This window comes from Buteo buteo, chromosome 19, assembly GCF_964188355.1.
Source record: "Buteo buteo chromosome 19, bButBut1.hap1.1, whole genome shotgun sequence".
NCBI lineage: Eukaryota > Metazoa > Chordata > Aves > Accipitriformes > Accipitridae > Buteo > Buteo buteo.
In genome coordinates, this window is record NC_134189.1 from 1288425 (window position 1) to 1571388 (window position 282964).

Genomic DNA, 282964 nt, shown 5'->3' on the forward strand with positions numbered 1-282964 from the left:
GCAGCCTCTACCTAGCACAAAGATTTATTTCCGGATGATGAGAAAAAGATAGGTTAGCTGTTCCTTTTCTCTGTATGGGGTTGGTTGTTTTTAATCCCACCAAGAAGGAAAGAGGACCAAAAAAGGAGGAGTTCCGCATCTATCTGTTTTCTTTCTTGGCTATCCATTTGAGTAATACTTTGAAAATTGCCAGTGTTCAATTAGAGTTATCCTTTTCAAACAGATGGCCAATTAACTGTTAATAGCATGAGCAGGCAAAGTATTTTAAACACCATAAAACTCACAAATGTTTGAGACATTTGGAATGCCATAGTCTAGAGGCAAGGTAAAGCCAGAGCAATCTAGATGAGGGGAGATCATGGCCTGAAGCTTCCCACTTCTCTGACTACTTAATACAGACAAGCCTCATTAAAACATACTGTATTTTGAAATCTTCTTTAAACAATGATGGCCTCAAAGAGAGCAGGTAGCTTCTTTCAATTAGTTTCTGCTTTTCTTAATTGTCTCCAGCAATCACACATGAAAAAATAATCAATTAATTCTGATCATGTCACCTCTGAGAGTCTGAACAGAGGAAAGAGGAAGGTTTTTATTGCACTCAAGCAAAAGAAATGGGCTGTATTGTAACAACACTGGAAGAAGAGGTAAAGGAATCATTCCAGTTTAAGTCAAAGGGAGAAGAGTTTGGTCCAGTACTGAATGTCCAGTAAAGCACAGACATTACAAACAGAACATTCAGGGTCAGAAATAAGACCAAAGCTCTTGAATTTCTCTGGTACCCAGTGAATTCCATCATCTTTTTTCTTTCCTTATCAGACAAAACTTAATTGCAGTAGAGAATGACTTTCACATGCCAGAGTCCACCTGCCATTCAGTATCAAGCACCTACAGCAAAGGACCTGGAAAAGTAAATCAGAATGGCTGGTTCCTAACCCACATCTGCTGTAAATACAATGTTCAGAAGCTACAGAGCCACAGGTACAGTGTTAAACCAGCAAGGGAGCACTGAAGGACCACCAGTTTGATGAGCCAAGAAATTCCATGGCCTCTCCCTTTCATTATTCCTACTTTTTTTGCCTGTTTGCTCCCTATATCAAGGTACTCTGAAAGCCAGGACAACCTTTTATCATCTTTTGAGAAACCTGTGCAGAAAGTTTAAGAGCCGATGAATAAGATGGAAATGGGAGTGGGCTCAGTTCCCCTTATCCCTGCTCTTCAACAAGTCATAAATGAATGTCAGGCAGCATCTGGCATTGCTCTTTAAACAGCTGGCTGTGCTCCGTAAGGGGCCAACGAAAGGTACCATGATAAAGTTACCTTGTCACAATCAAGCATTTCTCCGTAACTCAGCACGCAATAGATGGAGGCTTGATTAAACAGCAGACAAAGAATGAAAAGCCCATCTGGAATCAAGGTGGCTGTAAGCTCTGGGGGTTAAATGTACTGTAGAGAACCAAAATAACGTGACACAGCAAACAGACCTGGTTCAATCAGGCTTTTATTACCTTCCTGTACCCGCACACCTTTGCAGAATATATCTAAAGTGCCAGCTCAATTTTCCCACCCATCTTGCTTTGGTATGGAATCAGCGCCGGCCGAACCTCCTCCTTCAGGAACTTTGCCACCTGTTCAAGAAAGACAGGGAGGAGAAAATTAGCAAAAGAAAGGGTTCCTTTCTCCTCCCCATTCAGACCTGCTTGTCTCACTGGGGTCTCTGTTTCACGGAGACACCTAGCAGTCTGATATGTCCAGGGCCAAAAATGTGAAGCCCACAAGGAAAGCCAAGGAAGCCAAAAGAGAGAAATGTGTCTGCCTTAGTAGTATGGGCAGAGGTACATAACATATACACTCTCCAGCACACAAGAGTATGCAGGATTAAACAACACATTGCATTACAACCTGTAATGCCCGTAGCCTCTTTCCACTACTTTACCTGCTGAGGAGCACGTCCAGTGAAGGAGGAGGGATCCAACAGGCTTTCAAGTTGTTTATGGATAGGGCTGAAGTAAGGATCAGCGCGGACACGGTCAATGAAGTCATTATCACCCCCTTCCTGTTTCACAACAGCAGCTGCTTGCTGGGAGAGAACACGAATCTTCTCATGGCAATCCTGTAGCAGCAGGGGGAAGAGGAGGGGAAAAGAAAAAGTCTTTCCATTGCTGCTGACAGTACATGTTCATCCCGCTAACTTGTGCTGGAGGGAGAAAAAGATCAAAGCGTACTGCACTGGACAGCATACAAATGAGACGCAGCTTGGACTGCTGTGTCTCATATACCACTATATTAAAATAAGATTTTCTTCATCCTTCCACATCCACCCTTTGAGGCTAAAACAGTCTGAATGACAGATACGTTCCCTGTTGAATTATACCGCAATCTTACGACACCAGAGTCCTTTCCACTTCCTCAAACTCCCCAAATACTCTTAGGAGTCACTACAGGGATTTTTTCAGTTGTTCTATTCCCTACTTGCATGATTTTTCCAAAGACAGACTATTGTAGCTGTTCCCAAAATATTCTATGAACTGTAATAAAGGAATTCCTTATTCACCACTAATCATCCCCTGTATGGAACATCTTGGGAGCACAACAATGTAAAACCTCTACAGGTTTGGAAAAGGGAAAAGAACCTAACTTAACGAGCAGCGAGACTATGTAAACCACGGCTTACATAAGGACAGACTGAAGGGAAAAAAACCCTTACAAACCTGAGGGCCTTAAGACATTATCTCCCCAATAACGCTCACATGACACTAAGACTGGCAAAACCCTTATAACAATTTTTCTGAAACACTTCCTAATCCCTTGATTTCCCATGGAATCAATCTGTAAAAACAAGGGAACCAACTGTAGTCAGGGACCACCTGCAAAATCAGATGCTGCCTTGCTGGCCCTAAAATACAGCCATGTGGTTGCATTTACAGCCATGTAAGAATCTTATCCTCACATGTATTATCCTTGATCTATCTTCAGCTAGGAGGAAAATTACCTCCTGTTCCTTGTTTTCTCCATGCAAAGGCCATCTTGCTCCAGCACTGACCTGCCTCAGGTTAACAGATCTGTCTTCTGGATCTTTAGGGGAGGGAGCTGTTCAGTGGTGGGGACAGGAAGTGAGTTTCTATGCTATGAGGTGGGAAAGCTTAGAAAACGTGCTGTTCTGGAGTTCCCAGCGCATGAAAACAGAAACAGAACGTACTAATGTGAATAAGAACAGATTTTAAAAGTGTACTAATCTCTATAGATTTGTAAGTAAACAGCACCAGAAAGAAGGCAGGCTGGTAACAAACACAAATTAAATTCACTCTTCAATCTAATCAAAATAGAGAGGACTGTTTAGGTAAGTATGGGATACTTTAGAGAGAGAACTAGCTGAAAAGATAATGAAACTTATCCACATGATCTGACCCTTAATAAGTTTAGTTAGGAAGCTTACTGACTGAGCCTGTGACAAACATCAGACACACATGGGGAGAAAAAAAAAAAAGGAAAAAGGACTTTTCCTGGCTAACATCACGGGTGAGTTGCCAGAAGTGTTTCAGAGAACTAGAACCACATATCCTACTCAAAGCTTCTAGCAAACCCCTCCGCTATTACTATCTTGCAAGTTGAACTTCTGTCCCTGATGTAGAAATAATCATAGAAGGAAAAATTATTATCTAAAGGTAAGTGAAAATAAGCTGTTTTAGTAAGATACAAATTTGATTATCAGTTTTAAACTGAATTGTGAAATTAAATGATAAGGAAATATAATCTAATTGTGTCTGGATTTATTTACTAAGGAAAACATTTCATTTCAATTTGCTTGAACACAGAAAACTGAATGAAGGACCATAAATTAGGGAAGAGTGACACATGAATGAATGGTTCCGAATGGTCTCACTTGCTTTTTTGTTAACAGCACTGATTCATTCTCTTAATTTATAAGGTAGCCAAGTGCCAACACGTTCCATTTAAAGAAGCCCAGTCTGTGTTCCAAGTTCCTTCAAACATTTACAAAAGGAAAACGCCTACTAGTACCCAATATAAAAATAGGTCTTCCTCTTCTCCAGCACAGCCAGCCAGATTAGCTCAAACACACAGTGTTCCTAACAGTAAATATGGATCTCCACAACTGCTCTCTCCTCAGAGAGCAGCGTCTGGCTTTGCAGCACCAGTGTAATATTAACAAACTCTGTGAGAGTAGGTGGAGAACAAAGAAAGGCGAGATGGTCAGGACAAGAGCCCAGGTACTTTTGTTTCTCAGGAGTGAAATGCCAGGCAGTGAACAAAGGTATTTTTGACTGCATCAGTACCTGACGATTGCCCCCTGCTTTCACCATCGCCATGATTATATTCTCCGTGGCCATAAACGGCAGCTCCTGCCGGATCCTCCTCTCAATCACCTTAAGCAAAACAAACCAAACAAAACAGAAAAAAGAAACAGCATTATAGCAATTCTGTAGACAACTGGGACTCTCAGTGAAGTTTTCCTCTCCCTTCGAATCTCCAGGACTGGACAACAATGCAAAGATAATTTCTCTTTTTGAACCTAGCTATGGAAATCTGGGTATTGAGGCTGATAATACTTAGAATCTGTATCTTGTAAGGGACATTACTGTGGAAAAGATGTCCAATTAATTTTTTTTTTTAACCTGGAGGTAAGTTACAGGACTGTACGAGATCTGCCTTGACAGTATCTTTTGGTGGCAAGTTCTACAGATCTGTTGTGTAGTTCAGGGAAAAATATCCTTTTTGAGAATTTTTTAATTTACTACTTTTTGGCTTCAACGAGTACCCTTTCATGCCTGTCCTGCAAACAGTAAGAATATAGTGAGAATGGAGAGCAAAATTCAGAGACGTTTGAACGAACAGATAAAAATGTAATCCTTTGAGTGGGAGGATTTTTATACACTTTGGCACAGCTGCAGCATTATCAAGGATGCAACACTGCACACATTATCTCCTGCTTTACCTTTGGATAGACCACAAGTCCCTCGGAGATATTCTGCAGTGTACTCAGAATGATGTCAGCTGTGAGGAAAGCCTCAGCCAGACACACGCGCCTATGAAACACATACCCAGGGCCCCAGTTAGGAATAACGGCCATGTTCCAGCTTACCTCAGATCCAGCTCTTTAGTTTCTGTAAATAATTTCATAAATAGCATCACTGTGGCCCTAAAGCTGGAACTGTTCTCCTTATAGGTGCTGCTTGTTGCTTAAAGGTCATGACAAGGAAAGCTAAAGAACACCTTATAGCAGCTCTCAAACTGGGGAGACGGGAGGGTTTTGGGGTGGTTTTTTTGGTCAGTAGAGAAAGGGAGAGAGAGGAAGAGAAATGGTAAAGGCGCACATAGAAAGGTCCAAGATAATTCAATGATTACACAGCTAGGAAAGAGGGCAGCAATTTACAGAGCTAGCAAACACGCGAGACTATCTTCCCCCACGTTTTGTGTTGATCTGTCTACTGACCCTACGTTCCAGGAGTAAGACGTGCTGCACTGTCATGCTGTGCCTGCCTGTGCTTACTGGGGAACTTTCAAAGTGATCCATACATCTGGTGGGGGCTCCCTCCAAGAGACCAGCTCCTGGTCACAAAGGAGGCTCCTGACAAAAAAGAATGACAAAAAGGAAAGGAGGGAAAGGAGAGGAGTAGTGGGGACTGAGCTGTATCAGGCAAAAGGCTCTGTGTCACAGTGCAGCAATTACAGCATCACCCACCTGTGACAGCAGTGCCTGGCCCATTCTTAACTGTGATCTTTTAAAATACACTAGCACTTGAACCTTGTGCTACATTTAAGGCCCCCAATTCTATCACACTGTCTTCAAAGGACTTTGCTGTTTTGTAGGTTAATTGCATTTTCTCTGGCTTGCTCTCCTTTCAAAACTATACCTTTAACAAGAAAAATCCAAAGCACAGAATTTTTAAATTGGGTTATGAAGTGGACAGATGACCCTTTCTGTGAGATGAGGTAAAAATAAAACTTGAAACATTCCAGTACATCTCTCAACACTTGGTAGCTATTGGGAAATACACACACCATATCAATCAGTATCCAATTTCTTAAATTTACATTGTTTTCTACCGCCTACACAGCTCTTAACAAGACTAGCAGCTGTGGAGTAAAGTCCTTTTGGGAAAAGTTCTATGCTTTCATGAAATTTTATGCAGACGTTATGTTTGTGGAGACATTTTTAAAATAACATTCTCATCAACAATCTGAACACTAGTCTACAGCCAAAACTGCTGCTGTTCGTTGTTCCACAAGCCCCATATCTTAGAAATCTAAAGATCTATAGATATATAAGATTCTAGGAGATAGAATTCAGCAACAGAAGACTACTTTGAAACTAAAATGTTTCAAAGGTAAATATGAGCGTTATGCAAATTTAGTACTAACCGGAAGATAGAAGCATTGAATTTGATTGCTGTAATTTACATGAAAATAATTACAGATGACTTTTGCTCATCTCAAAATAGTCATAATGAAGAACCAGAAAACAAAGCAAAGTTTGCTGAGCAATATCTAAAAGACCTGCACACGTTTTCATGAAACATTACTTAAAAAAATAATGTTTGTGCTCTTCCTTTAGGATCTGAACTACTTGTAAAGATCAACACTTGACAAAGAGTTGAAAATACGTTTCTTTAGATTATTTGGAGGGTTAAGTGATTACAGATAAAACTGAATTATTCTTTAAGAAGTGAAGAGGAGCAGGGTCAAAAAACACATTCAAAACAGGGAGGAAAATTTGAGACGTGAAAACTGCTACAGTATGCTGTTGAAACAGGAAGACTATGAGAGCAATTTATTACCGTGCCTTCTGCATCCCTCCCTCTCTCTGCTGGTTTACTTTTCAGAAGATCTTGAGGTTAAAAAAACCCTAACAGTATTCATCTGATCTTAGAGAGCAAAGCAGTTCGTAGTCTCTAGATTCTACTGAGACTGCCTTACATCAAGGTGGTAACATGTGGTTTGAGTTTAAAAATAGTATTTTCTAAATACGTCAACAGACCTTCCTGCACAAGACCTTCTGAAATTGCTGCACTGCACGATCTGAACAAACCTGTTGGCACTGTCATCCAATGTTCGCTCAAACCACTGCACAGAGGCTGTCTGGAGGGGATCCAGCACCAGAGTCATCAGGTGTCGAGCCAGGCTGCAGCAGCGTTCTGAACGCATTGGATTCCTCTTGTAAGGCATAGCACTTGAACCTGTGCAAGGAGAAAGAGTGATGGAAACAGGACACAGAAGTAGTGCATTCAGGAAGAAGAGATGAAGGTCCTCCCCCAGATAAGAAAAATGCGTCAGGAATCATGTTGTTGACTAAAGCCTCAAAACATGATGATTTTCTAAGGACAAAATGGAATAAAGAAAATGACGCCACCATGCTTCCCCTTCAGAATAGAAACATCTAAATGGGGGGAGAACAAAAGCAAGAAGGCATTTTGCAATTCTGAAAACAAGAAGTACTACCACATAAAAACAAATGGACTTCATTTTAATGCAGTGTTTAGTGCCATCTCTCTAGGTTACCCACAGCAACTTTAGCAGTGTTCATGACCCCATCTGAAAGACAATGTTATTGGGCAAAGTCAGGTACTTATACGGCTGCCTGTTGCTCTGGTGAATGGATATCAAAACCAACATAGAATGATTCCAGTAACAAATACGACTAAGGCTTAATTTGCCGATTCAATCCTACGCAACTATTTAGGGTGCCTGCCTGAACTTTCTTCCAGCCAAGAGTCAAAACTCTACATTTCCTTCTGCCCTTCTACCAATGTCACAGTCACATCACTGGTATTCTTCCAGCAAGGGTCCAGCCTAGTTTCATTGTTCCAAATTTGTCTCTTTATAAAAAGACCAAAACGCTGAGTCAAGCTGAAAACCTACAGCTCCAGTTAGCTTCACGAGGAATGGAAAACACTTTAAGTACTCCTCAGACCCAAGTCTTCCTCTGTGGGGAATACATGACTGCTTCTGCTCTCCCTCCAAACCCAGGAAGTGCAGAAATACAAATCTGATTTTAATTACTTACTATCCAGAAACCTTTGCGTAAAGGGCATTTTTTTTTTCCTTTAAAAAGGACCCAAAATACTAACAATGTCAAACCTCAGGTAATTTAAAGCAACTTCTGTCAGTGACATTTCAAAGTTTGCTTAAAAGGCTGCACCAGCATAAATGAAAAGATACATACAGCGGTCCAAGAAACGTCTCCCATCCCTTACCAATCTGGTCTTTCTCAAAAGGCTCCTCTATCTCCTTCAGGTTGGCCAAAAGACGAATGTCAGTACAAATCTAGAAAAAAAGCCCAAGAAATTAACAAACAGAACCAAACTAACACACACCAATACATACTCCTGTTAGCGTTCTTGGAGAAGTGTTTGCATCTGTGTCCGAGAAATAAATTTGGGAGACAGTGAAAAATTTGACAAAAAAATTGACACAGCAATCATACTTCCTGGCCCCAAAATCCCAGTCAAGAAAGCAGAAGGAAAAAAGATGTCTACTGTATTAGAATAGAACAGGACTCCAAGAAAGGTAAATGCTTGCAGGGAATGAAATAGATACCAGGAGGGAACAGTGAAAATGCACAACAAAACTACACATGATTTGCGAACACAGATAATGTGTGCTCACTGAACCAGCCAGCCCACAAAACTAAACCAGAAGAAAATACCACAGATCACTTTAGCCCAAGAGGAGAAGGAGGAGGAGGGAGGAAACAGAAATAAATCAATGAAAAGAATCCACAAGGACAGAGAGAATAACACCATTATCAGAGAAGCAATTAACTAGGAGCAAATGGTGAAATTTAAAAACTCGTACACCACTAGGAAAGACATTTACTCTAATTGGATCAATTTAGCATAGATTAAACTAGTATCTGGTGTGGGAATTGTTAACCCATCTCAGAATCTGCTCAGTAAACTTGCTTTGTTTGCCACTGGTCTTAAGATCTTTGAGGTTTGATTACTAGGCATGTACCCAGTGGTGAATTTACATGATCACAAAGAGAACAGCTGAACAAGGAACACCAATTAATATTTCTTGAGAAGAGCATCCTGCACCATGAGCACCTTCTCTTCAAGATCTAAAATGTTTCCCCCTCTTCCCAATGTATACAAATAGCGTGCTCACCTTGTGTATAGATGCCCCAAGACTGGCCAGAACAGACAGGACTTCAATATCCACCTTGCGACTATAGGTCTGCCCTGTGACCATATAAGCCCTAAAAATAAGCACAGGATTGAGTGCTCCAGACAGATACAGTGGTACTGCAAGGCTTTCAGCAAGGACTGACATGGCTCTTAAAGTGGAGGGTTGTCATTCTGCCCTGCCGAGAACAACTTTGGATTCAGGCTGTCAATTTTTGAGCATGCAGATGGGAGAGAGAAAAATGGAGGAAAAACGGACAGCTGTGCTTTGACAGGGAGACAAGTAGAAGTGGCCTATTGAGGTGGTGAAGTTTCCTGGGGGAAGCTGCAACTGGGAATGGAAGATGTCAAGGGGAGGTAAGTCAACAGCAGCAGAGATGTCAGTTTGGCAGCTAGGGGAATCTGGGCCAACACAGACAGCAGGAGTCACACTTTGCTAACACCAAACATAGATGACTAAGTATGCTTGTTACATACCGTTTAAATCCTGCCTTTGCAGTCACTAATCTGTCCAGCTCTTCAACCTCAGGGTGAAGAAAAAAAACAAAACAAAGAGAGCTCAAAATGCAACAACTCAGGAAGGTCAGCAACAGTAAAAACGGTCCTTTGCTTTTCTCAGTTTACTGTCAACAAATGTTTTACTTGCTGGGAAGAAGCACCCCCTCCCCAGATTCTGCTCACTTTCACCCAGGACTTTGTCAGTGGGCCTCAGAGGGATCACAGTGCCCTTGTGAATTTGATGCCAGAATCTCTATGTTCCCCCAAACAGAACAGCATTCCAGAGGGGAGAATTGCCAAGACTGCAAGTCTACACCCTGGGCTGTCTGACTTACTTTACTATGGTCTCCCTCAAAGAGCTGCAAGAAGCTGGCTTGAGTGCCAGTGGTGCCTTTTACACCCCGAAAGCGCAGGTCATCCCGAGCCCGCTCCAGGTTCTGCAGGTCCATGCACAAGTCCTGAATCCACAAGCAGCAGCGTTTCCCCACGGTGGTGAGCTGTGCAGGTCTGAAGACAACCAAGAACAGAATGTGACTCATTGACAATTTGCACAGTAACTCCCCAAAGACCACACTTTGCAGGCTGGTCTCTCTGACTCCTCTGAGCAGAAATTAAAAGGATCTGGCTTATGCAGGAAGATGTAACAGCACACATGTATCACCAGTAAACAGTATGGAGGATGTGATCATTCTTTTCAGTAATTAGATGTAATTACAGCAAGAGAAAACAGTCATTGTAGTTTCTGTACGCATTAGGGGATGAAGAGAGACGTGAGAGCGGGTCTCCGCCGGCGTTTCCCTACTACAGCTTTTGAGAGTTTCTCCAAGAAAAGCGACCGCAGACCCACTCATCAGACTACCTAGAATGGATTTACGGCGTTCTTCCAGAGCTCTGTCAAGCAGAAAACCCTCAATCGGGGCCGGTAATGGCACTTCGATCCCCGGGCCCGATCCCCGGGCTCCCGCGCCTCTGCTGGCGGAGAGTGCCGGCTGGCAGCATGGGAGAGCAGCGGGGGGGGCGCCGATCGCCCCATCCCCGATTCTGCTCGCCCGGGGGTCATCCTGGCTAACCTATAGCACTGGTGGGAGGTTCTCCATGCAGAAACACCTGGGTGCACGCTGCGATCGTAACTGATTCCTCTACAGGACTGTTCCATTTTATTTATAAAAACGTATTCCTCAGCCTCCGGGCAAACATGTGGTAATTAACAATACCGTCAGCCAACATTTTTTGTAAAACCTCCACCGTGAAATAAGTTTCTGCAAGCTTTGACCACACTGTCCCCTTGCAAACATTTTGAGGAGAAAATGGGGCTGTGACACAGAACCTGGAAGTTGAAATACTTCAAATTATCCACATGAACTCCAAAGACAACCTCTGTACTATTTCAAAATAAGCATATGAACAAGAACAAGGTGCTCCTGATTAAGGTCAGACGTAAAAGGGAATGACAGAAGATGTGGAAAAGCAGGGACGGGCGATCCAGGAGGAATACAAAGAAACTGTCCAGCACTGCAGGGATGGGGCCAAGAAAGCCAAAGCCCACCCAGATGAACTTAGTGCAGGATGCGAAAGGCACCAGGAAAGGTCTCTGCCAGCATGTAAGCAGGAAAAGGGAAGGCTAGGGAAAACACAGACGTGTGCGTAAATGGGGCAGAGGCCCCGCTGACAAAGGACACAGAAAAGACCGAGGTGTCAATGCCTCCTTCACCTTAGTTTTTAAGATTTCACCTCGCATACACTTCCTGAATCCTCCTTTGTACTCCTTCCAAAAGCCAAGATAAAACAGCTCAGAGAATACTACTCCGAAAAGCTGTAGGCAAAGAGGGACCTAGGACTAGAGCTGATTGAACTGACGTGGCATATACAGCAAGACAATTAACCAGAGAACTGACATAATGCTCTCACTCTCCTTTGGGAGAAATTTTAAAGTGCCAGACACTGAGTCTGACAAGACCTGTGCTTAATTTCCCTGCCTCCGGTGTTCCATATCACCGGGGCAGAAGATCCAGGCTTACCCCAAAGTGTACGGTTTAATGCCTCTGAAAGCAAACCATCTTCATGAAGCAGCAGATTATCCCAACAACAGACTTATCCAGATATCGTTGTCCTTTGACTCAGTAGTCTGCCTAAAAATATGCTATTCTATTCTGTTCTCTTCTATTCTATCCTATCCTATAAGCACTCAATGTCAGAAGTGCTGCAAAAGAAGTGTAAGTTTCCCAAGAGACAGGAAACAGTATCATCTTGTTAAACAGAAGAAATTGTTCCTGATTCTTCCCAAGGACCCATACAGGGATGTATGAAAACAGATGTATCCTGAATCATTACTTTAGAAGAAAGCTTCAGCTACAGTGACAGAGTAGTTGTAGTAACCAGTAGTCAGTAACAGACCTTTCTAAGCTGCAGCTGAAACTAACTGACAGAAAAACAAACATAGAGAAAATGTGACTGGAAGACAGGCTTACTGCAATCCCCAGCCATGCTTTTTGAAACAGCCCAGAATATACACATCGATGTTCGCTAGGAAGTCCTTCCTTATGAAGCTGTGTTAAAACAACTGCTGACAGCTAGTCAAAGCAACAGTTCAATTTCCTGAGACAAGTCTAGAGTTAGGCACATACTCCTTTTCTGAACCACCAACAGTGTCTTAATGATGCCCAGCAGTACCAACTGCCACTGGTCAGAGATGGGAAAAAGAAGGATGAAAGAAAGCAGTTGCAGTTCAATTTAACCAAAGCACAGTCGACAAAATGAAAGCAAAGGCTGATGACTACTTACTGGTAGTGAGTGAAGCCCAAAGTAGGCAGGTCAGCATGCTTCTCTGCAAAGTCGGCCAGGCGGCTGATCACCCTTGCGAGCTGGTGGATATGCAGGAAGGATAGCAAAGAAGCAGAATGAGAGAAAAAAAACCAACCCAGCACAAGCTAGCATGCTTAAGTACAACAACATTGTGAGAAAAAGGGGAGAGAAACAACTGCATGGTCCTTGAATACCCTCCCTCTAATTGTAGAATACGGTGTGCTTCATTTTTTCAGAGTGTGCACATAATTCCTGCTTGCTACAAAACTCAAGCAAGAGATGATACAAGTGGTTGGACTTCAGCTTGAACTAGTCTAGTCCTTACGTCCAACCCAATCCTGCAGTTGGTTTATCCCTGGGTATTATTCCTGGAATTGGTCAGAAATAAAGCTGCTTTGAGTATAACTGACACATGCACAGTCCAGGGCAAACTGGGTGCCAAGACATTCAGGTCAGATAGACAACACTGCACTACACTCCCACCATATTTGACTGCAGAAAAGTGTATTATATAGCTTCTTCAATGCTGACACATTCCTAGGAATACAGTTAAGGGAACGCCTAAGCTGACCCTGAAAGCAGTACAGTTGTTTTCTGAAACTAGTACCTGTGGCACAGATAAACAAGGAGTTGCTTATAATTCCCATGGTGAGCAAAGAAGCTTTGGGAAAAGACATGAGAAAGGAAAGGAAGGTAACTGTTCACATTCTTGAGAATAACCCAAACAGAGAGCTCCTCCTAGCTTCTCAGCAAGGCTTAGGAAAATCCAAGTTAAACACAGGCTTTTCACAGAACATCAGCACTGCCCACTTCTGAGACACTGTGCACAACCACCTTCTTACCTTGGGTAGCAGCAGGTTAAACCCATCACGGAGGACAATCAGATCCTGAAAGAAGCAAAAAAAGGAAGTTTGGGCTATGTCTGAAGGACCAGACATAATGGCTTCTCTCAGAGAGGACACAGCTAATTAAAATACACTTTGTCTGCTCAAAAGTCTCTTAAAATGAAAGCTCAGCTTTCCTTCTTGTACTGGAACTTGCAGTGAACTTTCTTATGACAAAAATGCTGGGTCCATCATTGCTCCTTCTGTACTAGCCACAGAAAGTCACACTGGGCAGTAGAAGATCCATTTCCACTGACTGGGTATGAATGATTATTTTGAGATTCTCGGGACGCCCATGGAATGACAGACTAAATCATTCATACCAAGGGGAAAATACAGGCACTGTAGGTAAAGACAGCACAGAAGTAAGTGGACTGATGAGGCAGCAGTCATCTTTACTCCTTCTTTTGAGACTGAGGTACAGCTAGGTGCAAGTGTCACAAGGAAGGCGGTATTACCCAAAAGCCAAACAGGCTTGCAAAGGAGCAGGTTAAAAAAATCACACAGCCGGTTCTTGTACGATAAAAAGCGGTTGTGAAGTTGCAGTGACGTGGACATTGGAGAACGGCAATATATACTGAGAAATTAGGCTTTAGTTTGCACTCGGTTTTAGACAGGTTTTTCACAAACATTTTAAATGGTGGTACTTCCTTTTTCACTTAAGACTGTTATCCATGCTCTTGGCCACTAAACGCTTTATTTATCCTGAATTAATACCTGGGCTCCAAGCAGCAGTCGAAAGCTCATGGGCTGCGTACATCAAAAGTGGCCTTGTTTTGTAAGTCATTGAACTCTTGTCCCGTTGGCGTAACTGACAGGTCAAATGTTTCTGCATGCGTTTGCAACTCATGATTTCTTATCTCCTTGAATATTTAACGTGCAAGCAGAGTTTACGGAACAGTTCGTTTCCAGACAGATCTTGCTTCATACCAAAAGAAAGAAGGCTAGAGGAGCTTGCCTTCCTGGGGTAGCTAGGATAAAGGGGAATTAACTTCAACAGTAAAACTAATAAAAGTGTCTGAAAAATCTATTTAATATTATTTTATAAAGAAAAGTTCATAAAGAGCTATCAAGTAAGCAACTGTAGCTGTGTTTTGCCCAGCTCTGCAGGCAGGAAACTGAAAATATTATATTACCGTATTATCCCCTACGTAACAGGAAGTTGCTCCAAGGTGAATGATGGCTGCAGCTTTTGGACAGCAGTGGGCAAAGGTGTGAACGTGGGCCATCACATCGTGACGCAGCTTCTTCTCTTCCTCCGCTGCCATCTTGAAGTCAATGTTGTCCAGGTTTGCTTCCATCTCCTTTATCTGCTCATCTGTGATAGGAAGCCCAAGTGACTGCAAGGGGAAAAGAACTTTCTATTTCTTTTTTTTCTTTAAGAGACAACCCAAATTGAGACAGAAGTTGTTTAGATAATGTACTCCCATAGGACATCTCACAGAAGCATGGCAATTCGGCATAATCAAGAGCTGTAACAGCAAATTCTTTCATCTGAGGGTTGTCCAACCTTTTCCAATAGGATAGGACAGTATTCACGCTTAGATGTTCTTCTTGGGCTTCGTACTTTCCTCAACCACGTAACATCCCTGTGACAACTACAAAAGTTAGACACGTGGGGAAAAGTGATATAAAACCAGTATAGTTTTAACTTCTTTTAATGAAATTTACCCTTTGGGTGGGTACAATCCAGCTACCATGTGACAAGATAGCTTGTGGCAGGAAGAACTCTTTGGAGCACAACTAGACCTACATGAGTGTTAAACAGTGGGTTTAGAACATATGGAAAGGTATGTATGTTTGAACCTTTCCAAAAGTCCTGAAGTACTTCATCTCAGTCTGAATCTGGAAGCTTGGGAAATGAGTTACTTGATCTGGAAGCAGGAGATAAATGCTCCTAGTCCACGTTCAAAAATATTTGCTAAACCTTTTCAGCAAGCTGACTTAAAAACAGAGTAGGGTATCAAACCACAGAATTACACACTGGTATAACTCTTGCACAGGTCTATACTTGCACAAGCTAACTAAGCTGAGAAAAACGTCTTTTCCTGATACTGAGAGTTTAAAAGCCTCACAATGAAGTTGGCATTACTGCCTTTTCCAAATTAAAATACTATTGTCTTGTGCATTAGTAATTAGAAGTCACCAGTCAGGAAGCTTCAAGGACACAAAGTATTTAAAAAGTTGGTTCTGTTCAGAATCAAACCGACTGAAAAAATGTTTTGCAGATGTGGAATCTGGAACTAGAGAAGACAGCAAGTAAAGCCGATGTGTCTTCAAGGTCCTCATCAGATAATTAGTACCCACACAACTTAAAACGTGATGCTACAAGTGTATACGCAGCCATGAGTATCCAGATAAATGAGGAAAAGCACCTGGCCCCAGACTGCTGTCTCTGAGGTGTACCGATACAGACCGTAACTGCCTGAAAGCACAGAGGCAACTCAGCAGGCAATACGCTCTTGTGCCAAGATTAAAATCTCAGGCCTTGTTCGTACATCCATGATCCGTTGGGAAAAGCTGACCACAGTATGCAGTCATTGACAGCCATACAGAGAGTAAAGAAATAATCCTCAAGAAATGGGACTACTTGTCATAGGAATACATGCAGGGTAGGGTAGCACCAAGGCAAATGATGTTCTCATGTGTCCACAAACATCACGAGGCCTCTTCCTTATCGGTTTTTGCAGATACTGACAGTACATCAGGAAGAAAGCAATCGAATGTCCTTCAAACCTGTCTACCTAAGAAAACCAACTCAGAAAACTACCCAAGGGAGAACAGAGGGTTTTCTCCAGAGCACTACAGGTCAGTGATGTGCTCTCTGGATTGTGCTTTTAAGGCGTCATTCCTCCGAGGCCGTTCCAATACTTTGATGCGCCACCCTCACAACTATGACTGTTCATTCATCCCTGTTCCTTAGGGGTAGAGCAGAGCAGGCAGATGACACGGAACATCTCCTGCAAACAGAATGAGAACACTGGGCTGCTCATCTAATAAAGAACATATGATAGAAAAACAATGAAACTTAAATTGGACAAAAAAAAATAGATTTGAGGACTACCGTAGGCTCTTATAAGAGAGAAAACGTTCAGATTTCACGTGCAAAACATTTTATTAGTCAGTTTGATGCTGCAGGATGTCAAAGCTACTTCTACGAGACGGAAGAGCTCCATGAAATTTGTACTTGACTTTCAAATAACATATTGTTTAGGTCAAGACCTCAAGATTAAAAAAAACCCAAACAATGAGGTGTTAATAGAAGTATCATAATACAAATGAATTTATGCTAAAAAAAAAAAATAAACTGCGAGTTTTGGGATGGGTATAAACTCACACGCTTCAGCTCTTAACCCAAACTTTAACTACTGATGTCAGTTGGGAAAAGATTAGTTTAAGGAGCTCTCTCTTATTAATCACACACTTTGCCGAGTCTCCTGTTTCATACTCCTGATGTTGCCTGCTGTAAGGAACAAAATACCAACTGTAAAGGTTTTCTGTCAAATCCAGTTTCCAGTGAAATAATTTTTCAGTTCTTATTTCACATATTCCAAGTGGACTACCCAAAAATTTCTCCCGGAAGTAGTGTGAATATTGAAACCATTTTGCCTGGCTCTGTACTTTACCTAAAACTTCATCGCTAAACTGTGTGTCCCCTCTTTTACTACTTCCCTGCAGCTTTCAGAAAACCTACAGTTAGATCTTAATATTGTGATGTAGTACTACAAAACAGGAATAAGTATTGCCCATATTTCATTCATTACCTTTTTTCTAAATGTACCCCAAAATAAATATCATGTATCTTCAATAAGAATGACTGGAGAAGCAATAGATAAATGGCTTGAAAGTGAGGCTAAGTACTGGAGTAAACATTGCCCATGGTTCATTCATTACTTTTTTTTTTTTAAAATGTATGGGAAAAAGAAATACTATGTATCTTCAGTAAGGAACTGAGGAAACTGATTATATCTGTAACTAACTGATCACTGACAGAGCTAACAGGTGCTGAAAGTAGCTGACTCTTCCTCTTTCAGTCCAGAGCTGACATCAGAAGACGAACTCCTCTGGAATGAGGAGACAGATAAAAATAGTAGTCTCCCTCTTTCCACTATGAAAAGGGTGCTCAGGAAATTGCAAGATCTGTCTCTGCTTTCTGGGAACAAAACTCTGCAGTGGCAATGGGAGGGAAAGCAAGGGTCAAGAGACAGGGGAACCCCAAGTTTAGGGCTTGGGAGTGGAAACCTAGAAGTCTCACACTGGTTCCTTCAGCAGCTTGCTTTCTCCTATCAGGCAAGTCATGTAAAGTGTTTTATTCTTCAACAGAAGAAAAAGCAACAATTATCTGCTGGAATTGATACAACAGTGTTTAAATAACCATTGAACATACAAAGCTCCTTCAGCATGTGTTCTTGGTATTGACACTTCCTATACTGGATGACATTTGCAGTCTGCTTGCTCCAGCATCCTAACTGTGACAATACTTAGCATGCAGTATTTCAGAAGGCAACTCCTATTTAATTAACACAGCTGTGTAATTACACTTTCAGCTTCTAAAACCTCACGTTCGGTGCAGCACACTATCGATGAGGCTGCTGTAGTGGTACAATCCTTGAATGGAGAAGGAACATGTTAACGATGCTGTGCGCTGCTTGTTCATTCTCCAGCACGGTGCTTCTCTGCCCTTATGCTAACAGTAACAGCCAGACCTTGTGCTTGGATTGCTTCCTAACAACCCCAGTACCTCGAGAACGGAAACTGAAGGACTCTGTACAAAACAAAAGGGCAACTGTTGAGTCTGAAAGCTAAAGCTACCCTGTCAGAAGGGGTTTTTTCTTTTTTGGGAACATATTACAGCTTTTTCACTATCAAAAAGCTGATACGAGTCTTGCTCTCAGTCACAAGGAATCAAGTTAGTGCATCCTAAAAACTGACTGTGTCAACAAAGAAGTAAGTAGGCTGTACGCTTACTCCTAAAAGGGACAAAATTCAAAGAAAGAAAGTTTAGCTTAAACTACATTTTAAAAACTTTAACTCCATGGAATCTGCTAACACAACAGTTTGCAATCACATGGACGTGCTCTCAGTTGCTGCTTCCTAACAGCTGAATTGACACCAATCTTTCGTGCTATCAGGTTTTTTTTGTGGCACTCGGCCTGTCAGAAACGTCGTAAGCATTTCTGGGCTAACTGTTCCGCTCACTTTGGCCAAAAGTGAACTCCTCTCAGAAACAAGGCTGTCTATCGAAAAACAACTGGCTGCAGATGCGTGGGGTGGTCCGGCTGGCACAGACCGACCGCGATCGGATTGAATGAGAGCGGGTCCCATCAGTCACACCTCCTGAAAAGTAAACAGCCAAGCGCTTCAGAAGGACACCGGTGTTTGCTCAGCGGGCAATCCCCCCCTCTGCTTAGCAAAGCTTTTACAAAACTAATTTCGCAGAGGGGGAGGGCGTGAGACCAGAAGAGGCGATTTGCTGAGGGATGACAAGTACCTGGAGGATTGCGTACGAAGGGTTGTGTAAAACCGGCCTTCCACACGCTCCCCCCCCCCCCCCCCCAAGGTTGCCGGGGTCGGCTTTCTCCCCTCTTCCCGGGGCAGAGCCAGGCCGCCGCTCCGTCTCCTCTCCCGAGGCCGGGCAGCTCGGGGAAGGCGCGGCGGGCCCTCACCGCCGCTTCCCGCGCCAAGCACCGGGGCGGCGGCCAGCGGCCCCTCGGCACCCGCCGGTAACCGGCTCTCCCCCGGCGGAGCGCCCCCTCAGGGGAGCGGGACGGGGCGGCGAAGAGGCTCCGCCACGACAGTCGTCCCTCCACACGCCGCGGCCCCGTCCCTCCGCCCTCCCCTCAGCGGCCCCGTCCCGCCGTTACCTTCTCAGCCTGGGCGAGGTAGAGCCAGAGACGGCGCCAGGTACCGAACTTCTTCCTCTCGCTGAAGTTGAAGCCCATCTCGGCGCTGGCGTATCGCGACACCAGCGGAGAGCGATACCGCGCCAGGGCGTCCTCCTCGGCGCCGGGGGTCGCCATGGCAGCGGCGGGCGCGGAGCGAAGGAGCGATCGCGGCCGCCCGCGGCCGGGGATAAGGGGCGGGCGGCGGCCCCGCCCCGCCGTCGCGCGGAGCGCCCCGCCCCCGGCGCGGAAGACGGCGGCGCCCCCTGGCGGGAGGAGGCCGCGCCGGGGGCGAGGGGCGCAAGATGGCGGCGGGAAGAAAGGTGCAGAAAACCACGAGCGTTAAATGCTTAGCAGCCAAACACATTTATTAGTCTTTTTCTTTTTTTTCTTTTTTTTTTTTTTCCAGGAACCCAAAAATATTTTGTAGTTATAATGTAAGCAACTGAGTTGCACATAATACAATCATATCTTTCAAAAAATAAAAATAAAATAAAAACAAAAAAAAGCTGTTTAAAAGCCCAAAAAAAACCTTCAGAAAACTTATATAAGTATTACACCATCTCTCAGTTTCAATGAAATGACGACGACTTAATTCCTTATTACTCTTAACTTGTCACACTCCAATAAAACATCACCCTTGTGTTTTTCTTTTTTTTTTTTCCTTTTTTTTTTTTTTCTCTAAATCCAGCATGAGAAATACAGTACCTGCTATGGCAAAAATACACATAAAATGCAACATTTCAGCTTATTTGTACATTAGTAGAGTTTAAACATTTTATTGTTGGTTTTTTTTTTCTTTTTAAGTGAACCAGTGATTTTAAGTACCACTATACTAAAAGTAAAATAAAAATATAGAAAAGGAGGAGAAGGGGGGCACAGCCAGCCATACGAGAGCACCTTCTAAAGTGCTGAGTTTCTGTGTCCATGGAAAACCCTTAGGAAGTTCAAACGCCTGCGAGGGTACGGGATGGAAATGAAGATGAAACCCAGGTATGCAAGACATTGTGTCATCTCCTCTACACTCCCCCCGTTTGTCCTGTATCTTTCTTTACTGCACACTAGAGAAGGAGGGGAGAAACCAGAGCTACGGTAAGAGTTTAGTGAAGGAAGCCATTTCAAGTATAAGAAAAAAAAAACAAAACACTTATAGGTAACTTGCAAATAGCATCAATATACACACAGCCACTGTTTTTATTATTACAATGTCTGCTTCTGGGGGACAGTGTTTCAGGCAAGAGGACTTTAGCTGTACCTTACTGTTACCTATTTATGTGCAAAGTAGAAAAGCTGCCTTTTCTAATCCAGCCATTTTGGACATCACTGATTTTCTGTTCTGCAACCTCCTCCCTCCGTTTGGTAAGGAGAGAGGGAGGCGGCATTATTTTAACAAGAAGACTAGATGAAATGAATCTATTTCTCCATTCCTCTTCCAGACACACCCTTCTCCCATTACTTGATCGCAATGAAGAGAAACTCATCAAACATCTGATGCCCACCATTAGCCAGTTTCCTGAACAGGTAGAAGGCATTTACCTTTGTAAACATAATCCCTTATGTTTGTGGAACTCGAAGCAGCATTTCGTTACCTCCATCCGAGCGGTGGAGATTAAAATAGATCAGAACGCTCCCCCGTCACTGCTTTTCCTCCTCCCCTTCCCTCCCTCCCCAGAAAGATTACATTTGGTTACTTTTGTTAGAAGGTGGGGGTTTTTTTTGGTTCTTTAGGGAAAACACTTAGCATTTAATTCAAAGTAAACATTACGGAATTACCATCAGCAGAGTCATACTGCTGTTTGTTCTGCTTTCTAGATGAGAAAGAAAAAGCACTGTGCATCAGATATTCCACATGTTTCGGACAGGATGCGGCAGAAATCCAAGATACGTATGTGTGTACATCCTACGGGAGCACACGCATCATTTCGGCTTCTTTCTCTGCAGAACCACTGTACACGCTTCACCTCGAGTACTGGCAGAAATGGAGGGTGGCATACGGCAACCGGGGAGAGATGTTCCTAAGGCCACGGGGAGCAATGCGGGACAGAGAGGACCAGGGAGTGTCAAATAGGAAGGTTTCAGGTACAGAAACCATATTCTTGATAGTTCAAAGGCCAAATTCCAAAAGGCATGGGCTCACATGCACATCCCTGAGACGCACATCCAAGAAAGAAGGAACAGCGACCATGTGATTGGAGAGGGGAGAAAGTAGCAGAGGTTCCCTGACAGCCGTGGGACTTACCCAACGAAGACCTCTTCCCCCACCACCCTCCCAGAGACGTTCTGGGGGGGCTGTAAGGCATGTACACAAGCAGCATCTACTATCGTTCCCTCTGTTCCTATGTTTTATTGGCAGGTGATGGCTTCTGTGTGTCGTGGACAAGAAGAGACACTGCATTTGAAGTGTGACTGGTAACACACTGAAATTAATTCAGGGAAGGAAACAGAAAGCTACTCTGCCCTTCAACCCTGGAGCAGCAGCATAAAGTGGCAAGGTTCTTCATATGACAGTCCCCTCTCTGGAAGTACACACCACCGCCTCCCCTTCCTGATGGCAGGAAAAGACGAGTCCACTTGAAGGATGACATTACCAAAAATGCTATTTAAAGGCAGGGAAAGTACACAAACTGATTCCGATTTGGTGATCTGGTGAAAGAAGCAGCAAGCTCAAAGTACTTCAATCAAGCCTGAAGCTTATCTAAAAGTACAACTAGAGACATGCAACCTGCAGCAACACTGGCATATCTATGTAAGGAAGAGCAGAAGGGAACTGGCATAAAAAGACAGAGGAGGAGTATGAGTAACTGAATCTCCATCAACTTCTGTTATTTAGGATCCGAGTGTCTGATGGCTTTAATCATTTAAAAAAAATAAAAAAAGAGGTTATCTCCCTCCACACAAGCAAACAAGGTAAAAAGAAAAAGTGATCTTGCTGTAATAACCTCATAATACTTCTATCATGCTTTTTATCTTTAAAGCACTTTACAAACATTTACTAGTTGATCCTCACAAAACCCCTGTGAGGTAGGTAAGTATTATTATCACCCCCCCTGCTTTACAGATGAAAAAAAAACAAAGGCAAAGAAAGTTAAATGACTTGCCCAAGGCAAGGGAAGAGTAAGGGCCAACGTAAAAATTCAGGAGTTCCAGGCTTCTGGTCCTGTGCTCAAAACCACTAGTTCAAACATCTTTTTAGAAAGGAGGTAAGAGATGGAAATAAAAGCCCATTAAGTTCAGAAGAAAAGGTAAGATTTAAAAGGTTACATCAGAAGGGGAAATATACCACGAGGTATTTTTGTAAGCAAGTTTAAACTTCAGATTTTTCTTTTTTTCTCCTTTTTTGTAAAGGCAATCTGACAGAGTGGAACCCTGATAAGATCACATCTGCAAGGCAGGCACAGATGCGAGAGTGATCAAGTCTATTACTTATTACAGTACTGTGAACGTCAACAAAAATAAAACTGCTGCATGAAAACACTGAATACAGGCAGGATAATCTCTCAGTTTATGATATTACATCTAAGATAATGCCAAGGATAATGCAGGTACCATGGTACACCATGGACAAAGGAAAAAGTCAAGTCAAAGGGTCCCTATTAAGATGACAAAGAGGGCAGTGAGATCTATGTTTTTCTGAGGAGACTGCTCCTGGAAGCTCAGCAAGCTTCAAGGAACACACATAATTCACAATGACTGCGTTTTAGAGATGTGAGGAAGTGAATCCTTTTTTATGACCATTATGATACCACCTTATAGTAAAAAAAGGATAATTTCTTTTAAAGTGGGCCCTGTCTACACATCAGTCTACATTCCCTAAAATTTCGCACACTGCCAACATTAATGCTAACTCACTGTCAGCAACATCAGACAACAAAGCACTGGTAGCTGCTGATGTTGAAAAAATGCAGTCCTCATAGCCGTGCTTTGATCAGCACTAGAAAGTTAAGTACCACCTCCACCATCTTCTCCATAGCTGTGCTGTCACTGTATGAGCTGTGCCAGAAACAGCAACAAAGAAAATTCTAGGGAGAAGAAAGTGTAGACATCAAGGACCAGCTGTGTTCCAGTTCTCCTGGAAGAGCACAAGGACTGCTGTAATGGAAAACAAGGAGTAAATCCAAAAAAGACAGCGCCTGTGGCACTGTGTTTCCTGAGCTTGACACGGGCCAGAACACAGGAGGTGGTAGATCGTTTCCCAGGTAGAGCTGGCGTCCCACTCACCCTATTGGCCCTGGGTTAACACTGCACGGCTAGAATTCACAATCCTGCGCAAGGTTTAGAGCCGATTCAGTTTTGCGGTCAACACTGGTTTTGCAAATCTCTGCCCAGTTACCTATTGGCCAACTGCTGAAAAAGAGAGGTTCTTATCAACTCCTTTTTATTTCTAAGTCATCACCCTCCCACTTCCCCAAAAGATAATGGATATACCATGGACACAGAAACTCCTAAACAGTTTAGCAAAGCTATCTTTGTCCCCTACACCCCCTTTGCAGAATGCATAGTTTACAATTCACTTACAAAATAAAGAAGCAATGCTGACCACATATGGGACCTTTTTTTTGAAAAAAGAACAAACAACCTCTTCTTAAGTTCAGTATCAAAATTCACATTTGCATAATAATACATTTCAAGGCCATTAGAGAGGAATGAGAGCGAAGCAAAGAAAACTGCAGAGTCTCTCCTCTCTTTGTCTTCCTGAATAGAGCTGAGGGATCCCACTTGAGTTTCTTTTCAGGGTGGGAATTACGAAGGGCTACAGCGACAGCTCTTGATCTTGTACACCTCATGTTTTGGGTGGGACGAAGAGGTGAATTATTAGAAAAAAAACAAATGGAAGGAGACACTGCAGATTCCCATGTTTAGCTACAAACAGCTTCGAAGAAACAAAAAATTACTTCAGATTTTTTTTCCTTTTAAACACTTCTACCTCACCATTTCAAAAACTCTTTTTTTTTTCTTCTTGTGTAATACCCTGTTCATTTAAATGGCAACGTTAAGTGTGCTGGAAGTTGAAGGGTTGAAAAAAAATAAATTTTCCTGTTTCTCTTATCAGGACACGGACAGAGAGGGTAAAAGTGTGCCTGCACCCACTATTTAACAGAAGCTACAAAACATCATCTTCTCTACATGTATAAATTTGTCTCAAACATCACTGTGTTTCAATTCTCCAGTGCTTACAAAAAATAAAGCCACACGCACTCACACTCATGCACACAAACGTAAAGAGAAGCCACATAATACATATACAAACTCAACCTGCAACGGCAGACTAGCCTAAAACTATTAACAGCTTCTGTGCATCACGACATCCCTTCGCACCCCCCACCCCGATCTCTACCACATATGAATACGTATTGTGCAGTGTAGAGACCAGCCCAAAGATGCTGCTTGTCAAAAGGGACCAGTAGGCTGCAATCTCCACGTCTGACCTCTTGAAAGAATAAATTGACCATTGTCTCTCCTCCAGCCCAGTGGTCTCCTCAATTAGACAGTCACTATACTCACAAAGGCACATTCATAAATACCACATTTAACTTACTGCTTGTAAAAACATAGAAGGAGGAAAACGTTAAGCGCTTAGACCCCAACCCATCCCTACTGACCCAGCAAGAAGTATCACAATAACGTATCACTTGGTGAGACCTTACTCTACCTTTAGAAGGTACATATTAAAGAAGTCTTCCAACACCTCTTTTTAAAATTTTTTTTTGCATAAATGAATGCTTTTTTTTGTTTTTGGCTTACATATTTTGGAATACAGCACACTCACTATAAAGCTCTGTTGTAAGGCTACCCCCTAAAGTAAGGCTGTTCTACCTTGGCTTGCATTTTCACTTCATTTTGCTTCTTCTCCACACGTTCCCAAAACAAAACAAAAAAACCCACACAGCGCCTTATATAGAAAGGGTAAGCCATATCTGGCAGGGAGAGGGAGGGGAAAGAAAGCACATAATATCATAACCATGTCACTAAAATAGCTATTCTAACAAGCTGTGCAACCTGCTCTTACTGCTCAACAGTAAATGATGAAGAGAACGTTCACTTACGGTTGTGTTTCATCTGAAACAGGAGAAGCTTCCACTTTGTCTCAATTAAAAAAACCAAACAGGTTAAAAAAAAAAAAAAAAAGAGGAAGTTAGTTCTGCGAATGCAACAACACACACTAATACCCAAGAGGAGGCATTTAGTGCTCAAGGAAACATTTCTTGCTAAGCACTGCCTCCTTGTATTGCGCATCCATGCGAACTTCTCCAGTCTCTTCTCTTCCCCTCTGCCCACCACAGTCAAGAATGTTTGCTGCAAAAATACTCAATGCTGGCTGGCACAATGCATCCTTCCCCCCCTTTTTTTTTCTCTTCCCCTGGAGTGCTCTGTATTCATTTACAGAAAGGCTGTCAGAGTCAAGTCAAAAGAACTCCCTTTCTCACTACAAAGTTAACAGGAGCCCTAACACTGCTGAATGTCACCAGTCCCAACTGTCACACATACAGGGCGAAAATGGCTCTTTGCAGAGGGCACTTGATTTGCTAGAAGCTTGCTTAGATAGCACAGGATTCTGGGAGACTTTTAGGGAAAAACCTTCCTGCATAGCTCGATGAAAAGCAACACGCACGCAAACCGTGGATGCAAACGGACGCTGTCTGCTGCGTGCCACAGATGAAGCTGCATCTATCTTGGCCTGACAATAGTTTTAAAAATAGGCTCCAAACCATCAGGAGCTGTGGCGCTTTTTGTAGCACAGATGAAACCTTAAATCACTTTTCATATAAGGATTAGAAGCTATAGTTACTACATCACAAAGTTTAAAGTCTCACATAACACCACAAAATAGAGAGCTATATTTTAAACAGGACCCTGACTCATTTTAACAGCAATGTAGACAGACCCTTGAATTCTACTGTAGACAAAGCTCTGCTTGGCGAGTCATTACAAAATGGACCTGTTTCCTATTACCTACTGCAGGGGAACTTTGGTAAAATTCAGCAACACTGGTATTTACAGTGATGGGACACTTACGCAAAACATTGTGAGGGACATGAACTAGCAAGGCTGCTAAAAATCTCCAGTTAGGCTCCTGTCATTTAGCCCAACCAAAAACTCTGCTCCAGCGTAATTTTTGCTTTATGTCTTAGGTTTGGATGTGAATTCAGGACAACAGGGAAAACCGACTCTGTCTACATAAGGGAATTTTACATATTTCTCCCCATCACTGTTAACATCCTTCTGCCGCACATGGAAGCCTACTACTGGAGGTGAAGGAAGAGAGTTGGGTTTTAGACATCTGTATTTTGATCACCACGGGAATGACTGATATGATCTAACAGTGTCAGTTCCTAACATTGCAAAATAGTAGAAAATAAACTACAGAACGGAAATGGTATTTTGTGCAAAATCGATTTAGACAAACTAACAGATTCTGCATATGTTGTTTCAGACTCAGGACCAAAGTTGCACTTCAACAGCATTTGTTTGGTTTTTTTGTTTTTGTTTTGTTTTTTTTTTAAGAATTCATTTCAACTTAGTTTTCTTGGCATTACTTTCCTGCCCACAAATACATGCATGCATATTTACAATTAAGAAAGCTGCTTCTGCTAGGGGAACCTTACCTCTTTAGAGAGAAAAAACTACCTTTTACTCAATCAGGACTCATACCCTGAGATGCTAACCATCCACCACAAAACCAGCATTTCAACCCACTTGAGAAACCTGGATACTAAAGTCATATGATTTACAGTGTATGTGATATATGCAACACAGATACTTGCTGCATTGGAAATACAACAGGTCCTCATCTGCTACCTCCGCCCTGATCCAGCTAAGGCTTGCTTACACAAAGAGCCCTTATCTGAGCAGTACTCACTCATTTAAGGTCAGTGGGACTAATTCATGTGAGGATCACTTCTGATTTCCTGCATCAGATTTGGCCAAATTTGGGTATCTCAGATACACAAACAGTACTCCTCTTAAAGTCAACAGGAAAACAATATGCACAAACAACAACAGCAGCCTAACAGGTATATGTAATAAAGAATGAAGCAAAAAAACCAACCAACCAAAAAACCCCCACCCCTATAGTACTGTTTGGATGCACTACTAAGACACAGTGGAAGATGTGGCAGCATTTTTAAGAAGAAAGAATAGGGGAAAAGTTTTAAGGAAGAAATGTTTAGAAATCTCATGGCCAAAAAAAAAAAAAAAGGCCAACTTAATATAAAGGTTCAATTGTTATTTAATCTTTGAGGTGGTTATCCCAGCCGCTTTGTTGAAAACATCCTGTTTATATTGCAGAGGAAAAACACACTTGGCTTAATATTCTTGCTCATTACACAAGCCACTTAACATGAATCAAAATAAAAAACTTGTAAGAAAAACCTGACACCCTGTGATTGGAAGAAAACCCCAAACCAACAAAAAAAACCACCCTCAAGATTGCTGGGCAAGTGTCCAGGTAAAAGCGTAAAAACACTGGGAAAAGATGGCAAGTCTTCCAAAATACATGGTACTAAAACTGCTTTCCAAAGTAAATATCAGAGGTCTCAACACAGGTTTCTGAGCTGTACTCCCCCCCCCCCTTTTTTTTTTGCTTGCTAGACGTTGTTGTCACTGCTAAAATGAAATACTCAAATGGGGCAAAGAATTATCAAACCCATTGAAAAATTCTCAACTTGATACACACTGCAGAGTGGGGTAAGCAAAGTGGCTGGCAACAAATGGACACTGCTAACATGTTTGTTTGTTTGTTTTTTACGGATTAAGCACTGAAGGATTCAACACCAGGAAAAAACCAGGAATGCCGAAACCACCTGTAAAGTATGTATATGTTTAAACTGTATAACCTGGAGAACTAAAACCAAGAACAAAATGATAGAAGAGTTCTGTTTGTCACTTGAGAAAGTAAAAAGTGTTTTTCAGTGAAAGATGTTACATTTGATTTTTCTCTGGAAAGAGATGCCCATTGTCTATTCCAAGCTCTAGTTTCTGCAGCCTCTCTTCCCTACCTTCTTTGTCAATATGTTTAAACAAGATGCTACCGCTGATTCCCTCCCCGGAACAGTTTTGTAAAGCCCCAGAAGTACCCTAACATCAATTTCCACTGACTTTTCGCGGCTGTGAGCTCAAATAGCAGCAGAATATTTACAACGTTACACGATGGTTGTCCCCGGAAGATGAGTCTGGTTAGCGCAGTGCTCAGAAATTGCTTGCAATGGTTAGGAGTGCCATGACTAAGCCATACCAGCAACATCATCATTAGCTACGTGTGATTTGGAGAGGAACAGAACTGTCAACGGCAGTTGGAAAGCAGTAAGATTAATGTCACTTTAACAATTTAGGAAAACTATCACCAAGGAGACAGTTACTAACATTTGCAGGCCTGCACGTTTAGAGAAAGGAGGAGCAGGCTGTTACACTGCTGTAGTACAACAGGTTTGGACCCAGCAGACCGCAGATGCTCCAGACCACTGCCCCTTCAGCAGTCAGGCACAACCCGCTTCCAAGTGGCTGTCAAGTTCCTGGGCTCTTTTTGACTAAATTCTACGATTTCCTCTCTTTTGGGACACTGCCGATTTCATAAAACACAGCCTCTGGCGAAGCACTTAGAAATTACCTCTGTAAAATAAAAAAATAAAATCCCAAACTCCCTAAATAAACCCTCCTTCTACTGGCCCATGAAAAAATTTTTTTTTCCTAAAGCGCATTATTATTATTATTGATGCATTATTTTCAACACACACGTATACACTCAGATGTACACGCAGCGCAATGTGAAAACACTGGGCAACTGATATGAAAAGGACAGGAATTTGGCATCTGATTTTTTTTTTTCTTTAGATAATAAAAAGTTCTCTCAACTATTGTTATGTAACTCATTGCACATTACGCAGCATGCTCTTTTTCCTTAAGAACAGGTACATCTATGTCCATGAAGCGGCTGTACTGCCTCACTTTGCCTCCTCTTCCCTCCCTTCCCCTACCGTAGGGCATGTGGGTGCATGTAAAAAGGCACTAGCGCGGTTTTTGTGGTTTGAGCCTAGCCGTTTCAGGCAGAGTAAGCCCCTGACCCTTAGAGCTGGGAGACAGTAGTTGGCCGTCCCAACACTGAACTCTGAAGTTCAAGACTCTAAGCCCTGACAGCCAGCAGCAATAGGGTGAACAGAAGAGTTTAACAGATATTTTCCTCATATAAAGTAGAACAGAAAGACTGGGAGGTGGGGTGGGTGAAGAAAAGCAAGCAGCAAATCTCCAAGTGGGGAATAAATTGACCAAAGAGCTGAAAACAGGAAAGTTGATTTCTAATGTACATTTTACTGGAGTTTTTCCATATTCTCTCCTTTTTCTGTACTGAAAAAGGCAGGATAATAAACCTGCTTCATTATTGGGTATTCTGTCAGCACTGGTTTTCATTAGCACTACTTAGAAGTGGTTTAAAGAAGCACCATCATTTATTTCCTGCTAGTCATTCTAACTGAGGACTCTTTCAGTTAAACTATACTGCATTTTAATTAGGTTTATAGTTTCACTTTGCTTTTAAAAAGGTGCTTGGAAGAATATTTACGTTTCATTTCAATCGAGAGGGAACAAAGTGATAGATTTCCATTCACACACTTCTCTTCTCCATGCAACTGCACACATGTCTGCATGAGTAACAAAGCACTATAAATGATAACCCCTCTTCTCCCACAACTTGTTCAACATTACAATGAATTTCTGTTGCTGATATTGAGAAGTTTTCTTACTGTATTTTAATTTATACAGTCTTTATAATTCTTGATCCCCCGCTTGACAGTAACATTTGGAGATTTTTTCTTTTTTTCTTTTTCTTTTTATTTTTTTTTTTTTTAGCATTTTTATTTTAAAGTAAAAACTTTCAAACATTTTGAAGATTCAGGAACTTGTAAAAGTTTATCAACAAGAAACAGCCATCTATCTAGGATAAGATAAGGTTAAATAAACCATCTTCAAAAAACTGGCTTCCTACCCTAGAATTCCTGAGAATGCTTGCAAATTTAAAGCAGGAAAATAAAATGTTAAAATAAAAACAAAAACACTGTTAAATGCTCCCAGAGTTAGTCTTCATCTAAAATATATATATGCACTTTTTGGTCTTTTTTTTTTGTACGTTTTAATTTTTTTCCCTTTAAGCTTACAATGGAAGAACAATTTAGCTTTTCTTTTTAAATATTTCAAATCCCTCATTATGTCTTGTAAACAAGAGGGGCTCTAGCACCCGGCTTTCACCGTAGTATCGCAATGAACTCAACTAGCCCAAAGTGCAGGAAAAGGGACCTTAGGGCAGGTTGGGAGAGAGAAGTGAGGGTGGAACACAGCAATGAACCAGCACGTATAGCAATTCATGTGACGGAACAGATACTGCCTTACTCGGGCCAAAGGTGCTTCACTAGGAAGTACTGCTGGCACAGGACTGTGAAGAACCTGCTCTGCGTGTCCGAGCACAGCTGGTCTTCGAGCAGAGACTAGCAGAAACAAAGCTTTATGGATGTGTGCATGCGAGGGGCACTAGCTAGCAGGAGCTGGAAGAGAGCGTTTTGTTTCTTTGTGCACGGTGGGATGGACGAAGGAGGAGACATGATAGAAAAGTATATTCAGAAGGGGCCAGAGTATGCTGCACACTCCAGTTTACTAAACAAATACAAACCTACTCATACTTTTTGTCACATAACACTTTGCATACAAATCTACAGGCATGTGTATATGCAGCATTTCCCTCAGTCAGTTTTCCTTGTGACATTGGGTTTACATAGAAAGGGCGAATTAAAAAAAGCCACGCAAATCCCTAGCCCTTCCCTCCCACCCCCAGCACACACACACACGCACACAAACGCATGCCCCTACATTACTTGAATCTGCTTTTGCTTCTCCCCACCCAACCCATGGTTAGAGTTAAATGTATTAGACATTGCCATATCCTTCAATGAGAATGCTGAAGAGACGAGACTCCCATATTGTCCCCCCCCAGGTCATAAAGCCCGAGCACTGCTCCCGCTGAGGGCTGGAATGGACAGGTATGTGCTGGTACAGAATGTCGGCACTTTACAGACAGTATAACAGCTAGACAACACCACATGGAAGTCCTAGCACTTATGGAAAAAGTACCGGCATCTCTCTTCCCTCTTCTCCCGGCCCCACCCCCCCAAAAGACTTCCCGCTTCGTGTCAAGGGATGTTCCTTCAGGTCTGCTACAACTCTTTTCACAACAACAGGTCTTAAAAGTTTTGTTCCCAGCGCACACATGCACGCACACACTGGCTATCACTGTGGATATTAGGTCACCCCTATCCTGCCCAGATTACTACTACACTGATGCTAAAAAAACCCCAAACCTTTCCTTAAATACAGAAATTAAAAAGCAACAGTACAGAGAAAGTAAAAACAAAAAACAAAAAGGTGCAATACTTTTAAAAAAAAAAGTCTTTGCTAGTTATATACCTCCCTAAGCAAAACCACGTACACAGGAAAAAACACAACACAGAGAAACAAAAGGAAACGTTTGAAGTACACACTGGTTTAAGAACATTCGTAAGTAAACGTTTCTGTCAGTGATGGTCTGGCGCTGTAATACACCAAGGCCTGGCACAGGTAACGCTCACCATGAAGGACGCAGAAAGGAGTTCGCTGCATGTGCTTTCAGGAGATGAGGCAGACCGGCCAGCAATTTGCTGACACGATTTTGTTTTTTGTCAGTTTTAATACAAGCAGTAAATCAATCAAAAGGCTAATTTGGTTGGGCTGGACTTTCAAGCTTTTGATGGATTCTTCAAGAATGAGTATGGGTGCCTATTTAGGTTTGGGGGAGAAAGGAAACACTCGTTTTTAAAAAGGTACTGAAGCTTGCGAGAGACTGAATAAGAACATTTGTCTTAGTCGCACAAAAAATGGCAATGTCTTCTTTCCTCCTCTTTTCCCCTCGTTGGAAGAAAAAAATGGCTTGCATTATATAACAAACATTCTAGGGTTCACTCAGTACAAAACCCCCACATGCAGACATAAATAAATAAATACACTGCTACTCAAAAGACAACATTGGCTCCCCTCTCACCAAATCCTTTGGATATGGCAGTGTTCTGCTCTACCACAGGGTTAGAACAAGGGCTAGGAAGCAACTACCCACTCAATATGATCTGCAGACTTGAGATAGCACCCTGCTAAAATGAATTTAAAAAAACCTACTGACAATTTTAATCCAGCCCAACTGGATTCTGCTTCAGCCACAGGGACTCCACCATGCCTGTCTTGTTTTCAGAATCAAGACATGCAGATGGCCAGCCAGCCCGTAGACCATCAGCAATGCAGCGTTTCAAGATTATATAGAGAGAGAAAAAAATGCACACACACGAACATGTGCACACACACTCACACAGAAACAAGCACACGTGGGCAGTTACATGTGCCAGAACACACTGGTACTTATCAACCAGCCAATCACAAAGTGTTGGTTTTTTTGTTTTGTTTTGTTGGTTTTTTTTCTGTTTTGTTTTTTTTTGTGGGTTTTTTATTTTTTTAAATTTTTTTTTAGTTATTTTTTTGTTTTTAAAGTGAGGCTCCGTCAAGTCTTCCCCTCCCCCCAACCCCTTTTTTCATTTGAACCCCTCCCCTACCCCAGCCCAACATGGTAGACCTAAGGACGGAAACACACCCAGTGCAAACAAAGTTAAAAAGCTATTTTTTCAGTATATATGTTTCTTAGCAACAACTTCCGTATAACATGAAAAAGTGAAAAACTAGAAACTAATTTTTTTAATTTTTTGTGTTTAAATTTAAATGGTATGTGTACTTGCTTCACATTGTCTTTCTAAGTTGGCGTTCATGATTCAAGTATTTCAAGAGTGATATGTTCTCTTTTTGGATTCATATTCCAAACGAAAAAACTGAAGTTATATAAGGGAGGCAACTATGTGCTCAGACAGTCTGTCAATGACCCACCTTTTTTTCTCTCTCCCGTTTTCTTTTTTCCTTTTATAAATGTATTTATTGCAAGTTGAAAAAAACAAAAAGGTCAAGTTAGTGCTGCTGCTGTTCCAAAAAAGGTCACGAGGTCAGAGTTGAAAGTTCTAAGTTCAGATTGAATCCGACCCTCCTCCCAGAAGGTCTCCAGGTAGTAAGGGAGCAGGGCTGCCCATTCTGTGTGGATCCTCTACACTCGGGACCCCCCACAAGCTTGAAGAATAGTTTGGGGGCCCCCACAACGAAGCGCCAGTGAGATCACCCCCACTGCTGCCGCCGCCACCACCACTGCTCCACTGCCCAAGCCCTGTTGACCCACCAAAGAGATTCAAAGCAGGTCCAACTGGGTCGGTCTGGTTCTGTCCCGTCTCCAGGGATTGCCAGCCTGCCGTGGGTGCACTTGGGGTTGCTGCAGGTGTAGGGGGCTGAGCTTGTGCCAGAAAGCGACTAACCTCTTCATCTGTGGCAAACTCAGCCAGGATGGTAGTGTTTCCCAACACACACCTAAAAGACAAGAGATACGGAAAGAAAAAAAATTCTAACTAGAGCCAGAAGTTAAGGGCAAGGATTTCAGAAGGCATGGAAACAACACTCTTACGTGCCCAAACCAAAAGGAGCTTGCCACAATTGAGCGAGCACAGAAAACTTTAGCTGTTCTCAACAGTGAAACTGACTCAAAACACAAGAACTTCCATTTTATAAGGGGGGAAAAAAAACCCCAAACCAACCAACCAAACCCCTCCTCTCAACATCCAGTTGTTATGCCTGCAACAAAATCTTTCTAAGTTTAGACTAAGGTCCTGAACATAAACACCAAGAGCAATAAAAGTGCCTTTACAGGGTAGCTAAAAAGGTAAATGCACGCATGCCACCTTTCAAACAAAACAGAGGAAGAACAGGGTAAAAGCCTGTGAAATTCAGGATAAAATTAGTATAGTTCAAAAGTTTTCACTCAGTTTAAGGGCTTACACCATGCCACCCCCCCAAGATTTTTGTCTCAAAACCTCTCACATTTTCAAAACATACCAGAGCGACAGTCAGTTCTAAAAAGCTTAAGAACAGGAAACCTAAGATCTGCAGCTTTTCAAGTAAGCTGTTTCAGGTGTATCTCGAAACTATAGCAGATTCCTGCACATTTGGGTTATGCATATAAAAGTGATTTTCATCAGAAACAATTCACAAGCTTTTATAAAATGGCCAAAATTGTACAGTAAAGGTGCATACTGGTCACAGTTCTGTCCCATTAGCACATTCTTAGTTCTGTATGTGCCAGTTTGTGCCAGCAATTAAAGTAACACAAACAGAAGGAGGCATCTTTGTTTCTCTTCCTCCTCTGTCGGTGAGCGAAAGATTCCCTTCCAACCATGACGTTTGAAATGAGTCTCCAAAGCATAGCACCAGACAGGTGTTCTGTGTTCATGACTAATGTAGTAACAGAACGGACACAGGGATTGCTTACATGTGCAGTGCAGTCTGGGCCTTGGCCGCCTCTTGTTTGGTGTTGTATCGGATAAGGGCGGTGCCCTGGGTCAGGTTCAGATGGAATGTCAGCAGTGGGCCATGCTGCATGCAGATCGTCCTCAAGGTTGACCCATCGATCTGAGGAAGAACAGCCAGGATAAAACAGATGTTTGTAACTATTTCTCGAATCCTAACTTTGTCTCAGTAATTAAAAGATAATCTGCTCTCGGAAAGGAAAACAGGTGAAAGCAGTGGGAAGCAAGCAAAGGTGACGGAATTTAATTTTCAGACAGAATTGGTATGCCTCGACTTCTCACAATTACAATGACTTTGCTTTATGGAATAATCTGACTTATCCTTCTTGCTCACTTGTAGCTTGAGTCCAGTTTTCCCCACCTCACTGCTTTTCTTATGTTGTCACTATCCTTACGTTGGCAGGTTTTCTAGTAATTGTATATAACTTGTACTTCTTACCATCTTCAGCCATCAGGATTTGTACCAAGGGAGCCAGAATCTCCTAGTCTCCAGCACTCTGATTTCAGTAGAATTTAGATCAACCAGTATTTAAAAGTTCTTTGCAAAACTGGAAATATCACCTGTGCAATGAGTTTTTTTTAAAATGTATTTTAGTGCTTTTTTTGTCTTTGTGGTTTATGAAACAGTAAGACACAGAAACAGTCAGTGATCTTTCTGCCAAACCCAGCAATGCTCATTCCTCCTGAACTAATGTTTTCACAGCAGTTGTTGCCTACATTCCTTCTGCAGCAGTAACAGCTTGTTACTTATCTCCAGTAACTGCTGTTCTCCAAGGTGTTCTGCACAGACAGATTCCATTCCTGGTATGCCACAGGAATATGCACACACGAATGGGATCCATATGTGCAGATACTTAAGGAAGTGCTACTTTCTTCCTTCTTCCTTTCCCCCCTATTATATAATATAACCTCAAATGAGGGGAAAGGAAGTTGTGTGTGGGTACAAATATGGACAAAGTTAAAAGAGAGAAACTTGAAATAAAGATACTGTCCCTGAATCCACCTTAACCTTTACACTTCCTTCTCACTAGTGTACTGACACCCAAAAAATAGAAGATTTGTTATGGAAGAGACAACTACAATCTGCCTCTTTCTCTTTTCTATTAACTTAGACACCTCCAAAATATATTCTTCTCCCTTTAAACTACTCCTAAAGCAGTATTAAACTACCTTACAAAAGGAAGACTTAAAACTGTGCCTCTTCATCACACCACTGCTGTTTCCTTCACCTCAAGGAAAAGTCTCTTCTATGAAAGGAGCACAGTTTGCACCGTTTTGGGTGATCTGAAGGAGACCTTAGTTTTTCCTTTCACATTGATGTTTTCTCAGACTGTAGTAAAAGTATGGTAAATTATCCTGCTGAACAGGGGACTCTCTGTCTAGACCTCAGGGCGCTGCTGATAATCACATAGGCTTTTCCTAAGCCTTGAATACAGACTAATTGGGACTGCTGAAACCAGGATCTCCACAGAATTCATTCTGAATGGAAGCAAGCTCTGAGAATACTTGCAGGAATAACCTAACGAGACTGGTTTTGGCAGGAGTGCTGGAAACATTCTGTGGTTTCACTATGGAAACACCAAAGTGAAAACTGGCAGTTACACCAGCTTTCTTACTGACAACATCCCAAAGAACAGCCTCTTTAACAGCTATAAACCATTCCACATTATGGTCATGCAACTTATCCTCACTTCTAAGAAAAACCTTTCTGTTCCAGTAATTTTTTTGAAACTCTAGGTAATGAAAGGTTATGACGGTCATGTAGCAAAAACTGAGCACCTTAAAAGTTAGCTGAAGAGATTACCATAGAAAAACCAATCAGACTGCAGCCCAATTTAGTAGAAACACATCTTACGTATGCTGACCAACCTGATTGTTAGATTTTATTCAAAGAGAAACAACCGAAGAATCCACAAATCCATATATTGGTAAAGCAAACAATTTCCCAGAGACAACAACAGAAAATACCTGTGGAGTGAGATTGTGAAGAACCAACCAGTAGCTAGGACGAACTGAGCCACCATCACTCCAAGTAGATGCTGCAAATTAGAAGACAGAACAATCAAGACAGATCTGGTACAAAGAAAACTATTTTTCTTTACAGTCAGGTCTTCCAATCTCAGACAAATTCAGCATTATCAGCCCTGCTAACACATGAAAGCCTAATCTTCGTCCTGAAAACAAACACACATCTTGCATCGCATCTCACATCGAGTCACCTTTTACTAGAGTTTATCTTCAAGGAGTTTCCCACCCATCGAAAGCATCCAGTCTTGAAAGGCCCCATGCAGTAGATATTCCCTCCTGGCAGCTCTCGGCCCTCTTCACTCATTCCCTGCAGCAGGACCTGGGATTCCACCCCCAGCCCCCACCCCGACTACCAACAGCAAATTTCCCTTTCAAGAAGGAACTTTTTTTTCCTTTTACCAGACAACTGCAACTTTCTTTCCTCCAAACCATTAGTGCTGTAAAACGTACACTCCTCAGGTCTGATCAATGGTGCTATCAGTTGATTCTTCTCACCAGAGGCAAGCCGTGAGTCCTGTGCCCCCCAGCCCCTGACCGATCGGGGTGCTGTGCTGTTCCATGGAGATGATGGTTTGGGGTTGGTCAGGCCAGGAGGCGGGCGGGGCAGCCCTGTAGTGTTCCTTGAGGAAATATGGTTTTTCCACATCTTGTTGGAGAGATGAGTGGGATTGTGTCCTATGGGATCTGGGGACCATGTTGATTTGTAATCACTGAATTTTGCTAGAAGATTAAATGAATTGTACGTATTAGAGAAACTCAGGAGATTCAACTAGCCTTTAACTGTACTATCACTGTAAACCCTTGGACCGCATTTATATTGGAGACAACCACAAAGCACAGAACCATACAACAGTTAACTTACCATACCAAAAAAAGCCATGCTACATGTAAGTTAACTAATTTTTGCTTATTTTATATACGCTGACAAAAAAAATATGCCTAGATCATTTATGATAATGTAGCCAGTCAGTCTCAGTATGTTCAATCATTAATAAGACGAACAGCAACTATTACATCCACACTACATTTCCTTTAAGAATCTGAGAATTTCTTACAAGGTTGGGCACTACTGACCTTTAATGAAACTGAACCTTCGTCAGGCCAAAAACTTGCAGAGAACTGAAATGAATATTTACCACTCTTGGTCTACTAAGCTAACGCTACCTCCTAAAGACGTCCTCCTGTAAGGTCAAAGCTTTCTCATAGATCACAAATTTCATACAGAGCTGACATGACAGTAACACAAAGAAGGCCACTGAGCTGTGTGACAACTGCACTTTTAAATCCTGACAGTGCACATTCATTTTTTTATTAGAAACCATTACCAAATGCCTGTTAGGAGAAGTTAAGGTCAACAGTGGATATCCCTAACATTTCAAGAACCCTTTATATAAAAGTCCACTAAAAGATAAAAATTAACACACTCCCCAAAACATCACTACAGGTCATGAATATTTGGGAGCTCTTCGTAAGCCAATTTTCCTTAAGAAGGCAGACCACAAATTCTCCCACACCTTCTGACACCAAGGGACATTTATCACCCAGCAAAAAAGCCAAACCAAAAGTCAAAATTGCTCGAGTAATTTTTTTTCCTTGTTCTGTAATGAGAACCAGCAAACACAGACAAGGCAATCTGAGAGGAAAAGGCACTTGTATCATGAATTAGCTTAATCATTAATTATCTTAATCAGAACTCTGGTGCACGTGTGTGCAAATACACGTATTAAGCTCTATTCACTAACAAACGGTAGTAAATTACTTACTTGAAACAAACGGTAAAAATCCAGGTTTACAATAAGCCAGGATGCCAGAAAATAATACATTTGGGAACCAAGACCATAAAGCTTTCAGCAAGTAAAAGCGTGCTTCATTTTACAGCTGGATCACTGTATTTCCACGACAGATTAACTGTCAATAGCAAGCAGGTTTCAAGCACTAGCCTATGAAAGTATACGAAAGTGCTTAAAAACCAGCTTTCACTAGACCCAGTTTGTTTTAGAGACACATGAATTCTAAATCCCTAATTCAGATGACCTGCTTTCTGGCTGTACAATGCTGGTGTGTAGTTTAACAAGACGAGCAGAAGATGGTATGTGTGCCAGGCAGTAGTCTAGTTTCCTCAATTCAACTATGACTTCAGTCATTTTTTTATCTCTTGGGTCTTTCTTATGTGCTAGAGAAAAAATCAGCAGAGGTAAGAAGCTGATACATGCCACTCCTTTCCCCAGGCTATGAAAGAAATCTTTCATGAGTCACTGGAATGCTGCACAAACTGGCAGCAGGAACACTGTTTTTCTCGAGGGCTAAATAGGATTTTCAACACATTTTGTGAAGATGCTGAGATAACATATGAACACAGCTTTTATTCAGTAAGATGCAAAAACCATAAAGTTTGGGCCAGCTGCAGCTGTCCAGATGCAGCTCTCAGCTATGTTCGTCACTTCTGCTATATAAACACAATTCTTCAGTTTTAAGTAGTTGTTAAGACAATGATGTCTCGAGAGAAAACTCTGGCATTTGTAAGAAGTTCAAAATCCAAATGGTTTGTCTGGAGCAAGTATTTCCAGCATCCTAGTCAGAAGTGTGTGCAGAAACCATTTTTCTCAAGAAAGCTTTGGAGACCTTCTTACCAAGATCTGAGGCAGATATCTGAATTACTATTTACAGGCCAACCATTAAAAGCCAGAGGACGAAAAGGCCCCCCTCTCTCTCCCAGTTTCAGGGAACGATGAGTGCTATAAAAGGCAAGGCAAAAACATTCCCTTCACAGCACTCCAATATTCTGAATTTAAGATGAGTAAAATCACTCACCTTATTTACTCTAATTCCTTAACTCATACATACAGGAGCAGGTATGTTAAAAAACATTATGACAGTCCCCCAACCCCTTGCATTTATCAACAGATTGTGCGTGTGGGGTTTTTTTTTTTTCCCCTTTTGCCTCTGCTGCTCACTGCTACCCTGTTCTTTAACTTGTGTAACTAAGAATTTTGTATTGGGGGTGGGAGGAAGGGCAGAGGATCTTAGTCTAGTTTTTAAAGCAACTACAACAGTATTTTATCTTCAGGAGGAAAACTACCTGATCAGCCACTCAAATTTTTAATTCCTCAGAAATTACTGAAAGACTAAATATTCAAAGTGGAACAAGAATGAGGAACTAGTGATTAAGCAGAAAATGCTTTGTCCAGGGAAGTTTTAGAGCCCACATACCTGAAGTGCTATGAACGTTGGTGAAGGAATTGTCAGAGGCACTGTAGGGCCAGGCACCAGGTGAAGGCAGCGAGGTGTTGAGGGAAGAATTAGACCCTATCAAAGGGAAAAGGAGAGAAAAAGAGTATGCCAATTTCACAGAGTTTCTGTAATACTGTTGAACCTCAAGAGAGCCACAATTTGTACCAATGCCAAGCTTTCACATGATACACAGCCACGGTGCAAAGGCAATTAGGCTTCCTTTTAGTCAAATGCAATAGACTGTTACCCTGTTATGACAGGAACATCAGAAGAACTTAAATAACCACATACCAGCTGTTCACTGTTTTACCTGTGGTGTTGTCCCGCAGAAGTTGGTGGTCAGTATCTACAATGGGAGATGTGGCTGTCCCCCCCAGCACACTTCCAGGGGTCACATAGGGGTCAGATTCAGGGTCAATGTTTTGTATACCTTTCCATGGCACTCCTGGTTGGAACTCTGGGACAGGGGGGAAAAAGGAATTAGTTGCAAACAGGGAAACACCATTTACTGGAAGTTAACTGCTGAACATAGTTTAGAAGGGTAAATTGTCTTCTACACCGTTTCTCAGAAAAAAAAAACCAAAACAGACTTCTCAATTAAAATCTATTTCACATTTCCTCCCATGGCACTATCTCTAGTGTCCGAATACAACTACACTACAAAAAAGTGGAGCAAGTGCATATGGTATTCCTTTGACTATTCCCGTTTTACTACATTGAGTTGAGGCTTCAATAGTTTGAACCTTCCTTAATAGGTTATGTATTTTTTAAGATATATAAAATTAGATTATATATTATAAGATTAGATTCAGCGCACACACACTTTGTGCGTGTGCAGAAGCCCTTCTCAAGCAAAGGCTACCTACCTTAGGAGTTTGTAAATACAACATTTGACACTTTACACTGCAGGTACACACATACTTTATACATTAGCTATCAATATTGAGGTAATGCTAAGGTGAGATGCCTTGTGGTAAAAGAAATGTATATGCTCATTGACATTCTTCATGCTTCACAGTGAGATGGAATATACTTATCATGCTTTAGTTTCCTTTCAACTATAGCTCCAGGCATGCCAGATTTTTAAAACAAGAGGATGAATTATATAAAGCATGAACATACAAAAACTCCAGTTACTGTAAGAAAGATCAGTAACTTGGTTCTTTCACTGAGCAGATGTTCAACGAATAAAGTGCTGTGGTCAATTTTGGAAGCAGTGATAAGAAAGTAAAACTGCCAAACACAAAACCAAGAAGCTTCAGATACTATGTGACAATTTGGATAAGTGTGAAAGGAGTGCCAAGGTAGCAGATTCATCCCTTGCAGATAACAAGTCCAGGATGTGGAATGATACCTTTATTTCCAACCTGAAGTTCTGAAATAATTGACAGAATATTTGAGTGTAATTAAAAATCCTTGATTAAAAGTGGGATCCAGGATGTGCTCTCTGGAATTAAACAATGTAAGGTGAATCTGGCATGGAAGGGTTCATTTCAGTCAACTTTGTAATGAAGCCGCATAGTCAAGACTACGACTTTCACACACAAATACAGAAGAAAACGTTATATTACTGGTTCAAACAATTGGCACAGCAAGGGCAGTATTAGATTGTGATAATGCATTGGCAGGAGAATCTCAGAGAACACAGAAGAAATGCCCCACTGGGTCAGAACTGTGGTCCATCTAGCCCAGTATTCTGCTAACAGTGGTTGGAGGGATACCATTTAGGGACAGAACACAAACCTCGCCACTATCTGTAAGCTACTGCCCTCACACTCTCCCAGCATCCATAGTCCTTCTATCTAGGATGTCAGAAATACCCTCTATCTGCTAGCACCTGCTTGTGAAACTGTTTTTCCATCTGTTTATCCAACCAGTTTCAACTGGCTAGTACTACCTGTCTCCACAAGCTCTAAAAGCAACGCACTGCAGAAGTTCACCACTCCCAATGGGAGAAAAAACCCAAAAACCCCAAACCAAAAAACTCTCATCTATTTAAAATTTATATCTTCTTAAGTCCAGCATTTGCACCATGGTTCTAGTGTTGCAAGATTCACAGAGTTACAACTCTGCATTTATCTTGTTCACTGCCTTCATAATTTTGCAAACCTCAGTCACATCTCCCAAACTGTAGTAACTCAACAAAATAATCTCGGATACCAGGTATCAACGTTTCTAACAGTATGAGCAATCAGTACTGCATCGAGGAAGGAATCTGCTCTGCTACTGCCAAAATGCTGCAATCCTCTGACAAATAGGACCACCTTATGCTTAAGGAACAAGCAATGCAGCTCTTGGGTCTAGTCAAAAGATCTTCTCTGTTTAGAGATAAAGAACCCATAAGCACAGAGTAGGACCTGGAAATTAGACTTCCTTGACTAAGTCCAAGTCTTGTCTTTGTAAAGATTTCTGAGAATTGGTTAGACTGAAAATTAAGTGCATAGTATGCTCTCATCAAAAAGTTAAGGAATATTCAAACAAGGCTCCAAATATCAGGTGTATTGTATGCAAACACATTCACTTATCAAGATAATCCTGGTCTGGAGAAGAGTTTTCCTTGAACTTCAGCATACTGACAAATTTCCAAACTATACTTTGGGATTGACAGTTACTCTCATGCACATTCACTAACTTTCCCTACAGACATGCTATTTTATTTCTAGATAGTAAAGAAAACATGAAGTGCATTTTTCCACTGATATTTGAAAGGTCCTCCCAAAAAGTTCAAACATAAGATTATTAGGAAAACCACGACAGACACATCCAGGCCAGTTTGCCTGGAGTATATGACTGAACTGCTCTTGAATAGGAAAGTTACAGTCTAGTATTACCTAGGTATGCAAGTCTGTGTGACATAACCAAAAGATACAGTTCTCACCAATGCAGCAAAACTTGCTCTCACCTCCAGCTGTGATATCAGTTTGATTGGGCACCACTTCATTTATCTTTGTGCTGAACAATACTGCTCTCTTGAACGGCAGAATTTCTGCAGCAGATGGCATTTAGGAGGAAAACGCGAAAGGTGTAGTCAGGGTGAATGCTGAGTGACCACTGTATTCATTCAAAGGAAAAATGCACCTATTTCAAGAGGTCTTCTCTTGTAAACTCATTTTCGTTAGCAACTTAATTTTCCAACACTAGGAAGAAAAATTGTATCTCCACGCCAGGAACTGACAGTGGGCCTCATCTACAAGCTTGCAGAGAAAAAGGACCTATAGTATAAAATCATTTTGGGTCTTTATTCTTCATCGGGGTGTTGATAAGGTGGATCATGACTTCAGCTAAGTTTTCCTTCTCGAGGGAGCCAATAAGCTAGAGGGGCTATGAGACAGCGTAAGTGGCTGATGGTTCTGGGACAGTAACACTTGTCCCAATAGTCTGTGAACCTCATAAGAGAGGGCTAGCAATACAGCAATAATTGCATAAAAGCCACATGCCAAAACCCATGATCTGTTACATGACATCTGCAATAACAGTCATGGGCTACTCATTTACACAAGAAATTGGGGATGGTACTGATGATCCCAGTGAGAGTTTATCTTCAGGATTTGTGAACTCCACCTATCCTCTTACAGTGGTGACACAGTCAGCAACAGCAAAAATTTCGCTTATCCCTGACAGTGGGACTGCAGGTATCACTAAGGAAACTCTGTGATATCAACGAGGGGCAAAGAGCAGCTATTCAAGCTTCTGAAACAGCCTTCGGTTACCAAGAATCTTCCTAGAGCCAGTGGCTGCTCCAAAATCTGGAAACATGGCAGAGCTGATGCTCACATCCCTCTCCCAACTTTGCAAGCAGTACTGTGTTTCTCAGTATTATATAGGGGAATGGTAACTAAAGAAAAAGTTCAGCAACAATGGGTCTATGAGAGTGGTCCTGCAAAAAAATTTAAATTTTGGGGGTTTGTGGCATTATGAACAGTAACTCCAGCTCAAGAAGCTCAGTACTTAACAACCAGGCTGACAGAAATGTAATGCAAATAACACCTCTACAGAGAGCAGTCAGTGGTATGAAGTGCTGTGGGTATGCAGATGTTCTTGAAATAACTAATTCTTTAACTTAGGTCATCAGAAAACATGTTCTTGCCAGACTTAAGACACTGAGGGGTTCCCACATAAAAAGCTTTAGCTACTTTTTGTAGGTTTCCTGCAGTTGTATCCGTCACACAGATTCCTAGGCTTTCTGATGCAAGGTCTGTGCTACTGGTTTACCCCACAGATGTACCTGCACCTTTACTTTTTTGTGCTTGAGGGGATACACAGTAGAGGATTTGCAGTTAGTGTTTTTCTTGAAATCTAAGTGTCTTCCAGGCAGAGAAAAATCACAGCATCCACTATTTGCTGAACAGCACTGGTGACTAATCCGTGCAACTTCAAGGACACCACCCTGTTTAACAAATGTTTTATATAGAAAATTATGTGTGTGTTCAAATATGTATGTATTTTCCTAGACACTTGAGTTTTCTAGCAGAAAGATAAAATTCTGCCAATGAAACTCTAAAAGACTTAAAGAATGTGCTACTGCCTGTAATCCAAAAAGCAAAAAACTTCCACTCAAGCCACAAGATTGCTGAGTAGTACTTAAACATGGCAACTACTCTTCTATCCTTTACACAACATGAGCAAAGGAAAACCACAACAGCGTAGCACACACATTGTATAGATATTGTACCAATACTGCTGGCAAAAGAAACCTGGTGGTTCGCAATGAATTGTATTTGTAAACAATTGCCAGAGGAAAAGTTCATGCTACGCAAAATACATGAAGTCAAGAAAATCCTGTTCCCACCACCACAAAAAACAAGCTTTCACATCTTTTGCTTTCTGATTCCACACTATCAGTCAGAATTTTTACACTCCGTGTCAGCCTAACACAACTGAAATAAGGAAGGAATCAATACAAGAGGAGGGAGCTGGTAATGTGTCTTCTATGAACAAGTGTTCTCATGAAAATTTCTGTAAGTGTAAAGTCACCAAACTATAGAAGATCAGAGTTCACCTAACAAAAACGAAATACTACTCAGGCAATTCAGCAGTTAGTTCATATTTAGCCCAGCAATTTTTTACTGGAGATTCAACGTTTATGTTCTAATTTAATGTGGAAGAAATTTGAAAAATGATAAGCCAAGCAAATATTTTCCTTGCAGTGGTTATTGAAAAAGTATGATGAGGAAAGGTCCCAGCAGATCTACTTTAAAGCTCGGACATAGCCCCTGCCCTTATGTAATACCTGGAGGCCAGCTGGCATTGCTGGATTTGCTTCCGATCTTGTTCGTTGGTGGAGATTTGGCAGGTAACCAGCTATCACCAGCAGGGCCTGCATGGCTACCTAGTGGGTCGCCCTGAATTATGTCGAACTGGTTGTAGGGCGATCCTCCGCGAGCCTTTCCAGGGGGCACAATTGCACCTGAAGCATTAAAAAAGATACGTTTACACTCCGGAAAAGTTGGGATCTTTATGAGTATGGTGTACTGAAACAAAAAATATTTAAGATGCCTACTGGTGAGGCAAGACATTCAATGACTTGAAGCATAGTTTCATCTGAGCTTTTTCACCTCTGGCAAGACGATACTGCAAGGGTATTCCCAAAATAGCCAGTCCCCTTCTCACCATTTTTGTGCATATTGGCATCTTGTGAAGCCACAGAGGGCAGCCCTTCCATCATAGTCCACTGCTTAAAGCGGGATTCTGTTCCAGCCTCTTTCCCTCCCACCATGCCATAATCCATGCCACTTGAGCCAAAGCCTGTGAAACAAACAAACAAAACTCCATTGTCATTTGCTCTTTTCAGTTTAAATAACTTTAAACAGAGAGGAGTCGTGATCACAAGAAAGGTGAAAAAATCCAACACTAGCAAATGAAATGTTCAAGTGGCAACTTCCAAATAAGATTGTTAGGTCAATTTGCCACCAAGATATACTTTGTTAGTAGGTTTGTCTTCTTCCCCTGCAATGAAAAATAATGCAATTTGATCGAAAGTTGACACATGTCATAACCTTCACTCTAGTGCTTATATATACAAGTTACTCATTTCTTGACCCAGACATAACTGACTAATATGGTAACTATAGGCAATGCACCATATCTCTTTCCACAGAGCACTTACCTGAACCGTATCCAGGTATTTGCCCTTTGGTCTGTAAATCTGAGAGACCCACATTCAAAGGATTGGGTACCATGCTGTCTAAATGTGGCTTAGGCCCCACAGGGTGGGATGGTGAATGCTTCATGCCAGGCTGCCTCTGCTGCTGCTGTTGGAGGGCACTCACCATACGAGCAATCTGCAAATAAAAGAAAAAACATGGGGATGATGTATCCTATACTGTAACACAGAATTCCAGTAAACATGAAGAAACAGTGATTTGAAAGAGATCCAAAGGACCCTGCTCTCTGAAAAGTACAATCTGAAGACAGTGCAAACTGAAGAGAGCAGATGACATTACTAAAGCCAGTGCCGTCTCTGGTGCAGAGTGCATTTTCCAAGCGCACTTTATGCTCCACGTGATTGACAAAAACAGTGCCACACCTGTTGCTCCTGCTGTTGTCTCACAGCTTGAGATAACTTCCTCTGGCTCTGTAACAGCTGCTGCTGCTGCTGCTGCTGCAGGAGGAGCTGACATGCCTACAAGATAAGTGGGGGTGGTAAGAGAGAAAATACAGAGCTTATTAAGTGAGATAAAATTGCCAGGAGCTAGTCACTAGCAAATGCTTTGCTCAGAATTTCTGTAAACTGTTTCTCATTCCACACACTCAAAATGACAGTGAAAGCATTAGAAGAATACTATATCCTTCACTTCTTGCTAATTTAACATCATGCAACAGTATTACTAGTACCTGCTTTACAACCATCACTATGACTACAAGTCTGAAAACAACTTCATTAAAAATCAACAAACAACTGCTTTCTGTACAAAGATATTGCTTAGACTCATTTCTAACCCACTGCAACATTCACAATAATTACACAGGCTTGTTTAGTTTCTCTGCTGCCTTCTAACAGGGCTGCATTTTCCTTTACAACAAACAGGGAATACTTGTACAAAAATAACACAAGATCAGTAGAATAAAACAGAATTAGAACAAACAAAAAGAAAACTCTTTCTGCAGACAATTTGTAAACCGTCCGTCTCACAAGATTACTAGTTACTTACTAATTGAAACTGGGGGATCTGTGGAAGCTGGCTCAGCATGGCAATCTGTTGCGGAGAAAGCTGGGGGCCCATATTGAAAAGACCAGGATTCAAGCCACTGTTGGGAAACTGTTTGAGCATGGAGGCCGAAACCTGCATGGAAATCAGTTACATATCCTCAAGAAATGCACTGCTGTGAGAAAAGATGATGAAGTATTTCTATAAAGCAATAGGTACGACACCAATCTTAAATGGTGTTCCAGGAAAGACATTACAGGTTTCTTAACACATCACATTTAAAAATGCACAATCTATGACTTGAGCTGAGTGAATACCTCACTTGATTGACAATATACAGTATCACATGTGCAGATGCAGACACACACACACAAAGGTTCCTCCCCCAACCAATCGGTTGCTAGAGACTGCACTAAATTAAAATGCTGATATATGTGCAGCTAACCAGTAATCACAGTACTGCATTATCACATTAAAAATGTACTGCTTGACAAGGGAAAAGAAAGGCATTCAGGCAGTCACTGGAGCAAAGAAACAGTGCCTCACAGAAAGAGTTAATCTCTTTGTACGCTGAATAAGCTGTAGTAAAAGACAGTAGGTGGAGAAGAATCCCCCCATTTCTCCCTGCATTATTTGAGAGTTACAGAAGTAGAATTCAAGAGAATCTCCAAAAGTCTTGAAGTCCAAAGCAAAAGGTAAACTTGTGCATTTGGAGACCCTGAGGTCTTAGAGCTCTGCAATGTAAATGCAACGTGTAGCCCCTCATCAGGCCTCTCTTTCACAGGGGGAAGGAAGCACAGGACAAGACTGATTGAAAAAAATTAAGCAACCTGTCACTTCAGAAAAACTTCCAGCTTTCACTTTTTTTGTTGTTTTTAAAATACTTTGCAAAAGCCTATATAAGACATAGGATTCCTGAATCCACTTTGAGGTTTAAAAATACTGGTAGCAAGCATTTACCACCAACTGCCATGGAAGAAGAAAGAAGGCTAATCCTTCTGCAGTGAGCTTTAAGCACTTTCAACTACAAATTTTAATTTTTTATTTTATCTAAGTTTCCAATTTCTTAACATCAAATCAAGACTAAGATAGATGTATGAGTAACCTCAATGATGTGCTCTGAAGGCTGTAGCTCTACTTTTACAAGTAACCAGTTACTATAAATTCCTTACCTGGGGAGAAAGAAATTGGGGAGGCACTTGCGCCCGGATATTGGGGGAAGGATTTAGTGGCTGCACTGGTGTGTGCATGCCCCTCGATTGTGCTGTGCTGTTTCCAAACAAACCATGATTGCCACCCTATAAAATTAAAGCAGTAGTGAGAAGATGAATCTTTCAGGACAATGGATTTCTATGCTACTACTACGTACCAATAACAATGAGGCAAGTACTGACTTAAACAGAGCACTCTTAAAATTACTGAGATGTTTGCCCTAAATCAGTAATATTCTACCTGGGTTAAAACTGCTGTACTACATTTTTGAGATGCAGGCTCTTTCTCCTCTACATTGAAGAGTCATGTTTATCCACTTATTTCAAAGCACGTGACAAAGCTAATGTTTTATATTTTGCACTTTACATGTTGGGAAATGGAAACTTGGAGTACAAACAACATGCTCAAAAATGTTGAGCCCATTCCATTAGCTTATAAGTATGGCAAGACTGTGTCAACAAGAATTTTGGGCCATAATTTTAGAAAAGTCAGGTACTTCTGAGTAGGTTGCCGAGACATTACTCATAAGCCTACTACTTCCTCTGCAGACCTTTCACTAACTGAAATTAGAATTCTAAAAATGTATTAAAAGTTTTCCTTCTGATGTGAAAACTTCAGCATTCTGGATTAGGATGTTTTTCTTTTCCTTTTTTTCCACTAAATTAAAGAGCAGGAAAATTTTCAAGTGAGAAAAAAAATATTTTTTTTTCCTTGCATTGATTTATTTTCTAACACAAGAATACTTGCTGCTTGAGTTTTTTTAATGAGAAGTATTTACTGTTTTATAAACAACTTCTGTAATAATAAACCCTACCGCATGAAAAAGGCCAAAGAAAATTTGTGATTATGTTTCACTATTTCAGCCTCTGAGCAGACTGTCTTTATTTGTAATGTCTTTCAACAAAAGCCACAGGAAATATTATGGACAGTCTCCTATACTAACAGTCACATGCTGTTGCTTCTAAAAGCTGAAGCTCGTACTCCGAAAGGTCCTTATGTGCCGTGATTCTGTCCTTTCATTTTCAAGGCCCTCAGAACTTCCCATCTCCTGCTGTGTATCAGTACGTCTATGATCCTCAGACACCTGGCGTTCTAAACAGTACATTTTCCATCCCTCATCCATCGTTCTCTGTTCTCCCTCTCCATGCTGGTACTGCTGTACCCAACATAAATTAATCATTCTTCCAAACTGAGATGGTGCAGGCCTTCTCCAAAACCTTTCCTTCCGTTATATACCAAGATTTCATAAACTCTGCCTCCCTTCTACCATAATACTGTGCATCCTCCACCATCCTTTTGCGACAACAGAAGTCTCTCATCCTGCTTCTATACAAGCAGCATTATGGATTGCCTCATTCACCTGCATCGTATTTCACTTCTGTAACGTACGTTCTCTTTCAGAAGCAACTTGGGATGTCATACTAAGCATGTAGGAGGATAAACAAAAAACCCCAAGAGACAAAAGAGTTTTTATTCTGGAAAGAACTGACTGGGATCAACTACACAAAAATTTTTGAGAGGCTTGAAGCTGCAGCTACACTTTCAGCCCTCCCTAAAGCTCAGAGTTCTACACACCGAATCCAAGAACATGTCTGCAAGTTTTGGACTTAATCTTATGTTCAACACTGATTGTGTCACATAGAAACAGAAAGACAACACAAAGAAACACCATCATGTTAGGCATGTGACTACATAGGCTAGTCCAGTTGCAATACTTAGGTTCTATTCTTTCATTTCCTAGTATTCCTGCAACACTTTCTTCTAGCATAATGCAAAACATAATAGCCAGAAATTCTTCTAAACTGCAGCTAACCACTTCACTTCTTCCCCACCATTCCCCTGTATACGGAACAAAAATATTGCTACTTCAAGAGTTTTTACAGGCTGCTAAATCCTTTCTTTGGGCTGTGGGGCAGGGAGAAGGGAACAGGCACAATGCAAAATGACTGCAATTTTTTAAAGGCATATTTCTACATACAAGGTTATTGGGTGGAATCCGGAAAAATTCGGTGTTGGGGGGTGGTGGGGCAAATCAATAGCCTCTAACTGGGTTTTAAAACAGCAATTAAAATATAAAGGTTGCCACTAACTTCATGACTTCTGAAAAGCACATCTATCTGCTGCTGCACTGATTCAGGAAGTAAGAGGCCAACAAAAACAGATGGAAAATGTTTTGATGATAGGAACCAAAGTGGATTGATTCTCAATGGCCTGATATAGCTGAAAATTCCATTAACAATATTAATTTATTTAGTAGGAAAACAAATGCAAGCAACCAACTAACCAGGATTAAGCCCAGGTTGCAGCGTTATAACAATGCATCTTATAAGGTGGCCTGCTTACTTGTCTAGCAGCGAAGTTTTGGGGACTGAGCCCTGAGCCGATTGCCCCAAGGCCGACGTTGGATAGTGTGGAACCAGAGGGAGACAGCTTGTAGCTGGGAGAAGGGGAGAAGGGAGAGCAGGGAGCCTCATCCCCAAGGCACCCATCTTGATTGGAGAAAGGCAAAGTCAGCTGAAGCAGCAGTTAGCCAACAGCAGGAGTTGGTTAGTGAAGCAACAGAACGCAAGAGGAGAGAAAGAGGGACGGTGAGTGACTAGGAAGAAGCAAAGTTAATTTGTAATAGCAATTACAAGGACAAAACTTCTGACTCAAATGATCACTTGACAATTAAGATTTTGGTCCAAGGAGATAAATAATAAATTCCTAAGGGTTTCTTTTTAAAAATACATTTTGAACTCTCATGAAGTTTGTTTCTGACAGTGGCTATTACCACTACAGAAACAAACGAATCTTGAATGAACTCCTAATGTTAGCACACACCTACCAACATAATTTGTTAGGAATGCATTAGCTCTGCTAGTGGTATTTATTAATTAGGCCACCAGAGGGAGTTGACAAAACTGGTTTTTGGCCTGTTATACCAAAATGGAGGAGTTAAAAAAATTTATTGACAGTAACACACCTTCTGAATTTTTAAACCAAATTTCTTTTCCATTTTACATGTGATAAAACTGTGTGAAAAAAACCAACCCTAAAGCATTCTGAATCTACTGGACACTCTCCAATTCATAATGTGAAGCAATTAATGTTTGATAATAACAGTGAAAGCTTCTATTTAAAATAGGCAAGAATGAGAAAGAAACACTACCATAACATAAAACAAATGTCACAGAGAAACAGATGTCATACAGAAGCTTACAGTACATGGACATACAGCATAAGGGGTTGTGGAATTTAGAAAGGGTGTTTCCAATAAACGACAGACATGAAAGCAGAAAAAATTTGGAAGACTGTGATTACTTATGTTTACTTAGATCTAAACCAATTTTTTACAGTAGATGACTGTAGTCAGTAGCCAAAAGAATCACTGTGATGAAACTATAATGAATTTCATTGCTACCAGCAGTTTACCCTTCCAAGAAAAACAAAGGAATTTCTTTCTGTCCATATTAAGAGCAGTCTGTTCTAGAATAAAGCGCCTCATTCTCCCCAGATAATTTAGTTTGTCTATGCACATCTGACACCTCTGATTTATATACACATTCACTCTACAAACATAACTCCCCCACACCTTTTGAGTTTGTCAAAGGTTACTGAATTTTTAGCACTTCAGGAGGAGTAGGGTAAAAACTGCGACCTTGAACATAAGAGATTGATACTAATTTATCTAAAGGTATTTCTCTCACCTTCTCAAAATAAGGCCCGCTATCTGTGGTTCCCATGTCTTTGGAATTAGGTGGACGGAACCCAGATCGATCCTTTCTCATCATGTCATTAAAATCCCCGAGATTCATGGCTCGTTTATCTACCTCAAACTTCTTATCTGGGAGACCACCTGTTAAAAAAGAGGAAAGACAACAAAATTAGTGCCAATAATCTCTACCATGTTTCATGACAGCAGGTTCACAGCCAAAGAAAGTATCTTTAAGATCAGGGTATAAATGAGATCTGTCTTACAATTTAGCATAGCTACAGTTGCTATTAAAAGTGTTGAAAAATTAAAGTAGGAAGTTTCATTTTTAAGACTGAACAAGCCAATTTAATTTAGAGAGTTTAATGTAAAGTATTTCTCACAATTTATGTACAGATATAAACATATGCATTTCTACATCAGCCTAGTTCAACTAATGATATTCATTTATACATAATTCTCAATCTCTTCCAAAACTCGCGCTGTTATTTATTGGTATTTCGTATCTATAGAGACACCATATTTAACTTCTCCGTATATTCTACTTAGCCTTTACTGGGTTTGGCATTGAGAAAGAATTTCTCAAAACTGCAAAACCATGCACGTAATTTGATCACAACTCTCCTACACTCATGTGAACTTAACTCTTGAACACTGCAGATCATCTGGTATAGCATAACTTCCAGACAGGCAACCAATCTCTCTCAGCCTGTATGCCATGATTACACAACCACTAAGAGACACTTTTCAAACATCCTCTACAATCTCCTGCCATTGTTTAGTGAGTAATCTGGTGGAACACGAGGAAGAGGTGTTAGTAACAGATGATCAAACTGTAACATACACAGTGAACAAGACATCATCTTTCTCTATAAGCTTATCATCAGCAAAGTGCTGACTGAAGGAAGCTTTCTACCTCACACACTGAATTGCTGCCAAGGAACAATTTTTTTTTGTCATAGCATTATTGTTACATTGAGGTAGATGGAAAGCATCTTCATTTTAAAATATAGACGATGTGATAGAAGTGAGCTTTAATGGTATTTTTAGTTTTAAAATAATTTAATTTAGCAGACGAATGGCCTTACCAAGAACAGTTTAAAAAACCTGTCACCACAGTTAACCAAAATCTATGACTCTTCCAAAGGAAGCTGGTGACAGATATCCTACCCTACCACTGACAAAACACTAAATCTTTATCAAACAGAGCAGACAGCTGATCTCTCCAATACCTTCAAAACACTTATCTGTTCCTCAAAAAAGCTTCTCAAAGCCAGCATCTCTTCCTAATGTCCAATCACAAACTATTAATATTCATAGGTATGTTATTGCCAAGAACCCATGAAATCAACCACTAATTACATGGGTTTTTCTTGCTGGCACAACTTTCGAAGTTGATCCAGCTTCATCCTCTCAGATGCCTTCAACATCATTTATCACAAAAATACTTGACAAGTCACCTACGTATCTTGGCTTGTAACTGGAGTCATACTGACCTGGATGAGCTCATCCCTTTCTAACATATCCTAAAAAGCTAGAACTGGCTCTGCAAAAGCAGTCACATCAAATGTCACACACATCTCAATCCTCTCAATACCTACATCTAACCATTACACACAATGCCAGCAATGCACTACCAAAAGCCTTGTGTACTTTAATTCTAGACAGGAAGCCCTGTCCGTTAGTTGCTCGAAAAGAAACCGAAAGCAAGACAGAGTTGCATCACCATCTGAAATGAAACTGGGTCAATGCCAACACAAGATGACTAAGCCACAGAAACACCCTTTTGTTTCTTCAGTTATCTTGATGATCCAATCAACTCAAACATTACTGAATGATGCCTTGTAAAAAGGCTTGCTAAAGAACATGTAGAGCATTAAGCAGCATCTTTAAAGGTTTCAAGCACAGATATGCCACTTAGTACTGAGGCAGCTACTTAAATTTCAACATAAACAAGGCCTTGCTAAGAGAGATGATGGCATTCATTTATCCCATTCACAGAAAATTCTAATGCAACCTTGAAACCAGTCATGTGAGTGTCTTTTGCACCTGCCAATGAAAGCTATAAATAATACAGGTGGCTGAAGACTAGCTTTACCTTACATAGTACAAGACGACCGTTAAAATCTGAGAAGTTTGACTTTTACCCTCTGCAGTAGGCAAGAACACTTGTGCATGAATAAATATGAAGCCCCAAATCCTCTACATGCAGAAATGTAGAACAGGTTAAAAGCCCAACCATTTTCAAAAAGGAAAACACTCCATCAGTTCTTGGATTTTCCCCACTATTAACAGCTGTGAGAAACACCATGAAAAATGCAAAATGAAACAAGAGCTTGGAAGATGACATTCATGCCCTAGTGAGGGAAAAAAGCCTATTAAGTAAGATCTCCCCCACCACATGCACACAGCTTAAAAGAAAAAAAACCTGAATTCTATACGAACCAAATTATATAATGTGATCCTGTACTGGGAGATAGGGGACAGAAACTGCTGTTGAGCAAAGTTACATAAAAGTTTGCAAATAAGAGACTCGATGCAGTGAAAATACATATATCCTGTGGGGTAACCCAAATGGAAAAAAAAAACATTTGAAACATGTTTTCTGCTTGACCACAAAAATGAAAACATTTTAAAGATACTGTTTTTATACCTTTGCCATAAATTTACATCACCCAAGCCTACTGAGCAAGCAAATGTGCTTAGATATTGAGGTATTGCACCTGCATGCTAAATCAGGTTATGGCTTTGTAACGTATTTACAATAAACAGCTGCATGAATTGCATTTGAATCAACAGAAACTGGAAATGAATTTCCCAGTCTTTACAGGTGATTTGAGAGTTCAGTGATCTGCAGAGGTTGCAACTAACCAATACATTTAAAAAAAAACAAAACAAAACAAAAAAGAGACAAAGGTGGTGGTCAAACAGAAGGAAGGAAAGGATAAAATTCTAAGCGAATTTGACAAGCTACTTACTCCAGCAAACTTCACGCCACAAGACTTACACACGAGGAGAGAATTCAATGGAAAAAAGGGTTGTATCCTATTTTCAAAGCAAAACAAACTATCTGTTGAATGGATTTGATAGAAAAACAATAAAAAAGAGGAAGTAGATCTGCCTCAAGCATGCCATTGATCCATCTCTTTTCTGTCTTGGTCGGTAAATAAGAGTGTCATTCCAGCACCTTGCAATAAAAGCAACACATTTTTCAAACAAGGAGAGCGAGACCAACATAGTAAGAATTACTTACTGACAACTGGACCTATTTTACAATGCATGATGATCAGAGCCAAGGTGCACCGGGCATACCAAAGCCAAAGTTTTCTGTGATGTGTGGTCTCCAAGCACAGAATTAACTCTGAGATTAATGTGCATTTATTCATAAACTGGGAAAATATCATGTTGTGAGTCATCTAGTCAGGAAAAGCTCCTATGTTGTACTTCTGACTGAAAACCAGTTGAAGAACAAGCCTACCTCAGAAGTAAGTCCAACTTTTAAAGTTTAGAAGTAGATATAGGCTGAGGAAAACAGCTTATGTAAAAACATAAACCCAAAGGTGGTATTTATCTGAGAGTTGAACAAACAGCTTTTGCTACTTTATCCTTAATTACTGTCACTATTTGCTGTTTAGATGAAGAAAAAAAAAAGAGAGAAAAGAAAATCTGGCAATGAAACAAACCAGAAGTTGCCACAAAGACAGGAGCCAGTGCACCAAACTGTGGATGCACATGACACTGGAAAGTGAGATCATTTAACGCTTAGCACACAATCAGTGATAGACCCAAACACTGTAACTTCTTTGGCAGGTAATACCTCAGCAGTAAATAGATTCTATCCTTGATGTTGGATACGGCCAGCTTGTACCACAGACCCCATGCTATTCTAACTTACAACAATGAGTTTCAGAACATATTTTGAAACTAACTGTACTTGATTTGTAAACACTAATTTTAGTTGATCTAGAGATCTCACAGACTGATCTGATACAGAACTACTGTTGCCGGTGGTTCTTCAGAGATACCACCACAGGATCATCAGTAATTAATTCGATTGACAATCTCCCACAGGAAATTTAGAACCACCAGCAGAATAAGCATTGATTCCAAGTCAGTCATCTCCTCTAGCCAGACCTCCTCTTCTTACCAAGGCCTTTCTGTCCTCTCAGCAGCACTTTGTGCCTGTGTGCATCCATCTCTCAGCTGAGGGAGAAACTTTTGCTATTATGCACAAGTAGCTGGAAATAAAGCAGCTTGGTACTGGAATATTTTTAAACATGCAACAGGTAAAATGGTTACTGCATAACAGCCATACTGTGGGTCTCAGTGCTCATCACATGAGATTCAGAATCAATTGTGTCCACACTTTCATAACAAAAACTTTATTTGCACTGATACAGGGACCCCTTCCAGACACAGAACCACTAAACATATGCTTCTCTGGAGCCCACAGGGCATACCTCATCTACACAGGAAATTCACTGTTCTAGGTGAGAGCCGAGAATACTGCTACTACTTTGACATATCATCCTTTGGAATAAGAATTACAGACCTCTCCTTTTGACATTGTAACTGGGAAGAATCTGAGGCCTCTTTGACATTCCCGACAGTTATCAAAATAGGATTAACATCTCTCTCCAAAATTACTGTTGGGTTTGTACAGCGGTAATGTCCTCAAAGTGGACTAGAAGATCCGTCTTTATAGCCAGGGGCATGAGGTGATCTTCCTGCTTCCATAGATTTTGAAGAATCAAAAACTGAACAGAAGTAGTCCCTAGAACAGGAACGAAACCCTCTCCCCCTTTATAAGAACGAAAGACTACCCTGTACAAGTTTTTAGCCTTACTAAGTCTTCAAAGACTTGATAACAAATAAAATAAACAATCGGAACAGCAGATTTGGATCATCCCTTTTTTAATATACACCTTAGTTATCTTGTAGGGAAACCATCTCAAATGGCAGATTTCAGAAACCTGTGGTATTTCTATTGCAGTACCATGATAGTGAATATACAGAGACAATTTGGAGAAGAACAGAATGCAAAACTAAAACTGATTTCAAGATGAAAAAAAATTCTGTGAGAGTTCACTACTTAGTTTCCCAAAGAAGAAAGTAATGACAAATTCAAATGCGATTAAATGGGATTAATCCAAGTGGTCAATTCCAACTCTCATTTAGGATAGTGTTTTCCACAAAGCACATTCCACTTAAGTTGTATAGTATTTGTGGTGAGGCGATCAAGAGTGAAAAATCTAGTTCTACTGAGCACTAACTTGTAATAGCCTGAGGCAAGCAATTGAAGAAATAAATGTTAGAAGATATTCTCTTCCCTCACATCACCTCCAGGGAGCTGTGGTAATTGGGATGTCCTACTACCAAGAGCTAAAAAAGTCTTCCTCTTCCACCAAATGAAAAGAGATCTTCACTTTCTTGAAACGCTAACAATGAATACAAACTACATGGATCAAAACAGTCTTACGGGATCTCCCTTCCACAAGTTATAGCTCTGTTCTGTACAGGTATACATCCCAATCTTGCATACCAGCATCAGCTGTGTAACTATTCAAAGCCTACAGTCAAGAGAGTGGATGCTATAACTCTATCCTTCTATTATAAGGAGTCCTAAAAGTAAAGATCAAACCTTTCCAAAGCACAGCATGTCATCCACATAAAAATACTACATGATTTCATATTTCAAATGCATTTAAATTAAATTATACGCACCTACAGACAAGTCCATCTTACTGCCTGGAATGTCCTCAGTTTGACTCTGGGGGGGAAAAAAAAAAAAAAAAATCAGTTCTGACTCCTGTGAAATGCTGAGGAATGTTTTAGAAAGGAGCCCTTGATGGTTTAAAGATGGAACAAAGGAAGGACATGCTTGTGCCAATGAAAGTTTTATTTTAAACTAAAATCAAACACAAGGATTCCTGATACCACCCTGGACACACCTCACCTCCACCCCCTAATGCTGTGTGTGCCAAGTTTACCCATATGAAACCAGACACATGAAAACACACGACAGACAGAGAAAGATGGACAGACAGCTGCTCTGTGAAGTGAACCTCTGTCCTCATGTTCCAGTGGTCGAGAGATGAAACACTGAAAATAGTGGCCAGAATGATAGCTCATCCTCATGACCTGTCAAGTCATCAAATCTTGAAATGTGCTGCCAAGTTATTCTTTAGTTGGCAGTCTGGGACAGGGTGTTCCCATAGCTTTCAGAAGCATCTACAGTCTCGCAGACTGAATTTGAGCTTGTGAGCCAACAGACATTACAAACTAATCCTAGTCATGTCAGTGAATTTTTGCAGCCCTGAGCTTCTCACAGAACCTCTGCATTATTATCTTTTGCTAGACTGCATCATATACTGTTCCTGCTTCACAGGATAACAGTTGGCGAAATATTCTGTAAAATATTTTACTAGTTAGCATATCAGAAGTTCTTATAAAACATTTTCTATGTAACTATTTTTAAGCTACTTCCCTGCAGATCTGTATTTTCTCTCCATGATGTGCCATTTATTTATTCACTTTACCAATCAATCTTTATGTACTGATTAATAATGATCCCTTTTTGTTCTAAAAAGACCCTGCTGTGCAGTATTTAAAATATAAATAGCCAAGACAGACACAGGGCTGTAGATCTCCTTTTCTGATAGGTGGCTGAGATTCAGAATGAATAGCCTTGGACTAATCACAGATGTCTGACGCTACAGCCAGGAGCTGAGGCCTCTACCTTGAGTGCTCTTAACAGCAAGTTATGAAAAACAAACAAAAAAACCAAAACAAAAACAAACCCCCCAAATCCTATTACTTGCAAGGAAATTGCAATCTTAGAACAACAGCTGTCAAAGTAACTCTGAAAAGTCAACACAGACTTTGGGTTTTTCTGAGAAACCATTCTGACTACCAAGGAAGTGCTGAATACTCAGCTATTACCGCTATTATAATCAACATACCAGCACAGTAAATGCAGATAAGTAAGTAGTTACACACTGTGAAACAGCTGATCTTTCGACTTATTTAAAGCTTACTGCTTTTTTACAAAGTTGGATTTTATATTAAAAAAAAATTTACTTACTAGCAAGCCCATATTTGAAAACTGTTTGGATAAAGGGTTCATCCACGAATCACTATTTCCTCCTTTTAATGCACACTGAAGAGAAATAAAATATTTTTAAGCAACTTCTTAAATTCTGTTTTATCCTTGAGATGCACAAGTGTTGAATGAAAATCCTGGTATTAATCTCCTGAACAAATTACTTTAAGTTTTTGCATGATTAGAAAATTTACCAGATACTATTTTCTTCTTTTCTCTCTCACAGAATTGTTCATTGTTAGGTACACCAAACTGGATGAACACCTACTGTGTAGCTGTTCATCACACCTTCAGTTTGATTCTAGAAAGCTTTGTGAATGTTATTTATTTTTCCCTCTGTTACAGTTCAATGCATTCTTTAATCTACCACATACAGAGGTAGATTTCTTCCTTGGCTTTCTTCCCGTTAGTGTGGTTTGTCTTACACAGGCACTGTGCAGATCTGGCTCTCAATTTGGCCTTACTGTAATTTACAGGTGATCAAAACCAAAACTGAACACAGTTCAATAGAAAAGAAAATTTTTTTGGACAGTTGCTTTGGTGGTTAAAATAATAAAGCTATAATGGAGAAAAAAGTTCACATGAATCATTTCTGCTAGCTAAACAGGAATTTTAAGACTCCATACCATGTCACAACAGTATTTGCACATCCTATGAAGCTGCTCTGCACTTACCTTTTGAGTTTGCCCTACCTGTTTGATTAGAAGTAGACAAAACAGTCCTTCTAATATTAATACAGTACCAAGTGTTACTGTACTAGAGAACTTTAATGCAAACAAGCCTTAGAAAGCAATTTACTCAGGACTATAGCCAAGCTCCTGCTCCTCTTTGAGGCCAAAGGTCAGTAACAACAAACACAAGTCAGCCCTAAATCCAACAGTCAGTAGAAGTAAGAAGTGCATGTGCCAAAGGGACTGTGGAATCCAAACTTCAGCAGGCTATGCAAGGAGAACAGCAGCAGCCTAACACAGAAAGATGTGTCAACAAGAGGAGAGCAATAGCCTTGGGATACTTATTGCTCAGTTTCATTTAGCAATGGCTCCACAGCTTACATATCAAAAGAATTTGACAACTACTGGCAGATTTATTAGTCATAACAGGTGTAATAACATTAAAACAAATCCAGAAACCTCACATTTTTTACACTGTTGTAACAGGCACCTTTCTAGTTGAATTCTGTAATACCTTTTTAGAAGAAGAACTATTATAATGCTCTAACATACCAGTCGTATTGCTTTCAGACAACACAGTAGTTATGAATCATTCAAGCATTTTACCTTCATTTGTGTTTTCTTTCCTCCTTGCCCCCAGCTTGTTGAGTTGTGGGAGGAACTGCTTCCCTGAGAGCCTGCTGTGTTCCAGACTCCTCCCTCCTCCTCCTCTTCCCAGCTGGAATGACGAGTTCCTGTCACTGGCCCATCACTCTCTCCCCAGCCATCTTGCATAGATTTAGAACCTTTAGAAAAAGGAGAAAAAAAAGCTCAAAAGCAGTCTACAATACCATGTAGCTGGTGACTTGACACTGCAAGACTAGCCAAGATCATCAGAACCCCAAAGGAGTGGAAAAAAAAAAGTCTTCACTCTAACAGCTGTGAAAACTTGCACATGAATCCCAAAAACCAAGAGGTTCGGTGGCATGTTAGCATGTCATGTTTTGCAACTATTTTAAAGCAATGTCAAACCATTAACGATATAATAACCACAGGGGCATCTTCTCTTATACAAGATACAGCCATATTTGGATTTCTTTAAAAGGCAACCTATTATTTTCTAGTGTAAATGAAAGACTTCAAGAACACTTAAAAACCAAGGGTACTGAGGACTGGTTCAGGTGGTGTATCGATTATTTCCTCTCTTCCTTCAAAACCTGAACACTTCCCTTGCACTAAACTCTTTCACAAAGAGCAAAGAACTTATTAATTAATAACAACTAAGTAGAATCTGAAGGAGAGGACCTGACATTGTGCTCTGGTATATGTAACACCAAAAGTAGTTTAATGTGAAAAAAACCCCTCTACTTGCATTTCTGTTCTTAATATCACTAAAAAGACTTATTAGCAGTACTGTTTAAGTAGAGATGCCATTACCAGAAAGCTACAGCCATCTCATCATATCAGTTCAGACTAAGGAGTCTTCCCTGTTGGTTTCTTTTCTTGCTGTTACTCCCCAGCACCAGCTGTCAGGCAACTTAGAATTCTAACCTCTACTGAACAAGCCAACAAGAGCCCAAATCCTCATCTTGTCCACTGTCCAGCTGTTCTCCTTCCTGCTGTAACTCTTCATTCTGCGTATTTATTCCCTAAGCATTCATCCTTCAAAACAAGGTTTCCATCATCATCACCTGTTTCATAACTAATTCTTCAATTGTCTGGGGTTTGAGTGTGGAAATCAGGGATAAGGATATTAACACCCATAGCAGAAAATCTCAATACAAAAAAAGTCAGGAATTGTAATTAGTCTATCAAGGGGAACTCTACCTCAACCATGCCAAAAATAAGTACAGCAGCATATCATGGCAGTTTAAGAGCTACCTTAAAATTCATCATAAATAACAACTACTCAGATGCTTAACAGGAAACGTAACTTTTTAAAGCATATTCGCATACCAAAATTGAGGGCTGCTTAGGAAACATACTGGTCCAAGCACAAAAATTTACCTCTTGACCCTTTGATCATGCTACTTATACAGAAAAGGTTACACTTAAGGATTATGGCTGCAGAGTCAAGAACTTAATCTGGAAATGTCATATATGGGGTAGTCCCTGCAGCATTAATTTATTTCCAGCCACAGTATTTAAATATAGTACTATGATCCTGTTTTTAACTACATGACCACAGATTATTTTTCTGCATTGGCAGCTCTCAGGTCTGAGATTCTTGAACATGAATCTGGACAGGGGTATAAAAATGACTTGTCTGTAGGATTCCTGTGTCATTTTCTGCATTTGTTTAGTGAGGAGGTACAAATAGCTATAGTAAGCAAAGGAAACTTTCAAGATGAAGACATAATAATGATGTTACAGAAAACTGAATTTATTCCTACTTCTGCCATAGAATTCCTATGCAATAGTAGTAAAACTATGTAAATCCATGTTTTTTAAACAGGTGGGTAATGATCTATGCTTCCTTTCTTTGGCTCTAAACTCTTGTTTTCTTTTACAATCATTGCTAATCTCTGTTTCCTGTCCTTACCTTCAACCATAAATTATGCCCTTGCAGGCTCTTTGTCCCAATTTCTTCTTCCAACTTATCCAAGCCATTAAATATCTCCCCTTACTCCACTGAATAACGTAGCTTTCTTCTTCATTCGTTCTGGGTGCCAATTAGAAAGGAGTTGAGAAAGCAGTCACAGAACACAGGAGAATGAAGATCTCAGCTCTTAACACTGGTGACCTACTACACCCCAACCTGAAACAGCCGTCACAGGGAAACTCCCTACATTTGCTTCTCTAGAGCTGGGGACAGCTTACGTACAAATTAGTACCCATTGCTGCAGCTCTGGTTATGTCACACATGCACACCAGTTAGGATGAACAAGTGACCATGCATAGCATTTAAAGACTATCTTAAGTATTAACAAATCCATAGAACTTGCAATGGATGATGAGCATTTCAGAGGCTCTTATTTTAGTCATATTTAGGTGGCCTTTTACAGATGAAAAAAGAGATCCATCTAAAAAAAAGTCTAGCATCCTGAAAAGTGCCAAGTTTGTGTGGCAGGCACAGGAAGCACTACGGCCATCCACCAAAGGTTGATATAATGTTAATACTAAGGAAGCAATGCTTTTTTCCCAGTTTTGTTTCATAAATGGCCAAACTAATTAATTGGGGTGGGAAGAAGGGAGAATGACCCAACAGCATACAATCTGTATAGAGCATTTCATTCCAAACAATTACGTGTTGCAAAAGCAACATGTAACTGGAAACAGTTTTACAGCATGTGTCATCAGTCAAGTTTAGTACAGTCACATATTATCAGTATTTCCTACTGGAAACTTCATATCCAAATGTTATTGGCTTTGGCTATAGCATTGCTATGTTGTATCAGCAGGTGATTGCTTTTGTTTGTTGTATTCTCCTTAAAAAGAGTGAAATAAAAATTCTACAAACAGCTTACATCAGCAGGAATGATTTCCACAAAAATAAAACACTTAATACAGCAAAATCTTAACTTCAAAGTAAATTTTTAAAAGATTTCCAGATTTCTCATTCATGAAGAATACAGCTGTAGGCAGGTAATATGCAGAAAATAGTCATCGAGTTCGGTTCAACCACAAAGTCCAGTTCTTAACAGTTACAATTTTCCACATTCACGCAATAATAATAAAAAAACCCCAACATTTAAAGGCAAGTTGTATTACCAAAGCATAGATTACCATGTAACAGCCTCCACAGTGAAATCTGTCTGTACTGTGCATTCCTTTTTTTGATATGATCAGGAAAAGTGATTTCTCATGTGATAAGTTTATATGCTAAGTAACAAGTGGGCAGCCAGAGAAGAAAACACATTTTGAGAAAAAGATAGATTTCCTCACTCAGATGCACTAATGTTTCAAAACGTCACAAATCAGAGCTGCCCACAGCTTAACTAATTGCTTAGTTAAGAAATTTTTCATTACCTTAAAAGACAAAGTTCCAGTCATTTGTAAGCGCTTAATCACTCATCCATCAAAATCTTACGTGACATTCAACATTGCTTCTACGCCTCAGATAACAATTCCTCCATGGGTGACCTACATCAAAAGGCTAAACGCTAAAGATCTCCAGGACCATTGCAAAGAAACTTGGTATCTGGCCTATACTCACTAGATTTCATGGCATTCGGGGCGTTGGAAGGTGCATTCCCCCAGCCTGTTGTCGATGCTCCTGTATCATCTACTTCACCCCACCCGGGACTGGTTTCATTTGGCTCACCCCAGGCGGACGTACCATTATCTGGAGCAGGCGGAGTGCTTTTGCTCCAGACTGCACAAAGGAGAAAGAGTTTTCATTACAGACCATTTAGACAACGAACTATTTACTGCAGTGCAGCACCACGTCATTAATCTACTGCTTCATTCTTTATGTTGAGGACTTTAGATTCTCGGTAGCGAGGGTGCAACAGAATGGACAATTGTTCACAACAAACTTAGAGCAAGCACTGACCTCCAGGGATGAAAAGGAAGAGAATGCTATGATGAGTAATATTCTTCTCCCAGGTTAAACATGAACCCCACATCTAATGCTGTCCTCCTATCTGGTGAACTTTTGTAACTAATTAAAAGCACCAGACTAACTCAGGGTTTTCATATACTGAAGAAAGAATAAGGACATATTTGAAGTACATATTAAAACAAAATAGTATTCTTTAAAGCATGTTTGAGTCAGAAAAGACATTACATAACAATAACATCTTAATATACTTGCAGGCTATGTAGCTTTTCCTTGTCCTTATTTAAAAGAAGAAAATATTTCATTAAGTATTCTTTACCATACAGCAGAACCAAATTGAGCTAAAAACCTCAACCACAGACTCGCTCAATTTCAAGTGTTAACTAAGTGTTTCAGAGCAAAAAGTTTTTTACTAAAAATAAGTAAAGAATTTCTCCCTGTTTCTCTAATAATTAAATACATAAAATGTGATTTAGTGTGGAGAAAAGGAGGCTGAGGGGAGACCTTATTGCTACCAGAAAGGAGGCTGTAGCGAGGTGGTGGTCAGTCTTTTCTCCCAAGAAACAAGCAATAGGTCAAAAGGAAACTGCCTCAAGTTGTGCCAGGGGAGGTTTAGATTGGATATTAGGAAAAATTTCTTCACCGAAAGGGTTATCAAGCATTGGAACAGGCTGCCCAGGGAAGCGGTGGAGTCACCATCCCTGGAGGCATTTACAAGATGTGTAGATGTGGCGTTTAGGGAGATGGTTTAGTGGTGGACTTGGCAGTGTTAGGTTAACGGTTGGACTCAATGACCTCAAAGGTTTTTTTCCAACCTAAATGATTCTATGATTCTATAATTCAACCTGTTCTTCAGAGCTCAAATTGAATATGCAGATCTGTCAGCTAACAAACATTTTCTTTTGCTGGCAAGCTGACCAGTATTCAGATCATAGTTATTAAGGCACAACAAGCAGAGGACTGATTGATTCAAATTTTAAAAGACACTTTAAATACAGAACCAAATATTCCAGTAAGAAATTGGTTTTCTTCCTGGAATAAAACCATTAGGAATTGGAGGCTACATGAGTCTCTCTCATACATTAAGGTTACATTCATATATAGGAGATTGCTGAAGAAAGGAACAAGACTAGTACCTGATGCTTGTGATTTGCTAGTCATTGGAGTAGGCAGGCTCTGCTCCCGTGGGGCCTGTCCTCCTTGTGAGTTCTTGTCCCACAGGTTCACATTCTTGTAGTTGTAACTGCTAGGATCTCCCCACGCTGAAGTGCCATCATCAATATCCATTTTTCGACTGATTGACTGTGGAGAAGGTTCTTCCCAGCCACTAGGCTCCTCCTCTTTGGGGGCAGCTGGCTGTGGTCCGCTGTTCCAGTTTGGGTTTGGAGGTCGGCCATTACTTGGAGTTTGGGGTGGGGGACCCCAGGAACCAGAAGTCTCCTGCTGTTGCTGCTGGTGCTGCTGCTGCTGCTTGTTCCAGGAGTTGGGCTGTCGACCCGTCTCATTCCATGTTGAAGTTCTTTTACAATCATCCCATCCACCCTTTGAAGCAGCGCTTGTATTTGCACCATTACCCCAAGTTCCAATCTCATTCTGCCCACCTTCACCCCAACCAGACACTGGCTTGTTTCCTGTACTTTCCCAGTTGCTGTTTTTTGTTTGGTCAACTTCCTCTCCCCAACCGTTCTTTCCAGAAGACCATCCTTGATTAGGTTGCCGTCCACCCCACCCCTGATCCTTACTAGAGCTGTCATTCCAAGAGGAAGATGATTTTTCTTCTGGTCTTCCTCCTCCCCAATTAGAAGAATTGGGGTTCTTATAGTCATTCCATCCTCCAGTATTTTTGGGGTCCTTCCACTCCGTTGGGTTTGAGAGCTCACCCCATCCAGACTTGATTTGATTGCTTTGGCTGGGTACATCGCCCCAGCCCCCTGAGTTCTTTGTCTGTGTGGCAGAGCTCTCCCACCCCTCAGTTCCTTTATCAGACTTCCCCTCGGGCCGTGGCATCTCTTCAATATCCCACACGGTATCTTGCTTAATTTGAGTTTGGCCCCAGCCGGTGTTTGAAAGCACTCGGGGGTCCAAATCAGTCCTGCTCAGCAAAGTCTGCAAGACTGCCTGGCAATCAGGATGCGTAGGCCTATATGATCGGCGTCCAGAATTGTGACTGTCACTACTTCCTGCTTTGTGGTTGCTTCCAGTGCTTTGACCTCCAACCTCACTTCCCGCAGAGCTGGAAGATCTTCCCCAACAGGGAGCCTGGGAATTGCCTTGGTTTTCAGGAAGAGGGTGGCCTTTTTGATTGTCCCATGCTCCAGTGCTAGAATTTGGTTGGTTTGGACCACTCCATTCTCCAATCTTCAGTTCATCAGACCCAGACAGCTGTTTCCATTCTCCCTGAGAGACCCCAGATGTTAATTTGTTCCCTTCACCCCATTTGCTTTCATTTGCATGCTGAGGGCCAAAGTTCCAAGACCCACCACCCGTAGACCGGTTATTGTTATCCCAAGAATCACTTCTTGACCCATTAGGTTTTTGAACAGAAGCTCCTTTCCAGGAGTCCTCTCTATCCTTTCCATTGTTCCCATGGTTTCCAGAATTGCTCTGTCCAGAGACTGTGTCAGTTCCAGAAGACCCCCTAGCTGTACCCCAAGATCCAACACTCCCAGTCTTTCTTTCTCCAGTGCTTTGTGAAGGGGTGTCAGTGCTCCTGGAAGGGTTCCCCAAGCCCATTTCAAAGGGCATTCCCTTATTCTCCATAGGGTTTGGTGAACTTAAGTTCAAGGAGTTAGTGTTTCCATTTTTTGGTCCATCAGTGTTATGAATTTGAGCCTGTTCTCTGCCAGAGACAAAGTTAACACCCGCATTTTCCATCTTTGACTGCTGTTCCCTAGAGGTCTGACCTACTGTGCTAATCTGTGCATTGGAGCTTCCACTATCAGATTCCAAAGTCCCTTTCCTAGAATTGCCCTCTTGAACCAGTGCCGGCCAAGCAGATGGGTTGCTATTTGGGTTAAAGTTGCTGAAGCCAGAACCGGGACTGACTCTATCTTGTCCACTCAAGTTCCTCCAATTACCTAGTCCATTGTTACTCTCGGCAGCAGGGTTGGAAGATTGAACAGATTTAGCCTTGGGATCAGATTTCCAGGCCCCAAGATTACATTCGTTTCCAGCGCTTCCAGACTGGCACTGGCTTCCTTTTCCTTTGTTACTAGTGGTGCTTCCTGGCAGAGCATTCTTCTCCAAGCCAGGGTTCGAGGCACTGTTGTTATCGGTGGTGTTTTCGGAAGAAGACTCAGCATCTTTGCTGGCAATACAAGGCCACTCTTCCATGTCAGACCCGTCTACAATCACCTTGTCCCAGATGTGAGTTGGGTTGGCGTTGGTGCCGCTGTTGGAGGAGGCTCCAGGACCCCAAGTGGAATTTGCATAATTTGAAGCAGCAGCACCTCCAATCGCTGAATCTAAAAAAAGCAAAACAAAACAAAACACCACAAACCACACCCAAAAAGGTCATTAATAATCAATATTATTTACAAGCACTGAACATCACATTTTTGACACCACTGATTACTGTTTTTATTAATAACAACCCTTCCCTCAAATGTGTAACAAAGTTGCTTTGGAATAACATCAGGCTGGAAAACACCGTTGAAAATACTGACAAAAAAAACTTTTAACAAAGTCCCCACGAGCATTTTGTGGGGACCTGAATTCACCATTGACTCACTACTTCTGCTAACAGTCCAGCTCTAAGTTCAACGTAGTAATTATAACCCAGTTAATGAACCTGCATGGTCATTACTGATACTGGTTGTACACTTTTCAAATACACATTTAAAATCATACTATATGTAGAACAAGAATGTGCATGTGTGCACATTCATACGCATGTGTGTGTACACGCAGTCAGCTGTTGGTCTGCTACTCAGCTGACTCAAATCAATTACAATTTATTACAGATCAAAAGATAAAATATTGAAGACAAAAAGCATCTAATCAATATATGAAGCTGAAGAAGTCTATTCTTGAGCTTCAAGTATCTTTTTCAAGTTGATTTTGTTACTAGGTATTTCTTTCAACCCTTTGCAAAACAAATAAAATTATTTCCCAAAGTTACTGTAAATCAAAAGAGTCCAAAGATACACAAATTACAATTTCTCTGTAGTAATGTTGCAAGCCATATTCAGTATGTAATTACTCTGTTATTTGTGTCACTGCTATATTTACCCTAGAAACCACAGTTTGTGGTTTTGCGAGCAGCTAAGCTGATCTCTCTGCCACTGGATGGAAGCTAGTAAGTGATCTCACTTTTCCTTGTCTCTCTCTCACCAGCTCTACCTACTTCAAGCTCCCCAAGTCTCACCTCTCATTTGTGACAGTTCTGATAGCAGTTAAGCCCTTTAACTAAGTCAGCTGTACTCACTAACTGAAGACAAAACCGTCCACTTTTTGACAGGTTAGGTTTTTGCTGACTTAGCACATTGTACAGGGTAACCTGCAAGTTCAATGAGCTTTAGAGTCACTTTAAGGAAATCAGCAGGATGAATGACAATGAATAGGGCCCCTTTCCTTCATCTGTGGTGAACTATTATGTCCTATGTGGCATGACTTAGCATAGACAAGATATTTGTATACAGTTTTAAAGCAGACAAATTGACATTATGCCACAATGGATGAAGCCTACGTCAATGCTGGCAGCATGATGTCTGCATATATGCAGACAGCTTATCATCATTAGTTTAAAACATCAGACAAGATTCCTTTGCCATCCATATAATTACCTCTGATCCTGTAAATAATTTAAGACCATTAGTACTTCAGTGTTGTTCTCTATATAGGGCTCCACTCATTTTTCTACGTATTTCTAATACAAAGGGACCCTAAATTGCCCTCAGCACAAATTCCCAGTGATGAAGACTCAACACTCTCCCTTCTACAAAACCATGTCCTGAACCCTCATATATTAGACTTATTCAGTTATCCCACACAACCAGTTCAACTTATTTTGCAGAGCATAAAGTTCATAGTAACATCTGCATCAGTATTCATACCTGAATATGTATTGTTACTACCAATACTGTCTCATATGACAGCTTCCATGAAAGTAGAGCATAATGACTTTAAGAAAGCAGATTCCCCCGCCAAGTTCCTACGTTATATATTCAAAAGTGAAGACCACAATTTCTGGTTGCTAATACTTTTCAATAGACGATGAACAGGTCAGCTTTCAGTGCCTGTCTCAGGCTTTCAGTTCATTAGCTTAACCAATGAACATCCCCTGAATGCCTTCCAGATTCCCCTTCATTGAGGGCCAGCAGTAAAGATCCAGACTTCACAGCAAGGTTAGAACTCTCTTGTAAGCTTTGAATACTGATGAGCAGAGTTTGTCTTCATCCATTAAACCCTAGCCACCAAGGTCCAAAAGACCAAGCAGTTCCCGTGCACATTCTGTTCCTTCTGTTGCCTTAATCTTAAGTGCAAACTTAACAAGAGCAAGGAAGTGTGACCCTTGACTGATATTTACAATCTCGCTACCTTTTCTACCTTTTTAGTACACTAAGTAACACCTCCCACCCCCATTTAAAAACCTTCTGATTAGACTGATTACAGGAATAGCTTAAGGAAGACAGCCAACGGCAAGTTCAAAAGTCTGCAAAGTTGCTGTCTTTTGAACTTAGTGATGATTCTGCAAACGAATGATGCATAGGCAGCTATGCACTTAGCAAGATCTTTACATAGGTGACTTCAACAGAGCATTTCACATTTCATTTCTGTGAAGACATTCTAGAAGTATCAAGATTGGGATGCTTGCTAGCATGGCATACTAGGACACAATTTAATGGACTGTTCTATAAAACCAGCCTCCCCTTGCCACATTTTACAATGGCAACAAAACTGGCAATTTATGGTTTTGTCTTAAGGTAATGGGTAAGGGCTCTTGGTTCTTAAAACAGACTCTTCCTTAATAACAAACATGCTTAAGAGAAACAAGTTTCTGATGTGACTACAATGAAAAAAGTTACTAGCAAATGACTACTTTTAAGGATGAAAGTATGGAACTGAAATAAGTGAAAGTATTGAAACGGAGTCCTGAATGAAGATAGAGTTTTGCTGTGAGAGATGGTGGTGATTCTTAGAGGGTATTTGTGGTGAGTTGACCTTGGCTGGATGCCACGTGCCCACCAAGACGCTCCATCACTCCCCTCCTCAGCGGGACAGGGCACAGGGGTGGGGGGCAGTAGAAAATAAGATGGGAAAAACCGTGGTGGGTCAAGATAAAGGCAGTTTAATAAAGCAAAAGCAATGGCCACGTGAGGAAGCAAAGCAAAACAAAAGATTTATTCTCTACTTCCCATCAGCAGGTGATGTCCAGCCACTTCCCGGGAAGTGAAGGAGAAAGGGAGGCATTTGTTATTACAACATTTGTCTTCCAGAGCAACCACTACGCGTACTGATGCTCTAGTTCCTGGGAAGTGGCTGGACATCGCCTGCTGATGGGAAGTAGAGAATAAATCTTTTGTTTTGCTTTGCTTCCTCACGTGGCCATTGCTTTTGCTTTATTAAACTGCCTTTATCTTGACCCACCAGGGTTTTTCCCATCTTATTTTCTACTGCCCCCCACCCCTGTGCCCTGTCCCGCTGAGGAGGGGAGTGATGGAGCGGCTTAGTGGGCAACTGGCACCCAGCCAAGGTCAACCTCAACCCACCACAGTATCATAACTATAGAAAGACGTTCACCGACAAAATTTAAGCTTTTTTCTCCCAAAATTGTTTTCCATGTCCTGAATATCATTGGTATCGGAAGAATTATATATACCACCCTCCACCCCACTCCCTCGTATTGCTAGGAGACAATAGTAAATTTGGTGTCATCTTTCAGGGAACTAGAGTTTTGCCATCTTACAGAAGCAGTTTCAGTTCTGGTAGAAAAAGATCCATGTAAAGAAGGATTGTATTGACTTCTTGTATTAAAGCCTCACCAACACCATCTATAGCTATCTGGCAAATATAATAATGCTAAGAAGTAGGTAAGCTGCATTATTTTTCCCTTTAGGAACCCGCTTTTGTTTTCACATGGGATGAATTAATCACAGTATCAGTGCATAAATGCCTGACAGAACTGGGCCCAATCTGAAATCCAGTTTGTAAACAGCCAGGATCTCAGATGGAATTAATGATGTGCAAGACAGATAGCAACAGCATAGTTCCATAAGCACTTTGATGGAGTACCCTAAGTGACAGCCCCAGCCTTTCTCTTGTCCAGCTGCTCATTCCCACTCCTCTGGCACACCTAACTCTCACATGCTAGCACATATGTTCCCACTGATACTCAGTGAGCTGAACTGGGTAAATCACCCAGACTGGTATTAGCTTTAAAAAACAACCTGGGTTAATTTTAATCCCAAGTCAGCTCCCCAGCCCAGTTAACTGTGGTATGGTGCAGAAATTTGGATGGGGCGAGGCAGGTCTAAAGGACCCATATCTTTCTTGGCAACACTCCTGACTTGCATCAGGATAAAGCAACTAATCACTGGCATAAAAAGTTGCCACAATCAGTAACACACAACCATAGAACATCTTAGTTGTTAACGCACCATTAAACTAAATGTAAAAATATGGGAATTCATAAAGATCAAAATGCAGTCTCAGAGAAACAAGTATTAGGTGTCAAATTAATTACATAAAACTTAAGGAGCCTCTAAAATACTTCAAAATGGTCCTCATATTATACACCCAACAGCAAAAAAAAAATGCTGCTCATGAGAAGTTTTGAAAACTTTTAGAATGCTTCACTACCATAGCCTCCTTTGTTGGTCTACTACCATCACTGTGAAGGTATACCAATGCTGACATAATGCTAGGATTTTATATATAGCCAAAAGACTTTGGGGTGGGTTCCCCCCCCCCCTTCATCTTTCAGGTGTTTTATCAAAACCAGCCATCTCTAAGAGATCTGTTTTTAGACTGATTAGCTAAAACTTTGCCATTGTAGTTTGAAATTCACCCCCCCTCTCCCCTTTTAAATAGGGAACATCAAAGACAACAAGATAAATAATCTGTCAAACAGGGATTTGCTACAAAGGAATTGAAGTACTGAAACCACAAAACAAACAGAATTATTCATTTTCCTAGAATCCTTTTTAATAAAGACAGCCATCCCATCTAGCTTACTTGATTCTGGAGTTCCAAGTCACCTCTGTTTTTTCTTCTGAACCATAGAGAACTATAAAAGGTTTATGTCTCCAAGACTGTGGTAGAAAACCCACCCCATTAATCTGGCATGGTTTTCAAAGGCAAACTCAGACATAGTGGTATCATTATTTTCTTCTTCTGGCTTTCAGGCACTTATTTCTTTTTTGAACACCCTTGCCTTCTCCGATCACCTAAGTTTTTCTTTGGAAGGCAGATGTCTTGAGTGGAATTTTGTTTGTTCTACTATGATAACTTACAAAGGAAATATTACAGCTACTGCAATTCCCCAAGGGTCTAAAAAATTCAGGAGCACTCATAATTTTCCCATGCTCATAAAACAATGAATCTTAAAAATCAATTTATCTTCTGGAATTAAAAGTGAAAAGAACAGCAAAACCAGGACAGTCACCACTTTTATAAAAAGGCTTCTCTAAGGAGAAAACCAAGATTACTACTAAAAAAAGTAATGAGCAAAGGGACCACCTATTTCATCCAGATGAGAAGTGACAGACACCTGCCATTTGCAGACCTGGTATCTACATGTCTGTTTTACCAGATCAGAGAAATAAAGTGACAAAATAGGAAATTCAAGTCAAAGAAACCTTAAGAGCTGTTAAGAACTACTCAATGACAACCATAAAATGCTGTTTATCCGTGCATTGTGTTTTACCTGGCTGTGGTCTTAAGAGCATTCCAGCATCCAATTCAAACCACCCAAAACATAATTTAAAAAAAATAAAAATTAACTTTCTTGTTCCCTCTAGTAGTAAAAACTGCATTCACTGCCACTAACAGCAAAAGAAAAGTCTATACCCTAAACCAGAAGTAAGCTCTCCAAAAGCAATCTGAGGAGTTTTATTATATAATGATATGCTTATGCACAATTTTAGTGATCTCTCTTCTGCCATGCACACACACGTTTATTTAATATTATCATTATTATTACTTGCCTGTTGCAGTCCCACTGTCACTCTGCAGCAGTGCTCCTGTCACTGGTTGTGCGTTGTTTGGGTTTGCTCCTGGTGCTGCTGGGGGAGGAGGCCCTGCTCCACCCCCAAGCAGCATACAGGATGGCGGAGGGGGCTGCCCACGTTTCAGTAACACTTTGTGGTCCTGCTGGCAACGGAATCGCGGCGGCACCTCCCGAGGCATGTAGCGGGCGGCGCTTGGCGGTTGTCCGTTCGGCACTGCCACCCTTTTGGCATTGTTGCCACCATTGACTGGTGGCGATGGAGAGTTGCCAATTGGGCTGGCAGCCACTGGTTGGCTTAAACTTGGTTTCGTCACTTCGGGCACTGAAAAACAGGAAGAAGGAAAATCAGAAATTTTTCCACTTAAGCCTGTGTTACCTACAAGAACTCACTGTGACTCTCATACTTTCATTCTTCTCTAAAATACTGTGCAACTTCAACTTTATCGAAGAACAACTTAATTAAAGCAGCAGCAATAAGCAGTAGCAGCAAACCTCCTGGTTCCATGTGCAACTCAGTACCCCAGGATGAAACTCTGCCCTCAGCAAGTATTTCGCTCTAAGCCCCAAAATTCTTCTAAACGTAAAGTTGGCAAAGAATACCACCTTGGGCAATGAGTAATTTTAAAATATGAGCAGTCAAATATAACTGGTCCTGACCCCCCCGTCCCCTCTCCCCAGCTCTGTTCCCTGATCTTCAACTGGTTTTTGAATTATTATGCATCACCCTTATGGGAGATCTGAAATCAGATCCCAAGGTTTCACCTGCTTACTAGGTAGGCTACACAGCCACTGCCAAAACAAACAAAAAGAGGAAAAAACCCTCTTGGATTCAGAGTTAACAAATCCAAGTTCTCTGTACTGCTCCTGAATAAGGCAGCAATAGTTGACCCTCACACCCAAAAGGCAGTCCTACACAGAGTGTTTGTATTGGGCTCGCCTAAAGTTACCAGCTGGTCACCAGGTGCCCCTATAAGCAAGGACAAGCTGCTTCTGAGGGTTATTATGCATTGGAGCAGAGGAAAACCACAAACAAATCCTTGAGGAACTAACACCATCACAAATTTTGCTTAAGAGGCTCTACACTGTGACCCCTGACTCACGTTCTCCATGTGCTTTTTTGAAAGAGAGCAAAAGAAATTCTTAGCCAGACACCTAGAAGGTGTAATTGCTAAGACAGACTCTAAAGGCAAGGAAAACTCAATACGTCTACTCTAGTGTTTAATGAAGATTAATACAAGAAAAGGATGTCCAGAAACCCCTCCCAGGGAAAGTGAACATAATCAGTAAAACTTTTCTTCTTACAAATGTTAGATCAAAACAAGCAAGTCTCTCTTTGGGAACACGAATGCATTGCTCCCCGCATTTTGTTCTGATGAGAGTTTTCCGATTTCTCTATATAGGCTTCATTGCCCAAAACCCCCCAAAAGGCACTGTTAGCTGCAAAATCACATTACTATCTTAGTTCTCTTCTGTCAATAATGGCAATTTCACCACACAATTTTTAGAAAACTGACACACAAATCAAGATTAAATATATTTTTAGATCAGCTAAATAAGCTTAACTTTCAAGATGCTCACTCATCAGTGCTACCTTATCTGTTAGACTTTTAGGTACCTGAGCTTCTCTTAAGTTTCCAAAACCAAGTCATTTTCACTCATTTTGCTACCTCACCATAAACAGTACTTTCCCCATCTTCCATTCCATTTATATAGGTGGTTTCAGTTTTCAGTTACTTGTCTAAAACCTTTGCAAAACTGAAAACTAGTATTTCAGCTAACCTATTTTATCCACAAGCCTCATTCCCCCTTCAAGTATTTTGATGCTGACAACACGGATAGTTTTAGGTTCTCCATTTTAATCACCTCAGCTTTCATTTCTTCTGAATACACATCTTCAGTACTTCATCTTGACTCATAATTGCCCTTCCTTTTCCAACAGTTTTGATCAAGATCTGAGTCTTGGCTCAAGTCAACAAAAAATACTCTTTAGGATCAAAGATTCTTACCTTTGGTTTTTTGATCTGTGACCTGCAAATTAAGAGCAAGAATGTAAATAGAGTTTTAAGAACCTCAAAACAAACATTGAACAGGGTTTGCCAAATCATCACCTTAATTTAGCACAAGAACAGTATTTTTTATTGCATGAAAATAATCAGCTGATGAACTAAAAGTCTAAACAGTATTCCTAGTCATATAAATGAAGTTTTCAAAAATACTACAGCTCCTATAATTCATTTGCCTGATGCAGAAGTCCCTGGCAGAAACAGTAATTACTTCACTCATAACGATTTTTAGTATTCACCCCCCATCTCATCACAAACATGGACTTCCAAAGCACAAATAAACATGTGCTATAGCACTACCGTTCTTTCAGATTTTGGAGGTGAAGTATTACAGTTAAAGTGTAACAAAAACTTCCTTCTACCAGAGTATCCTTACAGCAGACTGTTGGGGCTAGCAACGGAATTCCCACAGGAGTAACCACAAGTGAGAGTAGCACTCTGTCTCCCTGCCATCTTCCCGTTGCACCTTTACCATGACATCTCTTCCAAGGAGAAGAAATCCTAAACCTAAACCTTACTGGATTCATTGCCACAATTACCAAAAAGTACCAGTAATACCTATAAAGCACCAGACTTCAAAAATCTCTTGAACACAATAAGAATCTGATTACTAAAGTGAGCCATCACAGTGGCCAACATACTCAATATGGGGTTTTGCTGTACTTCTACATTCTTTCAGCGCAGCAGATTTCAAACTACAGTAGAAACGAACATACCACTGATATATTCTCTGGAATCATGTGTATTGTAGCATGTTTTGAACCTGTCGATCATGAGTTCCACTACACAATAACCGAAAAACCCTAAAGATCATCATGTGTCAGGTTCTATGACACCTATTCTTAAAAGAAATTGCTGAACTAGCCCATAATTCTGGAAAGCACACAGTGACAGTATAGAATAATGAAAGCACAAGTAAAAAGCAGTTTATTGTTTAAACCAACCAAGCCAGAACTCCTTTGTATGGTAAAGAATAAAAAGACAAACTGCACTAAATTGCTATGGCATCATTTACTTTGCAAAGATGAACGCTGCAATATGGAAAGTGGAACATTCACTATAATACAAGATCTTAAGCATCGCGATTTCACAGAATTACGTAATCCAAAAGTCTCCAAGACACTAAAAATGCACCTGTACCAAAACTGGGTCTGTACCAAGCCAGACATCAATTTTCACTTCACTTACGAAAAATCCCCTATGCGTCAAATTACATCTTCTTCTGTAACACAGTTAAAAATTCTGTTAAGCACTTAAGTGACTCTCATGCTGCACTACTAAAGGAAAAGAGGGGAAAAAAAATTATTAATGAATCCAATCTGGTAATGCTGATTGGTTTACTCTGGTCAACAGTAAACATGTTCAGTAAATGAGTAACTTGTCTACTTGGAAGAACCCTCTTTTTATCAAATCTTTAAAGATTTCTACATAATAACCACAGTTTGCTTTAGAGAAACAAACAAAACCAATTACTTCTGCCTATACTGCATCTCTCTCCTAGTCAAAACAATCTGGTTTTGTGATTTTTTTTTTTTAATTTTCTTTTTTGGTCTAGAATATGAAAGCTGAGAAAATGTGACACTGTCTCAGATTTACAGCTGTCCTCTCTGCAGGCAACCTATAAGCGCTGGCAGGGCAGGAGCAGCTATACAGTGAAGGTGGAGTCAAACTCAGCCTTCTGACAAGCTACCAAACAGCCCCTGGGACACCAACCACAGGAATTTAGTCTGTGAATTTGCTTGCATAACCTCTGTTGAAGTGATTTTTAAATTTTTTTATGTTTCAGAAGATCCAGGCAGAAACAATTGTTTCATGTTATATAAACTCTGTCTGAAAAAGGCACCCCCAAATCATTACTGCTTATTTGGTGAACACCACCACAGTCACTAAGAACAGACACATCTAAGTTCTGTCCATTTGGTTGCCTGCTTTGCTATTCCTAGATATCTCCATGTATTACTGTTAAGGTTGGTCTCTAGGAGATTAACTTATTTAGTGTTTACCCCTCCCAAGATTTTGGCAAAATATCATAACATTCAATCACACTGAATAACTCAGTAGGTGAGGGACCACACAGGAAAGCTGGCAAATCTCCTTTGTATTCAAAGCACCAATTCCTCAGCAAACACTCACAGCACTGTTATCAACCTTTTCAAGTTTCTCTTGTATCGTTGAGTATCAGCATATAATCCTCAAGTCACTAGTCTTTATTAACCAGGTTCTGCTCCTTTTAGTTCTTACATATACTTTTTGTGCTTGAACATTAAACAGAAGCAATACCAAGGCAAAAAGACACTGAAGAAACCTTATTCTGTAGCTACTGCTCTTTTGCAGTATTACTGGGGATGTATCAACACAATAGCTGGATAAAAACAACAGAAATACACCAACTTATCCACACCTAATTTAAACTAATGGACTCAAACTGGTGAAAAATCCAGATTTAGAAAGACCCTGGAATAGCCAAAATTTAACTGAAAACGGTGCTGGCTATTCTCAGGAGAAAACTACAGGACCTAACACAGAGTAATGTCTGATCTTTTGTAGGATCTGTTGTTACTCAAGCAACTGAAAAACAGAGACTACTGAAAGGAAGTAAAGCCTTCTGCTCTCAGTTTCACATAATCATTGAGGTTGGAAGGGACAGCCTCTGGAGATCTAGCCCACAGTTCCCACCCCTGTTCCCCATCCACCCCCAGGAGTCTCCCCAACTCAAAGCAAAGTCATCAAAACCAGATTGCACAGGGCCACATCCAACTCATTTTTGAGCATCTCCAAAGATGGAGGCACCATAACCTCTCTGGGAAACCTGTTCTAGTGGTTGCCCAGTCACATACACGCACACACACAAAAAATGTCTTTTTATAATTAAGTGGAATTTCCTGTATTTCAATTCCTGCACAATGCCTTGTGCCTTGTCACTGGCCACCACTGAGAAGAGCCTGCCTCCATCATCTTTACTCCCTCCCACAAGGTATTTATATACAGTGATTAGTCAGATCGCCCTGAGCCTTCTCTTTTCCAGTCTGAACAGTCCTAGCTCTCAGCCTCTCCTCATTTGTCAGATACTCCAGTCCCTTAGTCATCTTAGGGGCCTTTCGCTTGACCTGCTCAGGATGGTTACATCTGTTTTGTACTGGGAAGTCCAGAACCAGACAGAAAGGATTTTACCAGTAAAAAGCATGGATAAAGCTGCAAGAGACTCAAGTTCCTATGTCCAGTTAACTTCTAGGACAGTCTACTAGATTTTCAGTGAAATAGAGAGCTTCTAATACACCAAGTGTTCAAAACCATTTTCTGAGCAAACCCAATTTTCAGTGACTTAGAGATTCTCCATGGCTCAGACTCGAACTGATACACTTCAGTAAAAGTGCTACTAGCTACAGAAAACGTAAAGCTTAAGTGATACTTGGCAAAAAGGGAACCTTCAGTAGTAAATATTTCATATAGACTTGTGAAAAAAAAAAGCTATCTTTTTGCTCTAGAAGATACTTAGTCCATTTTACTGCAAGGATTGCAAAAGCCCAGCAGCATTTCCATCCCCAAACGCCTAAAACCAGCAGGAGTTGCATAGGTCAAGAGAGCTCATACTCAATACTTTATATTAAAAAACTTCTTTTACTTCATATGACAAACTAAGGAGAAGAAACGTTCAAGTTAAACACTTAAGTTCCAGAAAAATGATGCAAAAAATAGTCTTCAATGAAGCACCACTCTAAACAATCAAGTTTTTAAGCTCAAATACAAACAATTTAACATCTTACCACCCCCAATACTATTTATATTCCAGCTGGATAAAAGAATTCAAATATCAAAACCTACCTTCTGAGCAGATTCCTTCTTTTTCTTATCCTCTTTCTTCCTTTTCTTGTCTTCCATTAACTGTTCTTCCCTTTCTTGCTCCTTCTCTCTGCCAAAACATGAAAAAACAACGGTATGAGCACAATCAAGTTGTGTAAGAAGAGCCAAGAAAGGAAGTCAAGATACTAGATTCCTCTATATCATCATACTTCATTTGCATTTGAGGGTTTCAGTCTAATTGAGATAAGAAAAGCACCTTCTAGCTCAGTGTGGCCACAATCATGCCACTTGCTGCATAAAGGAAAATTCCTTTATTCGGATCAGGCCTCTTATGGCAGTAACCTATATAAATTATCTACATGTTTAATATTAGAAAACATCTTCAAGACATTTTGGCCAAAGTACCCTTTTAATTGGGTTGTGCTATTACTTAATGAACAGTCTCATGAATCTTTTCATAAGGTAAAAAAAAAGGGAAGCTGTAATTTAACATAAGATGGTTTGGTCTGATACGACATTTATCTTCACAAGGGGAAGAAATTATTCTACTGCCTCTAGCTATGTCACTTCTAAGAGACTAGAAGTGTCATATCAAATCAAAACCATAATTTATTATACAAATCACTAATTTAATTTCTAGCCTATTGTACCCACCCACAGAATTTTTGTGATGAAACTTGTAATATAAATTACTTTCCAGGGAATCTATTTTTTCCACAAGAACATTCTTTCAAAAAAGGAAGAAAAATATGTGCAGCTGCTATTGTTGTCAAGCTACCATCTTGTTGCTATGTTTCATACCAAATATGAAAGTACCAGAAAATGGTTAATTTACTGCACATATGCTATTGGCTGAGCTGTTTCTATGGTGAATCACATTTTCCTTAACCAATTCTCTTCATCTCCTTAAAAGTAAATTTAAGATCATGTTTTCAGCTCACTTGGAGTAATTCTTTCTATAGAGAAAGATTAAGACAAAGACAATTAATGTAAAAAGATGATCTGACAGATGAGGGGTAGGATCGGAGACCAGAGTTGTGTACTTTACAAATGGGAAACAACTAACAAGTATAACCCATGATCTTTCAGAACAAGATTTTATAAAAACCAGAACAGCTTTATAAACAAAACTGGAGTTTATAATTGTACTGAACTCTTTCTTGTATTTATGAACAAATCAAAGCTCTTTTTTGACCACAGTTTAAAAAGCTTAGAGTTGTGTTGGCTTTGCTGTCACATCACTCAACCTTTTTCCTCCATTGCATCTATATGGTACAGGTAATATTTTTGTTTGCATTTTCACTGGATAGTGCCACACCAGTGTACAAAGAGACATTTACATAACTAATCAATTCCTACAAAAATATTTTGAGAAGTTATGTGTTAAGAACTTCCTGATTGAGGACTTCAAAGAACTCTCTTAAAGAGAAAAGATTCTATGCACAGTAATAAAATGTCTTCCTGGTTTCCTAAAGTTCAGCTCTCCTTCATGGACAGAGAAAATGGATAAGGGCAAGATGAGTCCTTAACAGCAACATCCTGAGGTTATTACCAAATGCAATTCACATGTAATGGCAAGTTAAGTCTGCATTTAACAAAGTTTGAAGCAAGCATTCCACATCATACAGAACAGGGTTTTATGCACTCTGGTATTGCTTGAGCCAGTTCTTGCTCTTTTCTGCACAGCATACGTCCCAGTCCTAAACTCCGGCAAGCAAAAGCCCTGCAGGTTTTTCAGTTTTACTAACAGCACACAGCATGAAGCACAGGGGAGGTTAGTATACTTCGCATTGTCTGTCATGGCATTGAGACAAAGTTTTCCTTTTTCTTTGAGCCACAGATTGTAAGCAATATGAAAATGCTCTCCAGTGACACCATCATCTTTCAGAGTTACTATAACCTCAATTTAGGTTTGTACTACTTTTGTACTGCCAAGCTACATGTGCCTTTTGGGCTGTAGTGCCAGCTACAGGTATACTATTTCCAAAAAACTTTCTGGCAGCAGGCAAAAGTTTAAGAGCTGTCTTAAAAGAGCTGCTGAAAAAGGGTAGGATCAAAATACAAAATGACTTCCAGTAACTGCCTGGCACACAGACAGCCTTCTACTTAAAAGCACCTTCCTTAGTTTTGTGAGCTGAAGAGCAGGGAATAGAAAAGAATGAGGAAAAGGTCATATTCACAATCAAAGCTGAAGCTATGGCTTACAACAACATGTAGCACTAATAGTAAAAGGAGCCAAGGATAGAAGATCTATAGCCTGAAAGTAGACACCTAGTTATGGTCATCTGTCTTTGTGGTAAGTTCAGGACAGGGAGATTGCTACTGCTACTGCCTTGTTTTCAGACATACACAGACAAGGATCTACGGTACTAAGGCTGCAGAGAAGCCCTTTGTTTTGCATGATGACCTCCCTTCTTCTGCTCTTTTAGTAGAGGTGTGCATTTAATATTCCACTGGGCATATCATCAACAACTACAATATAGCAATAATCAATACTTAGTAATTTAGGCTTGAATTCATATAACCACACACCTAAGTTGTACTGAGGTGGAAGGGATCTATTTGAACACTTGGGCTGCATCACACGTACAAGACCATAAAGTTCCTGGCAAAGTGTAACTGAAACCTCACAAGCATGTAGACTCTACAAATGACAGAGCAAGAATTGATGCTATAGACACGCTAACAATGTACCACTACGTTGAAACTTCACTGATTTGGAGGATGGTGGAAGGTGGAATAGCTTATTGCCATTTTGGGTATCACACTTGCCATCTTCCCACTTTCACTCTTTGATGCATTTCACTAATACCTGAAGTTTTGTAATCAATGGTTTCCCTTTTCAGTCATACACAAGAGGCTTGTTAAACACAAACTTAACTTGCAGTGTTAAGTGTTCTGATAAATTTAACACAGAGTTTTCAAGCACCTCATTGATTCATTCAGAAGCCAAGATTGCCTATTAACCTTCTCTCCTTAGCTAAAAGATAATCCTTCCAGATCTGGTCAAGGGAACTGGGAGGTCCATCATGTACATTCCAGCAGCCAGCTGCTTAAATTGACAAGATCAACATGGGGAGAAAATCCATCAACTCCAAAGGAGTGAATTTAGAGTCATACAATGGGGTGTGGTTCCGTTTTTTGTTACCAGCAAGTAGTAAAGGGTACATGGACACACCACAACCCTGAAGAGGAAGTTTGCTAAATAGCAAACAGCAGCCAGCTTTTTACTCTATCTAGCTTTCTTCAAGAAAGCATATGTCCATCTTAAAAATATGACCTAACTGCACTTCAATATTTCCCACAAATCTTAGAATCAACATTACTGAAAAGTATTTTAAAAGCATCTTTAATTCCGAGTATTTAAAGTAAGGCATATTAACAGCTTACAACTGAAGAGAAACTATAAGCTGTAATCCAAAATTTTATTTTATTTATAAAAAACCAAAACTAAACTAAACCAACCCAGTAGCTATGATGCAGTATACTCAATAACTTACCTAAGTTCTTATAACAACCTCTTCTGGCTAAGAAAAAAAAAAAGTTTTTCAGCTAGTTAACTAGAGAAGTAATAGAAAATACTTGTTAAGTCCAAGTTATTAAAACAGATAGCCATTTCAGGAAAACAAGAAAAAAAATAGGTATTCAAGAAGTGTGCCCTCGTTCAAAACAATTTACCAGTTTTGGAAAAATGTTAATTTCCTACAAAATCCCAATATTCATTTTTCCAGAAAGCTATTTTAAAAAGACTTGTTCTCACAACAGATAGGCTTGAGGCACAGGTAGAGGACAGAAGCTGTCTTCAAAGTTCTTGCTATCACAAACTTAACTGTGAGACAAGATGACGTACTAGGTATTACACACTATCTGCTGTCAACATGCTTTGATAGGTAGAGATAAAGCACCACACAGACTATTAGTCTACACAAAACCCCCACAACCCTATAAAGTCACCCTCAAACTAAAATGGCACAAAAATTATAACTAAAATGTGAGAAATGAAAATTCCTAGAAACTCAGGAGTGGCACTTCAGTGTATGCAACTCCCAGTTCCTTCCATAGGGCTATAGGACAACAGTGTAACAGTGTTTGGAAGTTCCTCATATGTAAAGATGTGGACTAGATGCCATTACTGTGTCATCTTCCCTCCTCTTGACCCCATGCTTTACTTTCTTTCAGTACAGTTCACTTGGTTTAGCTATACTATAACACAACACAGGAGTGACAGTAAAATTCCACAGGTGCATCCTAGTCTCTGCATTGTAATAAGCATAGGATGAATTACAAATCTGCTTTCAAATTGTGAGCCAAGTTCTGTACCTTCTTCCAGAATACAGGGAATTCCGAAACTAAACTTGTAGGATCAGCAGCACTTTAATAGAACAAGCTTTTATCTATGCAGCTACAAGATCACATTAACAAACATTAAATTTTCCCTAAAGGCTTTAGCCATAACTAGCCAGAGCTAAAGGCCATCACCTTATGTGAGATAATGATTTGCATGCATAGACCAGTCTCACTTACAAGGCAGCACTTGAGCTATTAACTAACTCTTTCTTAGACAGGCCTCTAGTGATCCAAAAATACCAGACCACAAATATGTTTCTAATTGTTTAGAAATAGGTGAAAAGACTCAAAGCTTGAGGGACTAAACCAGAAATTTAATCTACAGTAAGGTATCCAACTTCAATCAAGATTTGAAGCAAGAAGAATTTCCAGTGAACTCTAACTACAAGCATCTAGCTTCTCAGCATTTCTGTAAGTTTCCTCAGTATTTTGATAAATTATACAGCCTGGATACCAGCAGAATTAGGCATCACACACTGGTGTCTCAGATGTGTTAAAAACAACCTTTCTAACAAGCTCAAGGCCAGGTATGCTTCCAAGGCAAAAGCTCCTCTCAATCTAAACAGGGACAAAATCTCTTAGAGAAAAGTAAGCTGTCTTCAACACTGCTATTTCATGAACAGCTTGCTGCTGTCACTGGAGAAGGAGGTTTCATATTCTTCCACTTCACTTCTCTTCATCAAGCTCTGTCCCTGCCCTTCCCTTGCTTGAGCCTTCTCTGGAACACAGCTGATTGTAGGGCAAGCAAATTCAAGTGAAAAACTCACCTGGACCATTTGCCCCATTTTGTAAATGGAATTAGCTTAGAGTATTATCAGACAAACACCAGAAGTAGTGTGCATAAGCAGCAAGAAATCTTCTCCTTTCAAAGGAGCATGTTAAATTGGTTGCAATTGAATGAAACTGCACCTTATTTTATCGCAACACCTCTCCACACAGCATCCAGTTAAAACTCTATAAATTGTATCACAAAAAGATCTACCAGTAAAAGGAGCGTATTTCCTTTTGAAACAGACTCCTACATTGTTCTAATATATTAAGGAGAATGTTTCCTGTGGACTGTTAGTCCCTTATCCCATACTCTGCATTTGTGACCTGAGCATCGTCACCCGCATCTGTGCAATTCTCCTAACTGTAACAGGGGCTTTATTGGTACAATCCTCTAGTGTAAGAGTACTTATATATAAATACATTAAAAAGCATAAGCTGATTAGAACGAAGGGTAATGAGCAATGAAGAAAAAGCATACTACAAACTCCCAAATGAGTTCTTGCACCTTGAGGTGCAAGCCCTTCTTGCTGCAGCAAAGAATACTGGCAGTCTCCTGCTTCGAATGCTTAAGGTGGATGAAAGCTTTTAAATCGTATCAGGAGGCTGATGTCAGAGACTAAAAATGAAGCAAAATTAAATGCACTGCTACTGGAGTATAGAAATATTTAGCTTTACTTCTACTTCCATTCAACATATCCCACTTAATAGACACGCTCCATTATTTCAACAGCATGAGAAGAGTATGGCATGTCTGAACACGCAAGTGTGCTCCAGCACATTCAAACAGAACATCAAACAGAAGCAAGACGTAACACAGCATGGGATAAATCCCAGGGTTGTCAGACCCTAAATTTCTAAAGGTAAAATTACTTCCAAAAGACTAAGCTGTGTAAAGAGTTATGATCTTACTGATCAAAAGATTCAAAATGGGATTAATTCATTTTATAAAAAAATGTTAAAATGCAGAACATCACAGCCACCTTTCTTGTTAAGCAATGCTTACATGCATAAACTAGACAGATGTAAGCCATACAAAAGCTAGTTAAATAAGAGATAGCCATTTAGAAAGTCAGTTTTTAGGCTGAACTGACAAAAATGGAGTATGAAATTATTTTAGGCCAAATGACTTCTGATGTTTATAAGGAAAAAAACCTGATCCTTCAGAATAGCACCCCTGAAGATCCAGAGTATAAAAATTTCAAGGAGAAAAAAAAGGAAATTACTTGTTTGTTTCAAATAAGACTTAAGTTTACAGCATCATTGAACAACTGAAACATTGAAGCAAGGGATAAACTATGCAGTTTAAAATCAACCAGTTAGTAAAAGGACGATTGTCCCACACTTTTTGAATGAAAGTGAAATCAAGATATCCGAACTCAGCTCTTCAGTGGAGTATGAAATTAAAACTTTTGTATTTGTAACATGTATGTTCATAGCATAACACGTGTAAGACAATAACAAAAGTGTGTCACCCCCTGCCCCTCCCCAGGGCAAGCTGCAGATTTTATACACAGACAATATACACTTCACCATGGATTAAATGAAAAGACTTTAGAAAGTGTGGTTTTAGAAATGCTCTGTAAAGCAGTGGTTTCAAAAGGCAAAAGATTATTGCTCGTCAAGGAGTTAGAGTAAGCTGCTTTTTTCTTCTCTTTGGCTGAAAACCAAAACAGCGTCACAGCAAAAAGTTTGCTTACTTTAAATAGCATATCTGGAACAACTGATATGCCTTTATCGCAGCAAAACATCAGTAATTTGAAGCTGCTGTAGAAAAAACCCAACTTTAAAACATCGGCACACTGACTTCACTAAAAGTGTGCTTTTCTAGAGAAAGACTCCTTATGACTTAAGACTTGTTAATAGGATAAGATTAATCCTTTGTGGTGTATTCTCTCTCTATATGCACAATGATTTACATACTAGAATGAAAACAGCTCTGACCATAAAGGGCTGTTTACTTTAAAGAACTGGACAGTATAAGCCCTGCAATACAACAACAAACACTCATAAATATGGAGGTTTGTTCTCAACCCTTCAGCAACTGCTTTGGGAGGGGGGGGGGGTGTCAACTTCAGTTTTAAGAGTCTCCTGTTAATAAGAAAACCTTGGATTGTGTAAAAAAAAACCAAAAAACAAAACCCACAGAACTTAAATGTTCTTATTATTCCATATTTCTTGCTTGCACTCCTTTTATAGAATTACTCTTTCCAGCTGTATCACTTACATACATTAAAAGAATGACTTCCAGGTACGATCTAAAGTTTCCAGATGTTAGCCACAGTTGATAAAAAGGGAAGTTTTACAGAAATGGAGAGCTATAGCCAAAATTCCAGAATGTAAGAACTGAGTGAGTTTTCTCCCCTACTGCAGTCTTCAAATGCTTCAGAGCCCTTACAGATCAGTAATTATTATTTCATAGCATGAGCACTCATGCATACCAGACACAGATAAAGTGTGTTTAGAGAATTGTGAAATGTGGTAAAAATAGCCCAAGATCAGCAAAACATTCAGTTAGAAATCTGCTTGTAATTAGGATGTCCAGTAATTTATCTGTTTTATCAGAACATTCATTCAGCAAGACACAGTTCTATTCAGGACTTCAAGGTTTTACTGATTATCAAATAACCTTATTTTCCTCTCAAAACTATTCACACATGTAAAAAGGTCTACTATCTACACCTGTTCACCAAGAAAAATATTTTTGTGGTTCTGAAAGCCACAAAAAATACGTAAATGAATGCATAACAAATGAATATGCAACAGTAAATGGATACCAGCTACCACAATAAAATATCAACGAAGAACCTGTCTCTGCTACAGGCTTAGAGAGAAACAAGTTTTTTTGACAAGGGAGGAGCTGGCAATCCTCAAGAAGTACAGTTGAGATCTCTGTTCTACTACAAGTGATCTATCCTGGTAATATGTACTCTTTCAACCCCTAATTCTTGCTAAGCCATACTTTCAGCAGATAAGACAACAGACTACCTGGCAAAATATTTCTCTGTACCTTCCATTAAGTGAAGTCCTTTCATTTCTGCAATTATGGGTGGGTGGGGGCTATCAAAGCTCTGGACAGATGACCACGCTGAGGGAGCTGCTGCTGAACTTTCCTTTTGCATGCGAAAGACTTCTTTTCGCTACACCATCCAAAAAGAACACTTTACCTACCTCACTGTGAATATAGAAATACTTCAAGAGTCCTACTTCGTCATACAACATGGGGTTTGAAATAAACACAGGCTATCTGGGAAAAGTGCCAGATGTCAGTTAAAGGATTGCTCATTAGTCTGCAAGTGCAGTATACACAAGTATTTGCCAGTACTGCTTCGTATTAGAAGTTTAAGAGATGTAAACTCTATCAGTTCCATAATCTCAAATGGTTTGCCTATCAGGAGAAAAAAATCCTTTCATTTAAAAACTAACAGAAGAGTTACACAGTTTTCCTTAAACTGTCCTTTCCAGTTTGTTTGGGTTTTTTTTTAATTTTTTCTTTTTAAATTTTTTTAAACCAATTCATCTTTTGGAACTAAGTGACGCTTTCTGTGCTAGATACATGATACTCTTACTGGTCTCACCATCAGAATCACAAATTCTGATTGAAGGGACCTCTGGAAGTCACCTGCAGTCTGGTCTAACCCCACACTCAAAGCAGAGCCATCATCAAGCAGGTTGCTCAGGACCTAGTCACGTTCAGAGTATCCCCAAGACAGAGACTATTACCACTGTGCAGAACGTATTTTTTTTTTTTTTTTTAAACTATACCCATTGCATTTGCCTCTCCCCAATATATACTCAGAATTTCTTTTCGTCAACTTGTGTTTGCCGTCTCTTGTTTTGTCACTGCGCACCACCTTCAGGAAGAGTCCAGCTCTATAGCCTCCCATTAGACAGCTGAAGACAGCAGTAACATTACCCCCTTAGCCTTCTAAGGCTGAATAAATCCAGTTCTCTCAGCCTCTCCTAGTGCAAGATGTGCTCTAGAACACTAATCGTCTTAGTGGCTATTTAATGTCAGCCTCTTTCCTGTATGAGAGCCCAAACTGGACATAGTATGTCAAGGGTGGGCTTCTAAGTGTTGAATAGAGAAGAATCACTTCTCTTGACCCCATTGGCTATAGCCTTGCTAATACAGCCCAGCACGTAGCTGGTTTCTTAACAGCAAAGACACCTTGCCGATTCACATTCTACCTTTTCTTTGTCAGGACCTTTGGGTGTTTTTTCTGCAGAGCTACCTTCTCATCAGTGGATGCCTAACCTATGCTATAGCACAGGGTTATTTTGCCCCAGGTGTAGTATTTTCCATTTACATTTGTTGAATTTCAAGAGGTTTCTGTCAGACCATTTTCTCCAGCCTACTGAGCTCCCCCTGAACAGCAGTCTTAACCTCCAGAGGTGTCAACCACTCAGCCCAGTTTACGACCATCTACGAACATGCTGAGGGTACGTTCCATCCCACTGACCAGGTCATTAATACAGACGTTGAACATTATTCACCCAGCACTGACTCCCACGGGGTACCATACTGCCCAGCTGCCAGTGGACTTTGTATCACTGACTCTGGCAATCCAGCTCTGGAATCGTTTTTCAAAAAAAAGTATTACCTTAGAGTAGAATGAACAAGTATTTCTGTACTTAGTGGTCCAGTGAACAGGAAAATAATTACAGATATGTCTTCTGCAGAAGAACTGCCACAGAAACCCCTAAATGAGCTACCTTCTGCTTCAGGGGTCTGTATCAGTACACCACTGCATGGTGCAGGCCAGATCGACTCCACAAGTCAAGCTCAAAGCTCTACTGGCAGCTTTACCAATGCCTCACTGGGGCTTTGAACTGGTTACAAATTGTGATGCAAGTGAAGTTGACGAGCGTTACTGCCACCTTAATAACGCATTCTTGTAGGAATATATGAGAAGTGCTATAAAAAACCCCCTGTTTACTGTTAATCTTCTGACTGCAGTTAAAAAACAAATGCTAGCTCCTGACTATGGTGTAAACTTAATTTTAACAAAAGCAGCTCTGTAGCTTCTTAAGATTACAAACTTCTGTCTTAAATGCCAAGAATAGAATTGTATTTTAACACAAAAAAAAGTCCCAAGAAACTAATCTATTTGCTATGGTAACTATGCCACAGTATGCACAACAATTATGACATTTGTTTTAATGTCAGAATGTGACATTTCAGAAAGAATTCTGAAAAAGTATAACATAGTTTAATTAAACGAAACATTTTCTGCCAGAGCATCATTTGTGGCACCAGCACAGGCCTTGTAGACAGTAAGAAACTGGATCATACAGAATCTTTGACAACAGGAGTTGTTACATTTAAAACACACTTTAACATTTCTTGGACTATGACTGACATTTTAATATTTGTGTTTCTCAGCCATAAAAAAGAGAGACCTAAAACCCAGCCTGGTAAAGATCCAAACTACCTGGAGATACAAGACAATTTTAGGGGAAGGTGGAAGTAAAAAAAAAAAACATTAGATAACACCACATTACACAGCATTATTGCTGTAGTTTAACACACTTTAAAATATTGGAGGTTTACTAACTTTTGTGGTATGGCAATTCAGGAGAGATCAAGAAAAAAATTGAAATATATGTACAAGTGAAGCAGTTCCTATTTAGTGACAGTTAAATCACTGAAACACCTCCCCATGCCCCCCAGACAGAAGCATGCTGCTTAAAAGCAGCTTCTACTGAATGATAGGGTGCTTGGAATTCTACCTGCCTGGAGATATTATAAGGATACCCTCACAGCATCAGAATGGTATAATTTATACTTCATTTTATAAGTGATCTGATTGTTTACTTTTATTCAGTTTCCAAAGAAACACTCTAAATTCACTTGCTATAAAAACCAAAACACTTTATGCATGTTAATTAATAGCCTGACAAGCACATTACATACCTCCAGATCTGTATAATATTGTAAAATTTTCCATATACAGTGCTTCAGGGCACTGTAGTAATGAAAATAACATTTATCAAACTGTAAGTCATTATTTTAATTATACTAAATCAAAATACTAAAGCAAGAATGTATTTAATTTTATCAGTGGGAAGTTAAGAACAAGGTTTTCCACACAAAGTTATTATTCATCTGTTGTAGGCCAAGCTGGAAGAACCAGCAAGTTAAGGCTGCTTGAACTTCTAATACGTTAAAAAAAACAACTCTTAGAGCTTGCTCAGATTTTCTTGGCAAAGGTATACAAGGTTTGTATTCTCTACTCCAGTTATTGCCTGCGGCAATATTTATTTTTAACAGGTAAGAAAATTCATTCAGCTACTTCCTGCAAATATTCAGTTACAAAGTTTCAGGACCATCATGATCCATATCAGGAAACCTAAATTAAAGGCAGAAGGAAAAGTAAGTAACATATTTTGCAGGTCTGGGAAACGCTGTGTAAATCTTGCCAAATTACTGTCTCTTCAAACAAATCTATCTGTGTATGTTCAGTATATTCAGCTGGAGCTGGGCAGGTAAATTCCTGATATTCCATTATTACTAAGCATGCTCCATAAATTAAGGCTTATAACTAGGGTTATATGAAGAATTCTCCCCCCCTCCCCCAATTGCTGTTCTTGAAGACTACAAACTATGGTTTATCCTCAGTAGAGGCAAAACTATTCCTCTTCATCCTTATGCCAGCTGAACTGAGAGCTGAAGCAGGACTAAAGGCAAGTAAAAAAAACCCAGGAACAAGCTGTACAAGCAGACTGGAATAAAACAGGACAAAGATCCAGGTGCTTTCAATTTGAATCCACCATAATGCACATGCACAAACCAGCACTTGCACTCAGCTATGCCTCAACACTTCCTTGGGCCAGTTGGTTCCTTCCTAAAGCACTTTAAGTTTTGAAGCCCCTTGTTTTAAACCATATTTATGTGTTTTGTGCAATGAGTACAATGCAAATGTAGCATCTTGCAGAAAACAAAAAACCAAAACCGTGTATTTGCATGCATGAAGCATGGCAGATAACTTCATTTAATGCTATTGCGCCTTATATAATTAGACAAATGGTTAGCTGGCTAAGTCTTAAACAGATGTATACTTTTCAAAAGTTGATCGGTATCTTATAATTTTAATGACAGTGTATAATCATAACCCTCCTCTGTCAGATGAGGGAAAAACCACACAAGAGACTGCTATGTATATTGTTATGTAATAGCCAAATACTAGATGCTATAAGAGCTGATTATCAATCTTGGCAATCACAAAGCTCAAATACAGACAGTACTCAGTCTGAAGTAAGAACTTGTTTACCAGCTAAATACCATGGATTAGTAAGCGAGTTCTTAGAATGCAATAAGGATTATATACACTCACTTCACAGTGAAGTTGCAGTTAAGCACAGTATATAATGAACTTGAATGAGAAAGAGATCTGCAACCAGCAAAATTCAGTCTGGTCTATGACTAGATAACACATGTTCAAGTTCTCATACTGACTCTAAAATGCAACTGGTACATCCAATACCCTCTCACCCTCTGCTACTTTTAATGATATATTTCCTTAAGAAATACCAGCTATGTTTAGCAGCTCAGTGGAGTTAATACTTTTTTTTTTTTTTTAATTTTGCATTGACTTGGGGGAGGGAAGGATGACATATAGTAACACACACCCCACAACCCAGCACTTTCCCAGGGTATGTTACAAAACAAGCGACTGCATGACCTGCTCAAGGTTACAGAATGACTCCATTGCTCACTCTGAATTAAAAACTGGTATCCTCCTGACTCCTCCTGTATTTTCACTAATAAAATAATACCACTACTGAACACTTGCACAGCTCCTTTCATCACAGGATGTCAAAGGTCTTTATAAATATTAATTAAGCATTGCAACAACACTAAGAAGTATGTAAAACTTAATTCTGCACATGAGTAAACCCAAGCAAAGAACAAATAACCTATGTTCAAAGTCATAGGACAAGTCAGCAGTATGGAGAATAAATGGCTCTTGCCATTAAGGAGCACTCCATTAGAAACAAGGACATAATTAACACTCCAAATGTGATGTGAACAGTGAATACATTACTATAAAAGCCTTGGTCATGCTCAGTCCTGCAAAGATGACACTAAATTTCAGGCAGCATTCTCATGAAGATACTAAGTTTGGTTTCCTCCAAACACAGAAAACAGTTCTCATGAAATTTTTAGTAAAATTCTGTTTTTCCTGACTGGTAACTTTCCTTAGAGGAGACAGGTATGAGTGTGATAGTCTTTGGCACTTTTACAAAATTAACAAGTAATATCAAGCTGAGACACAATTCAAATATGAATTCTGACCCCACAAATGAAAAGTAAGCTACTTCTTAATATTCAATCATGTACCTCAGTAATTAAGGAAACAAAATACCTATTTAAGAACTCAATATCCATTCCCAAAAGAAATAACCTTTATATATGTTTTCAGCAAACTATATTGTAGTCATCACTTCATCAAGTACTCCAGTAATCTTACAACTTAACATGTCCACGGTTTACCTGCCACAAACATTACTACTTTACAATTATCTACTCTTTCCAATGATCATAACTATCATGAGACACTGATCTGTAACACTCAGTTCTAGTATGAAAGCCAACCATGCTAAAACATACTGAAGTCAATTTGCTTATATGTGCTGACACATTTGCTGACTTTAATGACAGGAGTGAGATTAATTTTTCCATTTTTTTTTAAATTCCCGTTAGCCTACCAAAAAGACCCCAAAAGGTGACAAAGCTCTGAACTCCTACAAAAATTCCTTTTTAAACCGTTTGAGAATCTGACATTAATATGACTGCAAAAAATACTTTTGCTTTGGAGAAAGACTACTGTTTTCTACATAAGACAAAACAAATCAAGTTGCACTAAAAACACTTGCAAATTAACTTCACAGTGAACCCTGTGTTAGAAAAGGGAACTTTGTTGTTACAATGTCAATACAGAAATTAAATGAAAAATTGTGTAATTCATATTTCAGCCCAGCAACGTTTTGGGGTTTTGTTAGGTTTTTGGTGTTTTTTTTTTTTTTTTTTTTAAAACCAGCTCAAGCACAAGTTTTACTTCCCACCAAAATAACAAGATTCAGTGAAGGCTGACAAAGAGTTGGCCAAATGAAAAACAGGTTTTTTGTTTTGTGTTTTAAATTACAAAGTGTGTTTTTCTTCTGACTACAGAATGAATGTCTGGATCTAGTGGTTTTGTTGGGGGTTTTTTGGTGGTTTTTTTGGGTTTTTTTTGTTTTTTTTGTTTTTTTTTTTTTTTTTTTTTTTTACCCTTTCAAAAGGACATAATCTGGCAGTAGAAACTTACTCTCTGGGCAATGAAGGTGTGTATCTCTATTATAATTTTATCTCAAGTTCTCTTACAGCACAAAACCAGAGAACAATTCAGTATTGTATTTGATACACAGCTTTCATCGCATGAAGCCATTTTTCTTCCCTCTTACATGGGACAACAGCTAGTTAACATAGTTTATGTTATCATTGAAGCATTATGCCTTCAACAGAGGACTGATGAGATTTAACAGCTAGGCTTCAATAAATGGTGTTCCACCTCCCACCCCCAGTAATTCTTTGGTAATCAACAGCCCAAAAGTTGCTGAGTTTTCCTGTGTGAAACTAGTCATCCAACCTTCAGCAAAAAGGTCTTGAAGATCCTTATCAACTCATTACCACTTAGAAGTATGACCAAGTTCAAGATCAAATACTGCTGAGATGTGTCCAAATGTACTTGGAAACAAAGAGAGAGGAACCTTTTAGTCTGCAGCCACAGAAGCTTTACATCAACAGTGGTAGGAGCGTACACTCTCCACACAAACAGATCTACTACAGACATAACCATTAGGCAAGTAATTTTCCAACTCTGGAAAAGCACAGGTGTGTGATCCTTTTGTTACAATACAGTATTTCCAAGTTCATGCTTTGGTTCTAATGATCAGTCAAAACCATTTTTCAGTGCACTTAGTTCTCAATAGAGTTTTACTATATACACAAAGCTGATGATCCCTAGCTTTTATCTAGTATTATGTATAATGGATATCCCATGCAAAATGTCTAATTGTGTTGCAGTGTATTCCCACACTTTTAAGACATACTCCTTAAGTCACAGAGGATCATATCTATACAAAGAAAGGAATCAGAACTGTACTGTTACAGATCGTGGTTGTACTTAAGGTCATCAAGATTCCACTGTAGATGACAATACAGTCAGGACTTGCCATGCCAGCACCACAGAGATGCTGTAAATGCTGTATCACTAAAACACCCTATTTTATAAGGCTACTATTCAGTATTTGTTGCCTTATAGGGTAATTACAGATGATGAAATAATAAAATCCGGTGAAACAGCAGTGCTAAATTAAGCCAGGTGTTTCACAGCAAAAAAAGCTTAAATACATTTACCACTTCAAGTGTAGAATTAAAACAGACTGTCCTGTCACACATCAACTTTGGCATGCATTTTAAGATACACTCTTTACAATATACAAACTAACATAAACTTCTTCCCTCCCTACTTTTATATGAAGATTTAAACAGTGATAAAAGTTACCTTGATAAATTCAATCAAATCAGCTGTCTCCTTTAGATGGCTTTTAAAATCAGATGCACACCACCATTCATACGATGGAGTGGTATTTGTAAGATGTATACATGACAATGAAGTGAGCAATTTTGTTAACACACCATGCCCTCTTGTTCTGTGGCTTGCATCTGCTGTTAAGGCAGAGATCAGGTCTCATTAAAGCCTCAATGAGGATGAGAGACTGCAGATCCTGCTCAAGAAACTAGGTAAATCACAAGTGCATTAAGTCCTCTCCTTGCTGCATGGCTACAGACACCCCAAAGGCCAAAACATGAGACTTACAGTCATAAAATGTAAGTGAATAAGTGAAAGGTGTGGGTTTTACTATGGAATTTGAGCTGCTCTCAATCAATAAAGAAAACCAAACTCTATGTGAGTGCAGTTTGCTCAAAATAATGAGATATGCTAGACTTGGTATCTATTTTTAAAGCAGCACGACCTCAGGGGCACTGAAAAATGACTGTGTTTGACTCTTAGGGAACCTTCAAATGTGTTAAGCACACAGATTCTTTGCAGAGCCTGGTATGGAAGTGTTTGTTTGCCAGATGCGTGCTTCTCACCCTTCTTACTGCAACCAGCTGGCCATCCTTTCCATTAGCCATTTTTCATTCAAAAGTGAGATCAATAAATTATTATTCAAAACATCACAACTCAATACTTTGTCATGACTCATGACTAATTAAGATGTAAGCTGAAATTATTGACTGGCACATAGAACGAAAACTAGAGAATTGTAAAGAAACTGTGTGTAGAAAACAGGAAAAACGAAAACAACCACCCAGTACAAGTGCAAGACATGACTTGTTTTAAACTAAAAGAAACTTATAATCCTTCCTCATGAAGTTACTTAAGCAGCCAAAAAATTCAAGCCTCTCCAAACTTGTGTCCTCGTATCATCACTTGAGTTTTGAGGACATGAAGATGTGATCATTTGGATCTGGCATTCCAAGAAAATGATTACCTAGGATCTCAAAATGGCAGAAAGAACGAAATACCCTCACCAAGGCATGCAGCATCTACAAAGACCACTCCCATTCTTCATCATCTAGAACATTATTTTTGCCTATCTGTAACTGTGAATTCTTCATTCATATGGAACACTGATCACTGTCCTGAATTGACAGCATCCTATCAACGTTCTCTGGAATCTAGTAGTTTGCTATTTGCCCAAGATACTGTCAAGAACAGTGGGGGGAAAGACATGGACAACCAACATGTAATAGTAAGTAACAGTTGCACTGCTATATACTTACCTAAATTTCAAAGACTTAAAACTGCTGCTGTGTTTTTGAAGAACAATTGCAGAATGCTTGATTTGACATAGCTCTGCACCCTTCTTTCCTCACGAAGAACAAATTCTTAATAATTTTAATGGCCAAGATTAAATTTCTAAGTATATTATATCATAGGTCTGCATTTTATGATATGACTGAATTATGTACCAAGGAAAATTCCTTCTGTTTTAAGAATCTCCCAGGAAAACATGTACAATATACTTCAGAAAGCCAATAAAAATCAGTTTCCACACATAGCAAAGAAAAAACCTCACCCCCTTTTTTCATGTCTACAAGCACAATGTATTGGCACATAACACTTGTACAGATGTGTGTAAGTGCCCCACTGTTCAAAAGTTTGCAGCATCTCAAAGCCTTTGATTTCTAATTTCTCCTCATGTTTTTAATTACTTTTGCTTCCATTAACTGATATGATAGAGAAAACCAATTTCTAAGTAAACATTTCAATACTTCTTTTTGTTTGCGGGGTGGGGTTTTTTGGAGGTGGGGTGGTGCTGTTTGTTTTTTAGTATTTTTAACTTGGGTTTTGGCAAGCTATGTTTGGAATGATAGAGACAGCTGTCAGTTCTCCATAGGAAGCATTACCAGGAAGGATATTAGAGGTTCAGTCAAGAGCTTTGTAACGTCACAGAAAACTGCAACTGCCTGATGATAAACACATTTTTAAGAAGAGACCACACTGAGGATAAATTAGGTTAACACCATGGTTAACACTAGAAATACTATTGTTTGTTCACATGTTTTTGCTAAAAGAAAGAACTAAAGCAGAAAGTTACTGCAGTCCATGGAACAAAACCATCACAAGTAGCAGCCACTGCATTACAATGAAGTACTGTCACCCTAAACTGCACACCTTCCAGATTTAAATGGGAGAACCCAAGCCTTTGCTAACACAGTAGTGCATCTTGGCTGTAATCTGTGCAGATGACCAGAGACACCCATATAGTGGTAGCTTAGAAGAATGCAGAAATGTCTCTTCTTCATTCCAAAAGGAATGGAAAAGTGCAGAAAACAGCATTCTGCAGGCCGTACACTCATACCTGTTTAACAGCCTATTTAAAATTAACTAGCCACAATAGTTATGAGGTAGAAACAAAAGAAGGTCTAGGAAGAAGTCTATTAATAGGCAGAAATGATTGCCGCCTCTCACATTCAATAGTCTGATAAGCTATTTTTGATTCATCCATTTTTATAGTCCTGATACTGTGCGCCATTCCCTAGCTGCGTTTTAAAAGTTAACTTCATTTCATGCCTTCTGGAAATAAAGCACAGATTAAACCACCTAGTCTAGACATGAAACTCTTACTAATTGCTAAGTAAACAATCATTTCCTTATTTCTTAAACTAAGACATTAGAAAGTTTAAGTGAAAAGTGTTCACTGTATCCTCAGGCATTTGTATAAACTACGGATAGTCTCCCACCAGGGAAAGAATTTCTTTTAACTATGCTGTTATTTCTGTGGAATTAGTGTCTGCCCAATCTCAGCAGTCACTCATCTGAAAGCTCCTCCTATTTGTATTGAGTGCAGAAGACAAGAATTTTGAAATCTTGATTGAGGGTTATCATTCCTTGTCTCTTTCCAGGAATGATAATTTACAGCTTAAGTAATGAATTTTACTTGCTGCTTGTGTCATTCACAGACACAGTACCAAATCCATTTCTAACTTCAATCCCATTTAAATACCTCCTGCTTTTTAATACCAGTAGCTTCGAATAACTTAGAAATTTTAAAGAATAGTAAATAATCAGTCTGAGGACTGGATATATGTCTTGCTTGAAAAATCTAGTGCCCATTCATACTCAGGAAGGAAATATTTTTAAGATAACTATGCATTACTATCGAAGAAAAAAGCTCTCATAAACTAAGTCAGCCTTATAATATCTGTATTCCAGAAAGCTCACATTCCTTCACAACATGGAAATTCACATCAGAAAGTTGCTTCAACATATAAAAATTCTAAGATTACAAGAACTTGCAAACAATATACAACATGGCCATGCACCACTCTTTCTGCTATGGAAGAACAAAAGAAATTGTAAAGCAAGAGGTAATCCACAAAAGAATCTAAAATGAGGAAACCACTGAACTGCCACCTAAGAGATTACAAAAGAGCACCACCACAATGGTACACAGAAAATAAAAGCGTTAAGTCACAAGGGAAAAACTGAGGTGGAAACTACAGTGATAAATGAAATTTACCATTTAACACGTTTCTAAAGTTCCAAGACTAAGCTGATTTATCTTGTTAAATTGTCAACCCAAGTAGTGTTTGCTACTTTTAGGTAATTTTTGCCTTGTTGCATTATGTAAGATTAACAGCTTATTTTTAATGAAAACCATGGATTTCTCATGTTCAGCAATGATGTCCTAAGACACAAAGAAATGCATAAAACTTAGAGACTAATTTTCAAAGAGTAACAGACATTTTTTACTTCTGAGTGGTTAAAAATACTCACTCTTTTTCAACATCAGTCCTAACAGAAAAATAGCTACATTAAAACCATTTAAAGCCTTCAGCATATACTCACATAAGTTCTGCATGTTTCCAGCAACAAAAATAATTTTTACCTCTGCTGACAGTAGATCTGAAGACTCCTCCTGTCTTTAATTAACAGCTACCTCTTCCTATCTACCACCAATGAATTTCGTAAAAGTGTGGAACAGAGCAGTTTCATTTTTAGACACTACGCAAAAACAATGTATGATACATGACAGGAATGCAAGATATTCACTTCACAAAAAACTGCACTTCTAATGTATTCAGTTAAACCTTCTCTCTATCCTCTTTAAGAAAGGTGGCTCTGCATAGAGACAGGTCAACTCTTTGCTGCTATATAAAGTTGAAGGTTAAAATGCGTAAGCTGATGTGGGAGACTATTTCCTGCTGAAAGAAAAGCCCTTTAAACACTAGAACCTCAAATCTAATTTGTCAGCTTATTCATGCTTCCATGCATACTGCCAGTGCAAAGCATCTTTCTATGAAGCCACTGTATTGGAAAAATGGTCAACACTACCTAGCAAAAAGGTTAGCATGACCTTAAAGTAAAAGGGATACAGAATTCAATCACTCACATAAGCATTTAAAATTCCAAATTTCAGGTGAAGGACCAGACCTTTACTTTAATCAAATCCATCTGCTATGCTTGAAGTGCCAGCTGGACTCAGGGTAGTCACTAAGTATAATTTACATGTGGCTGACTTCAATGGGAAGCATACCAACTAAGTGTACCTAAGTCACCAACTTTTTCTTACGCTCTTTCTACAGAGTATAAAACCCCCATACATTGGGCACCACTGAAAACAACATCCTTAGTTAAACTGGCCTTTGATAAGCTTGCTCTTAACATGTTGTTTTAAAGAGACAAAGGAGAACTTTATTCTGTCACTGAAGCTATCTCTACCAACTTAAAATTAGGAGGCAACACAGCTCAGAATGGAACAAGCTCAGCTGGGTCTCCCACTCACCATCGCAAGAATCTAGTCAGTAACACTGTTTTGAGTGGCGACTGGGTAGCAACTCTACTCTAAACTCAGCCACTCATCACTATATGGTTACAGTATTTCTGGAAGACCTGCTGGGAAGAACTACAGTTTAATTGCCACAACAATGTCAATCTCTAACATAGCCCAGGCTTGCGCAACAAACCTGACAGACATCCAGTCAAAATGTCTTCTGAAGCCACAACCAAAGGGAATTGGGACTTGTAAACACTCAAACAGCTGAAACTGAAAGGGAAACTCAGCATTTTCCATGTGGCTCAGTTAGCAGGGTGCATAAAAAAGGACAGCGAGTAAAAAGAAAAAAAGGAGACCACTGTAATGCTCAAATTATTTATTCCGATTTTCATTAACTACCAATGAAATTTTTAGATGCAGCCTCAAAGTGCACACCGCTCAGGAACAATTCTTTCCAAATAGTGAGACAGTCACGCTGCACACACCAGGAGACCCTGGGGCACTGTTACAGAGTGGGGGAGAAGAGGGAAAGGAGGGCTCAAGTGCTTCAATCCCTCAGAAGTGAAACATTTTATTGTTAAGCTTTCAATACTTGGATTGCTTTTAGGAACTATTTAACTTCTTTGTTATTTTCAACAGACAAAATGAAAATTACTTCCTGGTAAAACATTGAGGTATTTGTTTGTTTGTTTTGGGTTTTTTAGTTTGTTTTCTCTAGCTAGGTTCCATGTTAGTAATTTAGGAAAACGTCCTTACTATACATTTGCATAGGGCCTCAGTTAGTGAGAAATGGTACACAGATAAAGCAAATGTACCTGAAGAAAAAACCAAACTCTACTTTGCTTTTAGAGCTTGGAACTAACGACATTTTGCCTGGAAAACAAAGTCCCTTTTACTGCGAAAATGGATTTACTAATCCCTGCCAAGATTTTTAACAGTACAGAAAAGTAACTCGTAATGGTGATGTTCCATTCTATAACATTATTTTAGATCAAAACCTCCTCCCTAAAGTGAACTCCTGAAATAACCAAAACTGTCCATACATTCAATAAAAGCTGCTCAAAGCTAAGTTTTTACTTCAGGAAGGAAGAAAATACCACTCAGCGAACCTACAGCAGGCTTTGTCTTCTTTCATACTGCACTGAAGGATAACAATGTTTAAGCCTCATTAAAAACTCCGCAAGTGTTAAACAGATAATGTGAATTTCAGTTTAATAAACAGGAAGATCACCTCTGAACTAGGTTTTCACTTCTATTTTAAAACATCAAAGAAAATCATGTACTTTTCAAGGATTTTTTTTTAATAACACTAATATTTCTCAAGCTAGTATGCAGAGCAGCTTTTAAGCCCCGAATTCCTCTACCCTCAGCAAAAGCCCTTAGTCTGACCTCAAGACACTGTACTATGGTTTGTTATGGTTTATGACCCATCTACATTAACCATATTCCTTGGTAAGTGGAAATCCACAACTGCTAAATGTAAGTTTTAACACAGAACAGAACTTTTAGCATTTGAAATTTTGAGAAAGGTGATATACACAATTCCATCTTTTTACCCACACTGTAATTCTAGTTAAATCAGTTTTGTTCCCATAAAGCCATACAGGAAAAAGAAAGCATCATTCTATTCACAATTCAATACAGCTGTGTACGACTGGCTTCAGCCCCAGGCCACAAGCCAGGAACTTCTGAGTTCAAGTCTGGCTCTGCCACTGACTGTCTGTGTGGCCTTCAGAGAGCCTCTACATCTCCCTGGTGCTCCTGTACCTTACAGAATGGCACTTGCTTTGTTTGTGCAGGCTTTACCCAAAAAAAAACCTTGAATTGACTTTGAGAGCAATTTTTACAATGGCTGTAACACCTAAGGTCCACAAAGAAGTCTCCACATGCCAGCTCATAGCTGGTAGTTTTTAGCTGTATTAACTGCCAACACGCACATATTACATATATGCATATACACATACGTGATACAGACACAAATTCCAAGATGTAGTAAGTTGGAAAATAGACAATTATTTCAAATTTGTTAAAAAAAAACAGGAGAAAAAAACCAAAATCAAGTTATCTGCTACTTACAATGCAGAACAACCTACAACCTTGTTCTTATTAACCCACTGAGGCAGTGATGAAGTCTGTTTTTAACAGCTTAACATTAAATGCACCGGGCACACAATGCTCAAGCTAAAACAAGTACAACTACTAATATTTTCGAATTTTACTTTAACAACAGAAAAATGGCCTAGGAACGTGAAGCTGAAAAAGGATTTAAGCTTAACCAAGTTACCTAGCACTAACTGAAACATCATTTAAAAGGTAAGTTTTCTTAAGAAAAGGATCAAGGGAAGTTACATAAACTTAAGCTGCCCATATACTTGCAAGTCTACTCTAGAAGAGATTCACTTCACATTATCTAGACTGAAGGAGAATGTAATGGAGACTGACACTAGCTAACCTCAGCTTTTCCTGAATTCCAATGATCCAATCACACAAATACAGCTCATCACCTTTAAAACAGTATATGCTGCCTTTAAATCCACCCCTGGGAAAAAAACTTGTCCACAAAACTTTATCAAGACAGGCTGACTTTCCAAAAATTAACCTGTTCAGTTATTCATGGCCTAACCAGAGAGCTGGCTTAAAGAACTAAGCAACTGTAGCTTTTGTGATAAAAACAGTCACTCAGGGACTTCATCAGAAACAGCCATTCCAGAATAGCTACCACGCAAAGATGCAGTGGTTAAATACAAATTCAGATAGCTTTTGCACAGGGAGGACTAAACTGGTTCAAACTGCTGAAAAATAACCTGCATGTAAGACTTGCAATTCTCCCATCCCAGGCCATTTACTAAAACTTTCCACTGTAACTCAGTGGTTTTCAGAAGATATTTGTTGATTAAACCCTAGAAAGTTAGAGAAATACCATCATGAAGAAGTACATCTAAAGAACTTATTAAGAAGATTAAATCCTTACCCAGATGACATTTTGTTTTTAGTTTCCTACATCACACTATCATCAGTGTGTTTCCATCAGATGAAGCAGTAATGAATACTACAGCAAGGCCTGTATATTGGTTAGCAAGCATTCCTGCCAGGGAATCTACATCTGCTCTGAACAGGATTACAGGACATAGGTAAAGACAAAATAAAACACAAATAACCCTAATGCCTTGTCCACTTTTTCTCTCTCAGCATTGTTTGGTCTGGTTGAGATGTATCAAACAGATAATCTGAACATTACCTGCAAAGGAACAGAAAATCTGACACTCTTAACACAAGGTGATTTAATTTAAAATTTCCATTAATACTGCTATAACTGACTTCTGTAGCATCAGTTGGAGCCTTCATTTACACTAGGTTCAAAAAAACTTTTGGGGTTTTACTTCAGGTTAACGACATATTTTTACAGGCAACCTGAACCTAGTCAACATTTAGATTCCAACCAGTGCACATGAACTTGTAATGACATCCTCAAAGAAAAACAGAGCTAGATATAAAATGACGTATCTATAACCTAAACAGGATACCCTCTATTTCCATGCACTGCATTTGTTAATCAGTTCTAATTTTTTTTAATTAAGATTTTTTTTTTATAGTATTTATGGTAAAAGCTCCCTTGAATTAAAATAGTGGGGTAATAACACTAACAGTACCCAAGTAAAGCCTAACAGAATAGGAAAGGTTTATTTATATAGTCTTAACTAGAATATAGAAGAATACATTTTTAACAATTCACATGGGGATCAAGCTATCTAATTACTATTTTCTGTTTCACTGGACAACCAGTTTTTGATGCACACATGAATAAGCCAGAAAAGGATGTTAGCTAAGTTTTGGTTCCTTCTGCCCTCCCCTCCCCTGCTTATAGAAGGTATCCATTTTCATTTTTATTGCCCTTAAACTCTCTCCAGTAAGAGGCAAAATAGCCTGGAAAAAAATCGAGCAAGAGTTACCAGATTAGAATTTCCAAGCATTAAAATACCAAAATTCACTTGTATGTTGTGATCAAATCATCCTCCCTATGAACTGTTCAGCAAAAGGCTGAGCATAAACATGCTGTATATTTAGCTGGCAAAGTGATGTATCAGAATATATCAAGTCACTTTAGTTGATGAAGTTCTCAGTAGTAGTCACCCTCTTGCCAAAGAAAGCTGTTTTGTAGACAAGTCTATCTAGAGCATCAACACAGAATTAGAACCATGTGGTTTAAATCAGATCCTGAATCTAGCATGATTGCTTAACTGAAATGATATACAATTAAAAATATAAATGCTAATACAGAAGCTGCAACAAGAACACAAACGCTGCTACGTTAGGACCCTACTATTAAGTTGCAATGTCTCCTACTACAAAACAGTAAAATTTAAACCAGGGAAAAAAGTGGAAGAAACACGGAAGACTTATTTTAAGGAAGGATTAAGTGACACAGGACACTGCATCCTGGAGAACTGGATGGCTCAGGCATAATCAAGTTGACAAATGTGGACTGAACCATGATGACAACGCATCTGTGTATATTTGCCACAGAGCACATGTAAAATGGGACAATTGAGCTCAACTCTAATTAATGGTTAAGTGGCATTAACAGAATACGTATTTAACCTTTCCTGTTTTCATATAGGTCAACTAGCCCAAAAGGTCAAAATCTACAAAGGCTACGGTGCGTACATGCTTAAAAAAATAAATTCCAGCAGTCTCACTGCAGCTGAAGTTTTGCATGTTCATGTACACAGAGGCTGTGCCCAACAGCCACTGTGAAATTACAGATGGACAGTAGCTTATGATTGTGCTGTTTAACAAATGCTGTGCTTAAAAAAAAGGAAAAAATACTGGGAATTCTAGAAGTCATTTTTCCATTGTTTTATTTTTCTAAAAAATACTTCCTCTCTGATTCAGAAATTAAGACAATGTTCTGCTCAAGTTCAAATCAGGTTTTGGGTTCAGCTGTTATACCCATATCTGTACTTCAGGAAGCCCTAGCTCGGCATCTACTAAGAATACTGGGAAATATGACCACCCTCCCCTTGTTTCATAATTTAAGCATGTACAGTGGGGTTTTGGGTACTGTTTTAAGCATGTACAGTGGGGTTTTGGGTACTGTTTTAAGCATGTACAGTGGGGTTTTGGGTACTGTTAAGGAATTAAAAGAATGACCACCTTCATTTAAAAATGTTCATGCCTTTCTGCTTTTTAGTTGTTGAAGTGACTGTCCTGTTCAAAGCACGCTTGACTATGGTGGAGCTCAGCATCAAAATAATGCTCTTCCAACACAAATTAAACAACTGCTTATTCATTTGCAGAGAACATATGTATCTATAAGAATAAAAACAAAAAAGCTGAAGTGTTTTTTTGCTAGACTACCTCCCTCTATTATGTTTTGCTGCTCTTACCGGAGCTACCTCAAAATTTGTTGGCCTCCCCTACAGTTCAAAATGCTCTGAAGTTCAGGCCTCGCAAGTACCACCCGAAGAAGGAAAGCACTCCCCTGCTGGCATGAATAAGACACAGTTGTATGCTGATGCTTTGCTTTGGTTTTGTTGTTGTAGTAAATTCCAAGGCTACATTTCACTTCTAAAAATCTCAATTTAACATAAAATTTGTATTAATACACATGCTTTGTACTTTTAAGCGTTTTTGCACCTATCAATACCGAAGTACTTTTAGGTAATTTTCTTTGCCTAACATACACAAGCACACATTTAATTAAGTTCAGACACAAACTGTAGCACTGAAGGGAACAGTACTCAGAAGCTCTGGTGCTTAACTACCTGTGGTCTTTAACAAGACTCCCCTCAGTAGTTTCCCTCCAGGTATATTACAACCCATTTTTCCATACTGTTTAACCCTTGGTTTGATTTGTTCTGCCTTTAAAGATCATCTTGTGTTTTAGTAATGTATCTTCTCTTAGGTACCTGAAAAAAACTCCAGGGTTCATATCTTGTTTGACTAAATGTGCTAATTAGAAGTAGTCCTGGAACCACAGTATTTTGAAAGAGGATCAAGGTTTGTCTTTCTATTTGCCCATACTATAATACTCAAATATCACACCAACCAGGTCTTAAGACATGACTTTTCAGAAACGATTACAAATATAGAATTCTACTAGCACCAGAGCATATCAGCCCTGAACTATAATGCCAGCATATTGTATACAGACAGAAAAATAAACTTTAAAACAACAACATCCGTAAAGGAGCTTTAGGGAACTCCTTTCAGAAGTGTGCTGATGGCACTACACATAAAAAATATCCGGGTTTGCACATGGTCATGCTGCTCCCAGAATATATGCTCTGTCTCTACAGGAAAAAAAAGAGAAACCATTGCCTTCTTGGGTTGGAAGCCTATGTACAAAGGAGAAAAAGAATTTAAGCAGTGAAAAGTGCTAAACGTACAGCTCTGGAGCTGGAATTCACCACAAATACAGAAAGGCACCATTTCTCTTGTGCCCTTCAAAATAATTACGGCACCATCATGAAAACAAAATAGAAGTATTTTCAGTATATTTTATCTCCATGATGCCTCCACACTTGCCCTTAACACTGAAATGGCCAGAAGGTGTTATCTGGACACCCAGCTTCAGGTATCTTGTTTGACCAGTATTTGAAGTATGGCACATGTAATCATACCAGCTAAATGCCAGTGTTACGTTAGCAACTAAAGGCGCTGTTTCTTGAAATAAATACTGAACTTGCCTTGCTTTGAGAAACGGTAAGTTTTTGTATTCCCTTAAACCGAATTTTACATCTGTTTATTGCTGCAGAATTAATTTGATAATTATAGCTAAATATTTATCATTTAGCCACTTAAAAATGTAACAACTTCCTCAGCAGGATTCTTACTTTTGCCCCGACATTACACACCACCCTTTACAAGACTCTCAAGAAGGTTACAAAACTAGAACCCAGATACCCACACCTGATCCCCTTGACAGGACATGAAGTACAGCTTTTTAGAGCTAAACATCCTATGTATCATCTTTTGCTGCCTCAAATCTTGAGCTGTTTAAATAGGAAACCAATACTTAACAAGCTGAAACAGCTCTTAGGAAGGAGGTAGTTTTCTTAATCAATTAAAGCAAAAAAAAAAAACCCTCAAACTTTTCAGCTCTAAAACAACAGCCAGCTGAAGAGTAGATTCCAACAAATACTGTTTATTTTAAACTGTAAATTAAACTTCTCACCTTCCATCCTGGCCACCAAAAGGAAAGTAGATCAATAATGACCAGAATTGAACAATTCTGCTTCAAGGTGCAAGCCACAACTTTTTGCAGGGATACTAGGAAAAGTATGGATAAAAATTCTCTTCCAGCAATATGCTAATTCTACAGATTTTTCTTCATTTATAGATTTGCATGCTGTCTCATCTAGTCAGCTATCTATTAATAAGTAAGAGACAAAAGTCTGAAAAGGTTAAGTTTAGCTGAAACCAGCCAGCAAGGACTGTATGATCTTACGAAGTTTCTTTTTTTTCCCTTCCCAGCAGGAGAGAAAGAGGCTAAAAAAAGCCACTGAAAGTAAGCGTACTGATTTTTCAGACACTTGTTTTCCCTGAATTTTTTTCCCATTAGAACTGCAGACTCCTGTATATTGAAGCTCAATGGTAATAAGGCTTTTTTTGTCAATTATTTCCCAGCAATCTCTTAGATGTAGTGCAAAAAACTCCAGGGGCTCTGCTGACTACAGACTTCACTGTAGTTTTTAACCTACTAAAACAGTCTGCTTTGGAAAGGGACTGATTCCTGTAGATACCAATAACAGCTGACATACAAATGCAAACAGAAAAATGAAATAAAGCTTCCGAACCCAGTGTCATCACTGCAAACCGAGCAAAGAAAAAAGGGCTTCCCCACCCCGACACTTCTGCAAGCTTCAAACTGATTTAGAAATTGCAACTGGAGTCAGCTCTCAAAATTATTTTAAAGTATTTTGTTCCCTTTGTACTGCAGGAACACACTGAATGCAAACAGTATCGTGAATTGCCCAGCCTTGCACTTTTAAAACGCTACGATTTCACAGGCTGCAGAGTCCTCAACACACCCTGCACTAAGATTTGATGGGTCAAAGACATATTTATATGAGGAATTATTTTAATTGGTCCTTCCTATTCAGAGCATACTGTCTCACAAAGCTACTTAAATGTTTCACAGACTCCGTACTGGAATAATTTCTATTATTTTCAATAGTTGGTTTTTGTCTGATCCATGACAGCTTCTGTAGCTATGAGCAGTTGCAGTTATTAGTAAACATGCTGTATTCCATCTCCCTAACAATCAAGCTATACTAACATTTACACAATTTGGCAGCGTGTAACAGACAGTAACGCATGAAGGCAAAAAACATGCAGGAAAGGTGAGTACTTTTCTTGAGCGCAGATTCTGGGAAGGCTAAGTCCTACAATATTGCCAACTCAGGACAAAATCTGGGTTCTCATTACTTCCTCAGTTCATCCATCCTATGCATCCAGGAAGTACCAAACCTGAGAATATTACTACTTTATATTGCATTTGAAAACAGTTCTGATGCCTAATTAAGTTCGTCAATCAACAGGTATATTCAACATGTTCTGGCAACATCAGGATCTCCACTAAGCCCAAGAAGGCTTTGAATAACAAAAGCCATCAGGCAGCATCAGGTCAAAGACACAGAACATTTTAATAATATTCCCTCACACAGATACATACCAATAACATGAGGGTGGAATCTAATAAGTTCATTAACCCCAAGCAGGGAGAATGTATTACTTCATACACAGACGGGGTTATCCATTACTACTAAACTTTTTAAGACCAAAATTATCAGGACAATACACTACATCAAATTTGAGTGGAGTTCTTTTTTTATTGGCTTGCTCTAATTTAAAATAAAAAGACACCCTTAATTTCCAAGAGAAACTTAATACATTGCAGAATTATTTCTAACATTTGCTAGCCAGTGGAGAAAAAAAAAAAAGGCCCTGATACATACTACTACGAGACTACGATGAGGACAGCCAGATATATTTTCAGTAAAGGTATCCAAATCTGTCTCCTCCATTTATATTTCTTTGTGGCCTTGCATGCGTACAGCTAAATACAAGATACGACCCATCTTGCAGGTTGACAAAGTTGACCTGCTAACCATAATCAATGCACAGATACACTGCAATGTGAAAGTACATTCACATGATTATTTGCATAATTATCTGCTGCTTGAATATCCAGCTACAAAAAATATCAGAGTACAAGGCCTATCAGGAAGGGGTGAAGAATAATGTATACCACCACAGAGAATTTTTTTTCATTTAACCTCACAGAAAGGAGCATTACATCACACTCTTACAATGCAGGAGGAGGGGCCTGTTCTCAGAAAGCAGGCTTCAGCTATCTCCCTTTAATTTTCTCCTCGATTCTGGAGGGAGATGCAAAAAGAACTCGGATTTAAATTTTTTAGTAACATAGAAGAAGGAGAAAAGCGAGAAAAGGCAGGTTTGTAGCTACGCTTACCAACATGCAGCCGCACACCGGTTTTATAAAGCACCCAGAGCAGAAGTCTACCAACCAGCAGCAGCAGCCAGCATCTCGCATTCTCAAGCCCGCACTCCTGACTACCTGCCCCCCATTTTATCAGCCGCCAGACCCGTTAAGCAGAGAAGTCTCTTCCCGCCCCCCGCCGCTTCTGGGCGACTGGAAGTGGCAAGACCATTAGGAAGCCATTGACGCCAGCCGGCCCGCCGAGCCCGCCCGCACTCCCGACGCCGCGTTGACGGGGCCGGTTCGGTCCCACCGAGGGCCGAGCCCGGGGCGGGGGGGGGGCTGGAAGCGGCAGCCCCCCTACTGCGGGTGCGCTCCGCTCGGCTGGCAGCCGCTAACGCCCGACCGGCCCCCGCTCCCGGCCCGGCACCGTACGGGGGGGAGGGGGGGGCGGGCGGGATTTTAGTGGGGGGTTGGGGTTTTGGGTGTTCCCCCCCCTCCCTTTTCTCCCTGGGAAGGACGGCCCGGTGAGAACATTTCCCCATCTGTCCCTTGTCGGACCCGGCAGCAGAAAGAATGCAAACCCATTTTTATATATGCAAATTTTTGCAGCAGATTTAAGAGCTTCGGGTGCTGTGGGGAAGAAATCACTCCGTAAGAAGCCTCTATTTAAATAAAACGAGATTTTCAGTACTATCTTGTACTTCACCGGCCTGGAAAATACAAACGATCTCCTGTAATTTGCCTGAGTGTTTTAAATCACAAATCGCTCCAAAATCCACTTCTACGGAGACCTCCCCCCTTAAAAAAAAAAAAAAAAAAAGCCCTAAAAATCCACTGGAAGTGCTTTACGCGGAAAACCAGACAACATCTGAAGCAAGTATCTGTGCTAGAACAAACACCTCTGCAAAACCACGGGTGAAAACGGTCAGCTCAGGCTCTTAAAAACCTACGGATAGGTAAAAACAATAATAAAATAGAAACGTACCACTAACCTCATAAAGTGCAGCAGTGCTTAAATCCAGCGAGTTGAGGCATACAAGGTAGAAATGGAAATGAAAAAAGATCCAAAAATGATTTTGTGTTTGTTTTTTTGTTTTTATTTCAAATGTTCAGAAACCAGCAGCGACTCTGTCGGCCATTTTGGCTCGAACTCCCTCGCTCTCGCTCCCTCGCTCCCTCCCTCTCGCTCCCTCTTGCTCTCTCTAAAGGAAGCAGCTTTTTGTGACCTTCAAATAGAGGCAGGTCATGTGACTCCAGGCAGGCTGTCAGTCACGAGACGGGGCCGGCCTACTTCCCGCCTTAAAGGGACAGCCGCCCTGCCTGCGCCCCCCCGGCCGAGCCGCGCCGCGCCAACGCGCTCTCCGCCCGCTGCATCCTTCGCCGTTCAGCCCGCACGGCTAACGCTCAGAAAGGGCAAAACAGGCGAGCCGCGAGGACAGGGAGGGCAACTCGGCCGGAGCTTTTCTCTTTAAAGCTAGCTAAAAAGAAGGGAAGCAGCCAGCTGTGCTCCTTCGACACCGAGGCTGCAGAACCCATCAACAGTGAACGATGAAACGTGCAAGTCCCACCAGCCACACGCGCTCTTCTGCGGCGCGCCGCCGGACGTGTGACCCTAGTGCTTACCTCGAGAGGAAACCGCTTTTTAAGAAGTGCCCCATCCCGCTTCAAGGACCAGAAGAGGTTCATCTTCGGTCCACGGTGAACCCAGGCCGTAACCGGACCACCTGCACGAGACCTGCACGCCTAAACCCCAGATCCAGGTTCGGAGGCACGAACGCCTGCAGCACGGAAAACTCCATCTCTCCTACTGCCTTGACTACTTGAAGTCTCAGGCTGCAACTCAATCTTCAGGCAGACATTCGATAGTCTCTGCCCACAATTCTCACAGATAAATGCTCCCGCAGTTCAAAGAGAGAATCCCAGCATGTCACGACATTAAAAAAAAAAAAAGCTGTGGCACGTTTCCAGACATTACCTTGAGCGTACAGAAACAGTAAATAATATAGTTCAGAAACAGTGTATGGTAATGCGAGTACAATTCTGCCGTGGGGAGACTTGCTCCTGAGTCAGCCCCACGCAGGTAACAAATGCTTGAACTGGCTGTGCAATGGAACCGTGCCCGCTGAGGTAACCGGCAGCAGCTTGGGAAGCTCACGGGAGCACCCTCGGGATTGAATCCTTAAAACACACGAGTTTTTAATTCTGTACAGTTTTGCACTATAACTATGTAGAAACTAAAAAAAGACCACATCAGCAGCGAAAAGCCACCACAGAATGAAACTAACTTAAAATGTCATGGGAAGGCACTCTATCAGAATGAAATTGGGGGGTGGGGAGAGGCAGAAGCAGCACATCTTCTGAATGAGAATAAAAATCATTAGTGTGTATTATCATGCTACGTGAGTCATCGGCTAAACGCTGTGTTTCAAAAAATCATCAGGAGCTAGGAATGGCTGATACACCTCAGGTTTTGACACACTTTGCTCTAAGGACCCTCCCAGTATGGTACAGAAAGTCTCGAATGGGGATTCCCCCAGTGAGGGGATTTCTTCAACAGGACCACAGCCTGCACCAGAACCACCCCAACATCCATCTCTGCAGGCTCCTGAAACTCTGCAAACAGCCCATGCGTGTTGCATTTACAGGTACTGAATGAAATAAAAGCAGTCAGATGCTACCTTTTCAGGTTGCTCCGTCTAAACCAGAGCAGAGAGTCAGCCTGCAGCGCTTTGTGGCAGGGCTAATCCAAACACAGCAATTTAAGAAATGTGGTGAAATCTCAGGGAACATGTTCTTTTTTGTGGCAAGACCCAAAGAGAACACCACAATTGCTCTGAATATCTAAAAGACAGAATCCAAACCAACTGCTAGGCATCTGATTTACACAAAGTTTCATGAAAGCAAATATATATGCATATTTATGAAACAGTTATCCCCCTTCTGCAAAATTACATTAAGGATTGCAGCTGCATGTTCTATAAATGTTCACACTAAGTATGACAATATGCACTAAGCTACAGATAATTTCACTGGCTCTCAAAAGCCAAATTGTTTTACTCAGACTTACAAATCTTCTTAACTTCAGTAGGGCTTGCCAGCTCTCCATTCAGCAGTCCTAGAAGCTTTTACTTCCAGGAGTTGATAATACTGTGATGACTTTAAGCAACCAGCACTCACCTGAGTTGCTGTGCATCAAGCATAAATCACTGCTATAAAATTTCACCTTGTCAATGTTCTACCGACAAAGCTTATTTAATCAGAAAACTTTTTTGGGGACAAGCAAATAATCAGTGAACCAAAAATATTTAGAGGCCAGTATGGGCAATTCTTAAATAACTGTAGCATGGATAAAACATCTTGGGTTATTTAGCATTCTGTTAAAAATGTATGGACTATGGGCCTAGGTTTTCCTTGACTAATTTGTCTTCCATAAAGAACCATGGACTCCACTTGACAAGGTAAAAGTTACCCATGTTTTGTCTCCTTTAAAATGCTACTTGGAAGCAACTTGAAAATCCTTATTTTAATATAAATGAAGTAAATGCTTTAACTGATGTTTTTTCAACTAAGCTAACAACTGAAACATACGTCATTCTTTATCTATTCCTGTTGGCATATTGGTTAAGACGGTTCACAAAAAATTTTGGTGTTGGTGGGTTGTTTGGTTTTTTTTTTTTGAGGGGGGTGGTGGGTGGTGGTTGTTGTTGGGTTTTTGTTATTTTTCTTTTTTAATGCAGCACTTCCCCAACCAAAATTGTGGGAGAAGCAGCAGCACAGTACTTGAGAAAACAATGGAGTAGAGCATAAAAAACCACAGCATATACAAAATCTGCACATCCCTTTTCAGAGGGCAATTGCCCTTTAAAACCTAACTGTTAAGCTTTCTGATGCTAACAGCACTGTTAATAGCTAGTGTTAATAGGTTATATCCTTGTTATATGCTACTAACTTAGCTGATTACAAACACTTCATTTCTAAGCACCTTCCACCTGAGGATCATAAAGCACTTTAAAAACTTTAATGAAGCTTCACAGTGCTCCTATGAGGACAGTATCCAGTATGAGCAAATGTATACACGCACATTAAGAGAGATGCTTACAGTCATGGATTCTCTGCACTTGTACCTCAACTGAGACAGAAGAGGAGTGGGTTTTTAAATTCACATTAAGCTTATCCTTTCTGATGACCTTTTGATATGAATCAATAAATTAGGCTTCAACATTATATAGGCAGGCATGCTCCAGTGTCCACTAGACTGAGGTATCAACTGTACCCTCCAGTTGTCATCTCAAAAAGGAGACCTGGTCTGTCTGATTTGTAAATCTTTAGCCAATTTTAAAAGGATTTGTGTTTATCTAGTCCTTATGCAAAACTCCATCTCATGAGCTGGCATTTGTTTGGGCTCAAAGTCCTACAGTTTGATGCCATATCTTACTTATTTTGAAGGCTGGGCCCTTGCCATCCTACAACACTGGACCCCACCCACTGGGCTTTCTACATTGCCACATGTGTATGGGCAATAAATTTAAGACTTATTTTTTTCCCCTAGAAAGTTCTTCACAGCTGATACTATGAAAGTGAAAAAGTCAATTCAGCTCCTCCTGACACAATTCCTCAGCAGAAACCTCAAATATTAACAAGTTTCTCATAGCATGAATGCCTTCTCACCAACTGTCCTTTCTCCTGCTGGTGAAGAATTTGTTTCCTGAAGTATAAGAGGCAAAAAGGCAGATTTTTTTTTTTGCCAAAGTGAACTGAAGCCTACATGCCCTCTATCCTACTGCAGCTCAGTTAGATTTCCCTAGACCTCCCTTTCCCAACCCCAGAAGAGGGGTGCAGTAACAGATACAAGATAATTGGAGGCCAATTCCTTGCCAGCTCCCCAAACGAGTCACCAGTGGACCAACCGACCTGGATTACAATCCTAGCAAGCACACTTCAAGTTAACAGGGATGAGAAAGGTCCCTTTGTCTTTCCCGAGATGAAGTTAAAAGCATAACTCTTAGGGTAGAGACATAGATGTGACAACTAGATTACACAGTTGCACAATTTCTAATAATAAAAAGCAAGCAGAGAACCCCGTAAATTAAGGAACAGAATTAAGAATCTTACCTATTCCTTGTGCCCTGTAACAACTACCATATGATTTATTTCAAGTGAACAATTAAAAACATTAAGGTTAAAACTAGGAGCTCAAAGCAGCTTGCTTCCTAGACTTGCTAACAACTAGGAACTTGACACAAGCAACTCAATCCTGGATAAGGGATAGTTCAGATCACTTTTAAATTATTTTCTCCGAATAGACAGAAATGCTGAATGCCCAACACTTCTGAAAAGCAAAGACGATAACTAAATCTGGCTGTATCAACATAATATTTTTTTAAAGTCTTCACAGCAATTGCACATAAGCCACTGTGCAAGAGATGACCTCTCCTTCTGCAGGAATGCAAAACTTTAAAATGTTCAAGCATTCTTCAAGGACAAAACACTCATTCCTAAGGAAAACTAGGGGTTTGTTTTGGGGTTCCTCCACACCCCTTTCACACTTAGCAAGTAGTGAGACATTTTATGCTGCAGAATTGTGAAAACTGAGCTGGCAGGGGTTTTTACTGTAGTAACCAAAAGTATAATGTAAATTCTTCAGAGAAAAATACCATGACAAAAAGTGTCCAACAATGGAAAATCTTGCTAGGTTTCTGAAAAGGTTACAGCAGCTTTTGCATTCCTTACACAAAGGCACCTATCAACACATTTTAGGAATGGAGCATACCATCATTATTATTCAAAATTTACATTGCAACAGTGCTTTGGAGCCATACTAAAGCTCAGATCTCATTCCTATCTTGCTAGAGACAAAAGAAAGAATACAACGCCTGAAAACTTCACAGCATGTGACGTTGAAGAGCTATACATGACTTCAAGGCCAAGCCGAAGTTCTGACCCTATACATTAATGAAATGCTCACAGAAAGATAACAAGTCAGAAGGAAAACTTCATTCACCAAACTTTGCAAACACCCACTTTTCCACCTCATTTTTCCTCAATCTGCCACAATACTTTCCCTAGCGTTTCAGCCTATAAATAATCCATCACTATGCCTCCACTTCTTCAATCTCCTCAAATGCCCTTTCCAAACTGGAGAAAGATGAAGCTTTCTAGCTGCCTTTTAACAAAGTTCTTCCATGAACAACAGAACTGAAAGCTCATTTCCTATGAATGTCACACATCACCAAACCTCTACCACACTAATCTCAGCTTCCTGCACAGCCAGTTCTCCTTTAAAGCCAAGGCTCTACACCAGTATATTGAGCCCTATGTAGATCTCTTCCCATAACTTTTTTTCACTTCTTGCAGTACCTGGGCAAAATAGCATATGCTGCAGCTAATCCGAACACACATGAGGATTAGCTATTAACAGGCATAACCAGAACAGATAATGTTTTGTTTTGTCCTGAAGCCTTTCTTTTAGTGGGGAAATTAATTTTGGTCTCCCCTCCAGGCAGTTACTGAAGTTTAACATATTGGTAATTACAACTATATTATAATTTCTTACTCCTCTGCCTCACTTGACCAAAACTGGACAAGAGACTCCAAACTTACTTGGGAAAGATACAGACATGGAAAGCAATCGCATGAGACTTAACTACTCTAGGAACTGAAAGAATTGATCCCAAACATCTTCTCCCATTCAACCAAGTCCCCCTCTAAATACTAAATGTGGTTTTATACCCATATCCTTGGAAATTAAACGAGTACTTTGGAGTAACATAACATGCACAGGAACTTGTGCAAATTAGTATTCTTAGAATTTGGTTAACCTGCTCCTCACTATCATCTCAGAAGCTTCTTGATTTTGGAGACTATAACCCTATCCTAACAGGTCTCCCTCTTCAGTTTCTAAAATCCTATAAACTGCCAAAATATCAATGAAATAGGAAAAGTTTATCCATTTTATGCAATTCTATCTATGCCAGTGAAAAGATTATACTTCCTTCAAATAAACAGATGTTCAGGAAAATGGTATAGGATATCACTCCACCCATACATACAGCAAGTGGTTGCTTTCTAATTGTTATTTACAGCATGTGAATTACCATGCCAGTTAGATGATTGATTCAACTGACCTTCCATCAACAATAGCTGTTACTATGCATTTCAAAAGGAGTAATAACCTCATTGGTTAAATCCCACCCCCACCCCCCAGTTTAAGCCTTGAAGCTTTAAACATTTTAAAACAAATAGCAACAAGCATTTTCATCTGACTAGGTTGGAATATTTAATGAAAAACTTATCTTTCATGTCTATAAACGCTTTACCACAACAGGACCCCTTCTTTATATGGAGCCTTTAGACATGCTTTGACTGAAATTCAGTATACTCTCCTCACTTTGGTTTAGCCTGCTCCTGCAAAGCAGATTTCTTACAAATACTTACGGGAGGCCTCACAAAAGACAAGGAATACTTTTTTGACTGAAAGAGTTAGTCTTATTCTAATCCTTCCCCCCCACCCCCCTTTTTTTCCCCACCTAAAATGGAGCTATACTGTTTTTTAAATTTTTTATTTTTTTTACATTTATTTATGGTGAGATAGACCAGTACCTCTCTACAAATTTGTCGAACTTGCCTTTAGTTTTAGCACGGGGAGTTCAATCACTGGCCCGGAAACCTCTAAGCAAAGGAATTTCTGGCATCTTGGTTGGAGCTGGCACCAACCCATTTTCCTTTGTTCTCATTAAAGGAACCATAATATGCTAAGTTAAATAAATAAAAAAAAAAACCCCAAACCCAAAGTAAAAGCAGAATACAAAAGGAATGCATATTCAGTGGATTACTGTAAGAGAAGATTTCCCTAATTTGAATCATTTTTCTAACAAAAGCACTATTTATTGCTGCAAAAATCTGTAAACTGATCTTTCCAAGTGACTTGAACATCTTCCCTAAGTAATTTGCCTTCATGTACAGCCCTTCAGTTTGAAATGTCAGGAAAGGAACAGCTAGCTATCCATGCAGAAAATTCTGCAAGCTGTAGCCGTTACAAATATTCAAATGCATAGCACTAACCTAAAAACAGTATGACCCCCAAATACGATCAACTTCGATGAAGGGCAAAGAGTTCTGCAAATTCCATCTATCTAGGTAGGAGTAAATAAATCATAACCAGCCCTCCCAATCACAGCATGCCAGAGGAGCAATGCAGCTTAAAAGCTCCAAAATATCTCTGTAAACAAGTTTTAATTCATACCATGTTGACCACAGAGCACAGTATTTTTAGTCATACAAAGTAAGTCATATCGTCTACATGGAATTAAAAGCTTGCTTTTTTTCCTTCCCTCCCCTTCTTTAACCAATAATGGTCACTCCCTGAAGGGTCTAGATGGGATCTACAACTTAGAACCAAGTTCTTGGACTTTAAGACTATTTACCTTTCTTATCATTTAACTTGTGGTATCTCTAAGCCACTAAGCCATAGTGGATAGTCACCAAAATTTCTGTTTTCTGGACAAAGGAAACAAGACAGCACAAACTCTAACATAACATACAACCATTAGACTTTTTTTTCTCCTTTTCCTCTTCATCTCCTTGAAAGGAAGAATCAAGCATTCATCTATGTGTACACACAAAAAATACCAAAGACTTGATGAATGTATTTATTCATTGGAGAGAACGAAACAGGGAAAAAAAGCACTAAGCAGCTTAAATTGGATGCAAAAGGGGAAAAAAAAGTAAGTTTTAGGACTGTAATTCATACACATTATGATGCCACTGACATGTGCTAACCATCCAAAAAGTTAATCCTTAGCAAAACAAAACACGTGGCACTAACCTGGTGCAGAGACTGCAGAAATTTGTCTAGATTAAAATATATTTTTACATTAAGAATATAGACTAAACACTACTTTAGACAGGGCTCAAAATTATTAGCAGCCCTTAAATGATTTTGTTTGCTGTTCTTTAAGTCTGTTATCTCACTCCCATGTAAGATGTCATCCAACAGTTGCCATCTAAATAGCAATGAAATGCTGAAAAGAGAGCAATGTCCAGCCATCCATATAAACGATACATCAGAGCACAGTTACCTCAGGCAGCTCCCGAGGAAGTGGCAGCTTGGGAGAGGGAACAGCCACCAATCAACCAGACCTAAAAAAAGAATTCTTGGACAATGAACTTGAGATGTCAATAGAGTGTCTAGTAGATAGCTAGCTTCCTGGAAAGGGGCTAGAGGTCAGGAGATGGAGGGGGCAGTGGTGTCTGAAATAAAAAGGCTCTGGGATTTTAGGAATTTGGTCAGTATGCAAATACTCTCTCCTTCAAAGTAGAGTAAGCTCTTTAAGACAGCGGTAAATCAGAATACCCTCCTTTTTGCTAGCAATCAGAATTACTACTAACTGTAGTAATTAGAGAAACCAATGGTATCAAGGATAATATGTGATGCTACTCTGGTTATTTTGCAATACCATATTTATAAAGCAAGCATGCTAGAATGGAAAACATACTTTTGTCTTGTTTTGGAAAGACAATAAATGTAAAGAAGTTTCTTGATCAGATGAGACTGCAAATTCAGAAGCAGGCTTTGTGCACTTCCTACGCAGGACCAACAGATCTTGGCAGGGTGGGGGGGAGAGAGTAGAACCCAAACAAACTAGCCTGTTCTTACCACAAGATATCTAGAAGAAAGCACTATAAAATCCTAGGGAAAAGAAGCGCCAAAGTATTCACACTTAGAATGTGCACTGTCCACAAATCTTTTCCTCTCTCAGTATTCAGCAGCATTGTAGGTTAAACACATTGGGATAGAAAGTGGAAACTTAACTTCCACAGTTGACTTTTTTCTGTGCAATCTCCCATAGCTCCCCCCCGCCCCCCGCCAAAGTCATCTGGCTTCTGGTTTTCCGCATATTGAGAAACTACTTGCAAAATAACAGTATGCTAATGGTGTAGGTTAGCTGAGGTACATGGAAAGCCTGTATCTGTTCATGACAAAACAAAATATACGGTGCTATATGTTTTGCTACCTCCTAATTTATGGTTTGAAAGTGGAAAAAAAAAATCACTGAGGAGGTGAAATGGGGAATCTTAAAAACCATGAAATGACAACCAGAAATATTTTCAGGACTAACTTGCAGAAGTGAATGCCTAGTTTTAAATTATTTTACTTAGAATACTCAGACTAGAGTTTTCCTGTGTGTAACACCTCTAATACGTACAAAAATTTCAAAAGATTTAAGTATAATATTAAACTGGTAAATTATGGAAGAGAACTGATGGAACTTTTGGCATTTTAAAGTGCTTAAGTATAAATTCTGCATATTTTTGTTACATTGTTTGGAAGTACTGTATTGTAAAGGGTGCAAGCCAGCAACATTATTGACTTACCAGTCTTATGGCTGAAACACAGCTGCCTCTACAGATAACAGAATTCTCTGCTGTCTCATCCATTTCTACCCACTCAGTTGCACAACAAAGGGCAATTCTTTTCTCTATGCCTCAGGGCCCCCTTATGTACACAGGTAGAGTTGCCTTCAAATGCAAACTTGTCCTGCCACTCACTCCACTGCAGGGAGTAAAAAGACATCTACGATATGAACCTTAGTTGGACCCATTTCATCTTAAGTTATAGTCTAATGGTCTTGCACCCTCAAATATCCTTTCAAATCTCCAAGGACATAGAAGAAATTTCAAAGTTAGAACCCTCCTACTCAGAGCTAGCCTGAATTAATCACTGGGACTGAAGCATATTCTGACATACTGACAGAACTGCAATACCCCATGACAAAAGCATCTGGTATGGCCACATGTTTCTGTGGTGGCTTGTTAGGATGTTGGACAGAGGACTTCGGTGTTTGGGGACATTTCTCTAATGGGCTACTTATTCTACACACACATAGAACAATCAGCAATGAAAAATCAGTTACGCCTTTACTTTTGAACATAACTGTTGATGTTTTCAAGGAAAGACATAACTTGCCAAGAATTTCAACAGAATTTAGGTAGGTACCCCAAATCTGAGTTGATAATCTGAATTAGGATTTGGAGGCTACTTTGAAAATCTCAGCATGAATCTTCAGGGAAAAAACCCCTTCTGCTTAGGTTGGTACTGTCAGTAAATTCAAAACAGTGCGATGGTACTCAAGACAAATCTCAATACCTTCTGTAATATGGAATGTCCTTTAAAACATCAAACAAAAGCCCTGTTATGCAAGCATTTAGCTAACTGTTTACTTTAAATTTGGTAAGAACAGTGTTTTATGCTGCAGGGACAGAAGCTATGGCTAGGGTCCTTCATGGGATTTTAACATTAAAGAAACCCTTTAAAAGAATACAGTAGTACTTCATAACAATGACTGGCATCCTCAACAACCAAAGCAGACATCTTCAGGATATACCACTGCAGCCTTTTTAGTTTTCAGCACCACTATGAAAGAGTAAGATTGGTTGTTTTATGCCACTGTGGCAGTGATATTTACACATGCACCCAATATTGGCAGGCTGCTGAAAACAAAGGAAGACTGGTCTGTTAACTGGACTCTTAATTTGAAGTACAAGGAAAGGCTCATAGAGCTTGTTTCACTTAGTTTTAAAATGACAAAACTAAACAGGGTGGGGGTGGAGATAGGGGGATAATTCTGCTGTGTAAGCAAACATAGAAGTAAGTTTTAATGAAGACTGAGCCAGACTTTCACACATGCACACTGAAGACAAAAGGCAATGGACATAAATTGCAACAAGGGAAAGTCTTACTGAATATTAGGAAATTTTCTTCCCTGTGAGGGTGATCAACATTGCAACAGATAGCCCAGAAAGGCTCTAGAATAATCCTAAGAAGCCTGTCACAACTTAAAAGTTAGACCTAACCTTCAAATCTGGCCCTCCTTTGAGCATGGGATTGGATGAGATGACTTTCAGAAGTTCTTTCCAACTTGGATTATTTTATTAGGCTATGATTCCTGTTTCCAGCTTAGACCATCTTAGCTACTACTTTCTTTTAATTGTGTCACACAAATCCAGGAAGACACTGAATATTCCTGCCGAAATGTCAAAGAATAATGTAAGAGATCATTACCAAATTTAAAACAATTTTGTGATTCTCACTGGTTGCAGTATCTTCCTGGCATTACTGCAATTTTGGAGGGTGCCATTAAAAACTCTTGCATCAGAATCTATACATTAAACTATCAATCCAGAGAAAAGGCTATCCAGTAGGTCTAACCAATGACACTGTGAATTATGGAAATTATCTTGTTTTGCTTTCTTGCAATATGAATCACTTCCAGATGTACAAATTGCCAAGATAGTTGAAGAATTTTCTCTCCCATTACTACAAAACTGCAGGTGGGGAATAGCCAGCTGAGTTACTTCAGGCAGCAGTAATAGGTTGGCTTACCTTGCTAGTAAACATGAGTATGAACTTGGCTCACTTTTTGTCCAAATAGCTACTGTCAAACAGACTTCTCTGTGTGTCAGTCAGGAATAGTAAAACATTTACGTTTTTCTTATAAAAAGGAGTAGTTTTTCATTACACAATCCTTTTCACTAATAGATCAAGATGCTTAAGTTTCTGGTGGTGACAGCAGGTGATAATTTATTAGGCAGAGTTGCTAATTAATACTGCTAGAACTAGGAGCACAACCTCAATTTAAGGACTTGAGTAGTATTTTTTTTTTCCTACCCCTAAAGAAGGTACAAAGACAAGCTGCTCTCTGCTCATCAACAGAAGTTTGATTGTTTCTTGCCTGTTAATCTTTGCTCTAGCAGTGAAAAAGTAAAAGCCCTATTACAATTGGTAAGGCAGCAAGAAGCTACTGCCATGTAAAATGTAAGTATTTGGGGGGAGATAATATTTACTCCCTAAGCATGGCAATTCAGGTCAGCCTCTTCATAATGGATGAAAATATGAGACAACACCTCTAACAAAATGTCCACCTGCAATTAAACATAATGATACCGATCTTTCTCCAAACTTTTCCTTTGGGAGGGAGGGAGAGGGGTTTCTTACCAAACATATTAGCCACATAACAAAATGTGGCCAAGTGTAACAAACGAGCAGTTATATCACATACCAGAGAGCTGAGAGGAGGGAGGTATTTACAGAGTACTTAAAAACTGAGAAGTAACAATTTCTCCATTGGTCCTCTGCTGGAGTAGAAGCATGGTCCAAGACGGCCATTATCAGCTCCAGTAGCCGAGGCAGACTCACTTCTTTTGAAGTGTAGGTTTTAGAGTAAGTGGCAGCCCTCACTGCTGCACAACCATGACAGTTTTGTGACACATGCATCATCTACAGTTCAATCAAAAAAAAATCTTAAGATGCTGCAACTTTAGTACAGTAAGTCTGCCGAAAGACCTGTTTGGTACAGCAAAAGAAAGGTTTGTGAGACTGAAGCAGGTTTTGTCTTGTGTTTTTTGTTTTTTGTTGTTTTTGGTTTTTTTTTAATCCTAGAAGGTACTCTTGCAATGCCAAGTTTTTATCCCCGAGTCAAACTGAGTTGAAATACTCTGTTGCGTTCCAGAAATAAAGTGCCAGAAGTCATCCATGAATGCTGGCTCCTTGTAATCCATTATGAAGCTGTACTTTAGCAAAGGAAATTTCACATGAAACTGGGGCTAGGTAAAGAACTAACTGCTTCCACTGAAAGTCTCTCAGAAGTAAAAAGATACTTCTGGGACTTTAAGTCCCTTGGAATGCCAGTTAAATATTAAGAAATTGCTGGGCTTGCCTAGGAGACTTGCAGATTGCTCCAGCACTCCAGTGCAAGTTAGCTTCCTCGCAGGTCAGTTGCTGAAACTGTATCTTCTGCATACTTACTTCCTCAACAATCTCAGTACAGTTACCCAGATCAGGCTGCCTATGAAAGGTGATTAAATTAACATGGCCAACTTCTCAGGAAAGCAAATTAGAAGCACTCAAAAAAAAATAATCCCATCTGCATAGCTGTAGAGGCAGTAAACTCTAGGAAAGTCTGAAGAACAGCTGGAAAGGTGAGGAAGCATCTTCAGCTAGTGCAGCTATTTCCATAGTGAATGTCTGATTCTCCACTCAAATTTCTGATCTAGTTTTCATTAACAAGCTCCAATTTTGTTTCAACCAACTAGGAGGACAACAGTAAACACAGAATCACAGAATCACTGCAGATGGAAGGGATCTCCAAGATCATCAATCCCACCTCTTTGCTCAAAGTACAGTTAACTACAGCAGGCTGCTCGTGGTTGTGTCCAGCTGGGTTTTGAATATCGTACAGGATGAAGAAGGCACACCCTTTTGGGACAACCTGTTCCAAAGGTCTGACCACATTTCACAAGAGAAAAAAAACCAAAAAAACCGCCCCCCCAAAAACCCCAAAACACCCACAACTTTTTTTTCCCTTATGTTTTTGTGGAGTTTCCTGTATTTCAGTTTATGCCCATTGCCTCTTCACCAGGCACCGCTGTGAAGAGTTTGGTTCAGCCTTCCTTAGTCCCCTCATCAGGTATGTCTATACACATTGGTAAGATCCTCCCCCAAGTCTTCTCATCTCAAGCCTAAACAGTCCCACCTCTCAGCTTCTCCTCCTATGTGAGATGCTCTAGTCCCTCCCTGTGGCCCTTTGCTAGATCCACTCCAGGATGTCCAGCTAATCCCTAATACAAGTAAGTAATAATACTAGGAGGCAATTTCAGATTTTTTTCTTTTCTTTTGAGATCTACAGCAATAGATTTGAAATCAGTGCAGCTTTTTGGAGTCACTTAAGAATTAAATTACTGATCCTTTGTGTGATTATTATTTGTTTCTCTCAGATGCCAGATCAATGTCACTTACAGCAAGAGGTAAGCTCTACCAAGGCAGACAATTATGTTAGGTAGTTGAAAATCTGAAATTGTGGATAGAAAAAGATTCAAGTGATTGACTGAAATTTAAGAGTGATCCCCACAATAGAATTTTGCTGGCATTATGCTACAGTTGCACAAAACAAGTATCTTCATCTCTTAGTTGCATTACCAAAATTGCACCTTTAGACTTTTATCAAGATATTAACAACATTATTAGGAATGATATTCCTTAGGGCAAGATCTGTATGACAAGATCCCAGATGCCACCTGAACCTAAATTTGTTATTTAAAAAAAATAAAAGTCCTGCATATCACTAACCTCATGTTCTCTTTCTAATAACCACAGTTTTGGAGAAGAGGCATTTGTTGTTGGCAACATAAGTTGTAAGGCACTTGAAAAAGCTCTAATTAGAAATCAGGTCAACTGTAAAGTAATTCTAGCTTCCACTTGCACCTAAAATAAGACAGCAAACACAAGGCTATAAGTCCAATACAACATCCCTCGTATTATTCACTACAATAATGTGTTTCATTATACTAGTAGATATCTAAAGAAACAACTCAGAAGATCAGAAATCTACTTTTTCTTTCTGCACTGATTTTTCTTCTGGAACTTTCTGAAAGTTTCTACTTCAACAAGCTTTGTATCTCTTGGTTCCACAGTAAGTTGGGCAGTCTGAACAGAAAGAAATAGCAGCAATTACTTTGAGAAGTTTGGCTCACTTCCATGATGGAAAGAATGTGCATGTTCAGCACTAGAACTTCCCTGAACTCATCTTGGCTACCTCAGAAACAGTTTCTTACTGTCGCAGGGGCAGTGGACTTGCAGTTGCTAGCTTATCTAGAAGGCAAGGAAGACCTTCACCCCAAGTCAAATCCTAGCCCTTCTGCAACAAATGTACTGCTGATCAATGAGAACTTCCTCCTCCTCGTGAGGAGACACCCAATTAGGCATAGGGGAAAAAAAGAAAGAAAGAAAAAAAAAAGGAAAGAGTTCTGTGCTATGGATTTCCCAAAGACTGTCGTCTTGCTCCAAAAGGCAGGTCAGGAAAAAAAACTTAATTATGATCTCAAAATTGAATTACCATTGCATTAACTAAAGAAAAGAATATGGAAGACAACCATCACTGCAATACTTCTAAGACAAGGCTCTCTTCTTCCCATCTGAACAAAAACCCAGGGAAAAAAAACCCCAACCATTACTGGATTTCAGTTTGAAGTCATATGAAAAAGCCTTTTGCTAATGGAAATCTGTCATTTTCTTCTCTGCTCGAGCTTCTTTCCCTGAAGCGCTGCGTACCAGCATCTTAAATTGTTCGTCCTTGAAAGAGCATTTTGTTTACAATTTCTATTCCTTCACTAAAATGCATTCTAAAGAAGTAAGGCTCATATTTCAAAGAAGAGCAATCTACCATATGCACACCAAAAGGAAGGCCCTGGTTCTCTCGTATTTCACATTATTTCAGTGAAGAGCTGTATAAAAACTTCATGTACAAACTCACTACCTTGGTGCTAAGCTTCCAGAATGATTATTGCTTTACAACAACTTCTGATTTACCTTCTGAAATTGCAATGCATATTTCTATGCTTTTAAATTTAAGGCAAGTCAACATCCTGCCTTTTTTTTTTTTTCAGCCACCATCCACTATTATATATGGGTATTTAAGGAACCAAAAGGGTGAGCACCAAACGAACAACCAATGCTCCCAGCACATTTAAACAAGAGTGCTTCACACCATTTACTATGGTAAGGCCCTTTTAAATAAACATGTGACTCACTGTTTGTTTTCTTCACCAGGAGGTGGAGTCTTGCCATGCCCCTCCATTACAAAATCCTCATGTTCCATCTGCAAAGGCAAGCATTGCAGGTCAGAAATCGGTGGAGCAAAACGCACATCACCTAAAGTGGCCCTTTTCCATACGCAACAACTTAAGACAGCCACTTTATCACAGTGGCTGGTCCAGAACAGATCATGTAGTTTCTTAGCAACATATGTACATCTCCAACCCCATCGCTATGGTATCATTTTATAGCACAATTTTCAGAAAAATCTTACAAGGGAAAAAGAATAATTTAATGGCTATACCAGAAGACTAACACTCAGATTATCTAGGTTCTAAGTTTTGCTCTGTTATGGACTTCCTTTGTCATTCTGAAAAAGTATGGCTTCTACCACTTCTTCCTTACATATAAAGCAGGAATTAAAAACGTCTACCAACATCTCTGCAGAAAAATCAGAATTTTCAAAGAAACTTATTAACCACAGAGAGAAACTGCTGTGAAAGCAGAGTACTTCTTGTGAAAAATAACTTTTATATGAAAAAGAGACTTTCACTGCACACGCGTAGCTTAGTTAGCAGGGTAAAAGAGGCCTAAGGGAACCTCAAATAGATGCTGTTCCAATGACAACATAAGGTAGGCATTTCCTTTGGCTCACATGTTAAAGGATTCCAAGGGCACTAAGGAAGTTTTCTGTTTAATTGTTTGCTTTTAAAATACAGTTTTAGCATATATTTTCAGTAATTTCTTTGGCCTGAAAGAAGAATTACATTATATTTGATCATTAATTAATTACTCACTCTTCATTTAATTACTTCATTCCAGCAGAATTTCTTGCACAGGTAGCAAAATATTCTTCTCTTTATACAAAAATTCAACACATGCACTTAGTATTTTATATAAACATCCAGATATACAGTTAGCAATGCTCTACTTCATGTGAAGCCAGCGAACAGGCCACACTGCAATATTCAGTAAGCCATACAACAAAGCAACTAAATCATAATCACACGCAAATCCATGATCCACTACATTAAACCGGAAAGAAGAGAGAAGTACTAATCAGTCAGTAAAGATAACATGGTTTAGTTAGTCTTTGAAGGAGCAAAAAAAACCCCAAACTAAACCAAGCGGCTACTTTCCTTTGTGGCCCTACCCTCCCCCTAGAAGAGTCAAGTTCAGTCATTTGTACCTTGATCCTGTTGACAGGTCAAAAATACTGACAAAAAAACATTATCTGCATATTGACATCTAACAAGGATAACGGAAATTACGTTATTTGCCTGCACAGGCACAGCCCTAAGCAAAACCACAAATGAACTGGGAAACTGATGAACTATAAGGTGGCAATGACATCCAGAACATAGATAGTCAGTCAAATATATGTAAGGTAGTTTCACATTTGTAAACATGTACCCATGTGACCCATGGTCAAAACAGTACTTTCATCTAAAAGCAATGTTTGAAAGCAAGAAAATTTTGCGTTAGTTTTGTAAATAACTCATACTTTTATCCATGTATTCCTACCATATCAGGCACACTGAAACCTATTTGTACCTCAGTCTGTATCTGATTCTGGAGAGCTCTAATATCTGGACTCAAAACTGTCTAGCAGAAGAGAAAGTTATTCATTCCACTAATTCTGTTGTTGCAGATGTTAAAACACAAGTGTAACAACTGGTAAAATAGCTACAGATTTGTGGCTAATCGCAAAACAGCATGGTTCTGTGAGTGCAGGTAAGTGTTTAAGAGTCACTCTTACACAACCTGAGATCAGGAGGTATTTTAGCCTGTTGCTGGTATGAGACAAGTACAATTCATATGAATGGTAAGCAGGGGGACAGTTTGTGGCCAGTATTGAGAAGAAAGATGAAATACAGCCTTTGGGAGTAAAGCAGCACTACATACAGCATATATAGGGCTAAACTAACAAGATTCCCATATAAAATAGAAATTCAATTTAATGAAGCTGTAGAAAAGAAGAGATCATAAAGAACTTCAGTATAAAATGTGAATGATTTTAAAACCAACAAAAACTTAGAAAGGAATGGGAAATTATTTTATTAGATCATAAACAAGAAATTTGAATGAGAACTGGAACATCTAGTAGACCACCACCAGGACAAGGCAATTGCTGAAGTACTGCCAATAAAACTGTTGCTTTAATATGAATTTTATATGAAGAATGCTAGTGTCATAGGTGTTCCAGACACATTATCATCTAGCATGCCTATCTATCAAAATTGCCATTTCAAAGAGAAGTGGGCAAATAATTAAGAACAAGTTGCCTGAGCTAGAAACAAGATTGTAGGTCCAGGCACAATCTGTTTTAAAGCAACTAGAAAATCTCATCCTCTTTAAGAAATGTTAATCAGCTTGCTCTACTTCAGACAGTTAGCAGAAGTATCTGAAATGACTAAAATCTGCATTATAAAAAACTGAAGACGACATGGTACAATCATGTCAGCACTGGAAAAAGAGAGCCAGGCTTCATGTAACTTAGAGAAAGGCAATGACACAGTTTCTCAGGAGAAGTTCACCAAGAAAATTAGTCACAGAGTGAGAAACTACTCATGAACACGGAAACTGTTCAATACACAAAAAAAATATTAATCGGTAGGTCTTCACTGATTAAAAAAAGCTAATAAAAGGCATCAAGACACAAAAAAAGGACATGGGAAATCCAAGAAATTGAGTATTAGTGAACTAGGAAAAAAGTAGTCTTTTTTAGAATGGATGAACAACTTGACTGATAGGAAACTGCTGGCTGGTCGGGCTCAGAGGACAATGGTCACTGCATCGATACCAGCCTCCAGCTCCTGGGGTGCTGCAGGGCTCTACCCTAGGACAAGTCCATTAAACAACTTTGCCAATGACTCGAAGGGCTGGTAGGGTATACTCTGGTCAGAATTTTAAGATAATACTTAACTGGGGTGAAGATGTTCAGTCAGCATGTCCAAGGGCAGGGCTGCCGTTCAGGTGGACCTAGACAGGCTGGAGGAATGGACCCAACAGGAACTTTATGAATTCAGACAGGACAAACACAAAGCCCTGCACCTGAGAGGCCCTGGCAACTATACAGGTTGGAGACTGACCAGGGAGCAGTTCTGTGGAAAAGGTCTTGGCAGACAGCAAGCTGATCATGAGCCAGCAGTGTGACCTGGCAGGAAAGGTCAGCAGCATCCCTGGCTTTATTAAGAAGAGCCTTGCCAGTAGATGAGGGAACCAATTATCACCTCTGCTCAGTGCTTATTATTCCGGATATGGTCTAATATACCTCGTTTTGAGTCCCCCAGTACAAGAAATACATCCATAAAGTGGATGCAGTAGGGCACCAAGATGCTCAGGGAGCCAGAGCACTTGCCCTGTGAGGAGAGGCTGAGGGAGCTGGGCTTGTTCAGCCGGGAGAAGAGACGGCTTTGGGGAGACCTAACAGCAGCTGGTCTGTATCCACAAGGAGGTCAGCAAGGAGTCAGGCTTACCACAGTGGTGTACAGTGACAGGACAAGAAGCAATAAGCATAAGCTGAAACAACTCCAGACTGGATATAAGGTGACTAATCTTCATCATGAGGACAGTCAAGCACTGGAACAGATAGCCCAGAGAAACTTTGTAGCCTCCTTGCTTCAAGGTTTCCAAGGCCAGACTGGATATAATCCCTAGTAACCTGGTCTGACCTCATAGCTGACCTGCTTTGAGCAAGGGGTCAAACTAGAGACCTCATGAGGTCTCTTCCAACCTGAATTTCCCACCAATCCTATGAACACAAGAACAGAATCAGTCGAATGTCAAGAGGTAATACACAGGAGAAAAAAAACCCCTACCAAATGCCCAATCCAGCAAGAACCTGCACTTCAGTGTGGAAAGGTCTAAGAAAAATATCTTAGAAAGTTACATAATCAAAAAAAAAATAAAAACACCACCACCTAGAAAAACTAAATAATCCCACACAGTAATACAGAAAGAAATCCTGAAACGACTGGAGCAGAACCATGGTATGTCCTCTTTTAGAATACTGTCTATGACTACAGACAGTGAAGGCTCACAACCCTTCCGCAACACTTTAACATGTGAAAGCTCAGAATAAAGAAAGGTCTGAGGCAGAGAGAAGATTTTTACATTAATAAAATCCAACATTTGGGCTGCAGATCTCCCTCAATGCAAGATGACACATGACCGAGGCATACACAAAAAAAGCAGTTTGACAGTGTTGTAACAAGTGTCACCCCTTTGCTACCACAATATAAATAAAACCTAGCCCGCTCACAAAAAAAACCAACATAAGTGCATATACAGTTATTTGGAAAATATACTTCCAAGCAGACAAAAAAATTACTCATTATACAGACATAAATTGCAACACTGAATTTCACAAGTCCTTGTGGATTTTATGTTTAGATATCTATATGTATGAAGATTTATTTGTGTATTAGAGGAATACAAAACAATAGCAATACAAGCTTTTATGTTTCTGGCAATGAGATCATTTTTACAAAGTGAAAGGGGAAGTTACATATATAAGATCATTCCACAGGCCTGATGCAGTGCAGCAGTTTTTGCATCCCTCTTCGCAGAGCCTTGCCTCTAATTTTCTTTTGCTTGCTGCATATGTTAAACAATTTCATGATCAGTGATTTGTATTTTTTGCTTTGAAATTTGCAGTTTTTAGAATTTTTGCTAGAAAATGCTACACCATTTATTTAGTGTTTTAAAAATTCTAGAATAAGCTTATAAAGTAATATCCATTTCCAGCTTTCCCTGACACTTAAAAGTCACTTTACTGGGTAGTTCATCTTACTTCAAAGAGATATCTGACAAACAGCCTTCTGAAAACAATTAATGAGCAAACTGCTCCAGTAAAATTCCACAGACATTTTTTATGTTTTCCTAAAATTAGTTCTTAGGCCCAGCTATCTATTCATTAGAGTTATTTTTGAGATCCAAAAAGTACTTGAAAATCAAAACATTTAGGTCTTATTTTCCCAATGACAATAGTAACATCCCATTGCAGGAAAGATGAGAACATGATATTTTAAGTTTTTGATTAAGTGACTACCTGAGGATGAACTGAAGAGAGGAACAGCACATAACAGCCACAGTTAGCTGAAAATATTCTTCTTTTTCTCCTCCACCCACAGTTCTTACAAAATTCCTATGCACATTTCTTCCCCACAAGTCTCTCAGTTTCTCTTCACTCTATCATCACTGTATCACATCCAACACTCTCTTAGTCTTCTTTTTAAGGAAGCTGGAGCCCAGAGTCCTCACTAAGTTTCAGCCATACACAGTATACAAGAACCACAGCAGATCTGGTTAACTGCAAACGTTCTGAAAAGGCATATTCTAAGTCTTTCATCTCTCTTGACTTACACCATACGTAGGAAATGGAGTTGTCCTAAGTATGTAGAAAAAAAGTAGAAGGCAGAGTTAAGACAAAACTCTTGTACCTATTGTATTCCTCCCAAGGAAAGAAGAAAAAGTGGAATGGCAGAGCATCTGAGACACTTCAGTTTCTGTTAAAAGGACTGCAGAGGGAGCCACTGATTCCCAGAGCAGGAATCAAAGGAAGCGCACTCCACACCTGTTTCTCCTGGCAAGCGATGGAGAAGACTTCAAGATTCTGGCAGCTGGAGGCAGGAACCAGAAATAGACTCTTAAACAGCAGGGGGAAGTCAATAGAAAACTTGCATTTTTTTTAAAAAAAAGCAACTGCAAGTTGTTGAACTCTATATTTTATTATTTCAAAGCTTTTTTTCCTTAAAAAGCCAGGCACCTGTGAACATCCAAATGTTAACAAAAGTTTATACATTGAATGTTCTTAATAATAAAAGACAAGTCATTTTATGTAAGTTTAAAAAAAGCTATTCACAATTAAGACACTCAATACTTAGTTTTCAGTAAATGAAATATACCAGAAGGAGCTTAGACATAAGAAACACTTTTTTTTTTCCCCCCAGACGTGCAACACCTGTTACTACAGTTTCATACTACTCTTTCTAAAAATATCTTCAATGAGACCCGAATGGATTTGATTACCGAGTAAACCTAATCTGGAGTTCCTAGATAAAGTCAGCCACACTTTGAAGGGCCAGAAAGTTTCAAGGGCAAAAGCCTCATCTTTCCTGAATCCTGATGTCAGAAAGCACATTTTCCTAACAAGATTCGACACCTTTATTAGGTATCCTAGCCCACCAAAACTGAACTGAGCGCAAGAGAAACCAAAAATTTTCTCAGGAAGAAAGATAGATGCTTGTAAGAAATCCTATACCTATTATGAAAAGCTATTAATTTTAAACAGTATTTTGTCTTTTCGTCTTCACCAGTTAGAGAAACATACTAATGCAGCTTCACCAGAGCACCACTGTCACTACCTTTTCCCACTCGTTCCATAGTTCCTTTTCATAGCTGTGGCTTTTATTTTTTTCTTTTCTATTTTATAAAAAAGACTGCAGCCAGCCACCTGACTGAACAGGAGATAAAGACTCAAGGTTTTGGGTTTTTTGTCAGGGTTTTTTTGTTTTTGTCTGTTTGTTTGTTTTATTCACTAGCATCTCAAGCTGAAAACCTTATCTGGCATACAACTAGACTCTGGTGAGGACCAGCCAAGGTCAAAAGCTGCTTTCTGCAGGTTGTGGCAATTTACTTCCAGTGCTTTACCTGCTGATTTTAACACAGCCTACTGCAGGCCCATCTTAAAACTGATAAATTTGGTGTTTTGTCACAGCTGCTGCTTTAACACCAGTGTACCTTCCCAATCATCAGCACCAACTGCGCTACTGTAAACAGGCCATCACCATTTCCTTTGTCTCACTAATACTTGCTTTAAGTAGAATTACACAATGTAATCGTTAAAATCCAAGCAATTAGTCACTAGTCACTACTGCTAACTGTGGTGGAAGCCCTGTAAAATGCCAAGCAGTTAGAAGAACTTGTCAGAAATCTCAGAGACAATTTGAGGTCTAACAGAAATGTAATCACTACTACAAATGAAAGGGAAGCTGAGTCACCTCTCTGCCTGGCTTTACTGTAAGCACTTTGGACAAACTGCATCAGGGAAAATTTTACTCATTAGCAACAGATTAATTAAATCTTTAATTTAACTTCTTTTAATAAAAATCAATGCAATTTAGCTGCAAACACTTTTAATAATTTTCTTAGGAACAAATTAGTGTTAAGCTAGCATCTCAAAATATGCACAGAATAGCACAAATTGGTTAGCAAAATTAGTCCCCAAATATCCTTTCTAGGTTAAACCTTAATTTCAGTACACAGATGAAAGCATTAAAAAAAACACTTTAGAAATAGTGATTTAACCTTAAAAGAAAGAAAATAATAGAAAAAACAGCTCCTAAAATGAGGAGCAAAGTATTTTTCTGAACCACACAGAGGAGAGTCTTAGAGACAAGATATGCATGAAAATTTATCTGAATTTTGTCTCTTTCAGGATTTTGTTGTATTGTACAGCATTGTGATGTTACTAAATTTTCACTTGAACCTACTTCTACCCCCCCCTCAATTTTGCCAAAGTGCATTCTCAATATAGAAAAAATACCAACACAAGATGTGAACAATCTCCTAGCCTACTCACTATTTTCTTGAAGTTTCTCAACGGCATCTAGATTGAGCATTTCAATGTTATTACCATCGCGCAGTCCTAACTGGTTTTCCTGTTAGTAAAAAGAGAAGTTAAAACTTACTAACGTAATCCTACTGCTAAATCACATACTACATTTGGTACTCCCTGCTAATCTTTTTGAATGCTTACACACTTAAACCACATAAAACTACTTTTTAAAATCACTAATCTAATACCTGTGTTTGGTATCACAGCCTAATGGTACCTTAACTCTTGACTCAATGAAATGTTACAACATTAGCTATAAATGCCAACACATTAACATATACCATCATTAAAACGTGCATCATCCTTATAGAACAATAGGACATTATCAATGGCAGGTCAATTGATCATTAAGAATAAAGAAATTATGTAACTCAGGATATGTAATTTACATTTCACTTAAATAAGCACCAAACCTGCAGCAGTGGTTAAAACACCAGAAGTTTTGCTTCTGCCTCCAACTGTCACTAATTAATCACCTGCACTTGCAGAAATAACCTATGGCCCACTTCCTATGTAAATTTTAAGATGTTTATGTTATCTGATATTCTGTGAAATACCCAGCAGCTTAAAACAAATAGTTTTATCAATATCATGAAAACAACAGTCACACTTTCTGAATGCTAAAAAGGTCAGGACCCTAACTATATTTCATACTGTAGAGATAAGAAAGTTTACTTACTTAAAAAAATATTTTTTTTAAAATGCATTACTTAGCTGCAAAGTATTTCCAATATAACAGCTCATCAATATATATAATAATTCATCTGAATCTTGCTCTGAAGGCAATTTGAACTACCCTAGATGTTTGCAGCAAGATACTGTTTTGCCAGTAACACCTTCAACCACCAAAGATGTTTAAGTCACTCAAGTTATGGTATGACAGGATATCTAGAAATGCCATTTGAAAACTTCAACTCTGAAGCTGCAAAGGCAGCTTTGAATAATAGTTCAGCAATCTCAAGACCCCAAAATGCACAAAGCATTCAAATGTAAGCAAAATTGCTCTCCTTTTCCTGCACAACAGTTGACAATGCACTCCATTTCTTAGCGTGTTCTGTACATACATAGTATGGATCCCAGAAAAATCTTAATTTAGTAAGACATGAGTAATTCTCATCTTTAACTAACTTTCTGTATTATTCTTCAGCTAAAGACCATTAGCATTTCACAAGCCATGAGTTCTTGCTAACTTCTGCAACTCTGAAAAAACCTTTTACACTTCTATAACAAATACTTTACCTTTTCCAGTTAGGGGAAAAATCTGACCAAAAAGCCCTTGAACAGTTCACTCCCCACCACTACTTTGAGCAGCCACTCCTATGCAGCCCAATGACTATTTAGCCAACTCATTTTACAGTTAATTTACTATTTATGGTGCAGACACAGATGAACAAGTTATAGCATTTTAAACTGACATCTGTAAGTAGCTGATATTTTGATACACATTGTTAACCACCCTGACAGAGATAAGAGAAGACATGTTAACTGCTCTCTTCCACTTAGATTTGGAAAGCTAGATGATGTATTGCACAAAAGGACAACAGGCACAAACAATGAAAAGAATTTTTAATGGCTCAAGAAAGCAGATGATAATCAGAATTACTGAAAACTAAATTACACTTTTGCACTACACATTCAATCACCTTCACTGCCACGAATATTGTTTTCTGCTGTTTGTTACGAGTGACTGAAAGTGACAAAAACCAGGCACACATAAAAAGTGCTGAAATTACTCTGCCTTAAGAGATCTGATGAGACGGGCAAGGAAGAGAAAGAACTAACTTTCTTTTCTGTGTTCACAGAAATCTATTGTGTGGATTCTAAACACATAGAAACTGCCAGCGGCCCAGAAAGTTCCTGAGCAACGAACAGCTGGAGGCTGAGAGCAATTCTGTTATAAGTATATACTAACCCTGCTTTAAGCCTGTCTTAGGCATCCACTTTTGACCACCATCAAAAAGGAGAAGGAATACAGGCTATTCACTCACAATGTACAGCTACTTTCCAGTTTCTCCGGTTATCAGAATGTAAATCCAAACTCATTTTAGTCACAAGGGAGCCAGTGACAATGCTGCTTGCTTGTATAATTTTTCCAAATTTCTCAGTATTATTAGAATTGTTAGATATCTGACAGACCACCAAACCATTAAAACACCCACTCATCTCTGGGACAGAACCTGGACTTTTCTTGCTTGCATACATTACAAGCTGTCCTCAAACAAAAAACCTCAAACACCACTGGAATAAGTTATTTCTCCAGGAATCACACATGGAAACTTCTGTCTGTTGAAAGGTACCAATATGATTTCAGAGTACTTCTATAACATTTCTTAGCAACCTAATTCTACGCAGGCTTACTGCATCTGTAGACAACTATTACGTTCTCCCTTCTTCATAATACATTGTCTTGTCTACTATCTGAATGTCTCAGTGAACAGACTTTAAACAAGTGACAGGAAATGTTGACATGCTTTTAATGTTGCTTTTACCTTCAGGGGAACTGATATTGCATAATGCCTTTCTGCAGAGTTCAAGTGTCCTTAGCTGTCCACACACTCTCTTATCTACTGTAACGATGAAGACCATCACTAGTATTTTTAGTGTCAAGAATAAAAAAAAAGGCCTTCTCCACAAACCCCATATCCACTTCTTCCACACCCAATGAGAGAAGAAAAAATTCTGAGGAACTGAAACAAATTCATACCCATCTAGTTGACAAACTGAAAATGAAATTGTCCTTCTAAGGTCATGCAAATGTATGAAGTCAACAAGACCAGTGAATTTTACACCTTTCAGTGACTCAGCCAAACTAATCGGACTAGAAATGATTTGGAAGGGTAAAGTAAGCTGTTACTGCCTGTGGCTCAAATTTCTCCCAAAATACCTGTCCCCTCAGTCTGCCACAAGACAGTAAGATTGAAAACATTTATCGATACTTTCACACGTACAGGATTTTGTTTTAAGTGGCTGATTACATAGAAATCCGTCACACTGACATGGACTATAACCACTGCCAACACTGAATGGAAAGAGATCAAAAGACAACATTCTGAAAAGGCAGAAACCCCTCAAATTGTGTGCCAATAAATACACCTGCATGAGAAGAGACACTTTGTAAGGAAAGCCACAACGCAATGTCCCTGACTGTCTCCAAAATCACAGCAGGACCATAGCATGTTAGCTCTTAAATGCAGAGCTGCTTTTTTTAAAAAGTTTTTTTTTTTTAAGCAAATATGATTTGCTTTTTTGTCTGTTTTGTGAAGTATTACAAACTGCTGTAATCGACTGAAGAAGAGATGCTATTGATTGAGAAAAAAAGAGAAAACATTTATGAAAAATAAAGAACCCTTAAAAGAATAGAAAAGGTGACTTTAAACTGAGTTTTATTTAAGAGTGAAGCATTTTTTCCTTTAGGAATCAGAGACACACACCTGTTCACTGCAATGACATTCCATGCTATTACATTTCTTCCACATGAACTGTGCATATGAAAAGGCTAGATCAAAGGATTGTATGATGACAGTTCTTACAGGTCTCAGTTTGGCAGATGATGGTCTTTTCCAAGGGACAGAAAAGACAACATTGTATTAACCTTCTCTTTTGTGCTTCAAAAGCACTTCAGGGTATTCTGAGATTAGAAAACAGAGTGTCATATTTCAGTTTGGTATCTGTATTTTAGCAGTCTTCACCATGGGTAAGTAGGCTTCCAATGAGTAATCCATCTTGCCTCAGTACACTTACCTGGCAAAATCTCGCACTTGATTCTGAATTTCTTTAAAAATGTCCAAGCAGCTAAGCTGTCAACAGCATTCCTTCACGACAGTTGAAGTAGCACTGTCTGTTTAATTCCACGTTCTTTTTTGCAAAGTCCTCAACAATTTTACCTTGTTTATAACTGCTGTCTTATAACACCAGTAGACCCTGATAACATACTGTACTGGTTTTGGCTGGGATAGAGTTAAGTTCCTACACAGTAGCTGGTGTGGGGTTGTTTTGGATTTGTGCTGAAAACAGTGTTGATAACACAGGGATGTGTTAGTAATTGCTGAGCAGTGCTTACACAGCATCAAGGCCATTTCTGCTCCTCATGCTGCCCCACTAGCGAGGAGGCTGGGGGTGCACACAAAGTTAGGAGGGGACACAGCTGGGACAGCTGATCCCAACTGACCAAAAGGATATTCCATACCATATGATGTCATGCTTCGTAATAAAACTGAGGTGTGGGTGGGGGGTGGGTGTGGAGGTTGGCAGGGGCTGTTGCCATTGCTCAGAGACTGGCTGGGCATCGGTTGGTTGGTGGTGAGCAATTGTTTTTGTTTTGCATCACTTGTTTTTTCTTGGGTTTTATTTTCCTCTGGTTTTTTTCTTTGCTTTTTTTTTTTTTAAATTATTAAACTGTCTTTATCTCAACCCATGAGTTTTCTCACTTTTACCCTTCCAATTCTCCCCCCCACCATCTCACAGGGGCAGAGTGAGCAAGCAGCTGTGTGGTGCTTAGTTGCCGGCTAGAGTTAAACCACATACTGTAATTATAGCTCTTTGCTACAATGCCTTGAAACTTTGAAATTCAAAGTTGTAAGCTCACAAGCAGGGGTTTCCCCCCACATAGAAAGGTCCAACTGTGTAGTGTTTAGTAGGAAAGTGTTTTCAGGTTCTTTTGTTGGCCACAGTGTTCAAGTTCAAGAGAAAAACTAACCCAAAATTTCTGCTCCCCTTGATGGACTACGTTAATTTATTTTTAAAACAAGAGGAGTATGCCATAACATTTTTACAAGCTTTAATAACATATTGTTAAAAGGGAGGACTACTTTATTAACTTAAGATTTAAAGTAATTTAATTCTTTACTGACAGATTAATGGATTTATTTTTTTTTAAATACACGATATGCAGAGATTTTGGTTTTGAAATTACTCTCCTAAGGAGCAGAAAAACGAAGCTAGCAGAGCATGATGAAGATGACATCAGTTTCTGTTGTGAAAAATAGTCTTTGTGCTCAGACCAGTTCTTAAGGTGCTACCTTTGGCAAGAAGCATAAGTTGTCTCATTAGGCAGAATACCTCTCTATTTCTAAAAGACTTTACAAGATACTTTATACAAGGAGTCTAGGAACTTAGTATAGTTGTAGGTCAGCATTAGAAAGACTAGCCACTCCTACAACTCATGTTCCAGAAAAATGATGGAAACATACCCTGTATATCATTGAAGAGAAATGATGGAAGCTCCACAAGTAAACCACCAGCAGACATAAAAAATGAAGAAACTAATACATTCCAAAAATATAAGGAGTAATAAAAAAACCCCAACAAACTACTTTTCAGGACCAAATGGAGAGGCAACAGCCACATGAGTAAACTGAAACCTACTCTGACTTGTCAGGTAGGCACAAGAAAGTACGCTGAGGTTGAAAGTTCACCTCTTTATAATAAGCCAAAATTTTCAAGAGTAGCAGGGATTCATACTGCAGAGAAACCAAGTCTGAAAGCACCATGTACCAGGTCAGTACTAGACTGGAAAACAGCTTTTTTAAATTACAGTGACAAAGCATTTTGTTCATTTCATTACTGTATAGGCCTTCAGCCCGAATGTTTTAAATTATTTGGTGCCATTTGCAGAGAAACCCAGTTCTGTATCACTAAGTAGTATTATAAGCCCCAGAGATACAGGCATCAAGGTTTTGGATGGTGTGTTAACTACCCAACTAAGATTTTCTTTTCACTACATTAATTCTAAATTCTACACAATGAAAGCACCAGCCTAACTTTTGCATTATTGTCAGCATCAAGCAACATCCACTATCAAAAACTGAGCATAACTTACCCATAAATGCAGTTAATGGAATACTTGTGCTTTTAGGAAAGGTACCTCCTGACTGGCAACACTCCCTCCTAACAATACTTCCTTCTGAATTTTAAGCTTCTGTTTGTAAATATAAAAACATGTTACTTAACAGATCAAATACAAATACTACTCAGGCAGGCTTGTTTCTTTATTCTCAACAGCTATGAAATAAAAGCAAGAGCTTAGATACTTGACCAAGTGTCATCTACTTTTCAACCTTTTCATCACCTCTCTGTGAATGCTTCAGGATAAAAAAAAAAAAAAAGACAAAAAACCAACAAAACCCACCAAAAAAACCCAACCCCAAACCAAAACCCAACCAACCTCACATAGCCAGTACCAACACAGTTCTGAAGACTGATTAAAACAGAAGGCAAATGCTAGTTCACAATTAGACACCAAGAGGCAAGAAAAATAAAAATTAATCAGGATGAGAACAGGCAGGCAATAATGTAAGGGAAAGGTTAATGCTGACAGGTAAGAACAGGGTGGCAACTTGAAAGGAAATAAAACAAGGATTAACAGGTAACCTCAAGACAGCTTGAGAAGTGGCACTGGACAGTGAGACTGAACAACAGGATAAGCCTCAATGTTCATGTCACTGGTTTTGAAAAAGCCACCAGAGTATGGAAAAGTAGCCTAATTTCTAGACTACCTATTCAGTTCAATAATTATTTCTACAAATACTAATGAAAACTTTGAAGAAAAATATATTTCTTACTTTGAATAAAAATACAGAATCTTTCCCCATACTTATTAGGAGTTGAGCATTATAACAAACCCTGTGCAGCCGCATTTTTCATCAAAATTTTGTGTACCTAGATTTTTATCATAAAAAACACTAAAAGGGTAGAACTAGCTATTTTTCCTCCTTTCCCTTCTACAACACTGAATCAAAAACAAGATTCATAAATACCTTTCTATAAATTACTTAGGTCAAAGTACCTCCCTCTTTGCAAATTATTAGATTTTTACTTTGAAAGATGAAGGCACAACAAGGAGGGGAGGGGAAAATTTTACATTTGACATGAAAATTTTAATTACATTTTTTGAGAAAGAAGTTTGCAACATAAGCTCAAAACTTCTGCCAATATTGAAAGAAATCTAAGAATACTTCAAATCAGGCATAAAATTTTAGCTTCTTCCTGCAACATTTTACAGCAAAGGAACAACTGAGAAAGTTTAAGTGTTGTCTGTGCAGTAATCCTTAACAGATGGATGAAAACAGCTGAAAAGAAATCAGCCACAAACAAGAAGCTCAGTGCTTGTTGATATTTTCAGAGTACCAAGACTGTTAATGGAAAAAGCCTAGTAATCATTAGTGGCAAATTAACTACCACAAAACATAATTAAATAAAATAAAATCATAATCCAAACAGTAGTAGTGGGTGTGGGGTTCCAAGTAGAAATGATGTTTTCCTTTCTTTCTCTTTTTTGTGAAGGGAGGAAAAGAGACCCTGAAAAGCCAGAAACCAGACACCCCATTCCCCCAACTATTTTATATAGTGAAAGGATACTTCACTGTATGATATTCACCAGCAGATCTTATGGATAATATAGACCCAATATTCCTGTCAAATAAGACTTCTACATCTGCCAAAAATAACTGTTTTTAAAAACTCTATGCTCATTTGAAAAAGCTTACTTCTGTACAGGTTGTTTTCCCTCTTTGTAGCACTGATATTAGATAATTATTGGAATCAAGAGCATGCTATTGACAGGTGCCAGCTGTCTTTACCATGTTGATACCATTTCAGCAGAAAGAGTATTTTCTGACAGTATGACAAGGAAGAAACTGTGAGATCAAACAATGGAACCAGTTAAGATGAAAAAGTGCTGGCAACAAAACTACCAAGACAGTAAGTTTCTCCAAAAGCAGCCTATGGGGCAGGACAGGGGAAAAGGGGAAAGAGCATGCACAAAACCTGCTCTTTGGCAGGAAAGCAATCCAATCAATGACAAAAGGATACACTGCCAAAAAACTAAAGGGAAGAACTGTAGAAACTTCCCAAGTATGCAAAATTGAGAAGAACAAGAGGACAACTCAACTACCACAATATTAAAAAAAATTACAAAAGGAAATAAAAATGTATGAATTAGTAACAGTGGGGGAAAAAACCAAGTGAGGACTGAGTCCATCAGTAACTTTCCTTAAGCTTAATTACCACAAAGTTGCCATTGGATTTCTGTCATTCATTTCAAGAGTGGCAAAGGCAAGCACAAAGGCCAGCTTTTGTAGCAGTGCCACCAGGTTTGACAGGAGTCAAGCAAGACTATCACTCTTCATGTCGCCTGACTGCAGGGATTCAATTTTCTAATCATACCTTGTGTAATGTTAATTAGTTCGAAGCACATAAATATTTAGTCTTTGATGTGACCCGCTCAGCTCTACATAAGGCACGATTTTTTTTCCTTTTTGAAACCAGAAAGGAATCTCCTTTTCTCTTCAAATCTCAGAATGCTATACAGTCTAGGATGCCAGAAAATCTGAAACAGTTATAGAACCAAACCAGTTCACAAGGAATAAAGCATGGTATATCATTTGTTTTCCACTGTATAAGAGTCTTCATGCATAACTTTTTAGGTTATTTTTAGACTGGCACCATAAGAAAGTTAATTCTTGCAGTACCCAAATTTTTATATCCTGATGTTCGTGGTATCTCCATGAAAGATGATTTTGATGTTACCCCTGGCACCCCAGCATATTTCACTCAAGTATACCTCAATCTACAATAAATTTGGTTCCTCAAGTGATGCCCTTGTGATTCCAGAAGTACCAAGGTTTCCTAGTGGTTAGGACTGCTGACAGCATTAACGTACTGCCTCTTCCCGTACTACTGGACAAGAACATAAAAAGCAAAATGTGTGACATCTTTTCTATCAGTTAAACTTTCTTTTAACTGAAGACTCTGGAAACAAATATTGATAACTGGTCATGGGATCTGCAGTCTCAGGTAACTGAGACTATTATTCTAATCACTGCTTTTGTGCAATATGTATCAATCCCTCTTGCTTTGTTGTTTTGTGGAGTCAGAAGAGTCAGTTATTAACAGTCTGAGATACAGAACTTCACGTAGTAAGCCTTACTTTTTACAAAGATAACTTATGAGCATGTCTTTCCATGGTGGTAAAGACAAAACACCTTGATATCAATATAACAGATACCTCTGTAAGTTAGTATAATTACTTGCTTTCCCTCAAGTTCAATGCATACCTACAGAAAATAAGACAGATCAATTTTCAACTCGAAATCAACTTAAGACAGTGCCAGAAGTGATTGTTAAGTGACATTTTGGCAAAGACACTTCTTGGCAAAATGTAGTACAGCATGGAAGGGATTTGGCTACAGAGTCTAAAGACAATTTTCCATGTCTGCTTGTTCAAGTGCTTTTCAATTTAAATTCAGGTGAAGTGATAATAGGAACATTCCACAAGAGGCCCAAATGTAGGTTTCCTACTTCTTGTCAAGACCAAAACTGAATAAGAGAGAAATTTGGAACTGTGGGGAACTACCTACTAGACCCTCAGCATCTTGCATTCTGGGAAAAAAAAAAAAGTGTCAAGCACAATCACAGCAAGGCCATTTAGTCAGATTACAGTCAAAAGAAATGCTTCAAGTGTAGCTGATATCAAGGCATTCCAGCATGAAGGTCTGGGCCTTTGTCTTTTGAATAATAGGTGGGTTTTAACTTACATTTTATGTTATTTTTTGTTTGTATTAAGATACAAACAAAAAAGTATAAAAAATAAGTCCTACAATCTTTTCTTCCTTTCGCAACAATCTTTCCACCTTTTGCAACAATAGCTTTAATACTGTTGTTGAAGTCCTACAAGACTGCAGAAATAATTTCAAGACCAAAAGACCACTTTTATTTCATAATTATTCTGATGCAGCCAATAAAAGATGCTACGAATCACCATAAACAGTAATTTCATTCTTCATATCACATGCAAAAATCTCTTTTTGGCTAGAAATGAATTATTCAGAGCAAAGGCTAAGAATGGGGCCTTAATCCGACCTCTTATATGATATAATCAAATTTATCATCACTGAAGTAGCTGGAATGTGCTTCATCAGCATTTACTAATCTCATAAAACCTACGAGCTGCAAACTTAACTTCTACAATGTTTAAGAAAAGAGGTTCAAAGGAGCTGCTAACATATGAAGTGTTCCAATGCCTTCTTAAATGTTCACAGGAAATAAAATACTAGAAGATGACTGCTTCTTTAGATATTTACAGGCTCAAAAAATAATTTATTGTGAAGGCAAAAGAATAGGTAAATTGTGGGATTTTTGAGAACAGAGTGTAAACGGAGCAAGGTCCAAAAGGATTACTGGTACTTAAATACCAGTATAAAAAAAAAACCACCCAGAAAAACCCAAACGAACAGATCCAGTGATCTGAACAATAAGCATAACAATAATTATATATTTGGCTTTTATTTACAGATTAATGTTTTGGAATGGGTAGAAGGTGAGAAATGAAAGGTCCAAATAAATTATTAATGAATAGGTAGTTATATTAGCATCTTCAAAGCACAGAACTAACTTCTTCCAAAAAACCCTCATCTAATCTGCCCAGAGGAGGTGGGGGGGGGGGGGGGGGGCAGTTCTGACAAAAGTTAAAAAACAACTATATTACTGCAGTCTTAAAAAATATTTCCTAGAAAAAGATATCTTTATGAAAATGGCTCACTAGATCATGTAAACATTTGTAAATTAAGGACATAATTTTAATGATACAGGACAATATAGTGGAATATACTTTGCCTAAATTTTTCTAGGACAAATCCTTCAACTGTTATAGCTATGTAAGTCTCCTGAGACCAGGAAAGAGAGGATAATCATTTACAGACTAAAGAAACACTGAAAAATGCACTTCAGTGAGTAGTCCTGTACATCACAGGATGGGGAGAAGGACTAGATTTATTCATGATTCTTTTTTGCTTAATATATACTGATCCTATATAGCTCTTTAATTAATAACACTGAATACCAGATGTATGATTCCAAATCTGCCACGTTCTCTAAGTGACAATTGTTTCAAAGCAATACTGCATACACACTTAGGTATTTCAAGTCAGTCTAAAGGATCTGTTTTGAAATTCAAGCTCACAAAATTTTTTGAACACCTAATGCTGGAATAGAGATACAATCTTTGCCATTATAGCCAGAATTAAGAACGCCAAAGAAAAGCATACTTTTCATTGGAGAAAAAAAAGAGTAAGTTACTTCAACCTACTTCCTGCCACACAGACAAAAAAGTGAAAGCTATGTATCCATATATATACATACACACACATACCTACAGGCCCCTGTGCATATATACAGAAATATACACATACACACAGATTCTCTCTGTTCATTGAAAAGTAAGTACCAATAACCATACTAATAAAATTAGTAATTAATTGCACCATGATGTTTCCTCTCTCATGTCTATCCCCCACTGAACCTTGTAATCAAATCCTTATCAAGAGATGTATCCAGCACCCTGGATGGCTGCAGGTACATCCATTGATATGTTTTCATTTGTCAGCTCCTAATCTAGTGAGCCTTCCTTCAAAGCTATTTAAAATTAACACAACTCCTAGAGTACATGCAGGACAATTGCCAAATCATTCCTCTACTAATTAATCACCTCCTAACTTGATGCCTACAGCTTAAAAATGTTTGGTTCTATTAGAGCACAAACCAATGAGAACATTTCTCAAAAAAGCTCCAGCTAGAAAACAACAAATTTTAATCCTCTAGTTTTTTGCTTTTTCAGCCAGTCTCTTACACAAAACTACAAGCAAGATAACAACGATTCATATTTTCGTGAAATTAGGAGCCATATTTTAAACAGAGATCAGTTGCAAAGTTAATATTAACTCATTGAGATAGTCAGGAATATAAAGTAAATTTATAAACCTATTGAAGAATATGATAATCACTATGTCATTATGGAAACCAAAGTAATTCCTGACTCAACATCTGCATCTTCAAGAAGTGAAAAGCAGGACACAAGCAACATTATATTCAACAGCCCACTTTATAGCCTCTTGTCCCAACAAGGTATGTTGAGAATCAGAGGTACCTTTAAAAGCAACATACTATCCAGTCTTGCAACAAAGCACATGCTGGCAAGTACAAGGAAATAAGAAGCAGAACACCTTGAATATACATCAGTCAGTAATCCACAAACACCTACGCCTGCACCTAAGGGCCCACATGCCTAATTCTTTAAGTCAGTTAAAGGGTGGGTGGGTAGGACAGAAAGCTTGACAAGCCCTTCCAGTTCTAATAAATGGAAGACAATCAAGGTTAGAACTTCTTTACAAAAGTTTCCTCTTTCCTTCCTGCGAGCGCCTGAACACGCATGTTCCAACCCTTAGTAGACAGCAAAAAAGCCCGTCTTTCTAAAGGTCTTTAAAAACTTTTTTTTTAAAATATCTCCAGGGTAATAAATATTATTTACTTGCATGCAGATATTTAATAAAAATACCACCAGCAGTCACTGCTCACTCCATGTGCCCCCCATTTCAGCCAAGCAAGCTCTTGTTCCTCCAAAACACAGTGGCATTTACCTCACTGACCTTGGGACTGCCTTCCTCCAGTATTTCTCCCTCATCAGTTTGCATGGGAACAGGATCTGTGCAAAGCTCTGCAGAAATGCAAAATACTGCCTAAAAGATAAAAAAAGAAATATTTTAAAAACAATGATTTTTCTGCCTTTAACAGTGTTATGTGAGATTGTGGTGCACATAAATAATAATTCTAGGCTATGACCTTTAATATTCCAATTCTGCACATATTCACTGAATTTATATGTTTTACACAAACAAATAAGACAACTGTTATTCAGAATAAGACATAACTCTACTTAATTAAGAGGAAAAAAGCACCTAACAGGAATATACTTTCTTTTTAATTTTAAAATGTCATTGCTGATTATTTACCATATTCATTCTGTTTACTCATTAAAGCTACAGTCAGTAAGGAATAATCACACGGACTAGAGCTGAGCAATTCTTGCTTACTAGGAAACAGCTTTTGTGCAAATATAAGCTTCACAGATTCAGCTTACAGACAGTCTAAAGGTTATTAGCTTGAAAAATTGTTAGAATTCCAGTGATCGCACAGTACCTCTGAATTATTACTTTAGGGAATTTTTCCTTGACTTTATTTTAGAAATAAATACATTCTAGCCTTTAAATGGTTCAGGGAACTGAAAAAGTCATTCATCTTTAGGTTGACATTTCCAATCTAACCCAGGTCAACAGCTCCTGGTGTTTCCAATATTCAGCACTACTTGGTAACTTATTTTTAAATTTGTTTAACAGTGTCAATGCAGTTCCAACTGAACAAAATCTACACGCCAAACTCCATTCTTAGAATTGTAAAGTAACTTACGGAAGAATGCAATACAGTTAGGGAGACTTTGGTTACAAAGATTAGAGTGTCTTCCTTGCCAGAGGATGAGCTATCTTTCAGAAGTAATGGATCAAATTAATCAATTTAAGAGATCAAACACACCAGCATAAATTCAGCAGAATTCTCTCACTTTACAATTGGAAATTGCTCATCTAAAAGCACCTCCTTTATTTCAAGGTTAAAGTCTGTTCATAAGGTAAGGCTGTCTGCCCTGCCAATGTCTTCTGTATGTTGTGCATAGGCAGACAACATCTTTCATGGCTATCAAGTTGACACAAGGAATGAAGAATATGTTTTACAAATACAAAGGGCCTGAAGCTACAAAATGTTACCTACGACTTAGTAAATCTTATAACCAAGAAGCTGCTATGATCAGTAATATAATATATTCTCATGAATATATACAGCATGAGAGCTGTTAAGACTTACAGCATAGTAATTTCCTTTTCTGGGGAAAGGGGAATGAGGATAAAGCAGAACTCTCATCCAAATCCTCCAACAAATACTCTGCCTGCAGCATATAATCAAAAATCGTAGGTATTGAATGCTAAGCAAGACTTGTATCATGCATCTATGCCAAGATCCTCCTGCATATAACAAGTCTTTCTCACTGCCAGGCTATCTTCTGTTCTGCAGCCAGAGGGGAGGACAGGCCGAGCAGTCCCTGTCCATGGTACTTCACCACACTGAGTTTCTGAAACCCACTCCAGAGCTTCTAGACCTGGGAGTTTCTGAGCATGATTTTGCACTATCAGATTCAAGTAACTGGGAAGCTCCACAGATTGTTAGACAGATATCTAATGGCCAAACCAGATTTGGCCAGAAGTATTGCTGTGGCACTGAAATGGCTTCAAATCAGAGAAACAAGCAAGATTGAACTTGAACTACAGAAGCATTAGAAAAAAATCTTAGAAAATAAAACAAGACCAGTCAGGTCAGGCCAAGACCACTGCAAGGACTAGTCACTGTTCATTCAGCATGCTGGAAGAAGCCAAATATGAACCTATGAAAACCTGCCATGTTTATCTTCTGAGATAGCCCTCACTGCCAGAGGAATGGAAAGTGGCAATATTTGACACCAGTTTTTATATATTACTCCTGGAAGAAGACAAAAAACTATCAACCAGTACATCTCAAAGAAAAAAAAAAAAGGCAGTAGCACTAGGAAATAAAAAAAAAAAAAGGAAAGGCTGCAATCATAGAACGGTTCGAGTTGGAAAGGCCCTTAAAGATTATCTAGTTCCAACCCCCCTGCCACGGTCAGGGACACCTTCCACTACACCAGGTTGCTCAAAGCCCCATCCAAACTGGCCTTGAACACTGCCAGGGACGGGGCATCCACAACCTCTCTGGGCAACCTGTTCCAGTGCCTCACCACCCTCACAGTGAAGAACTTCTTCCTTACATCTAATCTAAATCTACCCTCTTTCAGTTTAAAGCCATTACCCCTTGTCCTGTTACTACATGCCCCTGTAAAAGTAAAAAGTCACTCTCTGGCTTTCCTGTAGGGCCCCTTTAGGTACTAGAAGGCCACTATAAGGTCTCCCTGGAGCCTTCTCTTCTCCAGGCTGAACAACCCCAACTCTCTCAGCTGCTCTTCACAGCAGAGGTGCTCCAGCCCTCTGATCATCTTTGTGGCCCTCCTCTGGGCTCACTCCAACAGGTCCATGTCCTTCTTATGCTGGGGGCCCCAGAGCTGAACGCAGTACTGCAGGTGGGGTCTCAAGAGAGCAGAGTAGAGGGGGAGAATCACCTCCCTTGACCTGCTGGTTACACTTCTTTTGATGTGGCCCAGAATACAGTTGGCTTTCTGGGCTGCAAATGCACATTGCCTGGTCATATTGAGCTTCTCATCAACCAAGAACAAAGATAAGCAAGCTCTCCCAGAGGCCAGATTAAATACACTGGAACTATCCATTGCTCAGACATCAGAGCAGGAAACAGAAAAACAAGAAAAAAAGCAAACGTAGTGGAGAAGGAAAAGAGAGTTTATTCACTCTTAATTTGTCCTTTAATTCATGTTTTATCAGCTTTAATGTTAAAAACATATATCATACTATTTCATACAATGCTCAGAGCAAATTCACTCACATGGGATGGAAAGAAGGTGGAAGTTTTAAAAGGCTCTGTAATTTACTTGAAAAATTCACAAGGGGAAAAGAATATCTGTCAAAAAAACTTGCAGCTGGCGTAGGAAGACCCTAAGCCACAGGCTGCAAGAGGTGTTGCAAGAGGAATTTTTGCTGAACACTACCCTTCTACTGTATTTTTTTCCCATTCTATTTGCATCTGGCTTCTTTCAGGAGACAAAACATCAGGCAACAAACTACAAGCCCAATTCAATACTATCATTTTTATGTTCTTTCTGCATACATGAATCCTTGATTTCCATGGCCACTGGCACAGGAGTGCTGCATTTCAAGTTTGATTATTGCCAAAAGCACGCATTTGGAGATTCCTGAATCCATGGGAAACTACCTCTGTGGCAGACTTCTGTAGCAGTCATTTACAACTGAGGATGACTTCTCAGCCAACAAAGTGACTGCTTAGTGCCAGCATGCAAAGAAATACCATAATTATTCCATGTTGTTGACACCACCTCTTCAGCTCACTAGCTTCTGAGCAGAGGGCTGAAGGTCACACACAGGTTAATGTATTTTGTACACAAGAGGACAGACAGGCAATCAGAATTTGTACTAGCGTCCTATAGGATTGGAAAAAAGGCCAAATGTCAAAAGGCATTTACTTACTTATTTCCAATATTTATGTGATATGCCAGGCTCCCAGGGGATAAAAATGCATAAAGTTTACAGACAATCCATTTAGATTTTCAGATCCAACATCTATCAGCAAAGTCACTCTTGGAAAAGGTCAGAAGCAAGATAATCCTCTTTTTCCATTCTTGCATATACCCACCAAAACCACTTCAGATGGGACTGAAATCCCCCAATCTTTGTATTCACCTGATATTTTCTAGAAAAATTAACCAACTTTGGCTTGAGTGAGGACTCCAAGGAAGGTCTGACAAATAGCAATGCATAGGTATGTCCACACACGATGTAGCAGATGCATATCTAAAGTTAGGAAGAATTTCCATTTAACTCTTTAAAATATCACACGGTGATGAGAATCTGTTCTCAAAGGTAAAAAACCCCACTTGCAAACATGAACTAGCTGCAGTTCTTATGAACTTTAATCCCTGCTACAATATTGTCCTGTCATAAAACAACATGGCTTTGGGACAATCCAGTTTGATATTTAGTCCTATTTATATTCCACCTCTTTCTGCAGCAAAGATGTGTACATTTCATTCAGTGGTATCAGGATGATGGATGCAGCTACCAGTCATAAATTCAGTGTAAGCAGAACAGTGCAGAGCACCTTATGGATACTATCTTTTCACTAGTGCATTCTAGCACACTCTGGCAAGTAAAACCTGAGCCAAATTTCCATATACTTATAAATCCCTGAAAATCAATACCAGTGAACAACATACTTCCTCAGACCTTGTTTTCCCTCAGGTAGAAAGGTCCACCATTCAAAACCACAAGGTCCTCATTAGCAAGAGAGAGCTGGAATCCAGATGTCTTCAAATTTGCCGTTCATCAAACAGGCATCGCTGGAACTACGCACCTTACCTAATACACAGGCCTTTCATACAGCAACACTTTTTTTTCAGATTGCCAGCAGCAATCTGGACTAAAGCAATATGGACTAAAGAGGAAAACTGTTCTTCATTTGATATAGAAGAAAAAAATTATTTCAAGCTTCTGAAGAGTGCAGCTGCAAGAGAAACAGTTATTAGTGTAAAACCAATTGTGGTTCCTGTGAATTCCAAAGTCTAAATTGGATACGGCCCACTGGAAAACCCTTGAAAGACAGTAAGGCTGTGCGAACTGTCACCACTACAGACAGGAAGCAGAAATTAAAGGTCAGTCCTAAACTCTCTCACAAGAACACAAAGCGAAACAGGCACACAAGTACTCTTCAAAGATGGAGATCTTGTATACATGGCATACTTGAAAAAAAGCAGTTAGACCAAGGCAGTACTGTACTGAACTATGTCTTAAATGAGACTGTGCTTATTTGACACAATTGTATTCATACATGACTGCAATTGCTATTCTCTAGCTAGGTACACAAAGTGTTAATTTTTAACAGATGGTCTAGCCGTATTATGTCTAATTGCTACAGCTTTACATTACATCAAGTTTGTTAAGAATGTACAAAATCAACATAAAATTTAACATATGGAAAAAGAACAGAATATTTTTTGTCACTTTAAATGCGAGTTGAGAGGTACAGAGATGAAAGCAAGAGCACCCAGAATGTAAACAAAACCTGAACGTAACTTCATTGCTTGTAGGAACTAATCACTTACCGATTCCAGTGACTTTAAAATCTCATCATATATTAATTAATTTTCAAAGAAAACCATCATACACATCAACTTTAGCTGACAAAAACAAATCGCATCAGGCAGTTACAGAAAAAACTTCACACCCAAACCCACAGGAAATAACACACTAGAAAGTATACCAAAACAGCAATATATCCTATAGCTGGTTAGGAACTAGTATACGCTAATGTTCTCACTTCCAACTTTCAAGAACACAATATTGAACTTTTGTTCACTTTTACCTTTGACAGTTTCCAAGGGCTGCCAAAGCCCACAAGGATCCGTCCTGGCTACATTCAGTGCAAAAACGAAACCCTAAAAAGAGATAAAAATAAATTTAAAAGGTCAGCCAACTGTGGGCATTACTAGATAAAAAACATATAAAACAAAAAGTCAATTGTCTCCAAAGCTCAGCAATCCTTACTCCCAGAGCATTTAGAAAAAGCCACATTCATCTGAATAAAATCATGTAGGGTAAACAAAAAACTGTAATCACAAAAGCAGCAATAACACCCCCCCCCCCCCAGTTTATGCAGTACTGGGGAGATGGGGGAAAAGAGTTACAGTTAAGGTTAGAGTTAAGGAGAGAAGTACCTTTCTCCTCACTATTCTTCCACTTCAACTGCCACCCCAGTCTAGGAAATTATTCTTCAAAGGCAAGAAATATACATATCGCAAAAAGTATATACTTGTTGAGCCTTAGACTCAAATTTAGGCTCAAGTTTTAGCACATTTAGGCTTTAACAGAACAAAGTTGCACCACTGCCGGAAATGCATCTTTAACTACCTCGGAGAAAACGTTAAGAACATAACACTGTTTATTGCTTACGCATACTTATTACTCACCCATCACCACACCGACCAACTTAGACCAACAATCAGTTTTGAGAAAAAAAGTAAGAATCTTTACACTTGTGACCCACTGTCATGGTTTAACCCCAGCCAGCAACTAAGCACAACACACCCACTCACTGACTTTCTCCCCTCCCAGCGGGATGGGGGAGAGAATCGGGAAAAGAAAGTAAAACTCATGGCTTGAGATAAGGACAGTTTAATAGAACAGAAAGGAAGAAAATAATAATGATAAGAACAATAACATAATAATAATAATATAATAATACTAATACTAATAATAGGATTGGAATATACAAAACAAGTGGTGCACAATGCAATTGCTCACCACTTGCTGACCAATGCCCAGTTAGTTCCCAAGCAGCAATCCACCCCCAGGCCAACTCCCCCCAGTTTATATACTAGACATGACATCACATGTTATGGAATACTCTTTGGCCAGTGTGGGTCAGCTGTCCTGGCTGTGTCCCCTCCAACATTCTTGCTGGCTAGGCATAAGAAGCTGAAAAATCCTTGACTTTAGTCTAAACATTACTTAGCAACAACTGAAAACACCACTGCGTTATCAATCTTCTTCTCATACCGAATCCAAAACACACCACTATACCCGCTACTAGAAGGAAAATTAACTCTATCCCAGACAAAACAGGATACCCACCAAACCATTCAAGAAGTATTTTATACCTATTATCTATAGTATTTAGTCCACTGGCTAATTAACTTGCTCTTAATCTTCACTAAATACTATAGATACAGGCCTGACACTGAAGTCTAACAATGTACCATGCATAGTGGTGCATGACAGAAAACTCAAACTGATATTGAACGGGAAATTCCCCTTCTAAGGATTTACTGTCACTATCAGAGTTTCTGTAAACTTTGTCACTGGAACCACTTGGAAAAAAAAAAGGGGGGGGGGGCGCTAACATTTCCTCAAAGTTCTAACAGCAATGCCTCCTAAAATGAATGCCACCATTTAAACTAGGCATTGCATATTTTATACAACCTGAAAGTGTTACTTGTTTGGCAGCAAGTTACAATTTTCTCATTATTAATCATCATATTATCCTTTTCACAACAGTTTTTAACTGTTTACTTATTACATATAGGTACAATACTGACACATTCATTTTTCATCCAGAAATGAACATGCAGTCAAAGCACTATCAAAGCAGATGTGCAACATGCTCAGTCTTCTCAATTGCTCTGAAGTAGTATTCCAAGTGAAAAATCTACATTAAGTACTTCATCACCATAATATTATGGTGTTCCAAAAGTATTAGCAACCTCAGAGTCCACACCTAAATTGAGAATGTTTTTACCAGGAAAGGCATTTAAAATCATTGTTAGAAACTAAGGCTCTGGAGACAAAAGCCTAAAACTCAAACTTTTGATTACTTTTACAATAAGTGAATGCATACTCTGAAATGAGTAAGAAGCCATGACATTTACCACTTCATAGTATTTCCTCCAACAAAAAAAAAAAAAGCACTGCTTTCATCTTAGCTAACTAAGTAAAGTAAGTTGCATTTACCTGGCTTCACTAGACAGTAGGAGATTAAGGAAATACTTCTGCTACTGAAATATACTGAAAATAATATGCAGAAGTAAGAGTAACCCACTCTGTTGTCTGTAAGTTTTCAATTTTCCCTATTAATTTCCAAAGCTATAGAAAAAAAAAGAAAAATTGATTTCTCAACTGAATGTTAAACTATCATCCAGCCCCCTAAAACAACTCAGGAATCTCCAGCCATGCCATTTAATACACTATTATTAATCTATGCAGTCAAGTACACAATACTTTATAGGTGGAGTCAAAGGCTGTTGTTGACTTAGCAGTTTTATCATGAGTTTCTGACATGTACATCCACCCAATGAGAGTATCAGCCAAAAAGCAAGACTAATGAAGGGTCTGTGCAGTTTTTGACAGCATAAGATCTGAAGTTGGAGAATAGGAAATACTGCAGAGGCTGGCCAAAAAACAGCTTTTCCCAGAAAGGGGTTGTTGCAGGCTGGATACTGAAATACCGTAGCATTAATATCTAGCAAAAGCGTTCAAAGTTCCAGCCAAACCACCACATGCTTATGGACCACTAATGTCTCCATGGGAAAAGAGGAAACTGCTACTAATTATGCCAATAATCTGTCTTATCTCATTACAGAATCTTACTCACGAAGAGGAGTATGGATTCCTATCCCTAACTGAAAAAAGCCTCTCGTCAGTATCTAACTTTTAATAAAGATAAGACAAGAAAAGACTGATCGTCCTCCTCCTGTTACTCTGACAAATTTAGGCCTGTTTCTAGAGCAGTAACAATGTTAATTAGCAAAGTCAAAGTGGCACAAGAGAGAAGAATCCAGTGCAAACAGATGCACGACAGAACACGACATGTAGCTGGGTAGGACTGCAAGGATGTTACAGCAAGGAGAATCTCAGCATCTACCACAGTCAGAACAGAATTTAAATATCATACATACATCTCCTCCCAATTCAAATCCTCAGAGTAAGTATCTACTTCTGCCAGCAGCCAGGGGTTTAGGATGCATCAACCTGCTTGCCTGGACTGCACAGGAGAAAATTTAGCCAGGAGAGCAGACACAGTTCAATAGGTAGCTAGAGGGGAGGAAAAACAAACAAACAACCCACCCACCCACAATTTAGGCACCATTCCTCTGACAGAACAAAGGGGCGACCTCCCCCTTCCCTCCACGAACTCTGACAGTTCCTAACCAAGTATTAATCAGCTAACTACAACACTTACTTATTAGTTCAGGCACACTGAACCATCAGACTCAGTCTCTATTATCTTGCAATAACAGAAACAATTCATTATACCTACAGACTCCTGGCTTACATAAGTCCCACCCTGGCAGACTAGAACTGTATGCATGTACAGTGTAACCCCACAAATATTCTGTATGTATTTCTAGTTCCAATACAGTTAAGTGCAGCAATTTGTTTACTTAGCTGGGTTACGGAATCTATGAAGCAGCAGAATACCCTGTACAGAGCCAGGACTCCTACATTAGCTTTTTTCCTCAAGTATTTTTTAGGGTGCTGCACATCTTCCCACATTTCTGCACCAAGTTCTTTACTTACAGCAAATACCTGCTTTCTGGCCACCTCACAAGAACTGCCTCTGTAGGTACACAAAAATACTCCAGGTACACAGGAAGGAACAGGCTCCCATCGGGAAAATATTTTCTTCAAATTCTCCCTCCCAACCTCTCATCCAAATCTGGAGAAACAGTAAACACTGGTAGCACATGTGACAGAATTTCCTACTGACTATGAGATACAACAGAACAGTAGGAAGCTCTAGAAATACAAAACATGGGAAAAAACATGGGGTGAAACTGGTTTCTTGTATAGGAACCAAGAGAACACACGTAAGTGTGTTCAAGGAAAGTGATTATATAATCCTACAATAACTCCTGAATATTAAATATTATGTGTAAAAATGAAACCCATTAGCTACCAATTGTCAGGTATTTAAGCCTATTTTGAAAGAATAACATATCAGTAGCGCTGAACTGGCTAACACTCAAGCCCATTTCAAATCAGTCAGAATCCACCACCCTGTCTTAACCACAGCTAGAATGAAATACTTCAATTTTGGTTTTGCAAAATATAACCAACTTCCAGGGATGAAAAGAGGTCCAGAACTACTGGTTTACCACTATACATCCAAGTTAACATCACTAAAATCTAAATTATGCCACTTGCCATTATTCAGGCACCATAAAAGAAAGGTTTGTTGTGAAGTTAACCAATAGGTGGCATGTTTCTAAATTCACTGCATCATCTTGATGGCTACTGCTCATGCTTAATGTACAGCATTACCTAGTGAAAAACTGTTCCTGTCATTGGACTAGCTGCCATAAACTGACTATTTTTTTCCTGAGCTTCTAGCATTAACTAAGAGCTTTCTGGGCATGATTTCCATTCATACAATTTCTCACTAGAAACAGTACATTTGAAGATAAATGGGCGTCTCTGCTGCCACTGTGGTTTAACTATCCCTCTGCTAAGTGGGTAAATGTTTGACAGCAGCAAGTTTTAATTTTAAACTTAGTTTAAACATAAGCTCAGACTTATGTTGTGGAATGATTCTGATAAAGCAAATAAGAGCCTACTCTCTGCTCAAAAGGCCTCAAGCTGTCTAAAAACATCACCTCACAAAAACCAGCTACTGACCTAAGTACACAAAACCATCACATACCCAATTAGGACATTGGGAAGTTGGCTTAGTCATTTGTGACTTCAAAACAATACAGAACTATTTCATGTTTTTTCATCTACAGCACACTGGCACTGTAACAGTCAGGATTTACTATAAAAATAATCCAGGACAATCCAGGTCTCGCTGTGGTAGTCCTTCTCCACTTCACTTTTCAAGACTGAAGAGGGAAATGCAACTTGTAATCAGTGAGAAACATTTTGGTAGGGGAAGAAGAGATGCTACTGGTGCTTGAGAGAGGATTTACCACCTCTTTCTTCCACTTTCTTTAGAATCATCTCTTTGCACTAGTTAGGTGGAAGGAAAGCCAGGAAGAATTAGCACTTCAAGGAAAACCAAACTAAAGATATGACTCTAAACAAAGCAGCCAGGAAGAATGGGAAAAGGCAGAAATCCTCAGCCTCTTATTAAAAAATAATAAACAAAAAATCCAGAAAACAGCATTCAGCAATGGCAGCCGACTAGTCCACAAAATCACCGTGGTGTTCTACAGCAAAACATGACACAGGGTAAAATGTCCATTATGTTTAATTCAGTGTTGGCTGCACAACTTCACGTTTTGTTCCGTACTAACTTCTCTACACTGATGGTTTTTGTACTCTATGGAAAATGGTTCAGCTGTTAATGTAGATATGACACAGCCACTTTTAATGACAAGATAACTGTAACTTGGAATAGATATAATGAATGTTAGTCTGTACTGCTCTTCTAAGGGAACATAAGAATAGAAGGACTACACAGAAGTTGTCATTAACCTGTATGTACAAAACAAAAGCCCCGATTCATAGCACTTAAGTCTTTTCACATCAACAGCCTAAATATAAATTAGCAAACCACTTTCATAAAATAGAACAGTCCTGACAATGTCAGGGTTTTTTGCTAAATGGACAGTTACACCACATGATCTGCTCAAGAAAACTCAATCAGCGAGTTTGGTTTTTTTTTTTCCCCCCATTAAAGAACGTCTCCCTTTTTGACTCAATGTTAAGGAGGACATGAGAAAAGTGCAAAAGGATACTTCTCAAATCACATTTATAGTGCTTTTTCTGAGCAAACTAGTAATATTTCTTAACTTGTGTCTATATAATCTTTAAAAAGGCAAAAATTTTATTCACTTGATCAGCCAGCTATTGGATCATCAGTTTCAAAAGCAGGGTAAGGAAAGGCAGCCCTGGACTGTACAAAAATGGTCCTAAGTCAGACTTTCTATTTAGAAAATCCTGTTTCTAGCTCTTGAATCTGAAGACAGCCTTGAAACATGAGCTGAAGACAGAACATTGCATCGCCACCTTCCCAGTGTTCCAAAACATTTACATAAACAACATTTAAGGTGCTAACTCCCACTACAGGAAAAATAAATTGAAAACTGCATTTTAAAAAAATGTTTTGCTTACACCTTTTTGCCACTTTCTACTGCACAAAGCAGCATAAAAATTCACTTCTTTCCTGCTCATACTGATTTTGCTAAAGAATCTGTTAAAGGTTACAGTGAACGTAAAAGGTATTTGTCTCTCCTTTGCCTCAGCAGCCTACTGTACACTACACATCACTTCTCAACTGTAATCAAAGTTATGTCCCAACTATAATCAGCCCAAGACTGTCAACTGGTTAAGTTTTCCAAAGTCTTTTGTGCTTTGTCCCACTCTATCTTTTCAGTGTGGCTGAAGCATAGATACACACACATTTATACATATACACCCATATATGTGTGTGTACATACATATGTATATGTAATAAACATCTTCAAAACTACTTCTACTTTTTCTCTTCAAGTCCTCTGATACTCTAGCATGACGTTTATGGAAACTACCAAAACTGAGGTTGTTGGGAGGACTCTGTATCTTAACTGGCCAACAGTGTCTTCTTGACAGTCAGCAGCATAGTAAGACTTTTGGTGATGACTGGAGCATCTAGGAATTAAAACATCATGAGGTGAGAATACTGGCTGCTTTTTCCACTCTCTATCAAAGTTCTACCCAGCCAACATAACAAAAGAAATTTTTTAGCAAAGTCAGAAACAAAATAATCCTATAAAAAACTTATTATTTCAACTGTTCCTCTTCTGTTCTCTTAGGTCTTGCAAACTAATGCTTTTCAAGCACAAAAAAGGCCCATTTCACACTGCTAATACTGCTTCTACTTGATAACGGTAGCAGTGCTCAGAATCCTAATGGCACACAAGCAGTCATTACCATGAGTATTACAACTATCATGTAATTTAATGGTGCCCTGGTGACAAAAATGGGGATGCAGTCAACACACTCCAAGTGCCAGCAATCCATCTATACCAGCATTCCCAATGATTCAGCACTGCTGGAGCAAAACCAGTACAATGGTAGCAAGCCTTTATTTCAGGACATTTGCAAAAGGACAGGAAGTCTTCAGAACACAGAGGACTTGAGTTTCCTGGAGGAGAGGTGAAGAGATGGAGAGGGGGGGAAGTTATACTAGACCAGAGACTTTAAAGGTTTTTCTCCATCTTAAGCAAAACGTTATGGTGAGAGAGAAGCCTACTTCTCAACAGCCCAGCTTTAAACCTGAAGGCTATAAATAACTCCTTTACTGCTGATAATCCCAACAGAATCATCCCATCAGATTGTTCACGCCACAAAAGACAAGTCAGGATCGAAGGCTTCCTTTTGAGCCACAAGAAACAGTCATCAAGTCCTACATAACAGAACATTTATCAAAACCAGCAGTAGTAACTAAATTGAAACTGATAAGGTAGTAAGCAGGCACGTGCAGAGGGCAGGGGGAGGGGTGGCTTACCCATCAACATGTTTAAATGGCAACTTCAGCAGTTACAGGAGTTAAAGACGGCACTACTAAAAATCGTTCAAATGCATCACAGGATTGGAAGATACTGCATCTTTCAAACTCTTTAGTTCTTACAATCTTCCTCTATTGTAACCAGAAGAGTATCAAAGTTTCCTCTGCTCAACTATCCTTTTGTTATCTTTTACAGTAAGGGCTGCATTGTGACGAAATCCATACCAGCGTGGCAATACTGGTGCTAACTCCTACAGCAGACATGACACACAGACACGCATGTCCCACTGCACATCGCGAAGCTCTAGATCACAGCACTACACCCTGTAACGCAGCTTTGGGAAGATGCTCATAGTCAGACTGAGCCAGGAGGAGGGCCAGGAGGGGTGATGGAGAATGATGCTTAAGTCACAATTTGCTTTTATTTTTACTTCACTCTTTGCTAGTTTACACGCCAAAATTTTCCAAATGAATCTTGCGTTATTTATCACATTTCTGATCATAAATAACTGATTTTTTTTGTTTTCTACAAAGACATTTTGACTTCCTGCTAATGATTATATATGCAGAGAAGTCCAAGATCTTAACACTATTGTTGTCAAAGAAAACAAATACTGAGTTGTTAAGCAAATAATTCTAAACTATAATTGCAAACACCAACTTTCAACATAACCAGCTGCCAAGTTCAGCTTCATCAATATTTATAGCTTGACATCAGTCTGAATTGTACTTTTCAGCTATTTAGGCACCTAAGAAAGGAACAGGAAGCTCATTTTCAAAAATCTGCTCTATATTCAACAATGTTTTTTCAGTCTTCTTCAAAGAAATGAGGCAAGACATTCATTTTTTATGGCTAAATTCTTTTTTTTTTTAAATTTAAAAACAAAATGAAAGTCATCAGCAATACAATCCTAGTCTTCAACACTGCAATCTCTGATAAACATGCTCAGTTAGAACTACTACATGTGGAACTACTTGCAAGAAAAGTTTTGGACCTGCTCAAGCACGTGTGAGGTCAGGGCCTTAAATCTTCAGTCTTTTAGGTTTGTCACAAAACGGTTCTTCAACATTCACATCTAATTTCCTCTGAAAGTGGCATTTAAAAGACAGGTAACCAACCCTTATTATTTCCACCAAAAATATACAAGTCTGCCTTTAGGCTACCTACCTGCAATACATGACAACCGATTTTCAGTCGAGCTCTCCCACCATATCTAAAACCCTCACTATCTAAATTTGCTCCTAGGTTTGAATCTTTTCTACTTCTGTATGTTTGTTTTTATCCATCCTTTACTCAATCTGAAATTGTAGTAATAAGAATTCCCAGTTATTTTTTGAGTTAAAACTTTATGAAACTAAAGTTACTTTTAGTTTATTTACATACTCAGCTGAAGCAGGGGCAAGTTAAGCTGATATACAGTATCCATACACAAGGCAGCACCAGTTTATCTAGCTACCTAAACTGGTGAAAGTAACATTGTCCAGGGTTGGATAAGTACAGGGTTAGAGCTGGAGACAGAACAGACCAATTATGTCACTGTATTCTTGCCCTGAGGGCACCACTATGTTACACTGTCAGGAGCGTTTTCCATTGCTTGTTAGCCAATGTTAAAAGTATTTGATAAATGGGACTTCTACCTTTCTTCCCCCCCACTGAGACACTTCTCCGCACGCTAATTTACTTTTCAATCAACAGGAAGTCTTTTCCTAATTCGAATCCATTTTCTGCAATACATGAATTGCCAAGGACAGGGAAAAGAAAGAAAGTTGGCCTTCGAATATGAAAGACCAAGAGGAGTTTGCTTCCAACAAAAGAGAAGATTATCAGCCAGTTTTGGTTGCTTCTCTGTGTACTCTAAAAATTAAAAAGGCCAAGCAAAGAAAGTTATAGACAACTAATTTACTGCAACTACATAGTTTAAAGAGTGAGTGAATAAGCCTAGCTGTGCACTAAAAAACATTTTTTTTTTCCCTTTCAAGTACCATTCAGCAAAGTGAGTGCCATCAGAAATATAGGTAACATTCCCCTAACCTTTTATTAAACATAATAGAAACATGGAAAAACCAAGTAAAATGTGCACATGTTCTTCATGCTGTCACCACACCAGCCACAGAAAGTGGATGAGCAGATCCTGAAGCACCCAAACATTTATCCAAGCAAAAAGCACAGCTATATTCAAAACCCCTCAATTTAAGCTTTAGTATCTCACTTTATTTTGAAGGGCTAGGAAATATATGAGCTGTTCCTGTATAAAATCACCACAAAAAAGACACTTAATATGAGGGGCAGAGGAATACTAGTATAAAGACAGTATCCATCTTTAAAACCTTCCCAATCTGAGAAAAACTTCAAAAATATTAAATACTTAAATTTTTTTGCAATGTCAATGAAAAATGGTCTGCATCTTGATGAACAGTCCCAAACAAGCACTGTGGCTTGATTCCTTTTCATTCTTGTTCTCCTCATAAAAAAAAAAGAAGACTCATCTGCATTTTTAATTGCAAGAATAGACATCTGGTACAATGCAATTAAAATCCGACAAGGCAGAATCTTAGCCATTTGACAAACAGAAAAAGTTAGAAAGCTAATTTGAAACAAATTCTTCTCAGAACCCAAATACATACGGAAGGATATGAATTTAAATTACAATGGCTGTAACAGTAAAACTTCCTGTGTGGACACCCATTTATGCCAAAGTACTCTTTTTTTTTAGCTTCTTACTTAGAAGCAGTTAAAGTTGAACTTAAGAAAAAAAAAAACCCAACCAAAACAAACCCCCCAAAAATTTCAGAATAAGCATGTTCCCAACACATAGTTAAACTGCTACATTTTAGAGTATTATAAGAGTATTGTTATAATATATATAAGAATATTGTTATAATCACACAAACATATAAGTGAAAAGTCTCAGTGCACAAAAATCCTAGAGACGGTCACAAAGAAAGTTACCAAAACCCACAGAAGCAGCTAACTGTTGTAAAACAATTATTTCATGCAACATGTATTATTGCCTTCTTTCTTGAAGTGATTTTCAACTGCTTCAGGTCAAGGATGGATCATAATTCATTTTGGAATAAAGTATATTTTGGTTTCTGTAAGAAGCTGGGGTGAGAGGAAACGTTTCCCTTCCTCTATCTCAAAGAAAATTTTTTAATCAAAAATTTATACAAATACCTCCTCTAAGTTTGTATTAAAGACATCATTCCTCAAGCTAGTTGCACCCACTAATATTATTAACTTATGGTTTAAGTCACAGTGTGTAAGCAACAGAAACCTCAGACATTTGAAAGTGTCTTTCACTGTATTAGTAAAGAAAGTGAATATATAGGTGATTTAACCTTTTACAAAGTCTGACTTCTGGAAAAACTTTTAAATCACAAAGTTACGGTACTGCTGTATAAAAAGCAGATTCTACTGTCAGCTGTAGTGAGAAAACAGAATGTGCTCTATGGCATTTCAGTCATCTGCAGAAAAAGATAATCAGATTATTTCTAAAGATCCAAAAAGTGTCCCAGGAAAGAAGAAAAAGGTTTTCAAACGTGCAAGTGAAGAGCTGGACAACCTGTGTCTCTTCAGCCACGCATAGCTCATAAGACATCCAAATTTAAAACTAGACCATGCTGATACAGGGTTGCTGGGTAATTTATATCTCTTGGCAAGAAGCAGCAAGGCAAGAGGGCCTACTCCTATTAACATTGGTGGATTGCCCCAGGGCCAAAGCCTGTTTAGTCCACAGTAGACTGGCAAGTCCCTGGAGAGTTACTTCTATCTCCTAGAGGAGAACCCCTTTCCCACCACAGATGTGATACAGCCATGAGATTTCTGCAGAGAAGTCACAGGGCCAGGAAAGTCAGTAGCAACTGCCTTAGAGCAGCCCAGATGTTTCTCAATTCTGGTCATGTGCAGACTTAATAGACCAGTCTTAAAACAAGAATGCCGGCATACAGCTTTTCAAACGTCTAGCTTCTTGATTTAAAATCATACTTTCAATTTAACTTGTGAGACTTTCTCACCAAGTCTTTTGCCACATGAAGAATGCAGTAGAGAACTGCAAGGCACAGCCAATGTCTGCTGTGAGAAAAAGAGAGACTCAAGTAGGGAAAAAACCCTGCAATGCTAGGATACAAGATGATCAGAGGAACAGAAAGAAGCATTTTGAACTAGCAAAATAGAGGCTAGAATCTGAAAATTTCTAAACTTAACAGAAGAAAGTTAAGACTATTCAAGAAAACTATGTTTTGTAGACTGCTACCAAATCAAACAGCATGAAAGAATAAATTTCTCCTAATGCAGAACAGAGTTCGCTACCAAAAAAATAAATACATTACTGAAAACACCTTTGTCAGGTTGCTTTTCACTACAGTACTTTTTGTAACGTTGTCAGGAACCACGATGAAATTATAAAAATGAAATGCAAGTAAAAACAACTCTTACTTTGCTACTCATTTAGATGAGTTAGAGGGTTTCCCCTCACACAGGCAACACAATATTATTGTATCACCTTTTGCCTAATCCTCTGTCAGGCTATCTAAAATTATCAACTCTTTGTTTTGCAACTTTGCTTCTTATCCCTTCATCCGCTAATTAGCTTTTCAGCCTTCAAGCTTCTGCCGGACAGGGTCAAAATATATTGACTACCCGTTTATACTTCACACATCTATTCTGACCAGTGTCCTATAGCATGCAGCATGACTGCTGCCTTACAGTACCTCCCATTTCTCCTGACAAGCAGTATGTTTCTCCACACACCTAAAAGCTAAACTGAGAGCAACTTTCAGATCCATTTTACCCTTTTAATTAGATCTTTAAAAATTTTTAAACAGTGGAAGTCTCAGATAGAACATCAATTTTCTTCCCAGATTTTTTCACAGAGGAACTATTGTGTTTTCTCCAATTCACAGACATTAAATCGGGAAATACATGCAAGGTATCTGATTTCAGAACTACTAAAGCTGGCAAGGCCCAGAAACGCAATCCGTACTGACTAGCTGAAACTGGAAAAGGTCATCTCCATAGCTCACTACGTGGTAAACACAGAGAACATCCAAACTCCAACCACAACCCTCACACTGATGAAAACTTGAAAACCTCAGAACATTCCCCTACAACATGATACAAACCATAATAAGTGCAAAACCACCCTCTCCTTCTTACCACTATAAGAAGGCAAAGGGAAAAATTATTTAACATACTCACTGCCTACTGCTCTAAGGGAGGAAAAAAAATATATATACACCAACTCTTTGCAGCAAAGCGTGCTTACCTCCCTGAAGGAGAAAAAAAAAAAAGGTAAAAGTGCAACACAAAGAAGGTATGGATAGTAAAGCAGAGAAATGTAAGGAAGCGTAAGAGTTTTACTATCCACTGAAAGTGACAGGGAACAGCAATCAGAATATCTCGATTACTATTACCCTAGTCACCTCACAAGCAGAAATACCAACAGGCAACTACTTGCCTGACAGCGACAGCTGGCTCAAGTACCAAAATGAGCCCCTATTTTTATTAGCAGATAGTAGCAGAAAGTTTAGTTTGGAAACACAAAAAACTAAAACCAATTCTTCAGTCCCTATTCCACACATTGTTTGCTGAAAGAACAAGCAAACTTAGCATATATATTTCATCTGAAAAGGGAGAAAGACAGTAAATGTTAAGCTAAGGAAGACTATCAGCAAGAATCCATGTCTTATTCTACCTACCTCATCTGGTCAAACAATTAGAAATAGATGTTACTAACTGTTTGCTCAACACCTCTGCACCAAGTTCTTGCTATTAGAGCCAAAGACTGACATCTTCTTGTTATTCTTTCCCCAAGATAGTGTAATGTTTCACAAGTAAAATTTCTGAAATCGCAACAAATAGATCATTAAAAGCAACTCCAGAGATAATTCAGGCAAACACATTTTGTAAGCACTGAGGTAAAACCATTGGTATATATTTGCTAGTATCAGGTACTTCCCCCCCTTATCTATGTGCTAAATATGCTTAATTTATCATATGAAGACAAACAATACCAGTTCTTCACAATGACATATTTACTTATCCAGAAATTATGCAGAGAAAAAGGGTGAGTGAAAAATAAAATCTAATAATAAAGAATTGAATAGCTATAAGCTGTAAGGTACACTGTAAGTAGAAGTATTGCAGAATTTGTGAATCTTCAGTATAGACAGAATTTGTGAATCTAATAGCAGCACTAGAGAGCAATTACTCAGAAAAGCCATTGCAAAGAAGCTGAAAAGTGACTGTTAATCGTTATTATTACTGTTATTGCACAAACCAGACAATATCCATGTACAAAAAGACACTCCGAGAAAACAAACACGATAATGGCAATAAGCAACTAGGACAAGAGACTTTGCATCCAAGCATTCTGCAGAAAATGGAGAATAAAGTAACTGAACCATTAAGTAGACTATTAATAAACTCATTCAAGTCAATAACTAAGCTCCTTAGCCTTATTCTACGATCTCCAGTTCATACTGCTTAATTGTAAAGCCAATCTCTTCTGCAAGCAGACATACACCAGCTTTACTGGAAGACAAAACCCAACAAAAAAACCACTCAAAAACCCAAGAGAACAAACCCCATTTGAACCTATTTTCAAATGACTTATTCTATGGCAGTCCTCTAATTCTTTCCATCATTCTGGATGCAGCTTTTCATCCCATTGCTCTAGATGTAGCTATCTCTATATATGATGTATATTATCCATTACTTCTAGAAAACAAATTTATTTCTAATTTCCTACTTCCTACAACAGGAGGCAGATCTAAGCTAAAAGACACTACCTCAGAACTATGCAAAATTCTCTCCTGAAGCTCCCTCTTCTTCAAAACATCCTCCAACATCGTTTTAATGATCAAACACTCATCACCAAGCAAAGCCATGACACTCATTCTGCCTAAATGTTTCATTGGACTGTTCAGTCACACAGACTCTGGTAGATGAAGCTTTTTTTGATTCACAGTTTCAAGGCTTTTATTTCCAAACATTCAAGCTTATTATTTAAATGAAAGCTTAGATCCCCAGCTAAATTTGCAGCCATGCAGAAACTGCAGTAACACACCAATTCATAAGGCTGCCTAATCAAGAGACATGGACTGTTTTATAATTAAGTTCTTTTTTTTTTTCCAGTACTTCCACACTACAGGACTGAAGTGATTCCCTTTACTAAGTATCCCAATAACAACACTATGAGAAAACAGAAACCAAGACCAAGTTCACAAGAGAAGCATGCACATTAGAATTTTACCAATTTGCACTGAAACTTCTGAGCTAATTCTCTATGTACGTATAGTTTTACATAAAATTGTATATTCATGAAACATTTACATGCAATATAGCTAACCAAGATGAAAGTAAAAGGTATAATGATAACCTCACCTACTTTCTACTAAGATGTGCCTGCGCCTTCTTGCCCTCAGAACTTCACAGCAGAAAAGCTAACACACGCTTACTACCGCTCTGGGCTCCGTTCCCCCCTCCCCAACCTCAACTTTTTGCAGGGCAGTTTCTTCAATGCAGAACTGACTGGTTTCACCCGCAACTTAGTTATAACACAGGTGAAAAGTCACCCTTACAAACCACTCCCTGAGGTGCATCTACATGGCAGCCCCTGCACTAACCGTGTATCATGTAGAAAAACTCGACCTTATCTTTAAATTCAGGACCTCAGGTAATGCAGCAGGTGAGAGCGTTTACCTCACTTCTCAACAGTGCCCATGTTCCAAGGAATCTATACCATTAGAGAGAGTCACCAGAGGAGAGGAGGGAATTGTTGAGCAACTTCAGTGCAAACTAACTACAAAGCTGCTGGAATTTGTGCGTGTATTTAACAACCCTGCAAATCTAAGCAATTACCTCTACATACTTGTAGTAGAAACTAAAAACCAATTCATCTGGATAGGAATATGGAAAATACTAAGTAAAACAGACCTTTCAAATACAGAGCTACACAAACCCCAAAGATCTACCTACTATTTCTCAGGAAGATTCAGAGTTTTTGTAGAGGATGAAAAATTGACACTGAAACCTAACAAGTCATGATCAAAAAATAATAATTATGGACTGTAAAAAAAAAAGTTAACTTTATGGAGAGACATCTTAACAAATATTCTTAAGGTCAGTGAAATGTTAAACACAGAAAAATGAAGTACCGTTTACAGTAGTAAGCACATCTACTTTAGCTAGGAAAACACTTTGTTGAAACTTGGGTTTTATTCAACAAGCCTCGGCTCTACCCTGTAGTAGGTACTTCCACACGCACTTTCATAAAGCAGATTTGAGCTTGCAAAGATACCACGCTACAAGCAGCGTTATCCACAGCCGGCAAAGCGTCCCCAGAAACAAACATTCACTCATTTTGCTACAAACAGCTCGGGAAACTTTTATTTATTCCTCCCCCCCCCCCCGGCTCGCCTGGGACACACCTCTAAGCACGGTCACTCCTCCCACCCACATACACGCATTTTAACCAGCATCATGTTCAACACATCCAGGACGGCTTGTAGTGGTATCAACGTAACCTCAGGACCGTCCCCACGCCACACACAGCCACTAAAAAAAAAACCCAAAAAACCAAAAACCCAAACAAACCCACTTTTCTCCCCAACCACCAAAAGGCTCCTCGGGCTCTTTCCCGCCCTCGATACCTTTTGCCCGGCCTGGGCGGGCTGCTCTTCCCGGGGCTCGGCAGCCAAAACCAACCGAGCGCAGGGCGCTGCGCACCACAGAACCGGCCAACGGCCTCGGGGCCCGCTCGCCCGCCCGTCCCGCCTCGGGGGGCCCTGCCGGGATTAAACCGGAGCGGGGAAGGAAGGGAGCAGCAGCCCCGGCGCCGTTGGGGCAGCGCCCTTCAGGAGCCGCCGCCGCCGCCGCCGCCGCCGCTCGGGGCCCCTCCCGCCCTTCCCCCCCCCCACCGGAGGCACCGCAGCTCGGGAAAGGGGGGGGGGGGGTGCGCGCTGTCTCCTCACCGGCAGCGCGAGGGTCCTTTAGGCGGGAAGGGCCCTGAGGGAGCCCCGGGGGGAGGGGGGAAGGAGAGAAGGGGAGGGGGGGGCCGTGTCCCGCACTCACCGCTGAGGCGCCGCCGCGGTGCGCTGAGCCCCCCCCCTTCTTCTTCTCAGTACCCGGGGGCGGCTCCGCCCGCCCGCCCGGGAAACACGAACCCAGGAAATCAAATGCGAAGAAACTGTGATCAAAACGCCGCCCCTCTTTCCCCCCCTCCCGCCCCAACTCGCACCTTCCGAAAAATAAACCTCACCAGAAATTTAAAAAAAAAAAAAAAAAAAAAAAAGAAAAAAAAAAAACTTTCCTCGCCGCCGTCTCCCTCCCCCGAGGAGCACGAACCCAAACACACTGAGACACGCCCCTCGCACCACCCATTGGACGGCGCCCCGCCGACCCCCACGCTGATTAGCCGCTGCGCCTGCTCGTCTTCTCCCTCCGCTCCCCTTTCCGCCCCTACACGCTGACCATTGGGAAGATCCTCCGGGATCTCTCCGCCCATTAGCCGCGACCCACGTCAATCACAGCGCAACACCCGCCCCTCCAGCGCCTCTAATTGGGCCGTCGCGTCGCTACACCCTCACCGATTGGCTGCACTTGCTGACTGTCAACTGTTAACATTGCCCCCGTCGCAGCCCTCCCTGGCTCCCACCCCTTCTTCCTCTCAGCCAGTTGACTGCCAGATTTGCCCCTTAAATGGGGCACCCGCTCGCCCGCCCCTACTTGCCCCGCCCTTCCGCGCCACGGATTGGGTCGCGGGTTGCACTCTCGGACACCACTGGGGAAGGGATATGCCCGTTACACCCTAACAGCGCGAAGACCCGCCCACCGAGCCGCTCTCCTTGGCGGCCCCTCTGCGGCGGCGCTGGGGCCCTCCTCAGCCGAGGCGGGAGCTACGTCACCGTGCCTATTTCATTTGCCGGCCCCCAGGGCGGGGCGCGGTGACGGCCACACGCGAGAACGAGTACGGCCGCGGCCGTCACCTCTCAGCAGCGCCGAGCAACCCCGCCGCGGAACGGCGACAACGCCACAACTCCCTCCCGACCCCAACGACATTTAGCCCCTTAGCTCAGCCCTTCCCGTCACGGACACGCCCGTCCGGAAACAACTATTGGTCAGGGGAGATGTCAGTCGTGCGGTTCAGCGAGGCCATTGGCCGCAGGCCGACGCCTCCCGCAGCCAACTGGCAACCGCCCCCGATGTCACCTGCCGGATGACACAGCAACCGTAAGGGGAAAGGGGAAGGCGTCGCCACTGATTGGTCGATTTCACCGTCAATCTCCCTGGAGCGCCGGAGGGAGGTGCCTGGGCCCGAGTAAAGCGGGGCGGGGCGATGCTGCGTGCCCGCCGCGCCCCACGTGGCCCGGGCCGTTGCGCACGTGACGGGACCCCCCTCCCCCCCGCCACCACCGCGAGCCGTTGGGGGCGGGGCCGGGCTGGGCTCCTGTCAGAGCGGCTGATGGCGGCGGCGCCGGTCGGGCCCCCTCGGCCCCCTGAGGGAACACAGCGCGGGGAGCGGGGCGGTCGATGGTCCGCCTCTCTCCTGCCCGCCCTCCCCGTTCCCTCAGGGCTGTCCCGCAGCTGTTGGGAGGCCTCAGGGCGGCCTGGGGCAGGCCAGCGGTCGGGGATGGCCCGGGAGGAGTTCGGCCGTCGAGGAAAGGGCGGTTTTGCCCGTCGTGCTTTGAGAGCCGGCGGCGGGTTCCTTCGGAACGAGGCCTGAGGGCTTTGGAGGCCGCGGGGAGCCGGATAGCTCGGTCCAGAATACCTGCGGTCCCTTCGCTGTGCAGGCTCTCTGCGCTGAAAACGAATTTTGTCATTTTCAGATGGAAGCTGTGAACAGCAATCAGGGAAATCTGTGAAAAATGTTTTTGCAGTGACTACAATATCAGTCATAAATGCAACCCTTAAAAATAAACGCTGATCTTCGGTACCTGTGGAGAGGGCTGAGCTCGAAACTGGGCTACAGGGATGGGGCAGTGGGAGAGAGGCAGGAGCTGGCCTGGGGATGCTTTCCTGGAAGGTGATGTGAAGCCCAGGGTGAGGTGCTGCAGTGTTAGGCCGGGGCTGGAAGGGTCCAGAGAGCAGGCATGGGGCAGTGCTGCTGAAGCTCAGAAAGGGAAGGAAGAAAATGGAAAATGTGTAAGCAGGACCCACATGGGACAAAGAAGAGTTTAGGATTAGCAGAGCCAAAGAGCATGCCCAGAGGAGCATCTCAGTCTCTCAAACTGATGGAGAGGAGGCACTGGGGGAGGGGGGAGAATAGATGGAATAACAAAAGCATGTGGAGGATAAACTAGGAGGAGAGAGGGTATCCTTGCTTGTACCAAATTTCTATGCTCGTTCTCATTCTCCAGCATTTTTGAAGACTGCTGTTATCTTAATGGCTGTCGCTTCCTGACCTCACCCAGGGCTGCATGCCAGTGCAGTGTTTTCGTCTGATCTCCTCCAGAGAATCCTGTTACAACCTGATCAACAGAATAGTGGGGCAGCTGAAAATACCATCTTGGTGCTGCAGAGAGAACTGTAGAGATGCGACGTGCCTGTCGTGTTAGTGAGCAGGGCTGTACGGGTGTTCAGTGAAAACGCGGTCTGTCTTGGAGGAGCCATAGAGCCCTTCACAGGTTAGTCATCACCAGGAGGGACAGCTGCCAGCACAGCAAAACAATGTGTGCTGCTGGCACAGGCAGCAGACAAGATCCACGTGAACTTGGGCTACACAAGTCAGTAAACAGCGGTGAATCTTTTGATGGCTTCCCTATTCAGTACTGGTAATCAATTTTTACATTGATTGGTGGGAGAAAGAGCCCCATTAGTATGAATAAGACTTTATACTGGGTATATAGATTCTCGTTACTGTAGACCTTTAAGGAATGCAAAAGGCACTGTATAAATCAATATCAAATAGCAGCATAAATTGGGGATGCACCTCGCCTCTGTTCCTCATTGTTTATTCACTGAGTAGGAACTGTCTGTATGCTGTCTATATCCGCATGTATTTTTCTTGGTGTAAACAGAAATCACTAATATACTGAAAGTACAGGTGACGTGCACTGGGAGAGAAGGATATGTCCAAGATCCTGACCTTGTCTTTGCCATAAGTAAAAAAAAAAACAAACCCCACACCGTTTTCCTGTTTAGATTCCCTTTCCCTTTATTGGTGTTCTTTTGCAGGTTTTCCTTCATTTGTTTTGCTTGGGCTTTTGGTGCACTTGTAGCAGGACATGGAAAGCAAGGTGAAGCAATACGATTTATTTTGCATAAGCCTAGGAAACGAGACCTTTTCATTTCACAGGAGCAAAAGACACCATGGCCCTGTAGTTTCACACTACAGAACAAATTCGAACTGTAGAAAGCAAGCAGATTTTATTGGTTTGTCTGAAATGATAATGAATGACTTGGAAGTTCCCACCCGGGTTCACGTGTGGATTTAGAGGGAATCACAGCTCCCAGGCTAGTTTCTGGCTCTCCTCAAGTCCAAACGCTTATGAACAAAATAGTTCTTCCTATTTTTTTCATACCTCCCCCATTGCCATTTCTGTCCAAGAACGGGACCCAGTTGGCTGGTGAAATTGCATTTTTTCCTCCACTGGATGTCAGTGTTACGCCACCGCTGTGGTGCATTTCCAGGTGCTGGGAAAGGTTGGGCTTCTCTGGGGTGAAGACTTCTGGAACGTCTTTCTTCTGTGGTGGACAAGTGATGTGAAAGACCATTGAAGCTCGGGGGAATGGGCTCAGGGCAGTGTGGATATGTTCCCTTTGGCTGCTGCAGAAGCAGGCTGGGACCCTGCCTGCAAATGTCTGAAAGTATCAAACCTCACAGGGACTGTAGCCTGAGAGACAGACATACTTCAGTGTTGGGGTCAACTCCACAACTTTTTGACTATTCCAACCTCACCTCCTTATGCTGTGAAAATACATGGCCTCTTCTTTTTTAAAATTAAGTTTACTTGTGATATCAGAGAGACAAATAATACTGCACCTGACAGGGATACAGGACAGGGAGAGGCTGCGTGAAGGGACTTCTCTAAACAAACAAGGAATGCTGCCAGCTTGGGACAATTCTGGATGCAGGAATGAGGGGGGACAAAACACTAGAAGCAGCTTTGGTGTTTGGAGTTGAAAGTCAGGGTTTTTTTACACCTGACGCTGGTTTATTATTTCCAACAGTGCCGTAACATCTTTTTTATAGGCTTGCTAGGTTTTTAAAATTAATGTACCTGAATGAACTCTGGATAGTCAATCACTAAAAGCTACTGCTACTGAAAAACAGTCTTTGCTAACCCTGCCTTTTTTCTGCTCCAGACACCTCAAGCAGCAGCTCTCTAGTGGGCACAGAAAGGAACCGATTAGTTACCTGCATTGCGATTAAGAGATAGGTTACTTTTTGGAAAGCCACGGTAAAGTGTATGCTGATGCTCTTTATGATGTATTATGTTTAAGTGTTTTGGTATGAAATGCGGCGTTTAACACATGATATAATGCTGTACTTCATCTGTGACTGAAATGCAGGCAGCACTGGAAGAGAAGATGGCTGTTGTTAAAAAGATGATTCGTAAAAAAGTAATAAAAGAATTTATGTTCTCTTGTTATATTTAAAGACAGGCTGATTAGGTTATTCTCTTGCTTCTTTCTTTCCCTTAGAAGCTACTTTTCTATCTGTCCTTTTCCTAGAAGACTTCAGTGAAGTTTCAGCAGGTATATGACATCAAAGTACCAAAGGACTAAAATATTAATATTTGGAAACATTTTGATGCTGTTTAAAATATCAATTATCCTTATTTAAAAGTATTTATCCTAATAATTACTTTCGGAAAAGATACCTGCTAAGGATTCAGCATTTCCTGTTTCTTCAGTTGAGTGGTGAGATTTTTCAACCATTCTCCTACATCCTTCACACCGCTTTTCAGGGAACAAGCAAGAGACAGAGAGGAAGTAATACTTCATATGCCTGGGAGCTGTAAAAATGGGGATAGGAAAAAGGAATTTCTATTTAAAATAGAGAAGAGCAGATTTCAACCCAATTATTTTTTCCTTTCTAGGTCACCTATAACACCAGAGAACAAACACAGAGAAGTAATTTAAGGAAAAAAAGAAGTAATGAATACTAGAATTAAATGAAATAGCAGGAGGAAATTAGGGAGATAATGTCAAATGTAATTTTGAAATTTGTGCGTTGTGCTAACATTCCTGCTTTACAAAAAAAATGTAAAAAAAATATCTTTAATGACTGTTAGTGTTCAGGATCTGAGCTTTAAGTTCCAGTCAGACATCTTCACATCTATAACTGTTCTTAATATAATAGGCTTATTTTGACATTATCTATTTTTATGTGTCATACCCAGGAAAGACATGCAGTTGCAATAGCTACAAGAGCAGTTTATGCATATCTTGGGCAAAGTGCTTAGCAGAAGTTTCAATTTGTTGTGCTATCGCGCTTAACATAATACTGTTGGAAGGAAGAGAGGAAAAGAGAAGGTTGTCAGCCCACAGCTAAAGGGAAAAAATTGCTAATATGATGGCAGTGTTTTTAAATGGAGAAAAATTTATAATAGTATGTTGTTTTGTTTTGTTTTCCTGGAGGCAAAATTAAAACAATGCTTCATTAACATTATTTGAAGCTATTTTAAATATTGCCATTTTCAGCAAAACAATGTTAACATGTGGGGTTTTTTTTAATGGAAAAAAGGCAATTAGGAAAGTGTTTTGAATAATATTGTATTCTTGTACCAAAACAGTCTTTTTTTTCCATTTTTTCACTTATGTTGGCAGAGGAAGATGCCTGCTTTGTGCTTTCGGTGCTGAAAGTGACCCAGTGTGCATATAGGAATTACTGGCTGGGGCTCGAGCAATTATGCTGAGGCTAGAGGTCATGTGGCTCTTCAGACAAGATTTTATTTACCTTTTAACCTCCCCATTCCACCAACTTGGTTAGAGCTATGATATTCAACACCAGTAGCAGCCTGTGCAAAACTGTTTTGAGTCACCTTTAGCTGAATCTAAATGAAAACTAAAGTATAGGTATGTGAAAGCAATTATAGTATTTTATTGTCATAGGTCCACCTTCACCATCAAGACAGCATTAGAGTTTTACAGCTAGACGTAGGGTAACTGCTACAGGCACTTTCTCCCTCCATTTTCTACACAGGAGATTTTATTTCTCCAAAGTTAGCCAGTTTCATATGTAGTACTCATTTATATACCCATTTATGTCACCCAGCCCTTTACAACAGAAGAATCAGGTTTGGAAGAAAGAAGAGGGCTGGGCACATTCCTGCCAGCTCCTTCCCTGTGCCACAGGAGCTATGGATATGTATATGCCCGTGCACTTGAGAATAAGGAACCTACCTCTGATATCACACATGTATAATCAATACTGATGCTGGAGAAAGCTCCCACCTGTCCTTCTATCCCAAACTCATTAGGACAGCAAGAGCATATTCTTCTTTTTTTTTTTTTTTTTTAATTATTATTTTCTGGGAGTTGTAGCTGTATAGTAATTTAAGATGGCAGCTTTCCAAGGCTTTGCTGTGGTTCTAATTAATTGGGTATGCTGTTTAATTTTTTATTTTAACTCAAGCCTTTTCCTCATATTCAAAAGGGCTCCCATTGTCCCTTATTATTAATGAGATCAAAGCAAGCAGAGCGGCTGCCATTTCTCCTTAGTCTGTGGAAGTGAGACTGTCCGTAGTAAAAAAGCGCAGCGCTGCCCGCGCTTGTCAGCAGGACTGAAAGCAGTAAGTCGGCAGAGCAGCCGCGCTTCTTTGGTCTGGTGAGCTGGACCCAGACAGCGAGCAGGAGTAATGCTCTGCGAGAAACACACGTGAGAAAACAAGGAGCAGGGCCTGGAGAACGGGGGATGGACTGAAGAGTTACTGGAGGATGGGGCGGTGGAGTGTGCAGAATGCAGGGCAGAAAATCTGGGGGAGGGGGAAATCAGTTTTCTTTTCTAGCATGTGGAAAATTGTGCCTCCTTCAGGCAGCCCGGGTGAAAAAGAGAAAACCACAAAAGTTGCTGTCAGTTTTCATTAGGGATTTAAAGCTACAGTTTGACTCTTTAAACTCTCCCACACTTTGGGTGGTGGCTATATTATTGCCCCTTCACAGGCTTCCTTTTCTTCCCAAAGTTTCCAAAACTGGTATTGGATGGAGAAGCCTAAGTTACATTTTTTTAAACAAACCAACCACCCAACACAAAACCAATCATCCCCGAGTGTTTAACTGGACTGCTAACTGACACTTGCAAAGGAGCCAGAGTCAACCATGGCAGGACCTGAGGACAGAAAGTGAGAATAATTCAGGAAGGGAGCATCAAAAGTAAGAAAGATGGAGGAGAAAACCAGCTGAAAGACAGCATAAAATGAGAATCGGTAAAAAAAATACGGTTACTGAACATCTCAGCGCAAGGCAGAATGAGGATGATGGTGGGAAAAACGTGGGGCAGATGTTAGGCGCCAGGGAGTGGGAAGCTATACGGGAGGTTTCTTGAATCTAGGGCCAGCGTTGCGCACTGAAGGGCGTATTTTGTCCCTCACACGGAGCTCTCGGCAGCTGCCGTCTTCTCCTCGCCCTTGCGCCATCCCTGATGAGCTGCAGGGAGTCCCTGGCAAAGACCCTGCAGGGAGAGCTGTGTGGAGGGGCAGAAGGGAGAGCGACAGCAACAACGGGCAAGGAGTACCAGGAGGAAAAGCTGCGGAGGAGAACGGCCCAGGGTCACCCCACGTAAGGTGGGGTGAACCCCGAGGAAGGTGGCAGCAGCCGATCCCATGACTTTGCCTCCGGCGGCTCTGGGAACAAAGAACAGCAAAGCTGGGTGGGCCAAGCTCTTTTTTTTTTCTTTACTACTCAAACCTGACTCCTTGCAAACCCCGTGACTCACTCACTGTCCTAGCTCTGCTTCTGCAGCGGTTGGCAGCAACGTCAACCCCGGTTCGTGAGTAGAGCTTTCCGTGTCACCTCCTCGATGGAAACCTGCCAGCAGCTTCCCTGTGGCTGCCACGGGATGGGCTGCTGCGAGTTTGAGGTGGGGCTGCGTGGGCAAAGCCCTTGGGCCGACTCCTGGAGCAGTTAGAAGACATCTTGGTACTGGGAGATGATCTCTTAGGAGACACTGATAAACTGTGTGCAGGCACCAATGGGGGAAGACTCATTTGCTCAGGGGCTACAGCAGTGTTTGGCCCACTGTGCCATTTTCTTTTTGCATGAGGAAGGAGGCGTAATCGCGATTCCAGTGGATTTCATCATGTGCCAATGGCCTTTCTCAAAACACCAGGTTCTCTCTCCCTCACTTGGGAAAAAGCAAGCAAAAACCCCAGGGCTTTCCTCCTAATCCTGCCCTAAAGCACCTCCTGGATTGCTAGAGGAAAGTCAACAGTTTGTTAGGGCTTGTTTGTTTGTTTGTTTGTTTTCCCCCCAAAAGAGAGCAAAATGTGCTTTCTTTTGAGACTGCTTTCTGGATTCAAGGACTTTGCTAAAAAGAAACCGTGTTCCTTCTCAAGAGCTCTCAGCAGCTCAGTTCTAGTCTGTTTGCTTCCACTGCTTGGACCACACTTGATTTCTGCTGCTGGATTGCTTGTCGTCATTTAGGATCTTACAGAGCCTATACCAGCCCTGGTATCTATTGTAACCTATGGTCCTGCTTCCACAGGGCAGTGCCAGTGCACAAAAAGCGAGGCAAATACACATTTAAGCTACTCTTCCAAGACATTCCAGATCAGGGCTGTATTCAAGAAGACCGGGAGGCTGTGTTTACCAAGGGAGCCCAACTCCTGCAGAAGACCTTCTGTTGCAGCAATATTCAATGCAAAGACCCTGCAGCGTTTCCAAGGGTGTCCTCACGTTAAACAACGCTGCTGTGCACGGGTGAATTCCCAATTACTTATACCAAGCACTACTTACGTGGAAGATTTTGAAACAAGATGGAGCCTGCCTGGAACAACACCCTCCTTTTGGCTGCAGGGTACAGCATCTGTAGCTGGCGCCTGTGCTTGTCTGTCTCTCTCTTTGTTCTTGTGAGTCTGTCTCCCTGGATGCAAAGAGGAAGCTGTTGGTCATACTGTGCTGTCAGTAACTCCAGTGCAAATCCAGCGTAACCCCACTGGGTGCCGGGAAATTAATCTGGATTTGCAGAAGCATAACTTCAGCTCTGTAGCTGAATTAACATCTTTAAAAGTGGTTTGGAAATTGGCGAGAAACCAGTACAGACAGCTCCAACTTTTCCTTCCAGAAAACTTTTGATTTATTGAAATGCTGCAGTCATAAATACAGAACAAAGGAAGTGAATATATTACAGTGTCCTCATTGTGAAAGGGCAATGGTAGATGCTTGATAAACCAGGAGACAGGTCATTATTTCAGTGCAATGCCTGTCAGAGCGTCTACCTACTGCACCTCTCCTAAAAGTTATTTTTTAACTTCCTTCCTATGAGATTTATTAGACTGTGAAGGAGAATCTCAAACAAGTGGTAGAATAATTTACCAAGTCCTAGAAAAGGTACATTGGTGAATTGCCTTGCATTGTACTGGGGCAGTGGACCAGACGACCTAGTGGCCTTTTCCATTTCTAATGTCTATGATTATCACAGTTATACCTCCGGACACTAAACAGAGCCATTTTCTTCCTTTCAGTGGCAGCAAAATGTCACTAATGGCCATGCTAAATCAGAGCAATTGTTCCTTCTGCAGATGTGTTGTGCACTTAGCAAGATGGCTATAAATGATCCCACTTTGTTTAGATTTGCTATTTTCTGTTTCTGTAGTGCGAGTGCTCAGCACAAGGGGACTGCCAGCCAAGGGAAAGAATTTCTGGTGGGAGATTAAGGATAACTAAGGAAATGGTTGCATGACCTATGAAGAGAGGATCATAAATATTGCAACAATAAAACCAATAGCTCTTTCAAAGTTTAAATAGCTTTTCTTTTCAAACACTTGAGGTAAATGCCCTTTTCACAAGGTTGTCTAGCATCTACACCTTGAGATTTCGCACAGAGTTTGACCAAATATACTGCAATTTCTCAGGGAGTTAGCTGTTTCTTTTAATTATCTTTCTTTGTGGAAGTGCCCCCTCCACAGAAGATAGACCCCAGCTACCTGGAAGTTGCTTATTGTTTCCTCTAGTACTGAAGTTTCAGAAAAGCCAGACCATAATAATAATAAAATAGCCCCTGCATTTCTTACACACAACACCCACCAAACAATGCAAGAAGGGGCAGGTATGGTTCTGCCCTTTATAACCAAGCAGCAGCACTTACACCTTTTCATGTGTCCCAGGCAGAGCCTCAGACAGAAGCATCTGCCTACACAAACACTCAGGTGTAACATTTATATTCTTCACAATCCCAAGTGTGCAAAACCCCAGCCCTGGGCTGCTGCAGCTCTGCAGATACAGACAACTGACATTCCTATCCCACACAGCCTGTTGGCGTGCAAGCCATAGCCTTTGGTTTTAATGCTTGCTGTAGGATCCAGCCCTGGAGTAAGCAGCCTGCTCTCTTGTGTGCTCGGGTTTTTTTTCCCCATTCTCCATCCCACCATTAGTCTGTAGTCAGTTCGGGGGAGCATAGACCAATGCGTTCTGCCAGCTGTATCCCAAGGATGCAGATCTCGCAGAAGTGTTCCTATTCCTTTGTCACGCCATGTTCTCGTGTTCATTTAGCTCGTATGTCGTAGCCCTTGGCTTGGGAGTACTGCTTTGAGCGCTTTGAAATAAAAGGGCACAACACCTGCCACAGTACAAGGGCTGGAGAGTCTTGATAGGAGTGCTCCATCCTGCAATCAATCAGCTATCGGTCGGACTGCAGAAAGCAATATCCTTCCTGTAACAGCCACTCCAGTTTGGTAAATCAAATAGCTGAAGAAACACGGGTGTTCATTCAGCCCACAGCAGGCATGTGCCAAATCCACCCCCGGGCCCATGCAAAATGCTGATCAGTCCACAGCCCACTGGTGCAACATACTTTTCTTTCTTGCACATTGGAAATTCACTACTCAGAAGCTTTTTTGCTATAAATAAATTAAAAAGGCAAAGGGCCCCCTGAATACGGTCAATACTTACAAATGGAAAATATCTTTAACCTCACCTCCCTGATACTCCCCTATGCTACTGTATGTATGCGCATTAAAATCAGCTCTCATTTTTATGTTCTAGGTTTCAGGCCCTCTATAATAGCTACAATCCTCATTATTCAAATGTAGTTTGCCTCAATGCTTTCTGCACAAATTCTTTTGGTTGTGTTTTCCTAGTTACGTGCAATTTCACACATCCAGTGTCTATAAAATCATGGCTTTCAGCACTCCCCATCATCTAGAAGTTGCTGCTCTCTACCTGAGACAGGCAGAAGGGCTGTTTTATGCCTACAGTTCTCGTACAAGTGACATATCTAATGTTTTAGAAAAAGAAAACAAAACCTAACAAGTCAGATGAAAAGGCAGAAGTCGATACTGCAGACAGACAGGCTGGAAAGGGAGAGAGAAGCAGGATTAGAAACATCTCCAAAACTTGAGACATCGACACATTATGTTATGAATTTAGGATATGCCAGCTACTCTGCCCCTAAGTCCTTGTGCAGACACTTCTCAGCTACTGTCCCTTGCTTCCCTATCTTGCTGAAAAGCATGGCAAATTTGCCCATGTTGGGAGTGAGACTGGAGTAGCTGGGGTGCTGTACGTTACACTGTGGTGTTCTGTACCCTAACTCCCCAAGTACACATGCCCAGACTTGCAAGATCAGAAATAGGTGTTGTGCAAAGAGTGAGGTAAACATCTGCCAGCCTTCCTACATGCATAAAGGCCTTACCGTTTCATCTACGTCCATAGGATTTTCTTCCAAGATGGTTCATACAGTCATTGACTGTGCTTTTCCTAAGCCTTGCTTATTAAGGAGGATTCCCAAATTTGCATTTCTTCAGCAGGCTAAGGACAGGGGACATAAGGTCTAGGGACACAAAGAGGTCATTCATTCCTGGACTGCTCCCTGATTTTAAAAAAGCACAGACAAAAGTGTCAAGAAACAAGAGAAAAGTGTAATACTGAAGTTGCAGTGAAGTGAGGGGAAGGACAAGTTTATTTTACTTTCCTGGAGAACCTCCCTAAAACAAGTGCAGAAAAAAGAAAAGGCACAAGGTGATAGTGGTGCTAATACTATAAAGAAAGAGGCTCAGGATCCACAGACATACCTGTGAAACAAGCTTGAATTAGACTCCTCTTTAACAGTACAAATCCAATTGCGATGTGGAGTTTAAACACTGAAAGAAAGACGAGGATTTTGTTTACTGCAAATACTTTTTCGTGTACCTTAATGCCCAAAAGTAAACTAGTGGCTGAATTTATTCTAAAACATGGTCAGGAATTTTAAAACAGGCTTTTGTATACACAAACAAAGGGAGCATGGGAAACAAGAGTTTGGGAGTTACTTAAATGTCAAGGATTACATTGTACCAGGTAAAACTGAAATACAGCAGAGGGACTCAGTTTCATAAATGAAATGTCATTGCTGATGGGTACAAATTATGTAAGATGGAAAGGGAAACAGCAGTGGCACTTTGTCAGATGCATTTATAGCTGCAGCAAGATACAGGTCAGTTGCAAAGAGAGTGGTAGTAAAAAATAAAGCAAGTAAAGAAAAACTGAAGTGGACATCTGCTACAGCCTACTCCAGCAACGAGAAAGCAGGAATGAATTAGTCTCTCTCAAGGTACTCAAAACCACAGGACACTGTACTTGCAGGGAATTTAGCTGCTCACACATCCTTTAACAAGCACTGCCAAACATTGGCTAAACATGTTCACATGTTACACAGAAACCTGCTCTAATCCAAACAGTACAGGTTCTTGACAAATAAACAAGAAAAATCCCCCAAACCCAGGAACTGTAGCTGAGAAATTAAAAGCGACACCAATGAACAAACTATCTGAATATAACATAGCAAAGAGTTTATTTGTATGACTTAGAAAAGGTCTCTGGAATAATTCACTGGACACATATACATGAAATATACAAATGCATACCAAAAGAAACCCAGAAGGCACACATTCAGCCAAGAGGCTCATTCAGAACCACTCACCATTTCACACCAGAAAGAAAGAGCTGTGAATTCCAGCTTCATTACTCTCTGTCCAAAACCAGGACTGCAAGCGTAGGCCCCATGGTATGCCACACAGGCCAGCAAACCTGGGCTGACAAGCCAAGGAGTAAATGAGATCTGGAGAACAGGCGTCCTCTTAGGACTGTCCAGGGTCAGGACGCAGATGCCAGAGAGCTAATCTTGTTCTTTAAAATAGCAACAGAACAACAAATGTCTCCCATCTTTCCCACCCCCTTGGGAGGTTAGTGACTTGGTTGCAAGAGGTGGCACCTTGGGCAAGGACCAAATGATAGCTTATCTGATGACTGCTGTAGGTACTGCTGTACCTCCAGCCTCTGCTAGCAGACTTCCAACAGAATTCTTAACCACTGCTCCTTGCCCCTCTGTCCCCCAGCACCATCCACCACATTTTCTACCACATTTTATCTGGAGAGTGACAAGAGATTGATTTTACAGGTCACAGCCTCAAGTTTCTAGCACTCATCAAGAACCACAAGTAGCAAAACTAGTCAAAATAAATGCGGTCACCTCACCCAGACTCAGATCTGTTGCCATAAGAGCAGCCAAATAGTCCAAGTTCAGCTGATCTTATCTTCAGGGAGGAACAAGTTCCACCAGAGTCTGAAACATCCACTCTGGATCAGCAAGGCTGCATGCATCCCCAAAGAGTCACACTGAGTTTAAGAAGCAGATTCATATCATGCAAGAAGGCAAGTTTGCTCTCTCAAATTAAGTAATTAAACAGTGCGTGATAAGCTTAAGGAATTCTACTAGCCCCTGGAGTCAAGGCATGAGACTTCTGTGACAGGGGAAGGAATCTAAAAACAAGGGAACACTACCTTTCAGCAACTGGTGTGGCAACGAAAAAGAAGACAAACAGATGAGAGACTCTCTGGAAAGGAGATCCTGTTAGTTGACAAGGTTAAAGTAAAGCACTCTCACATCTGTCACAGGAAAGAGAAAGTAAAGCATGCTAATAAGTAAGCACAGAAAGAAAGGAACGGCAAGTGAAATCAGCCTCTTGGACTATTTGTGAAATCACTCCACCCAAGATGAAGCAACAAAGACATGAAAACAAAGAGATAGAGGACTTCCTGGAAAATCTGACCATATATATCAACATGGTACTAATTAGTTAATTAACCTATTGCACAATTAAAAAATAAATAAATATTTTAAAAGTCTGGGAGAACAAGGAAGCACCAGATGACAATGATCCTATCAGAATGAAAAGTGGAACAATGTTGGCCTGATAAACTTATCTCTGATCTCTGCTAACAAAGTGAAATAAATACAAGGAGAGAAAAAACCTCCCAAACATCTGGACAATAACGGAAATATGGCAAAATCAAGCCATCTTAGACATCCCTACAAACAGTGAGTAGCTTTTGGCACACGAGCCGTACACCTGAAGCCAACAGGATAACTCATGTATTGTTACTTCTACATCCAAGTGATGGTGTCATTTCCAACACCTCTTTTCTCCCATTACCAGGAACAATTTTATAAAACACTGCTGATAATAGGAGCTGACAGACCCAGCTGTAAAAGTGCCGCTTGTTCCCAGAAGGCTATATAGAATAGCTATATAGAGTAGCAAGCATTTAACCCACCAAGTGAGGATGAGTATGTTTAACAGAGGGCACACCACCTTTGGTATTTTAGGGTCTCAAGACGTTCTGCAGAGTAAATGCAGAGCAAAACAGAGCTGCTTGCCATTCAAGTTAAATACACTTCCAGGAAAGGCAGTTAATCAACCATCAATCAATCAATCAATTGCATTTTATCGCCAGTTACAGACAGCTGTTTCAGCGTAACAACCACTACTGCCACCCAGCACCTGGAATAGTCTTTGGAACAGCTTGTTCTGTGTTGGGAATGCAGCAGTTGCCTTTGCTGTGAATTTCTTGTGTAGTGAAAAACCCAGTTTCTCTAAACAAGAGAGATGTTTTTCTGATGTCTGAATGGTTCTTTTGCAAGTAGGTATGTTAGTTTTCAGGTTTCTACTTACAATTAGGATTTCTTTTTCTTGGGTATCACAAGAGGGCTTATTTATGACAGCAGAGTATGTAATTTAGATGGCAAGAAAGCAGAGCGAAACATCAATCCACACACTGAAGAAACAAAAACAACCTGCTTCTCCACTCTGTTAGTGGGTAGAATTGGAAAAGGGCCAGTGAACAAGAGGACAGAGGTGTCAATCAGGTCCCATATAATGAATAGCTACATATACCATGAACCTGCAACTTGGAAAACGTGATGATATATATGATACAGGTCTGTAAAATCACAAGTGGCAAGGAGACAAGGAGTAGGGGTGGTCATCACTCCATCTGACAGTGGAAGAATTAGGGTCACTCGATGACATCATCAAGAAAACCATTAAAACAGCCTGGCAATGGTTCTTTTTTCATACCACACAATGAACTCAGGGTTCATTGCCACAGAACACTGTGGAGGCCAAAAGTAGAGAAGGATTTTTAAAAAGGGACCAGGTACATTCATTAAGGCCAGGTCCAGCAGGAACTGCCAGTTCAGAAAGTCCATAGACTGCTGGGACAGTGTCAGAGAAAGACCTCTGTATACAAGCTTTGTATTTTGTGCTACTGTGATCACCTGTTACTGGCTATCCTCAGACACAGGATAGCAGATTAGATGGCCTTTGGTCTGATTGCATGCAATGCTTCTTACGGATCAAAGCTCTTGATTTTGGCATGATTTAAAGTTTGGAAAGGTTAACTTAAAAAAAAAAAGGAACATTTGAAAAGCTTGTCTGCCTCCTCTGCTTCCTCTTTCAACCCTCAAAGATGTGCTCCTTAATCATTCAGTTTCCATGAATGGTAAAGTATTGCTGAATTAGGAACAAACAGGATTTTTTAACAGCCACTGAAGGCTGCATTATTGCTCCCAGATCTGCCCAGTCCCCCTTATAAGGCATTTCTTCTGACCTAGTCTCAACTGCAGGTTAAACATCCCCCTATATTCCATTTTTTGTCTTTACTACATTCTTGCTAAGTCACTTTGTTTGGCTGCTATATTTATGACATGAAACAGTTCAGATACTAATCTGTTGGCCTCTGCTAGCTAAACCCTTCTCCCAGACCACTCACTTCTGTGTGGATAAGTGACAACAGGAATCTACAGGAAGACTCCTTGTGGACAAAGGATTGCTACGCTGTCTGTAAACATCCTTATTTCACCCAGAATTTGCCACTTCGATTGGATGTAGCCTTCCAGCCAGTCAGACCAATACATTTCTGCAGTGCAGTAGCGTAAACAATGCAACACAGTGATTCTGAGTCTGCAGCTAGACAGACTGATGTAGCAGCACAAGTAAGTCAGAAAATCTCCTGCATTTATCTGGACACAGAGTGAGCTCTGAGACCAGTCATCACAGTTGTTTTTATATATAAAATATGTGTGCACACAGACATGTGGACTAATACATTCATCACTAACCCTCATTTAAGGGACCAACCATCCAAAGTCTACACTTCACCCAGTAAATGTGCTTTAACTGGGGCTGCCAGGTGCATCCAGGACCGCGCAGTGGCTTTACAGACCACTGCATGAGGAGATGGCTGTAGGTTCAAAAATCAATCAAGAGGTTACTGTTCCAGCTTGTTCAGTCTTCAGTTCTCCAGACAATCCTTCCCAATCAAGATAACACACAGGTAGATTGTTTGTTTTTATCACTCGTAGTGGAGTTTGGACCCACGTTACCTGGAATGAAAAGAAGTTAAAGTAATGTTAAGTAAATAAGACCTGGATAAAGTTTGGACTACACTTCAGTCCTCTCTTGTTATTTACAATACACCTTTTGTTAGACCTACATTACTCTGCACTGTCTCGTGGTTTTATTTCCTACTACTGTGAAATGAAGAGACATTAAAATAAGAGCAAATTCAGATTATACTGTGGAGAAAACCACTGGAGAAGTATTTCCAGGCTTTGGCCTGTACCCAGGCGAGCTTCAGTGGTACTCTCAGGTCCCAGTTGGCACTGAAAACCAGTCTGGCCATGACTTCGGTGGGAGGTTATCTAAAGAGTGAGGCATGAAAAAAAAGTCAGGTCATCTCATCCATTTGATCCCCACACACATTCTCAGTAGAGGTTTTTCACGTCCTGTTTTAAACATCTCAAGTGCCAGTATTTCCGCCATTTCCTTTGCAAGACAAATCCTGAGGCCTCAGGGTCTCTCACTTAAGTAGCACAGTATGCTGCTTCAATTTTTTATCATCTTAGTTTTTTTTTCATTGCTCACTCTATGGATTCCTTCTGCTCCCGGTATCTGTACTTTTCAATGCTTGCACTGCTGTCTGATCTCCTCCATTACAGCCAGCTGTTGGTCTGGATGCCCCGGCATATTTTTTTCCAGCACTGTACTAAAGTGTGTTTGCAGAGGCTTTTGCAGGGAATGGAACTCGTCTGTGCTCTGAGCTCAGCAAGGCTTACGTGACCTATAGCCCAGGGCAGTACGTACTGAGAGGGACTGCCCTGGGAATGCAGTCACTCTGAACAAGGGCAGACCCCGCTCAGGTATTTGTACAGAAGGAACGTATACGTGCATCTCCCGAGCAGTGGGAGCCAGTGGCCAGTACGGAGTGAGAACAGGGAGGGAAAACTGCCACAGATCACGGTGACATGCTACTGAGAAGTCTCAACCTTGCTAAGATGAGGGAGCTTTCAACCCAAGCACTGTCTCTGAACTGGGCTTCAAGTGAATAATCTTTCATGTCACTCTCTTGCTTGTGGGTATTTGATCAATGTTTTCCTCACCTGTAGGTGATGGGGAAGAGAAGAGCTCCCTCCTCTCCCACTCCTTCTCTCCACTTTCTTCCACAATGCAACTCCTTGATATCCACATGGGAGGCTGCACTGCAACCTGCCCCCACTAGTGTGGCTGCTCTGTATGCTGCTGCCTCCTCCCCACACCTCCCCACGGCATTTCATTCTACCTCCTCTCCCCCCTTTGCCCCATTCTGTATGTTACTACTAAGTTTATCATTACTCCTGTCTCCTCACCACCCCTGCTCCCCTCCCTGTCTGTATCACATTCAAGACCCTCGTGTTTACTTTCTAAAGTGTCTGTGCTTCTCTGCTTAATCTCAGCTCCCAACTCCTTTATTCTTCTCACTTTCTACTCTTTTCTTCTGACCTTTTTCTACAGATCCCGCTATAGTTAGAGCAAACACCCTCCTTGTATATACCCAACAACGTTCCCTTCTTTCTCTTTAGAAAAGAGGTTGAAAATTCCAGTTACCACCTGCCCATGATCCCATTTCGGCTGAAAACCACTGGTGGTAACTAAGCACCTGTTCCTGCGGTATTGCTGTGCCCAGTGTAAACCTCATTTCTTGTTGCAAGAAGCACCCAAAACTGAAACACAAAATCCTGCTATTCAGTATGTGTTCTGCAACCAACACTCACGAGGAGTGAAGGCCGATGTATGGAGCAACTCAGGATAGCAGACCCTTCTGAACGAGCCCACTTTGCTTCTTGTGGGGGAGAAAACAAAACAAAAGGGCAGCACCTTCCAAAGGCACACAGCTTTCAAACCCTTGCAGTATTTCCCAGAAACTGCACACAGACATCAGTGTCTTTGCTGCTCACAATCTGCCCAGCAGCAGCTTAAAATTAACAAGATTCTGGTCAGGTTCAGAGCTGCTGCTGTTGTGTTCCTGAGCGGGCAACAGAGAAATTCAAGAGTTGTGTCAATTTGATTATGTGGTTTAAGAAAGCCTTGTAAGACAAAGCACAGAGTCCATGCAGTCTGCTAGGACAACGTGTCAGGATGTTAATTTGGACACTTAGTTTGGGACATTACTATCTGTAGCCCTTGTGTTTTCTAGGCTCCCAATTCTGACTTGTAGGTATCCTTTTCTAGCATGTAAATACTGAGTCAGATTTTCAGCCTCTGTCACAGAACGCACTTTCATCGCTTCCCAGTTCAGATTCTCTTCATCACCATCTACTCTTACAAGACTGAACCTGACCTTTAGCCTGCTTGAATAATGTCTTTCAATTACTCTGCGAGCTACTTGGGGTGTAGATCTGGTCTCTCTATGCGTTTGCAAGGTGGGATGTGTCTCTGTGGTATGACAGAATTAATAGTGACTTTGGAGGATGTGTGCACAGGCAGGCCCACAGGGCTTAAGTGTGCTGTTTAATCTTTACAAAAGGTAAGGGCAGCTATTTCAAACTGTGAAGCTCTGAATAATTGCATCCTAACCTGACTGCATACCAAGCACCTTCTCCCTTCTTCATTTCCACTTCTTACCTCCCTTCTATCACCCAGAGTATCACACTATCAGTTTTTACTAGACCTGCTCAAAGACAACTTAAACTTTAAAACTCAGTTCTACAGTTACCCAAGAACAAAGTGCCTCCTATTTTTATCTTGAAGCTGGAACTCTATTCCATGCCCATGTTCAAGAATTTTTTATTATATCCTAATGAAGCATGCACTACTGATCAAGTAGCTGCAGGATCTTCTGGGTAACTCATTTTTTTCCCTCTTCCTCATGAGTGTCCCTCTTTCTGCTGTGCCCTCTACCATCTCTGTTCACATGCCACTTTGGGGCCATTAGACTAGAGCAGCTTTCTCTCAAGAACGGTGATTCACTTCAAAAGCAACACACAAGCAGTGATCTTCCTCCAGCCTTTTACACCACCATACTTCAAAAGCTGTGGAGTCTCCCCTTGCCACCACGAACAGGTGTTAACAATTTGCATAAAACAAAAAAATACTTGCACGGACTCCTTGGAAAGACTTAGCAGGTCAGGAAGAGCCCAGCGGGAAGGCTGGCGTGCTGGACCTCTGCGCCTTCCCTGCACTTGTTCTCAGTTCTTCCTTTCCCTTTATTGAAAGAGGTGGCAGCCCTCAGGAAGTAGCAGTAGCAATAAATCAAAGCTGAACATAATAGCATGATAGTGTCTTTGTGGAAATGGTCCAGACCAAGCATCAGCCTGTCTGGCAGGGATCCAGTGTGTTAAAAGGCACCGGGACATCTCTGCTGCCCTGACCGTGCAATGCCCCAGAAGGGCGCAGTGCCCCACTGCTCGACTAGAGACATCCATCTCTCTCGTGCCTTAATCAGGGCCTAATTTCGTCACGACATTGCGGGAATGGCAGGCTGTCTGCTCTAAAACAGCTGACAGTGAGAAGCGTAGGGAATCGCTGATATTGCAAAGTGCTGACAAATCAGAGATTACACAATTCTGTACTTCTGTCACTAGAGGGTAGTGCAAGCCCTCAGGTCCATTCCTCCGAGAGGCAATGCCCACACATCTCCCCAGAGGTCTTCACGGGTTTTTTTTCCTGGCTCTGAGGAGTGGGGCCCAGCAGCACATACTGTCTGTGCGCAAGACATAAAGTGATTTGGAGAGAGGGCCTCTTTAGGCCAGGGTTTAATTCTGCCTCCCCAAATCCCAAGTGCACATCCTAAAACGGGTCTACTATAGTCTCAAATAAACTATCCATGCCTTCTTACGGTTCCTCTCTCCTGTGTTCATTTGGCATTTTTGAGTCTGTCCTTCATTCAGCCAGAAATATTTCTAAGAACCTAATCAATCACTGTTGTTAACCTTCCCAATACCTTGCTTTTCTTTTTGGTCTCAGGAGAATGTCTTTCCATTATACATCATGGCAGTCTCAAGGGAATTGAGTCTCTCTACACCTGCATTTCACATTCATCAGAGCACAGAATGGTCTCCGGCCAGACAAGTTGAGGAGAAATTTTCTCACTGGAACTAGTTTATTTTCCTGCTGGCACAGGATGTATTGACACCCAGCGCAGCTCACAGAGAGGAAGACAACCTGGCTGAGTAGTCCATAGATTTACTTCAACCTGACAAACCATCTAAAACATTGGGAAGTTAGGTATGAACCCATAAATTGGGAGAAATCTGTGTCATTTGTGTCTTCAACTGGATGAAGCCTTGGAAGGACTTAGTGAAAATACCAAACATGCATTAGCAAAGAAAGTAAAGTTGAGATCTAGTACTTCTCCATAGCTTCTATTTTTGCGACCTTCTCCCCCATTTCAGAAGGTGATAAAGGAGCAAATTAAAAAGACTTCCACCCTCTCCTCCAATCCTTGCCCACTCACCTCAACATAAACACGTTTTCCTCTCTTCTCCACCAGTAACTTGTCACAGTAAACACACTCGACTAAACCCCAATGAGGAAAGGAGGGGTTTACACTGAAAATCTGTCTGCACCCTGCTAGCCACTACAATAGTGAACATACTGCTGCCGTTTCTTAGGGCAGTTCACTTCATGACCTGTACACACAACCTGTTTTACACAAGGAGACATTTGTCTTTCTCTCCCTTTGTCCCATACCCGCTCGCTGAGAAGTATGAGAAAACATTTACATGAGAAGTACCAACTTTACAATAAGACTGCCATTAAATTGCCTCCAACTTAAATTGCCTGTATCGTTTGATACAACTTCAACTCTTCTTTGATCCCGCTGCTTTTAATATGGAGGAATTAATAGGATCTACTCACAGGTGCCTATATTAAATATGCTTGCACCAATCAGCCAAACTCAGAACAAGGGACACAGAAGCAGAATGTGCTGGTAGAAGAAATTTTACCTGAGATGCCTCCAGTGCTCCGAACACTGGCATGGCCAATGCTGAGCCGCTCATATTCCAGTTTCATGTTTCCAAGGTCTTCCCCTGAATGTCCTTCACTGGCAAAAGAATTGGCCTCTATGCTCGAGCCTGGAGAGCGTTTGGCCTTGCGACTGAAAAGCCCACTGGCAAACCGTTTTCCTTGCTTTGAATTGGCCTGTGCATCTTCTTTCTTCACATCACGAATAGACTCTCTGGATTTGGATTTATTTTTCAGGTCCACATGGAGCCGGGAGAACAGTTTCTGAGGGCTCCGATTCAGCTTGTTCAAGTTCTCCAGAGGTGGATCAATTTCTGGGAACTCCTGCTCCAATGTGACTAAGTCATTCAGAAACTGATTTAACCGCTTCTTTGACTCACTTGTTTCCTCCTTTTCCATGTTCCCCTCATTATCCTGCCTGTGCCGTGAAGCCCAGAGCATCATATCACCACGGGTTGCCCCTGCCACTAAACCATACTTGGGGTTAATGAACTTCCGAGCCACGGTGGAGGAATGAAGGCCTGGCTTCCCAATTCCAAGAAGGAATGGGTTAGCAATACCCAGTTCCCTGTAGAAATTAACTTCCTCTGAGATGGCATAGAGCTCACGAAACTCAACGTCAAACATCTCCACATGCTGTCCTGTCAAGACTAGCAGGATGTTTCTGTCAATGTGGGATGAACTCCATGTGAAGCTAAGAGTAGGAAACAGAACCAGCATTAGATTTTGGGGTGCATACTTGACACAGCCCACCAAATAACAGCTAAGACACTACATGGGAATATGTAGCATTGTGCCATTTGCCCATATGCCCTTGCCAGGGTGGGTCAGGATAGATACATGAAGCTCTTTATTATTGTTCTTTGTTAGGCATGCAGATCTGGAAGAAAAGGCCCTAAAACTCTGAAGGACAGTTTACCCTTTTAAAAAAGCAACGCTGCATCAACAGGAGGATTCTCCAGACTGAAAAGCTCGCTGAAGAGAACTGAGTGCAGTGGCTGGTGGGGAGTCCTTGCAGACCACCACCTGATGCAGTGTGGAACTCTCTCTGGCCCACTGAAATGGCACGGGCATGTTCTGATCTCTCAGGAGCAGCTTGTGCTCTGTGCCACCTTCCATGTCGTCCCACCCCAATTTCTACAGATGCCACACAGATTACAGGGGCTGGGATAAGAAAGGGAATGACACGGGAAGAAGACTCTCAAGCAAAGCCACAAGCCATTCTTTATGCAAAGAATGTAGCTTTGCCTTAAGCAAGAGCGACCCACCTGTATGATCCAGTGGCCACCTTTTCACCATCCACCATCAGGAATCGGGATGCCAACGTGCCTCTGATCTTCCCTGCTGGCATGTAGAACCCAACTCCTGTCACAGAACGTACGCGGATATTCTGACAGGGAGGTGACAAGACAAAATGTCACAATAAATAGGGCAGAGAATTAGGTGATTGCCAGCTCCAAGTCTTAACATGTCACTCACATTATCTCACTACTTCTGGGACTACAGCTCATTTTGTATCAGCCACCAGAAATCAGAAGGGCTGCAGAAAGGAAAGCATAGTGCTGTAAGACCTGTTGTCATCCTCTGTCCATGCGAGTCACTCCCCTCCATCAGTTTTTAGCCCTGTCCAATGGGTCAGCATCTTTGTGACACTGCCTGCTGTCTTCAGCTATTCATCTTAGCCCACTGGCAAGACAATGCTTTCAAAATCAAATAATCCTCCACCTCCAGTCCTGTGCTGTAGCTCAGAAGGCCCAGCCCAGTTCAGGGGAATGAATCAGAGGAAGTTCTGAGTCACGCCCGCACTCTCTGAATCCTGATCCCTATTCCACGGCACTCGTGAACTCTTCTCTAGATTACGTTAGGAGGACCACAAACCCAAGGAATTTGCAACACCTGTGCAGTGCAAAGGACACAGTTGCTTGGAGGGTAATGTATGAGACAGGTCTCTATTAGGTTCTTTTTGTGCTTGTGTTCTGATTCCTAACAACACATGGCTTGACAAAGCTGGGCAAATTAGAAGACTGGACAATTTAATTATTACAGAAGAGAGGAGGAAACAATTCTATTGCTCAAAAGATAGATGTTTCCTGTCTGTTATAACAAAAGGAGAACCCTGACCTTTATCATTTTGCTAAGAACCCCAAATAGTTACATTGTCCACCCAGATTCCTCACTGTTTAACAGAGAGTGGAAAAACACAGAACTTTTTTTGAACAAAAGGAGTAGGGTAAGTGTCTCTACTGATGTCTCAAATAGATCAGCAAAGAAGAATTTCTGAAGAAGGGGAAGGAAAAACTTTTCATGAAATGAATGGAAGTAGTTAGAAAAAGATAGTACCTCTCCCCAAACCTCCTGTCTCACACCCTTTGACCAGGAAACCTGAAAATTATAAAACAAATCACTACCAGGCACAGAGAAAACAGAGGTTTAAGGTTACATTATTTTCAACAACAGATGTGTGCCTGCACTTACTGTAAGGATATATTTGCACACTGGACTGAGTGTTTTTCTGCTCATGGGTCCCAGCTGCACAAGGCCGAATTGCCAAACTGTCTAACATGAAACACCCCGCCCCCCAAAAATCCAAAAGCATTGTCAGTGTGAGTTTAGAGCAAATGATCTTGTTGCTCTGACACAGAAATTTAGACCATATTCTTCATTCCACCATCTGTTTCTGTAAGAATTCTTTAACAATGAAAAGCTAAAAGGTATTGTGATCTGTAGTAATAACTCCAGGGTTGAGAGTCAGATAGTCCCAAGTGTAATCACAGTTCTGACACTATTCATCACACTGTGATGTTCTGGGAATGCCAATTCACCTTTGCCTCATTCTTCCCCCATCTGCAGAGCAGGAGAATCATGAGGATTTGGCTAATGCTAGCACAGCCTCAGATCCCACAAAGAGCTAAGTCCTATTATTATAAACCTCACTGACGGCTTAAATATTGATAGGCTATAAAAATCAGCATGCAGGAACGAGTGATTTTAAGAATGCAAATTTCCTTCAGAAAACAGTTTTCTGAATATAACTCTTACCTTTGGAATCTGCTCCTATTTCCCCCACTAAAATACAGCAGTGGCAGTACAAATTCTGACTAACAGTAACTGATGATACTACTATTTTGCATTCATCTATTGCTTGGTCTGTCTGGAGTCTTGTGTGGGCATTAGCTAATTAATGCTCCCAACACTGCTGAAAGTATTATTACCCTGTTTTAAAGATGAGGAGCCTGAGAGTGAAAAAGATGAAGTGACTTGCCCAAGGCCTAGCAGTGAGTCATGTGTGGGGGATGCTGAATGCAGGTTGGGTAGAGCACAGGAGAAAGGGTGCCCTTTCCAGTATTTAGAATAACATTTGTAGTTGGCTGGCTGATCACCTGAAATCATTTTTTTTCTTTGCTGAGTAAAGTTGGATGTGGGATTTGCCAAATCATGGAATATTGACTGCAAGTTTCAAGAAAGACCTCTGTTTTTCAAATCGTTCAACAGCTCTGACACCTTATGTAACTTTGTGAATCAAGAAGTATCAGCCTGTGTGAGCAGAAAGTTCCTTAGCATGTAACAAGTTTGGATTATATTGTGTTTGTATGTTATATCACCTTCTTTTGGTGGAAAGAAAGCACATTTGAATTTCTGCATTAACTGAGCTACACATAACACTTAGAAAGGCACAGAGGGGATAGAACCAAACAGCTGAACACATAAACCTCCTTGAACAAAGTAGGCACCAGAGTGCATAAATACATCTTGAAATGCAGAAAACAAGCACAAAGTCATATAAACATCGAGTCACTTAACAGGTTATTTGTATAATGTTTTCTGCCTTGAAGGATCTTGGAGCATTTCTAGACTGATATATCAAGTTGTACAGAGGAGGAGCAAGCCTGGGCTCACGTATTGAAGACTACACAACAACAGAGGAAAGACAAATATAAATGAGGTGAGACTGCAGCCAGTAGTAATAAATATTTGGGGTAGAGGACCAGTTATTTCATCAGATAGAAGTGACCCCTCCAGATCTGTACTGTTGCAGAAGCCTGCTTAAGGTTTGTCATATCCTGGCTTATGGAAGCTGCAGTCTGCATTAAATTTCCACATCTCCTTTGCACAGGCTTGCACCACTCCTTGCCACAAGCAGTGACTAACGTCTCCCTGGCAGCAACTTAATACGGACTGGTAACAGTCAAGCCTGACAGAGCATCCAAATGCAAACAGTGAAGGAATCAGCCTTTCTTGCTTTATTGTGACGTGCTTTTAAACCTCACCCTGAATCCACAGAAAGTTAAATCAGACCCAGTTTAGAAAGCCAGTAATAGGTTGTGCTGTGACTGACACTTAGTTGTCACTTGACAGACTCGGGCAGTAGTGCTCACAGGCTGGGATTGAGGAGGGGGGTACACGAGACAGACCCTAACGGGAAGCATTTGAAGTACCTCCACCAGGGAATCCTGTGTGTTCCTTCCCTCTTAGAACAACAGCTGATATGTATGCTGCAAAGCAAGCAGGGATCTTTATTTCAAGTTGGGATGGATGGCATGAACGACCTCGATAAACTAACAGATGTAAAACAGATTAAGGAGAGGCAACAGACCAAAGCAGTAGCTGATAGGTGACAGTGATTCAACAGTCCCTTATATTGATCATGTTTTTCAAAATGTGGAGATCCGCTTTCCGCTGTCCCTGGAAAAATCAGATTCTTTCAGTCAATAGACTCTGGTGGGGTAGCTCCTGTCCTTTGTTCTCTCATACTACTGCTTCACCTGAGCACAGGGCTGAGGGGGAGGCCCCAGATATCCGTTATTTCCCACTTTAAAAGCCTAGATGAAGGTACCACAGAAGGGGGGAAAGAGGAAGAGAGAGATGGGATTCATGTGGAGAGGACCACAGTAACAACAGTAAAGGAACTTTCCTTATTCCTGGTCTGCAGGGTTCTCATTTCTGGTGATCAGACCTCCAGGTCTGAGATGGGTGGTAGGTGCTCGTCTTACACAGGGACACAAAAGCAGCCACAATCTGGAAGCAGCCACCAAGTAATGCTGGGAAATACTGTGGACTTATCCTGTGTGTTTGCCCTGAACAGTTTTGGAAAAGGCATGCTTGTTGACAAAACAGTAAAACTTGGAGGTGTTCAAGTAGAAAAGGATGGAATGCAGGTAGCTGGACCTGGCCTGCCAAGGTCATTACTGGGTATTACTCATTTGAGTCTTTGCAAAAAGAGAGCCTTGTACCCCCATTTTCAAAAGGTCACAAGCAGCCTAGAAGACTTCTGTAACAGACAATTAAAAAAACAACAGCATTGTATTACATTACATTCAGCTTCACCCCCACTTGAGTTAGGAATCAGTGAGGAAAGACATGAAATACTGAAATGAACTTCCAAAAATTTCTTAGGCAGAAACTTCTAAGAATTCCTGGAGTGAGGGGAGGAACTCCTTACATGTTGGGAAAATTGTAAAAATTAACATGAAGGTGAACTTCCTGCAGGTAACTAATTCCCTAGGCTTGCCTGGAGCTCTAGCTGAACTCCCCGTCTTTGAGCAGGAGCGTCTGTTACTGGGGTCTTGGTTAGCAGAAGCATGGGGAGAAAGAGAACTCACCTAAAAACTGGTAAGAACACTCACCCTCAGGTCAACAAAAAGAGGAATTTGTGGTGCTATGAATTTTGTATCTATGAGAACTTTGATTCGTTGTGATCTCTGAAGAACACTCTCGTGTCAAACATAACAGAAGTCTGACAAACCATGTCCTGTAGGCTCAGGAAGCCATTTGACTCATACACACAAGACACGCTCTTACTAACATCCCAGGATGAATATGATGATGGTTGAATTTAAATGCATTTCTGGTGATCTCTGGCCTTCAGACAAAAATTGAGGTTTTCTCATTTCATGCTTGGAGTCAGTAAAGACGTTTTTGTCTTTGCAGAGTGAGGCTCTGTCTTCCTACAGCAGTTTCCCTCCTGTAAGACTGTCAGCAGATCCTGATACCTTGCCATCTCAAAATGGCACCATAGCCAGGAATTTTGTGAAAACGCCTACTGCTGTATGTAGACAATGGGCAAAATCCAGTGTTAACAGTAAATCTCCCTGGATTAGGACTGTTGAAGTATTCACTCTGTATTGGATGAACAGCGCAATGGAAGCAAAAGGGCAGGAATCACAAAACAATCTGAGCCCATGGTAGTGTTTCATCTCTCTCTCTCTTTCCCTGGGATCAGAACTTGCCTCAAAACTGAAAAGTTAGAACCCACATTGCTGCAATGTTCTGAGAAAAAGCCGTCCTGTAAATCTTGCACAAGCATTCTGAAGGAAAGGTGGGAAGAAGGGCAAGAAGGAAGAGTATGCAATTCCGTTGCTGACAAACTGTGGCCTACTGGTGAAAATCTTTCAGAAAAAAGCAAAATGGTAATGCAAAAAGACAGTGTAAGGAGAGAATGTTTTCCCTGTTGCTGAAAATCTGTAGGAGAAACTCAGACAGCAAAGCAGATATCAGGAGAATGATGTCATAAATAAGAAATGGGTGAATGAGAGAGTTAACTGCACTAGAGTTTCTTGTTCTTCCTCAGCAATTCCAAATTCCTCCATGATCAAGCAATGCGAGACAAAATGATCCTGCCTGAACAAGACCAGAGGCCCAGCTTGCTTTCTTGCTTTAAATCTGGGTCTTCAACACTAAAAGTTCCAAACAACCCTCGACCCATTACATCAATGAGGTGAGGGTGGGGGGAGTCCTCAAGGGGAAGCCTTAACCTTGCTTGAGATTCCTTGGCTATCTAAAGCCTGGTGTCAGGGGAATCATTATGTGATGGTTTCTGCCATACTGACCCAAGCAGCAGCGTAGATACACCCAAGGCAGCCCTGGGCAGGATACTAAGAGGCCATCTTCCCTGAGAGGCAAATGACCAGTTTCCCCTTACAGGAAGACTCTTCCCAGTCCTTCTGTAGTACCATAGACAGGAATAAACTGCACTGACCTTAACAAGATTAACTAAAGCCTTAGCCACACTGGAAAAGGAATACAACAACCTTAAGGGGAATTTAAGATACAGTATGAGATAGCTGGGAGAAGAGGGGGAAAAATTTGAAGGACAGGACTCTGTGGGCTGGAGCTCGGCAGAAGAGTGAACAATTAGGTCAAAGAAGGATGTTAAAAAGTTCTCAGTGGACATCCTTCAGCTCAGCTTGTATTTGGACTTTTTTTAGCTGAAGGAGTCCAATGAAAAACATAGCAAGGGCTGCTGTGAAAGAAGGGAAGCACAGAAGGGACACAGAAGAATTTTCTCCTGCTTTTGATGGCATCAGTTCGAACTCTGCCTCTTTGGAAAGGGTAACGCAACTAGGCTGCTGCAGGACCTAGCCACTGCTGTAGCATGTCGCTGTGACGATTAGTTTTGGAGTGTCAAGTCTGTGTAGATACCTATGGAGAAAGAGGTAAGAGGAAAAGCAGAAGGGGACTGCTTACTGTTTAAAGATGGAGAAGGCAGACAAAAAGGAACTCACCTCTCCAGTAGCACTGAAAGTTTTTCTAAAATACCAGGGCATCTTTTCATTCACTCTATCTAGGAGTTAAAATATGTAGTACTGAAGGCATCATTCCTGCACATGATGACACGGTGAGAAGAGTACTGGGAAACAGGTACCAGAGCAAATGGAACTGCTGCTGTGATTTCACAGTTCTGTAGCAAAGAGGCTTGAGCCTAGGCCACAGAATACCCCTGAAGCTTGAAACAGGTCTATTATAATGATGTCTGTGTCTTGCTTTCAAAGACACCAGAGGAAAGAAACTTCCATCTCTGTTTTGGAGAAAGATGAGAAAGCTGCTTGGCTGGATGTCTTTTTTGATGAAGTCCAGAAACTCAGAGCAGAGTGGAAGTTTGCAGGAGCGCTGTTCAGATATATGCAAGTCATTTTCATCCAGATTTAAGATGGTTCTCCTAAAATGGTTAATATGAGCCTCTATAATCCTCAGAGCTTTTTGAGTTTTGGTTGTGTTTTCTTTTAAAATATTAACTGAGTATTTATGGAAGATCTGCCCTTCCTCCAGGCAAAAAGGCACCCCCACCCCCCTGCTGCTCAGAAGAACAGTTGGATCACAAGAGAGGTGAGTCTGGAATCCCGTAGATTGTTTCCTACCTAATAACTTTTTTGAAGTATTTGGAACAAGTCTGTAGTAGTGACAGTGACTAAAAAAACATGAAAAAACCAAGGAATACAACACTAACTCTAAACACACAAAGGATTTCAGCCTGTGTGTAATGTATTGAGATCCTACTGAGGCTGATTCTGCCAGCCAAGCTAGGCTGACGACTCCGCTGTGCTGCATGCACTATATGAAGGCATACTCTGACATGGAACTGGGGAGCAGCTATGCTCCTCAGTCCTTTATGTTCTCAGGCAAAGGAGGACTATAAGCTCATTCACTCCCAGATGATTACTGCTGGATAGGAAAGTCTTGATTTCACAAAGTATATGTGTCCTATAACTGGGATCCATGCAGACAACAACTCAAAGAGCTACTCTGGACTCTAGTTTGAATCCTTGCACGGGAGACCCACAGGAATTTCCTCAGACAATTTTCTTCCCAAACAGGAATTTTTAGGTCACAAGAGCCAAGAAACTACATAGACCCCTGTCTCAGGTGAAAGGCAAAAAAAATCCAAATCTTTCCTTTCTCTTTCTTTCGGTATTAGCAAGCCACTCTCTTATCCCTCTATGTCCCGTCAACCCCTGTCTAAGTGCTGTGATGTGACTTGTACGGAGGAAGAGATGTGTTTGTCTGTCCAGGTGAGTTCCAAGATTCATTACAACCAAAAAAGGCCACTGACCTGCAGGAGCTAGTGGTTCAGTACTGAATAACTTACCCGGATCTGCAAGTCACTGAGGTCAAGGCATCTGCACATTTCCAGAAAGAGCTTCACGCTCTCCTCATCTAGGATTATATAGACTGGGATCCAGCGCTTGTAAGCTGCATCAACAATATCACGGAAGATGTCCCGGTCTGTAAATACATCCATGACCACTGCAATAATCTGGAAAGAAGAAGACAGTAGACAGACAACTGAATAAAATATTAGGAACTGAAAGGGAGGCCCATCACACTGGTGCAAAATGAAGGAGAGCACTGATACCAGAATATGGAGGAGGACGATACAGGGGAGACAAAAGTACAGGGATGTACGTGCCCAAGCACTACCAATAATCTTGTAATTTTCTGGCTTGGCTCCTGCTGCACTTTGGGAGGAACTTAATAAGTGTCTTTGAGAGTTCTCCTCCTTCTAGGGGAAGATGGCTTATTTCAGCAGCCTGAGGAATGCCAAAGCCAAATACCTAGTTTTTCCTCGGTATTGTGAAACTTTCATTGCGTCTGTAAGGATCCACTTAAACAAAGAACAGTGAAAATAGATTGAAAAAGAAGAGTGAAAACCACAGCTCAGCTCTAACACTTAATCAGAAGGTGAGTAATGGAAGAATGAATGTGCAGAGGAATTGGGGCCTGAATCTTCAGCCATGGTGCATAGTGCAGACAAGAATTTTATTTTCCTTTTTTTCCCCATTCCCTGTGAGAAGTCTGCTCTCAGGGCTGGCTTCCTGAGGAATGTCTTATGGAGCTCAAACATAAACACCTCATATTTGCCAGGAAGGGACTGGAGTGTGTGCTCAAGGTTTGGAGGCAAAATAATCATTCCCTCTCTTCACGTGTACGTTTTTTCTGGTATAAAACTAACCCCTCTTTCCAGGCATAGATTTTACATAAAAACAAAAGGTTGCACTGACGTGACAGACAAGCCTGAACGTTCATAGCATGAGTAACAACAAAACCAAGAAGGTTATGGGCAACTGTAATGCTGATCTCTACATGTTTTGTCTTTCTCTCCCTTTCTGTATCTTTTACACCATTAGAAATATCAATTCACTTTTCTGCCTGAAAGAGTTATTCTCCCCAACATTTGTAAGGTTATGAATGAAGGAAACTACTGTTTTCCTAGTCCCACTGAGAAACACCAACTTGCCAGAGCTCTCATGCTGACGGTATGCTGGGAATAGAGTTGCCTAAATTTTAATTTCCCAGGCGCTGGGGTCACAGTGATCAGCCAAGCTCTGCTGAGGACGGCACATACAGGTGTGAATGGAGCTGAAGACTGGATCAAACAGTAGGATTTTCTTCACTTGAAGTTTGGAAGAGGTGCAGCTCACGTTGCAAGAGCCCCCTATGGAAGGGGAAATAATTCCCAGCAGAGACCTCTTTCCTTTGAAAAATGCCCTTGAACAAATTGCTTTTGGGAAAGTGACGCCACAGTAAATGTCCCCTACTGTGTTTGCTGAGTCTCTGCTTATACAGCCAACAACAACCAACACATCTGCTCCGTCAGGCTCCGACTGTCGACAGTGCTTACACAAGCTTTTCTTTGTTAGAAAAAGAAAAAAAAGAGCTGACATCATTGCGTTTATGCTCATCATTAACATGTAGTTTCCTGATATAGGTGAACTATGGTGGAGCTACATTATTAATAGTAAGTCCCTCAATAACTTCTGCTAGGCAGAACTGGATTCCAGGTCCAGCCTTGGTTCTCAATTCCCAGCATAAAGCAGCAAGATGCAGCGAATGTTACCAGAACCTCTGAAAATTAAAATACAGTAAACTTGTGCCACTTTATTCCTGAACAACTTCATATACAGGCAGAGTATAATTTAAGGCATGAAGAGTTCATGCATTAATTCAGGCCTGTTATGCTCCCCCTCCGCTCCATACACTGTGGTATGGACGTAGTTATTTAGGAGCAGGAATGCCAGATAATATTCATTTGAAGTAAGAACACCCACATAGGGACTCGATCAAGAATAGACAGCAGAAGTGTGAATTTGTTTTCTTTCCATCCCCTCCATTTGCAATGAGTGCAATGACTGCAGAAATTACACCACGTCCTGGACAAACCATTAATTATTAGTACTGGCCTTGCAATATGAAGGGATGGTTCCCTCCAGGCTTTGGGGCCGTGGGTCAGTTCGGGCTTCTTTGCAAGGCTGTGGACTAAACCCATGAAAACTGCAGTCCTGTACAAAAAGCAGATGAGCTGCCTTGCAAACGGCACTTCCAAGCCAGCAAAATGTGCAGTGGGCAACCCCTGTCTTTACGTTAGTCTTCTCAAAGCCCTGCCGCAGCTGGTCACCTTGCCTAGGAGAGCTCCCAAACAGCAAGTGAGAGCATGAGTGTCTACCCCTGCAAGAGGTTTTCCCCATTCCTCTACTTATCCTATGGATTATAAATTTATCTATAGGACCCATAGGTGTGCCTAGCTCTTCATAGGTATTTGAAGATTGGCAAGCATTAACTTGCCAATCTCATTGCGGCAAGGTAGCTTAATTAACATATGTTTGTAAAACACTGATGATAAGCCACCCACAGACATGTGCCACATATTACTAGTATCTGTTTAGACACCCCCCCCCCAAAAAAAAACCAAACCAAAACAAACCCAACAAAACCCCACTCTCTTCTGCTGAATGAAAAGCTGCTACCTGGAGACTTTTTTCCCAGGGCCAGCTCACTTGAACACAATTGGCATAGTTATCTATGAAAAGGACCATTAAACACTCAAATGGCTGTTAAACGTGAAACCACCTTCGGGCTGGGAGGGGCACAGTTCATCCAGTCAGTGAAAAAATGAAAATCTACAAAGGAATTAATTACTTTTAGGTGCCAGGCACAGCTATCAAAAAGTGCAAAATTTCCCAGTCCTTGCACAATCTGTAGAGGCATTTGCAGCAGTGCAAAGAGGGTGTGAAGTCGCACTAAACCGGAGTGTAAGGATTTTACAGCTTCTGGTTCTTCTATACGACTGATAACACCAGTCGCTGAACAGGATAATGGGGTGTGCACGTATTTGTGCGAGCAGGGAGCTGAGGAGATCACCCGCTGGATTAAGGCCTCTCTGGAAAGTTTTCTGTGTTTCCCAGCTGGTGGGGGGGGGGGGGGCAGGGAGCAGGTGGAGGAGGAAATAACTGCTGAGTTGGAAAGCTGGAAAACAGAAAGCAGCAAAACTAAGAGCAGGAATGAGGTCTCTTACGCTGTTACCCTCTTTCCGCAGGAGGGATGTCAGCTCTGAAGGGGATCTTTTCCTGGGTGGTGTTCCCTGGAAACTTCACTTACACCTCGAAGAACCTCGTCATTGCCCCCACCTCTGCAACGCGAGCCCTCGTAGCATCACGGCTGGTTTGTTTTCCTCCCTGAGGTGCCCTGTCACCACTAACAGTCCTTTCCAGCCAAAGATAAATAGGAGGAGCAGCCGCATATTGTCCGGACTCTGGCTGCTTGCAGTCCAGGCTGGACGATGTTGAGACCGCAAAGAATAAACCCAAAAAACACCACCCCTTAAACAAGCTCACTGCCTTGTGTTTAGCAAGGGCTACCTGTACGTACAGGAGGGGTGGCTGTAACAGCACCGCGACCCGCCTTCCCCTGAGCCAGGGAATCGGGCTAGGACAGGACAAACTGAAACATAGGTAGAAAAAACCCAATTTGGGGGGTGGGTGTGCAGGGGTTTAACCCCCTCCCGGGCACCAGCTTTGGCAAACCGTAACGTGACCGGCAACAAACCGCCGGGAAAGCCCTGCCCGGTGGACGCCGACCAGGGCGTCCTCCCGCTTGGGAGGGAACCGGCGAGGAAAGCCCCAGGGGCGGTGGGCTCTCGCCTCCCTTCCACCCCGGGATCCTCCCCAAGCCAGGTCCTTCGCCCGGGTTCCCCCCGGTGCAGAAGACACGAGGGGTGTCCCGTCGAGGGCAACCGCTTGGCGTGGCGGCCGGGCCCTACCTTCTGCGCCTGCTGGATCATCTCCCGCACCACCTCCTTCAGGTGGGGCGAGCTCTCCTCCTTGCGCGGGTGCGTGAAGAGGGCCACCCGGCTGATGCCCCGGTAGAAGGTCTTGTCGGTCCAACCCAAATCCAACGGGGGCACCTCCGTGTCCGAGCGCTCGGGCCAGTAGGCCAAGGAGAGGGTCTCGCCGCCGGGACCCCGCGCCGCCTTGCCGCTCTCCCGGGGGTCGTCGTATCCCCGCCAGCCGCCCCGCAGGGCTTGCAGCTCATGGCTGGAGAGAAAGTCGCGGAGCTGCTCCTTCCTCAGGGCCTCCCGGTAGGCCGCCTCGCCCCGGGTCACCAGCGTCTCCAGGGCCCGCCGCTGCTCCTCGCTGTAGTAGAAGCGGGCCTGGGCCTCCGTCACCTTCTCGTTGACGTGCGACTCGTCCAGCAGAAGCACCTGGGATTCCGCCATCCCGCCGGCGGGCTACGGAAGGCTGCGGAAGGAGGGAAAAGCGGAGCCGGGACCGCCTCACCTGGCCTGCCCGAACCCGCCCTGACGGGTGGAGCGGCCACGCCGCCCTGCGCCGGCCGCCCCTCGCGGTCCCCCGGGGACGCGGCCGTCCCCTCCGTCCTGCCCCTCTCCCACGCACGGGGACGCGGGTGGGCTCCCCCCCCCACCGCCGACCCCGGCATGGCCGGCAGCGGGGGTCCCCGACCACAGCGCTTGGCGGAGGACCCAAGCCCGGGCCGCCGGTGTGTTTTGGCGTGCTAATGCAAAAATCTATTTGAAAGGGGTTTCCCCGCCTTTCTTCAGGCGTGGCGGACACCTGAGGGGCGCGAGTGGGGAAAGGGGGGGGGGACACGGGCAGACGGACCACAGTGGCCGCAAGCCGTGGGGCCGCCCGCTGCGGCCGGCTGCGAGCCGTCCCCTCTCCGAATCCGCTCACGGAGCGGCAGCAGCAGCTCAGTGACCCCCAAAAAGCGGGAGGTGGGCTCCCTGCTTACAGGTGGGACGAGGAGAGAGCGATCTGCCCCGAGACCACACCAGGCTGGTGTCAGAGCTGGGAATAAAACAACCCCGCTCCCGGTCTCTGGCTGGGAACGTGAATACATACCCCCGGCTCACACTCGCGTCCCAGCTGAGAGACTAGGGGCTGTAATGTTAAATTACGATTTTTTTGCATGGTATGCGAGAGTTGCTAGGGGCCCTAATCAAGATTCAGGCCCCGCTGCGGTTCGCAGTGCGTAGGTACACAAAGGATAAGAAGCTGTGCTTCCCCGTCAGCCCAGGGACAGAGCTGGCAGGGATGAGCAAAGAAACGGGGGTAAAGGCAAGGCAGTGGTGAAATACAAACATTCAGAGGCATTTGCAGTGCTTTACATATGTGATTAGCCCTAAGTGCTCTCATGCACAAAAAAACTGTAGGAACAGAGCTGCTCTTTGTCTCCTCTCTATAAGCAATTGCCTCCGCTCAGTGTGAGTTAGCTTAAAAATCCAAGGATGAGGTGGGGCACCGGAGCTCATCCTGTGCTGTTCCTCTCCTTTAGGTAGAAGGGAGTATTTTAGTATTCCAGACTTTCATCAATAGCTTTTCCTAGCATGAAATTCACTTAAAATTTGAAATTACACTTTGCAGAGGTCTACTCCTCTACCTACCAAGTCCTCTTTAAAAATTAATTTCAATATAGGTTCTTTTTAGCCTGATTTCCAATGGAAATGAGGCTTACGTGGTCATGGTGTTTGCATCTGTCTGCCTGTCTGTCCATCTCTCTAATAACTTTTGAGCCCACTGGCTGATTTTGAAAAAATTTTGGCAGAAGCATAATTACATCCCTACAGATTTTGTGAAAATAAATGGTCTGATAGCAAAAAGAGACCCTATCAGAGTCCCCAACAGGAAAAGTTACAACACGGGTTCATGCCTTATTAATTTCAGATATTCCATAAAAGTGAAAACACTAATAAGTGCCTGATCTGTATGAAAAGCTTCAGATGAAGTTTATGCCATCTTAGACACCCTAGTCAATCAACCACAACACACAAATACACAGGAGATACGGCTTTGTTAGTTCCAGTGCTCACTAAACTACTTGGTGTGGTTTGTTGTTTTTTTTTTTTTTCTGTACCAGAGGCTGCCATCAGCTCTGCTATTTCATGTGTGGCTAAATAAAATCTCTTTAATCCTAGGTGCTCTATTCATTCGTAGCTGCACAATGTAATCCTTTGTGTTCAGCTAAGGCTCCCACATGAAAGCAATAGTAGGTTCACAAATATATGTTTAGTTTTATATTTAAAAGCAAGCGAACATTTCCCACATCCAAGTAAAAGCAGCAGAGATTTTTCAGTTTGTTGTGATGAAATGTTTAGCCCACATCTCTCACTCTAAAAGACAAAGTGTTGTCTGTGTGTTGATACGATAAATAGGGGCAAGGAGCTGTGCAAAAGCTGAGAGAGACCCTTTCCCAATGCATGAATGTGTCCCGTCCCCCCTCCCTGTTCTCGCAGCAATACACTCCGACCAAGCATATTTCCTATATGGAGTTTTTATAAGGTCTGATGATTCAGTCCCCTTCGATATACTCTGACCCTCCGGCTGACAGCCTCGCCGCAAACACAGGTGGAAAGGGCTGTGCAAACAAACTGCCCTCTCTGTCACAGAGGTAACCCAACCCTGCGGGACTGGAGAAGAAGAAACGTGGCAGGCAGGGTGGGGGGAAATACCTATCCCTGTCCCTTTGGGATCAAGGAATGCATCCCGGTTTCCGCTCTAGAAGAGGGTCATTATTGTTTCAGCTCAGGTTTTCCTCTCTGCTCTTAGCACTGGCTCAAGAGAAAGAAGAAAGGAGAAGCCTGCTTTTGAATTGGGCCGAGGCAGCTGCAAATCCACACAGAACTACACTATCAGCCCTTTGATTTATTTTGATCCTGGGGATTACTCGCTGGAGGGGCTGTGTGTGCGTAGGCAGGGTTGGGTCTCTTTGCTTTTCGTCTTTCTTTGGGTGTTGTTCCAGCCAAGTCCTGGTTAAGGTCTTGCTTACTTTTCTGGTCTGGTTCCAAAACATTTTCCAAAGGATGTAAACTAACCTATCAGGAAATATTACCTCTTATTGTAACCCTCCCCCAACCCCATTAGAGTGTTTTAAATCTTGTGCCTTCAAAAACCTCCCACGTATATTCTGGTTACTTGGGCCTAATTGCTTCACTTTCCCTTGCAAGGCAGTGCAGGTTGTGCATTAGATAAAGATATGACACCTTATACTTAGCATTAATTGCAACTGCGCTTGTCCTGAGCATATGCCTCTTGCCAGTCCTTCCTATGTAATTTCAGTCCCTCAATAGCCCACCTCATGATATATTCTTTGATAAATTCCTTAGCAGTTTTTCTTGCAACATAAACTGCTACAAGCTCTTGTTATAAACCTTTAGGAATAACATTCTGATGCCTTCCCCCTTACCTACATCTTACTTCTCCCAAAAGCAGTCAGCATCTACATGCAAAATAGGAGTAAAAACAGGGGCAGATATATTAAAAAGAAAGTATCATTTTTTTGATAAAGTGGTTGAGAGTTGTATAGTAAAAGCCTTTTATTGAGGGCCGGTATCCTCCAAAACAAAACAACATGATTTACCAAAATGTCTCTGATAACCATACTACCTTTGGGGTTTTTGTTCTGTTTTGGTTTTTTTCCTCCATAAAAAGCAGCAACTGGTTAAAAATTACTTTTGCAAAGCAAACAGGTTGGCTTAAGGGATGGAGGATACAAGAGTGTTTTTCACTTCTCAGTGTCCCAGCTGTAGGTTAGCCTGAGGTGATGGGGCTTTGCCGTCTTGAAATGGAAGGGTAAATAAATAGGTGCCTGTGCCATGGTTGTTATTAAACACTATAACTCCTTCCCTGTGCTGGCTGGCACCACAGCAAGACTCGCAAAGGCTTGGTGGAGATTGCATCTTCTTGACTCTCTTCTCTGCAGCCGGAATCCAGGAGTTTGTGGGAAGACTACTACGTGCGCAGCAAGCCGCTCTTTGCTTGTCCCGAGTCTGAAATTTCATTTGCAAGGGCTGCCAACCCAGCGCAGGAATGGGTGCATTAGTCACGTCCAAGTATTAGCAGAGCTAAAAAGCCTGAAACAAGGTGATTTCAGGGTGGAGAGGAAGAAGTGTTTGCCTTCATTCTCCCTGCAGCGACCCAAAGAGCTGCAGGCAGGTGTGTCACTTCTGCAGCAGCAGTGACAGACTGCAATCCAAAGGATGAAGAAATGCTTTCAGATGCTTCCTTTCTGTCATATTACACTGCCTCAGGGAGAAAACCTAGCTGCTGAATTGGAGAATTGCCGCAACCGAGTTAAGTGCTTCTAGCCTCCCACTCAGTTTTTCAGCTGTTGTTTCCATGTGAGAGTAAATAGGTAAGAGAGTCCTCTGAAGGGAGCAGAAAGGAACAACTGCGTTCACGGGTGCATTTGTTGCAGCAAGGTATTTGCTGACTGAGCATGCACAGAAAGGCCTTTAGCTGTTTTTCCTGGCTGCTCCCATTCATGAGGCAAGAGTTTGAGGCAGTTTCCTGTAAGAAATAGTGCTGACCCATGTCTCTTGCTTAATCTTTCAATTCCCATATAGGCAAGGACTCAAAACTGGTTGCAATTCAGAATTCAGCTGAGCTACCCTGTGGGGCCTTGGCCAAGTTGTCTGCTGTGCCTCAGTTCCCTATCTGTAAATGAGGAAAATACTACTCTGCTTCACAGGACGGCTACAGGGAAGAGCTGAAGAAACAAAAACCCAAACCAACATCACCTATGTTTACTTTGGTTTCTCCTGCAAGGCGGAGAAAAAAAAAAAAGACAGCTGTAAAGTCCCTTTGCACATGAGCCAAACCCTGAATGGAAGCTCTTGCTAAAGAAAACAGTGAGGAATAAGCAATGCAGTCTCTGAATAGGATGCTTAATTGCAGCTATAATTATGTAGCTCTCAAATCACAGTGTGCTTTATAGACAAAGGAACACCAGGAACGGGGGTGCTGATAAGTTAAGGCAGCAACAAGTCTACAGCATGGTGTACTTACCTGTGTACTGGCCACCTGTCAGTGCACATTGCTGCCGACTCTTTGGAGCAGAAAATGCTCGCGTGAGAGTTGACGGGAAGAGGACCGGAGCACAGAGGGAAGGCTGGGGTGGGTGTCCCAGGCAGAGGCTGGAGGGGTGAGGAGCAGACTGGCAGGAAGCAATTAATGGGATAATCTTGATATGGTGGAGCAGGCCACCAGCCAGCGCAGCAAGATGAGGTGGGAGATGGAGTTGCGTGCTGATGATAAGGATGAGATTTCCCAATGCTATGTGTTGGACAAGAGGGAGTCAGTGGAGGGGATGCAAGAGAGACATGATGTGTCCAAGAGTGAACAAATTCACTTGAAAAGCTGCATAATTATTGGAGGAAAGGAGTGCTGTGGGAAGCAGAGATGAGGCTCTGATATCCACAAAGTTTTTGGAAGAAGGCTAAAAAAAGCCATGGCAAAATAGGAAGCCCTGTTTTTTATAAGGAGGGGGAAAGAATAGAACTGTGAGGCTTGAATATAGGGAGGAGAAGTTAGAAGCTGGCCCTAAAACTAGAAAAATGGACAGATAGGAAGTAGTTTGGCCCCCACAGTAAATGCAAAACTGTGTGAAGGGAGCAGCATAGGAAAGAAAAAGGGAGCCCTCTGAGGGGAGATGCAGAAGGCTGAAGTGTAGGCTTAGACCTGGAGATGGAACAAGTTGATTTGTAATTCATGAACATAGAGAAAGATACGACTAGATTTTAAGATGTGCTAGAAGTGTGTTTACTGGGTTTAGAAAATGCCCTTTACTGATCAGCATACATTGGCCTCTGATGTGTATTTACCTTAAAAATATCCAGAGACGCAATGTAAAGGAGAAGTCATCTGCTCATGACCTTATCAGAAGCCCTGTAGCTCCAGAGGATCCCTACCTTTCACTCGCTGGTGTTTCTGTCCAGCAGTGCCACAGTGAAGGCAGATCGAGTGGGTGAAAGTCACTCCCGTGAGTCAGAGAAAACAAATAAAAGGAGCCGACCAGACCTCCCTCCCGAAAGGCTGTTTCCAGAGAGACGTGTTGTAGGTGTGAAAGCAAAACTTTACAGGAAGTTATGCTTGAAATCTGCTGTTTCTTTTTTTTGCCTTATAAATCCAGAACTAAGGCCATAAAAAAAGTACCAGGCGACATTCCTTGCCTCCGTTCTGGCTGCTCTTTCTGTGAACAAATCACCCTTCGGCTTGATCGAGACACTGCACAGCACCATTTATCCCAGGCTGTAAAGTTGCCCCAAGTAGGGGTGCACTCTGGCCACCCCAAAGCCACACAAGGAGAAACTAGCAGTGCCTACGTTGTGGCACAGGAGACACTCCCACCTTGGACTTCAGTAGGGAAGAGCTTCTAAGCCAGCCAGCCTGAGCCATGGTGATGGTCTTGGTCCCGAGACAGTGTCACAGGGACAGTGACCCAGGCTGTCCCTCCCTGGCTCTACAGACACCTGAATTCAGGCTTAGAATATCGCATTTTCAGATCAGCATTGGCAGAAAGATTTGGTTTTGAATTCTTCCAAAAGCAAAACCCAAATGCATAATGCACTTATGTTCCTCCAGTGCCTGTTTTTAGATCCATTTCTTTTGCAACTCAATTAATCAAGATTTCGCTGCTCATTTTAAAATAAGTGGCATTTCTCTGAGGAAGGTTTATAGCTTTCAGTCTTAGGGGTTTAAAAATAATCAAATGGATTCTGAGCTAATCCAGATTCATAAATCATTCTCATCTGTTAATATCTGGACACTTTGATCGTCATATTTAAGACATTCTTTTCTCCAGAGTGGTATTTTTCAGACAGATTGTCCCCCACTACTCTTTATTTTGGGGCTGCGGTACGTCACTATGCTGCACCCTCATGCAAAACACATAGGAGGAAAGGAAGGGGCGGAGGAGCTGCAGCAGAAATAAGCCACGGCTCTGAGCTTATCCATGTTCCTTTTTTCCCTCTTCTCCTGATGATGGAGAATCCATAGATCTCTCCTTGTGTTTAGCTTATCCTCCTCACCCACTCTTTTCTATATTTGCCCTGCCATCCTTTTGTGGGATCTTTTAAAACTCTTCCCTTGTGAGTGACCATGGGCATTTTTTCTTTTACTCTTCCAGCAAGGCTGGCTCAGTAACATGTTTCTGCTTGTCAGACCCCCCACCTTCCCTCCTGTATTTATTTTCTTCTGTTGGAGAAGCAGCTGCATCCCCTGGGAAGAGTGCAGCCTGTGGCAGATCCCCATCCCTACACAGCATCTCTGCTCTGACAAGCAGGATGAGAGAGTCCAGTCTTCATGGCTCTACTTCCAGTTCGCTGAGGCTGCCAATTAGTAGAGGAAGCGATGATTAGGTTGGTTTTTTTTCCCCGTCATGCTGACAATTGACCTAAGCCACAGTAAGGCAGGAAATGCAATTAGACAGTGGATGATCTTGGGAAGGACTGCAACTAATGGCTTAGCATTTTGCATTTCTCACAAACATTTAATTTGTCCTTCTACTATTCCTGCAAGTTGCGTATAGGATGTAGCGGGGTCATTTCATCCTCTCCTGTAAGGTAATTGCCTTGTGATCCTCTTTCAACACTGCAGAGCAATGTGAATAGTAAATTACAGCTCAAATATCACTCATGCCAATACTTGGGGTAACTCTGTGACAAGCAATGTGAGGGATGTACTGGTGGCCTTGGTCACCAGGTAGCACGGCAGCTTTCCAGCTAGGCTTCAGCTGAAGGGCATTAGCTGCAGCAAGGCTCTTTTGAACTCGGGGCCAAATCCACCATGGCAAGGCAACATCACAGCCTCTGTCCATCACCTCCAGGAAGCTCTGGCTGGCACTCAACATTGCAGAATGACAGGCAGTCATGATACCCACAGGAGAACAAGCAGCAACGTACGTGAGTCCCAGCATGGCCGGCTGGGTAGGCCTGACATTTAGGATGAGAAATGGATAGGCTCCTGCTCTGTGTGTCCAGGACATGCAGCTATATACTGCTGGGGGACCACACAGCAATGCTGGCTAATTAATTCATTCGGCTGAAGGAGGCCGAGTTTGGATTGGGTTGTTTTTCTGCAGCACTAGGTAACCTACTTTTATGAATACTGCCCTGGCAAATTAGTTAGATCAGGGTGATTCCCTGCCTTCATCTATGCAGTGGCCTGCCAGTCCCTTTTGTTCTAAGCAAATCTGCGTTTGGAAGGTAAACACAAGGTACGCCCATGGTAACCTTTAGAACTAGAAGCCTTTACAGTTTGCATAATACTGCAGATATATATGCCACAATAATAAATAAGCTAGAGTAATTATGGAATAAATCCTTGCCCCAAAGAGATACCCAGATGTGAATGATGGAGGACACTGCCAAACGTAAAGTACGGCTCAACCAGAGAGGAGTGTGCTGCAAACACCCAGGGTTTTTGCAAGAGGAGGGAAGAAAGCCTAGCCAACATGAGCAGGCTCCAAGGACAAGCTGAAAGAAGTCAGAAAGCCAGAGGGGATGAGAAAGAAAGCAGAGGAGATGTTTAACCACTGCGTGAAGGTGAGGGCCCAAAGACAGGGTTTGTAAGAGATGATGAGAAATGTTATGCTGGCAAAAAGATAGGCATGGAAAAGGAAGTGGAGCTTTGAGTCTGACATCCATGGCTCTGCCATTGTTCTGCTATGCTACCTTTGGCAAATCACTTCACCTTCATCTAACCTCCCTTCTCATCTTCGTACATCTTGGCACTCTGACTTGCAAATTCTTTGGCGTAAGGCTATCATTTCTGCAGGCACATGAAGAGCCCACTGCAACCAGGCTTTGAACTCAGCCGGTGCATCTCTATCATGAAGCACAGCAAAATCCGATGGAAGATGAAAAGCTGTTGCATAGACTTGGACACAGGCAGGCAAGGCTCATCTGTTAGCAGGGCCGACAGCCTGTGCTGTGGGGATGAAGGAGAACGGGATGCTGGAGAGGAAAGGGCAACACTGGCCACTGAGAACACGGATTGCTCCTGGCAGTGGTATAAAAGAAAGAGCAATGAAGAGAAAGAAGTGTTAAAATCATGATATGTGGGTGGAGGTGGGGAAGAGACAAGCAATGGTTCAGTAGAAAAGGCAGGTGCTATTTTAGTCAGACTGGGTTAAATTCAGCTCTGATGTAACTCCATTTACGTCAGTTGTAGTCAGTTGAATTACACAAAGGATTAATTTAGGTCAATGAGTTGAGGTGAGAGTGAGTCAGCCCAAAATAAGTTTTGGGGTGCAAGGAAGAGATGTGAAACAAGGACCAGGTGAAGAACTGCAGCCATCCTGGATTTGGAGAGATGTTGAAGAAGGGAGGTTGAGAGGGAGAGGCGGCGAACAAGAGGGAGCAAAGGCAAACAGGCCACAGGACCCTGCAGGGATGTTTGCCAATGATTTTCATTCCAACCCAGGACAATTTGCAAAGAAAGGCAGTCTGCTCCCTGACCTCTGCAGTGTAGTGGTTATTTACCCCTTAGTCCTTCTCACGGTCCATCTCCCGTTGCCACTCCTCTGGGCAGCTCGCATACCAACATACCATACTCACTGAGAGATCATAAAAATTAAGCTTTGATTTTTTGTGTTAAACCTTCCAGGTTTAACCCAAAATACACTTTGGATCAGGGTTTCACAGGGCAACAGCTGCATTTAGCATGGAGAATGGGTCTGATTCACTCCTGGTACGGTTTCACTGGAGTTGATGGAAATGAATTTGTTCCATTAATTCTCCAGAGACAGCATGAAAGCCAAATGAAACCAGACAGGGCCATTCTCAGGCTGACGAATGCATCTGCACCTTAACTCTCACCAGCCTGCCCATGGAACACATGGAAAAAGTGTCTGAAATACTTAACACCCTCTTTAAGGTTTGCAAAGAAGTGCCTCTCAGCAACGCATAGAAAATACAACAATGATGCCACTACACTTAATGAAACAAAACCAAAAAATAATTAAGCACATCTCTTGCTTCCTTCCCATTCCACTCTTTTTCTTTCCCTGCACATGCTTTCCATCAATTGTTTCTGATGCCTCTTTTAAATTGATGTTTACTTTCTCATAATTCCATGTACTGAGATAATGTAACACCATGAATCCCTGCGGTTTCTTTTCTCTCCCCATCCTCATTTCTCCTAGCTTTTATTTTCCCATTTGGTTTTTATGTTTTTGTTCTTAGAAATCATGATCTTCAATTGTATTTTATTTTCATTCCCTTCCTCTATAGCTTGACTCTGTTTTCATTCCTCTGTTCTCTTGCCCCTTGTTCTGCATCAGCTTTAGTTGAGAGAAGAAGAAAGTCAGTAGGCTAAAAGGTTAAAGATTAACTTTAACCATCTCTTTGACACCTATCCCAGACTCAGCTCCCCCAGTTTTCCACCTTCCACAAATACTTGGTACTGCACAAGAAATAAACACCCACAAAGTGCTCTCATCTCATATTCAATCACCATAATAAATACAAACTGTCTTCTGTAACATTCAATCATTATATTTGGTCTTAATATCATGCTTTTCATCTGCAAACACCCACACAAGCATTGGTTAATTTGTCCTTACAACAGCCCTGCAAGGTAGGTAATTATGTGTTATTATTTCCATTTTACACATAAGGAAACTCCAGGAGAAATTATGAAACTCCTAACAAGCACACGTACCCACAAATCTAAACAGGTACTAACTGTATCTTCTACAAATGCACACATGCACATAGTAGTCTACACACATTTTAGCGTACACTGAAAATAAGGGACCAGCAAGCTCACTGTAGGACAGGAGAGAGGTGTTTGACACATTACATCCAGCAATAAGGAAACTTCTCAGAACATGAGACCTCCCTGGACAGCTGAGGAGAGGTGCAGGAAGCAAAGAGCGAGCTCTCTGCAGCATGCTCTGTATTTTCTGGGCAGCATTTCATGACCTCCCTTTCCTTCAGATAAGCAAATGTACAAGGTGAACCCCTTGCCCCCATGTACTTTTTCTGAAGCACCACTGAGGTTTGATTTCATGTTTGCAGTTTCACTGCTGGTGGCCGCCCTCGCCCTATCAACACTTGTTTCTGACAAGAAGTTGGGAAAACCCAGTCATGCACAACCCCCAAGTGAGCTCCTGACCTGTTTGAATGCTAATTACCTCTTAGTGCTCTATCCGACTCGTTCTACTGCCTATCAAGATGTCAGGCTGGGAAGATAATAGACCTTCTGGACCACAGGCAGTCGCACGCACAGAACCATAGAAATATGGAAGACACATTAGTGGGAAAGCCAGAGAATTAAAATGAAGACACAAGTAATTAACTTTGATCCAAGATGTCAGCAGCCTGTGCCAGAGTATCTTGCGTGCAGCAACACCCCTCCACGGCAGGGACAGGATGCCCTGTTCCCATCCCACGCCGTACTCCCCAGCAGCAGTCCTTGCACAGCAGAGGCTCCAGGGTCTTTGCAGGGTCTGGGGGGGTCCATTTTGGAGGGTCAGATCCTCAAGTGTAGTTATACGTTGAATTCCCACTTATGCAAGGGAGCTCCACTGCAACTAATGGACATTAGACGCCATTAATATAAAAAAATTCGATGTGAAAATAAAGACCTCTGTAAGGATCTGGGCCTTTGTGACTTCCCATTTCATTATCCTCCATTCAGTGTGATGCTGAGGCTCTCGTGGACTTTGGAGTCATGGTTCAATAAAAACTATCCTCTTCCTCCTTTGTTGGTCCTCCTGTCGTATTTTCTGAACCTGTCACACCCTCCTTCAGCAGACATATGTCCAGGCAAATGATTTCCATACTGTCTTTCTTTTACCCCTTGTGTTTTGGGTGGGAACGGGGACAAAGCTATAGGACAGAGTTTGCCAAGATGAATATTCATTGCTTATTCCATAAAAACTGACACATGGCCCTGTGTCTTCTCTGTATCAATAAAAATGTTGTTATGCCTGTATCATTGCTAGAGTTTTTCCTATTCCAGATTTTATTAAAGTCCTTTACTGTTTTTAGCTTTTTCAGCCAGGGTTGCGTCCTTGATGTGTTTTGTTTTCTGTGTCAGTTTTCTACATTTCATAATTTCTGCTTTAGAACAATTGCGGTCCCTTTTTTTTTCCCCCTAGTTGGCATGTTACTTTTTTCATTTCTAATTGCTGTCAGCTCTGCCACTGAGCCAGCACAGACTGCTGCTTCCTGAAACACAGACATTTATACCAAGGCTGAAGCTTCACAGAGTTCTGCTAAACCTGCTGACTCTGGATTCCTGCATCACAGGGGTCCTCTCAGCTTCATCCCTTATTAACTGCAATCAATCATTCATACCACAGGAGCAACCCAAACTTCCAGACTAGTTCATGACCTGTGTGTCTATGTGCTGTGCAGACAGGGAGGGAAGGCCAGCCCTGTCTTACAAACTACAAGTTGACAAGGTGAGGCAAAAGGATCTTTCCAGGTAAAAATTGCGGTCCTACAGAGATGAGTGGTCTTTGCTTTAAGGACTCTTCTTTCCTCCATGCTCTTCACCTGGGGGTTAAAGGATCAGACCACCAGCAGAGCACCTGTGCTGGCAAGGCACATGTCTGGAGGGGTCCAGCTCTCCCCTGCCCCATTCAGTGGACGTGGGGAAACCGCACTGCTTCACCGGGAGCAAAGCTGTGAGAGGGGAAAGCAGGAGCACTGACAGTGAAGTTATTACTTGCATAGTGGTGCTGCTATAGGTCCTGTAGCACAAACAAGTCTTAAAAGGGATTTCAAGTCAGGGAGGGAAATACTTTACTGGTATAACACGTGCTGAGATGTTCAGATGAGTCAAAAATGCCTGCTGCTTTGGCCATCACAGTGATCTGTCCTGCCTCATTGCCTCCTTGTGCTAACTCCTGTCTACTTGCCTGTACCCACCTCTTATCACTAGCTGGAAGCTGCAGGAGCTCTGGGGCATGGCCATAGTGCCAGCACTACAGGGCCTTGGACTTGGTATGGATTTAGCATTCCCAAGCACTTATGGCAACTTGGGAATAGTAAGAATAAATACTGAAATAATACTAGGAAAACTTAAAAAACAAACAAACCAACCCCCCAAAACCACAAAAAAAAAAGAGAGTGCGCTAATGTCCATTATAGGTGTAATGAAACGGAAAGCAAGTCTACAAATCTACACACTCTTGAGAGAGAAGGTGATGGGGATGATGAACTTTAGGAACACTGTAGAATGAATTCCAGGATCATAATGAAGCATTTATGCTGGGGATGCAGGAGGAAGGAATTAGAAGCTACGATGATGAAGACAAGAGCTTCCAGCTAATGTGGGAGTGCAAAGGGAGACAGTGGCGGGATGCAAATAGGAGGTTGATGTGATTGCCATGCTGAGCCAGCCAAGCCTTGTTTATACTAGCAGTATACATCCTATTAGAAAGAGTTTTGCACCCACGCTCTAAGTAACAGGATGCTCAAGATAAATTTGAATTTTGCATGAACAAAAGACAGCTGCATTAAAAATGGGTTAGTCAGTCTTGGTTAATGCTCTCTGAACACAACTCTTGTCTATGCTAGGCTTCAGCCTCCTTGGGCACTGTATTCCTCAAAATGTTAGCTCTTCTTTATATGGGATAGTAATTTATGTACAACACAGTCGTTCTTCACTGACTCCCCTGTGAGGTCTGTTATTCTACACCAGACAGGTCTCCACCGAACAGTGTCCCCCACTTCCCGCTGTGCGGACTGCGTGCAGCCATGCAGGATGCTTGGCTTGACCACTTACTGTGAAACAGTCACGCCACTGTCACCAGCTTGAGTTATTTACTGAGCTGACCTAGCTCTAAGTTAACCAGCTGTTTTTCCTAAATGACACATTTTCCCTGTACAGACATGGTTGGAAAAAAACCCTTTTGCAGCAGCTTTTTCAATAAGCTGGAGGCTGCAGAAATAAGGAAGGTAGAAACAATAAAGCATAATATGAAGGGTATGTTGAGAAGAGCTTTGGAGCTGTGGTCAGCTTTGTCTGAGTCATGAGAAAAGAAAACCACGAGGCTTTGACCATATTAGACTCTCTTACACAGGTAAATATAAAGATTCTTTAAATAGATGAAAGATGATAATTATAATTTCAAAGAGGACTAAATCACTACCCACACCCTTTGGCTCCCTACATGAAGATCTTATCAAATTAAAGTATGATCTCTTTCTGGAATAACGAGGCAGAACCTTAGTTGGTAAAAGTCAGAATAGCTCCATGGACTTAAAACATACAACAGTGACTTACTCGGACAACGCTCAGTCCCACTTGCCTGCTCAGGTATCTTCTCAGGTGCCCCCCTCCTCCCAGAGTCACACTCAAGCCTGCACGTGCCACAGCTGCACACTCAAGCTAAACCAGGCTGCTGTTCAGAGACAGCTTCCTCTAGACCCGGGGAAGCCAACATTTCAGAAAAAGAGGCTTCACATTTAAATGTTTATTGTAAAGACAATAAACATACCAGTCTTTTGTTAGTAATGGTATCTCCCTTCATAGTGGTTGGCCTTCCATGCACTGACAGAGCCAAAGGCTTCAGAAGACTGAAGGGACAGTCGCGACCATGTTCTCCAGCTTCCCATAACCAAGGCAGGAGTATTTTACCCAGTAAATCTTGTATCCAGGCCTCTTGCCAGCCTTGAGATGGAGACTGTGGTAGAGACCACGGCAAGCTTGCTATGCTGTTCAAGTGGTTATGAACCTTCTCTTTTAAATATGCATATTTTATTTTTAGTCAGAATTTGTCAAAAGTCAGTACAAACCACCCATTTGTGTGTCTTGAAGCCTTACCTCTCATTTTTTGAGTCCTAAATTCAAGATGTTTATGACTGGTGCTCCAGAGTGCATTCTGCTGTGTAAGTGCTTGTGAAACGTCTCTGCTCTTCAAGTCATGCACATTTTAAATGAGAATATGCAGCTATCATTTTGGTCAGCTGATGCTGAAGATTTAAACTTGTAAGCACTGGTGTGCTCTCCAACCTGATAAACACGACTGATAGCTGCACCACACCCAGAAAGAGAAGCATCAGCAACAGGTGGCACTAATTTAGCTATTTCAAAGGGCAGCAAGGTGCCTCTTGCTATTGGTTTTTTTCTCCTGAAAACTGTTGTGCATAGTCCATTCTCCCCAGAGGTAATGTTGATAATAGCTTGAATGACTGAAGAGCTTTACAATTGTGATCGCGTTAGGAATTAGTTTTTTTCCTGCTTTAATTTACAGTCCCCAAAATAAAAAACACTTACAGCTTTGCTGCTTAAATGAAAAGAATTTTTTGTGAGTTTCCATGGAGGAGATGTAGGATGCAGCATTTGTAGCAGATCTGAGTTCTCTCCCCCTTTCCTGCCCCACTCCAATCTCCCAAACAAGCTTTAAAGAAAGGATTCACTACTCATGTAAAGGCATTATGGCAACCTCAAAGCCTGGTAAGTTTTCATTTTGCTGAGTCTGAAGCCTAGGATGAGGTGATCTAATAGCTCCCGCTGCCAGGGCTGGGAGGTTCTGTCTTACCCTTTCCCCTCCTGGCTGCCCATTCCCACCGCTCACCCTGCGCTGGCTCTGGGCCTCCTCACACTGCCCTTGGTGAGCTGACTCAACTCATTAACTCGGCAAAAAACAAGTGGATCATTTTCTGCAGGGTGGCAGTGAGCTGTTAGATTGACTCACCTGCTCTGATGAAATCACAGCCATTGTTATTAGCAGACCATCTTCATCCGATAACAGGCAAATAGCTGCCATCACAATGGCAAGCTCAGATACAGAGATAGGTATGCAACTATAGAGAGCTGATTCTCTGCTGCCACATATCCCTCTTATTCACACCTCTGCCAAGTGAGTGTAAAAAGCTGCTAGTTCAGAATGAGCTGTTGGTGGTACACATGAATTCAGCTATGATGAAAATGAATCTAGAAGGGGCAAAGGGCAGTTCCCTAATCCCTTGGTGCTGGTAGCAAACCTGCAGTTGGTTGGGTTTTTTTTCTCCATAAATTTTGATGAGACAAAAAAAAGAAAAAAAAAAAAAGAGGTTGATGCAGTCTACTTCTAATTCAGCATTTTTCTACCAAACTTTTAGTGTGCTGCACCTGGCAGAAAACATTCACTTATGAGAAGGGTCAGTGCGGACTGGTTCCTGCTGTTTGTTATTATCTGTTGGTGCTGCAGTAGTGCCGTTCTTGGAATTTGACAAGGGAGAGGGACTGGCCAGTACCACAAGAAGTTATGGTCTGAGTCAGACACACTCAGTACAGCTCAGACATAAAAATACAATGCAAATGACCTCTAGATCAGTAGAGAAGGTAGCTCTTTTTTTTTTTTCTTCTTTTCTTTATCTGTGGCTGATATCACTGAATGGTTTCCCATTTAACTGAACTTCAGTCATGATATCAGGACACTGTCACCATTTTGCAGTTTTAAATGCACAGTAGTAGACTCATGTCCTAAACTGCATTTTTCTTCCCACAGATTTGCTCTCATTTTTATTTGTGACAAACAAACTTGCCATGGCTATATCTTTCATAAATCCTGGTGGAAGTGAGCCTGCCTGGACTAGCGGGAAGAAGCTGGAAGATATCTAGGGATCTTTTAATTTGTTTGTTTCTTCTTTCTCCCTTTGTTGCCTGAGCTAATTTTATTTCTGCATGTCTACAAGGATCCCTGCACGCCTGCCATTTGTGAAATTTTGCATTTTCATGTTAGCAGGCTGGACATCCGCCAAGTGGCTCTCACTTGCACAATGACAGCAGACAATGTGCTTTGAATTTTCCCTCTGCACAAAGGTCAGTGAACTTTTCCTACTCACTTGCCTGTTTCCCTGCTGTCCTGTAGCTCGCAGATAAGTCCTTGGCTGTTTTCTACTGTCAGTTCTGCTTATGTAAGAAACTTCTTTCACGTCTGATGCAAATTAAGGCTCCTGAATTCTGTCACATGAAAGCTGCCTCTAAAAATTGGAGAAATTGGCAATGCTCCGCCCTCTTCCTCAGTGCTATTAAAGGCTTTATCATACACTCAGTTCATGGTTCCCCACTGAAATGCAAAGCTTTCAGCAGCAAGGAGTGGCTGGGTGTCAGAAACTCTTTAGTCAATGCATATGTTTTAACCAGTAAATGTTACTGCCTGGATCATCTAGGGAACACTAATGGTTTCAACTGATCTCTATAGGGTTTCATTTAAAAGCAGCTAAGCCAATTGCTTTCAACAAGTATTCAAAACAAGTCTGCAGAGGACTTTTCTATCAGCACAGAGGCAAAAGCTGGGCGATGGGCTTTCTAGTACATCCAGGGACAGAGAGGTGATGGGCTGCAGCTGCAGGGAGGTGTGGGTAGGCTTCTTGGCCACATTGGGCAGGGATGGGCAGCATCAGAAGGAACAGCATTGCCAAATACTTCTCACACCAAGCCTGGCGTAACCCAGGCTCCCTGCCAGAGAGCTGCACAAGCAGAACAAGAGGCTGAGCACAGCCCTAGCCCAGATGGCCGCATCTCTGTCCCAGCAGACATTCTTGTTGTCCCTATGATGCGACACTGATATAATTAAAGACCTGCTGCTTCCCACTCAGGCTAGAGCTCACCCTTCACCTCACTGCTGGACTACAGCTGCTGGGGCATTGCTCCTGCAGTGCAAAATGTCCCAGCTGATACCACGTCGCTGTTCAAGGCTGATTTCTCCTGACCACACGGTCCTGGCTGCTGGATCTTTTGCTTCTGCCATCCTTGGTTACTTTCCACAAGGGCTGAAGGCAAAATGGCCTTCCGAGAGCCTGCAGCATCAGGATCCCATTGGGGAGGAAGGATGAAAGGTGCTGCTGAATAGGAAAGATGATGAAGAGGTGCCTGTTGTGAAAAGCTTCAAATTTCCTGCACAGCCCACTGAAATTAAGAACTACTTTCAATTTAAAAAAACAACAGCAGCAACCCAGGAACTTGTTGTATCCCTGGTACAGGGGGGACTGGCCTAGAAGCCTGACCAGGTGCTGACTTTGTGGCAGCACTGCGGATTGTCTCCCTGGTGCTCTTAACGCTGTCAGCAGTCGGATGGGAACGAGCCATGTTCCCATTGTTTCTGCAGCACACTCCAGCGAGTGCAGCTGTTACAGTAAGTGCGTACACCAAGACAGACATCTCTATTTTGTGGCACAGAAACCCACCTGGACAGATTTCACATGAAAGATTTCCATTTACTGTTTTTCACTCAGCCTTATTAATCACAGAGACATTTCTAAACAAAATATGGATCTGCAGCAGAGTGTAGGCGAAAAGTTCAGACAGGAGAAATCACAGCTCAGCTGTACACATCAGACTTATTTTTCCATGTGCAAGTCCAGCTTCCTCTGTTTCATTTGTTATAATAATGTTTGCTTTCCCACATACTTTTCCTACTTTTATCTCTGTTTACAATCTCATTTCTCATGAACTGTCTTTCTTGCTTAAGAAAAATACCAAACAAAATACTTCCCTGTGTTCCTCTTTATTCCTTCCCATTTTGGTTTCACAGTGGGCTCTCTCAGGATGTGTTCTGAAGGCTTAGTTCTTTACGAAACGTTGACAAATGTCAGGTAAACTCAGTGCACTACACTGTCATCTTAAGGCTCCTGTCCTACGTTGCTAACACATGCCTCTTGCATGGGCAATAGAATATGAGGTTTTCACAGCACAGGTGTAACTGCAGCACCGCAGTATTAGCAAAGATTGTGTTACAATTAAAACCCGTTGGAAGAAGGAGCAGGAAGGTTGACAGGATATATGGGTGGAGGAGAGGAGCGTCTCTCTCTTTCTCATTATTAAGTGACCTGATCTATGGGAGATACCATTTCATGGGCAGACTACAGCAGAAAATGGCGCAGGGCATGGAAAACGCCTCCATCCTGTGGCTACAGCACCTTCTACTGCAGCAAAACTCCCCTCTTTGCCCATACCTCTCCTTGTATGCAGAGACTCCATTGACTTGGGAGAGGCTGCGGTTCTTCTCTGTGCTGTTGTTTTGCTGGGAGGAAAACAACTTCTACTGTGGGAGGGTACAAAAATGCAGTCTGACGCCTGTGCCTCCCAGCTACTGGCATGTACAGTAAAGGCAGGTAGCACTGCCTCTACTCTGGTGAGCAGGCAAGGACAAAAGCAGAGGCAAGTGAGACCAGGTCTTGCAGACCAAAGCTTGGCCAGCTGCACAAGGCAGTGCAGAACATGACACTAGTATAGTTATCACGGGCGCCATGATACCTTTGCCTCCTAGTAATTTTGGTGTCATTAGGTGCTGCTCGTAATGGGAAATCATGATTTTACTGTGGTTGTGGTATGTTGTCCATAATTAGCGTGCAGTCCTTTAATGCTAATTACCTTAAGTATTAATTCCTTAAACATCAATTAAAAAAATCACGTGAAAATTTACCTCTTCCTCTAACGAATCATGAGTTAACATGGGGGTACTTACCATGTACTACTTCAATCTGCTTAATTAGTTAATCTCTGTAAAGGGGTTTCAAATGTGTGAAGAGCTATCAAACTGCTAAGTACATTATCTTCAATTAATTTTGTGCAACTACATCTTCACTACCAAGAGGGTCTTTAGAGTGCTGAGGAAAGGAAAAGGAGACATTGCTTCTAATTTTAAAAGTAACTAATCAAAAAAAAGGAATTAATTGAAAGATGATTTGACATGGTGGGAATAAGGGTGCACATACCATTTCTTCTGTTTTAGCCAGACCTGAATATGAGAGATTCATCATTCATATCCCTCCTCTGCCTTTGCTGGTCTCCGGTTTCTTTGCTTCCATCTTCCCTGGTCTTAATTCTCAATCTCACTGAATATTAACACTCTCTCTTCCAAATTTGATATTACCTTAGCAAAAAAAAAAAGTTTAAAAAAAGCAAACCACAACAAAACACTCCTCAAACGGTGGAGTCACTGAGGTTATACCCTCACACCAACCCAATAATAAGGTAGCTTGTTCCAAAAGAAGCCTCATGGACTTCACTTCAAATGGAGATGCTAAAGGCCCAAAGCAGAGCTGCTGCAAGAGAGCAGGGCCAAGTCCAGTCCAAGAAGTCATACGGTATCTCTCCATCTCCTGAACCACCCTGGTAGCCAATGGAGATAAGCTCTTAATGTGTCTGTCAAAGTTTTCTATTCTATTTAGAGCTTATATGCCTTGTTAATTATTCTCATTTTACTTCAGCCATTAATAATCTGCTTTTGGTGGAGTTCTCTCAAAAATTTGACAATGGGTTCTTTCTGCTAACACTCTGTCTGGCAGCTTTATTTAGGCCAGCTACATTGAATTGGACTTTACCAAGAACCTATTTCCTGGATTATTTTTCTCCCACTGGGACTAACAAAAGATAAGAACACTTTTCTTGCTGGGTCTGATTTGTTTTTAAAGTTTTTCACTTGCCTTTTCTTTCTTTCCCAAGAATGATAAATCATCACTTCCTTGCTGACTGCCAAGGTCCCACATGTTGTGAAAAATTCAGGCAGCTTGTTTAATATCAAGTTGCCTGAGCAGTGGTTACGCAGCAGTGTCTCCTTCACAGGGTATGGATCATTTTTAATGTGCATTTGCAGTATATTTGTATCACATCTGGCCATTCACTTAGCAATGATTTGAAAAACTTATTCATTTACCTTATTTCATCCAAAAGAAACTGGAACAGAGAACAGACTATTTGATGGCCACAACTTTATTCTCTGCATACTGTAAAGTAACAGCTTAACCTGTTGGATGAGGCATTCCACCAGCAAGTCAGAGTTGTGCACACAGTGATCCTGAACACACCACGTTCTCAGGGAAAGAACTTCTGCCACCAAACCAGAAAAACCTCTTCTCTCCAACCTCTCCCCAATTCAGTTTTAGAAAAGGAACCAGTGAGGGATATTCATTGTTATCTGATCCAGTGAATATTAATTTAGCTGAAGGGCCTGACCTGCTCTAACCAGGATGCCTAACAGAAGTGCAGGTACCTCAGAGAGCAGCTTGAAAGTGGGACAAGTTGTCATTATGGGGCGCAGAAGGAAGAGCAGGACTATCAGAAGAAGCAAAGAAAGTAGCTTCTAAGCCTCCCATACCTTCACCACTGGTTTGTTTGTACAAAAGCTTGCAGGATCCTTTCCCTTCATCTGGTATATCCGTACAGTCCATACCCACAGAAAGTACTAGAGGGGTAAGCCAGAAACTATTTAGAAAAGTCAAGGTTGCCTTGCACCTCAGCCTAGGGCCCCCTCACTTTCCTCCCCTACCTGAATGATAAATGTGATTACTAATGATCATTTAATACATGTGGGTGTTCCTCCTGCCTCTGAAAGAAAGGTGAAATGGAGCCTGGAGAGACTACAAGTGCTACCAGATCCAAAAGGAAGGGGTAGGGCTACCTGAATACTGAAGCCTGACTTGTCTGAGGTGCGTTTCCACAGAACAAACCTAACTGCAGGAAGTTATCAATACTTAGCCAAAGAAGTGACAGGGCAGGGAGGATCCAGCAAGGTCTCAATGAACAGTCCAGGATTTTTGCTGTCTCCCCTTCATGGATGTGAAAAATAGGGGAAAAAATTCCTATCCTCTTCAAAGGGTTCCCTTTCATACCAACATTTCAAAAGATCAATTGCCAATAAATTAAGACAAAACCAAAAACACCCTATGTCCTGGGGGCAAGGGAAGATGCACTCCCTCTCTGTCCCTGTCATGTCAGGAGAGCAGCTCCAATATGGCCCTCTGGGGCATACTGTGCCCTCACAGGGGCACCGGTGTGACGTAGTTGGCAGGGAAGAGACCCAGTTCCCCACGCAGACGTCCTTTCCACCATGATGGGTTGGAGCTGTCCAGGACCTCTAAGATGTCTCCACTGCGGAAGCCTAGCTCGTCATGCTCCACAGCATCAAAGTCATACAAGGCACGGACCCATAGCGTTCGCTGGAAAGGAGATAGAGACAGGCAGGGAACAATGAGCCAGGACTCTTAGAAATCATCCTCCCGTCACCCCTCTTATGCCCCATTCCATATGGTCAGTAAGAGAGGACAAGCAATGCTGAAATTGAGACCATCTTGCAATTAAACCAGGAAGTGGCCAAGATGCCAGGAAGGAGGGACCAATTTTCCGGGACACCCAAGGGAGGGTGCTTGGGTTCTCAGCAGCCTCAGTATATTCATGGGTATTCGCACCACAAGGTGAAAAGTCAGACTGAGAGCAGGTCCTTAGAGCCATGTGAACACTATTTCCTGTCTCCTCCGCCCTGTAAGATCAGCTGTGGTAGCCATGTTTGAAGCCAGTTACGAGACCACAGAGAAGGGCTCCTGCCTGAGTCCTGCTGGGCTGTACACTATAAACTAATGGCTCTAGGGAGGTGAGCTGGTGCTGGTACGGCTATAGAAATGTGCCCTTGGCCAGCAGAGGACTATGAGGGATACATCAAGAGAGCCAGCACACAGGCAAGTCTAGTGAACATTGTAAAGAATGATACTTGCTCTTTCAGGCACTTCTGGGGCATAGGGGAGGGTCTTAAACCTTCTTTGGACTCTCCCCAAAGTCAGTCCCCTGAGATCAAAAGGATTTAGGAACTGTTTGGGTTTATCAGTTTATAAATGAGCACTATGGTCAGATTTTTTTTCTTATGAGAACTTTGTCATAAGAGACTTTGCAGTCAATCTCCCATTTTTACCAGAAATCAGATTTTAAAGGGCATTGCATGGGCTTCTTTTCTGAGAAATTGTTGGCATGCACACCATGGGGCATGGACAATTTGAGAGGTGCAAGTGCATTGCAAGGCAGAAGGAGCACTGCAGCGTGGCACAGTATCACGAGGCAACTTATCATGGGGACTTAAAAAGAGTACTGTACGTCTAGCTACTGTGCTTAGGGAGGCCTGGCTGTGGTGGCAAAGATACTTGATAGTCCCTTGCATCAGTGGGCATGAAGCTCTTCTAGGAAAGATCATTAGGTTTTCAGAAATGTCTTCTGCTGGACTGGATCCATGCTTGATCCAAACCCATGGGTGAGCTTGGGCTCATTCACAATGTCCCAGATGCCTTTTTTTTTGAGGTCATGCTAAGTTCCCTCTTCTACTAAGTGCACATTAACTAAGACTGGCCTTGAGAGCAGTCCTAGAACTTCACTCATGTAACACTGTAGTCCTACCTTCAGAGTGCCCCAGAAGCAGATTCAAGTGGCTGGGGTAGAATCTTGAGACTCAAAAACACCTTCTAAGATATGTCCCGACAGGCTTAATACACTATTCCTCATGCAACTGCTGTGCAGGTGACATTGCCCAGACTGCTTGGCCATTGCTAAGGGACCCATTGAGTTGGGCAGATGGGGCCTTCAGGTACATCACCTACCGATGTCTGCTGGTGCAGCGGGTCTGTGTGTCTCCGTTGCATAGCTGCTGCGCTTCCTTGGCTGTGATCCCTTAGTCCGTGCAGCCCATCTTTCCTGTCCAGACTCCCACCATATCTATCCTAGAAAGAAAACACCAAGAGAAATTCATGTATATGCTGAGATGTATAAATGAGGGGCTTTAAGAGTCATTGGTGGCCAGGAAGTCAGGGTCCAACCCTCAAGTAAATCATCTTAGATGTCTGCTTCCAATACAGTCCCTGTGCTGCAGTTCTGCAAACAATGCCCCTCATGGGAGAGGTCACGTTAGACTGTTCTATTTTGGATTTTTCTTCTTAGAAGTTGAAAGTTGACTGTCCTCAGCTGTGTTCCACAGCTGCTGGGAAAAGTGGTCAGAGAGGAGCTTTTTTGGCCTCTGGGACTTCTGCAGAAAAATCCAAGGCTGTTCTAACTCACAGGTGAAAAGTCATGCTTGCCAAGGAGACTTTTGCCAATCTGGAGTCATTATGCCCCAGTCCTGCCCACTCCTTGCTCTTCTTCTGTCCCAAATGCTGGTGGAATGGCAGCAACGCTGACACAGCTGACTGTATCTGAAGACTCACTGCTTTACTTTTTCTTGGGGTGCTCCATGTTGTAAAAGGCAGGGACCAAGTCTGAGAATCCAGTAGCCCCATTAACAGGAAGAAAGAGACAAAATCAGGTTCAAAGAAAAGAAGCCACATGACCACACATCTGAAGTCATATCAACAGAAATCAGCCCAGACTGCTGGAGAGAGGAAGTAGGCAACAACTAGGGAGCAAGTTCTCTTTTGTCTGCACAGATGAGAGGCACTGAGTGTCTTCATCCCTCCAGGCCCTTAGTGCATGCACTAAGCTTTTTTTATGATAACGGTGTGACAGAATCTGTTATCATGTTAGCTCAGCTTGCAGCAGTGCTTCAGTGACACAGGGTCTGATCAGCTGTGTCAACAAAGGGGAGGAAGAACAACAGCTTGTGCTTGCTGTTGCTTGTAAACAGCTTTCACCCTCTCCCTCTCGCTGCTTCCTTTCTTGCACCCACTTCCAAAAACTCCCTTGGTCTCACTTGCACTTTTGTCAGCAAAAAGGTTGCTGAGGCTGCCTGAGACTGGAGCACAATTTGCACCTCACCTGTCCCTGCCAGAAAGTGAGTGAACCCACTTTGGCTTTGCAGCTGCAAGACTTACTACATAGATGCTTCACTCCTGTGAGTGCTTCTGCTCTGTATCAAATGTGACTCATGCATAGACTGTGCTCCAAAGAGTAAAGGCCCTCAGCTTTGTCAGAAGCTGTGTTATTCCATCAGCAGTCCCCTGACAGGCAACACTGGTTGTCTGAGAGAGAACAGCCATTTCACGATTATCCCTGGCCTTGCAATGTGGGAGTTCTCATGCCTTAAGGGTCATGGCTTTGGATTTCTTCCCTTCAGTAGGACAAGTCCTCTCCTTGGATGATGCTACACTGTCTCTAGCTGGAGAGATGAGCCAACCCCAGGAAAACTATTTCCCCCCCAAATTAATCAGGAGGAACTTTGAAGACAGTACCAGGTACTGCTGTTGTCCTCTATGCAAGCAAAGGAGTAAAGAAACCTCATACATCAGGGATGTAACATGATGAAAGAGTGCAGAGAGAGCCCAGAAAAGGGAGGAGGAGGAGGAGGAGGAGGAGGGGAAGGAGTAATGTTCTGAAGGAAACCAAACTCTCCTAGGGTTAACATAATCATTTCTCATTCCTGTGTTGTGTTTTGTGGTGCTGAATGTCAGTAGCATAACTCAGAAAAAGGAAACCTTGCTGCCTGTTTCTTTTGTCCCACAGACTAGAGACAAGTTCCTGAAACCACATATGTGTGTGTGCAAGATTTCAGAGTGTTTTTCTGCGCTCTCACTGGGTGATACCTTATATCCTTTCCTAAGCAAAGCAAGAACATGACACCATTCCTTGTTTTCCAGTTTTTGGGATGGAGCCCCCCAAAATCCCTGTGAGTACTCCCAGGTTCCCAGTGAAATGGCCACTGCACACTGACTTCTATTTTTTGCTGGTTTGTCAATCAGTCACAGATCACAGAACTAAATAAAAGCCCACATATTTATTGCACATCAGAAGAGCTCCCCAGGCCAACACAATCACTGCTGCTATTCTCGTACGAAGACCTAACTGACTCTGCTTCATAAAGCAGGTTCAGGGTGGCAGATTTTTGACAAAGTGACTGTTCACTCGCTACCAAGCGATTAAGGCCAGTGTTTCATGTACCTGGGCTTGAAGTCCCAGCCCCTCATTCCTGGTAGTACCTGTTGCTGCTGCAGTATAGGGATAGGATGCTCTACATATCTCTTGGATATAGAAGAATGGTCTTCTCCAGCTGCTCCACCCAGGTGGAATCCTTCCCGGCCTATCCGTTCCAGGCTCCCACCACGCCTCTCCTGATGGAAGAAAGATCACAAAAGTGAGGTCAGGTTTTGCTTCCCACCACATCCTCAACTTAGCAGTTGTTGCACACTGATCACTACCACTACCCTCTACCTTGGAAGTTCTTCCAAAGGAAAGATCCTTTAGGTCTTTGTCATAGCCATTCCCCATCTGAAGAGTGGGTAGTAATAGAAGGTGCTGGGCTGAAAATGTGGCCACTGATGTGAGGACTGGCACAGAAGCTGAGCTCTTTTTGGAAATACTGCCCTTAGACTTCATTTGTCTCTTCACTGAAATCTGTATATTACTATCATTTTATCATATGGCTGTAGTATCTAGAAATTTGAATTGTGAGCAGAAACCCCACTGTGACGAGTGCTAAATATACCCTGCTGAGCCCATCACCATAACAAATGTACAGAGTGTTTGCCAAAGCAAACTTGACTCCTGTTCTTTCATTTGCCTGTCTGCATCTTGGAGCAAATGCTGCTCTCTTTCCCTTCCTGCTTACAGTCAGCCCAAACAGGTTGTTTTACTGATATACATGCATACAGTTTTCCTTTCTCCTTCCCCAGACAATTCTTTGCTGTGATCTCTCTCTCATAGGTCCCATAGTCTCTATTTTATACCTTACTAATGCATTTTTAAAGCTTTGTGTAAGTGGTCTAGAAGGAGACAACACCACAAGCCCCTTCTTCAGACTGAAAAATATATCATCTCTCTTTTGGAGCCAGCAAGAATGACCCATGTGCAGCCTATAAAACTTTAGTGATGCCGTGAGCAAGTCATGTACTTTCTGCCTTGCCTTTACCTGCATATCCTGGTAATTTAATACCAGAATCCATTTCCCAGTAGAGGAGGACTTAAGTTACTGCAGCAGTACTGTGTGTGCAATGCACAGCAGTCTCTCCTATGTCATATGCTTCTTCCCCTGGCACAAAACCAGGCATTCATTGGGCTGGGATTTCCCTGCCTTCTCAAACATCTACTACATCTTCCCTGAATGCACAGCTTGTTCCCATATCTGCTATGTTCTCAGCAGTACTTTTCAGTTCCTACCAGCCACTGCTGCAGGTTCTGCCATCAGTTTCTCCACACTCTGTACTGTGTTTGCTCGGTAACAGGAGATGGATGATTCCTCTGAGCAGACAAACTTTCAACTGTCATAACAGCTGCACTCTGAGTGCATTCAAGGACACTAGGAAACCAGACTCAAATTCTTCTCAGACACAACCTACCAGTCAGCTGTGTACCTGCCCTTATGAAATCTAGGCATTTCAATAAAGTAAGTCCTGCTTCCCTTGTATGTGTAAGGCATCTTAGAATTTCAGCTCTGGGGCCTTAGCACAGCACCTCTATGCAGATTTGCAGCACTGCCTATTGCTATCCAAAACAAAATCAGAAAATTCTGCTCAGTTATATAACTGCACATACAACTGAATCCACTAAAATCTGTATTGCAGGGCCCACCAGCGTATTGATGTGACTGGGTGTCCAAGGACAGACTCTCCCTCTCCACTGCCCTGAGACATTCTCATGGGATGAATTCCTTCCACAGAAAGGTTTCTTACTGAGAAACTCCTAAGTATAGTTTGTGTTTACCTTCTCTTCTCGGCTGTTGTCCCTCAGGAAGATCTGCTTCTGCCTGGAGATGGAAGTTGTCTTATAGTAATCCACCAGCTTGTTTAGTGAGTGGAATTTCTCTGTCCACAAGTAATAGTTACCCTTTGAATCCCTCATCACTTTGAAGTGTTGCACATCATCTTCATGCCTGGATCCAATTGGAAAAGTAAGACATCATCAACCAGATTGCACTTTTATCTTTTTTGAAAAAGCCTTTTCCAGAAGGGCACCAAAGCTTCTTTCTTGACCAAATCTAGACTTCTGGAAAATAAAGCAATGGCGGTCCTTGTGTGTACTGGACCTAGATGTGGCTCTATATTTCAAAAGACTCATCAAGTTACAAACCTGGAGTGCCACAGGGCTGCCCAGTCACAAAGCACTATCGGAACAAAGCATAGGGTTTTAAAGCCTCTCCTTTGAAAGACCAGAGGAGCTTTCAGGGCCACAGATAGCTAAAAGCTTTATTCCATATTTTGTATGGGAGACAAAGGTGAAGTTGTAGTCTACGCACTAGCCTCTGCAGGTTCCTGTTAACATCCAGTCTGCACTGACTACAAGAGATGTATTATACCTTTTCACACCACAGGCATCACCACTTCATGTAGCCACATGAAGCCATACACTGAGTTTTATAATTGTATAATATCTAGTGTAATATCATTACTACTGGTCATTCTCCCTACCCAAATGAAAAAAAAAGAAGGAATTATTGGTTGCTGTTACAAGCCAAACTAACAGTCTCAACTTTCTGTCCCTGCTCCTCCCCTGCAACTCCCCTCCTCTTACCTCTGCTCAAATAAACTAAACAGGGACCAGGCAGGAACTGAGTGCTATCCTGGAGTGCTATAGTCACACAAGCTGTTAAAGTGTTAGCATGGTTTTGGTTTAAGCAAAAAACCATCCCCTAGACAGTGCTGGGCCACGGGTAGGGGGACAGAATGGGTCCTAGTTCCTGGACCAGGAACTGTTTGCAGTGAGCTGCTTGAATACAGCTGTTCTGTCCTGTGGGGTGAAGAGGGTTTAGCCATATGGATCTGAGATCTGCCACATTGCTTGACCTCAGGGCCAGAGAAGGAGCCTGACTGAACTTAGTTTATTGGTGTAGATGTAACCAGAATGTTTTCCTGCATTCCTCCCCAGTACTTTTTGAGCTCCCTGAATCAGAAAGTGCACACTGCTTGGAAAAGACACTGGTAAGCACTACTCTAACTTAAAATTGGTTATCAATTTTTTGACTGAAAATTGGGAAACCAACCATCATTTAAGAGCTCTGCTCTGAAGCAAACGCTCTGAGAAGGGCTGGGCTACAATAAGTTGCTGAAATGCAGCTGGGCTGCAAGCAATGGAACACCATTCCTGTCCAATGGCTGTTTAGTGACCTGTGGGAGATAAGTTAACAATGTAATAGTCATCTCTTAATGAGTAGTAGTGGAATGCTTGGATTCAGTGACCAGAGCTGTCAGGGAATTAAAACAAATGGAAGGCACGTGTTTTGCACTGTGGGAATTGTCCCATGCACCACTCTGCTTTGCTGCAGCTCTTTCAGAGAAGCAGGTCACCAGGGGTTGCAGCTTTGGAATGGGGCATTCACTGTGTCACTTGAAAAGAGGCAGAAACATTTGGGAATCAGATACCTAATTTGTTCTCATTCACAACGCAGCAGCACTGCCAGTGACTGGCAGCATGCAAACTTCCCAAGAGGCTATGTCACATTAGGAATCCTGTCAAGAGGAGGCTAGGGACACGATTAAACAGGAAAAGAAGCAGGAAGATGCTATCAGAAGCAGATACCTGACAGAGATGGAGAAGTCACCATGAGAGTTCTGACTGGCTCGGACGATGAAGGAGCCAACTCCTTTGCTCATGAGGATGTTCTCTGCTTCGTGGCGGGATATCCTCTCATCAAACCAACTGTCAAGTGGGAAAAATCATGGAGATGTGAATAAGGAATGTGAAGTAAGATGAGGAACAAAAAAATTGAGGGTAGGGAGAATGTGAATAAGCAGGGTGGAGGAGAGACAAAACAAAAGGATCAGAGGAGCCCGCATGACTACTCCCAGTGGCCATGTACATGCTAAGGTACAGGGTTTTGATGGGTGCAGACCATTTTCTTTGAGCAGTAAAAGCACGTAAATGCAAAGAGAACAATGTAAGCTTTGGCCTGCTAAGAAGTAACACTCAGCTGAAGCTGTAATTACAGGCACAGTACAGTAAGGTGTTAGTCAAAGAAATTTTAAATTACAGATGTGTATGTATATATACATACACACATAATTCTCAGACATATACATCAAATTGCTTTTGGTAAACTGATTGAAAATTACTGGACTGTGATGGATATATTGCAAGGGACACACATAAATTTTTAGCAGAAGCAAGCTATGAAAGTTTTAGTACTAATAAATTGGTTCCTGCAAGAGTTATAATACCACAAAATTGCAGAAACACAGAATACATAAGCACACTTATGTAAATTTAGCCAGGCATAACAAACAGTAGTATAAGGCACTGGACAAATAATGAGAAAGTCACCATAAATAGTAAAATAATACAGTGTCAACAGGAATTTTTCAGTGGAGAAAAAAAATCATCATGTAGACTTATATATGTCCCCTCCACAGCGGATAAGATCTACAGTCTGCAGTGTTCTGCTTTTATGTAATGCTTAAGTGCCTGTATTGCATTAAAATTAAGGACTGATAGTTTCATAAGCTCTGTCATTTCTACTTTTGAGTTTTGTTATACTTCTCCTTACTATCATCACAGTTTACCTGTGTATCATTAGCAAAGGGAAATCAGACTTTAATCAGCACTGATAACAGTCTCAATGATTACTTGACAAGACAAAGATGGGAAAAAACGGTCCATCAAAAATAGGAGACGGCTTTCTGCCCTACATCTGGTTCTAGCATCTGGCCTGAACTGCTTCAAAGTGCAGACCTGCTACTCTTTGAAAAGCGTCAAAGTGGAAATATTTCTTCACAGCTCCTGCATAGAGAAAGCATCATGAGAAAAACGCGTGTGAAAAAAGAAGCTGCTAGTGTCCTTGCATGATGGCACAGCCCCGTGAAAGAGTGAACAAGAACAACTGACTGGGAGAACTCATCCCCCCGAGGCCCAAAAGTATAAGCCCATATTTGCACAGCAAACTAATAATGTCCTTCAGCTCAGCCAAGCAGGCTGGCGTACATCCAAAAAGGCCGGTAAGGGCCACCTCCAAAGGGGTCAGTGGCATTTATTTGTCCCCTCAAAATCCTTATACACTCCCAGTTCGCCTGCTCGGGGCACCAGTGTCTTACTGCCAGCAGTACTGGGCTTGGTGCAGGCTCTGCCTGTTCGCTCCCGAAACGCTGCAGCACTTCTTCAGAAGAGGTCAATTAGAGGGGCCTCAGGGAGCATTTCTGCCAGCTGAAAGGAAGAAGTTGTAAAAATGCCATGCGTTGTCGTATTTCTGGCACAGGGCCGGAGAGCACATTTAACCCGCATTTAAACCCGCAGCCGTCCTTTCTGGAAGCGCGGTGCCGTCCGCTCGGTGGGAAGAGGGAGACGGAGGCACGGGTGTCCTCTGCCAGCTCTGTGGCTGGGGGTGCAGTCACGAGACGTGGGGAAGGGCTGGGTGGGAGCGTGGGAGAGTGGGAGGTGGGCGGCGGGTCTGGTGTGTCCCCTGTCAATCCCGGAGCCAGCCCCGCTGCCAGGTTTCCCGTAGCGTTGCACTGACCTCTAGTGTAGCGAGGGAAACGCACAGCCCGCGGGGGGAACGGGAGCCGGCGGAGTTAGGAGTTGGGGGGAGGGAGTTACGTTTTTGTAAGTCATTTGCAGAGAGAGCTCTTGCTCTTCCTTTTGTGCTCAGCCTCTGCCTCTGTTACCAAGACTTCACATCGTGACTATTCTCCTTCCGTCCGAGGAGATCTAAATGCAGTCCCTGCCACATCCCAGTGACATCCCTCTGAGCAGCAGTAACAAAGGAGTCACTTGGGAGCAGAGAGCATTGAGAAGCATCCAGCTCTGAAAGAACAGAGGGTATTTCAGGGTAGAAATAAGGTACGCTGGCAGAACTGCGGATAGCATGATGGCGATCCTTGCCAGCCTGAAATTGTAGTATGTTATAACCAGTGCTTCCTCTGTCATGTCTCTGTACACGCCCGCACACGTGCTCTCAACAGCGCTCTGTGGAAACGTGCAATGGTGGTGCACACGGTTTCCGTGACACTTACGGGGGAACGTGAAAATCAATGAAGTTCTTAGGAACGTAGCCCTCTTGACTTCTGAGCTCAGCCTTGTACCACTCTTCCTGGGAGCTCAAAACCTGCAACCAAGAGATGGATGGAATAAAAATGTCTCCTGAGAAAGGCAAAAGTAACCAAGACTCCGGCAGAAACCTCGAATTTCTTGTAAGAATAGAAGAGAACTCCACATATGCTCTACTTCCCACCCATCGTGCAGCAAAGTTAGTGGCTGATGACCACTTCAGAGCAAACAAAGCAATAAAGAAGGCCGAGTAGAATTAGAAGGATTGGCTGTTAACTTCATGCCTTCATCTGAATGCCTGCCCAGGTGGCTGGAGATGCCGTCTGCATGTCTCTGATGTCTGTGAAATGGAGAAATTCAGCTCTGAAGGACTTAATAAGGGTTTAAGGAGTTCTCTGTGCTGCTTTTAATAGTTGGTACTGGAGCATCTCACAAGGGAGGTAAAAAAAAAATCTGGGACAACTCCTCTGACATATATGGGCATGGAGGGATATACAGCTATATCTCTGCGTGTGTGCGTTATGACTGCACAGATGTTACCATGTGCTCTCACATGTCATTTCACAAGAGATTATTTAGTGAGTTAAGTCTTCAGCTGCTCTGAGCTTTGCCAAGGTAGATAAAAGAAGGAGGCAAAAAGAATTTAAAGCCACTATTGCACCTAAGATATTGTAGGATTGCAGGAAGCTAGTCCACAGCACACACACTGGAGCAACTTCAAATGTCCTCACATTAATGGTGACTGTAATGGTCCTTAGGGACTGCACTGCTGAGCAGGGACTGCCCAAATTCACTGCTCCCTGGCTGATGGCCCCTGATACAGACCTAAACTAGAGAAGAGGGGACAGGGATACAACCACATTGTGATTTCACTGCAAATGTTGTGGTCTTTGGTGCTTTGTTTGACATTCCAACTCCTGGGCCAGAATTCTGCTTTATGAAATAGCACATGTTTCTGTTCTCTCTGGTTTTGGAGAGAAGCCTGAAAGCACGAGCCATGACAGTTTTAAAAGGAGAAAGCAAGTGGAAAAGACTTAATTTAAAATCTATTGTTAACAATAATAATACTTGTTTTGTAAGCCAATTTCACGTTTTTGAGAGCCTAATGCACATTCTAACTGCTCGGTATTGGCAACAGGATGTTACTGTCTCTGGGGCCGATTCTCCATTGCCTTGCCTGCCACGTAGGCCTTTTTGATGCATTTGGATACGGAAAGGTTGGGGAATAGAAAGCTGTGCAGTTCCCTGCTTGTATAGTCACTGCTTCCCCCATCCCTGGGTGCCAGATTAAGGCTCTTTTTTGCTGCTGTGGCCAACCAAAGGGGATGATAGCTACTCCCTGCTCACGTTCAGGCCCTGCTCTTTTGGCAGCAAGGTTTCCAGAAAGACCCACCTGCTGGTTCTCGGTACAGGGCTGGCAGGTTTCTCTCCGTGTCATCCTCTCAGAGAAGGATGTGGGGGGGGTGGTGAGAGGGTGGATTTCCTCCTGTCACTGCTGGTTGAGGGCCTCATGTTTCCTGTTTTCTAATCTCTACATCAATACTGTTCATCTTATCTCCTTTATAAATCAGAAAAGGCAGCCAGCAGGTTGTGCAGGCAGCAGGAGGGGGCTCATGAAGGGGTATGAATGTGTGTGTGCGTATGCCAGAAGAGAGATGTTAGTCAAGCAAACTTACTCTTACTATGGCTTGGGCAGCTAAGGTGTTATTTTGTTTACCTCAAGGACATTAAAGCAAGAGGCAGTCTGACTTTTCTGGTAGTGAAATCTCTGTGACAGCTACTAATAATACCGATGTCTAGTGTTATTCGACACTTTTCATCAGTAGCTTCCAACATACTTTGAAAGGAAGCTCTAGCTTATAATGATTTCACAGGAAGGGAAACTGAGGAACAGAAGGAAAAGTGATCTGGCCAACACCACCATCCCAGCCAGGGGCTTGATGAAACCACATCTCCTCAGGAAGAAGACATCAGGTAAAGATCATGGGACAGTAGGGACATGGGGACTACTTTTGACCTAAGGAAGAATCAGGAATGAGAGTGTTTGTCTATGCTGAAGAGAGGCAGTAATTTCTCCAGAACCTTCTCATAGCTCTCTGGAAAAAAATGGTATTTGATCTTAATGAGTTCTGGATGCCATCAGCTTTGTCTAAGCTTCAAGAATTAAAAGGCCAATAAAATAAAAAATGGCGGTGATGGAAGAGGTAAGGCCGAGACCTGATATCTCATTATTAACTGGAATAGCTGGGACTGTACAGGGAGGTATCGAAGGCTCCCTGGCCAAATAAGGGTTTAGATCCTATTGTACATCATCCCTTTGCACAGTGGAGGAGTTAAGGCCTTAGAGAGGAGTTATACTCAACTGAAAGAGAACAGCTAGGCTGGAGCCTGAGAAGGGGATAAATAATTAGGGTGGAGCAGCGTGTGACTTCATCTGTGGGACTTTGGCAGGGTTAACAAGAACTGTTCTACCACAACACATGCACATCAACTTTAAAGAGACTCTCACATGCTCTGTATCATATATAATCAACTCTAATTCTGCCATTCCCCCACTGCTGAATTCCTGCAAGGGTGTATATAATATTATTAGCCCAGGACCACTTAAACTCTTCCATTATGTGTGTAACAGACTGTCTCATGGACTTTTCCTCTTCTATTTGCAATTGCCTAAAAACGCTGCTGCAACTAACAGTAATTATGTACAGTGAAAAGTTAGATATAAGTTCCATAATGCATGATAACTAACTTTGAAACAGTTTAAGAGCTGGAAATAAAGAAGACAGCAGTCTCTCTGGACCACACTCATCCTGCCTCCCTTTAGACATGGTAATCCTAAGTGTAGTCACCCTAGACTACCTATATAGTCAATGAAAACAGACAGACCCTAAAAATCTGTCTACTGAAGAACTGGATCTCTGCCTCAGCAAATGTACTTATCCTTCCCTGCTGACTACTGGAGGACTGTAGGCAACTAAATCCATAGTTTATGGACCTAAAATCAAGTGAAGTGGACACAGACTCAAGCGACCTGGGAATTGTTCGTTGACCTATAGCAAGCCCTATGGGAGATGAGCATATTGCATCAGTATCCCAGTTTATAGACATCTGTCTTCATCTGTTTTGTCAAGGCAAATGGGAGCATAGAAGGATCTGGCAGCACTCTCAAAAATGCTGTTTAGTCAAGCCTGGGGCTGCACTTACCTTCAGCATATCCCCAGCCCGGAAGCTCAACTCGTCCTCTCCAGAAGCACTGAAATCAAACTTGGCAATGGCTTCCATACTGTGTCTTGGTGGCAGAGCAAAGCTGGAAGAAGTATATGCTTGTCAACATCTACGAGCTGCTGGGACTGCTGAGTATAGCCTCTAGAAAGCTTATAGGCAATGCTGTGATTTGGATGAACATGCACCAACCATTGGTAGACATTAGTTACTAGACATGGAAAGACTTTAGCAGGTAGAAGTGATGGCATGGCCAAGAGGCTATAATTACCTCAAGTCAGTAGTCCAAACAATGCATTGTGTATGCTTATTCCAACAGATCTCTTTCTCTGCAGCAATCTCATGGAGAAGTTTGCACACATCACCCAAATAAGCTGGTAGCAGGGAAAAATCTTCTGTATAGACCAATCACTACTCTGTCACAGTTCCCAATAAAGCAAGTGACTCTGTCATACAATAGAAGAATGCATTTGCCCTCTGCAGTGACTTACTCCATATCTGAAGAGTGAGACAAATTGCGGACAAAACGAACAGCTTGCAATAAATATATTTTTTTCTTGGACAGGGGCCACAATACTGAAGGTTGAAAGAGTCTTTTCTCTGTAATGGCTTAGCATGGGTGACCACAACTTTCAGCTAGGAAAAACTGTTTGCAGAAAGGCTGTATTCCCTATTTTGGAGCAGGCAGAGAGTGAACTGTAGCACTGACAAATTTAAGGCATGCACTTACTCTACCTTGGTGTTGGTAACCCAGGAGCCTGAAACGTACCAGACAGCCTGCAAACCAAAGCCCGCTTTTCATCAGCGGAGCAGATGTGGCAGGGGAAGTAGCAACATGAGCTTCGCTTCTTCACCACTTCCTGCTCATGTAACTCAGATGTACCCCAGCAGGACCACACTTCTATAATCAAGAGAGTTACTCATTTCCCATGGCTGGTTCGTGGACTCTACAGCCCAGCGGTGAAGCTGCCAGTGGCAAGACAAGAAATAGCTAGGCAGTCCCACATTAAGCAAGTGCACTGCTGGTAGATGCTCTTGCAGCCCAGCTTGTGAAGACCATCAGACAGCTCCAATATAAAAGTAATTTTTACGGTTACTAAGCTAGGTTCATCTGGGAACAATGATCCTGAAGCCAAAGGTTCCATTACCTAACCTCACCTCTCACAAAAAACTCCAGACTTTACAGCTTGAGAAGAAGTGCCAACTTGCCTGATTCAAAACATTCTTAACCAGAAAACCCTAGAAAGAAGCTGTACGAACAACCCTCGTTAGGGAGCTATTTCTTGTCTCCTGTTAGAACTGAGACAAGATCCCCAAAATATAAAGTGCTGATACTGAGCAAGCTCCAAAATTATGCCACTTTAAAATCAACAGGCTACTGTAACCCTCCTTCTCTGCAATACCTGCTGTAAGCTTCCTCCTTTGACACACCACCCAGGGATTTAACTACCTGTGTACCAAGGATGCAGGGCCCAGCTCTGACAGAATGCAACTTGACTCAAACTGCTGAGAACGAGCTGGGAGAAAGTCTGTAAGGCAAAAGTTATGGACAGAGGTAGGGCTGTTGAGACGGCACCTGCAGTAGCCTAGGGATTCAAGAGGAAGACACCAACATGGAAAGATATAAAATCTCAGAGGAAGAACAAAACCACAGGTTTCATTGGGATAGTCATAGAATCATAGAATGGTTCGAGTTGGAAGGGCCCTTAAAGATCATCTAGTTCCAACCCCCCTGCCACGGTCAGGGACACCTTCCACTACACCAGGTTGCTCAAAGCCCCATCCAAACTGGCCTTGAACACTGCCAGGGATGGGGCACCCACAACCTCTCTGGGCAACCTGTACCAGTGCCTCACCACCCTCACAGTGAAGAACTTCTTCCTTACATCTAATCTAAATCTACCTTCTTTCAGTTTAAAGCCATTACCCTTTGTCCTATCACTACATGTCCTTGTAAAAAGTAAAAAGTCTCTGGCTTTCCTATAGGGCCCCTTTAGGTACTGGAAGGCCACTATAAGGTCTCCCTGGAGCCTTCTCTTCTCCAGGCTGAACAACCCCAACTCTCTCAGCCGGTCTTCACAGGAGAGGTGCTCCAGCCCTCTGATCATCTTTGTGGCCCTCCTCTGGGCTCACTCCAACAGGTCCATGTCCTTCTTATGTTGGGGGCCCCAGAGCTGAACGCAGTACTGCAGATGGGGTCTCAAGAGAGCAGAGTAGAGGGGGAGAATCACCTCCCTTGACCTGCTGGTCAGTCCAGCTGAGGACCAGTCACGAATCATTGGGGTCACTGAATTGAGTTGTCAATGCTATCAGTCCTGACCCGGGTGGTGGCAGATGGCAACCATGGAGGCCAACTCTTCCCTCCCAATTGATGCCTGCCTCACCAGCAAAGACTCTTTGGGTCCATTTACACAGGAGAGGAGTATGCTAATGCTTAGCCTAATATTTCATTAAATCCTAACTAGCTTCTCTGTGTGTTAACTGTATAAAGCAGTTATTTATTGGCCAAGTTGCCTATTTCCTGCTTGCAGAGTGCCTTTGCACTTGACTAAAGATGCCCGGACAAAGTGATCCTCAAGAGGGGCCATAGCATCACTGGAGATTAGTTCTGAGATTTGTTACATCTCATTTTTAACTAGAAAAAGATCTTCACATACTTCCTATTGGATTCTGTTAACACCTTTTTTTTTGCTGCTTATAAGTGAATTTGTATTCATGTGACTCATATAAGCTGTATGGCACCAAGGCAAATATTTTAGCAGTCCACAGACAGCTCTGCTCTTTCAGCATGAACCCATCCTGCAGCAGTTGGGGTTGTTTCAGTGTTGGAGCCTCCCATGTAGCTTGGAGTACATAGCTCAGTTGTGATCTGCTATACACCTGCTATTCCAGCCTGCTGTCTGAGGGTTTTGTCAATATACATCAATACTGAACTATAACACCCTATGTTTTACCAATGTGCTTTATTCTCAGTCTTCAGCTTTCCAGCTATTCCAAACATTTTCACCCCTTTTCTCTCTGTCGACTTACTGATGTTCTTTAATTCTTACTTTGGATACCCTTTGCAGATTTGCAAATACAGCTTAGGTTCACCGTCTAATTCCCCCACTCGTATTCCAGTTATTGGTGTAACTCTGCAGATACAACTCAAGCCTGATCTGAGAACTGTCCTCTATTCTTGTGCTGACATTTTTGGAGCTTCAGTCTATAACCTCCCACAGCCAGCGTAAGCCCCTTGTGTGCTAACAGAGTGTATGGGTATTAAATCGGAGGGGAATTAACCATTGAGGGAACTAGTTAAACAATGATACTCTTTCATGGAAGAGAACTGAAGAAAAAGACTAAAGGAGAATTACTTTAATAAGGGATGTTTTTCAGTGTTTTATCTTGCAGCGGTGGGCTGCTGCAGAGAGGTCAGAGCCAACAGTGCAGATGAGTCCTGGAACTGCTAAGTGCAGAGCATTAATCCCAGCTTGAGAAAAAAAACAACACCCCACACTTAAAAACAATAAACTGTTTAAATACAAATCCTGTCTTTGATTTTTGCCCCTAAGTCACAGAAGACAACAGTGGCAGTTCTCTCTGCAGGGGGCAAGAGGGGAGAGAGCTCTTCATTTTTCAATATCTCAAATGTTAAAGATGCTATTGGAGATGTGACCCCCTCAGAAGGAGAAGGGTTTGTGAAACAGTTAAAATCTCCTCTCTCACCTCCTTTTCAATTTCAGCAATCCCAACCTCGGGGAGAGACCAGGAGACAGATACCTCTTCAAACAATCTAACACATGGATTAAATGTGCTTTTCATTGCCAGCGGCTGGATTTAGAAGTGACTAATACCATACACAGTGTTGGCTGTGTTGATAAATCAGCAATGCAGTAATGCTGTGGCCTTAAGCTCTTCCCCCACCAACTACTAAAGCAACCCTAGCCAATAATCCTGTCTTTGAACTCCAGCCTACCACTTTTCATCACCTGAACTTCAAACCAGTTCTGGTTTTCTGATCCTGTTCCTCCCTCCATCTGTAACTTAAGAATCCGCACTCCACATGGGTCAGTGCTGGGCCCTCATGAAAACTCCCCTGCCAGGGGCCCATTCTTTCCCTCTCTGCATGTGCGTGACTTCGAGCACCGCCCCATGACACAGAGACACAGGGATTTTTTCATTATTGTCATAACTTACATTTCTCAAACACCTTTTATCCCAAAGGACAGCACTGCAGTTTGCAGATGGAGCACCAGATTCCACTTTTAACTGCCTGGTGCAACTCCTTTAAGCTTTCGAGTAACCAAGGACAATTTTAGACTGTGCATAATGTTCTGTGTGAAAATCACCTTTGTACAGAGTTTAGCATGAAGTCTATGCAACGTTCAAAGGAGGACTTTTCTTTCAGTTCCGAGTGTGAGTTGACCGGTACCCTCCATTTTTTGCTGGCTTTCTGCCTGGAGGTGAATTTTCTCTGTGGTTCCCCATTATAATGAGGTGGATCCAAGGAGCATAAGGCTACTGCAATTCTGTGGGACCAGTGCAGCAGAAGATTCATAAAAGGAGAAGTGAAAAGCCGCATAGCTTTGAGAGCACTAGGTAGGTATTTCAGTTAGGCAGAATGCCATTCCCTGAGCAAGAACATCAGCATCTCTCTGTTGATGAAAAGAGCCAAGGCCTAAATCATGTCAGCAAGCAACATAGTCTGACAGCAGCATCCCAAAGAGTTTAACACTGTTACCCTACACCAAGTTGGGTCAAAATTCAGTAATAACAATGCCAGGGAAGGTCACCACCTATGAAGAGTTTACCGCTCAGGGACTGCCCAGGCTCAGCCCTGCTCAATCTCACATATTAACATCACAGGAGGGCATAGTTGCAACAACGTGCCCACTTAAAGGAGCCATATGAACAGAAGTTTTTATTTTTATGCCTGCAACACACACATCTCCAGCCTACAGCTCCATTCAGTGAGGTTTTGCACCAAGATATACAGCGCGAGCTACTGTGTCTTTGTTCGGCTCTGCAAGAACAACTTATTGGACTGACGAGCAACCAGGGACAGAATTCAACCCTGAACATCTCTACAGAAACTCCAGAAGACATTTCAGCAGAAACAATGGAGAAGGGATCTGTTATCTAGAAGAGCTGTGATAGATAAAAGCTTTGTTTTCACCAGCTAGGCCACATACAAGTGGCATGGGAATATTTCGTTCCAAAACCAAACCTCTTGCTACGGAGTTAACGGTGCAGCTCCACTGACTGTCAGTGATAAGAGGGTAAAATTTATAAGGGAGAACAAGTCACTAAACACTCAGCACTGTCGCATTTAAGTCTCGGCTATCCTGCCATCCAGAGCAATGCATAGCACTTGGGCTGAGCCTTGGTGCGCAGACAAAATAAGCCTCCTAGGAACCAGATTCATGGAGCAAACAAACTTTCAGGACTCGATAACCAACAGCAGTTGGTAAGAAATGCCCCAGACTAGGGTGGTGCTTAATCTCCCTGGGGAACCTGAGTCTTTTGTGCTACTTCCAGTCATGACAGAGTAGAGCTATGCAGCACGATGGGAAGCCTGTGCAACAGCAGCCCCAAATAGAGTAGCACAATATCGCACAATACTGTAAGAGTATAAAATAACGAATCTTTGCAGCGCTGGAAGGGTTGGTATGGAGGACTAGGGTGGGGGAAAGCACCTCCTTCTGTTTGCCCACCTCCTCCCTCAGTTTCCAGATGGTATGATTTGGCGGAGGCACAGGGATTTGTCCTGCAAAAGCACTGCCCTGTTGTGGAAGCTGATGAACAAGATGGCACTGGGATCCCATGCTCTTCCCCTACCGCACGGTACTTTACCTCTCCTTCCAACCCCCACCTCGTTCCCTCCTTAGGACCTTTCCCACACAGCTCCCCCAACTCAAGTCTCAGAGCCACACTCGCCCCATACCTTGTAGCGGCTCTCCTCTCCTCTGGCACTTTGCTAGAAAGCAGGAGGCACGTTACCGTCTAAGGGAAGGAAGAGAAGGAGAGCTCAGCCTGCGTCTGGCTCCTCCCTGCAGTGACAGTGTGCCACATCAGTAACGGGTCCACGTGTGTGGATGAGGACAGTCAGGAGTGGGCATGAGGGGCAGAGGCACGGAATACTGTCTGTCACAGGACAGAGTGGGGCACAGACTATCAGCCCCTAATGTTGGAAATATTGGTACACTGCATATTTAAAACGGTGGTGTCAGTTCAAAAGAACCTGCCTTTTGCTGCTGCCTCAGCCCAGGCTGGTTTAACAGCTGAATAAAGGAGGGTACTGTCCCTCAAAATGTGCAAGTTCTACTCAAATAAGGAAAACAGAAAAGAGCACAGGTCTGGTAAGCTAAATGAGAAACCATAATAAGTCCGTTGAAAAGCATATCTTGAGGAACAAGTAGCTGAAGACATAAAAACATGTAATAAAATTATTTTCAAAGACAACAGAAGCAGGAAGCCTGCCAGAGTGTCTGTAGGGCTGACAGATGATTGAGATGTAAAAAGAGTGCTCAGAGAAGATAAGGATGAAGCACAAAAGCTCAATGAATTCTCTGCATCCATGCATCTTCCATAGGGATGTAAGGAGGTCCCCACACTGGGGTTTTCTTTGCAGAGAAGAGCCAGGGGAACTGTCTCAAGCTGAAGAACTGGAAGAAAAGGCTTTAGGACAAATCAGTAAATGAACATGAGTAAATCAAAGGATTCAATGTTTTAGAAATCTTGACTGAAATCTAAACTGAACATGAAATAGTAAAGGCTGAGCAATTAAACCGTGGCGTATAATGTAAAGACCTAACCCAGCCTTGGTACTAGGAGAAAAAGCAGCAAACGCAATGCCAGTGTCTGAAAAGCATTTTGAGGGGATGCTAGGGGCAGGAGGTCTAACTTCTATATGCCTGCAATTGGTAGAAACAATAATGAAGAAAAGAATTGCTGGGCATAAGAGAGGAATGACATAGCAATTGCCCCTCACAGAGCTTTTGCAGAAGGAAGTCATACTGCACAAATATGATTGAGTTCTTTGAAGGAGCTGATAAGCATGTGGATATGGGTGATCACCTGATATAGAACTTGCATTTCTAAATCCTTTTTTATGAAGTCTCTCACTGAAGACTCTCAAAAAACCTCCTAAGCTCTCAAAGAATAAGAGGGAAGGTCCTATAGAGGATTAACAACTGATTAAAAGTTAGGAAACAACTTGAATGAGCTGTTCAATGTATTCATAAGTGTTCTGGAAAAAAATGAAGTGACAAAGCTTACTGATGAGAAGAAAAAATATCAGGGTAATACAAATTAAATCTGATCACAAAGACTTGCAGATGGTTTTCAAAATACTGTTGAAATGCAAGATGAATGTCAGCGCAAAGTAATGGACATGGGAATGAACAATTGTAACTATATGAACACAGCAATGAACTTAAAATTAGCAATTTTCACTCAGGGAAGATACCTTTGAGTTGCTCTGGATAGTTCTATCAAAGTGTCAGCTCCGTGGAAGTCAAAAAGGCAGGTTAGGAAATGTCAGGAAAGCAATAGAGAACAAAACAGAAGGCAACATCATGTCACTGTACAAATCCCTGGGGCACCTGTTTGAATATTTGTAACTTGCATACAGCAACTAGTTCTCATCCCTCTGCTTCAATAATGGAGAGAGTAGCATTAGAAATAGTAGAGAGAAAGTAATTAAGGATGACCAAAGGAATGGAAAGTTTCTGAACAAGGAAGGACCAAATTAAACAGACTAGGATCCTTCACCCTACAAAAAACACTGACAGAGGGATAAATGCAAAAGCAATGTAGAAAATAATGGGAATCATGGAAAAGGCAAACAGGAAATTTTTACCCATCATTTCTCATAACATAAGTACTAGGAGCTCATTCTCAAAAGTGTCAGGATCTGGGATGCCCTAGTGAAAGCAGCTTTGCCATGTACTTGCCCTGTTCTTACCCTCCTTCCCCAAACTGCAGTTCCTGGGCACAGCATCATGGGCAGCGTGGAACTGTAAACTGACCCAATTTATCCTTTCTTATGAGCCATGGTACTTCATGAAAACCACCACAACATGCTAGTCTAAGACAATCAGTCCAGCAGCAGGCAGTGGCAGTCCCCACACACACCACCCTTCGGGGAGGCAATAATCTCCCTGGAATACCTGTTAGTTAAAACAGAAGTGGGCTGTAAACTCAAACCAGTGAGGGGCAGAAACAATGAGAATTCCCTCTGAAGAGGATAATCCCCAATGTATTTTGCTGAAAAAATATACAGGTGTGGAAAGCAGGGTACCATAAGAGTACAGCAGCTAGCTCTTGTCATGTTGTGGAAAGTTTTACATGTGGCTGTCACTGTACACATCAGGAATATAAACTTCTGTACAGGCAGGTGGGACACCAATCCTCACACTCTTGCTGGTTTTAAGCTATGTTAATTCTCATGTTCTATGAATGGCCCGACAGATTACATTATGTTACGCATTAGAACGACCTATTTTCTCTGTTTCTACCATGATGTGATCTAATGGCCCCCCAGCAAGAACGCTGCTCTGAGCTGTCACTTGTGCTTGCTGCCTGACAATGTCACAAAACACTGTCTGGATTCCTGTTATGTGTCCAGAACTATTTCATGATAATATTAAATCTATTTAATGTCAAGCCATAAAAACCATGGCTTTCTGTACCATAAACAAAACATTCAATAGTGGCAAGCCCCTAACAATGAGAAAGGATAGGAAATAGGATAGGATAGGACATAACTCTCTTTTCTTTCTTCTCCATTTCTATACACTCCTCCCCTGTCATAGTTATGGTAGCATGTTAACCTCTTCACCATGTGGAATACATGGATCACAGCTATGTTGAGAAATATGAAGAAACATCCAGATACTTCAGCCATAAATAACAGAAACAAACCTTATGGGAAGCGCAGCAGACTCCATGCTTCCATGTTTTAGCCAATCTCTATTAGACAACTGGATAAATCCCAACCCAGGCAGACAGGTTATTCCATAACGACCTGCTGCAGACTTCTTATGTCATCATCTACTGCTGGCACAATCCAGATGGGATAGCTGAACCATGTCTATGACACAGTCTGGGAAAACTTGGATTTAAAGAGATTTATGCAGTTAAACTTACACCTGCCTTTATACTTAGGTGAATGACTCAAAATAGATGTGTCTGCAAACATGTCTGAAAACTGCCTAAGAATACATTGTCTCACAAAAATTTTAGTAATTTCTTGCTGGGCTGGAATTTTCAAGAGAAAAAAAATTTTCCAAGGCATTTTATTCACTTTAATTTCTATCTGGGAAGCATGGGAGCAGCCAGAAAGAAAAGGAAACAAAAGGGAAAAGAAAAAAGGGAAGAAAAGGAAAAAAAGGTTATTTCCAATAAAATGTCTAAATCAAATATTTTGCCTACTCTGAATTGTTTGGGTTGAGAATATATGAAAGATTAAGTGGCTAGGTTTTGTTTGTCCTCCGTGTAAACTACTGCCCCATGTTCTTAATTAGTTTGCCCCCTATAAGTAACATTGCCAACAAGGGAAACAGAAGTCAAAGTGTGGAAACAAGGGAGATTTCAATTGCTACATTTTGTTGTAAGTAATAACTCAGCATCTGTGGATTCAGGAGCGTCAGGGCTGTAAATCCACATAAAGCTGAATGTTATGAATGGAAGCTGTCTCGTCTTTCCCGATGTCCCATCTATTCCCGTCCCCACATTCAGATATGCTCCACACACAGCAATTCATCCTCTCTTGCCGCTTTGCTTTCTGCAAACAGCTGCTCAGGCTGTCCACAGTGACAGGTCATTAGTGGGCAGTTATTTTTTTCAGGACTGAGCGCACAGGAGTGGCAGTGCTATAAAAGCTTCTCTGCAGAGCCCCATGAACTGATCTGGGCAGAGCTCTGTCCCAATTTGCTATGCTTCCTGTTCGCAGATTGTCTTGAAAGCTCTGCACCTTGTTGCTCACCTGCAGCGGTCCTGTTTGATCATGTCCTAGGATTTTCAAACAGCTCAGTCAACAGCATCAGCTGCATAGCTATTGCTATTCTGCTGCTGGTCTTGTCACCATCACCCTCATAAACCACATTCAGTTTAGCTGGTATGACTACACCTACTGTGCTTGCACAAGTGGTACAATTATTTCAATTAAAGGTGTGAAGCCATGTCCCTTACAGGAATAAGCTTTAACTGTAAGAGTACTGTTCTAATTCTACAGTTGTGCATGCACTAGGAGAGTGTACAATTTTAACTGCCTGGTACCATCAATGTAGCACCATTTATTGCAAGGAGATGTGGCTTTAATCCTGAACAACAGTGTTAATTTGCGATTTGATTCATGCAACCCTTCCCATCATTCTACTAATTCATCTCCAAAGATACCTGCCACCATTCCAGCTGATGAGCATCTCTGCACTTTTGAGAGATTTTTCTTTGGGAATATATTGCTATGATCCTCTAGTTTCTTATTCTAAAAGGAGTACTGGCAAACTTGATGATATTAAATATTTTCTTCAAATGTCTCCAAACCTGCTAACTTTCTCTTCTACATTCCCCACCCCATAACTCCGGGTTACTATATTATTAGTGTCTCACTAGCAGCTTTTTGCATCTAATCAGTTAGGTTCTCTACTTTCTGCATTTGCAGGGTGATTACAAGTGACATCCCAGACTCGTGACATCCCAGACTATCATCTTGACAGCAATTACAAGATCACAAGAACTGACTGGATTAGCAGAGGAGGAGGGAGCAGAGGACACATAGCCAAAGCATGCCTACTGTGTTGTGCAGTGTTCTGCATCAGAGGTTTTCAGCTCGGGCCCATGAACTACTTTTTAAGGATCGGCAGATGAGATGAAAGAAGATCCACCTTACTGTCAAGGAAGCCTCTGTTCACCACATAACAATTTGTGCCTTCACTAGGAAACCTGGATGAATCTGCAAGCCCAGAGAAGGTTGGAGACCACAAGAAAAGATGAACAGAATATGCCCCTCATAACAGCACTTTTTCCAAGCCTGTCCTACATTTATCTCACCTAAGAGCTAAAGAGGGCCAGTTACTCAGGGCAAGAAACCATGGATCCTTCAGCCTGACCTCTGCTCCGGAGCCTTACCCCAGCAGGACTAGTTTCTGATCACCTTCAGCACTGAGACAGATCTAAGAAACCTTCCTCCTCCTTTCTGCTCTCTTAGGAGCCAACATCACCTCTTTCAGAGACTCTTAAGAGTTAATCAATTGATCTCCACCATCACCTATGAACTATACAAAGTTACACCAGCAGCAAATTTGGCACATCTGACTTTATAATACATTGGGCTAATTCTTCTTTACAGTGTTCAAATCAAAAAACCAGCCAGGTGAAGACAGAGAGAGAAGCACTGCTACTGATAGAAAAAGGAGCCTTTTCCCAGTCTTTACAATTTGTTTATTAACATTCCTCCTGGACACTAACAAGTAGCAAAATAAGTCCTAGAGGCTGTTGCAACAGTAGCCTGTGAGTCCCTGAAAGATAAACATGACAAAAATACAGGAGTCAGACATCTAGGCCATTATGTCAGTAGCTAATTTTGTCTTCGCATTATTAGAACTTGAACTACAGATAAGCTAAGCAGGGGCTGCATGCCTATCAAGCCAAAATCAACACGGGCTGCATGAGCTGCTGATTTTCTTCTTTGCTGCATGCAAGCAGTAGAGGGAGAAAGGAGGCGAGAGAAAGAAAGAGACTCTTCTTCAGTGATTTGAATCCAATGCTGGAGCGTTTAACAAAACATTCCTTCCCAGGATTTAAATTCTCCCTTTGGTGAGCACCTAGTGACTCAGTGGGATTTGCTAAGCTTCCATTTGAAGCTAGAGAAAAGTAGTCTCACTCACTATTTCTTCCCCCTCCCTGTGCTACACCCCTCTAATCATGATAAATGTATCTAAACATGCCTGATTAAGCCAGACAGACAATGTGCCCCTAATCTGAACTGATCAGGGCTCTGGAGCTGCCAAAGTGAACCTGCTGTCTCTCTATCAGACAGAGCAATAAGGGGTCGGTAATGCAGCTCCATTAAACTGCTTCCCACAGAATCAATTTTCCCTGACTGCTCCTAAAGAGCAGACACTTGAGGAATGCCGCCTGATGGGAAGTTGCTTCGAACAGTCTCGTTTGGCACAATTGTCAAGCAGCTCCTTCTCAAGCCCTCCAGACAAACAACTAAAGTATGAAAAATGTAGCCACTTCCTCCTATGTTACTTTTAAAAAAATCTCCTCATGCCTTATCTAGCTAACTGCCTCTCAATTTTTCTCATCTTTTCGTGATGAGCTTCGGCGCTGGCTGATATGTGTTGTACTGCAAGTGTGTGGTTATCAGAATAACAATCCTGTTCCCACTGTGCATGTGCATATGTATGCAAGGGATCTGCTTTTGTGTACAGGTGAAGCTTGCACTTTGTGGAGTCACAGAACTCAAGGCCGCGACAGACCGCTGTAACAATATACCATATCAATATATCAACATACCATGTGCATTTAGCATATTTGCACTAATATTGGAAGTTCATTGTAAGATAGATGGATATAGGTCAGAATAAGTGCAAGAATGTACACCTCTGAATTTGTTCTGGAAGCTATGCGCGCGTACATACATCTGCTTTCATGCAGGTGTAGCCCTCTACGATCTTTATCCTCTAAGATCTACCCATAGTAAAAACTGCAGTCGAGAGGGATCAAGGGTCATCAGACCCTGTTTGGGCTCTGTGAAATCCTGGGACTACTTATCCTAAAACTGGTCTTTGGTATAATTACAAGTACCTTCAAAACCTCTCTGAATCACACCAGCTGTGAACAGCTCCAAAGAATCATTCTGCTAGCAGCAAGTTGGATGGAGAATTATACTTCTCTGATCATACAAAAGACTGGGATGAGGAGTGATGTTATATTTCAGACATGTTTCCTATCAGGCAGGACTTTCCAAAAGTCACTTCCAAAGCAAAGGAGTCAAAACAGAATCAAGAATCTGGTACTATGAGACTTCATTAAAAACAAGCAACCGATCAGACAGTAAAACCCACCTACAATTACATCCAGATACTTCAAGGTGCTTTCCTTGTATTTGGGTATCTAAATACAGGAAAGAATACTCAAGATTCATTATCTCCAGTTCTGACTGTCAGAGAGAGATTTCCAAAAAAATGTACAGTATCCAACACGCCATTCTGTAAATTTGAACTCTTGTACTGCAACTAAGAGCCGAGCAATTCTGGTGTTCATGCAGGTCTGCATGTGAATACACACTGAATGTGCAAGTGAATGGTAAATTCCCTTTGTCTATGCGTGATCATGCATTTCACAATGTGAAATGGGAATCTAGGAAAAAAAAATCTATAAATATTTGTGCTAAAGTAGGAGTAAGTTCACCTTATGTCTTTGGTTCATTTCCACTGCAGTTAAGAAACTCCTTTTTTCATATATAAAAGATGAAGAATGCAACAGAAGGCTATCATTTCTTTATTTCTGGGCAAAGCACAGCCTAGGGAATTTATTACATTAAGGCATTAATCCAATCTGGTAAAAATAGTTTGTAATCTTATATTGGACTCTACTGTATAGCAATATATTTGAGTGGGATATGTGAACAAAATGGTATGAAAATCTGCTAGCGTATACTGCTGGGTATATAATATTACATTTCAAATCAGCTACTGCATGTTTCTTTGATCAGGCTGATAAAATTGTGTGTAAAATGGGAAGAAGAGCAAGATCAGTGATGAAACGGCTATTTTCCTTGGTATTTTTTGTGTAAGACTAATCTTGGCAGCACAGATAATTGTGCAAAATATGGAACTCTAGTACTAAAATTACATTGTGTGCCAACTGATATGATTTTGCACAAAAATGGAAATACAGTTAGCTCAGTAAGAAAAAGCAACGTTTCTTTGTCCTTTTAACCATAATCTATTTTTGTACAAAATCGCATCTGACTGCACAAATTGTGGGTTTTTTTACTGAAAAGTTTTTCTCACCTCTTTTCCCTTATATATTTTTTCCTCTCCTCTGGTGTTTTTATGAAAGAATGAAATATAAATGTCTAGTTCAACATACATTTAGCTGTAATAATCTAAACATAAACATAGGAAATCTGATAATTAGGTTCTCAGAGCTCTCTTATCTTGGACACGTTATACATAATTTCAGCTCACAGCCACCTTTGTTCTGAGAAGAAGATCCGATACACTTAATATACAAAGCTTCACATTTAAGTAAGGACAGAGAAATTGAAATGCTACTAGCGGTATCTGCCATGTGGTATAATGAGCACTGCTGTGATACCTTCATTGCATAATGTCACCACTTGCATATTTACGTTCCGAGCCTCTGTGTTGTATTAACTATGTTTTTTCTGCTTAATGGATCTTCACAGCTCAACTTCCATTTAAAACACAGAACCCCTTTTACAAGGCCTAAGTGCTACAAAACAGCCTTTCTATAAATTAAAGTCAGCCCATGTGCATCTGCATTTGGGAATGCTTCTGAAAGGGTTTTAAAAGCAATCAATTACAATAATTCATACATTTAAAGATGCAACTCCAACAGCCAATCCAACTTTTCTTCTCATTATAAGGTAAATGTGAATGCCAGCTTGTTACTATTCCTGGGGTTTGTCTCTGCACAGCAATCGTACCATTTTAAGTAGAAGTGTGGAACATATTTCATGTTTGTCTATGCATTTTTTAGTTCATTTGGATTATGATACCTTTGAAATTAAAGTGCAGCAGCAGTTCCTGAATGATTTAACATGTAGACATTTTCACTCTGAAGTAGGAACAACTCGTTCTTGTTTATCGTAATCCAAAATTGAGTTGTATCAAATTGGAATAGGTTCTCATCATCTGGAATAAAAATACTCAGGTCATACCCTGATGTAGGTATATCAGTTACTAAACTAATGTGAACACTAAGACTTAATAAAACACATAACATTCCTTAGGTAGATCAAGCCTAACATCCCATGTTTCCCATTGCCACAGTGTGGACACCTTTGTGGCAATGAGGGTACCTGGAACCTCACTGTATAACCCCTGTACACCCTGCAAAAATAATCACAGTCCCACTCCCTCAGTGAGCAAGTGATCGACTGCTCCTCTGCAGCAGGGAACCACACAGCCTTCAGACTATTCAATAGATTGCATGTGGCAAAAAGGGAACACTGCGCAAAGGGTGTGAATGAGTCATTCGACATTTCAGGTTGACTGAAGTCATTCTGCTACATTTATTTCTAATCTTGATGTGCTATCCACATTTGCAAGTTAAGCAGGACGGGAAGAAAGAGATTTAAATTATTTGCTACAATACACACGTGGAACACAGCGGACTCTGCATGTGTGTGAGAATGTGGGATTGCATGCATGACTGGGTGAATGCAGCATCACGTGAAGTGCCTTTTCTACCCTCATACAGGAGCAGGCATTCTGCACGCAAGCCTGAACGCATCTGAGCAAAAGTATGTTTGAACATGTGTATCTCTAGGGATCTGATTATAAATGAAAGATGTTCATTTGCAGTATGCCTGAATGGAGGAACAGAGGTCCCACGAGCATACTTCAGGTGACGTGTGTGTTGTGTTTTCTTTGGCAAATACAAATCTGAGCAACTGTGAATGAGCTGGTCTGTGTACACTTGGAGGGTAGTTACGTGTGTTGTGTGCATGTAGGTGACAAGGAGCATGCATGAGCATGAGCAGGGGTCAGCTGAAGCTGGAATTTATACATTAGTCAAACAACATCAGCAGTGAAACACCTACTTAAAGATTTCCATGGGAAGAATACGTGGTAACTTCTTAAAGTATGGTCTGGCCTAACACTATGCTCCTTCACTCCTGGCCATACTTCCAGTTTAAAGCGCAGGTTTGCAGAGAGTCTCACTTCTTATAGCTCACCTCGAAGTCTGTTTGATCCATGCATATTTAGCAACTTTAAGCATTAAGCCATCCTAAAGTACATGCTCACCTCTGAGGCTTAGAGGCCTCAGTTCAAGCACATGAGTTTGAAACTCTGGAAAAAGACACTGACTTAGCTCTCATTTAAGAAAAAAATAGCTATCAGTATGGAGACAAAGATCCTGGTGAAATGCCTCACAGGAAATATTTTCTGAGGGTGAAGAGGCAAACATAAGATACTTCATGAGTTACTTTAGGCTATGTCACAAGGACTCAGTGCTTTAAACTGAAGATGGAGAATCTCACTGTGAACATGGAGTCAGTGGGCCACACACAAACTAATTCTTGAGGAGATGAAGTATCAGTTGGGTGGGGCAAGCAGAGGTCTGGTATCTTGCCTCAAGCTAAAAACAGTCAGGTTTGGTTTTGCACAGAGCTAATAACGTGTTTGCAACGAGAGCAACAGACTGGCAGCTTGTTGCATAGGTAAAGGGCACTGCCAACATCTGCACTATTATTTTTATTTTTTCTGGTAGTCCAAATTATTGTGTCCTTTAAATTATTAAGATTTGCTTATTGCATAAAGCACTGCAGATCCTCCCCCCGCCTCTGTTCTGCAAGTTATTGATACCACACTTAATTAACCTTGGTAAGCGAATATAGGATGGACATTATCTTTCTCAGTTTCAGCCATTTTTGCTCAGTGCCGCAGTTTGCATATAAACCACTGAATGGTGGTACTTAAATCTCCAAGTAAAATTGCTTTAATGGAAGCAAAAGTGCACATTCATGATGTTTGTATTCATATGAAGTTTCATATGCTTCATTATCTGAAAGCCTAAACATTGGGCCTAGTCTACACAGATTCTGTCCTATTAAATAAAGAAGTGAGTGCAGTTCTTGTGCAAAAAGTTTAGAGAAAATACATCCTTATATTTGTTTGGGTGGCAACTGCAGGTATTTTACTGCAATTCTGACTTACCCACTGTGCTTGTATTGGCTTTGTACAAAGATAAAAAGGATTGAGATGAAATCCAATTTTTATCGGTGAGTCCACTCCAAGGCACACTTATTGAGGTACATAAAGGTCTAGCAGCCATTGGAACTGGTGATGAAATGACGGGAGACTCCACACAAAAGGACTCTGTATAACCCATGAGTGTCTTGAGTAGCAGTGGGAACTCGGGATGTGCTAGGATACCATAGCGTAGGTAATCAGGGCAGAAGCACAACATGATCTACAACAGCTACAAACCAGTTCACAGATCCCCTGAGAACTGGCTTTGGTCCCACCAGCTCACTTAACCATGAGAGCACAATCATTTTACCTTGAATTTGTTCTCAGGCTGAGAAATGGGTGTGTACTCATTTAAAGAAGCCAGCTGTTGCATTCAACATTACATTATGGTTTATGAGGGGAGGACAACATGCTATTTCTTCCACAACACAATAAAACATCATGTACAGTTGTTCCTACAGTTATGCTCCAGAATACACTGTGCTAACGGCAGTGTTGTCGCCTAAGAATCACCTCATGAAAAAGAGTTGAAAGCAAAAAGAAAAATAATCGGGGAATTGATATCATATTGACAGTTGGTTGGATTGGTTATTGTGTTTTTAGGTTACATCTCTTTTCCTTTCCCTTTCACCACCTTTCCTATTCATAAGGCAAACTGAAGCAAATTGTATCCTTCCATATGGTGCAACTTAACAAAAAACAATGGGTCAGAGCTGTTTATAGAATCATACAATAGTTAGATTAAAAGGGATCTGTGGAGATCATCCAGTTCAAGCCCCTGCTCACAGCAGGGTTAACTTTGAAATTATACAAGATGGGAATGTAACCTGATTTTTCTACAGTGACTACTCTAATGGAACACCAGTCTCATTCAGGCAATGATATAAATTATGTGCACGTCTAGATCGAAGACATACAGAATATCATTTAGGTAGAAGATCTGCATCAAATGATTTGAGATTTCCTTTCAATATGCATTCATAAGATGATATTGACTTCAGTGCTAGACTCCAATTACACAGCTGCATATTATCAAAACACACTAAAATGAGGCTAGCATTACAATCATTTCCCGAATTCTGTGTACTTAAAGCCCTCATTATGTAACTTTAAAAAATGATTATTCATAGATAGAATTCAGAAAACAAGGCAATAAAGGAAAGAAAGAGAAAATTCCAGAATGGAAAAAAAATTACTTGGCTAGGCACTGTGGAAAATGCTATGTGTCATGTACCTCATACAGCCTTCAAGAAGGTGCTCCTCTTCTACATAACTTAGAAAGTCTGTAGAAGAAAGTTTTGAGAGCTGCAAACCGTAGGAACCATGCAGCTCTCACCCTTCAAGAAGCATCGTGAATGTGGTAAGGGCTCTGCTGTGAGAAACCTGCCAGTGGCAAGAATTACTCGTCACAAGACTTAAACAAGGCCCATGCACCGCTACAAAGAGCTTTAACCCCTCAAAATAGGGATTGGTGTGATTACTTCTATGGTGAATGGGGTGAATTTTATCCAAATTGAATACATCCAAAACCATTATCAACAGTGCAATTCTGCTTCCATATGAAAACCCAAAACCCTATGATGCTCACTGCACTTCCATTTTCTATTCCATTCTCTATCAGTTTCTTCTATCTACTTTACTTGCTATCAGATTTAAGAAACTGCAATGTTCAGATTCATTACTATTGCATATCTTGCTATATTTGATTATGCTAGGCTGTCTCTTTTGTCTTGAAGATGAGCCTTGATTTTTAGTTTAGCTTTACAAAAATAGTTATATTTAATAAAGTGATCATCTTTGTAAAAGAAACTTATCCCCAAACATCCCCAAAGCATTCACTGAATTTTGGGATACTGTTTTCTGGTTGCTCTGTCTGAAAGTGGTTGGACTTTGCTCATCTCTGCAGCTGATCAAGGGAGAAAATAGATGCTCAGCCCTTCCAAAGCTCAAGTCGATTAGGCATCTGAGATAGCACAGCAGAAGTTGATGCATTCAAACCCACCCCTCTAAAATGTAATGCCAGGATTGTTTAGACTGAACAGAAGAACAACATTTCAAAAGAACATCCTGCTCAAAAGCTAAAAAACATTTCAAATAAAAAAGTAAATTTAAACACACCAAATAGAAACTGTTCAAACCAGCAGTAATTCATTAAGAAAGTAACCACTGTTCACCCCGAGAAATTCCCAATGCATTTCACAAATCATGAATTAAATTCAGACTCACTTTGTATTTCTGGTATCCCAATAGGCTTCATCAGAGGGGGATGCAGCAGTGCTGGGCAGGGGCCACACGCTGCTGTAGTTTCTCCCTGGTGTGTTTCAAAGGATTACAGCTGCTCCTTTGGCTTCTCTTCCTAAAACTACCCAGCACTTTAATTAAGCAGCCCTATTATAGGCTCTTTTTTTGCAGCAGCCTCACTGAGAATAACACTTCTCTGGACACCTCTGGTATAGGTTAGCTGAGCTGGTAAGCCTGAATGTTAAAATATGATGACTGTATCCTTTGACCTCAGCTTTACCCTGGAGGGTACCTCCAGTTTGGCTGCTGCTTTCCCTGACTCTATATCTATCCCTTCACTGAACAACAAAATCCATCCTCCAGTGCTTTTCAGCAGTGCACAGCGGGTTAGGAGCAGAAGCAACAACTGCCCAATTAAAGATAATTGATGACCACAGGCAATCATCCTACAGTTGCAGGTCTCACGTGCAAGAAATGTGCTAGGGCATATCATTCAGTATTGACTCAGGGGAAAGGGTTTGATTCTCTCCAAGTCACTAACACCATCTCCTGAAGTGGTGAGGGTTTCCTTAGAAATCTCCTCTAAATTACCAGATGAAATCACAAAACGCTTAGAAGACTCAAAGCAGTGGCTACAAGTGTGCTACCATTCCCAGTGTCTCTATAAGTTATGGTATACAAAGAACGGTAAAAGCTCTTTAGCTGGCTGTGGAGAGGAAAGGAATCCTTCAGTTGAGAGCAGTACCCCGATGATTTATTACAGTGAGACAGTAATAATACAGGTAAAAGCAGGTGTGGGGAGCTTTGAGGTACTCCAAAGAGATAGAAATCAAGCCAGAAAAAGGAACTCTTAATCTGGAGTACCAACACCTACCTGAAGAACCATCCTGAAATGACTGCCCTGGTACAACACCACTGGGAGAGCTCCTCGTTCAAACAAGGCCTTCATCTTTTCTCCCTTCTACTTCCCACTCTTTATTTACTCTCTTTAGAATGAGAGAGTGCTGAGGCCTGGGTTTCCTTCTGCTATGACTTTGCCTGCACCTCAAGAACTGATGTGTTTAGTTGTTTTGGTTTTTTTTGTCTTTTTTGTTTTTTTTTGTTGTTGTTTTTTTGTTTGTTTGTTTTTGTTGTTGTTGTTTTTAATCAAGACAGCTACTGCATAGTAAATTCCCAGTGGAATTATTACCTTGATGTAGCTGTTTGAGGTACCTTCCAGGCAGGTGTATTGTGTTGACCACAGCTAGCCTCATTGCAATAAAATCACCTGTGCTTTCTTTTCCCTGAGATTCCACAATGAGGAATATACCTGAAGTAAACCACTTAAATATTAAAGCACTGCTTGTTTTTGGCAATGAAGACATAACCTCTGTCAGTGCAGAGCATACAGTGTCAACAGTGTCTGAAAGTCAGTTGAAGCAGTTATCTAAAGGAACTAATTAATAATAAAGCTCAGAATGCTTAAAGAGCTGACCCTCAGAAGCCTTGGAGATTTAAGAAATATTTCTAAACCCATTCTGCAGTTGCAGTTTCTAAACCCATTCTGCAGTTGCAGTTGTTAATGAATGTTTAATTTCTACAGACATCATCTTGTGGTTGCTTCAACCTCATTTCCCACAGTGACCTCAACAGTCAAGGGGAGCAAATCAGAACAGTGTTGAAGAACAGTTAAAAAAATAAAAGTAAAATTAATTAGTCTATAGTATGGAGGTACTTATCATGACTGTGTACTCACAGCTTATCTGAGTTTTGCATTTAAAATAAGGATTTCGTGGGTTTGCTATGTATGAGAAGCACGGTGTACATTAAGAATTACAGCACTAACTGTAAGGGCACATAATGAATTTCCTGAGAAGTTACAAGTAAACCTATTAGCTAATTTATTAAGTTAAATTATTCTTAAATATGGGTTGTCTAAGAAACTCAATACTTTGGGTTTGATCTTTTGTTTGTTTCTATAGCCTCAATACTGGATTGATTAATCCAGATGTTTATACTACTTAAAGGTCACAAAAACCTTGCATTGACAACATATGAAGATTTTTCCAAGATTTTTTTTTACCTCTGTGATAGTTCTTATAAAAAATTTTCCCTTCAAAAAACCCCCGGTGTTTAATTTATTCCTCCAGTCGATGCTACAAATGGAGCTTTCAAGATACTTGAGCTGCCCACAGCTAGAATGGCCCTTTCAAAATGTTCATCACTTCACACCGGGATTCTCAGTAGACAGCAGAGCCTGCACCATCTTTCAACAGGGACACTTGGCTTCACTTCTATTGGAAACAGAGGGAAGCAGCTGCTGCTCTGAATGATGAAACTCTTAACTGTGAGCAGCAGCATCAGCCCCACTGAGAACTGCCTTGTGATGTCATGGGTAAGGAAAAATATTTTCTTGAACATCATTTAAAGCTAATCTGACAACGCAAACATTCAGAGGCTTTGATTATTGAATGGGCTCATTACCGCAAAAGGAGAAGAGAGCATTAAACCATTTAGGCATGTAGTACAGGTGTAATTACTTGGGATATAGGAGACAGCAATATGTGCTATATCAAGTCAGTAGGCAAAGGATGCAGGTGCCGTACATGGCCTCTGCTGAAGGTAATGACATGATTATGACAACGCCTATATAATTTTCAGCGATGTAATATTGCATGCCTATTCATCCCCTTCTACTAAGAATGTCGAAGTACTTGATGACTTCAATGAATTAAGATTCACCTTCTGCTCAAGATGGGAAAGTATTTTCAGACTAGATTCAGTTCTCTTTGACAGTAGAATAAATAGGGATAATTTTTGTTTGTTTTGATGGATTTAATCTCAGAGATCTGTTACACTATTAGAATTACCAAGAAAGGAGAATCCAAGCACATAATGGTTCAATGATGGCATTATTTCTGTCAGTGTAATGAAAATACATCTTGAAACTTGATAATACAACTTAAAACTGTAAACTAATCACTCTGTTAGAGTTAGAAAGTGTTTGTTCCATCCCCACGTAGAGCTCTGCATACTTGGTAGATAGAGGGTTTGGTCACCTTTCTCAGGATCATTATGTTTTGACCCCTGTTTGGGTAGCATACTGGACGTGACAGATGAATAGTCTGATCTGGTACAGCAAATGCCATGCACAAATAGACAGATGCCTCCAGTATCCTATCTTTATATGCTATATACTTCTGCATGAAAAACAATTACCAGGGCATGTTCATGCACAGAGACAATTTTAGAAGTTTGTCCACATCCTAAGACAATCCCTGTTTAGATGGCAGGGTTATGGAGTGTTTCTGCTGTGCCAGAACTCAGCTGTACCTTGGAGAGGCTACAACCTGGAAACATGATATTATTTATGTAGCTAGTTTTTAAAAAATAAAAAAGGAATGCCAGAGCTCTGAGAGTTAAAGTTTGTACTCTAAGGATTACTGGTGGATTTGTCATGATGAGATAAAAAAAAAAAATTGGGGAACTAGAAAGGGAAGTCTAGAAAATGTGAGGCATACAGTGCCTCAGGGAAAAAAAAAAGCATGTAATTAGTACTGTATACTGCTCTGAAAAGATAAAGCCATGTGTAAAAAAGGTTAGAGTCAGGGAGGGGGAAGGAAGGGTGGATCCTGGAGCTCCAAGAGAGGGGAAAAAAGAGTTTCATCATGTATTGGCGCATACTGTTCATTCAGGCATTCGAGTAATTTTCTTTCGTCTCATAATATTTCGCAGTACTGACCTGTGATCTTAGTGCCAGGATAATGTGTTCATTCTTAGCAAGCTTATTCCTCAAAGGTTAGTCTCCCCTGCTTAGATGTTATTTAAATGGTACTTTAGCATGGTTCTCTAATCAGCAGAACAATTAAAAAAATTTACGGCTACAGGAAGAACTCAGGCCCTTCCAAGATCACTTTACAGCAACTATGCTTCAGAGATAGCGTTCTGGGCTAAAGCCAAAAGAAAAGAAAGATGCCCTTTCTCTCACCCACATTATCCAGCTGGGTAAGTCTGACATCTGTGGGACAGTAGTGACCAAACATCAGAAGCATTTGAGCAAAGCATCAACCCACTAGAATCCCGCTATCATGGGAATCAGTTTGTACCTTGAAGCATGAAGACCACAGTACCTACACTTGTTAGCCTAGCTAATATCACTACTAATTCTACTCATGTTTGTGCAAGTCTCTCTCTCCACCCCCTCCTTTAAAAAAGTGCTTATTTGAAATGGTATTTAAAATTACACTGTCATGACAAAATGCAGAAACAAGGCAGCCTTGTCTAGTGATGAAGAAAGAAGATCAAGAATCCAGTTTCCAAGCCCAGCTCAGCTAGATTCGCTCTGCATCCCTGGGCAAGTCACTTCACCTCTCTGTATTATAGGACACATCTAAAAAGTACAGTGTAGCCATACATGGAGATATTTAAATGGAATGGGATACCGAAAGCCATAAAGCTGCCTTCTCAGGAGCCCAGTTAATTTTTGGATTGTTAAGCCAGTATGCCTTTAGTGCTTTTGTCATCTCAATGCCATTACATTCGCGTACATAGGCCTGATTATAGTTCTAAAGTGAGAGCATTCATACTCACCTGTCTTAAGGGCAAATGGGCCAAATGCCCATCAAAGGCCAAAATATGTGTAGATATTCAGATGAAAGGCTTATACAGGGAAGAAAAGGTTACTGCCATATAACCCTTGATGGTAATATACTTTGCTGCTGCCCAAACATACAAAGAATGGTGGAAAACTAAGCTGAAAAGACTAAGAAGTCTCCTTCAAGGGAGTTGCAAAACAAAGATTTTTGAAAGGTATCAAGGGATTTATGGATACCATTTGCCCTGACTGGAATGTGGCTTGCCGCCAGCCCTGAGCTTCAGATCAAGTGCGTGACAATCATTATATTGTGTATAGCAATTTGAGGAACTGAAAGAAGACAGAATGCCTTAGTTCTTCTTAAACCAAAACCAGACTCTGGAGAGAAGGGAGAAAGGCAGAGGAAGATAGGGCCTTATTATACTGTAAAAACTAAAGAAACTAAAATGAGCCCCAAAGACATAGGCATATTAAGTGTTGATAGCAATACTTCATTACTGGTAAAACATATGTCATTTTCTCAGCCACAGCGGGTAGGCCCTTCTGACTAATATCAGAGACTGAACTTGCCAGTGAGTGTATTTTATGGTATATGTCTTATAGCTCTACTAAGAGGAGAATTTCAAGTGAAAATACTGTTAAGGGAAGAAACATAGTGAAGGGAATAAAGATCATTTTCATTATGTCAAGCAGTAAAAATAAACCAAAAGAGACTGCCTACAGCAGTAGCTCCAGACCTGTGGCTTAATAGCAACCTCTTGCCTGCCAAACTTTCAGATATTGCTTGTGGCCACAGAGAGCTGCTGTCAAGCTGCAAATTGATGGGGAGGGCAAAGTATAACATTGTACCGAGGACATTACCTCCTCACTGCTGTTGCCCTTGAATCAGCAAAAATGGAGGGCACTGGTGTATGGTTGCAAGAGTAGATGTTAAGTGTGGGGGGAAAAGAAATTCTGTGTGATTAGGTAAAGGAAGACAAAGTTTGAAGAGAAAAGTGATGTCTTTTATTAAAGTAATGGCTATAACTTACAAAAACCAGACAAGCTTGCAGACACGCTAATACCTTCTGCAAACTAATATAAGAAGGTATAAGAGATCAGGACAGACAGCCAACTTGAGCAGCAGAGCCCTGGTTCTCTGGGAGTTGTACAAAATTATATCTTGTGAAAGACCAGTTTTTGTTTTGCCCAGGCAGATTCCTCAGTCTTAATAATTTTAGGAGATGAGCAGGGAAGGGAGTGGTAGAGATGAAAACAACTTCAAAATCCAGACAACAAAACTAAGATAAGTTTAGATGTGTACATTTCACATTGCCTATCCATCCGTCTCCAGGTTATTCTGCTTTCTTGATAGAAATGGGAATGACACACAGGGCTATTTTGTGTTTAATCTCTTATCTGTGGGATTGTGAAATTCAGATGCAAGAAAGAAACAGAAGTAAATGTCACTAGATAGGAAGGTAAGGGGAATTGCTTCACTGGGACACCAACAGCATTTTTTCACCAAGCCACTACTAAGGGAACATATTTTCTCCATATCTTTGCCACAACTCATTTCACCATCACATCATAGCCAGGGTTTCTGTCCTATTCAGAAACCATGGAGCAGAGGCTAAAGCAGGGGCATCTCTCTTCTTCCACTTAGAAGTGGATGACTGGCATTGCTAGCTGCATCAGCTACAGTCTTCCATGCCAAAACAGAGCTGGTGGGCAACTCTCTCACCCTGAAACCCAGCTCCTCCTGCCATGCCTATTTACTAAAAACTCAGTCATTATAAAATCTTTCTTCTCCAGACAAATATAAATGTAACAGCTTCTCCTGCTGCTGCTGCTGAAGAGAGTTTAGACTATTATTTTTTTCTAAGAAAATTTTGTGCTGATAGGGTGCTACTAAATCATGTATTGGAGACCGGTGTCCTTTGGCTCACACGATAACTACAAGACAAGTCAAGTTTTACAAACTTTCTCTATGCCCACAAACACACATGAAACACACACAGACCTTGCCATACAGCTCTATAGCACTCTGTTCTAAAGAAATATCTTGTGACAATACTGCATATTACGCTTACAATGCATTAAAAAGCTTTACAAGAACATTATAAAGCAATTGAGGAGAAATCACATTCATGCCTGGCCCCTCAAGACCCCACCACATTCCACAGGAGACACCAAAAGGAGGGTCAATGGTGCCAGATCTACAGTTGCTAGAAGCATTTTTCTTTCTAGGCATCTTGCCCCATTTGGTATGATGACACTGGGTGTCTCAGGGACACAATAGTCTGATCTCTGTCAGAGCAACCTTAAAGTTTCTGGGAAATCTGGATATCTCTTTGCTTTGTGCTTCCGACTGAAAAAAAAAAAGAAGTAATTCCCCATTTACTATTCTCTTTGCTCTGTTCCAATAAATACCCTCCTTCTGAGCACAACCCTGGTCCCCCATTGGCAAGGAGGAAAACTTGATGCACCTGCAGTGGAAATGAAAACACACTAAATCTTGAGCCTTGCAGCTAAGACCTTACTTGTTTAACTCTGCAGAAAACGTGATGCTAATTTAGCCAACGCATCTACACTTAAAACTTCATAGTGAAAGAAGCAAGCAGCTGAGCAGATCTGTACCTTTGAGGCAGGTGGTTGCACTCTGCTGTTTCAGGATCTGTGTTGAGACAAAGCAGTGGGGAATGGCACGAGTCTCATAACAAGATAAATAACTTGCCTCCTGTCTTCAGTGCAAGTGCTTAGCAAGGGCTGAAGTCTGTGGAGCCATGCGGACATGCGAGTCTTCACCACGGCATCTTTGCCTCTCCCTCATGAAGCGCAGCCAATCAAGCCAGCAGAGCGCAAACCGCAAACCACGCAGGAGCTCACAGGCACAGTAGCTTACCGAGCTGGGTGTGGGACTCAGCTTAGTGTGGTTTTATTCTCCTACTGCAAGGGTTACAGCTACTGTTACAGAGCAGTTTCTCTGAATGCTACAGGTGTTTGCAGCTCCAGCTGCATGTCATGTGCTGGGGCACCCCATTACTTGCTTAATGCTCAGTTATTTAATGTATCGGTCTGGAAAGCACTGGCCCCTTTGGCCACAAGTAGCAATCCCCAGGAGCAAGCCATCAAAGGTCTCCTAAAACGTGCCCTCTTCTCTAATATGGGGTGACAGTGGCGGTCATAAGGTATCAGCATTTGAACTTGTGGAGCACCTCTCCTGCCACACATCCCATCTGATGCAACAGAGTCCATGGGTGCATACACATAGTGCACCCACATGTGAAGCTGTGCTTTTATCTCTGTAAGCAAATACAGGCAAATACAAAGACTGTCTTGTGCCTGTGTGGGCACGGGCCAAGAGGGAGTTGGTATACGAAAGAGTCCAGTATTTCATCAGATTCTGCGATTAGTGTGAACCAGGGGGCTGTCTTCAAGCTGTGAGAAAAGAGGTATGAAAATCTGATTCTTATAAGAGCACAGAAGAGGCACATTTGCTTATTTAGTTGTTGCATCAGTTTGGTCACTAGCAGGGGTGGATCATGAGAGGCTGGTGGCCTGCACAGAGTGACTGTGATCTACCCAAAGCAGTGATGATTTGTCTGGCGCTATGGCTCTTTCAGATGGCAAAATATGTATGGACCCCATAAATGCCATAAAAACAAAACTGTAATTAAGGCTTTCTCCTCAGGTGAGCAAAGGCTGAAAAGATACTGCTGGGTTACGGCACTGAGCTGTTCCCCTCACACGGCCATCAGTTCCTCTTCCCGCCACCCCTCCAGAAAATGGCAGAGGTCTCCCATCCCTCACAGCAGGGGCTGGAAGCCAGGGAGGGGTGGGGCTTGAGGAGTGATTGACAGTCCCTCTGAATGCAAGCACCCTATGGGGGAAGGGAGGGCTGGTTGAAAGCATTCTGATTGGATTAGGAGAGAAAGGAGGTGGGTGTTTGCAGGTGATTGGCAGCAGTTTGAATCTGCCGGGGAAGAGGTTACGCAACAGTCACGGCTTTCTGAGGTAACGAGGAGCAGGGACAGGCGATAAGGAGAGGGCTGGTCCTGGTGGTGTGAGTCCACCTGTGTGTTCTCCCCTACATCAACCCCGTTGGTAATTAACTCCACACATTAATTACACCGGGGCAAGAGTTACCCCTGCCCTACGCTCATCCTGTCCCTGCTGGGGCTTGGCCACCCGAAAGGCTGTTTTCCTCCCACCTTTTCTTCCCTGCCCTCAGAGCTCCAGTCCCTCCTCCTGCCTGAGGACTGCCAAGGGCCAGCAGGGTCCCTGTGGGAGAAGGGACGTGGGTGACTGGAAAACGGGTTGCTACTGGAGAGCAGAAAGCCCCCTCAGGAAACACAGCCCTTGCCCTGGCCCATGGGCTGCCCGGTACTGTGCCTCCAGCCGTTAGCACCAGGCATTTCAGAGAAAAGTAAAAAGGAATTGACATCAACTGAAATTTGTCCCTGCAACCATCACTCTTAGACCATTTAAAATCATCACCTAAAACCTATAATCTAAATTCTGTCTGGTAGACTGTAAGCCAGGAAAGGACCATTTACTGCAGCTGAAATAGATTCATAAACTACTGAGTTCTTGGGTCAATGAGATCCGCACACCCTGATTTCTTGAAGCCATTTTTCTTGACTTTGTACCTGTTTGAGGATCTGGATGGGATTCCATTTCCTTGAGTATGGTTCAGAGCCTGGCCAAATGGTCCGTGCTTTTTCCAGCCTGCTGCTCAAAAGCAGCAGAAAAAAATGTTTTAACTCCTAATTATTGTTGACTTTGAAGAACAAGCAGCCAGATTGCTCAGGTTCCATCTGTGTCCCTCAGAAGAGCACATGTGTTACAAACAGAAATGGGCAAAATTTTATTGATAATATTGAAATATCTAATATTGAAAAGAAGTATTTTTAATAGTATCTTTTGTCCAAAAAGTTACAGAGAAGGATCAAGCTGTTTTGTGAATCTCTCTCCGAATTTAAATTACTCTTTTGCCATTTTAAATGGTTTAAGTACTTCCAATAAGAAATGTTCTGATTTTTCAGCTTAGCACAGGTTTTTATCTCAAAATTTACTTTGATTTGAATAAAAAGGTAAAAACACCCTAAACATTCACAAATATTTTTGGGCAGTGCACAACTTTCCATTTGGCCTAAGATAAAACACTCTCAGCTATTCAGACAAAAATATTTTTTGTTTTGCATTAGAGATGTCAATCTTGCAAGCAAACTAAAAATCAGTTATTTATGCAGCATTGTAGCACTAATCACACAAAGTTGGCTCAAGAACAGAGGCACAGAATGCAAGAATCAAATGTTGATGTCTTGTCTACTAACACTAAGACCTAAACAGTGTTCAGCTTCATTTATATGACATGATTTGTCTGACATTAACTGACAAACAAAAGCAAAAGACAGGAAATTAATGCATGGCTATATCCAGGCTTCAGGCCTTTATAGTCTCAATGGCTCATTTTGAATATTATTTAAATGTGAGCCGCTACCAAATTTTGTATTTCAGGTTTGGATTTGGTGGGTTTTTTTTTGTTTTGGTTTTGGTTTGGTTTTTTGTCAGAGGAGGATCTTTTAGGCTAATAACTTGTTTTAGTTATGATTCAACTGTTTTGACATATTTTTATCCCTAGCACATCCTACCCTTTTAGTGTCTTAGAGTACTGGATAAACAACTACATCTGAGCATTAAGAGTATATGATTTGTTGATGTAGAAGTCCTGTGTGGTATTGCCCCCAAAATACTTGTATTGTAATGCCATGTCACTGTAGTACATTCTTTTTACACCTCTGAAATAGTCCTGAGCTCCTGAAGTGAGTATATGCTGGCATTGTTCATATTGTTCTTTTTGTATGTGTATAGAACTTCAATCTGTCACTCGTGAACTTTTCACCATTTACTAAAAACAAAGAAACATAAGAAAGCATGGCATACCCATCAAAATCCCAGACATACAAAAAAATCAAACTGAGCGCAGACCCAGCTAAGGAAAACATGGGTACTAAGTGTTCTGTTAAAGCAAGTTATGATTGCAGGAGGATTGTCTAATCGACTTGTAAAACAAAGCAAATCAATATATACTGCCATATAACCAATGTCACAGTGCAGCTCTGACACAGAGAGAGAGAGAAACATACAAAGGCAAAAGAGGAATCTCATGATTGAAGTTTTTAATAGCTTCATTGAAACACATGATAAAATCAGTTTCTCTCAGCAGGAGAGAGACAGATAAAAATGGACTCCATTTGAAGTGCAAACAACAAAGAGACACAGGGAGTTGTAAAACATACAGCACCCTCCTCATAAAGATCCCACTTTCTCTCAGTTCCAAGTGTTTGCAACTGTCTCTCCCTGTGAAATCTTAATTAAACCAATATATTTCCCATCTAAGTCATTTGAAGATGTGTGTGGTTTGATAAAAAGGTTAATTAGCTCTATTCTTTAAAAAATTAAAAAGGTACCATTTTGATCTTTTGCTTGAAATTCATGCCTATCCTTGCATTTCCCTCAATCTGGACTGGGGTAGCTAGCAGACAGGGGAAGCATGCTTGTAAGTAGGGCGGTGGGGAGGGAGCTCAGATGGAAAACAAACATTTATCATGATTTTTAATATTTTTACCTTTTGTTCTCATAAAGTGTATTACAGATTGTAGGGGTCGGCGTTCGGAAGATCTCGCGTTGTCACGGAAAGTTAGAGGGTTAGTCGCAGCCTTGTGATGTACCTGTAACCCCACCTCCCCTTGTTAGTATAAAAGGAATTAACTGCGCAATAAAAGCCGGAAGTTGGCGCTCACACTGTGTGTGTTATCTGTCTCTTTCCCTGGTCCGGGCCGACCAGTGATCTAAGCGTGGCACCTTGATATGTAGCGAATGCTACAACAGATTGTCTCCCTTCTTAAGGCTGGGTGTTTGTCAGGGCTTGAAATCAACTTGATACATGATGAAGGCGGACCCTTCTCTGGTGACTCAGGTGGGAATTGCACAGAAATCTACCCAGCCTGATGCTAACTAATAAAAGGGAGGGAGGGGAACAGGAACATCTCATAAAGCTGTGAAACGACAATTCATAAGCACCATTTAAATCATTTGGAGGCTGCATTCCCTTTTTATGCTATTACTGCATTGACTAAAATGCACCTCCTATTGAGTGTACCAACTGTGAAAGCTGACAGATCCAAGCCGATCGGTCTAGAAACACTGTTTTTACAGTTTAGTAGAGCAATTCACAGACAAATGGAAGCTCTTGTTTTAATTCCTTCACCTCTCTGCTCCTGTTTAGAGCCCTTCAACAACTCCGTAGACAGAGGGGTTGCAGTAGATTGACACGAGACATTTCCTTTCTTTCTCCCTAGTTTCAGATATTGTCCTTTTGCTGTAATGTAACTTTCGCTTGATCTGACATTTGCATTTGGATCTTGTTATAGGTGTGATCAAAATGCTAGCTGTGGTAGCACTGTAAGTCAACTGAAGCTGTGGTTTAATAGTTGAAGGTGTTAGGCTACATTTAAACAAGCTTACTAGAAAATAAAATTATCCATTTTTTCTTTTACTTGCTAGTGCTCTCTGTGTTCTTGGTAGACTTTTCATTGTGAAACACCTGAATATGGTGTTTTCAACCTATAAATGTCAAAGCACTTCATTATTATGGCATATATTGTTGAGTAGAACCAAGCCACTTTCCTCCTAGTTTGATGTCAAACTGTAGTCTCACCAAAAGGAGAGGCTAGGCATATTCTCTGTATTTTCTCCTTGGGTCTGTCATGGTTGCTGTATTTTTGGTTAAGGACAGTTGAATGGGACCAAAAGGTTATTGCAGAAAGCAGTCTCTTCTATCTTTGTGTTCATTAATTTTGCTACCATGGAATCCCATCTTACACAGATGAGAAATGGAGAATGAAATTATTTCTGTCTCTGCTTCTTTCTCCAGAATTTTAAGTGAATGATATCATGTTTGAGCTGTTACATTTGCAGAACTGCATTGAGTTTTCTGATTTGGAGAATAGAATAAGCACCATGAGAAATGTCTGACATCGCTTACTGACTCTAGATGCAAAATAACCTTTTACCTATGGCACTCAGGAGGCACAGGAAGAAATTTATGAAAAATTATTCTGAGGCCAAAGTAAAAGTCAGAGAGCAACTCTAATGCTTCTTGACACCCCCCCCCCCCCCCAAGTTCACTATTGTGAAAAATCAGTGACCTAGCGTACAGTGCAGTTTCTCAGAATATGGACATGGTATGCCACAGGATGAATGACTGCAGAAAGAACTGCAGGCATGTTTGTAAGTGCCTCACACGGTTGAATTATTTCATAAATAATGGATCAGAGAAAGTCAGACACCATTGTCAACAGGGCTTCTTCAACATTGAGACGTTGAAGAATTTTCATTATATGGATAACAATGGAAGGAATCAAGGATGACTTGAGAAAGCCTGTCAATTAAAATTAGGAAGTTTGGGGTGCATTATTCAAACTCATTGCTCAAGGAAAGATAGCAAGTAATTACAGCTGCACAAAGAAATCAGAAAAAGAGTAAGGAAAACCAACTTTTCTATGTTATTTTAAGAAAAAACTACTTGAAAATACCAAGACCTTTACAAGTAAGAACTTAGGAAAAATGACACCGCTGCTGACTTTAGGCTTACATATCAGTGGAAATATTTTTGAATATAAAGACAGATGAGCTGAAATGTTGAAAATTGAAAAGAAATTAGCATCCATTTAGCATTTCTGAAAATTAGTGGCTTGAAAATAAGCAAGTCAATCTAATATTTCCTGGCTGTAAAATATTAAAATAGATTGCAGTTTATATTGCTCTCTCATAGCTATATTTTCCTAGATTAATGAAGGGAATTGCACCGAAGAAGACAGTTGGACAGAATCTGTGTATACAAATTCCTAGTTATACGAGTACTAATACGAGAATAGGGTAATTAACGTGGCTGCTCAGTGCGATGATAGCCCAGACGAGTTACTAAGCAGCACCCCAGGTGTATGTCAGCTAGGAAGCAAGTTCTGAAGCAGTTTCAGCCAGCAGGTTTGCTCATTCTGCAGTTCTTACAGATGCTACTGGTAGAAACAAGTTGGTTTTGAAGCAAATGTGATTTTGCTAAGAAATCATACTAAAGATGCCATAATGCACATGAGAGGACTACAGTAGTGCACAGGGTCAGGCAAAAGGCCCATCTGGCCCAGAGTCCTCTAGCTGAGAGCACCAATAAGATCTATTTACAGAAAATGGGCAGGAAGAGAAGAAACAAAGTGAGCCTTCTCTTGACATTCCTTCCAGAATTTGTTACTTGCAACAGTCTAGGGACTTGTTCAGCCAGCGATTGTATTTGAACACTTATATAAGAGCCACTTATTTTCTGTAAATTTGTCTGTGTTTTTGCCCTTCACTAAACTTTGTGGCAACAAATGCCACAATTTACTTAAGGCACAGTATGGAGAATACTTCCTTCTTTTTATTTAAAACTACTACCTGGTGATTTTGATAATGTAGGTTTGTTCCTCCTGGAGAAGTTAGGTTATGCTAACTTGATGGACTTCAAGTCAGTACTCCAATGAAATTTACATTTAAAGATAAGACTCAGTGTTTACCACTCAAACATCTTTACCATTGACATTTAAGTAACTTTCCTATTTCATAATTAATGAAATTAATTGAGAAACTTTGTAGTTTAGGAAACCTGTAACAGCATATAAAAGCTGTTACCTTTATTTTCAATATAATCTCTAGACATAGTTTTTAGCTCTGAACCTGCAAGAAGTTCTTGATAATTACTGTCTAACATCTTTGTAGTGAAAAGAAATGGAAATGCCAATCGATTCATAGTAGAAAAGTATCCCCACTACAAAGACAATTATTCAGTTCATATAAGTTATTCCACCTGCTGACAATCCCTGCAGAGAATCTGAACATAAGAGGAGCCATAGAAAGTGAACTTCCTATTGTTCATGCTGTTGTAGAGTGGTTCTTCTTGTACATTACTGACACACTGATGGAAGAACAAGAGTCATGTTCTATTTTTGCCCATATGATAACTGGTATCTACTAGATAAAGGAATTGTGTATTTTAGATATTGTCATCTGGCATATTATATGAGAATCCAAATTTTGAAAACTACTTTTTCTAAGGAAAAGAAAGAATGAAGCATAAGCAGAGCACCAAAATTTTTATCTAAAAAGAAATCAAGGTAGCTGTTGCTTATATTTTCTATATGATAGATTTTTTAAAATTTAAATGAAATATCCTGGAACAATTATCAGAAAGTCAAAGCCAGAGAAACATTCTTCCCCCTTCTTCACTGAAAATACAGCACTCTCAATTAGAACTAGGGTTATTTACATAGGACAGAGAATTGCTCATCAAGTCAATTTGCATTCTGGGGAACAAATAGATGGATTACAGTATTATGTATAAAACTTATTCCTGCTGTAGTGATCCATGAAATTGCAGTTAATTTTGCTGAAATGGACTATTATATTTTTAAGGAGAAGTGAAAGAAAATGAGAAAGAGGAGGTAAACTGCTAGGAACTGAACTTCAAATACAAGATTAAATTATTAGTAGGAACGTAGCACTGCTGGGAACAGCATGAGCTGCTAGATGAAGCCACTGACCTGTTGGCTTTCAGACACAACCAAGTATCTGCCTTGCCATAGTAAATTAGATGAATTATTGGTAGTGATGGGCCTGTCACATTGCACATTCATGTCCCCAAGTGATGTATGTGAAAGTGAACTCCCGCTGTTACAAGCTCCATGCAGCTCCTACTGGCTCTGAGGTGCCAACAGCATGCATCTGTTCTGTGCAGTGAAATAATTGCATTGTGATGCTTCTATAGTACAGCTGTGCATACTGATTTTGCTTGATTTTATACTGATAGAGGAGATAAATTCAAGCCTGTTTAATGATTGTACAAAAATCTGGGGACTCTGAGATTAAACTAAGGAAAACTCTAACTGTACCATGAGAATTTGCATTTCAATGCCCTTTTTTCCTTTCTCAGCAAAAGATGGCATGTGCTTCCACCTCATCACTGCTTAACTTGAAAGTAGTATGTGGTTTAATGTGGTTTCAGAACAAGTCAGAAAAACCAACTAACATTTGGTCACTCAGTTCTAAGAGGTGCGTCACTGTCTTAACTACCTATTGCCCTTCACCTAGGTTTTGATAACTGACAATACATGCAGTCTTACTCCAACCCATTTGTGAAGTAAAATATCTCAACTTCAAAAACCCTCTGAAAAACAATTTGAAAGCCCTGTACTTATCAATGACCAGAAGTAACCACCTGAACTACCAGGTGCAACTCCAATTAATTTGTCCATCAGGTGAGTCTATTTAGGACACCCCAGACCAGAATTCATCAGTGTGACACTACAGGGACACTAAGGGCGTTATCAGATTCAGTGCTTGAAAAAATTATCAACAACAGAAGCAAGGAATGAAAGAGAAAATGTGATACACAGAGAAGGAGATCTTAGTACTGAATTTTCAGGTTTATAATTCTAAGGGAGGAGAAAGCCAGAGGTCTTTCAGCATCTGCAACCTGTCTCTTGAGGCATTCTGTAGCATATGTTAATGACTCTGCTCAGCATGCCAAAACCAGGAAAAATCTGCCTTATCTTCCCTTTCCTATGGTTCCTGACAGCATCAAAAGAAGTAATATGACAAACAGGCATCAAGATAACTAAAACATAACTAGGTGTTGTATCTCCTATATCATGCTGTCCTCTGAGAGGACTACTATCAAAGGCTCTTCACCAACATTGTATTTCTCTCAGCTCCTACCAGAATTTCCCGGTTCAGACAAACTTCAACCTAAACAGCTCAAGCTTAAATTTTAAGAATATATATGCTAAAATGTCAGTTGATTAAAAAGGAAAATGTTTTCCATGCTAAAAATGTGCTATCTGTCAAAAATAAATGTTAAAAATCCATACAATGCAAAAAGTAAAAACTATAGGTCAATGGTTTTAGACAAAGGGGAAAATTGAAGCATTTAGGAATAAAGTAAGGGGTCTGTTATAGTACTCTCTTGTGTAGTCCCAAACAGAGTTGTATTGTGGGTGTTTGAATCTAGCAAACATTTCTCTGTCTCAGTCTGTTTGTCTATTGTCTTAGTCACTACTTGGTACAACTAGGTTTGACCAAAAGATTTATTTCAAAACTGGAATAGCAGGGTCTATTGATGATTAGCCTTAAAATAGCTTGACAGAAAGTGCATTGGGATCCCACAACCAGGAAAACAAAGAATTGCTTTGGGTCAAGACTGAGGTGCCTGTGCAGAACTAGGAAGAGAGCACCAGTAGGGGAATAACAAGTCAGCAGTTTAATGAAGTCTTGTTCAAACTGTGCAATAGCATTGGGACTGAAAAGTACGGAGACCAATACTAGAAGAACAGGCATGCTGTAGAAACCGTACATTAAATGCTCTGAAAATGTGGGTAGAGATCAATAGAGTGGTTACAGTAGATTTGTAACACAGCTTGCTTTATGCTTCATCCCAGCTACACGTCTTGCATAATTTAGAGACTACTGGTATTCACACAAACTATATAGGATAGTACAGGTAACAGGAGAAATTAATTCTTTGGGTTTTAGGCAGGATTCAAAAAAGTTCTCTGCTTTCCAGGTGGATCACTACTTTCAGAATAAAATGTCAGATGATATTCACTGTGAAATAACATGGGACTGTATGCTAGTGTTAACTAAATCAGTATGGCTCTATGCCCCCAAACAAAGAGAAATTGCCCACTGGTAGCATATTTTCAGTAATTTTTATACAGCTTTTACATATATCAGATATTACAGAGGTCTAAAAAACATTAAGGCTATTTATTCATGAGTAAATAATTCTACATAACATTTAAACTATAAAATGAAAGGAGGGGAAACTTGCAAATAATTAATATTGCCAGGAGTTAATTTTGTTCAGATAATCTTCTAAAATGCTGTAAATTTCATTTGAGCTGAAGTTGCAGTAGGAAACGTCACTAAAGAAGCTAGTGTTTAATATCAGAAAAAATCTACTAAGAATTTTTGGCTTGTTTCTCTAAGACCCGAATGACAGGTATTGAATACAAAGTTACAGGACGTGACTATCCAAGTTGATATACTGTCCAAACCAACCAAAATCACTGTGTACAGCATTTAGTCTGTTGCTGTGCCTTTCACCCTGATCATCAGTCCTAAATATTTTTGCATTTTAGATGCAGTCAGTATAACACAAAGGACATAATGTTGTCTAGTTTCACCAAGAGAAAAACAGAAGTGCTGCAGTTTTTGGACAGGGTGACAACAAAGCTTGTGTGATGTGACAAACATTTCAAACAGACAGAAGATTACATCTGTTTTTATTGGTATGTCTGGTCTTATTGGTTTTATGTATGGTCTACTTTCTGCAGCTATTGTGGACAGAAAGTATATGAAGTCCTTGCTAGGCCTTCCTCTGCAATAACATCTAAGATTATCTGTGTAGCAAATCCAGGTGCAGGATAGTAGGATGCAACTCCATGTTTATGTCAGCTATAGCGTATGGTCAACAGTTGGCAGGCATGCTGTGTTTAGGTGTTGTGAGGTCTTCAAACACAGCTTAATGTTTCCATACCATATGTACTGTAACATCTAATCACCATGGGAGTAGTGTCTAATGTTTCAGCACAATTTATTTGTTGGCTGATAAAAAAACAGCTAACGCTTGAAATGCTATATGTTACTAGTCTTTTTTTTTTTTTTTTTTTTTTTTTTTAACCAAGACAGAGAAAACCACTATAATCTGTAACTTTTCTGCTTTTTACCTCCCAAGCTTGCTTTCTCCTTCTCACCAGACAGGAGCCATACCCTTCCCCCTCTTCCAGAAAACTTAAACATTTTCAGACAAATAGTTTCAGCTGATCTCTCTCTCAAATATTTGGAACACCATGTAGCTCCTAGCAGAGGAAATCTCAGAAATGAATTTTCTGTGGGAGATTAAATCATCCTGAATATAAAAGAAATTCCTAACATCTTTTTTTTTTTTTTTTTGCATTTCAGTAGTTCCATATTGCAATGTTATCTTCAAACAGACTTGCATGGGAATCACCAGAATCTTTGATATGATTAGATTTTTTTCCCCACACTAAATTCTGTTTACAGTTAACTGGGGAAAAATAATAATCATACCAAAACTAAGAAACTGAAGAATCAAAGTGCCTCCAGTGTGTGCTCCACAATGCCTTAAAGAATACATATCTCTCACTCATAGCCCCATAACTTTTTCTTTTCAAAGCAAATTGATGCTGAAAGATACACCTATGTAAGCTCTTGACAACACAGCAAAGGGAGTTATTTTTTTTTCATTATGATTCCTATGACTATGTGCAATAATCCAAATATATTCAAATTTCCAAAGGGAATCATCCCATTCCTTCCTCTCAGCTCCAGCTATGCACTTGTGCAGGAAGCTGTACTCACGTAACCCCAGTGGAGAACCTAATAACTTTTAGAAGGATTAATTGTTTTTTTTCCAGTGTAGCTCCCTTAATCTCATGGTTGAATCTCTAGGGAAAAGTGGGCAGGAATCCATGTTGGGGAAGAGGAGAGGAGAAGGGAAGTTGTGAGACTGCCCACTTCAACAACTGCCAACCACTGGATGCATTTAGCTGTAGTACACAATCACACCCTTTTACACAACTCTGGCAATGACAAGACACTTTAAAGCGTATGTAAATTGCACTGCATTTGCATCCACTCTAAGAACATTTTCATGGCCAGGACTATGTGAAAAAATATGATGCAAATAAAAAGTAGACCAAATACATGCGCTGTTGAATTCAGTTACCTGTAGCTTCCTTTGATCAACTGTCTCTGTGGAAAATGTGCTGGATAAGGGAAATTTTATTCTATTTACTGAGAAGTCCTAGAAGGCAGTGAATTTAAACCTTTTTGATCAGTGGAGCCCTAAAGATTGTACAGTTAAGTTGCAGTCTTCTGCACAGAAAAAGTAAGCATAATGACGGTAGTCTTACTTTTCTGAGCTCTCAGATCCCTTAGAAGCAGATGATGCAATTGGTAGATGTACCTTGAAAATTTGGATGAAAGCCTGAGAACCCTTTATTACAAATAAGTTAATATAGCTAATAAAAGTTGCATCAGCTTTCTTCAATGTTCTACAGTAGTTACAATAAGGATGTGCAAGTCCTAGCATAAAAATCTCACTTAACCAGATTGAATGTGGTTACAAAGACATTCTCACTGGCAGTAACATAAATAATGAAATGTGCTCAGATAATAGTGCATGACAACTGTCCCCTTAGGAGCTAGGCAAAAAATGTGTTCAGCTCACCCAGCAATCCCAAAGAGTAAAAGTTTTAACAGAGATAATGCTTTTAGTTATAAAATCTTAGCAATGTATGGTTAAAAGCTGAAGGAAAACACAAAATGTGAAAACTTTATTTAAATAATGTGATTTTTGTTGTTCTCCATTTTTAAATATTAGAAATTCCAGTTTAAACTCCCCTTGGAGCAATAAAGAGGAAATTTTTTCCTTTTGTACGTCAGCTATAACTGTATTTTATCAATCTAAAAGGTTTTAACTTCCTGTAGCATAGGTGTTACTGTCTTCACTGGCATACAAGTCTTCTGACTTTTCATAAAATGACTACATGTGGACAAAGCTCAAAACACAGTGTCAGATTTTATTACAAATAAGGGGTCCTGGCTTTTTTAGACTGACCCACCATCAGAGATACCCAGCAAGGGTTAGCTGAAAATACATTTATAGTGGAGTATATGCCTTTAACCAAATCCCTAGAATAAAGATAGATTTTCTGCATCTTATCCAGAATGATATAGCCCTCTCCATCTGTTTGGGGGGGGGTCTCTCATCAGCTCCTCTCCTTTGGCCATAAATTATACCAACAGCCCTCCCTTATTGCCTTCTTACCATGATAGAAGATTGGGTGGTGTTATGGTTGAGTCACTGCACTGGATACAGGCCTACATTATTATTTTTGTCACAGATTTCCTGTGTAGTCTTGGACAAATAAACTCTTTATTCCTCCAATGGTAAAATGAGGCTAACACATCTCAAACTCATAAGGATATTCTGAAGATCAGTTGATTAGTCTTTGTGAGATACTCTGATATTAGAGAACAGATGCTTCAAAAAAGCCAGTAAATATACAGCGATCTTTGATTTCTGGTCTTCTACAGCTTTTTTTAAAAAAAGCTTTCCACTTAATAAATCCCAGCTGGATGACTGTTCTTTTTTACTCAGCAGCTCTCACATTAGTTTTCTAAGGTGGAGCCAATTTTCTTCCCTTCTCCTTTTTTGGAGCTCTTTACCCTTTGCTGATTTAGTACAACATATCCTTTCCAAACATATTTATTTGCTGCTTTTTATCCTCACATTCCCAAGTGCCTTATAAATGCATGTATATAAAAAACTTCAAAGAAATAAGACTGCTGCAGGGATACCACATAGTAGACAGATAAACAAGCTATTAAATAGTTAGCTAGTCCCTTCACGATCATATCAGAACACCCACCATGGGAGGTATGGGAGTAATACCATATATTCTATAGAAACTGCAGGGAGGAGCTTTTAATTGTGTGTAATGTAATATGATCAAGACACTAAAATTAACCTCCTATTCTTTTAAGTGTAATTTGGGGTAATTAACCACTCCAAGTAATGAGGATTTTGGGGTTTATGTTCCATCCATAGTTGCTTGCAAGGTCAGCATCTTCTATGGATGTTGGAGTAATAGTAACTCAGAGAAGTATTCTGCATACAAAATTGTCATGACCTGTTTCACCAAAGTTCTGCTTGGAGACTCCTAGCTAAGAACTAACAAGGCATGGTCCTAATAGTCTAAGTGAAATATGGAGGTAAGAATCCAAAGTGGGTGCACATACAACCTATGTCAATTTAGGGAATGCTTTACACTGCTGTACACCTCTCTGCTGAACTGGATTCTGCCATGAGGAAGTCTACAAGGGCTTGCTACCTTCTATAGGAAAGACACTATGATTCAGGACGCTGTCTGTATGGAAAAAAACTATTAAAACCTTTTATATAGCATAATTTGAAGTAGCCAACAAAAGAACACACATACAGTAAATAACAGCAACATCTTTTCATTTTTCTTCTATATTTTTTTTCACATTTGTCTTAGGAATAAAGATTTCTCTCAGGAAACTGCAATTTTAAAAATTAATTTTTCAGCTGCTCCCTACTCTCCTGTTTTGCTCCATGTGTTATGGGGCATGTGTCTGACATAATGCTGCAATAATGTTCCTTTTAAAGTAGTAACTAAAAGTGGGGGAGGGGATGCTGATCCTGGTTTACTGGGTGTTCACTCATCTATATAATTTTCACATAAATGAGCAAAACAACTCAGCTTCTTATATTCACATCTCCCCTGTTAAAAAAGGAAGCATGTTTCAGACACTGGGTATATAAACGCAGAAGGCAGCAGGTAAGAACAGGAGGGCTACGCTGAACTATGAATCTGTCTGGCTTTGTCAATTAACATAAAGAGTTATAAAATCTGTTAGTATTCAACTCCAGCCATTGGCAATTGGCATTGCAGTTAATGGACCGAATGATGCCTCAGAGGCATTTTTCTACCCGATTAACTCCAGGAAATTTAACACCTGTGTAAAAAGTATCACCCTTCCCCCCCATAATTTAAAAAAAATTTCTTAGCAGAACATTTTTTCAAGGCAACATCCATGTCACATCAAAACCAGCTTTCTCCAGCACCCAGGCAAGCAGCAGAGGCCCAAGAAAGACAAGTTCTTTGAAAATGTGAAATCACCAGAGGCCTATTTCACAGGTAACAGTGATGTATTTAGAAGGGAAGAGTTGATGGATATCGAACAGATTTATTTTTAATCATCATTCTATTCCCCCACCTTCAAAGTAACTAACAAATAGCAAACAGATGGTGTTCACAGTCAAGTACTCCAAATGAAGATGTTATCTCAGGGGCAGAGTTGTGGGACCCAAACAACTGAAATGAAGGTAGTGATTTTCCCTCCGGCATAAACGCAGTAAGAACTTGGACTTAACCATGTCTTGCCAAGTGTCTACCGTATTCCCAAATACAAGGGGCCACAACGGTTTCTTGCCTGGCTTCCACTGACAGGAGGCAAACATCTATTGCAGCAAATGTACAAACTGCCATTTAAACATTACGTTAGAGATAAAACTCCACAGTTTGAGCATTAAAGTTTTCTCTGGGTCCTCTGTTGCTCTGTTGGATCTGCAAAGAACGATGTGTGGCTCAGAATACTTCAGGATGGTTTTTACTGGGACATCGTGGTATCTTGGGGTAGAGTTCATTTTATTTCATATTGTAAAACTGAACTCTGAGATCCCAGTGAGACGCACTTTTTGAATTGTGCCGTGTACTCACTCACGTTGTATTGAGTTTGTGTGGCAAGGTTTTGGTAGTGGGAGGGGGCTACAGGGGCGGCTTCTGTGAGAAGCTGCTAGAAGCTTCCTCCATATCTGACAGAGCCAATGCCAGCCGGCTGCAAGACAGACCCACCGCTGGCCAAGGCTGAGCCCATCAGTGATGGTGGTAGTGCCTCTGGGAGAACAGATTTCAGAAGGGAAAAAAAACCCCTGGGCAATAGCAACTGCAGCTGAAGAGAGTAGTGAGAATGTGAGAGCAACAGCCCTGCAGACCCCCAGGTCAGTGCAGAAGGAGGGGGAGGAGATGCTCCAGGCGCCGGAGCAGAGATTCCCCTGCAGCCCGTGATGAAGACCACGGTGAGGCAGGCTGTCCCCCTGCAGCCCAGGGAGGTCCACGGAGGAGCAGATCTCCACCTGCAGCCTGAGGAGGACCCCATGCCAGAGCAGTGTGCTCCTGAAGGACTGCAGCCCGTGGAAGGGAGCCACGCTGGAGCAGTTCGTGAGGAACTGCAGCCTGCGGGAAGGACCCATGTTGGAGAAGTTCGTGAAGGGCTGTCTCCCATGGGAGGGACCCCACGCTGGAGCAGGGGACGAGTGAGGAGTCCTCCCCCTGAGGAGGAAGGAGTGGCAGAGACAAGGTGTGAGGAACTGACCCCAATGCCCATTCCCCGTCCCCCTGCGCTGCCGGGGGGAGGAGGGGGAGAGAACCGGGAGTGGAGTTCAGGTGGGAAGGAGGGAGGGCTGGGGGGAAGCTGTTCTAAGGTTTGGTTTTAATTCTCACTACCCTACCCTGATTTGATTGGTAATAAAGTAAATTAATTTTCCCCAAGTCAAATCTGTTTTGCCTGTGATGGAAACTGGTGAGTCATCTCTCCCTGTTCTTATCTCGACCCATGAGCCTTTCGTTATATTTTCTCTTCCCTGTCCCACTGAGGTGCGGGGAGCGATGGAGCAGCTTTGGTGGGCACCTGACATCCAGCCAGGGTCAACCCACCACACACATTTAATACAGTCTTACATCATGGGTAATCCTGCTTAAATCTATCAGGTGCTACCTGATTCATGTTAGAATAAAAATATCACAATTTGACTCAGCAACAGAGACAGGGGTTTAGGCTAGTTGACTAAATTGGTCTGGCTACCAGTTAGCAGAAATGAAGCCCCCTAGAATGTAAAATGCTGTGTAATTTGCAGGACTACATTTATTAATAGTGAATAAATGCATAATGATGTATATCCATAAAATTGTGTAGGTATTCCAGGGCAAAACTCTTTACCCCCTTAATGCTGCATTGGATGCCTGGCTGCTAGTTTCTGCACAAAAAGACTATTTTTAAGCTAGTTAATTAGTATCTGGTTATCAATGTCTTACATCTGTCAAATGTAAGAAATATTTCACCTAGCTAGTTAAAATGTTCAATTTGGAAGCTGTTTTTATACATGAATATACCATAACCATATTACTCAAGGTATGTGCATAATGACAGAGCGCTGAAAGATTTCAAAGCGTTGAAGAACCAACAGCCTTCAAGGTAAGGTGAACATGGCTGCGCTCTTCCCTTAATTTCAGAAATAGGGAAGGGCACTGGTATGACCTATATTGAAACTGGCAGACTGGAAAAAAAAAAAAAAATCTATGAAATTATCAAGCAGCTACTCATTCCTTAGAGTTTACAGTAGAGAATACAGACCATGGCTGGATCTGAATTCAGCCGCTGGGTAAATGAGATTTTCAACAACTGAATTGTAGAGCAGCAGGAGAAAAGAGGAATAAAAAAAGGAAGAAAATTCAAACCCAAAAGATTTTATCTGTCCTCAGAGAGGCACTTTTTAAACAAATTGTAACCAGTTATAACTCTACACTGTATGACTCTGAGGACATATTCTCCAGCCAAGGCAACTAATTCTTTGTGCACTCAGGAGGGAAGCAATATGCCCCCAAATATTTTATGACATGAGGAAATGGAGGGCAGCCTCATCTCTGTCTTATTCCTACCTGCCTGTGGTGATTATTTCAGTGGGCTCTGTGAAGACCTGCTGTAACTGGTTTGCCACCTTCTTGAATACAAATAATTTCCTATAAATTGTGCCCCCTGCTTTTCAAAGAGGTTTGGAAATGATGTATTTTTTTGTTTTAAAAACATTATTATATTATGGCAATATTCCACCATATTCTTGCCAAGTTTCTTATTAGTATCAGCAGCATCCACCACAATCCAACTCTTCCCTCTGCTCAGCAAGCTGCCTTCTCAGTGGATGATGAAACTTGGCATGGATAAAATCTTATTAGCGATGCCCACACGTGCTGTGCAAGGGCTTGTACGTGATCTATAGTGCTGAAGAAAGACACACAATCTGATTACAAAAGGGGATTTTGTAAAGGGTTCATTCTCTATGGTTGCTCAGCCAGTACAGGCAAAGCTTGCACATCTCTTTCTTTAAATGGTTTGAGATAAAATCTGCTTCAGTCCATTCTGATTTCCATGCTTAGCCCACAGGAATTTAGGAAAGCAGGGCTTTCCTTTTCCTACTTTTTCATGCTTTGTAATACTAATACTTAGTGTTTAGAAAGCACTTTACTGTTTCAACTTGCTGCCTAATTAAATATCACTGTACGGTGCTAACTCGCCTAGAAAGGTAACAGTTATTCAGGCATAGTACTGCACAATGATATCTGATATTTTGCACTTCTGTTCTAAAAATTGGGAACTGCTGTGATTTCTCACAATATGACAGCAGCAGGGAAACACTTACTTTTTAACAGTACTGATATTAGGTGGTATTCTTCCTGATGTTAAGGGCCTAATTCTTATTGATGGGAGCACTACTGTAAGGCAACGTAAAGAGGGTTTTAGGTCTTTGAACACCACCAGGTAGTTTCATTCCCAGTTTTGCATCCTGTGCCATGTTCCCCAGTTGCCTAACCTGCTTGCATGTTAGAACGCTCCTGAGCTCCAGCTGGAACCAAATCCAGAAGTTCACCTTGTAATGAAGTCTGAGCACACTTCAGATGTGATTGTGGACCGTGCCTAGAGCAGCCTATTCCAATGTGTCCTGACAGTCCTTCCCGGTATGGCTCTGAGCATGTGTGAAATACTGTCAGCAACAAACTACAAAACCACAATGCTGGCAAACAATCAGCCTTAACATTATATGGTCATCTATCACAGAATCACAAAATGGTTGAGATTGAAAGGGACCTCTGGAGACCATCTGGTCCAAACCTATGCTCAAGCCCATCCACGTAGAGCTGATTGCCCAGGACCATGCCCAGACAGCTTTTGAATATCTCCAAGGTGAGAGACTCCAAACCTCCCTGGGCAACCTGTGCCAGTGCTTGGTCACCCTCACAGTAAAAAGTGTTTTCTGATGTTCAGATGGAGCCTCCTGTGTTTCATTTTCTGTGCACTGCCTCTGGTCCTGTCAGTTAAAGGGGATGGAATAGCCTGCAGTGAGCCAAGGAGATGGAAGCTAATTGACGTGTTTCATTCCTGTTTCCAACTAAAGTGTGTAGCACAGGACTATCCCTCACAAAACCTTTGGT

The 282964-nt window shown here is 41.2% G+C and overlaps 4 protein-coding genes across 28 annotated transcripts; all 4 read right to left on the reverse strand.

Moving 5' to 3' along the window:
- Positions 1-1480: 1480 nt before the first annotated feature.
- On the reverse strand, positions 1481-19400 carry ADSL (adenylosuccinate lyase). The gene is made up of 13 exons (XM_075050869.1): positions 19189-19400; positions 14461-14664; positions 13283-13327; positions 12420-12499; positions 9974-10145; positions 9618-9664; positions 9124-9214; positions 8211-8280; positions 7046-7193; positions 4952-5042; positions 4293-4382; positions 1934-2110; positions 1481-1625 (listed from the first exon to the last, which is right to left on the reverse strand). Exons 1-13 carry the CDS (start codon positions 19342-19344, stop codon positions 1539-1541), a joined length of 1458 nt encoding a protein of 485 aa, XP_074906970.1. The 5' UTR covers positions 19345-19400; the 3' UTR covers positions 1481-1538.
- A 148-nt stretch (positions 19401-19548) lies between these two features.
- On the reverse strand, positions 19549-168534 carry TNRC6B (trinucleotide repeat containing adaptor 6B). 24 transcript variants are annotated; one of them, XM_075050848.1, is made up of 27 exons: positions 167960-168117; positions 151267-151339; positions 145788-145877; positions 133333-133411; positions 125744-125811; positions 79282-79369; positions 75403-75424; positions 73374-73718; positions 65364-67691; positions 63883-64041; positions 60354-60532; positions 59059-59133; positions 57699-57744; positions 51970-52118; positions 48241-48366; positions 47072-47203; positions 46447-46542; positions 46027-46201; positions 45531-45665; positions 45151-45327; positions 42823-42906; positions 40231-40377; positions 39900-39995; positions 37089-37409; positions 36630-36700; positions 34625-34764; positions 19549-33669 (listed from the first exon to the last, which is right to left on the reverse strand). In XM_075050848.1, exons 4-27 carry the CDS (start codon positions 133357-133359, stop codon positions 33279-33281), a joined length of 5577 nt encoding a protein of 1858 aa, XP_074906949.1. In that variant the 5' UTR covers positions 133360-133411; positions 145788-145877; positions 151267-151339; positions 167960-168117; the 3' UTR covers positions 19549-33278. The 24 variants fall into 24 exon arrangements, with proteins under 24 accessions (XP_074906949.1, XP_074906944.1, XP_074906947.1 ...); XM_075050843.1 differs by lacking the exons at positions 133333-133411; positions 167960-168117 and adding an exon at positions 168475-168524 and having other exon boundaries at positions 145779-145877; XM_075050846.1 differs by lacking the exons at positions 133333-133411; positions 167960-168117 and adding an exon at positions 168475-168523.
- A 12255-nt stretch (positions 168535-180789) lies between these two features.
- On the reverse strand, positions 180790-202858 carry FAM83F (family with sequence similarity 83 member F). Its single transcript, XM_075050830.1, has 5 exons — positions 202403-202858; positions 198455-198622; positions 190860-190981; positions 189573-190285; positions 180790-184691 (listed from the first exon to the last, which is right to left on the reverse strand). The coding sequence occupies exons 1-5, from the start codon at positions 202856-202858 to the stop codon at positions 184627-184629; spliced, it is 1524 nt and encodes a 507-aa protein (XP_074906931.1). The 3' UTR covers positions 180790-184626.
- A 20234-nt stretch (positions 202859-223092) lies between these two features.
- Positions 223093-263758, reverse strand: GRAP2 (GRB2 related adaptor protein 2). Of its 2 annotated transcripts, none has more exons than XM_075050814.1 (8): positions 263631-263758; positions 237240-237342; positions 234002-234093; positions 231579-231698; positions 229767-229935; positions 228047-228178; positions 225743-225862; positions 223093-224320 (listed from the first exon to the last, which is right to left on the reverse strand). In XM_075050814.1, exons 2-8 carry the CDS (start codon positions 237315-237317, stop codon positions 224141-224143), a joined length of 891 nt encoding a protein of 296 aa, XP_074906915.1. In that variant the 5' UTR covers positions 237318-237342; positions 263631-263758; the 3' UTR covers positions 223093-224140. The 2 variants fall into 2 exon arrangements, with proteins under 2 accessions (XP_074906915.1, XP_074906914.1); XM_075050813.1 differs by lacking the exon at positions 263631-263758 and adding an exon at positions 243184-243286.
- Positions 263759-282964: the final 19206 nt, after the last annotated feature.

Coding starts and splice junctions, on each gene's coding strand:
- ADSL (XM_075050869.1), bottom strand. CDS start 19,344: ATGGCGACCCCCGGCGCCGAGGAGGACGCCCTGGCGCGGTATCGCTCT. Junction 9,665..9,973: donor TTGAGGGAGACCATAGTAAA/GTAAGTCAGACA, acceptor CTTCACCCTGAG/GTTGAAGAGCTGGACAGATT. Junction 5,043..7,045: donor TTGGATGACAGTGCCAACAG/GTTTGTTCAGAT, acceptor TGTGTTTCATAG/GCGCGTGTGTCTGGCTGAGG.
- GRAP2 (XM_075050814.1), bottom strand. CDS start 237,317: ATGGAAGCCATTGCCAAGTTTGATTTCAGTGCTTCTGGAGAGGACGAG. Junction 234,094..237,239: donor GGGCTGGGGATATGCTGAAG/GTAAGTGCAGCC, acceptor TCTTGGTTGCAG/GTTTTGAGCTCCCAGGAAGA. Junction 231,699..234,001: donor ATTGATTTTCACGTTCCCCC/GTAAGTGTCACG, acceptor CCCACTTGACAG/TTGGTTTGATGAGAGGATAT.
- TNRC6B (XM_075050838.1), bottom strand. CDS start 168,511: ATGTTAACAGTTGACAGTCAGCAAGTGCAGCCAATCG. Junction 48,367..51,969: donor GCGGGCCTTATTTTGAGAAG/GTGAGAGAAATA, acceptor TTAATTTTATAG/GGTGGCAATCATGGTTTGTT. Junction 33,670..34,624: donor GCCCAGACTGCACTGCACAT/GTAAGCAATCCC, acceptor CTTGTCTTTTAG/GTGTGTGTTGGGAAACACTA.
- FAM83F (XM_075050830.1), bottom strand. CDS start 202,858: ATGGCGGAATCCCAGGTGCTTCTGCTGGACGAGTCGCACGTCAACGAG. Junction 190,286..190,859: donor GTGGCCACTGGATCATACAG/GTGGGTCGCTCT, acceptor TCCTACTCTTAG/CTTCACATGGAGTTCATCCC. Junction 184,692..189,572: donor GAGCACTGGAGGCATCTCAG/GTAAAATTTCTT, acceptor TTTTCATTCCAG/GTAACGTGGGTCCAAACTCC.